Source organism: Melitaea cinxia, chromosome 18, assembly GCF_905220565.1.
Source record: "Melitaea cinxia chromosome 18, ilMelCinx1.1, whole genome shotgun sequence".
In the NCBI taxonomy this organism is placed as follows: Eukaryota; Metazoa; Arthropoda; class Insecta; order Lepidoptera; family Nymphalidae; genus Melitaea; species Melitaea cinxia.
The window spans coordinates 866,152-1,113,205 of record NC_059411.1 but is presented as its reverse complement, the minus strand read 5'-3'; the positions used below and the strand labels follow the sequence as shown (position 1 = coordinate 1,113,205).

Here is a 247,054-nt window from a genome sequence, read left to right as displayed (position 1 = left end):
AATAGATGTGTATTTGTTTTATAAATATACGTCATTATATTTTCCTAAGGTGATAATTATATTTCAAATCAGGGTGTCTTATTAAATTTCATTTAAATTCCTTATATTACAAATAAAGAGATTAAAAACATTCTCGTTCACTGATCTAGTGCAAGATGTATTTATGCTGCTTACCCCTAATGATTATGCAGTATGCACTTTAGCAATAGATGTACGTAACTATTCCAATTTTTAATCCTTTCCTACACAGAGTGATTCTTGTAATCATATCTATACTAATATTATAAAGCTGGCGAGTCTGTTTGTTTGTTTGAACGCGCTAATTTCAGGAACTATTTGTCTGATTTTAAAAATTCTTTCACTGTTATATAGCCCATTTATCGATGAAGGCTATAGACTATATATCATCATGCCAAGACCAATAAGAGCGGAGCACCAATGAAGAATGTTTCCAAATCGGGGTCTTGTTTTCCTTTTGAGAGCTTCCCCAGCTAGCCGAAACTATTAACTCCATGCGAAGGTGCGGGCAGAAGCTAGTTTACGATTAAAAAAAAATATACATAATAAGAATACAAAAAAATAATATAGGACTCCTATCCTATACCCATATCCAAAGGTTGTCTGAAAGAAATAGCTCTCTAACGATAAGATCGCCCTTGTACATCTTTATTGCCACATTACTCTCTATAACTGTATTTTTGTGTACTAGGAATATTAATTTTATTACTTTTATTAATGTTTTCTGTGTAGTCTAGACTTGTTAACGATTTTTCATATTTTATTTATACAACAAAGATGGCAAAGCAATGTATAATCCACTTGATGGTAAACTGATTCCGTGGACTTTGACGTCTGCAACGAAACGTGCATTACAAGCGAGTCGTCGATCCTATCCACGACACTCCTGGATAACTCCTAAGAGCGGTATTTAGCTGAGATCTTCTGTAAAGTTTAAGTATATTTCTCACGTCGGGCTATCTTGCAATATATTGTTTGATGTGCTACCTCAAAAAAGTGAGTGGACTTATGTACGCACGTAAGAAGTTATACTTCATCGGCTAGCTAGCTTCGCGTTGCTAACTTCTTCTTCGTTGACTAGCTTTTTTTTTATTTCACTAGTTCGGCAAACAAGCGTACGACTCACCTGATGGTAAGCGATTACCGTAGCTTATAGACACCTGCAACACCAGAAGCATCGCAAGCGCGTTGCCGACCCAATCCCCAATCCCCCCAGGAGCTCTCGTCACCTTACTCACCAACAGGAACACAATACTGCTTGAAAACAGTATTATTTAGCTGTGGTCTTCTGTAAGGTCGAGGTACTACCCCAGTCGTGCTACTCCATATTTTGAGCAGGAAATTCCTGCTGTGCCCTACCTCAGTTAGCTAACTTCGTATGTCGTTTTTTTTTTTTTATGACGATGTGCGCGCATCGTAAATATTTAATCTCATCATTTTGCACTAACGCACGAAAAGAAGTATAACTTCAAAAAATCATATTTGGTGGTTGGATTTTTAAGAAAACTACTTATATAAATACTAGCTGACTCGGCAAACGTTGTCTTGCCGCTAAACGCTATTTAAAAATAGGGGTTTGTGGTAGATGGGTGAAAATTTAGGGTTGTATGTATTTTTCAACGCCGAATCATAATAAAATAAAGAATAAATAATTTATCTAAAAATTAAAAAAAAATTAGGGGTGAACTACCCTTAAAATTTAGGGGGATGAAAAATAGATGTTGTTCGATTCTCAGATCTACCCAATATGCACACAAAATTTCATGACAATCGGCCAAGCCGTTTCGGAGGAGTTTAACTACAAACACCGCGACACGAGAATTTTATATATTAGAGATATATATAACAATAATATCATCGGTCAACATTAATTTAAAGGTTTCAGGTAACATACTTTATATAAGTGCAAAGTGTTGAGTGATGTGTTAAAATAACATTACTCACAAAGAAATTTCTTAAGCAAAGTTTATTTTTACCACCGATCCTTTTGATGTTTATTCCTCAGCGCATAAAACATTATACATTACTAATTCGGAGAATCGGCTCCAGTTTTCGAACGCAAGCACGCTTTTATGGTTACTTATGAACCACTTATTCCAACAATTGTAATGAATTTAAACAAGGCGAGACATTCATACATCTCTCAATGAGCCAACGTATACCAGTTCTTTTTTATAAAACTTGATCGGCAAAAAGCGTTCGACTCACTTGATGGTGATTACTGTAGCTTATATATAGATAGCCTGCAATACCAGAAGCATTGGTCATCTCACTCACCACAGGAACACAGCACTGCTTGAAAGCAATATTATTTAGCTGTGATCTTCTGTAGGGTCGAGGTACTTCCCCAGTCAGACTACTCCATATTTTGAGCAGGATATTTTATGCTTTGCCCTCAGATCCATGTACTTATACAGGTTTCCATTATCAAACAATAAAATACAGTGCTCAGATTTTAAAATGGCCAAAATAATTATTGTCAGCTTTAGAAAAAACATAATCATCATTCATCATCATCATTTCAGCCTATCACAGTCCACTGCTGGACATAGGCCTCCAAGAGTTCACGCCAAAAATAGCGTGAACTCATGTGTTTTGCCCATAGTCACCACGCTGGGCAGGCGGGTTGGTGACCGCAGGGCTGGCTTTGAAGACGAAGAAAAAACATAATAATAATAATAATTAAAGATGTAATTACGGTTTTCCTCCAGCTTGTCTTCCTGAGCATCAGACGGCGCACGAGCACGCACGTGCCACAGATCCTTGTCGAAACTGTACATCACTGTACAGTGTTTTTTTTTTAAATTAATTTTAGTCCTTACATCAATAATATTCACATGAAACCCTGTATCATTCACCTAGAAAACGCTACGTTAACTCATTAACGGAAAAATTGTCTTTCATACAATAAAAAATTACCTTTCATACAGTACGTGGTAACAAGATAATGTTCATTTTAATAACGTTATCAATGAAGCTATTGAATACCGAGTATTATTTGATTAAATGAAATACTGAATGATCCAAATAATGACTTGCTAGTAACTAAACAGCTTTTGACATGTCCGGAAAATCAAACACAGGCCGTTAGGACCGTTTCAGTATAGGATGTTTTATTGACTGATTCACTATGTCCCGGTTCCTATATTTAACGATTCGTTTTGCTCGAAAGCCTTTCGGTTTCGAGTACGACATGTAACTATTGTTTAATCTCAGATTTTTCTGACGAAATTCTTTCTCTAGTAAGAAATTTCACTAAAGCTAATTTTTGAAATTTACTACAAAAAAGGGTCGTCAGAAAATATTATATAAAAAATCGTCAGCAGATATTTCAAATTGGTCGTTAGCCGTCGTTCAACCGACATAGGAAAAATTCGTTGTAACATAGTCATAATAATTACGCTAATGAGAATTTTGTTTTGTTAGTTTTCCCAGATTGGAAACTTACTACAGTAAAATGCCATAATTAATTAATACCGTCAGATGATAACGGCCATAATTGACTAACAAACAACATAAAAGAAAAAAAATCTAGGAATTAGATACTGCCTAGATCATAGGTTCTCATTATTTGTACACCCCAGACTACTGTAGGACACGTTGAGTGTAACAAGTCTAGACCAGCGCTTCCCATTAGCCGGGTCCGCGACCCGGTACCTGACCTTTAAAATTAAATACCGGGTCGCCTTGTTTAAAAAATAAGACCTGCTATCGATTTTTACTATTAATAAATGTGTATTATTTTACCCAATGGAACCAGCTTGGATTTAAAAGTATTAAGTGGGCCACGAAGGGGCAGTGTGAAAATTACCGGGCCATGGCAAAAAGATGTTTGGGAAACACTGCTCTAGACAATTGCGACATGTAACGAATGGTAAGTGACGCCACTCGCTAGCAGTACATCAGCGAGTAATGGCTGGGTGCAGCGCTGTCAGTTTCTGAGCTTATTGCCGACTTTAATGCTTATTTGTTCTAATTGAATTATTGATACCGTCTATATGTACTTGGAAAGTACTACTACTTACTACTCCTTAAATCCGCTATTGATCGTATCATAATGGCGAATCTGTGGTCGAATATTGAAGTCATAGTGTATGCTTTTGATGTTTTTTGAATTTTATTTAATTGTGTTTTCTAAGTCCAAAAAATTAAATAACTAGTTCAATAAAAAAGGAACTAGGCGTAAGTCATCAATGTTCGGGTTCGCGAAGGGGTTTTTTAAATGACAACAACAGCGTAAAATTTTTGTATCGAAGTATATTTATTACTGCAAACATATAGATACCGCTTAAGGCTCACTACTATTAGTTATGGATAATGGACTGTTGTTACGGACTATTCCATTGGCGTGGGGGATCCATTATCTATCTATACTAATATTATAAAGTGAAGAGTTTATTTTTTGTTTGAGCGCGCTAATCTCAGAAACTACTGGTACGATTTGAAAAATTATTTCAGTGTTAAATAGCCCGTTTGCTGAGAAAGGCTATTTTTTCTTCAAATTTACGAGTGTGAAACCGCGGGGAACAGCTTAGTATTAATTCCTTACGGCAGGCTTATTTTACGATATTTGTTATTTTCTAAAATACTAAATTTCCTAAATAATTTTATGTACTTAATTAAAAACCAATCAACAAAATTAAACAGAAAATCAAGAACTAGACAATATATATATAAAATTCAACATTTTTTTTTCGATTTGTGTTGCTTCTATACTATCCGAAAGAACTTCATTCCTACCTGGTGTCCCATGACACCACATATTTTTTTTTTTTTTTTGTATGAAACCCTTCCGTGGGCCTTAAGGAACATACAAAAAAATAAATTAGCCGAATGGGTCGAGCCATTCTCGAGTTATGTGCTTAACAACATTCATTTTTATTTAAATAGATCAAAGATGTATTATTTCATTTAAATTACAGTTTAACCTACTTTTTGTTCACGAATAATTAAAATCTAACAAGACTGTAGCTGACAAATATTTCAGCTCTAAATTTTTTTACAATTAATAAATTATTTTAAAATCATGATTGTAATGAAATGAGAGATAATATTGTAATGTCGGGTTCACATCGCTGCTTTGTTACTATAAATGTAACACGATATTCTCATCGTCTAGACCAGGACTTAACGAGCAGATGGGTGTGGCATCTTAGTACATTGAAAAATTGTAATTACTGTAGATCAATATTGTCTTGTACTGTGTGGCTACGGTACTAAAGAATATAGCCACTCTCTCTCTTCCCGTGGGTGTCGTAAGAGGCGACTAAGGGATAACACAGTTCTACTACCATCTTGGAACTTAAAAAGCCGACCGGTGGCGGGATAGCCATCCAACTGCTGGCTTTGAAATACACAGGCCGAAGACGGCAGCAGTGTCTTCGGTGCGACAAAGCCAGCCCTGCGGTCACCAACCCGCCTGCCCAGCGTGGTGACTATGGGCAAAACACATGAGTTCACGCTATTTTTGGCGTAAACTTGTGGAGGCCTATGTCCAGCAGTGGACTGTATAGGCTATAATAATGATGATGATGATGATGATGATGATGACTATTGTCTTAATAAATGATTAAATTAATAATATTTCTATTATTAATCATTACATAGTATAAAACAAAGTCGCTTCCTGCTGTCTGTATGCTTACATCTTTAAAAGCACGCAACGGATTTTGATGCAGTTTTTTTTAAAGTAAACAGAGTGATTCCCGAGGAAAGTTTATATGTATAATACATACATAATATAGTAGAGGAATACTGAGCGGGCCCCAACTTCGCATGGTTGTTAACTTCTAAAAAAAGGAGAAGAATCTCAATTCGACTGTATTTTTTACGTGTGTTACTTCAAAAATAATTACTGAGTGTAATGATTTTTATGATTCTTAATTATTATAAGTGTAATTAGTTTATCGAAAGCAGGTGCTTGTCGAGTGGTCCCATTTAAATTTGATCCAGATCTAGCCATTTTTTGAGTTATCTCTTACGCTTCAGCCTGTAATATCCCACTGCTGGGCATATGCCATTTTCCTTATGTAGGAGAAGGATCAGAGCTTAATCCACCACGCTGCTCCAATGCGAGTTGGCGGATATATTCCCTACTACGAGTAACGATCGCTATCTAGTGTACATGACAACAACCGAACAACCGGGACCGGCGGCGTAACGTGTTCTCCGAGGCACGTTGAGAAGACTCACGTGAACTAAGAGAAGACGCACAAACACCCGTTCCTAATAATGCGTATTTACTTGACTATTTTTTTCGACTAGATACGTTGTATTACTTTTTAATGTAAATTGAAGTCACTTTTCGCGAGCTAACATAATTATTTACTTATAAAGTAAGACTAAAACTCTCAAGTTTTTGTTAAACAAAACTTTAACGATCTTTCCTGAAGGCCTCTTGAAGTGTTCAAAACTCGTCACTTGTACATAAGCCCTTATCGATAAACAGAACAGACTGGCTAACAATGTATCAAATTACATTTCACTAATGATTAACAACAGATTTCAGAAGATATTCCTTTTGTTTAGTGTCTGTTCCACAAGTTGTGGATAACGATGATGATACAAATAAACTTTGACAGCGGGAAGTAGTATAGCCAGTGGGACCTGTTTCTTCTCAATTAATAAATTGCAACTTTAAGATTAATATATGCGAATAGGAATATCTCACAAATATAGTAGAATTCGATGGTAATAACGAATAACCTATAACACAAGCATTAAATTGCTTACTTTAGGAACAGACGACCGTGTGTGTATTGTGTAAAAAAAAAAAAAAAAAAAAAAAATCAAAAACTTTGTACTGTCGGATACCATCATCCATAATTCTGTATTAGTTAATACTGGACATAATAAGGATAGTTTCACGACGACACGCTTTTAATTCTGTGTCAATAAAAAAAAAATTGTTCAAATACTTATATTTTAATAATACAACGTAGATCGACGAAAAAATAGTCAAGTAACTACGCGTTATCAAAGATCTCTCAAAAAGTAGTTATCAGATCTCGATAAAATTTATATGTGACCACATGATAAACATCAGCTTTCGATTGAATTAAAAATTATCAAAATCGGTATACCCAGTAAAAAGTTATTGCGGGTTTTCAAGAGTTTCCCTCGATTTCTCTGGGATCCCATCATCAGATCCTGGTTTCCTCTTTATCATGGTACCAAACTAAGGATATCCCCTTTCCAACAAAAAAGAATTATCAAAATCGGTACATTCAGTAGAAAGTTATGCGGTATAATACAACGTAGGTCGACGAAAAAAGCGTCAAGTAAAAACGCATTATTAGATATAACTCGAAAAGTAGTTGTTAGATCTCAAATAAATTTAAATGGGAACAATTGACACACACCACCTTTCGATTAAAAGAAAATTTGTCGAAATCGCTCCACCCAGTCAAAAGTTCGGAAGTAACATACATAAAAAAAATACACTCGAATTGAGAACCTCCTCCTTTTTTGGAAGTCAATTAAAAAAGGCCTTCAATTGTGCCCACAAACGGCCATAATATCGTCCACCTCGCAAAATCTACGGCTACTGTTACTAGGAATGTGTAATCATCCTTGTTGATCATAAAACACCATAATATAACTAGATTGCCACAGATTTTTAGGCTTTATGGGTTTCAGTAGCGCCAGTACGGTCGATTACGCGAGTATCATATAGGATGTAGAAGATACGGAAGAGATTTCCATAAGATAAGGAGACAACCTTACAGGAGCTGCGATAATAAAATGAGAACCACGTACGCAAGTTAAGTTCAATACGTGTTACAGACATACTGATTCCTGACTGCATTTAAAACTTTTAAAATCATTTTCAGATTATTTTTAATACTAGCCGACCCGTGCCCACTTCGTTGAGCGTCAATTATTAATATATTAACCAAATAACATACTTTAAAAAACAAATTTTATAGCACTTAAATAAATAATATGTTGTTCTCGTGTATTTATTATTTCAAATTACAGAACCAAATAACTTATTTTAAAGAACAAATTTTATAGCACTTAAATAAATAATATGTTACTCCACCGCCATCTATCAAAAATCGAGATAACGTCGTCAATAGACTAAAATAAGACTAAATTAATAACGTCGAAAGACTAATAAATTGTTTTCTAATAGCGATAGATGGCGCTAGCTATTAACCATTTTGATATTATATTTTAATCTTTTTCTTATTTACTAAATTTTTTGTTCAATTACAATAAAATATAGCCTATATCACTCCTGAGTAGTGTGGCTTTCCGTTAGTGAAAGAATTTTCATGATCGGATCAGTATTTGCGAAGATTACCCCCTACATACAAACAAAGTTATAAACTTTACCTCTTTATAATATTAGTATAGATTAAAAATATTTTATATCACGTATCTAAAAATATTGTTTTTTAACTGATTAAGTACCTACTTATATAGGTATATTATACTATTATATTTATAAAGGTAATTTTTAAATATATTTCACATTTTTAAAGATAGAAGTGAAAAAAAAAACAAAAAAACTAGTTTTTACAAATAACAACTTCTTGTAATTAATTTAATAGAATCTCTTTTTAAGGAATTAAAAAAAAACTCTATTTGTGTCAGTTGGAATGTCTAGGTCTTAATTACGATGGCAGTAATTACTAGCAATTTGTAGGTACACTGAGGTCTTCCGTTCTTGTTGCATTGTTGACATCGCCACAACAATTATACAAACAGTGAACTAATTAAGAAAATAATTGTGTTTGCTAGCAAACAAAACCGACTTCAATTTATACCAACAAGTATTATAAAGTAGGTAGTCGAAAAATAATAAAAATAATTATTGTATATATATATATTAATACGTGAAGTAAAAACTTTGTACACCATTTTACGAAAATTGCCCGGATGCAGGAGTATAAAATTTCGTATACTTATCTATACATATAATAAAATGGTAGGAAAGTCAAAACTGTACATTGAATATTTTTTTAAAAGAATACTTGGGGTTTGATCTACAATCGATACCGAAGCCAAAAATATAGTTTGTAGAATTTTTGTCTGTTTGTCTGTTTGTCTGTATGTCCGAGATAAACTCAAAAAGTACTGCATGGATTTACTTCAAATTTGGCACGAATATTATTAAGTCGGCTCAACATATAGGCTACATATTATCACGCTATCACCTACGAGAAACGAGCAGTGAACTTTTATTTCTTCAACGCATACTGTAACAACGTGTAATCTAACGACGCATATTTGTATATTGTTGTTATTATGTTAACAACCATGCTATAAGCTAGCTTTACACTATAAATATAGACATTCTATAGTATATTTAGTATCAGCATTGCACCCGTGCGAAGCCGGGGCGGGTCGCTAGTAGTTTATATAGAGAAGGAGGGAGGGATATATTTTTTTTAAATTATGCAAAAAAATAAATTAAATAAAAAATTTACACACACTATCGTGTATTTGAGACACACACACCCATACATACTCTTTTGTTCATTATTATAGAAGTATAGTCTTTGACAACACAACCTTGATAATGTTCAAACTTATAATTTAATTATTTATCGTTGTGTCCATTTGTTATAAGTATTCTTTGACGGTCAAAGAATACTTATAATTTAAATTAATTCTGGCCGAGTTTCGACCACTGGGTGACCACTAGTTAATTTAAATACGCATTTTTAGGGATACATCAAATACTACCCGTTAGATCTCGAATAATAATAATAATAATAATAATAATAATAATACACTTTATTGTACACCACAAACAGAACGAACTCGAACAAATTTAGATGGTACCAGCTTTCGATCAATAAAAGATACATCAAATTCGGTAAAAAGGTATGAAGTAACAAAAAATACAGTCGAACTGAAAACTCCTTGAACCACTTCCTTTTAAAGTCGATTAAAAATCAATTGGACATTAAAGATCTATATTAAAATAAAATAAAAAGCTTTTTCTAATAAACGTAAATAGCGATTGTGTGAACGGATTAAACACAAGTCCTTTAACAGTAACAGGGAAGGCGATAAAAATAATTGTATTTGCTCGCAAACGAAAAAAAAACCGACTTCAATTACATCGACAAGTAATACAACGTAGGTAGACGAAAAAATAGTAAAGTAAATACGCATTATCAAAGATTACATACTCAAAAAGTTCTTTTCAGATCTCGGTCGGTACACCCAGTAAAAAGTTATGCGATATAATACAACGTAGGTCGACAAAAAAATAGTCAAGTAAAAACGCATTATTAGATATAACTCGAAAAGTGGTCGTTAGATCTCAAATAAATTTAAATTGGTCATCATTTGGTCCCAAATGACGTACACCATCTTTCGATTAAATTTTTTTTTGTCGAAATCAGTCGACCCAGTCAAATTTTCTGAAGTAACATACATAAAAAAATACAGTCGAATTGAGAACCTCCTCCATTTTTGGAAGTCGGTTAAAAAGTGTCAATAGATGCAGAATGCGAAGAAAAGGGCATTCAGAGCTTCCACAAAGATCTCGAGTCTATTTTAAGACCTCAGTCTCTCGGCGATGTGACGCAATGGTTTATCATCCCTGGCCCCGAGCAAGGTCAGCTGATAAGAGGTCAAAACGCGAACGTACGCGCGGAAAAAATGTAACAAACGTTGAAATTTTAATTGTTTACATATTTTTTATCGTTATGACATTTTTTTTTAAATTAAAATACCTACACATGGTATGGAGACAAATGTAACAATTATGTACCTACATATGTTTAATCAGTTCAAAAAGATTTTAAAATTTTCCATTAAATTAAGTAAATAAAATTTATTTCTAACAGTGCTCTGATTTAGTTCTTAATTTAAAATATTTTTATTAAAGGTCATGATTTCGCACTCGCATTCAGCCTGTAACATCCCATCGCTGGGCATAAGCCTCTTTCTCCATGTAGAATGACACGATTTCGAATATATTTTATCACACTGCCGACTGATATTTTTCTAACAGCAGAATTACAGATCAGATTAAAAGAAAAACTGAATCAACCGAACGCATGGAATAGTTACATTTTCAATGTAGTCATAATTGTTTATCAACACTATAAAAGAAACAAGAATTATATCCTGTTCACGACGTGAGCAATTACCGATTTCACATACGGTCGCAACATTAAAATATTTGTAATATACCTATGTACCACGAACACTCATTTCGTATTCAAACAGCTGTTTAGTTACGTGTCAAGTTTTGACACAATTATTTTAAAGAAAAAACAACGTACTGTATAAAACGTATTGCAGTCACTTTTAAAACAAATCTAATGTAAAATCTTAAATTAATTACATGCCACGCGGTTTCCGGACTGCAGCGCAGTAATGGACGATATGTGCGCAACAACGGAGATTCGCGGCCTGACTGGAGTGGCTGGAGCAACGAGTCGAGCACCACCGCGCTCCGTAATGTGGCCGTCTAGCGACACAGTCTTGACCATGTAACGCCCCGCGAAATCACTCGACTCATAAATCATATAACTAATAATAAGCAATAAATATTAATAAATATGATCAGATAATAGTATATATCGCATTGATAAAAGTATATTTAAGAAATTTAAAACGAATTTACTATAATTTTTCAATTCACGGGTAGTGGATAGCCATATTCTATGAATAAAGTGCAATTCGATGGTGAAAAAAAAATATCATTACATAAACTTTTATCTGTTGGATACCGTCATACGACCGGCAAGTTTAACGGTCACAGGTAAAACAGGCCGTTAATAGTAAATCAAATAAAATTCTAACTACTGTTATATAAAACAATTATTAGTAGGTCTTTGTTTCAAAACAAATAAATTAAAATTGTAAATAAATTTCTAGACGTTTCTTTTAATTTAGTTACACATCAATAACGAAAGAGGTCTAATACGTAATTTATTATCTTGACACAATGAAGTTTCTAATTCACGTCATCATATTGCAAGTATGAGTTTGATTATAATCCAAATTTCAGTTAATCTTACATACCTTCGATAGCTCAGTTGGTAGAGCGGTGGACTGTAGCGGAAACAACTGATATCCATAGGTCGCTGGTTCAAATCCGGCTCGAAGGAATTTTTTTCCTTTTTTTATATTAATTTTTATTGTGTTACAAAGATAGTAAGCATTAGCTAATATATATGTGTGTATAAGGTTTAAAACATATTATTTTAATGATATTTTATGGTGTACAGTTTGTGTGAGTGAGAGATGACATGTGAGGGAAGGTAATGAGATAAACCCAATGACAGTCGATCTAACACTAAGTTTATTATGATTATTTTGAGTATATATAGGCAGAAGGACAGATCATCATGAAGTCATATGGAAATCTAAGATATGTGCAAACAGCGAATACATAAGAAATAACTCAAATTATAGGAGGATATTGATTGCAAAGACAATGATATTGCTGAATGTGCGGTAACCCGAACATATAAAATTATAATTCAAATTTTGTAGGTCGTACGAAAATTGATCATATTTAACAGTGAAACACCACAATGACCACAATAACATACCTAAAATGATTGTAGAAATTTTAACCGTCAATCGCTTCACTTAATAGACCTTATTTAGAACGCTGCAAAGTAACAATTCCTAAATGAATAAATACCCCACCCCAACGTCCTCCAGTAAAATAAGAATTCTGTGGTCAAAACACTGCGCACAGTACAATCAAAAACACCCAGACCACGACCCACATAATTATATGGCCTATTCAAACATTTCTTGCGGGGATCTGATGTTCGTCGCTATGCAACCGGTTTACTAACAGTACGGTATTGCATTAATTTTATTATTGAGAACTCATTTTTGCTCATAAACCGAAGTCCATCAACACTGCTGCAGATCGATAACTATAGAAGTCCTCCATTTGAATAGAAGACCCTTTCAGATCAGGTTCAGCTTATTGCAGACCACTACTGGACATAGGCCTCTCCAAGTTCATCCTGACATCCCGGTTTTCCCCAATAAGCTTTGCGGTCACCAACCTGCCTGCCAGCGTGGTGACTATGGGCAAAAACCTCATGAGGACCCTTACCCTCTTCAAAATACGCTTCCCGTTCATTGTTTAGATTTAAAGTTAGTTCCGAAAAATGCTTTATATAGTCCAGGATTTTTTTAAGCAACCCATTTTCAATATATTATCCAATATACTAAATTTATTATAAAGTCTGATTCATTCTATTATCAGCTCGGTGAAGATCAACTTTGGTTCGTATCTTCTACCAAGGGACTCAAATTTAAGTTTAAAGTACATTTTTGGACCATTTGACAGGTTGAGATGCGTCAAAAGGCGAATGGGAGAAGTTAATTTTATGTGAACAAAAAATTTGAATACTCGATTCGACACACAAAGCTTTTCTTATAACATTTTGCTATAAATTCGAAATTCTTAAATTTCGAATATTATAAAAAATTCGTAATTTAAAAATTTTATGTGGTCAGTTTTTAAAACTGAGTCACTTTTTCGCTGACAAAGAGGACGACATAGCGCCGAGCACGACGTAAAAAAATTACTTTACGTGAAAGGTTCAACGACCTAGATGAGTACCACATCTACAGGTAGTCTCATCCTAACGTGAATTACCCATGTCAAGCCCTCGTCTTGTGGGCGCTATATTTAAAAAAAGATATCTACTTTTTTCCTTCTATTTTCGTCTTATCTTTGATAAAATTGTACCTCTACATAATATATTGCCAGTGAAATATAAATTTTTACCTAGTTTAGGTATAATGTGTACTAGTTGAAAAAGAAAGAATGTAGAAAATTAAAAGCTGGCAGGTTCCTGGGTGACTAAATCTTTTTTTTTCTTCATACAACTGGATCGGCAAACAAGCGTACGGCTCACCTAATGGTAAGCGATTACTGTAGCTTATAGACGCTTGCAACAGCAGAAGAATCGAAGCGTGTTGTCGACCCCACCCCCAAACTGCCCCAGGAGCTTTGGTCACCTTACTCACCACAGAAACACAACACTGCTCGAAATTACGGCATACAGGTGTTTGCCGTGGTCTGAGCGTTTCTGCTAGTTAGTATATTGCGTGTTTCTGGATCTCCAACACACCACAAACCGCATTTGAGAACTTTGAAGTGTTAAGATCGAACCGTTGTGCATTTCAACATTACAGACTATTTCTATTTAAAGTCACATTTTTTTATTACTTAGCTAAATTTTTAAACTCTAAAACTTACCACCGTCATCAAAAAATGAATCTGTTATGATGAGTGGTGACCGTGAGCCGTCTTGAAGTCCTCTTGAAGACATTCTAACTTCTTTGTTATTTACCACACCACTTCAATATACCCTCAAGAAATCATCAGTTCAATTAGTCTTTATTATTCTGTATTCAAAACTGACGGTAAAACGATTTTGTAATAAAAAACAATTAGAAAATTACATTGTCGTACCTTATCTAGTGCCGCTGTACCATTTTTATTGATATTATAAATAGAAACTAAAAAAATAATCAATTTTATTAAATTATTTTAGTTTATTAAATATCTTCTTTCAAAAACAAATCCTTTTTTTTTCCGAGATTCAGATTATAGAATATAGATATACAAGAATTGCTCGTTTAATAGTATAGTAGATTTTATCATGGTTTTGTGGACATGGACAAATGCAGACCAAATTCTCATAGATCTCATAGCCTTCTCATTAGGTTCTCGGTTGTAAGAAGTAATATAGGTTTAAAGAACTTTATTTATCAAGAACATTACAGTTCACTTGTGAATATTTTACATAATATAGATACTTTATTAAATATGTAATAAACAGTTCGACCGTATTTGTTCAAATAGGTAATGACTCAAAAAAGGGAAAGATAGCAATAAAGAATCAAGTTTATTTATTTGTTTAATACGAGTATTATCAATTTTAATGCGAACACGTTTTAGTTTGTGTTTTCGTTTGATTGTAGGTAGGTTTAATAAAATAATGTGAATATATATTATATTATCCCGTGACCATGGTTGCTGTAAAGTATCTGAAACGTCGGGCATCGAAAAAATATAATAAACCGCTATAAAATACAAAAGAGTTGTTTAATTTTTGTCATGTTTTACTACATACATATTTACAATTCACAACTTAGAACTCAATATTTAAAGATAGTTATGGTATAAATCATGTCCGCGTGGAATGGTGCCAAGAATACTGTCATCATTTCCCCGTTGAATCGCTATGCCGATTCTCTGGGCAAAAAATGGACCAGCCCTCTTGTGGAGGCGATAAGACGAGGAGTTATCTCTTTAAAAAAAACTTAGCACTTCAAGGTGTCACGTCCAAGTGTTACGACTGCTAACGGAACAAAGGTGTTATTTGGAATTAGTGACGAATATTGCTGCCCCCGCTCTCAAGACTGCTTCCCTGACATAAGACGGAGCAAGTGTATCAACGCAGGTTACGTCCCACAAAAGCGCCCGTCCCCTTCAATCAACCTCCTTTCCGTACGGTATCTGTGTTTCAAGCACAGTGGAGGTCAGAGGTGCTGTCGCCGACAGCAATTCTAAAATTTATATACTGGTACAACGTTAATTGAGGGATCTAGCTATTTTAGCAGTATGAAAAAACCAAATATGCTTAATAAATCTGTTCGATACGAAATGAAAGTCATTAAAATAAAATAGATTATATAATTAGATACATAAAGAACCTCCGATGCTATGATAACAAAATAAAAATAAATAGTTCCTTAATAAAATCGTAAGCACCGCGTGGATGCAAAGTCGAGTAAACAAAAATGTTATTACTCTCTAAGCTGACGACCTTCGTTTAAATATATCAAAGACAACTCACGCGCATTTAAATCTCCAAGAAAAACATTAACAGAAAAAAAAATCTGCAGCTCCGACACGCCACTAAAGGTAGGATAGGTAAGGATACATCATAGGTAGGTAAGGATATATCATAGAACATAGCCAAATAATATAGTACTACTTTCAGTGTTGTGTTCTTGTGGTAAGTAAGGTGAACAGAGCTCCTGGGGTGATTGCGGATAAGGTCGGCAAGGCGCTTGCGATGCTTCTGGTGTTGCTGGCGTCTATACGGTAATCGCTTATCATGATATGAGTCATACGCTTGTTTGCCGTCCTAGTTGTGTAAAAAAATATATTTCAAATATTTTATCTCTTCCTTGCAAGAAAGAGACTATCCGCGAGAGAACGACAGTAACCGACATAGCCCACAGAATTAGCAAGTTGAAGTGGCAGTGGGCTCGTCGTCTGTGTCTTAGGACCGATGGCCGTTGGAGTAGACGGGTCCTAAACTTACTTTACTTAAAGGTCGAAAACCGGGATGCCTGGCGCGAACTTGAGGAGGCCTATGTCCAGCAGTGGACTGCTGTGCTGGACTGATAGGCTGAAGTGATGATGATGGTGAGTGATTGTAAGAAAGTTATTATTAGGTCAACTTTACTGTTTCACACGATTTGCCCATATTTTTTCATATCACGGGCCATACTACTAGGATAGGACAATGCGATAACTTCAATTTTCATAAATATCTAGGTACAGAAAGTATACAATGCACGAGTTGAACGAACCCTGAGCCTAATTTACCATAAACGACTCTTGATAACGTCGGAGTGTCACGAACATTATGGAAACAACGTTTACGAAATTGAAACATTCACAAAGATAAGTTAATGTTGGACACGTAATAATGATACCGAAATTTTATGATACTTTACTCAAATTGGTGCCTTCAAACACTAAAATATTTTTTTTATTTCAAAGCGTCGATTCGTGTACTCGTCGATGTGTTTTAATTGAAATTTCTTTAAATATAACTTGTCGAGGAATTCGTAATATTGTAGCGCATGTGCGTACTCGGTCGCATACGTTATGGTTTCGATTCGTTGTTAGTTTTAACATATCTCTCAATCTTCTTCAGAAACTATTATTTCATGAATATCCACAAAATTTCCACACTATTCCCCAGATTCTCAAACCACTGCCCTTTTTACATTTTATTTATTTTCGTCTCAAATTGAATACTAATATTTAATTATACCACTACTACGAAACAAGTGAACGGTCTATCTGATCGTAGGCAAAACAGCCTCCCACCGCCTCTGCTATTTATTTATTTTTTTATTTATGTCACTAGGTCGGCAAACAAGCGTACGGCTCACCTGATGGTAAGCGATTACCGTAGCTTACGGACGTCTGCAACACCAGAAGCATCGCAAGCGCGTTGCCGATCCAATCCCCAACCCACCCAGGAGCTCTGGTCACCTTACTCACCAACAGGAACACAATACTGGTTGAAAACAGTATTATTTTGCTTAGATCTTCTGTAAGGTCGAGGTACTACCCCAGTCGGGCTGCTCCATATTTTGAGCAGAAAATTCCTGCTGTGCCCTACCTCAGTTAAGCTAGTTCAGCTAGTAGAAATGTCCTTCAATAGGATTCCGAGAGGAAGACTCCCAGCGAGGAATTGCCCTGGTAATAAACACAGCCTAAAAGATCCGTACTCTGATGGACCGTAGAGTCCATCAAGAATCCCACACGCAATTATAGGCGGATAACGCTATGAACGCCTTCAACGGCAGGAATACTACAAGCACGTTGCCGACTCAATGTCCACGGGAGCTTTCGCTACAACACTATTTTTTTAACCTAATATCAAGCCAGAGAAATCGTTTTGAAATCTTTTGATGCGTATTAAAGTATCGTTAAACTGTGAAATATCGACACGATGTGAGTCATTTGAGACCGTGCCAAGTAGACCTGACCATTTCCTCGACATGTGGCAGCTGTCCCAGGTGTAGATTATAATCGATACGACTGCGATTAATGCATTACCAATTTATAATGCTTTCCGATGACGGCTAACTGATTAGCTGACTTAATTCTGCAGGTTGTTAATATACCTCTTAACAGGCTTCTTTGTCTGTTACGCATGATATCTATCAAAGACCTAGATCTAAGACATTTTGTTTGAGACGTATCTTTCATCTTATTCATACCACTTTCAAACTTTTATGAAAGTTTCGTGCAAGAACTGTTGAATATCAGATGATCGAATTATGGGATATGATTTTTGATTACCATGTTGACTGCGGTATCGGGTTAAAAAAAAAAACTAGTAGCTATACTGTCCTATGAATTGACTATCTTTATTGTATTTTTATTTGGCTCCATTCCAATATTCAAATTTATGACAGAATAGTTTAAAAATGTACCTACTAATAATTGAAGAAGATACAGACACCTACTTTTTAGATTAAAAACTGACTTAGACTAAGTTAAATTTCGGATCAGATTCGTTGTGCTATAATAATTGTATTTGCTAGCAAACCAAAAAAAAACCGACTTCAATTACATCGACAAGTAAATCATACCAACAATCCTATAATCCTATCCTACCTTATTATTATGTTGTTTTTACATTTATTTTTTTAGTGCCATAAAGTATATAATTATATATATGTAATGTATCCACCTATAGGTGGATACCACCAATAGATGGTGTACAATAAATATAATAAATAAATGAAAAACTTGCAAAAAATTAATTTGACCAAACTTCGTTTTCTGCTTAGGAAAGATTACTGAAACTGATTTTAATTCACTAATAAACTGGTTTATTAGGACAATAAATTTATTACGAGTTTAAAATTCTTTTAGATAATTTAATCCGAAAAAAAGTAGTATAGTAGTAAAATTAATATGTAGCAAAATTAATTTTAGTTTAAAAATACCATTTTACAATAATGCGTGCCTACACTAGCTAATTTGAAGATCCCGCTCAAGTTCAGGGTTCCCTGCACAATTAATAATAATGCAGGAACGAATAACTATGTCCCTAATCATATTTGATACTCGTTAAATCTGTGTCACGTTTTATTAGTAAATATCAATGTATGGTGATAATCAAATTGTGATTATTTTCAGCGTCCACGGTTGCCAAACTCCTACGCATCTGCGTCGTCAATATCAGAGTCAAAGACCTATAAATTTTAATGTGAAAATGTTTGTACGTTTCGTATTATTTTTAAACCGAAACAACTTTACGAGTTCACCAAACTCATTATAATTTACAGGAAATTCTAATATCTTAAACTGATAAAGAAATTCAAGTGAAAATATCTAGCAAAACAGAATTTAAGCTCAGAAATTTAATCAGCATTTGCTTTAGACCTAACTACGTCCCGTCTTATCTGATAATCCATAAAAACAAGATTCTTTGCTGATTATACAAGCAATATATGTTTAACTTATAATTTACGTAACCAGTATAATTTTTTAAAATAAGTCGATTGTAATTTTAATACAATAAAAATAAACAAATGGCACTTAATAATTGCATTAAAATGTTGATTCGAAGATAATTATCAATATATTTTTCTACTTATTTATTTTCGCCGTAAGATTACGTAGGTTAGATATTTGAGACTTTATTAAGAATAAGATAGATCGAAATACCTAATGATGTAACAGCTCACGACGACCACAAGTAGGCAATAACTTATTTTCAGTAGCAATACAAATCAAATGACATATCTTCAGCAACTGGAATGAACGCGGATTCCAGATGACGCGAAAACTGGCAGCGGCACTGTCAAAATTTATTACAAAATCGTTTGAACCTGACTGACTGTCAACGTCGAAGATCGTTCCAATGCCGAGGAAAAGTTCGAATTTATTATTTCCGATGTTCTCGCGCAGAGAACGTTGTTTCGCGTATGTTTTGCAGAACACTGAACGAGAAGCGAGCTGGCAACGACACAAATACGACACGCTTTGTGTTCAACACAATCAAGAGTCATCATGGCGGCGTGACGGATTCATTAACCTTGACAGGTGGCCCTTTATTTGTTATCGATAAGCGTGAAATTATATTTATCAAAATAAACTAATTGTTTCGGTTTCGATTTCGGCAATTTAACCAATTCTTATGCATTTTTCATGCATTGCACTGAATTTTTTAAGGTCACTATTCAAACATAATGAATATTATTATATATAATAATCATAGGATCATGCATCATACAGAGCTAAAGCAATCCCCATGTGTGCAATATAATAATTTATAATTGATTAATTCTGCCCGTCCTTTAACTATCCCACAGCTGGGCCTCTTTCTCCACTATGATATTTGACATTGACTATGAAATTATATAAATAAATTTAGTTATTAATATTGTTATTTCATTATTTGTTTTGCCATTACACGGAGAAATGCTGCCAGCATTCTTGCCACCATTCCACGCGGACATGATTTATACCACAGTGATTTATACGTAACGTAACATAACAATTCACTTTATTGTAAACCAAAACAGAAATAATACACATCAGATTGATTTTAACAAAGTATCATAAAGTAGAAAGGGCGGCCTTATCACTGAAAAGCGATCGCTTCCAGGCAACCTGGAGGCAGAGGAGATGGTATTGTGTCGGTGTAGGTGTACAAGATGTATTTAATTTATAAATCTTATTATGTATTTATATGGCATTGTTATTGATGATAAATTTATTTTTACGATAAGAAAAAGAAATTCAAGTTGTATTTTTTTATGCCCTACTAGTTTTTGATATCCTCTGTACTGGTTGTTTGTGACTGGTTCCTTTTTTCGTATAGAAAAACGAGATTGCGACGAGAAAGAAACTGCTAATGTTCTTGCAAACATTCCATATGGAATTTATTTGTTCAATCATTATCTGTGAATAATTTAGTATTACAAGTTACTTTCCTTAACTTATCTTTTCTGAAAGTCTTTAATGGTTTTATTATATTTTATTGAATAATAATAAGTATAAGCCTCATTCATACTTGTTATTAGGTGTTAGCATTATTGTTTATTATTATATGCGGTCAAACGCGGGCGATACCTGTATATTATAATAATATTTGTATTTGTGCGGGTTTTTTCCGGTCTGGGTGTCTACCCCTGGGTACCTCTGAGAGCACGTCAAGCTTTGGGTCTCAGTAGTTATCATAGACTCCTGATAACAATCGTTACTCATAGTAGTGTATCAGTTAAAACGCAGCGGAGCAGCGTGGTGGAATAAGCTAAGAACCTTCTTCACGGAGGCCTAAATCTTATAAGCCTATATGTTTAACTAAATCGATCGACTCTACAGAGTCAGCAATACCAATAACACACACACTCACACACTTCGGCCTAATACAGTCCACTGCTGGACATAGGTCTCCACAAGTTAGCACCAAATAATGGCGTGAACACGTGTGTTTTTCCCATAGTCACCACGCTGGGCAGACGGGTTGGTGACCGCAGGGCTGGTTTTATCGCACCGAAGACCCTTGAAAGCCAGCAATTGGATGGTTATCCCGCCATCGGTCGGCTTTTTAAGTTCCAAGGGGGTAGTGGAACTGTGTTATCCCTTAGTCGCCTCTTACGACACCCACGGGAAGAAAGGGGGTAGCTAAATTCTAACTACCGTAACCACACCAATAACACTGTACTGGCCAACTTTGGCACTTATAACTGTCTAATATTTGTGTACCTAATTAAAAATATTTGTATTACTCACCTTAAAATACATATCCAGGGATTTGTTTTTGTTTTGTATATTACCACTAGGGGTCACAGTACTGACTTTACGAGATTACTAGTTTTGGACACTCAACCTTGGACTTGGGACGAATAACATCTCTGCAGTATAGTTTTTATTTTGGAAATGTGTTATTATGTTGTATGTTGAGTATGAAATATTACTGTCGGTATTATATGAGGGATTTAATGAGGGTAAAGAAGATCAAGCTGTGGTGTTATTAAAAACACGACTTAGGTAAAACTTCTTTGGCTTCTACAATAATATAAGAAACGTAACTCTCTCTCTCTCTTTCTCATCTTCACTAACTTAAATCTCCATCTCAACTTCCGTTCGCCCCGCCCGATCACACTTTTCGTAACGCTCATCACGCATTCACTAGCTTGAGTAAGCTACGTTTCTACGCTTCTACGCTTCTTGCACGCTAGCCTTGGGAGTTCCTTTTGTACTTAAAGTACACTGTGGATACGGCAGCATCGTAGACGAAGTCGCGGGTAAATGTTAGTTGAAAATATTTATGAATAATGTCTTTGAACTGACCGCTGCACATGTTCTCGACTCACGCCGTAATAAATGTTCGAAAATTACACATATACAAAAATAGCTCGTTAAAGGAGTCCTCATTTTCTTGTTATCGAACCAATGTAAATGCGCCGATTGATAATGTTATCATTTTCAAGGTGACAGTCAATATTTGTAATACCTATGTGTGACTTGTTCAGCGTTTGAAATTCGAAAACTATTTGAGAAGAATTCTAATTAAATTTCCTCTAGGAATGGCTTTTAGTTTTGCTGGAGAATTCTTAGTTACGCGACTTCAAAAAAAGGATAAGGTTCTCAATTTGACTGTATTTTATATGTGTGTTACCTCATAACTTTTTGCTGGTAGTAACCGTTTTTACCGTTTTTTTTTTTTTTTTTAAGTTGGTGTTTGCCATGCGGTCCTGTAAAAATTCGATCGAAATCAGACGGCTCATTTGGCACTATTAAAAGCCATTAAGCCAAAAGAAGAAAAAGAGATCAGACGAGTAATTTTCAGTTATCCCTAACAATACGTATTTAATTTATTTATATTTTTTCTTACGTTGGTTTACTTGTCGATGTCAATTGATGTCGGTTTTGTTTCGCTTGCGAGCAAACACAATATTGTGCCAAATTTTGATTCTCGCTCATGATAAATATTTGCGTTTGCTATACCACAGATCACCTCTGATACAAACTCTTGTCACGATCTTGGTATTTTATATATCAGTATACAAGATTTTCCTAGGACCATTAAACGATGGACTTTTATCAATATTTATTAAAATGGTCGTACAAAATCTCATCTAAATCCATTTTTAAAAATAAACTTTTTCAATTATGCACTGGAATATTAAAACGTTTTCTATTTCAATCCCTATTTCAGTACTATTTGTAGAGTAAATAGAACCTTTTTTATTAAATGGGAGGTTAAAGAAAGCCTAAATTCCCGTTACTTCACACCGGAAAACAGTCGTTTAGCTAAGTCTAATAAGAACACACTGACATTACGAAAATTCTGTACCCATATTCGAGTCCAAAGTCCATATTAAAGTAAAAAAGGTTATCGAGGCTGTTTTCAGGTAATTTGCAGTAAATGTGCTTATTGCATGTATGAAGTAAATGCGATTGAATGACCTGCGTAATTTATTATTATTATTATTTTTTTTTTTTTTAAGAATAATTTTGAAGTTTATTCAAAGCCCTTTCTTTATTTTCTCTTAATTTTAGCGAAGACTTAAAAAACGTTTTTTTTTTTTGAGACTCGACTAACTACATATTTAGCAGCATTCACTGACGACCAAATATATAAATATGACGACAAAGCGTACATATTGATATTTAATATCTTTAGTTAAAAAAAAAAAACAAATTGATGCTTTTTGGACTAAATAAGATTAAAACAAAATAATATATTTAAGATTTCTCTTATATCTCAAGTTCAATTAACTTAACCAAAAATTTAAACTACCCTCATATAAAAGCATTAATTATGCATGTAGGGAAGTTGCCCTAGAAGTTTTTATATTCTTATTTGATGCAAGATTGTATATGTAGGCATGAACTTATAAAAAATTACAGGTTTTTAATACGAGACCCCCTGCTAAAACGCAAGCAGACAGCTGCACAAACATAATAAGACCTAAGAGTCGTTTGTTGTTGTTAACCGCGGAATCATCTATGCAGATGACTTAAAGTTATATTCTCATTGTACATTCGATTAACAGGAAAGATTCCACCAATTAAGTGACTTAATGAACTATTTAAAACAGTACATTCCTCCACCTTTTTTGAAGTCAGTTAATAAATTGTAAAATTAATAATTGTGTTTGCTCGCAAACGAAAAAAAAAACCGACTTCAATTACATCGACGAGTAATACAACGTAGATCGACGAAAAAATAGTCAAGTAACAACGCGTTATCAAAGATTACTCAAAAAGCAGTTATCAGATCTCGATAAAATTTATATGTGACCACATGATAAACATCAGCTTTCGATTAAATCAAAAATTATCAAAATCGGTATACCCATTAAAAAGTTATTGCGGATTTTCGAGAGTTTCCCTCGATTTCTCTGGGATCCCATCATCAGATCCTGGTTTCCTTATCATGGTACCAAACTAGGGATATCCTCTTTCCAACAAAAAAAGAATTATCAAAATCGGTAAATTTAGTAGAAATTTATGCGGTATAATACAACGTAGATCGACGAAAAAAGCGTCAAGTAAAAACGCATTATTAGATATAACTCGAAAAGTAGTTGTTAGATCTCAAATAAATTTAAATGGGACCAATTGACACACACCACCTTTCGATTAAAACAAAATTTGTCGAAATCGGTCCACCCGGTCAAAAGTTCTGATGTAACATACATAAAAAAAAAATACAGTCGAATTGAGAACCTCCTCCTTTTTTGGAAGTCGGTTAAAATCATTAAAACCTTATTTGATATTCTATATTTTATCTGTATAATAATCTTTTATTAAACACGTACAAAAGAATGTTTACCGCCAGTATTTCTGACTAACAATCTTTGTATTTATCAGCTGATGCCCCAAAACTAAGTCACCTGTGCGGTCAGCTGTAGCAGCTGTATCGATCTTATTATACTGTTATAAAAAGAGGTCATAGTTTACAATCAACTTAGAGGTCATACAAAATGGGTCGCGTTATTTCAAAGAGGACTCTAATCCGCATGCGTCTAGTCATCTGGACTTAGTAATAATAAACATAAATAATATATCGTACACCGATCCAACAATATGAAACAGAAGTTTCAAAACTGACACTAAACATGTTCGTTGAATAAAAAAATTGTAATAGTAAATAGGTAAACATAGATTATACACTTATATACTGGTAGGTAAAACTGCTTATTCCTGCACATAAAAAAATAAAAACAATAACAGCCGCGGAACTGCACATAACGTTAATCAACATGACAATTGCTCGATGACAAGTTGTTGAATATTATAATTACTGTTACTGACCTATTCTTTTGCTTAGGTGAGGTGTGTTTCTTTCATTTTCTTCCTCTTCTACGTCTACATCAAAAGAAAAAGGGAAGTTCTTGGTAGAGCCGACGAAGCCGGCAGCCATACTATAAAAATACACGCTCGCACACGAAAACACCCGCTCGTGAAGCGGTTACCACGCTACTGGTGTGTAGTGAGTTGTGAATCTGTAGCAGTGCGGCGCGAGGCGTTCGGCGCTACACGCAATATACCAATAGTTGAATACTGAGAGCGAATGAATGACTATATATATATATCGAGAACATAAAATGCACAAGTTGTAATTAGGTAGTTAATTCAAATTATTGTCCATTTACTAATCTCAAGACAATATCAACCAATGTCAAAATAAGGTGACTATGTAGGAGGAGCAAGAACAAAACATGAAGATAATTTGTTGATTTTACATTGACTGAATGTTTACTATGATCACAAAACATACACTTAAATATTTATCTTGGATATATTTAATTTTATTCAATCGTCCGTTGTAAGTTTAAAATTCTAATACATAAATTCGAAGTGGCCTTTTTACATTCTGTAAATAATTTCGAAATGAAGACAATCTATTTATCCACATTTTTTTCAAAAGATTTCTACGCCATTTACAATACAAACATTTCTTTGAATATATATAACTAGGTTGGTCAAACTAGCGTAGGGCTCACCTGATGGTAAGCGTCTGCAACACCAGAAGCATCGCAAGCGCGGTGCCGACGCTATCCCCAGTTCCCCCCAGAAGATCTGGTCACCAACGGGAACACAACAGTGCTTGAAAATAGTATTATTTAGCTGTAATCTTCTGTAAGGTCGGGGTACTACCCCAGTTGGACTGATCCAGATTTTGAGCGGGAAACCTACTGTGCCCTCCCTCAGTTAAAAATTAAGTTAGTTTAAGTAAAATCAAAAGTATATCTGTAGCAAACTTTATTTAAAAAAGTAAAAAATTGTTTTCAAAATAAAAACTTAATAATAAGTAATAATAGTTAAAATTACAAAATATAATCAACATTGCAATCAACATTTTCTATATTCATAATCATAGCATTTAATTGTTAAATATTAAAACGTAAGTAATTATTTTTATGGATAGGTAAAATGAGAATAAGGGCCTGTTTCACCGGTTGATGATAACTATCTGATGGATAACAGTAATCATAATCAAATAAATGCATTATACACATTTTACATTTTCACTATAAAATTCCACCTTACTGTCATATATTTTTATTGCGTAACTAGTAGTTTATTAGACGTTGATAACTTTTATCGGTGATTTTTACTTCATTTATTTTAGGCGAATTTAGGTTTATTTTTACATACTTAATTAGAATAGTTATTATAAGATTACAAAACCTAGAGCTTTAGATACTTTGGACACTATTCCGTCAATATGTTTGTCAAAGAGAAGTTTAGAGTCGTGCGTAACACCAATATCACGGATAGAATTAACTCGCCGAAAATCCCGATATTGGAGTACCTATTTGTACGATATTGTATTGACTTTACGACTTAATTTTACGTTTTCCAGGTTTAAATCGAGCTTTTTCTTAATAAAATACGATTGAGGCAGATTAAGATCTTCCTGAATCAAGATAGCGTAAGCGTGTCTGCGTATCCTTGCGCAGAGCTTTGTATCGTCAGCAAAGTAAAGGAGTTTTGATATTTTAAAGCACGTGCCGATTGTCGTTGACGAAGATAATGAACAATAGTCGTCCAAGTAGCGAGCCTTGTGACAAGCCACTAGGGATTTCGACTCTAGACTACATGTAATTTGACATATTATTATTAATGACTACTGCCTGACAACGATTGTCTACATAAAAAGCAAACCACTGCAACAACTAAAAGCCATTAAGCAAAGAACTGAACTGAACTCGCCTTGGATAACGATTATTTTTTTAAAAAAATATAGAGGTGTGAAGACATCATTGTATTGTAAGTATAAATTATGCGTAAATATAAATAATAAAATTGAATGTAATAGTATAGGAATAGGATAATGTAATTGTAATGATAAGGCTTTATATATTTACTTAATAAGATAGGATTATTCATATAATATATTAATAAAAATTAAAAAAAAAAAGAAATTTAAATGGATAAAACGATTCCTAAGCACAAAAAAAGTACCTAACTACTAACAATAACATAGGTTAAGTGTACATTGTAAGTAGCAAATAAGTGTACATATATTGTAGTTAGAAAATAAGTGTACATAACTATATTGTAGTTAGCAAATAAGTGTAAATATAATAAAAATAATTAGTATATAAGAATATAAAAAAAAAAACAATATGTAAAATAGTCTTGGTCAGTGGACTCGCGTCGACTTTTAGAAATTTGAAATTTTAAGACTAGTTATTAAGGCTTCTAGATTCTAAGTTGCGGTGAAGTACCGATGCATGTTGAAAAATAATAATAATAATATATGGAATAACAAAAGCACGGGCATAATAAGCCTGTGGATATATCACATAATTAAAAAAAAAAAACGATTATTTTTTACGTATGCTTAAGAATGTCATGCTGTATCCAATCAATGGGCAAAACACATGAATTCACGCCATTTTTTTTTGCGAACTTGTGGAGGCTTATGTCCAGCAGTGAAATGCGATAGGCTGAAGTGATGATCGTTTATTCGACCACTATTGATGATTGTTCGACAATAAAAACAATTGAATTTGAATAGGTTTCTTTATCAGCTACGTGATATAACTCCTCATTTTATAACCAAGCAACAGGAAAACGAAATAGCCTCCAATAAACTAATTCGTTCTTTTTTACAACGCCAACTAAACATTCTATAGAAAGCGTCGGACAAAAAATGTCCTACTCAACATCTGGAGCAGCCTAGGTAGACTCCATCCACCTGACAGCCAATAGCATCTGTAATGTAATCACCGAGCAAGATCAGACTAGACACCGTTGCACGTCCCTTAACATAGTCATGCTGTACAAGACTGATGGATTGACACAAGGCCGAGTAAGTTTGCCTATAGGTATATTTTCCCGTTAATTTTAAGCTTGCGCAAGTGTTTTTGTGTATCCTCTATGACCTTTTTTAAAGGAGCAGCGCATACTGGGTACACAGTACAAGTTATTAATTTAGAAGTAATATAGTTAGCAATAAGAATATTTAATGTGTGGTAGAAGAAAGAGATACATTCTTGTAGGTTCTGAGACGAAATTACAGAAGTCCAGCCCCAGAACAAATATCGTTATCCACAAGCAGTGAAACGAGCTCTAAGCGATACCATAATTATAGGTGGTAACTGCAGTAAACATGACTAACATACACGTGGCTAGAACTTAGATTATGTTCTACAATCTATACTAATATTATAAAGCTGAAGTTTGTTTGTTTGCTTGAACGCGCTAATCTCAGGAACTACTGGTCTGATTTGAAAATTGTTTCTGTGTTAGATAGCTCATTTATCTCATCAGGAAAGCTATATATCATCCCAACCAATAGAAGCGGAGCACCAATTAAGTGGTCGGGTAAAATCGGGTTTTTTTCCTTTGAGAGCTTTCGCTGCGTACGCCGCGTAAACAGTTAGTTTCGCAAAAATCATGTACGACAGTACTGTTCTGAAATAAAGTCCACGACAGCATATATCTAACTTTTAAGGTCGGCTCACTAAAACCTTTTTTTATGCTAACCAAATTGGTTTCAAAATAATTCATTATTTGCGAAGGTTTTTTATAAACATGATATTAATCCTTATCTAATTAAATACGTTATTCATCACAAGTATTTAATTTGAAACTAAATTGCTCTTTACATCATTCGAGTTCAATAAATATCTTAGAAGATATCGCAGTTTTAAAATAACATCGAAGTAAAAGTATTATAAAACTACAAGGTTGTTTTTTGTTTAAACGCGCTAATTTCAGAAACAGGTTTGTGTTGTGTAGCCCATTTACGAGTAAGGCTATGGGCTACTTTTCTTTAAAATAACGCGTGTGAAACGGCAGGGTACAGCTAGTACAATATAATACAAATAGCACTAAAAAATTAAATTTTTAATTAATTAAATATTAAATAAAGGTGGCGTGGCATGAATGACAAAATCCGACAGTGTGAATTTAAAGAATACAACAAAAAAATATCATAAAAGCTGTAAGGTCGCCTTCAACTAAGAAGCTGAATGTGCATTAGTTATTATTTTTTTTTTTTTGTTAATTTTTTGTATTATACAGACTACTTTATAGTATTTTTCAAATAGGAAACTAACTGTGGAAAATATAATAATAATGGTCTTGTATCTTAGAAAAAAATCTTTGGATAATCTTCGTGGATTTTATGACCAAGTTGCTTATATTTATCCAAATTAGTTCCACTCTTAACCCAACGAGAATTCCATATAGCATTATTACAAGTTCTACTTACGATAAAACTAGCTATTACAACTGCTAATTCGTAATTGTTTTCGCAAGTCAGATATTTGAATTGTTCTGTATCAATGACTCGCGCCCAGAAACAAGTCGATTGGTATGTAGACTCGTACAAATATTTTTTTAAGAATTTATCTATTCTATTCCAAGAAACTGCTGTTTCTTCTAAGCGAAATGCTTCGAATTTCAATGAATTCGATCCAGACAGGCAAGCCACTTCTTGTATCATATTTATTAATTCCATTCCATAATTTGATGAAGGCGCCAATATAGTTGCATCGAATATGTTCATTCGAGGAGGGTAAAATTTTTCATGTTTTTTTGTACTCGAGTTAATAACTAATTTAGCAAACATAATTTGAATTTTACGATCTATTTTTCTAAACGTTTTAAAAGTTTTTCTAACGCACATGGCACAAGGAGGTGAATAAATAATAAATTTTCTGGTATGTGCGAATCTATCTGGAAATGTACTCATGAACATTTGCATAACATGTTCGTATGATTTTACGATACTTCGCATAAGACTTAATGCGACAATCCCAAAAAAGTATTTTAAGTCTATTCGAGCATCCGTATTTGTGTCCCATTTATCAAGCAGTTTGTTACAAGATGTGCAAAAAGCTGCATTGTTCACAGGGTCATACTTTATGGTCTGAGTATTCATTTTTGCTTTATACAAAGGTTTTTTTCTGAACCAAATTAATTTTACAAGTGGTAGTGATTGAACATTTTCATCCGTTTCATCAGTATTTAATAGATTACCAACATCATTAGTTTGGAACTTTGGATCATCGGTAAAATCTTTTGAAGTTTTATCGGGTACAACTTTTTCGTCCATTTTATCTAGTGAAACGTCAATATCATTTGTTTCACATCGTGAATCATTGGTAATTAGTTCACGAACAAATACTTTTGTTAGATTAATCTGCTCATTATGCACCTCCTGGTTTTTTAATTTGTCCTCAGTGAAATTTGTCTCACGTTTCATTAAAACACTTTTTATTTCATTCCTTAATTGACATTCAGGAGTCAAAAAGAATAAGGTACCATCTTCACTATAGTGATGGTTATCCCAAATTAATTTTTCTGATTCGTTAGTACAAGGCATGATTGAAATTACCGCGAAAATAATATCTTTAGCACTTAGACCCTTTTGTACTTTCCCAGATAAGTAAAAATTGAGAAACCTATTTATAATATCTTTCTGGACCGATAGCTCCTTGACTTTAATGGGAAAACTATCCTCAAGAGCTATACGTAAACACATGTCGTCACTCCATTCCTCGATATCCTCGCCACGGTTCTCACTCTTTTTATTATTGTTCGTGCAATCAACCATTTTCCCACCTAAAAATGAATTAAATTCCATATTATATTAGAACTTTACAATATTTACTTAAAATATTATTTGTAGAAAATTTTGAGCGCTAAAATAAAGCTTTCACCTTACTTCAGAAGACTTAAGTATAAGATAATCCAATTATAATAAAAAATTCATATTTTGTCATCATATTTTAAGTTTATCGCTAAAATAGTAATAGCCACTTTTTGTATATAAATATGAAGAAATATTAGCGCAATGGCGGAGTTGGGAAAAGCGTTTTTGCGAAGCTCAAAATAGCGGATGGCAGAACAGTTTGCTCTCACCCCCAGATCCAAGAAGAGGTCGAGAAATTCTAAGGACAGCTGTGTTCGTTGAGACCATACAAGCCTGAGACTCGGAGCACCGAAGATCCACCTGCACCATTTTTGCGCCATTTTTCAGAAGATATCTCGGATATCAAAGTCAACAATATTAGTGCTGTGCTCGAGCAGCTTAAAAACGGGAGGGCTCCGGATGAGGACAGAGTTAAGACAGAGCTTCTTAAGGCCGCAGGGTGTTCTGTCCTAAAAGCCTTGGCGAGACTTAAGCGCCGTTGTCCACAGTGGTCCAGAAGGGTGATGATGCTGTTATTCAGAAGAGGCGATTAAAAGTCGCTCAACTTGCAATGGAACGGGCTAAGCTTGGGATCTCTTTCAAAGATAGGATTAGAATTGAGACTATCTGAAAATTAGCAAGTTGAAATGGCAATAGGCTGGTCACCTGTGTCGCTGAGCCGATGGCTGGTGGCAGCTGCAACAAGCGTGTCTCTAGAGTGGAAACCAACACGCATTGGCAAAAGCAATGAGGTCCGGTGAATCGACGATCTACGTGAAATCGCCGGTGGAGGCTGAATGAGGATTGCGGAACAACCAAAATTTCTGGCAAGAACTTGGGGAGGTCTACGTCTCCAATGGTTTGCGATAGGCTGAACTGACTGAACTGACCATAATATTTAAAAAGTAAATTGTTTCACGAAATGAATCAAATAGGGGATCGGACAAATTTTCAGAAAGCTTTTTAATCTTTATGGATACTTATTTCCATAAAAAATAAACTTTTAGTTATTGGTAGTCTTTTAGGTACTCAAAATCATGTTTTAATATTGTTTGTTTAAAAATCCCGCCAAAACGCCACGTTCTGTCATCTGAGAGCGAATGACGTCATTTGGAGTAATAACAATGGGCGCGATCCACCTAAGGCTCAAAACGCCATCGATCACGACCCCTAAAATTTCCGACCCACTCACATAAAAAACGCCGCGGGCGTTGTGAGCGAATTTTATAAGTTGAACGCTTATTTGGGCGCTGTTAAGTGTCAGGCGTCAGCTGTGCACTCGCAATATAGCGGCATGGTGAAAACATGATGCGGGCGTTGTGCACGCTTAGCGGAAAGCAGTTGTCCGCGCTTGGTCGTTTCGTCCTACAAATGACGTCACGTACTGTACTTGGTGTTTCAGTACAGATTAAAAATATTGTTAATGATAACATTTTATTTCTTCATTTAAAAATATTTAAATGGATTATATTAAATAATTGTTCGATAAATAATGGTAAAACAGTATATTTATTTGATCTAAGTGCATTATAGATTATAATCTGGTTACTGTCCGATCCCCTATTATAATAATAAAACTCTAAAACCAAACCATAATGTGACGCTTGCTACTTCGATACAGTAAATGATATACTATTATACCTTAATTTTACATGAAAATAGAACATGCATAACATGAAATTTTTACATAAAAGCGCTGTACAACTACATTCTCAGCGTCAGTGTGCATCAGCACCAGTTGTATCACACAATTTTACTTCCCATATTTTTACATACCTTATATTGTTTCTTAAGGAATAAACTTCAACTACAGTATATTAAAATATAAAATCTTATACATATCTTCTATATATTAATATGTGAAGAAAAAAAATTTATACCCCTTTTTTACGTATATTGCGCGAACAAAGGAGTATGAAATTTCACACACTTATTATTAATATAGAGGAGTGCCAAATGCAATTTTTTTTTTTCAAATAATGCATTAAAAATACATTAAATCAATAAAAAAAAACATCACATAGACTACCTTGTATTAGACACACACATGCATAAATACTCTTTTGTTTGTTATTATAGATGTATAATATTTGTCAACAGAACGTTAATGTTCAAATTTATAATCTAAATTAAAAATGGTAGAATTTCGACCACCAGGCAATCACTAGTACTAAGTTTAGGGTAAATATTAGTATTATCAATGAGTAAGGTAATTTGCATTTTAACATCAAAACGTCTCTAATTCAACAGCCTCCACTTGAAATGTTTTCAGAGTGGGAGTCGGAAATAATACAAATACACTAGCCCAAACACTCAGACCACAGCAAACATTTTGCCAATGCAAATGTTTGCCACGTGCGGAGGTCAACCCCATGCCGCAGTGCAATAGCCAGTGCTATGAACGCCAACATTGCCTTACTAATGGGTAGTCAATTTTTTTTCTCTCACCACTACGATGCATGTTACATGTAACATAGATGGTAAGTAATTAAATTCTGTGAAGTGACTGTATTATTTCTAAGAATAAAATATAGTGAAATTATTTAACAAGACATTTGTAGATAATGTCGGAATATCGAGCTACGCAAAATGAAAATAAAAAACATGGTTAATACCCCTTTTTCGAATAATTTTAGTAATAAAAATGTTAATTTAAAATCTTATATAAAATATAGTGAACAACAATTTGGTTGTTTTAATTTAAAATAATAAAAAAAATTAGTTAAATTAAAAATTACTAATGATAATCACTAAATAACTTGCAATTAAAGTCAAGCACGAACTAAGAATTTCACTAATATACAAAATAAATTTTAATTTTATTTTCTGATTCTTTATTCAAACAATCGTCACCTATGTTTTTGTCAAACTATATTATACACACCTTCTTTGTGTCATTTTAATTTTATAAATATATTTTTTGTATGTTGAGGTGTATTGTAAATCACTAAAGTCAATAATTCAGTCTGATATTATTATATACTGTCTACAATAATTTTAATAAATAAATTAGTTTCAGCTAAATATACTTACTTCACAGATGTTTTGGTCCGGGAGACGTGTACAAATTTGATCAAATGCATTAGGGATTGCAGCTGCGACTCCGAGGAAATTGGTCATGAAAATCTGTCACTGGCTCCCGGACCATTATCACCATCATGTCGATTTTTGTTGTTAAATTTATATTACTTCCTAACAAGTTCATTATTAATAAATTATACAATTGATCAGTAAATACTTACTTTTGCTGGCTTCTGTTCCTAAGTACGATCAAAGATAGTATGAACCTGCCATCATTTCTTCAATGAAGTTGTACTTGAAATATATTGCAGTAAAAATTAAACCTATTTTCACTTCGATTTGAAAAAAAAGAGGATATTTTAAAATTCAACTGACCGAAACTTTTAAATGATTAATTAATTCTTTAAAAACTTTAAACAGGAAACTATACTTCACTGTCTTAATTCTTAGGGGGAAGTCCGAACCACAGACAGCTAATTTTTATTTTACGGGCTTTGGATATAAATATTAAAATTCTTAAGTAATTGTCGATAATAAAAAGATATAAGTAGACTTGATTTTGGATTGTTTAGTTATTACTTATTAGTATTTAATAAAATTAAAAATCCAAAGATAAGTATATACAATTTTAGTATTTAATTAATTAAATTTAATTTATTTTAATACTATAACCAAGTATTTAATAATTTTTGAACTACCTATAATTTTGTATAACTGCTACAGTAGTTTAATTAATAACTTATGGAGTATTCTTCTTTAGTGTGCCTTAAAATTTAAACGTAGATATATACCTACACTCAGGACACTTTTTTTGTTATGTCTTTTATTAGGACTTTTTGATAATTCAATATAAGATTTTTAAACTATAGCAAAGAAAATAAAATTAAGCAAAGAAAATAAATTAATAATGAAAAAGTATTTTTTTACCACCACATAAGGTTGCATTTTGGTTGCACTATATAAAATTATTTCCCTGAGCTAAATGAGCTGAAGAGCTATATATAAGAGCTATAGATATATATCTCTCTTTTCTTTTCAGTGATATAAACTTCGCATGGCATGACAAAGGCGAAGAAGCTAAAAGGCCTTCTACACGGTCGGGTAAATGCCTGGTGTAGAAGTAGAAGGCCTTTAACTCTGCGGTCACCAACCTGCCTGCCTAGTGTAGTGACTATGGGTAAAACCATACCATAGAGCGACACATGAGTTCGCGCCATTTTTGTCGCGAACTTTTTGAGCCCTATGTCCAGCAGTGGACTGCAATAGTCTGAAGTGTGTGAGTTATTTATTAGCTGTAACTAAAACTAATACCAATAATATAAATAAATTTAGGTGTTAATAAACATCATAATTTTTTTTTCTGTAATCCACTTACAAGTTTTGTTTTTGTTTCTAATTTACCAAATTTTCAAGTCATATTTTCAGTACAAATTACAATCTTATTTAATAATATATTGTGTCATACTAACATTAGTTTCTAAGTTTTAAAATGTTAATAACAATTTTTATGGATGAAAATCTGAAATAAATTATTATTATTAATAAAACTTAGTACCTACGAAAATCTTAATACAAAAACGAGTCATTTCTTGCAGAAGCTTAATGTGACATTAAAATTCAACATATTGTTTTCTCTAATGATTACACAAATTTCACTAATTACAATGAAACAACTTTTCCCGAACAAGTCCTCATGTGACTATCCGAAACATCGGCATCTGAAAAATTTTATAAACCGTGATAAAATCCGAAAAAGTCGTTTCATTGTAATTAAAATTCAAACTTAATATTTTGAGAGGGAGAATTATTCACTCTTATTTATTTATTTATTTATTTATTTAATCACTCTTAAAAATATATAAAGCTTAATTATGTAATAATGCTTCAAAAGAAATAAAACTCATAAATTAAATCAGGCTTTAATAACACACAGTATGCAACTTGATTTTATTACTTTTAGAACTAATTTTTTTTTATGTTTATCACTTCACTTTTTTGCAGCTTGATCATCGATGGGGTCGATGTTGGGTTCCTGGAAGTTGAAGGTTGGGAACGATGTCATGTCTACTCCTGGGCCGCCTCCGAACCGATGCTCAAGCTTTTCCAGCTCAGTTTTCAATTCCTTCTCTATCGCTGGACTGGGATTAACTAATTTACCACCACTGTTGAAACAGAATAAAGATTGAATTTTGTTATACAAAAAAAAAAAAACTGTAAATAAATTGATTAGATAGGCCTATTTATTTACTATTATTTATTTACTTTTAAGTGTTCATTCAACAAAGATTTTTTGAGAAAATCGGTTACGTTCACTTGGGAAAGTTTGACTTATAGTTACGAAAGTTGACTTAAAAACGAAATAATATATCATGTATTTAGCCAAAATTGTCAGATGTCCACAAATTTAATGAGACCACACGACAAACATCAGCTTTCAAATATAAAAAAAAAACATCAAAATCGGTTCACTCAGTGAAAAAAAGTTGACTAGAATTACATTATATTTATTTCATTGTTGTAATATTAATAGTTTTATTAGAAAAATAAAGAGATGTATTTAATTACAATATAGGAATCATAGAATTATTTACATTTAAACATCACGGTTTATAGATAACATGGTGAAATTTAAAATAAGCTAATCATTTAAGTACATTCTTCAATCATTTAAGAAAAATTTATTGAAATATTAAAATGTATCCAAAGAACAGCTCCAAATGGCAAAAAATTAAGAGCCATTTCACAATTTTACGCTCTGCAAGTTTAGGTAAATTTGGTCGCATCGCGCGAGTCGTACGAGGCGCGCGATCTTTGTGCTAGTAAGTATAGTGTGACAACCAAAAGACCATCTTCATCATTTTCTAATCTATAATAAAAATTAATAACTAAATGTTTTATAATGTTTTTTACATAATTAATTTGTTAAAAATTTTATGTATGTTATATAACAATAGTCAATAAATTTAAAATAAAAATAAAAAATCAATTTTATGAAACAATTTTTTTAAATTGATTTAGTTTTTTCAGTTTACGAATGAATCTAATATTTACGCCATGTATAAAATAGCATTTTCTTATGCCTCAGAAAATCTGTGTGTGAATGTGAGTTGCATAGTTTTGGATGAAAGTAGACCATCAAATTTTGGCGGTTTTAATTTTTTTATAAACTCAATGACACCGACAAACATATTAATTAACAAATAACAAGACAAACAGACTGAAATGCCTATTTGTTGAGAAAAAAAATTAAATTATACATTTGTTTACAGATATTATCATTATATTATTTTACAGTCATTTTCGTAATATGTTTATTTTATTTATATTTTATTATGAAAGTATCAAATGCGGTTTATCCACTATAACAACAGGCGCTTGACGCGTGTGACCTTACCTCTAAGAATGCTGGTGCTCGACTGATTTACTGGGCTTGATGCATGGTAATATATACTATCCTTTTATTATTTAATACAAAATGTATTAAAAAAAAATAATTACATATTTTAATTTTTTTTTTTTGTATTTCATAATGATGAAGTGTACTTTACGTAAATAATCATATATATTTTACTTACGCACTCTTCTGTTTGTATTCTCTGATTTTATCGAGGAAGAGTTGCTGAATAGGGTCTGTAACCTTTTGTGCTGCTGCTAAGTTCCTCGTAACCATCACAGAAGTGCGAGCCGTTCGCAGGCCACTGAGTAGAGATGAGCTGAGCATCTGAAAATTGATTTTTAACCTTACAGACCAGTTACATAACTACGCAAGTTTTTTTCACGTCAAAAAACATTAAATTATATTACGTGTCAAATTCGTAAATCATAATAACTATGTTATTTTATGAGGACGAATATTATAAGTAATTATAAAAGCACAAACCTTTTATTTTTTTTTCTGGTTAGGTTTGAGAAAGGATTCGAATTGACACTTTGACAGCCCGTCTCAGGCAACCAACAGAATACCAAAGAACACTATTACTGCACACCACAGAATCCGCCTAAACCACGGGCCTAAACAATACTCTACTCTGTGGTGCTGTAGTGCGATGTTAGTGAAAATGATAAAATATTCTAATAGACTGAAAAAAGATCCAATAGTCCGAGAAAACCTTCATATAATTATACTTATACTTAAATTGATTTTTAAAATTTAGTTTAAATTTTATTTTGTTATCAATGAAAATATTTTTTATCGTTACTTTCATACCGTATCACATTTTCTAGTGTGTCAGCGATCGCTTATCGTATAAGAAATTAAGAAAAATGCAAAACAAGGAGCTTTTTTTTTGTTATAATAAAATTGGACAGATTAACGAAATTATAGTAACAATTTGCAATCGGATATTAATATAGTACGAAAAAAAAAGTTATATAATTTCGCGCCATTTTGTTTTTCGAAGAACAAATTCAGTTGTAACTTGTAGAAAGTTAATACCTGCATAATTGTTTAATAATAATAAACGTTAAAATTTTTGAATTTCTTCAATACAACATCATGGAGATTGGAAATATAGGCAAAGTTGCAAACAGAAAAAGAATGAATGTAGAGGTAGAACAACTTCGCGAAAAAGTTTCCAGAGAAACTACGAAGATTATAAAATTAAAGGTACATTATATATTGCACAATTTATTTTACTGTGTACAAGTGATTTTTTTAATTAAGCTTCAATACTGCTACGCGGAGAAAGAGACCTAAGCCCAGCAGTGGGATGTTACACACTAAATTCTAATAAAAATTTCATTAACGTATTAAGAATGCAAGGGCCTCAACAGTATAACAAATTTCTTTAGTAAATCAATGTAATGTAATCAGTATATAAATTGTAAAATTTGCAAGAATTTAAAATTTTAGGTAGCTCAAGATACGGCATACTGGGACTTAAAAGAGAAGTTGCAACAAGTTGAAGGCAACCATGAGCGGTTGCAACAGAATATGGTCGAAGTCCAGATGCAGCACGAGACCATTTCCGGGCAGTACCAGGACGAACTCAGACTTCGCCCCGACACTCTGAACAAGTGTGTAAATAAACATAAGTATATAAATTTTTCGTTAATGTGTCATTTTATCTATATAATAATAATATTTTTTACTAATTAAAAAATATCGATAATTAAATGAGGGTAGAATTAGTCTACCTAACTCGAACTAAAATCTTTATTTTAAATATTTGTTGGTCTTCAATTTTTTTTTGACTTATAACGATTATTAGGCCAAAATATCGAGACTTTTAAACTGATAATCATGATAATTTTGTACCGTAGAATAAACTTGTTAAAACAGAACAACGCACCCAACAACATAACATTTGTCTTAAACATCAATTCATAGGTTGACCAGTACTCGAGAGATTTGCGAAGTCTTGGAAGATTACAGTGAGCGTCTGAAAGAGACGTTATCGCGTTGCAAGGCTGACCAAGCGGTTCTTTGTGAAGCTTACCAGAAGTCTGGTCAACTTGTTCGGGAAATACAGGTGAAAAAAGTCCAGGAGGATGAAAAAAATCGTCAGGTTATTAACGGACTTGAGGATAAAGGTACAAATTTTTTGATCGCAAAAAAAGTGATAAAATGAGAAAAATCACTAACTTTGGTCGTCAAAAAAATAGTCAACTAAATACACGTTGTTAGAGATAATTCAAAAAGTACTCGTCGGATCTTGATCAAATTTAAATGGCACTACAAAATAAGCCCTGGATTCTGACCGCCACAGCATACAGCCGAATTGAGATCCTTCCCTTTTTTTAGGTCTCATGTCATTTTGGTCAAAATTGAATAATTTGTTTAATTCCGTTTCCATTAGCAATTTGCGAGTTATGTAAGTCAGAAATAGTATATTATTGTGTACTTGACGGCTAGCTAATCATTTCTCACAGGATGGTCGTTTCGTATCCAATAACTCTTTAGATTGAATGGTTTTTAGAAAGAAACTCAATTTTTACTTGGATATTTACGATTTAGGACTTATGAACGTAAATCAATGGTTTGCAAGATGTATTTAGGCAGTATTGTCAATTGGTTGAAGGGCTACGATCGCGAGTTTCATCTTCGAAGTGACATATATTTAGTTCAACTGAGGTAGGCACAGCAGGAATTTCCTGCTCAAAATCTGGAGCAGCCCGACTGGGGTAGTACCTCGACCTTACAGAAGATCACAGCTAAATAATACTGTTTTCAAGCAGTATTGTCTTTCTGTTGGTGAGTAAGGTGACCAGAGCTCCTGGGGGGATTGGGGATTGGGTCGGCAACGCGCTTGCGATGCTTCTGGTGTTGCAGGTGTCTATAAGCTACGGTAATCGCTTACCCGTGAGCCGTACATCAGGTGAGCCGTACGCTTGTTTGGCGACCTAGTGACATAAAAAAAAGTTATGGTAAAGCGATGTTTGTCGTGACCTGGGCGTTTATTCTTTGATATTGTGTGTCAGACTCCTGACACAGGGTCCATATCCTATTTGAGGTAGCTAAAGGTGCTTATTGATGTCAAACTTATTCTTTACGCACGCTTGACTTGAGGAGTAGGCTGGTGAATGTGTGAAGAGCGCGTTACGTAAAGTATGATCCGGCGAGGCGAATGGAGCAAGAGAGATGCGAGCGCATATTTTGTTTCTCTCTTTCTCTCATATCTAGTTACGTTTCATATATCTAAGACACAGTCCACCTCTAAAGAACAATCGTTTTTTTATTATTATTTATCCAGTGGTGGCTCTAGCCCCTGTAGCTCAGGGGTGAAATTAAAACCCTGGCACCTTGATGACGATTCCGAACGTTTTCAGCTAACCTTTTTTGAAGTGAAACGTCTTAAGGATCTTTGTGATTTAAATTCGCTCAAGCGAAAATGCGTCACGTAAGGAAAAAAACACATAAATGTATGGACAGAGAATGAGAAGGAATACATTACACATTATTTTATATTCTCGGTGAAAAAAATCTCTCTTAGGTTACTTTTCAGAATTTATCACTCATGGAGTGTGTTAAATGCACACACACTTTTTGAAGTAAAACTTCTTTCAAAACGTATGTGTGACTTGTAGTAAGCTGAACGCTTGGAGTAGACTGGTATATGCGTGACGAGAGCGTTACGAAAAGTGTGATTCGGCGAGGAGAACGGAAGTTGAGAGGGAGATATAAGTTAGTTGGATCTAAAGAAGTTTTACTTCAGTCGGTCTAAAGCATGCTCGTTTTTTTTTTCATTTTTACATATACTCGTACTTTGCGCCTCTGCATGCAGCTTACGGAATCCTAAACCCTGGAGCTCGGGCGTACCACACACCCCACATTATAAGTAGCGTGTCCCCTGTATATGATTCAGCCTGTAACATTCCATTGCTGGGGCTCAATGTAGAAGAAGGGTCCGAGCTGAATCCACCACGCTGCTCCACTGCGGGTTGGCGAATATATCCTCAAATTCGAGCAACGATCGCTATCAGGTGTATAACATTAAATTTCAGTAAAAATGACAAGCGAACATCAGAAGCAGTTGCTACACCTGTTGAATTCGTCTAAACAACAGGCGGACTTCGACATTGCCAATCTCAGGCAGAAATTGGAAACAATCCAACAGCAAAAGGACGATCTCGTGGAGAGTGTCAACGAGTTAAACAGGAAGCTGGATTTGTGCAACTTCAATATTGAAAAGGTTTGATTTTTAGACATACAAAATATTCGTATGATCTATATTTTGCTATATTTAATGATTTTCCATCTAATAAGGTAAATGATTTCAACATAAAACCTTCAATGGCGAATTGGTGGATATAGAAATGTCAGATTTTTCCTAGATGTACGGGTTTATCAGAGATTTCGGAAATTGGCGGCTTATTGATTAGAAAAATTTTGATCAGATATTACGCATTCAGCCTGTAGTAGACCAATGCTGGGCATAGGCTTCTTTCTTCCTGTAAGATAAGCGTTAGAGAAGGATTATAAATAAAATCAGATATTAAATTTTGAAAATGCAGTCGTGCCAAGCCGAGTTAAACCTCGCATTCTATCTCATCAAACCTTGATGTTTGTTTTATCCGGTTTCTGCTAATATATAAGAATTTATCATTTTTCGATACGCTTATGAATGATATATTGTATCATATGATTGAAGGAAAATGGCATATCAAAACGCTTTCAAAAATTTTAGCTGTTTAAAGAAATTCGGTTTAAACTGTATTTTGTAACTATTTGTCGTACCCATCTTTAAAAGTTTCATTTCCAATTTTGCTTAAGTTGGAATAATGAGAAATAATAACATTTAATATTTTATCTCAGTACCTTTTAATTCAGTTTACAGTGTCTTGAAATTATATTTCATTTTTAATATTACAGAAGGATGAAACAATTTCGAACCTACAAAGGGATATGAAGCAGCTGATACAAGAGTTCAATGCCCAGAGTTCGGAAGCAAAGAACACTCTCATGAAGCAGGAAAATGAGTGAGATACATTTAGCTGATCTATAGCTAAGCTCAATTTGTAATTAACATAACGTTCTATTTATTAAACGTAAATTACAAAATAATTTAAATAATAAAAAAGTTAGCAAAAGAGCAGGTTAAGTCAACTAAACTAAAAAATTAACAGTGGAACAATAACCTTACAGAAGATCACAGCTAAATAATACTGCTGTCAAGCAGTGCTATGTTCCTGTGGTGAGTAAGGTGAACAGAGCTCCCAAGGTCGGGTTTTGAGTCGGTAACACGATGGTAATGTTCTTGGTGTTACTGGCATCCATAAACTACTACATCTGTTTACTTTATAGTTTAAAAAAACCGATTACATCCTTAATCTCTTTAGTGTATATGTATATATCTGAATGTATGTATATGTAAGTAAGTATTATGTATATGTAAGTAAATGTATTTGGTGTACATGTACGTTTGTGACTATGTACATATGTATGTTACATAACATTTTTGCGCCCCATCCCACACTTCTTATTTAGTCCTCTGCCCAAAGGTTGCCTGGAAGAGATCGCTGTATTAGCGATAAGGCCGCCTGTTGCAGCTGATGCAAATTTTATTTTTATATTTCATTTGTTATGCTGTTAAAACCTTGTATTAGTGTGCGAAAGTGTAAATAAATCTCCTTCCAAGACTTAAAGAAGCACTAGAAGCCAATTCCTCTCTGAAGCGCTCCTTGGCCCATCAGGAACAGTTCACTCAGAGCGTCTGCGAGCAAAAGAATAACTTACAAGAGAAAATCGCGGTCCTCGAAGAGGACCAACAGAACTCCCGAAATGAGCTGGAGGGACTCAGAGCTAAGCTTGAGGTAAGTATACTGTGAATGATCTGTTCATATGTATTTGACCAAATATGTCATAAACGAGATTGTATAGCTGTATAGGTTATTTTATTTATCCAAACTAGTTTCGTAAAAAATATTTCTCTTATTTGTTTGGTTTTTCAATCAATAAACGTAACTTATAATCATTAACATTCTATGTTATTAGATTCATTTTTATCTTACTTGTATGTATGTGAATAAAAATAATCTGCCTCGATTCTTCTTTGTAAGATAGGTATAATTAATCTTTAATATCTAGGAAGCTACAGCTGCATTTGAGAATCAAAAGAAAGACATCGCTACATTGATTAACGAGAAGGAGCTCTTATTGAATGATATCAAAGACAAAGAACAGGTAAAAGGTGTTTTGATGTGCTTTTTTTTACTAAAACTCTAAAATTGGTCCCTCGAGCCTGAATAAAAAATTTGAGTATTTTTTTGGTTTTGAAGCACCTTTTTCATTGATTACATAACGTTTCGAAAAAAGAAAAGTCTAAAAAGATATATCTCTAGGATTTCTCGTCACCTTACTCACCACAAGAACACAATATTGCTTAAAAAGAGTTATTATTTAGCTGGGATCTTCTATAAGGTCAAGGTACTTCCTCAATCGAGTTGCTCCAAATCTTGAGCAGAATATCAGTAAAAGGCTTGAAGGACAATTTTACAAATTAATTGTTAGTAGGGTCTACATGCTATAGTGATCGCTTGTTTGCCTACCTAGTTGTATAAAAAAAGTCGATTATATATTGGACACTGACGAAGGGACTGGTCCACAAATTTAAAGTCACTCAGCGTGCAATGAAACAGGCTATGCTTGGGGTTTCTCTCAAAGATAGGATTAGAAATGAGACTATCCGCGAAAGAATGAAAGTAACCGACATAGCCCACAGAATTAGCAAGTTGAAGTGGCAGTGGGCTGGTCATCTGTGTCGCAGGACCGATGGCCGTCGGAGTAGACGGGTCCTGGAGTGGAGTCCGGTTCTTGGTAAACGCAGTGTGGGACGTCCTCCGGTCCGTTAGACCGACGATCTACCTAAGATTGCCGGTGTAGGCCGGATGAGGATCGTGGAAAACTGGGATGTCTGGCGCGAACTTGGGGAGGCCTATGTCCAGCAGTGGACTGCCATAGGCTGAAGTGATGGTGTTGATGATGATGATGATATATTAAACAATCTTTATGTTTAAGAATATAATCCGTTTTAAACAAGAGATTGAAAAACTAAATGAACAAGTACAACAAATTAATAACGAGAAAGATGAAATAAAATCTGAACTCGATAAAAATGTCGAAGAGTCTAAAATGAAATCGGTCCGCATCGGGGAACTTAGGAATAATATTGAAGCTTTAGAAAAGAATATTGAAGAAATTGAAAACACTCACAAGACATTCAAGTGAGTAATAATTTTTTTCCATATTATCGTCTGTTATCATTGTAAACTATTACCACATGTCTCTCTCTTTCTCCTTCTTTGTTATATATTTTCCAATTCTTCTTCTGTAAATTCTACGTACATAATTAATTTGTATTTATTTTAAGTATTTATAAAAGTTGTTGACATATTTGTTTCTGATTCATTCAATAAAAAGGGATACCTATTACAAAACCACTAAATCAGTCCCATTTGTTCAGAGGATAGTATGTTCAAATAAATAAGCTTTTTAAACTTAATATTTTTAACAATATCAGAATAAAATCAGAAGAGAAAATCAAAGAACTCTCAGATATAATCGAAGCCAGAGATAAAGAGTTAGACTCCAAAGCGTCGTCTATCACACAACTGATGTCGGAGCTAAAGACCAGTACAGACATCAGGTCGAAGTTGGAGACCACCTTGCAGAAGGTCAGGAAAGAGATTGATATAGAAAGAGATGGAGTAAAGGAAAAGGAGAGGAAGATGAATGCCAAGATCGAGCAGCTAGAAGCTGTTATTAGGGTAAGTGTGGTAAAGATATTTAAAAAAAGACAAGTCTTCAAGAATTTTGGTGGGTTCTATGAAGAAAGATGCTTAGTATGTTTGGGATGTTATTTCTTTGTCATTTTTAAAATACATGTACTGTGAGCTTATTATTTTTATTTATATACGGTGTTTCTCTACAGGATAAGGAAGACGAACTATCGAAGCAAATGTCCATAATATTGGAGATGAGAAATGAAAAGGTAATGTTAGATGCTTGTGTATTTCATTTTCTAATTGAAAAAAACATGACATTCCCTTCATGGCTAATGTTTTGGACCTTAATCTATGATAATTGTTTTTTTTTTTTAACGTTAAAAAGTTACCGTTAGGTACGTTTAAAAATTGGTTTCTGATTTTCTGCAGAACTATCTGACCCTTGTTTCTTTTAAACTGACATTTCATTGAAGTAGAGCTAAGTAAGAAATATCTTGCTCAAAATCTGGGGCAGTCCGACTGCGAAAGTACCTCGACCTTACAGAAGCTTACAGCTAAACAACATTGCTCTCAAGTCGTGTCTCTGTTTCAAGTCTCAAATACCATGGACCAACCATGGTATGAATAAGAGGGTCAGAGTTAGAGTCACAACATGCTGACAATGTCCTATTCGTCCAACTATATTTGTAACTAAAAAATGTATCGATTTATACCTTCGAAGAAATATTGATCATGCCATGGACTTAGAAATAGACCTAAAGTATAACATATAACAATACCTTAAGAACCCTTAAAATCCCAGGAGCGTCTTCAGGACAAGATCCAGGGTATGCAGAATATGATAGACAACATCCAGAAGGAGCTTACGGGGCGTTCAGCGTCTGCGCCTCGTCTTCAGCCAGAACAAGATGATAACGCAGTCATGCTCACTCCTGGGCCTAAGGTATGGTCTGTTGGAGGATGTTTCGGGCCTGCAATCAGGGGCTAATTACAGCACTTATTAGTGAGCTATTACTAGCCTGCGTAACATTGCTTAAAATGGAAAAAAATCTTATTTCAGAAGAGCCAGCCTCCGAGTTCGCCAATTATCCAAAACTCACAGTTTGCGGTTCCACGAAAGGACCCCAAGTTGGATTCCATGTTCTTCAACTTGTTTAGTGACAGCAGCATGGAAGGAGACACACTTGACGTAATTCATGTTACCCTTTAACCGATACTAACTAAGGTAGCGCACAACAGGAAATTTCCTGATGAAAATCTGGAGCAGTCTGACTGGGAAAACATCTCGACCTCACAGAAATACACAGCTAAATACTGCTTTCAAGCAGTGTTCTGTTTCTATGGTGAGTAAGGTGACCAAAGCTTCTGCAGGGATGGAGGGTAGGGTCAGCAACGCGCTTGCGATGCTTCTGGTATTGCAGGCGTTTTTAGGCTACGGTAACCGCTTCAGTTCAGTTCGATCAGGTGAGCCGTACGCTTGTTTGCCGACTTAGTTGTATTAAAGAAAAAGCTAAATAGCACATAAGACCTATAGATATATTCAATGGTCTAGGTTTCGCCACTTGTGGTTAACCCTATTTGACGGATGACAGCATCCGTCAGTAAAAAGCTTTTGATTCATTATTCGTTATTTCCATCGAATTCATCGCAGGCATCGGAAGTGAACCGTCGCTTCGCGGCGATGTCCCGCGGCGAGCGCGTATCCCCGATGACACTGGGGTCGCTGAAGCGCCGTAGTGGCGTCCCTATTCACCCTGCAAACAAGGTCAAGCCCTCGCAGGACTGTGACGTAAACCTTTTTGTTAATATAAAATATCTGTTAGGGGGCATCCATTAATTACGTGAGCGTCGATCAGTTTAGACTCCCCTAGGGGCCTCACGTCTCCCGAAGGGCTCTTTGGTGAGATTTAGTGAGATTTGCCTGGACCCCTCCTTCCCCTTACGTGAAATTGACGCTAGATATAATATACTTTTTTTAAATATTACATGGTTAACAACAAAAAATAAATAAATAAATATCTTTATTGTGACAGGCGATATCCCTTTCACAAGTTAAGAACGATATGAAAAATAAGGAGCGAACTTTCTTCAAGAACAAGAGAGGGGATAATAAGAACAAGAAGATTAAATAATTTGCTTTCGTAACTTTTTTCAAGCGTTGATTGTTAATCAATTCCTTGTTTTGTTTCCATTTAATTATTAATAAATGAAACGAATATAATTTCAATAAAATTAAAGCAATGTTTTCCTTATTTCCATGTTAACAATATTTTATTGAATTTTTATTTTTTTAACAGTCACACCAACATAAATTGTACTTAAACATAATAGTATATCAGTTTCGTATTTATTGTTCGATTTCGTATCCGTAAGTATAGAATATACAAGCTGCGTCCAGCGGCGCCATCCGCGTTAATTTGAGAATAAAACAAATGAAAATATTTTTAAACCGCGAGTTACACAAGCACGCGACGCGACGTGATGTCGTTTCATTTGATTTAAGTAAGTCCAAATTAAATACTGTAAAACGCAAAGATGATATTTTAATAAAATAGCCTAGTTGATGATGTACTTTTTTTCCACTACTATTCATTTGCCTGTAATAAAAAATGCAGTAAAATCACCTTTTAATTTTTTGTTCTCATTAATTCGTTGCAAAAATATTTAAAACTACATCTTCTAAGGTATTCATTGAAATTGAATGATGTCAAGGAGGAAGGTTGTTCAAAAAGAAATACTTGTATTTATTTGATAAGGATTATTTGAATAAGAATTTATGTCATGTCTCTAAAATCACCTTCGCACATTGTATATTATTTTTGAACAAACTTGATTACTATAAAACACCTTCTAATGAGTTAATTTTAAAAGATAGATCCTTGTTATCACGACATTTTTCAACCTTTTAATAGCAATAAATTCCATCAAACATAATTTTTGAGTAGCTTTAACAATCATATAAAAAATAATTGTTTTTCTAATTTTCGTAACATTTCGAATTAATGCCCAGCTTTTTAATTTTATAGATATAAGATTAAAATAAAACGTCATTGAAGTAGTATGTATACACGGTACATATACTAAATAACATTCTTTACAATTTTTGTCTGTCCGTCTGGCTGTCTTTTTGTTCCTGATAATATGAAACGGCTAGGTCGTTTTGACGGGACTTTAACTAGCAAATAGCTGATGTGATAAGGAGTAACTTAGGCTACTTTTAATTTAGAAATTTATTTATTTTATACTATTTTATTTTTATATAGTTTTTTATTAAATTCCACTTGGACGAAGTCACGGGCATAGCTAGTTTAGATAATAAATGATTCAAACTATAATTAAATGTTCAATGGATCTGCAGTATACGCATTAAAATCAATCGTTTTGATCAATCGTGTTTATGTTAAGTGGTGATAATTCTGGAAACCTACGAAACTATGCCCCCATTTAATTACAATCTTAATTCTGAATTTCAATACAACTCTTCGATATTCGATTAATATTTCATAGAGTAAGAAGAAATGATATATTATAAACAAGGACTTCTTTATTTGCTTTATCTGGGCTGTCAATAACCTCATGTTGACAATCAAATGTCAAAATCAAATCATTTCCTTGAGGGAAAAAAAGCGCGGGAACTTTGAAGTGAAAAGGCGGTCTTTTTTTTTTCAAAAATATTTTATTAATTTTATAATTCATTCACTGGAGTTTTTTATAAATAAATACTTATAAATTAATCAAGAGATGGGGAGAAGTAAGAAAAGGAAAAAGAAGGAGGAAGGTAACGCTGAGGACGACTCGTTGAGCTCCGACTCCGAGTCCATAAAATCTGTTGAGCTAACAGACGCCGAAAGGTATGCCCCGTTTCGGGTAGCCGATTACGTGCGGCACTACCCTGAGAACGGGGGTAATTTTGACTATATTGTATTCCTGGAGAGTACAGAGGCTGACAAGCCAATCGGAACAAGAGACATGATGACACTCGCTAATAGCATAAAAAAATATAATAAAGGCGTGAAACAACTAAAACGCATTAATAAAAGTAAAGTTGGAGTTATCTTTGATAGACCTGCTTTTGCTAACGCGGTCTTAGGCAACAAAAAATATCTTGATGGGTACAAACTTAAAGCTTCCCTTCCGGCTGCCGCTACAGAGGTCACTGGGGTAATTTCTCATGTGCCTATAGAATTATCCAATAAAGAAATATATTCAGCTCTAACTAGCACGAAAAATATTATATCTATACGTAGATTTATGCGACGTGTAAGAGAAAATGGAGAAATAAAATTAATCCCCACAAAAACAATTTCTATAACCTTTTCCTGTCCCAATTTACCAGATAGTGTGGACCTCAACAGCTGGCGGTTCGAAGTACGGCAGTACATCCCGCCAGTAAAGCAGTGTCTAAAGTGTTTAAGATATGGTCATATTGCAAAATTCTGTAAAAATTCACAAAGATGCAGCATTTGTGGCGAAGGTCACAATTTTAAAGATTGTCAGACTCCTTATACTGCAGCCAGTTGCTGTCACTGCTCTGGCAATCACATTGCCATATCCCCTGCATGCCCTGTTAAAAAAGAAAAAATCCAGCTTAACAGAGATAAATTTCAGAAAAAAAGCTTTGTTGATGTTTTAAACAGCTCTCACTTTCCATCATTAAACAAAACTGATCAGTTCTTATCTCTTTTAAATTCCGAAATAATACTCAAATCTATTACAGAAGCTTTAGTAAAACTTATAACACTAAACAAAAATAATGAAATACCTATCTCTTCCCAAAATATTAAAAATGTCCTGCAAGATACATTAAAAAAGGTTACTAATAAATAATTTGTACTTTATGGATACTTTAAATATTGTGCAATGGAATGCTCAGAGTATTCTACACAATCAACATATTTTTAATTATTTCCTTTTGGACAAAAATATTCACATTGCGTTAATTTGTGAGACTTGGTTAAAGCCTTGTCAAAAATTTAAGATACGTCATTACAATGTAATTCGTCTTGATTCAGGAAACACCCACAATGGCGTAGCCATATTAATACATAGCTCTATTTCTTATTCTAAAATTGATACTTTTTATGATGACTCCATTCAAAATGTTGTTGTTCGTATAAAATACTCTAGCAACAAAGAACTTACTATCATAAGCTTTTACAGTCCAACTAATTGCAATCCTGCTTTTTCTAAATCTAAACTAGACAGGTTAATTAAAAGTTTACCAGAACCAATCTTCCTAGCAGGAGATTTTAATGGCCTAAACTCAGCCTGGGGCTGTTCTACTTCTAATTGTCGAGGCAAAGACATTTTAGAGTCTATCAATAACAATAATTTGGTTATACTTAATGACGGAAGTATGACCACTGTTGGTTCGCACATATGGAGACAGAATGCTCTTGACTTAACCATAGTATCACCTTCATTGGCTCTAGAGTGTGACTGGTCAGTACATGACGATCCCTTAGGCAGCTACCACTTTCCTGTAATCACAAAAATTTTACTTAATAACAATCATTACAATGCCACTCCTATTCCCAATAGTAGCTCACTACCCTGCTTCCCTAACCTGAACAACGTTGATTGGAACATTTATAATTTAAATGTCCAACTATTGCTCACTGAATTTTCTCTTGATACACAAGACCCCCTTCATAACTACACAAAATTTACAGATATTTTACACTCAGCACTGTGGAAATCATCTTCTATTTCTAAGCACTCTTTGGTTAATACAGCTTTATCTTCATGCTCTCCTTCTAACTTAAATAAAAAAAAAAAACTTCTTCCTTGGTGGAATTTCAATTGCACCAAAGCCGTATTAAATAGCAAAAACGCTTATTTGACTTTTAAATCTGATCCCACTGAGGCTAATTACATTAATTTTAAAAGACTACAAGCCACCAAAAAATATATTATCAGAAATGAGAGAAGAAACAGTTGGATAAAACTTTGTGAACAATTTAACAGATCGACTCCTATATCAGTCATTTGGACGTATATGCGAAAATTTAACAAAAGCTATTCTCCACCTTCCCATAACAACTCTGACTATTCTTGGATCTTTGATTTTCTCAAAAAATATACTCCAGATACTGTAGAGCCAGCCTTTAATCTTAATTCTTTCTGCCATATTCTTCCTAATCAAAATTTTATTATAAAATCTTTTACCATTGTCGAATTAAATTCTGCTATTTCATCCAGAAAAGACTCTACACCTGGCCTTGACTACATTTCATATAAAATGCTTAAACACCTGTCTTCTCAATCTAAACTAATTTTATTAAATATCCTGAATCTTCTTTGGGAGCATAATCTTATTCCTATGGATTGGAAGGTTGATTGTTTAGTACCTATCTTAAAACCCAACAAGGACAAGTTTAACTTTGAATCATATAGACCTATAGCATTGACTTCTTGCATGGGAAAAATATTTGAACAACTTTTAAAACAAAGATTGGAACATTTCATAGAGTCTAATCATATTTTACCTTCTAATCAGTTTGGTTTTAGAAGAGGCAGGTCTTCAAGGGAGAGCATTGCTCACTTACATCTTGATATTTATAATGCTATACAATCAAAGCAAGCTCTCGCTGGAGTTTTCTTCGATGTAGTTGGAGCCTTTAATAATGTTAACCATCATATTCTATCCACGGAATTAGCTGCGATTGGTTTACCTGTAAAAGTTATACAATGGATTTTTAATTTTTTGCACAGTAGGAAGGTATTTGTTAAGTATAATAATAGACTTATTGGTCCAAGGCTTTCTCATAAAGGTACATGTCAAGGTAGCATTTTGAGTCCATTGATTTTCACACTTTATATACATAGATTAAACTTAATTCTAGGCTCTCATATATACAATTTACAGTTTGCTGATGATTTGGTAGTCTATTGTTCTAGTAATAATATAACTACCCTAAATCTTAAGTTAAACGAAGCTTTAGTTAAATTAAATTCTTATTTTAATTATCTTGCATTGGACATTAGCTTTGAAAAGTCTAAAGTCATAGTTTTTAATAAAGTAGGGTCTGAAAGAATTAAAATAAACTATAATAATATATCTCTTCTTATCACAAATGAAGTTAAATTTTTAGGTGTTATATTCATGAATAACTTATCATGGAACAAATATGTAGACCACATAGTTGATAGAGCTCTTAAGGCTCTTAATATTTTAAAGTCTCTTGCAAAAACATATTGGGGTTCTGATCCAAAAATCCTTCTTACCCTATATAAATCTCTTGTACGCAGTCATTTTGAATATGGATTTCTATGTTTTTCTGCTAATGACAAGTTGGTTAACAAATTAAATATTATTCAAAATCACAGCCTGAGACTTATCACTGGCGCCATGAAAACAACCCCAATTAATTCGTTACAGGTCGAGTGCAACATTTCCCCTTTACACCTTAGATTTAAATATTTGAAATACTGTTTTTTGCTAAAACTGTTTTCCATTAGTAATCATCCTCTAATTAAAAAGCTTAATTACTTACATAGTAAATATCCTGTAAATGCTCCATTAACTTCTAATAACCCATTTATTCTCTTCGAATATTCATTCATGTTAAATCTAAATAACCAACACAAAATACACAGTTCTAGCAATTGGATGTGTTACGAAAAGGAGTTTGACTGTCTTATTAATCAAATCGATATTATTATTGACCATAAGCTAAAAGAGCGCCAGGAAGTTTACAACCTCATAGCACAATACTCTGATAAGTTCAAACAAGTTTACACAGATGGATCAAAAAATGATATAAATGTTTCCATGGCCTATTATGTACCTCATCTGAAGTTTGGCCAAGGCGTCAGATTGAAAAAGGAGATATCAATATTTACAGCTGAAGCTCTAGCAATTACTGCTGCCCTAGAATTCATTAAAAAACAAACTAATCAATATTGGCTGATCATTACTGACAGTATGAGCGTTCTAAAGGCTTTAGATAATTATCAATTCAGTGCTAATACAAACTTCATCATTTTAGAAATAAGACATCTCCTTTATCAACTATCCAGAAGAAACTACAACATCAAATTATTGTGGACACCTTCACATATAGGAGTAAGGGGAAATGAACATGTGGACTTTCTGGCACGTTCAATTGTTGACAGTGACAGCGGCAGCCCTGTTGATGAGAATGTTGCCGTACCATACACTGATCTATTAGTTGCTATTAAATCAAAAATCCTATCTGATTGGCGTGATCTTTGGCGACAAACCTTGTTAAGAAAAGGATCTTGGTATGCTCAGATAAATCAAGATATTGGAAAAAGTCCTTGGTTTACTAAATCGCATCAACATAGAAGCAGAAAATATTATACAATACTATGCCGCTTGAGATTTGGACATTGCAGATTTAATGCACATTTGAATCGTATGCGTATCATCTCATCGCCCGTTTGCCCACATTGCACCAACAACTCTACACAGTCTTTAGATCACATATTTTTTGAATGCTCCGCTTTTAATCTGGAACGCCTCTTATTTATAGCCAACTTGTTATCAACTTCTGGACCAAAAAATGTCCCGCGCAATACACAAGATTTATTGACTAATTTGGATAACTATACTAGTATATTTGAATTTATTTGCAATACTATCAATGATATTTGAAACAGGATCAGGACCTTCATTCATCGGATGTGAAATTTTATTTTGATATTTCAGGCTTCGGCCTATTACAGACTTGGTTTCGACCTCGCCTATCACTTATAGACAAAGAAGAGTAGACGAAAATATGAAATTTCAGACTTGGTTTCGGCCTTACTCTACCAGTCATCGAATCAGAAGAACAATAAAGTTACTTCAGACTTGGCTCCGGCCTTTTGATATATCAGAACGAAACTTACAAATTCAGACTAGGCTGTATGGATTATAGTCCTTTGCCTTTCCCTATTGGGGATAAATTTTAAAACAACAACAATCATTTCCTTGACATCTTTTGAAATGTGTGATTGTGTTGTTTGTAAACGACGTTTACGAATAATATTCATGATAAAAGTGTAAGAAAAAAATTATTAAATTGTTCATGACATGACTTGAGTGCATTCCGTGATATTACAAAGTTGAAGTTGGTTATTTGTCGTGATGGAGCGTGGCAAAATGTCTTCGACCGGCCGCGGCGGCAAGAGCAAGGCTCCACAACATCCTCAGGATATATTTGCTTTAGGCAGTAAATCAACCGTGGTCGTGTCGAGAGATTCGGAGAAGAGGAATATTCATAAACCATCTACTAGTGGTAATTATCCGATATATAACACTATTTTTTAAGTACAAAAATAAAAATTACATATTTATTGCAATAAATTTGGTCTGATTTAAATTAATTGTTTACATTGTTAATATTTAATATTTAATTTGTTAATATAAAAAAAAACCTGACTAATTTTATAATGTTTGATAGTTTTTTTGCAAGAGTCTTGCCGATTTGCCTTTGCAGAATTCACATACTCAATTGGTGGAATCATACACATAATAGCCAAAAATTGAACATCACTTATTTTAAATACTCTATATTTTTAATGTGTCTGTTGATAATAAAGAAAAAATAATAAGAATAAATATGTTTTGGACAATGTTTTCAATAACTGCAGTATTCAAAATATGCTTCAATACTAAATTTTTTCATTTTATCAATTCATCTATGCTTTTGCAGGTGTTGGAGAAAGAAAACGTGAAACATCCGGATTCGGCAGCCAGCCACCTAGCAAAAGGGCAAGGATAGGTTCTCCTGCTGAAGCTGTCAGCGGTACCTCCTTAGAAGTAGACCCTGTGGATCTGGTTCCCAATGTTTTGCAAGCACTGGATACCCACAACTCTGACAAATTGGTACTTGTTTTTCCATATTGAATCACTGGACAACTACACTTTTTTTTACCCCAATGAATCTGAATAAAATATAGCCTATAATCTGATTCAATCAAAAATGTTGATGTCAAAATAAAGTTTGAAATTAGGTCAGCTTGCCTAATTTTCACCAATATAATTGGATATTTGCTGTTAACATCTAAAGACAAAAATGTATGGTTTTTTTAAAAGTCAAACTGTTTTTTTCCAGCTGGGTCTTCTAACAGGATCTATAAGGCTTCTCAAATCGCAGCGTTCAAAACCTGATCCGATTCTCTGCATGAGTATGCTGTATTTGACAAAAATACGTCCGAACATGTTTGCTCATGACACAGTAACACAGACCCTGTGTACTTTGTTGAAGAGAGAGCAAGGTGCGGCATTCAAAAGCAAGGGTAATCCCCTTGTGTTTGTTCTCGCCTGCAATATGTTGTATGCGGGACATAAAGACAGTAATAACTGGCCAGATACATTTATTAAGGTGAGAATTTTTTTACTGACCAAAATATTATTATATGAAAAATTATAATAATTTTATTGTTAAAAATAAGTTCAGAAAATTTCATATGTAAATTAGATGATAAATAAACAAAAAAATAAAATACAGTAAGACAAAGTAATTCATGATGGATATTAAAAACAAAAGATATGGTCATCTTTGGAGACTATTGACATTGATGGCTATGGGAAATCATCAATGAGTATGGGGAGCATTAGTCATAGAACTGTCTATAACCCTCGAGATCGTGATTTCGATTCACGCTCATAGGTAACATTTTTATTGGCCATACATATTTTTGCCGTGGTCTGGGCGTTTGTGCTCGTATAATGTGTTTTCTGGATCCCCGACTCCAATGAAGTTTTTAGTAATGGCAATTGAGGTGAGCTGACTTATGTACTTCTGTTTTCACATGTAAATGACATTGTCTCACAACCGTTATAATCAATATTTTCATTACATATGTTGTCAGGTGTATATAGATGATGCATTAAACGAGCGATGGTGGGTGGACTGCTCTTGGTGTAAGTGCTTGGTGGAGAATATTGTCACTGCATTTGGTACAAAGCAGCCTGCGGCTCACCTTATACCCAGCGACAATACACTAGGTAAGCAATAAGTATATAAATGTTTATAACACAAAATTAAAGTATACACTTACACACTTCAGCCTATTGCCGCGCCAATAATGGTGTGAACTCACGTGTTTTGCCCATAGTCACCACAGTGGGCAGGCGGGTTGGTGACCGCAAATTAAACTATAATGGACAAAAAAACTAAAATGATTAATTATGTTTCATCAATATTATCACCCTGTAACATCCTACTGTTGAGCATAGGCCTCTTACTTCACGTAGAAGAAGGATTGGAGCTCAATCCAACCACGCTGCTCCATTGCAGGTTTGCAAATTATAAAAAATATTCCCAACTTAGAGTAGTGATCGCTATCAGGTGTATATGACAACGACTGACAGCTTAATGTGCTCTTCGAGGCACAGTGAGGACACACACAAAGACAGACAATCAGACTGGAAATTAATTTTTAGTATAATCACAAATATCTACTCTGAGCGGGTATCGAACCCGCGACCGCTGTTGTTTTTAGTACCGCCGTCACACATCACATCACAATCAGTCAACAAACAGATATTTGGTTAGTAAATTACAGCTGGTAAACATTTCTAACTTAATTAGCTATTTAATTGGATTTTCTTTCTTCTTTATTAGTTTTTTAGTTGGTTTATCAATTTAATATAAGCTGATCCTAATTTACCTTTGTTTTTGGCTCAACAAACATAAAAAAGTTAAAATTTTTATATTCTGTTAATTTAATTTTGTTTGTGTTTTGTTTAATATTTGCTTTGCATATTTTTTTTTGTGGAACAAATAAAAAAGAAAATACACACAAGAATGGATCGTCAGGGCACCTAGGTTAGGGATAAGAATAATGTTTAGGACATTACAGGTACAATGTCCCCCTCAGGTTCCGGGTCGCCGCTGATGGGCAGCAACGAAGACGATACTGACATTTCGGACCTCGAGTATTCTGTGTTTCCAAGGTGAGGGAATTTTTAATGATATAAAGGAAAAATGGGTAAATTTTGTTTTAGTAACCATCCCGGTTCTGGATGACACTTTCCAGAGGCACGGGCCTGTGCACCTAGCTGTGCTAGCAGGTTGCGGTTAGCGAATCGGCTTTCCGATATGGAGGGTATCTGTTTCGGCAGTCGCGGACAATAGGGCTGTCCGTTTTGAGGCGTATTTGGGAAGCTCATGGCTGAATTGTTTCTACAAAGCGGCACGAAACCCTGTGATAGTGGACGACAGTGGCTCGTCATGATGCCATATGAGCCGCCACTCTAATCATAGCTCCGACCCGGAGAGACCAACCTCGTTAACCTTGTGATGTTAGTTGGTCTAGGGGATGCTTACTCCGAATGAAAACTACAAACCTGCTGCCTTATAGAAGAGATCGTTAAATGCTGGGTTGCCAAACCGAAATTCTGGCATGTAGCATCACTATGGCTCACTCATTTCATAAACTTCGTTTATGAAATGAGTGAGCCTTATGGGATTGTTTTTTTTTTAACATGGGCAAAATCCTCATGGATACCCCTCCGGTGTGGGTTACCAGAGATGTCAGACTTTTACTGACTGAAAACCACCACGTGTGAGTAGTCATCCGCCTGGATGGGGCAATATGAGGTCCTGCTAGCATTCGCCACCTAGATTGTTTTGCCCTGCTATCCGGTTAGCATATGGCGCTGACAGGTATTTGGGCCTGTGAGTGAGAAATTGGGTACCCAGATCTCCTCTTCAGTAAATACTACTGGTCTTAAAGAAACCAATAAAAAGCTGGTTCAGCAAGCATTCCACACTAGTCTTTTTCTATCTAGACCTAGGAGTGCGTCTGTGTTTTCTGTGGTATACGTAAATGTGCAAAAAATTGACATTGCATGTAACTCAGATACGCAAAAATTAAATGAGATAAAATTTTCTGAAAATAAAGATGCCAATCCACCCGTTTGGCAGCAAGTACCAAGCGTAAGAAATGCTAAGGGGGAAAAAACCAACCAGATGGACGAAAACTGCCTAGATACCTATTATCCTTTATGGTATAGAAACAAAAACATACATAAATAATAATCATACATAGTAATTGCTTTTTAAATGGTGAATTTATTTAAGGATTTTAAACTAGCAATATTGTTTTGTGTGTAAATTTGTTTTGTCGGTGTACAGGTACTCCAGCAGCTATGAGACGGTCGAGGCTCTGGTGTTGGAGGCCATCAAGGAACAAATTCAACGAAGAGCTGCTCCGGACGCCATCAGCAAGGGTTTCCTTAAGCTGCTTTCTGCTACTTGTGGCTTTCCAGAGGTTAGTGGTTAAATAATGTTTATTTTTTATTTTCATCATCATTACAGCCTATACAGTCCACTGCTGGACATAGGCCTCCACAAGTTGACGCCAAAAATAACGTGAACTCATGTGTTTTGCCCATAGTCACCACGCTGGGCAGGCGGGTTGGTGACCGCAGTACTGGCTTTGTCGCACCGAAGACGCTGCTGCCCGTCTTCAGCCTGTGTATTTCAAAGCCAGCAGTTGTTAGTTGTTAAAGTTTATTTTCATGTATTATAAGTTCACGTTATTTTTGGCGTAAACTTGTGGAGGCCTATGTCCAGCAGTGGACTGTATAGGCTGTAATGTAATGTAATAATAAGCTGCTAATAATAATAACAGTGGTAACGTCGTAAGGTTTACTTTGGCTTGTGCCGGCGGATCAGTAAAAGAAACACGTCTTTCCTTCATAAATGTATATTGGCAACTGTTTAATCGTAGTTAAAGTTAATTGAGACTATGTTATAAGGTTTACAATTGCAAAACAGAATCACCATAAGCCGCCCACCAAAAGACTACTAAAGTCCTTTCAAAATAAGTAAAATTAACAAAACTTATAGGTAATCACATGTTTTGAGTTTGCTTCTACAACAATCATTAAGGTATCGGTGGTGCGGTCAGAAAGAATTTATGCAAAGAACAATAGTAAAATAATAAATGTTAACAACTATATAGCACTAATCTATTTCGATGGGCAACGCACATAGTTTGGTTACGCATCGCTTTGTTATATTATCACCACTCTTTACACTATAGACTCTGGTAAGACCGTCAGGGCCAGGATGCTTGTCGGTTATTCATCCCATAAGCCACTTTCCTGGTGGCAAATTGTCCTGTTTTATGAGGACGATGTCTCCTATCTTGAATTCTTCTTCGCGTTTTAACCATTTCGGTCTTTGTTGCAGCCGCGTCAAGTATTCTTTTTGCCATCTTGACCAGAAGTCATTCCGCAGTTTTTGCGTGTATTGCCAACGTGTCAGGTTGCTTATTTTAGCGTCTTTCAGGTTCACATCAGGCACGGTTACAGGGGCTTCAGTTATCAAAAAATGACCCGGAGTTAATGGTTCTAACGTGCTGTCCTCCTGCGGGCACAGCGGTCTCGAGTTCAAGCACGCTTCAATTCCACAGAGAACCGTTGTAAGCTCTTCATAGGTAAGGTTAGTGTTAAGGATTCTTCGTAGATGGTGCTTAATAGACTTCACACCCGTCTCCCATAAATTTCCAAAATTTGGGGAGTAGGCCGGGATGAAGTGCCATTGTGTTCCATCATTAGCAAGTAATTCACTAATTTCTCCATCAAACTGTAGGCGAGCTTCCCTCCAGGCTTCAACCAGCTCCTTGTTAGCACCAACAAAATTTCTTCCCTGATCACTCCACAAGTTTGTGCATCTGCCTCTTCGTGCGCAAAATCGTTTAAAGGCACCAATGAATGCAGCTGAAGTCAGATCACCAACTAACTCTAAGTGGATCGCCTTCGTGGACATACATACAAAAATAGCTATGTACGCCTTGCCAGTTTGAGTTCCTCTGCCCTTTTTTAGTAAAATTTGAATTGGTCCCGCAAAGTCGACACCGGAGTTAAGGAATGGCCGAGCTGGTTTTACCCGAAAACTTGGTAAGTCTCCCATCAATTGTGTTTTTACCCTAGCCCCTTGTTTAGCACATATCAAGCATCGATGGATACACTGCTTTACTAGGGACTTCGCGCGGAGTATCCAGTATTTCAATCGGAGGTAAGTGAGCATCAATTGCACTCCTCCATGCAGCGTCTTCAAATGTGCTTCTGCGACCACTAAATAGGTAAGTCTACTTGCATGACCCAAAATGATTGGGTGCTTCACTTCATTAGCCAGTTCAGAGTTCCTGAGCCGACCGCCCACCTTCAGGATTCCATCTTCGTCAAGGTAAGGATCTAGTGCTTTTAGTTTGCTTGTTTTCTTAACTCTCTTTTTTGTTTTTAACGATTTTATATCTTCTGTAAATTCTTCTTCTTGTGCTCTTTTTATACAGGTCTGCATCGATACGTGTAGTTCTTCAGTTGTGATTTTGCTATCTATTCTGTCCTTTAATGTTTTTTGTTTCAGGAATCTTCGGCAGTATGTGATTGTTCTAAGTAGTTCTAATAGTGTATCAAATTCTTCAAATTGTGTAAGTAGTCTCTTCTCTTGTTCATTTCTGTCGTAAGTTATTTTTAAATTTTGTATTTTATTATTTTTCCTTTCAATTTCTGTTTGCATAATGTTTGGTTTAGTGAACTGTATCTTCGATTGTTGTAACCAGTCTGGCCCATGCCACCATAATTCACACTTTTTCAGATTTTCTACTAACATCCCCCTGGAACCAACATCAGCTGGATTATCTTGAGTTTGGACGTGATGCCACTGACTGCAGGATACATTTGTTGTAACCTCAACAACTCTGTTTGCTACAAACACCTTCCAGTTGTTTGGATCTCCAAATAACCACGACAGGACAATGGACGAATCTGTCCAAGCATAAATTTGAGTTGCAGGTATTCTCATTGCTTGACCAACTTGCTTAAGCAATCTTGAGAGTATCAACGCGCCGCAGAGCTCCAAACGAGGTAAGGATATTGTTTTCAATGGAGCCAGTCTTGTTCTTGCTGCGATAAGCGTCGTTTTGTTCGTACCGTCTGGGTAAGTCACTCTGCAATATACTACAGCGCTATATGCTTTGATGGATGCATCGCTGAATCCATGGAGTTCTATAGACTCTCTGTTGGCGCACGTTGTACCTACCCATCTTTCTATATAGATTCCATTCACATGTTCAAGATCAGATCGCAATGTGATCCACCTGCTGGCTATTTTAGAATTCAATGCATCGTCCCAGTTTATTCTTTCAAGCCATAGTTCTTGCATTAATATCTTTGTCAGAACGATGCTAGGCGCAATCCAGCCGAGTGGGTCAAACAACTTTTGGATGTCAGACAGAATGCTTCGCTTCGTGATCACTTCACTGATTGAAGGTAAGTTTAAATTGTACTCGAATCTGTCTTTTCCTAAATTCCATTGTACGCCAAGTGCCTTTATTATTCCATCAATCTTCAATTCCAGATTAGAATTAGACGATCTATCGCCAGGATCAACTGTTTCCAAGAATTCTCGGCTGTTGGATGACCATTCCTTTAGTTCGAATCCACTCAAATGAAGAAGCGCTCTAAGATCTTGACTATTCTTTATTGCTTGTTGCAGACTGTCACTTCCAGACATTGCGTCATCTACGTAAAAATCTTCACGCAATATCTTAGCAGCTTCGGGATACCGGTCGCCTTCATCTTCTGCTAACTTCATAAGGGTTCTTACGGCGAGATAGGGAGCAGAAGCTGTCCCAAACGTAACAGTCAACAATCGGTAGTCTTTGACTTCTTCAGATTGGTTGTTTCTCCACAAAATTCTTTGATAATCTGCGTCTTCTCGGTCAACCCATATCATACGGTACATTTTCTGGATATCAGCAACAAAGCAAACGGCGTGAGTTCTCCACCTCATTATCAGGTTTCTCAGATCGTCTTGCAGTACAGGACCCGTCAACAGTTCGTCATTGAGAGAGACACCGTTGGAGCCCTTGCACGAAGCGACAAATACGACACGAGTCTTCGTGGTTTCTTTATCATTACGGATCACCGCGTGGTGAGGTAAGTAGACTGATCTATTATTTATTTCTTCTGTAGGTATTTCTTCGATATGTTTTAGATCTATGTAGTCTTCAATTACCTTCGTGTATTCGTGCTTTAATTCTTTATTTTGATTGAACCTTCTTTCTAATTGCATTAGTCTTTTCATTGCTATATCTCTCGTATTTCCTTCTGTTGATTTAGGTTCTTCTGTGTTGAATGGTAATTTGACAACATATCTTCCACATTCATCTCGCTTTTGTGTCTTAGTGTATATATCTTCACATAACTGTTCCCTTTGTGTTAAGTTTCTTTTCGTATCTTCATCAACTTCCCATATTGTTTTCAGTAAATCTTCTATATTAACTTCTTGTTTCATGACCGTTAAGGATTGCTCATGCTTCCTGACATTGATGTCAATTCCACCCATAAGGATCCATCCCAGGTATGTATCTTGTGCGCATGGTGTACCTGGTGGACCTTTGATCAATCCCTTCTTCATAATGTTTACATACTCATTGACACCCAACAGCAGATCGATGTTACAGGAGGCGGAAAATGTTTCGTCTGCCAGTTGAATGCCAGCAAGGTGCGGCCAATCTCTTTTTATTATTGTGCCTGAATGTATGTTAGAGGTCAAGGGCTTCTTCATCACGTAGGCTTTAATAGGTAAAATGAAATTGTTCCATCGTGATAATACATTTACATTTACTTCATGCCTGACTCTAACCTTCGTGGACTCAAATCCAGACACGATAAGATCTACTGCTGTCTTGTGTAGTTTCAGGATCTGAGTTGCCTTTTCACTTATAAAACATGCTTGAGATCCTGAGTCTATTAGCGCCTTCAATGCAGTAGTGTGTCCACGTTCATTCTTTAAAATTACTATTGCAGTGGCTAATAGTGAAACTGTCTGTTTCCGCCCTGCGTGATAGTGTGACGCAACCATTGCTTTAACTTCCCCTTCTTCTACATTTGCTTGATTGGATGACATCGGTTGATTAGCTACAACATGAGAAGCCGATGCCTCCCCGTAGTTAGATAGATGTAGAAGAGTGTGGTGACGTCTCTTACATATACGGCATGATGTTGGCAAACGGCACCTAAACACCGAATGTCCAACTCCGAGGCAATTGAAACAGAGCTTGTTTGTTTTGACATGTTCTCTACGTTCGTTTGGTGACATCTTAGTGAATACGTTACAATGGCATAACGTGTGCGCATCTGTACATAAAGCACAACTTCTTTGCTTTGGTCTTTCCGTGGCTGTAACGTGAAGGACTCGTTCCTTGGCAAGCTTCGTAGTAGTGGGGGAGTTGACTAATTCCAACGTCCTGAATTTTGCCTCCAAAAACTTGCGCAGATCCCTCCAAGTCGACAAGTCCTGGGAATTCTCTGAGTAGGAATTTTGTTCCCACTCTTTCTGGGATTCTGGGTCCAACTTCTGTGCAACCAGAAATATAATTACTGGATCCCAAGAATCCGTCGACACCTCCAGATTTTCTAAACTCTGTAATACTTCGTTGGTGGTGTCGAGTAGAGATTTCAGTTGGGTTGCGGCTTGGCTGGTACATTTCTTCTGGGCAAAAAGTCGCTTCAACAATGCGTTCACTATTAGACGCTTGTTCCCATATCGATGGTTCAGCGTTCCCCATGCTTGAATGTAGTTAGCGCTTGTTACTGTAATGTGCTTCAATAAAGTTGCTGCTTCACCTGCCACACTGGTTTTTAGGTAATGGAGTTTTTCGACGTCGCTTAGTGTCGTGCAGTTGTGGACGAGTGATGAAAATAAATCTTTAAAACTAGGCCAGAGTTCGTACTCGCCCGAAAACAGAGGTAAATGTATAGCCGGGAGGTGAACTTTCTTATTTTGCAGGTCTTCTGGTGGCGATTGTTTACTTTTGGCAGACTCGACTGCCGCCAACATGTCTTTCAAGTCTCCCAACATACACAAGTACAAATCTTCTTGTATAAAAAATTCCTCATTCTCGAAATATGGCAGCAATCCACGCTCCTCACGAGTGGTACAGGTCAATAATTTTTTATGGGCTTCTTTGAAAATCATCCAGTATTCTTCAATTGTTTTAATTCTGGTTTGTAAGTAGCCCACTTTAGCCAGTCGTTGTTTGGGGCATTTTGATAAATTGAGCTGTGTTTTCTTCAATAGTAGGGCTGTATTTTCCAGTATACTGAGTGCTTGTTCGGTTTCCGTGGCCATATTTTACACGTAACAGTCGAAATCCTCACAATAAAACTCGTAAATATTGATGCGTCGACGTGAATATATTTATTTTTCTTTATAATTGCACTAAGCTTCAACTCGACGCTCGCGTATCGTTTAGAAATACAGTTCTTTTGTTCTCCCGGTGACCGGTTCTCAATGCAATGTTAAACTTCCGTGCGGCTCGAAGTCGACCATATGGTAACGTCGTAAGGTTTACTTTGGCTTGTGCCGGCGGATCAGTAAAAGAAACACGTCTTTCCTTCATAAATGTATATTGGCAACTGTTTAATCGTAGTTAAAGTTAATTGAGACTATGTTATAAGGTTTACAATTGCAAAACAGAATCACCAAACAGTAATATTTTATTAAAAAATTTGAATACTTGATATTCGTTCTCGTCTGCAACACCAGAAGCATCGCAAGCGTGTTGCCGATCCTACCTCCGAACTTTCCTACGAGCTCCGGCCTATTCACCACAGGACACAACACAGCTTGAAAGCGATATTATTTAGCTGTGGTGCTCTCGATGGACAGCAGGATGTTTCCCGCTGTGCCCTATCTCAATGCAAAAGTTCAAGGTTGAGAAAAATGGCGATCCCCAGTATAGTGAGCGCGTGTGTGTGGCAGATCCGCATGATCGCGGCGTCGCGGCTGGAGGCGTGGCTGCACTCGGGCAAGCTGTGGCGCGCGGCGCAGGAGCTGCTGGCGCACGTGTGCGCCAACGCGGCCGCCACCGGGCCCAGCGCCGCGCGCGACCACGAGGCGCTGGCGCAGCTGGCGCGCATGCGCCTCAAGACCAAGCCGCTGCAGGCCGCCTACCAGGCCTGCCTCAGGTGAGCGACCCCACTCAACCGTGTGTGCGCCAACGCGGCCGCCACCGGGCCCAGCGCCGCGCGCGACCACGAGGCGCTGGCGCAGCTGGCGCGCATGCGCCTCAAGACCAAGCCGCTGCAGGCCGCCTACCAGGCCTGCCTCAGGTGAGCGACCCCACTCAACCGTGTGTGCGCCAACGCGGCCGCCACCGGGCCCAGCGCCGCGCGCGACCACGAGGCGCTGGCGCAGCTGGCGCGCATGCGCCTCAAGACCAAGCCGCTGCAGGCCGCCTACCAGGCCTGCCTCAGGTGAGCGACCCCACTCAACCGTGTGTGCGCCAACGCGGCCGCCACCGGGCCCAGCGCCGCGCGCGACCACGAGGCGCTGGCGCAGCTGGCGCGCATGCGCCTCAAGACCAAGCCGCTGCAGGCCGCCTACCAGGCCTGCCTCAGGTGAGCGACCCCACTCAACCGTGTGTGCGCCAACGCGGCCGCCACCGGGCCCAGCGCCGCGCGCGACCACGAGGCGCTGGCGCAGCTGGCGCGCATGCGCCTCAAGACCAAGCCGCTGCAGGCCGCCTACCAGGCCTGCCTCAGGTGAGTGACCCCACTCAACCGTGTGTGCGCCAACGCGGCCGCCACCGGGCCCAGCGCCGCGCGCGACCACGAGGCGCTGGCGCAGCTGGCGCGCATGCGCCTCAAGACCAAGCCGCTGCAGGCCGCCTACCAGGCCTGCCTCAGGTGAGCGACCCCACTCAACCGTGTGTGCGCCAACGCGGCCGCCACCGGGCCCAGCGCCGCGCGCGACCACGAGGCGCTGGCGCAGCTGGCGCGCATGCGCCTCAAGACCAAGCCGCTGCAGGCCGCCTACCAGGCCTGCCTCAGGTGAGCGACCCCACTCAACCGTGTGTGCGCCAACGCGGCCGCCACCGGGCCCAGCGCCGCGCGCGACCACGAGGCGCTGGCGCAGCTGGCGCGCATGCGCCTCAAGACCAAGCCGCTGCAGGCCGCCTACCAGGCCTGCCTCAGGTGAGTGACCCCACTCAACCGTGTGTGCGCCAACGCGGCCGCCACCGGGCCCAGCGCCGCGCGCGACCACGAGGCGCTGGCGCAGCTGGCGCGCATGCGCCTCAAGACCAAGCCGCTGCAGGCCGCCTACCAGGCCTGCCTCAGGTGAGCGACCCCACTCAACCGTGTGTGCGCCAACGCGGCCGCCACCGGGCCCAGCGCCACTCAACTATTACTTTATTCGAGTAGGCTAGTTTTTTTTCTATTTAATAAACAACTTAATGAAGCCATCGTGAACCGCAGGGAGATGGTGTCGGAGAGCCCGGCGCTGCTGCGCAGCGTGGTGACCCACACGATCTACAACGAGCTGTCGAACGTGCGCTCGCCCAACAACATGGCGGTGCTGGCGGCGCTGGTGCAGGCGCAGCCGCAGCTGGTGCCGGCCGCCATGGCCGACACGTTCCACGAGCTGCTGCTGCGCGCCGAGGACTACCTGCGGCCGCTGCGCGCGCTCACCCGCGAGCTGGTGCGCGCGTCGCGCTCGGACGCGCAGGCGCTGCTGCCGCTGGCGCGCGCGCTGGCGCTGCCGCCGCCCGCCGACCCGCCCGCCGAGCTGCGCGAGCGCGCCTTCCAGGTCGGCCCGCCCTCTGCTACCTACGGCCCATTCCATTTAGTTGCACTTTAGTAACCCCCTAACAAATGTTACGTCACAACTATTGCAGCCTTCTCCAGTTTTAGGAACTGTCAAATTATGAAGAGAAAAGAAAAGAAAGTAATAAACTGCGAATGTCACATTTCTTTCGATAACTTCTCATCAACCGTTGTCCTCCTCGTTTCCTCTCACGGATAGTATAGTCGAATGGCCCTGCAGTTGTTGGCCGACCCTACCTTTGACCGTTCCTAGAACGACCTACTTCCACAGTCGGGCTGGTCCAGGTTTAGAGTAGCATATATCCTGCTGTGCCCCACCTCAGTATACCGTCCTTCCCCTCGCGAGCACTCAACGTAGCCCTCGCCCCGCAGGCGCTGGCCGACCTGTTCTGCACCTGCTGCCTGGTGACGGCGGCGCACAGCAAGCACGCGGCCGACCACCGCTCGCAGCTGAGCTCGCTGCAGCAGCAGGCGCTGGGCTGGCTGCTGGACACCGCCGTGCCCGTCTACCGGCCCCAGCGGCACGACGCGCTGCACGTGCTCAACAAGGTGAGACTGACATCCCGCTAATATTAAGAGGACGGATCGTACCCCTCAAAAAAAGAAGGATACTTGTGTTTATGTAATAACCTCGCGTTGTTGTTTGCGCGCTCTTCCTGATTCTTTTTTAAATACTATCAATAAATGTTGTCTGGATAAGGCCACCTTTGTATATTTATTTATTTATAATAGTTCTAAATTGTATTTGGTACATAAAATTTTTGAAAATAAAAAAAGTGACGACTGACTTCTAAAACATATCAATCTTTGTAATAGTAAAAATGTTAAAGTTTTTCCAAAGTCACTTCGGCTATGTCCATACAATGAGACGCATGCAAGAGAGGTAGATTTGTTTTTTTTTTTATGATCTTTATATATCGTACCTGTAAAAAACAGATGGCATGTCCAATTTAACTGTTTTAAAATTTAAATATAACAATTTGAACGCTTATCCATCAGATAATGTTCGTGGAGCCGGCGGAGACGTACAGCAAGGCGGACAACTGGCCGCCGGAGTCGGAGCGCGCGCTCACCTACCGGCTGTGCTGCGAGGCGCCGCTGGCGCAGAATACGCTGCTGAGGCTCATCTTCATCGGGCTCTCCAAGGTCTTCTGCTGACTCATTATAAATAGGGAGCAATCCTGCATACGACCTAATAGTAAGCTGATGGTATGATGTCAGATGGATGACCTGATTGTAAGCTGTTACCGTAGATTATAAAAGGCTACAATACCAGAAGCACTGTAAGCGCGCTATCCACCCTACTGTTACTATACTACAACACCACAGAAAGACAATTTTAGTTAAAGAGCGTTTTATTTGGTTGTGATCTTCAATAGACTTTGGTAGAAGAAATCTTCTGACGTTTTTGATGTGCATTTACAAAATTAAAATGTGCTTTTAAAAATTACAATGTGGCTGTAGACTATCATAGTTAGTGATGTCCCTACTGACCATCGCGGTCACTGTTCATTTGGTCTTCTTAGCAGAACACTGAGCTCACTACTAAGCTGGTGGTCTGCTCGAAGCTAGCATTATAAAAATCTGCATCAACATTCTATTTACTCTCCAGTTGATAATGCCAAATGTCTTTCTTTATCTTATGTTATCAAAGATTTGGCTGATCGATCAAATATCACAGGACATACCAGTTTCTCCAACGGAAGTATTCGAGCTGATCGAGCAGCTGATACGACGCGCGTGTGCTCTTCCTCCAGAAGATCAACCCCTGCAGGTGGACAAGTTGGAGATAGTCGACTACATTTTCCAGCTGTGTCAATTCCATCCGCCGGATAATATCACACTGCCTGCTGGGTGAGACCAATTATTATAAAAAAACATTAAAAGAAATAACTTAAAAAGTAATATAGTAGAAATATAGTTGAATTGACAACATACTTTTTATTTTTAAGTTGGTTAAAATACTTTTAACTTGCTTCCTGCACCTGTCGTATGGAGCTTATCCCCTAATCGGGCTTTTAAACAGTAGGAGTAAGTGTAAAATGTCTTTGCCCAACATTGGGCAATGCTACTGTTACAGTGCAGTAGAGTACCACAGTGAAATAAGATACTTGTCTAACGCTTAATAGTATATTTTCTGCAAACAAATTACAACTTTGTTTAATTTTTATTTTCATATCTTTTCAATCATTATTATCCTACCCATATTATTGCCTACATCGTGGACAAATATAGTAAACCTAATTTTTTTGGATTTAATTATATTTATACTGTGTGTTACTGGCAACTATTGATAAATAAGTCGTGATACTGGGCAGGTACACGCCCCCTACCCTGGCGATCACGTCGCTGTACTGGCGCGGCTGGATGCTGCTGACCATGCTGGCGGCGCACAACCTGCAGTTCGCCGAGCGCGCCGCCAGCGCCTACCCCACGCTGAGGGCGCTCGTCGAGTGCTGCATCACGGGGTAACTTCCGACCACTGTACCTCACCCCGTACCGCATCGACTGCTCCCTGGATTATTTAATGATATACAAAATTAGTTTGATCATGTGGCTCACTTCTGGCCTAAATACCACAAATTGATAGTCACCATCAACCCCGTTAGTTAATTGTATGAGAGTGCTATTTAGATTTATAAGTATACAGTTATATTAGGCATAATTGTGTTTGCAAGCAAACGAAAAAAAATTGAATTCAATTATATCGACAAGTAATACAACGTGTGTAGACGAAAAAATAGTCAAGTAAATACGCATTATCAAATATTACTCCAAACGTTGTTATCAGATATCTCTACCTGCGATGGAGAGTGCATACCATGCTCTTGAAAAATCAGCTGTGGAGGCCGGTCTCCAAATTAACATGGCTAAGACTAAGTACCTGAAAGCGTCAAAAGACCAGCGAACCCTACTACAAGGAGTTAATATTGGCAATAACACCTTCGCTAGCGTCAATCATTTCGTATACCTGGGATCCTTAGTAACCGATAACAACGATGTGTCTTCAGAAATAAGTAGAAGAATAATGGCGGCTAACAAGTGCTACTTCGGACTACTAAGATACTTACGTTCGAAACTCCTTTCAAGAAGCATAAAACTTCTCTTGTACAAAACCTTACTAAGGCCCATACTCACCTACGGTTCCGAATGTTGGGTGCTGAGCAAAAAAGACGAAAATTCCTTGTTGGTATTTGAGCGGAAAATACTAAGACGCATTTTCGGAGCTGTGATGGAAAATGAGAGATGGCGAACGCGTTATAACCACGAGCTATACCAAATGTACGATGAGCCAAATATAATTAAGACATTTTTGAATATCATATCAAAAATTGACCGCTCCAGCGGGATTCGAACCCGCGTCTTCGACATACCGTGTCGACGCTCTAGCCAATTAAGCTATGGAACGATATACTCGCCAGAGCGAAACTTTTGATATGATGATTTTTACTTTCGGTTTAAGCGAACCGTGGCGCCGTCTATAGTGAGTTCTTTACAGAGACTCGTAACTATTCAAAGTTTCATATTACAATGAAAATCTTTGACAGGAGACGACACCATGCTATTTTTAATATGTACGATTTTTATTTTTGTGTTACCCACAATTAGGAATTCTAAACATTTTTGAATATCATATCAAAAATTGACCGCTCCAGCGGGATTCGAACCCGCGTCTTCGACATACCGTGTCGACGCTCTAGCCAATTAAGCTATGGAACGATATACTCGCCAGAGCGAAACTTTTGATATGATGATTTTTACTTTCGGTTTAAGCGAACCGTGGCGCCGTCTATAGTGAGTTCTTTACAGAGACTCGTAACTATTCAAAGTTTCATATTACAATGAAAATCTTTGACAGGAGACGACACCATGCTATTTTTAATATGTACGATTTTTATTTTTGTGTTACCCACAATTAGGAATTCTAAACATTTTTGAATATCATATCAAAAATTGACCGCTCCAGCGGGATTCGAACCCGCGTCTTCGACATACCGTGTCGACGCTCTAGCCAATTAAGCTATGGAACGATATACTCGCCAGAGCGAAACCTTTGATATGATGATTTTTACTTTCGGTTTAAGCGAACCGTGGCGCCGTCTATAGTGAGTTCTTTACAGAGACTCGTAACTATTCAAAGTTTCATATTACAATGAAAATCTTTGACAGGAGACGACACCATGCTATTTTTAATATGTACGATTTTTATTTTTGTGTTACCCACAATTAGGAATTCTAAACATTTTTGAATATCATATCAAAAATTGACCGCTCCAGCGGGATTCGAACCCGCGTCTTCGACATACCGTGTCGACGCTCTAGCCAATTAAGCTATGGAACGATATACTCGCCAGAGCGAAACTTTTGATATGATGATTTTTACTTTCGGTTTAAGCGAACCGTGGCGCCAACCGTGGAACCGGTGGAATAGCATGGTGTCGTCTCCTGTCAAAGATTTTCATTGTAATATGAAACTTTGAATAGTTACGAGTCTCTGTAAAGAACTCACTATAGACGGCGCCACGGTTCGCTTAAACCGAAAGTAAAAATCATCATATCAAAGGTTTCGCTCTGGCGAGTATATCGTTCCATAGCTTAATTGGCTAGAGCGTCGACACGGTATGTCGAAGACGCGGGTTCGAATCCCGCTGGAGCGGTCAATTTTTGATATGATATTCAAAAATGTTTAGAATTCCTAATTGTGGGTAACACAAAAATAAAAATCGTACATATTAAAAATAGCATGGTGTCGTCTCCTGTCAAAGATTTTCATTGTAATATGAAACTTTGAATAGTTACGAGTCTCTGTAAAGAACTCACTATAGACGGCGCCACGGTTCGCTTAAACCGAAAGTAAAAATCATCATATCAAAAGTTTCGCTCTGGCGAGTATATCGTTCCATAGCTTAATTGGCTAGAGCGTCGACACGGTATGTCGAAGACGCGGGTTCGAATCCCGCTGGAGCGGTCAATTTTTGATATGATATTCAAAAATGTTTAGAATTCCTAATTGTGGGTAACACAAAAATAAAAATCGTACATATTAAAAATAGCATGGTGTCGTCTCCTGTCAAAGATTTTCATTGTAATATGAAACTTTGAATAGTTACGAGTCTCTGTAAAGAACTCACTATAGACGGCGCCACGGTTCGCTTAAACCGAAAGTAAAAATCATCATATCAAAAGTTTCGCTCTGGCGAGTATATCGTTCCATAGCTTAATTGGCTAGAGCGTCGACACGGTATGTCGAAGACGCGGGTTCGAATCCCGCTGGAGCGGTCAATTTTTGATATGATATTCAAAAATGTTTAGAATTCCTAATTGTGGGTAACACAAAAATAAAAATCGTACATATTAAAAATAGCTTGGTGTCGTCTCCTGTCAAAGATTTTCATTGTAATATGAAACTTTGAATAGTTACGAGTCTCTGTAAAGAACTCACTATAGACGGCGCCACGGTTCGCTTAAACCGAAAGTAAAAATCATCATATCAAAAGTTTCGCTCTGGCGAGTATATCGTTCCATAGCTTAATTGGCTAGAGCGTCGACACGGTATGTCGAAGACGCGGGTTCGAATCCCGCTGGAGCGGTCAATTTTTGATATGATATTCAAAAATGTTTAGAATTCCTAATTGTGGGTAACACAAAAATAAAAATCGTACATATTAAAAATAGCATGGTGTCGTCTCCTGTCAAAGATTTTCATTGTAATATGAAACTTTGAATAGTTACGAGTCTCTGTAAAGAACTCACTATAGACGGCGCCACGGTTCGCTTAAACCGAAAGTAAAAATCATCATATCAAAAGTTTCGCTCTGGCGAGTATATCGTTCCATAGCTTAATTGGCTAGAGCGTCGACACGGTATGTCGAAGACGCGGGTTCGAATCCCGCTGGAGCGGTCAATTTTTGATATGATATTCAAAAATGTTTAGAATTCCTAATTGTGGGTAACACAAAAATAAAAATCGTACATATTAAAAATAGCATGGTGTCGTCTCCTGTCAAAGATTTTCATTGTAATATGAAACTTTGAATAGTTACGAGTCTCTGTAAAGAACTCACTATAGACGGCGCCACGGTTCGCTTAAACCGAAAGTAAAAATCATCATATCAAAGGTTTCGCTCTGGCGAGTATATCGTTCCATAGCTTAATTGGCTAGAGCGTCGACACGGTATGTCGAAGACGCGGGTTCGAATCCCGCTGGAGCGGTCAATTTTTGATATGATATTCAAAAATGTTTAGAATTCCTAATTGTGGGTAACACAAAAATAAAAATCGTACATATTAAAAATAGCATGGTGTCGTCTCCTGTCAAAGATTTTCATTGTAATATGAAACTTTGAATAGTTACGAGTCTCTGTAAAGAACTCACTATAGACGGCGCCACGGTTCGCTTAAACCGAAAGTAAAAATCATCATATCAAAAGTTTCGCTCTGGCGAGTATATCGTTCCATAGCTTAATTGGCTAGAGCGTCGACACGGTATGTCGAAGACGCGGGTTCGAATCCCGCTGGAGCGGTCAATTTTTGATATGATATTCAAAAATGTTTAGAATTCCTAATTGTGGGTAACACAAAAATAAAAATCGTACATATTAAAAATAGCATGGTGTCGTCTCCTGTCAAAGATTTTCATTGTAATATGAAACTTTGAATAGTTACGAGTCTCTGTAAAGAACTCACTATAGACGGCGCCACGGTTCGCTTAAACCGAAAGTAAAAATCATCATATCAAAAGTTTCGCTCTGGCGAGTATATCGTTCCATAGCTTAATTGGCTAGAGCGTCGACACGGTATGTCGAAGACGCGGGTTCGAATCCCGCTGGAGCGGTCAATTTTTGATATGATATTCAAAAATGTTTAGAATTCCTAATTGTGGGTAACACAAAAATAAAAATCGTACATATTATAATTAAGACCATAAAGATTGGGCGCCTGCGTTGGGCAGGGCACGTGTTGCGAATGGACGAGGCCAGAGTACCCAAGCGCCTTTTAGAAGGCCGACCGGAGGGCCGCAGAAGTCGAGGCAGGCCCAAGCTCAGATGGTTGGATGGCGTCGAACAAGACATCAAGACCTTGGGAATAACAAGTTGGAGAAGGAAAGCCTCTAATAGATCGGACTGGAGAGCTTTGCTGGACCAGGCTAAGGCCCACCCGCGGCTGTAATGCCTCAGATGATGATGATGATGTTGTTATCAGATATCTCGATGAAATTTAAATGTGGCCACATGACAAACATCAGCTTTCGATCAACTTAAAAATCATCAAAATCGGTACACTCAGTAAAAAGTTATGCGGATTTTCCGAAATTTTTATGAAAGTTGTCCTCGATTTCTCTGGGATCCCATCATCAGATCATGGTTTCCTTATCATGGTACCACACCAGGGATATCCCGTTTCAAACAAAAAAAGAATTATTAAAATCGGTTCATAAACGACGAGGTTATCCCCGAACATACATAATATATATATATATATTGTATATAGGTCAAATTGGTAACCTCCTCCTTTTTTTGAAGTCGGTTAAAAATAAAAGTTACATTTTAGGGCTTTGTCAGAATGTAGCCCTGTCAGACTTGAAAATGAATATGAGCTGTTAGTTTATATAATTAAAAAATGTGTTCACAGAAAACCATCCATCGAGTGGACAGGCGTGGGTGAAACCGAACGCCTGGAGGCCGAACGTGCGGCTGTGTTACAGCTGGAGACGCACCTGGCCGCCGCCAGCAACGCCAAGCTGCCCGTCACCGAGCACTCGTCGCGGCTGCTGGCGCAGGTGACCGGGTGGTCTTGTAGCTGTAGGGAGCGAGTGACCTTGTAGACTAGTTAAGCTGTAGGGAGCGAGTGACCTTGTAGAGTAGTTGAGCTGTAGGGAGCGAGTGACTTTGTAGACTAGTTGAACTGTTGGGAGTGACTGATCGTGTCGACAAGTTGAGCTGTAGGGAGTGAGTGCCGGGGTAAACTAGTTGAGCTGTTGGGAACAAGTGACCTTGTAGACTAGTTGAGCTGTAGGGAACGAATGACCTTGTAGACTAGTTGAGCTGTATGGAGCGAGCGACCTTGTAGACTAGTTGAGCTGTATGGAGCGAGTGACCTTGTAGACTAGTTGATCTGTAGGGAACGAGTGACCATGTTGACTAGTTGAGCTGTAGGGAACAAGTGACCTTGTAGACTAGTTGAGCTGTAGGGAACGAGTGACCTTGTAGACTAGTTGAGCTGTAGAGAGCGAGTACCGTGTCGGCTAGTTGAACTGTAGGGAGCGAGTGACCATGTTGACTAGTTGAGTTGTAGGGAACGAGTGACCTTGCAGACTAGTTGAGCTGTAGGGAACAAGTGACCTTGTAGACTAGTTGAGCTGTAGGGAACGAGTGACCTTGTAGACTAGTTGAGCTGTATGGAGCGAGTGACCTTGTAGACTAGTTGAGCTGTATGGAGCGAGTGACCTTGTAGACTAGTTGAGCTGTATGGAGCGAGTGACCTTGTAGACTAGTTGATCTGTAGGGAACGAGTGACCTTGTAGACTAGTTGAGCTGTAGAGAGCGAGTACCGTGTCGGCTAGTTGAACTGTAGGGAGCGAGTGACCATGTTGACTAGTTGAGTTGTAGGGAACGAGTGACCTTGCAGACTAGTTGAGCTGTAGGGAACAAGTGACCTTGCAGACTAGTTGAGCTGTAGGGAACAAGTGACCTTGTAGACTAGTTGAGCTGTAGGGAACGAGTGACCTTGTAGACTAGTTGAGCTGTATGGAGCGAGTGACCTTGTAGACTAGTTGAGCTGTATGGAGCGAGTGACCTTGTAGACTAGTTGAGCTGTATGGAGCGAGTGACCTTGTAGACTAGTTGATCTGTAGGGAACGAGTGACCTCGTGGAATAGTTGATTTATAGGTAACGAGTGACTGTGGACTAATTGAGCTGTAAGGACGAAAGAATTTTAAAAATGAAATTTCAATTTCCCTTGTACGAAAAAATACACGTGATTTTTTATCACAGGACAGGTATTCTAGAACCTCATTACATATCACTAATGAGGTAGTGGGGGGTTAAAAAGTTGATAAAAATATCACATGATTAATGGAAAATCCCTAACTCGTAATATTATATGAGCAGTTGACGACGCTGGAGCCGACGGGAGCGGCGCGCCGCCCCCCGGCCGGCGTGCTGGAAGCGCTGCAGGCGCTGAGCGGTCAGCTGCGCCTGGGCCGCCTGCTGTGCCGCCAGCCCGCGCTGCTGCTGCAGTTGGTGGAGCGCCACGGCACGCGCCGCGCCATGCCCTGGCTGCATCAGCTGCTCAGGCACGACCGGCTGGAGTTGAGGTACGATCGAGAATTTGGTCTCGGTTAATATCAATACAACGTTATATCGTGCGCGGTCTTAATTTTTGGTATTGTACTTTTATGTTCTCGAATGCTTAGATATTAAACTTCATAAAATCCGTCAAAATCGTCGAGTTCAGTTTACGTGATGTCAAAGACCGAGGTGTGAGTGACGTGTCTCCCGTGCGCAGCGTGCTGCCGGTGCAGTGCCTGTGCGAGTTCCTGTCGGCGGGCGGCGGTGAGGCGGGCAAGGCGGGCGAGCTGAGCGCGCACCTGCGCCGCACGCTGGCCAGCGAGGAGGGCGCGCGCGCCGTGCTGCACTACTACCTCACGCGCCTGGCGCACGCGCACGCGCCCACGCGCCTCGCCGCCGCGCGCGGCCTGCGCCTGCTGCTGGCGCCCGAGCCCGCGCCCGCGGACTGCGCCGCCGTCGACCCCGAGTGAGAGCCCCCCCCCCACTACTACCTCACGCGCCTGGCGCACGCGCACACGCCCACGCGCCTCGCCGCCGCGCGCGGCCTGCGCCTGCTGCTGGCGCCCGAGCCCGCGCCCGCGGACTGCGCCGCCGTCGACCCCGAGTGAGCGCCTCCCCCCCCCCCCCCACTACTACCGCACGCGACTGGCGCCCGCGCCTCGCCGCCACGCGCAGACTGCGCCGACGGCGACCCCGAGTGAGCGCCCCACCCCCGCCACTGCGACCACACTGACACCGCCCCGCCCGCAGGTCGTGGCTGGCGCTGCTGCCGTCGCTGCGGCACTGGGAGGCGCTGCGCGGCGAGGCCCTGCGGCGCGTGCGCGCGGCCTGCCTGGTGGAGTGCGCGCCGCCGCACGTGGCCGCCTACCTGGCCTTCCTGGCGCAGCACGCGCCGCCCACTCTGCCCGACCTCACCGAGGTCGTGCTGGTGAGTCCGTGACTATTTATACAACCAAGTCGGCAAACAAGCGTATGGCTCATCTGATGGTAAGCAGTTACCGTAGCTTGTAGACGTTTGGAACACCAGAACTATCGCAAGCGTGTTGTCGACTCTATCTCACAACCCCCAGTAGTTATGGTCACCTCACTCACTACAGGAACACAACACTGCTTAAAAGCAGTGATTGTCTAGCTGTGAGGTTTTATAAGATCTATCTGCCCCAGATTTTGAGCAGGATATTTTCTATTGTGCCCTACCTCAGTGTTATATTATATTTATAATGTTTTATTTTATAATTATTCTTGTATATTATGAACAGTAAAACAATAATTGTGTTGCTCTGAAAGAGAAGTTTTTTATTTTAGCATATAAACTAATTTTACAAAATATTATTTATTATTAAATTACTTACAAACTAACCTGAAAAGAGAAACAACATTAAAAGCTATCACCAGTTCTTAATAATAACTATTATTTAAATATTTACTAAAAAAAATTAGTGTATTTGACAGAGATTCACGTAACCGAAAAGTGAAAGGAAACATAGAGGGCGCTGTGCTAGCAGCCAGATGCTTATCCTCAAACCCAAAAGAAGAGAAATATGGCATTCTAAAATTGTTATATATTCTTATTTTTTGGAGATGACAACTATAAATATATATGACCACTCCTACCGCCTGCCCTCTCAGTTCTCTACAGTACTAACCGTCCTATTCTCTACAGGACCTCAGCCAGGTGCTGATGGAGCGCACCACGGTGATGAGCTACGTGCTGCCGCCCGTGGACTCCAAGGAGACACCCCGGGACGAGCACCTGCTGGCTCAGCACAGGGCCCTCCACGCGCTTACCAGTATTTTCTACACACATCTTCGACAGGTTTATTATATTTTCTTTATTGCACTTCAAAATTGAACTGGCAAAATATTAATACAATGGCATTTGGCGAGGGCGAATTTATCTCTAAAGGAGATCCAGTTATGGTGTTACCAGTTTATGCATGGAAGTGTACAGCAGTGGGAAATCTACCTAATAATTATATCAGCTTTTGGAAATATATTTCTTGGATATTTATAACAAACTTATTATCGATGTCGTTTATATTGGTTCAGATGCTGTCAAGTGAAGTCCCGGAAGTTCAGGAGCCGATGGAGGAGGGTGGAGAGGGCTCGAACGGGTGGAGCGCCGGGGAGAAGATGTTGTTGCAGTGGGCCAACGGGCGGAGGGCTAACTTGCACGTAGTCGTTGCGCATGCGCATCTCAAGCTCCTGTGCTTCGGACCTTCGTACTGTGAGTGAAATAATTGTGCTATTTAGCTATATATTTATTTAATTTATTGCTTTCGCTAATCAATAATGTTAGTTTAATAGGTTAGTTCTGTTATCTTATGATTTTACACCGATAAAAAAAATACCTAAATCAGATCAATATTTATCGCGTTGGCACTTATTTTGGCAAAGATAAAATTTTAAAGTTGATTTGTATTTTTATTTTCTTTTTATGTAATAATAAATGTTTGTAGCTGGCCGCTGAGATCGCTCTAACGTTCTAACTCCGCAGTCGACACGAACCAGGAGATGTACTCGTGGCTGCAGAGCGTGTGGGTGGACGACGCGCCCGAGGCCGACGAGGCGGCGCTGCTGCCGGACTGGCTGCGGCTCAGCCTGGTGCGCTCGGCGCGGCCCGCGCTGCTGGAGGCCGGCCTGCGGGGCCTGCCGGCGCACAAGCTGGCGCTCTTTATACAGACCTTCGGCATGCCCGTCGCCTCCATGAGGTCGGTTCCCCGCTTGCTGTCGATCGACAGCGACCCTCGTTCATGACTAAAAAAGAACAAGTTTAACATGAAACATATCAAATTCTAACTTCCTTAAGTTCTCACGCTTAATTGCTATATACAAATGCAAGAAACCGGCTCGAAGGACCATGTTCTTAATTACTACCCAATTTGATAGGAAGCCAGTGCGCCATGTGTATAGTCGTGTATAGTGTACGGTGTGTGTGGCAGTGCGCTGCTGGCGGCGCTGGACGCGTGCCCGGCGGGCGCGGTGGTGCGGCTGGGCGTGGAGCGCGCCTACATGGCGCAGCTGCTGCGCGTGCAGCGAGCGCGCGGCGCGCAGGGCGGCCACGCCTTCGCCGCCGCCCTGCGCCTCGCGCGCCCCGCCTACCCGCCCGGTACGCCCGCACTCACTCTATCTCTCTCTCTCTCGCGCGCCACAAATTCACACACACATTCCTCTTCTTGAAAGTATGCTTAAATTATTATTGGTGATTGGGGAGCTAAATAAAATTTTTCGTAATATTCGGTCCAGACGACACATTGTTTGCGGAGGAGGCCCTTCCCGACGAGGAGGAGGACCCCTGGAGCTGTCCACGCCAGCTCACTAAGCTGGAGGTGGGCTCGATCGGCGCGCTACTGAACACGACCTTCTTAGGAATTGACACCTATCGCGGAGACCTGGACACGGCGTTCTCACAGCTTCATAGAGTGAGTTGCATCTTCTATGAACCAGTGTTTATAATAGGGGCTTAGATACACTGCTGTCCTCCAGACTGGTTATCTTGTGTAATTATACTACGTTTCGTGTGTGGGATAGATCTGTATAGTTTTTAAAACCTATGCAGGCGAAAGTAAAATCGAACATCCAATTTTGCTTACTTACGCAGAAAAATTTGGACCAGTAACCTCTCCGGTAGACTGTAGCATACATGACTTATTTAATGATCTTTTACATGTCTGTAATTCTTTCTCGTTTTGGATTCCATAAGAAAAAGGCATAGACATCTAACCAGGAGAGATATAACGTAGCCCATATGGCTCACTTAAAGCTCATCAACATGTCTGAAATTTCTTGTTCCGTATTCGATAAGGGCAGTGCATAGTAGTCCGTTGTCAAACACAAGTTATCGTTTTCAGATGTTAGCGGAGGAGTCGGGCGCGGGCCCGGCGACGCGGGTGGTGCTGGGCGGGCTGAGGGCGGGCGGGGTGCGCGGCCTGTTCCGGCGCCCCGCCTACGCCGCGCCCCTGCTGCGCGCGCTCACTCGCCTCAAGCCCAGCGGCCTGCACGAGGTGAGACGAGCGTCATATACACGTATAGCTTGACTGTTGCGCTGGCGGTTGTGAATTAGATTCCCGCCCACGACAGATCTGTATTGGCCATACAGATGTTTGTCGTGGTCTGGGCGTTTGTGCTTGTGTGTACTTCCGGACCCCCGACATAGGAGAAAATCCTACTGGGGGCCGTTGAGTGTGAAAAGTTAAAAAAAATTGACTTGTATAAAGGCTTTAAATTCTTATTAAGCGACGTTTAAGTATATTTTGTGAACTTTAAAGAGTAACTGAGGAGTTTCTTGCTAATTTAACTGAGCTAGGGTGCAGTAGAATATATCCTGATAACAATTTGGAGTAGTCCAACCGGGGCAGTACCTCGACCTTACAAATCACAGCTAAATAATACTGCTTTTAAGCAGTATTGCGTTCCAGTGGTGAGTAAAGTGACCAGAGCTCTTGAAGGGGATTAGAGATAGGGTCGGCAACGCGTTTGCGATGCTACTGGTGTTGCTGACGTCTATAAGCTACGGTAAACGCTTACCATCAGGTCAGCCGTAAGTTTGTTAGTCAACCTAGTTGTAAAAAAAAGTCTTAGTAGTGCATTCATTTCATACATTCGAAATAAGTGATAGCTCTACATTATCTACAACTATTATTAATATATTAAAAAGGGATATAATTTTAATTTGCAAAATGACGATTATTTTGTAGCTGACCGAAAGTAAAGTAAAGAAAAAAAATATATATATATATATGTTACTTTATAAATACAGTCCAAATTTTAAACTATATACACTTGTGTATCATTTAAAGTGCCTAACTCAGCAGTAACTCAGCTTAATATCGATAGTCGAGAGATAGCGTGTACGTGTGATGTTCACCGCCACGATACAACATGCTACACAACCCGGTACAGCCCCATGCAACCCTGTCGCAGGTGGCGGGCGCCCTGCTGGAGCAGTGCAAGCTGGCGCGCGGGCCGGTGGCGGACGCCCTGCACGCGGCGCACGGGGACCCCGCCCGCCCTTGCGACCTCGAGCTGCTCAACCTCCCCGTCCGCGCTAACAAGGACCAGCTGGTTACTAGTACGTACAGCAGCAGTACACCTTTCATTAATCTTTACACTCTACCTTACAAAAATGTTTACCCATCACATCCTCATCATCATCACATCAGCCTTTCGCAGTCTACTACTGGACATAGGCCTCCACAAGTTCGAGCTTTTTTAAGTTCCAAGGTGGTAGTGGAACTCTGTTATCCCTTAGTCGCCTCTTACGACACCCACGGGAAGAGGGGGGGTTTACCCGTACTATACTAATATTATAGGTTAATCTGAGAAACAGCTAGTTCGGATCAAAAATTTTTTTAATCAAGGAAGGCTATAGGCTATATTTTTAGAATTTACTCCTTCAGAATCGATTTTCACATAAGGCCCCCGGTATGAAAAAATATATGAGGAGTACAATCTATTGAACGAATGATCTCGTTGCGTTATTTGATTCGTTTATTTACCATTTCATATGATATTAATCATTTTCCCTTTTGGCTTCCCTTTCTCTCACACATACGGCAGCGGTAGGTTCCTCCTCTCTCACTCTAACTCACAGCGCTAGCCGTATTTTAGACAGACGCTTCGAAGTTTAAGCTATGACTTCTGTTGGGCGTCTTGAAACGCATATGCTTTTTTATTTATTTAAATTTTTGTGTTTGTTTGTTAGTGCTGGAGTTTGCGACACCCAGCTCGCTGGAGGCGCTGGGTAACGTGATCATCGAGACACAAGACGCGCAGGTGGTGGTGGACACCATCACACACCTGCTGGAGAAGAACCAGGAGGGCTGCTATGACTCGCCGGTAAGTTTGAGCTACGCTCAGGGACTACATCAGCCGGCCTAGCATGCATACAACGAGATATCTCTTGACGAGAGAGAGAGATAATGTCTACATCGAGTATTTTCTCGATTACCCTAACATGCGCACTACGAGAGACAAAATTCTCTTCCGAAGACTTCGCCTTGTCGAGTAGAGAAACATTATCAACCATAATCACAACTGAATATCATTCTTATTTCTTATGTCGTAAAGTTGAATTTACAAGGTTATTGACCAATCGTGCCAAACCGGGATGAGCCAAAGTTTGTATAATTTCAAACGAGTGACACATGTTTTATTTAACAATGTTCTCGGCCTTTTGGCTAAGATAAAAAGTGTATATCTAATTTAAAAAATCTAATATGGAAAATAAAACGGCGTAAGTAAATGAATTTAATTATATATGTAAAACAATATGCTCGTGTTGTGCTTTATATCTTGTCGCACATTAGATAATTGTAATTCTATCACGCATTGTTTTTTTTTTTTTTAATTTTTAAAATTTTTTGAATTTTTGAATTTTTTTTTTGATTATTGATTTTACTTTTATTCTATTTAATTTTATTTTTAGTTATTGATTTTTTTAATATAATTTTGTTTTGTTTTTTATTCTGAATGTTGTCTTGTCTTGTTGTACTAACCCAATATGGACTTATACTTTGGTCTGAAATAAAGTATTATTATTATTTAGAATAAGAAGCAACAGGGCGCAAATACGTTTTTTGTGTCATTATATGGCACACTTTACTCGACTTTTCGCATTTCCCGCTCTTCGTATACCGAAATTATATAATTATAATAGGGAAACGCCATGGTATACAAAAAATAGGCACCCGGTTTTATTTATTTTTTATTTATCGTCTTTCTCGTCGATAATATTGAAGACGAGAAGTTTCTCTTCCTAAAACGACAAAATTCGACAAAATTACGATGTCATGTTAGCTTCCGTAGAGATAAATATCACAGATCACTAAAATTTAATGATTATCTCTTCTTTACGTAACGAGAAGAGTATCGCGTGCACGCATGTTAGCTACTGTAGACATAGAGAGATAATACGAGAAAAGGGGTAGACAAAATTTTGTCGTGGCGCGCATGCTAGGCCTGCAGATAAAGATATCGAAACCGATACTGTCTAAAAAGAACTTAATAAAGTGAAACTCATCCGACATGTAGTTCAGGTGAGGTTTTAAATGAATTGAAACATTTGAATTTCCCAGAATATTTTACACGTTTATTATGACGCAATTAAAAGGAACCCTCCTAAAACCCTGTTCGCTATTCGTCTCCCTGCAGGTGAAAGTGGAAGCGGAAGAGGGCGGCGAGGCGGTGGCTCACGTGCTGTCGCGCCGGGGCCTCGGCTGCGGCCTCCTACTGGACTGGCTGTCGGAGCTGCAGCGCGAGACCCTGGGCCGCCAGATGAAACTCATGTTCGAGAAGGGGGGCGGCGCGTGGCGGCCGCTGCTGGTGACGCTGCTGGCGCACCGCGCCTCCTGGCGGACGCTCCACGCCGTGCTGGCCGCGCTCACCGCGCACGGGTACGCACTGCGCGGCCACTTGGGACACAGCGTCTACTAGCGGACGCTCCACGGCTCTTGCGACACCTACGAATTCAATATATTATACCACTACAATAATGTTTTATAATTCATCTCCAGGGGCTGGTCTCCTAAGGCAGTGCTGGACTTCGCGGAGACGTTGATCGGTAGCCCACGTGTGTGGCAGGGACGGGACCGCACCACGCCCAAACACCACTCGCCCGAGGACTCACTAAGACTGTCGCACCACCAGGTATTTATGTGGTTTGATTTTCATATCTGACAATCATATATGGAACTAAAGTACTATTTAAAATTTATATTTAAAATATTTGGTAAAGCTGTAGATTAGGAAAAACCGAATTTCGGGACCGTGGGGGAAGGGGGTTGAACGCTACCCCTGTTACCACTGTCACACTTCCAAACCCCATGGTTATGGAGATATCCAAGGTTAAAGTTTTGAGGTTAGAAGAAGAATTTCTCAGCTTTCACACGTTATTTTCACATTTCACATGCGTTTTTTTTTTACATTGCACACGCTATTTTCACATTTCACACGTTATTTTCACGTTTCATAAGTTATTTTCAAAATAAAAACGATCTCGACTCCAAGATCAACAAACGATACAACTGACGTTACTCATGCTCCGTCCCGTAGCTTTCATATGCTATTTTCACATTTCGCACATGATTTTAACATTTCACACGTTAATTTAACGTTTTCAAAAGGGTTTTTTAGCAAACGATACAACTAATGTTTAACAACTAAGAAATAGATGTTTTAATAAAAAATGACAAGACACTTTTGAACCATCATATTTATACTTAAATGTGATGCTACCGCGATTCAAAATATAGAAACCACAGAGAACAATTGTCTAGAAACTACGTAGTTATATTACAGAAAAACATATGTTCTGTACTATAATTGGTAATATCGTGCATTTTTATGCAGAACCAGTAAATCCACACATCTTTAGTCATTAATATTTTTAATTTAATAACAGTAAATAAATAAAAATAAAATATATTTAAGTAAAAAACATAACAGGAAATAAGGCTGTATGGTCTTAGACCTTTGCCTTTACAGTTATTTAGACAAAAACAACGAATTTATTCTTACATTTCTCTGGAGCGAAACGATAAGTGGCACGTCATTTTTTTTAAAGAATCTTTTTCTCAGTCGTAAAACATCAGTTGTGTCGTTTGATAAAAAAAACGTGTGAAAACGTTAAATTAACGTGTGAAATGTTAAAATCATGTGCGTAATGTGAAAATAACATATGAAAGCTACGGGACGGAGCATGAGTAACGTCAGTTGTATCGTTTGTTCATATTGGAGTCGAGATCGTTTTTACATACTCCTGTTTGAAAATAACTTATAAAAATAACGTATGAAATGTGAAAATAACGTGTGAAATGTGTAAATAATGTGTGAAGTGTGAAAATAACGTGTGAAAGCTGCGGAATTCTTTTTCTAATCTCAAAACCTTAACCATGGATATGTCCATAACCATGGGGTTTCGAAGTGTGGCAGTGGTACAGGGGGTAGTGTCCCCCACCCTTTCCCCTTGCCCACCACAATCCCGAAATTCGATCGTTCTTAATCTAAAGCTTTACCCAAAGATGTTTTAACATTCCGGGATTCGGCATAACAGAAACCAGGCTTACATGTAAAAAACTTTGCAAGCACCATTGAATCAATTTTTGGCAGATTCGTACCATATGATTTTACAAAACGGGTTTGCATTTTAATAAATAAGTAGGTACAAATGAAATGCACTAACGAAAGAGCACAACTATTCACACTCTTTGAAGTTAAAGTTAATAGATATGTACCTAGCTATTTACAGCACTGACAGAATTTTGTTATTGCCCGTATGACGTCATACCATGGCAGATCGTGTTTTAGGTCACGTGATATACAGATTAAAATATACGACTTAATTTCAATATAATAAAACAATAATGTGCTTTTATGATTACAAATCAGAATATTTAATTGTATTTCTACATACATTTTAATTTTTATCAAATTTTATAATTTATTTTTCACTACCGAAAGTACCCTATTAGGACCGCCAGCTTAACTTGTCTGTCATGACTCGGGGGGAGACGCACTGAGGCGTTTGTCTATTTATAATATTATTTAGCGGGTAGTCTGTTGGCTTAGTTTGTAGTTGTCTTACTTTCTGTTCTGCGCGTGGCGAGTTCAATTCCTGCCTGCGTCTGGGTGTAATATCGGTTATTTATAACGCAAGCATTAAGTCGCTTACCATAAGAAAAGATGATCGTGTGTGTATGTTATAAGATAAAAAAAAATCTTTTCAATATTGAAGTTGCACAGACTCAGTTTTCCATTTAACTCGTTGACACTCTCAATGAGATCTTCGTTTTGCCGTTGAGTGGTTTCCGATTTCCGCCTGAGTTTGTCAATGGAAGCGGCCGCGTCTGATGTTCGCTTCAATTGCTCTGTGTAGTTGGGCGTGCTGGTGGGCTACATAGGTGCGGAGGCGCGCGAGGCGGCTGAGGGCGCGGGGGGAATGGAGGACGCGGAAGGCGCGGGGCTGGAGGCCGCGCGGCGCCGCATCGAGGCGCGCCTGCCGCTGCTGCTGCGCTGTTGCGCGGCGCCGCGCGCGCTGCTGGCCGCTGCGCTGGCCGCCTCGCGCGAGCACCCTCTGTTGCTGCTGCTGCTCTACATGAAGGTCAGCTCTGCTTGTAGCTCCTTGAAGTGACACTTCTTTATGCACGCTCTTTATGACTCGAGGAGTAAGCTTATGAATGCGTGACGAGAGCGTTGCTAAAAGTGTAACCTATTGTGCAGAAGTTTCACTTCAGTCGTGTGATCTAAGGGACACTCTTTCTTTTAATTTAGGGAAACTATTAAATATTATTTAGACTCAATGTGAACCAAATGGTACCGATAGTTGCATGTTTTTATTAAAATAAATAACCCGTGTTTGATGTCTAAAATATAATATGTTAAAATGTTTACATTTGCAACGAGCGCCGCCATGGGACATCCTATATGTGGACGACGTAGTCATCATCAGTGAATATGTGAATAACCTACAGCAGATTTTGGAAAAGTGGAAGGAAGCTCTGGAAACATCAGGTCTGCGAATAAGCAGAGATAGGACCGAGTACATGCATTGCAACTTTAGTTGCGTCAACAGCAAACACACCATCTGTCTTCAGAACACCCAGCTAAGAGAAGTAGACCATTTCAAGTACCTACGATCAATCATCAGTAAAGATGGGTCAATAGACACCGATGTCATCCATCGAATACTGGGTGAATGAAATGGAAAGAACTGTCCGGCGTGCTAGGTGACAGCCGAATGCCCGTTCGCATAAAGGGACGAGTATACAGAACAGCCGTTAGACCGGCCATGATATACGGAGCCGAATGCTGGCCTCTCAAAAAGCAGCACGAAAACCAATTACACTGAACAGAGATGAAGATGCATGGGTGGGCGGTGGTGTGACTAGGCTGGATCATGTCAGAAACACACACATAAGAGGAACCTTCAAAGTAAGACCTATCCCAAAAAAACTACAGGAGAGCCGCCTGTGGTGGTACGGACACATGAGGAAACCATCCGACCACATGACCAGAAAAGAGCTGGATATCGAAACTAAACCCCGAGGACGAGGAAGACCACGAATCACATGGATTTCTGTAGTAAATAAGAACCTCAAAGAAGCCCAAGTCAACAAAGAGACGACCCAGGACCGTGTTGTCTGGAGGCACATGATAGATACGAAGGGCCCAAATGAAATGGGAAAGAGCCAGGCAAAGAAGAAATGTTAAAAAAAATTACAAAGCAATATGGCATCAAAGTGTCTATTGAAGTTCTTAAATGTTATGAATGTTGCAGAGCGCATCCAATTGAGAAGAGCGGTAAAATATGCGCTGAAGTAAAATGCACAGTGTTGGTCTAATTTATTGCGCTATATTCGATATTGTTTAGGTGTGTCAAAGTACCTAAACCAGACCGTTCAGGCGTTCGGCCAAAGTTAGACATAGTTAGGTTTTTTGAGCACTTGCCCAGTCAAATTAAACAATGTTCTGCTTTTGTTAGGTTTCTTATTTCTGACCAATAACTTCGCACTTCCGAAGCACAAATTGGGTTTTTCATATGTCGTACTAAGACTCAAAACCCTTCATAATTTCGAGTGTCCGACTTTTTTAATCCAATATCTAGCCAAACAGGCAAGTCTCTTTGACCAGCAGGTTTAATAACTTGGCAACCCTAACTTATACCTAACCCTCGTTACCGTCGCCAGGTCCCGAAGGTGGTGCAGCTGCTGCGCGAGTGCGAGGAGCTGCCCCCGGCGGCGCCCCGGCCGACCGCCGACCCCGCCAGCCGCGCGGCGGGGCGCCGCTCCACCAGCGCCACGGACCGCGTGGCGCACTCGCTGCTCACCGCGCTGGCCGCGCCCGCGCCCCACCACCACTCCAAGGAGTACACGCAGAAGTATGCTAGTGCTGTGTCTGGAAGTGCTCGTTACTGCTACAGTGTGCTAGTACTTCTGTATGCTGGTGATAGACCGGTCCAGATGATTGTTGATATCGTAATAGTTAATTTAGGCTGTAATATTCTTAATAATATATTTTATCTACAATATTTAATTTATTAATATAAGTAGTTGAAGTAGTGAACATAGCCATGACGTCTGAAAAATTTTTTACTCACTATAGAGTTGTTCAGTCAGAACCAACTTGATTACTACGCTTATAAAAATAAAAATTTTAATCCATTCAATAACACCTATATTAATGACAGATCCAAAAACATAATTTAAAGTGTGACACAATCAGAACTCTTCATAATTGTTCTCAAACATAAGTATCCACTTTCGGTCGCAAATTGTTTTGGGTACATTGCGACCGCGTGACCGGACCGGACGCTACAGCGGCGGTGCTTGCAGGATGTGGCGCGCGGAGGCGAACGCGCGCAGCGTGTTCGCGCGCTGCGCGGGGGCGGGCGGGCGCGCGCTGTCGCTGGCCGGCGCGCTGCTGCGGGGCGTGCGCGCGCGCCAGCAGCTGCAGCTGCAGCACCTGCTGGCCGCCGTCGAGGTGCTGCCCGACCGCGACCTGTTCGAGCCGCCGGCCGGGTGAGTGGTCTGCAGTCGTCTCGCGGGGGCGGGCGGGCGCGCGCTGTCGCTGGCCGGCGCGCTGCTGCGGGGCGTGCGCGCGCGCCAGCAGCTGCAGCTGCAGCACCTGCTGGCCGCCGTCGAGGTGCTGCCCGACCGCGACCTGTTCGAGCCGCCGGCCGGGTGAGTGGTCTGCAGTCGTCTCGCGGGGGCGGGCGGGCGCGCGCTGTCGCTGGCCGGCGCGCTGCTGCGGGGCGTGCGCGCGCGCCAGCAGCTGCAGCTGCAGCACCTGCTGGCCGCCGTCGAGGTGCTGCCCGACCGCGACCTGTTCGAGCCGCCGGCCGGGTGAGTGGTCTGCAGTCGTCTCGCGGGGGCGGGCGGGCGCGCGCTGTCGCTGGCCGGCGCGCTGCTGCGGGGCGTGCGCGCCCGCCAGCAGCTGCAGCTGCAGCACCTGCTGGCCGCCGTCGAGGTGCTGCCCGACCGCGACCTGTTCGAGCCGCCGGCCGGGTGAGTGGTCTGCAGTCGTCTCGCGGGGGCGGGCGGGCGCGCGCTGTCGCTGGCCGGCGCGCTGCTGCGGGGCGTGCGCGCGCGCCAGCAGCTGCAGCTGCAGCACCTGCTGGCCGCCGTCGAGGTGCTGCCCGACCGCGACCTGTTCGAGCCGCCGGCCGGGTGAGTGGTCTGCAGTCGTCTCGCGGGGGCGGGCGGGCGCGCGCTGTCGCTGGCCGGCGCGCTGCTGCGGGGCGTGCGCGCGCGCCAGCAGCTGCAGCTGCAGCACCTGCTGGCCGCCGTCGAGGTGCTGCCCGACCGCGACCTGTTCGAGCCGCCGGCCGGGTGAGTGGTCTGCGGGTGTAGAGATGCGCGTGTACGTATATTTTCTCAACAAGAGTCGTGTCTGTCGCAGGGACGAGGTGCACGGCATCCTGGAATGCTTCCTGGGCATGCTGGGCGGCGGCGCGGGCGGCTCGCTGGCGCACCGCGTGGCGGCGCTGCTGCGGCGCTACCGGGCCGCGCGCCCGCAGCGTGCGCAGGCGCTGCTGCTGGCGCACCGGGACACCGTCGCGTGCGTGCCCGAGCTATATGCCTATTGCCTCTCACGTAACACTTGACTGCATCGCTACGGGAGCGTAGTCGAAGATACGCTAACAAAAAAGCCTCATTCGATCTGAAGTGCACGGAAGAAATTTCTTTTTAGTGTTTAGTCTTTGGCGAAGCGTGTGAAACGTACTGTGAAGAATCGCGTCCGCCATCGAAAAGGGAAGGATCCTCCGGCCAGACGGGTGTTGTGATTGGCGGGCTAACGCCCCGACGGTTGTTGTCGGGATCTTGTATATATACTTAATCACTTTGAAAACTCTGATAGCGCGATGTAGCATACGTCAGTTTTCTCTAATTACGTAGTTTGTAGTCGTTGGTATTTCGCGCGATAGATGTCGCCACAAGTCTTACGGCCGTCTTCAATGAATCCATTTATCTCCGATTTTGCCCACTAGCGATACAGTTGGTATGGAGTTCATCTCGTGTTAACAATATGAACCGATGTGATATGAAGATGTCGTCAGTAACGTGGGGGTGTGCGCAGGTCGCAGGCGGCGCTGGCGGGGCTGGCGGGGGGCGAGGGCGCCGGTAGCGCGGCGCCGCCCCCCCACGCGCTGCAGGCGCTGCGGCGCCGGGTGGCGCCCCCTGACGAGCTGAGCTGGCTGCTGCAGGTACGGCATCCGTCGAGCTCTCTTGCCAATTTATAACACCACTATGAATAAATAATATTTTATAACATATACACACATGGTCGTCTGTTCCTAAGGTAAGCAACCTAATAGTTGTGTCATAGATAACAGCCGGCCGATATAACTAAATACTTTTTTTATAAATATACACAGAAATAATGCATATAAATACAAAGTATACACACACGCATGTATATATATTCATTACAGCCTATACAGTCCACTGCTGGACATAGGCCTCCACAAGTTTACGCCAAAAATAACGTGAACTCATGTGTTTTGCCCATAGTCACCACGCTGGGCAGGCGGGTTGGTGACCGCAGTACTGGCTTTGTCGCACCGAAGACGCTGCTGCCCGTCTTCGGCCTGTGTATTTCAAAGCCAGCAGTTCGATGGTTATCCCGCCATCGGTCGGCTTCTTAAGTTCCAAGGTGGTTGTGGAACATTGTTATCCCTTAGTCGCCTCTTACGACACCCACGGGAAGAGAGGGGGTGGCTAAATTCTTTAGTGCCGTAGCCACACAGCATATATATATATATATATATATATATATATATATATATATATATATATACAGGGTGGGGATGACAATACGACAATAACTTTGACATCGTATATGTAATGATATTCCAAGCCCACATACAAAAAATCAATAAAATTCATCCAGTAGTTTAGTCAAAAAATATGATTTTTCATTTTTTAAAATTACTACGTGTTGTATAACATTAATAAACGGTCACCCGCAGGTTAACGACCCTTTGAGCGCGATCGGTACAAACATAATATTACGCGTACGCGTAATTTAAAAACGTACAAAATTGTTATCTATTTTGGTAGGTCAGTGTTGTGTTAGACATATTGAAAACATTTGTTAAATAGTTTTAATATTCAGTACGATTCTAATAATTTTCTTTTTATAATTGTTTGTTTTTAAAAAATTTATTGTTTTTTTTAATGCTTAAATTTTAAATTCTGAAAATCTAAATTCTGAATCTAACATAGTTTTTGCAAGAAGGTAATATCACGGGGAGCACACATGGCATATCAACAATATTTAATAAATTTAAGTATTTCATTGACTATATTTATTTCAAGATCAAAATATTCGCGAAACTTTTGCTCGAGCAGTTCAACAAATGCGATAAAGACAACAAATAACAATAACAACAATTATTAATAATAAAATACCACGTTATTACATTAAAATATTAAATCTTGCAACAGCTGAAAAAAACAATCAACGTGGCACGTGTGTTGCAATGACCCTGAGAACGTCTAACGGTGTAAAGGACAACTGGCTGTGCCAGGGCTGCTAGAAAAATTTGTCACACTCATACAAAATTTTCTGTGGGCATATTTTCTAACAAAAGAATTTGTTGGCTTAAAATTCGTATCATTTTCGTTTCTTCTTATTAATTGCTAGGCTAATAATGTGCCCTTAAGGGTATCATTGGATAAACTGTTTCTAAGTTTTGTTCTGATTAAATTAACTTCGCTGAATTCTCGTTCACATTACAGATTGCACTGTAATGGGGAAAACATAACAAATTTAAAGCAAATTGAGCCAGTGTTTTATAATTTTCAAATTGTTTTTTTATTTCAAAATGTATTTTTTTTTTCAAGTCGCAATTATTACCACAAGATAAATTATAAGTTTCATTAGAAAGCAAACAAATACAGCCTTTATATGATTTTTCAAAGAGTCCTCATTCATATAAAAGTGGTAGGTTCATTCAAGTAAGGGAAATTAACGAAATTCAAGCTTGCCGGTGAATGTTGTTTCTTTAATTATGAAATGCTTCCAGGTAATAGGAATATAAAAATCGTACTTTTTGCGTATGATTTTAGTCTAGCGATCGTACATGAGTAAAAATTAAAAAAAAAATCGTATCGATTAAAATCGTACATCTGTCAGCCCTGGTGCGTAGGCTAGCGTAAACAAAACATGTTATAACCTGTTTTTAGTTTTTCCCTGAGTTGCCGCGTACGCGACAAGCGGCCAGTGGTCTCTGTGCCGTTTATTTAGGTACTCATGTTTCTTGATGTCATACGCGTTGATTTGTCAATTTTCCACATATGTGCACGAGTTTTGTTCGTTTTAATTAATTATTGGATGATCTCGAAAGACTTGGAGTGATTGTGCGATATGTTAACGCTTTATTTTTATAGTGACAAGAACATTAACGTAGAATAAATGCCTAGTTTAATAGTTATTAGGTGAATTGTGCGAAATTAGGCGCTAGTGTTAATAGTAAGAATAGTTTTTATTTTATTTACAATGCCAAGTTAATAATGCCAATAATTACACAGCTTCGGAGTACATGATTTTTGTTTACGGAGAATGCCACAGCAAGGCTAATTTAGCAATACAGAAGTACCGGGAGAGATATGGGAACACCCGTATTTGTCCAACCGATGGCCGCACTATTTCAAATGCTTTTCAGAGGATACGGGAAGATCAATGCTTAATCCCGCATTTTCTGTGAAGTTTTGTAACAAACGACTTGTACTCAACAGACGTAAATACAGTTGATGAGTTAAAAAATAGAATTATTAGACCTTTTAATAAATTAAAAAATATGGCCACTAATGGCGACATCATGTCAAAATTAATGAATTAAATTATAAGAAGATAATTATTTTAGATAGAATTTAAAAATTTAGTAACCTACTATGACCGACCAAACAAACCAACGTACCTAGTTCGTAGTAGTTCGTTGTGTCACCGCGCGTCATAACAGGTCAGTGAACCTATAGTCACACATGTTGTAGTATAATTTTATTATATTTTTCTTATTTAGTTTGTTTGAAAAAATCATTTTTTTGATTTTGACGTTAGAACTTTTTTGATGGTTTTGAAATACTCCTATAAACTAGTATTACCTGTGTTATCAATTTTTGTCGTATTGTCATCCCCACTCTGTATATATATATATATATATATATATATATATATATATATATATATTATATGATTAAACAGGAGCTCTCCTAGAACTTAAGTCTGCCTTTTTTTCTGTAAGGATATTAAAGAGTTCAGGTAAAAAATCAACTGCCCAGGAGCAGGAGCTATGGACCATAGGCTTTGGACAGGGGCGGCTTTACCTATAGTTTAAGGGGTGCTACTGGGTGCCTAAGTGTTAACAAATAAATATTAAAAACGCAGGAGTGGAACATGCTATATATGAATGTGCACAATGCCCGCAGGAAGTGGAGGCGTGGGGCGTGCGGCGCGGAGGCGCGTGGGGCGGGGCGGGCGGCGCGGACGCGCTGCTGCGCGCCGCCGCCCCGCTGGCCGCCTCTCCCCACCCCGCGCTGCGCGGCGCCGCGCTGTCGCTGCTCACCAAGTTACTGCCCGCGGCGCCCGACACGCACCCCGGTACGCCTTACCCCCACACTACTACTGATCGACGATCCAGCCTGCAATAGCCCACTGCTAGGCATAGCCTTCTTTCTCGATGTAGGAGAACGATCGGAGGTTAAGGACGCTATCACATTTTTCCACAAATATCAGTGTTTTTCAGGTACCATTTTAATTACTTAGGAGTCACACTGCGAGGATATCTTGGTTTCAAATAAAAGATAATATATTCATCTCCGAGTGACACCATAAAAATTCTATAGCCCCATACAATCTTTACACACAAATACGGTTTAACCATCACAAAAATCGCAAAAAATTAAAAAAGGCGGGTCTGAATAGGAACCAATATAGCTAAATACACCGCACTAAGAAAAATAACTACATTAAGAAATTGTTGCTTATTTAGTCTTCTGTGCGTCTCGCTAAATATTTTATATAAAAATAAATAATATTTCCATTTATGAGAAAAATAAGAAACGCTCTCATATATTTTATGTATGTTCGGGGATAACTTCGTCGTTCGATTTGGATATTCTATTTTTTTTCGTTAGAAAGGAGATATCCTAAGTGCGGTACCATGATAAGGAAACCAAGATCTGATGATGGAATCCGAGAGAAATCGAGGGATACCCTCGAAAATCCGCATAACTTTTAACTGAGTGTAACGATTTTGATGATTTTTAATTTAATCGTATGCCGATGTTTATCATGTGGTCACATTCGTCTACCTACGTTGTATTCATCGTCGATGTCATTGAAGTTGTAGTTTTCGTTTGCGAGCAAATACAATTATGAAGTTTTAGTGTCGCCGCGCCAGTGTATCCATTCATTCTGAGGGAGTGGATGGTGGGGTTTGACGAGTACATATTTACGTATACCTCACAGATACAACGCCATGGGACTCCGGTATGTGCAGGACAACTCACGTGAGATGTTGATTGTCAGATACGGTCTACAGTACCTCATTTCGAACAGATTTTCTATATCTATATAAAGCAACTGGTTGAATCTCCGATGAGAACAACTTTGTTTGCCCGCGAAAGCCGTGCCGCCATTACTATAACTCCAAAATGGTTCATAAGAGCTTCGTCCCGGTGGATGACACAAAGTATAACTGTTTTACAAGTCATAAAATCACAAAATATAACCGTTTAAACGGTTACATTTTGTGACTCTAAGATCTTTGGCAGCTTCGACCGTCGTGGTAACTACTATTTCTATATTCTCATCGAAGTTTTTGACTATGTGTGTCGTTTTCCCGCACCCAAGTACCCCATTTATCCACTGCAGCTTCGGCATCTGCCAGCCCACGAGGCCCGCGTCGATATCAAGAATGGATTTGGCTAAGCTCTAGACTAGGAAAAACCGAATTATGGGGTTTTTGGGTGTGGAGGGTGGAGGGTGTAGGGGAAGCTATACAAGGTAACACTGCCACGCTTCGAAATCCCATGGTTATGGAGATATCCATGGTTAAAGTTTTGAGATTAGAGGAAGAATTTAAAGCTATTATAATACCTTTGAGCTCCGCGTTTGACTTCACCTTAGCTCCAGCGCTGCGGGCAGTGCAATCCATACGCCGTTTCGCAACTTTATAAGTTATTTTCCAACAGGAGTACGTAAAAACGATCTCGACTCCAAGATCAACAAACGATACAACTTGCGGTAACCATGCTTAGTTCTGTAGCTTTCACATGTTATATTCACATTTTGCACTTGATATTAAACATTTCAGACGTTATTGTTTTCACGCGGTTTTTTAACAAACGATACAACTGATGTTTAATGACTGAGATATAGATGCTTTAAAAAAACGAAGCGCCACTTATCGTTTCGCTCCAGAGGAATGTAAGCATAAATTCGTTGTTTTTGTCTAAATAGCTGTAAAGACAAAGGTCTAAGACCATACAGCCTTGTTTCATGTTATGTTTTTTAATTAAATATATTTTATTTTTATTTATTTACTGTTATAAAATTATGTCGATAAACGGTGTAATTTTTAAATTAGATAGGTTAGGATTATTCTTTTTTTTTGTAACAAAACTATGTCGATAAACGGTATAATTTTTAAATTAGATAGGTTAGGGTTATTTTTTTTAGTAACAAAACTATGTCTATAAACGGTGTAATTTTTAAATTAGATAGGTGAGTGTTATTTTTTTTAGTAACAAAACTATGTCTATAAACGGTGTAATTTTTTAATTAGATAGGTTAGGGTTATTTTTTTTAGTAACAAAACTATGTCTATAAACGATGTAATTTTTTAATTAGATAGGTTAGGGTTATTTTTTTTTAGTAACAAAACTGTGGCTACCTACCACATCGAACTATTATTACTTTAGTAGTAATATTAATTCAATGAGGCTTCAAGATAACTTACCTGATACCGATACCTTTACCATTTAACCTTACCGATACCTTTACCTTAAAAATACCTTAACCGTTCATAACCTTAACCATTACCGTTACCAAAATACATTGACGTGTTCGTGAAACAGAAAGCACATAGCTCTGAAAAGAGCTGTTTTAATGTTCGTGAAACAAGATTGTTAGCTCTGAAAAGAACTGTTTTGAAGCACACCATGCAAGCGGATACACCAGCAATTACATGCACAGAAGTCTTCGAGCTAACTTGCACGTATTCTTCATGGATATCTTCACGAAGTACAATCACGCCGCCGCCGAGTGAAGTACACGTCAGAGATCCGTTCGCCGCGCCGATCGCCGCCGAAAAGGGCGAGCGCGGGAACGTATGATCTATTTATAGATATCGCTCCGCGCTACCGTGCCTCCGACTCGCGACGAAGCGCATGAGTAATCGACAGCGGCACGCGCGGAGAAAGAGATAGCCACGTGCGGAAAAGAGACGCAAGGCTTAGTTAATAAAGATCTCTGATTGGTCATAAAAACTAATCAACTATTGTGATACTTACTTTTTATTGTAAATTATTTTATATAAATATTACCATTTTTTATGCAAATATATTCGATCGACACCTTCTGATCAAGACTTTCGTTCCGACACTACAATAGTCCCTAAAAAACTATGTCTATAAACTGTTATTATTTAAACAAAAACAATGAATTTATGCTTACATTGTTTTGGAGCGAAACGATAAGTAGCCTGTCATTTTTTATTAAAACATCTATTTCTCAGTTGTTAAACATTAGTTGTATCGTTTGTTAAAAAACCGTGTGAAAACGTTAAATTAACGTGTGAAATGTTAAAATCAAGTGCGAAATGTGAAAATAATATGTGAAAACTATGGAACGGAGAACGAGTAACGTAAGTTGTATCGTTTGTTGATCTTGGAGTCGAGATCGTTTTTATTTTGAAAATAACTTATGAAACGTGAAAAGAACGTGTGAAATGTGAAAATAGCGCGTGAAATGTGAAAAAACGCATGTGAAATGTGGAAATAACGTGTGAAAGCTGCGAAATTCTTCTTATAATACAAATACAAATATCTATCCCGAGCGGGAACCAAACCTGCAAACCATCTGTGTTTAGTCGCTTACGTGGCAAACGCACCACTAAACCAAAGCTATTATTGTGACTGATCTGTATTAAATATTGATACCAGAATATTAAAACTGGAAATCAGTTTGTCCCTACTGGGTCCACTGGTCATCTATCATTCTATCAATCATCCTTTTAAGTTTTACATTAATTAAAATGTCACTAAAATAGTTTTGAATGAATTGTGTAGGCTAATAACGCAGTCATAATGTAAAGAAAAGTAAAATTAATCACTCATTTGTGGCCATCCTAAACTGTCAAATATTAAATTTCAAATAATTTTGTGAGATAATGATCTATTAATAAACCATAGATAATCTGTAAAAACTTACTTATTTTTTTTTTAAATTATAGTTGGCCTACTTTTTCAAATGTAACAAATATATAAATAAACTTACTGGCTAATAACAGTCAATATCTTTTCCAATTATTCCAGGTCTCCAAGCTATCCTAGAATGCCTCGACTCAGATCAACCAGAAATAGCTCAATCCGTGCTGGACAAGCTGCCCGAACTAATAGTCGGCATACAGGAACATGCGGCTAGGATACTTAATCTTGTCTTCGAATTGGGTATGCGGTCGAGACTACCCGTAGAACAGTGCATCGCTAAATGTGTCTCTACTATTAACCATAATAGGGGATGTTGAATGTAAAGTTATGAACTAACATAAAAAAGGTTTTTAAATAAGAGTACAGTAACAAAATGTATAAATTAGATATGATTTTGTATTAAATATAAAAAAAATCAAAAGGGAAATGATTTTTGATTTTCTTAAGGATATGTTGCGCAAAACATATTTTAAAGTTAACTTAAAAAAAATTGTTATGTACTTTTGTTTGTCTATGATTAAAACATTTTTAATCTCTTAAGATCTTTTAATTATTATTTATGTTTATTGCATTGTTTCTAAACTCAATTGTCAACAAGTTGTTGTTGCCACTATAGTTAGAAGTCATATTTAGCAAACATGATAAAAATTAAACCATTATAAAAAATTTTTTGGGACAACATTATGTGTAAGCACAAATATTCAGAATATATGACGTTATTATGTATGTATTTCATAGATTAAGTTTTTTTTTTCACTTTCAATTTTACTTCCTGTTTCTAACAAAATATAACAGGAAATTTGTCCAGTTTTTTTTTTTAAAGAAAACCACTTTTTAACTAATTTTTCAATAAGTATATACAACAAGGATATACATTATGAAAATAAAAAAATATAATAAAATAAAATATAATAAAAAAAATAAAATATAAACATATATATTTGTGTTGTTATTTATCTAGTTTTAAATAAAAATCATAATGGTGTCATAAATTTTATATTTTAATATTTAAAATATATTAATACACTTTGTAGAAATACAACATTTGAATAGTTATATAAGCTTTATAAATAAATTAATTGCAACAATTAAAAGCCCGTACTCCATAAGCACAATCCATTCACTCAGAGTCCAGCACTCATAAACACACTATTGTGACAGTTTATACATGTATCACCAATCATTTGAACCGAGATCGGCGAACATTTTATCTTTAATCTTTGGTTTGGGGTCTTCCTTTATTTTGGTATCAACGGCTCCAACTTGCCCTAGGATGTACTCCAGCTCTGGAAAAAACTCATCAAATTAATACATAAATTAAGTAAAAACTACCATATGTAAGTTTTATGCCGGTCACCAGTGGTTGATAAGGTTTATCAAGCATATAAGTTACTACTAAGCTTTAACAACGGGATGTGAAATAGGTCATTAGGGCCTGTTTCACCTCAATAAATAAACTACAACGTTTCACAATTGCGAGTAGAAATATCCTATATAAAATGGTATTTTACGGTTAAAAAGAAAAATCGGTTAGATACCATCATATGTCAGATAGTTTTAATGGCATCTGGTGTAACAGGCTCTCAGTGTTAAAATTGGGGCAGAAGTCAACCTTTGCACAAACAGTATAAGAAAAGTAAGGAAAATTATTTGAGAAAATCTTATAAATTTAACTTTCTTACCATCACAGGTCAGTGCAGTTCCTCTCAACTCGTGAGGCCCAACAAACTGCTTTTTCATGTCTCCTTCGAAATACACAAACAAACTGGGCAGATTCCTCTCGGGGAAGTTTGGGATACATGTCTGTGCGATTGCCTTTAGGAACTTGGTGTACGGGAACTTTGCCGCTAACTGTTTCATGTGCTGATTGATGAGTGCACATTGTTGGATGCTAAAAATATTATTGATTTAATAATTTTTTGTTAACTAACAAAGCTAAAACATTATTAATGATTTAATAAACTTGTTGACTATACTATTAAATGTATAATGAAAAGTCAAGCATCATTATGCTGAGTGGCAATTAGTAGTCGATTGATTCATGATGTCCCACAACTGGGAATAGGCCTCTTAATTCATATAGGAGACGGGAAATTTATTTACCCCACAGTTAAACTTCATCAGATATATTCCCTACTATGAGGATATATCCCTATCATTAAGTATAACAGAATAAATTCTTAACTTTTTCAAGTGTTTAAAACAAGGAGAAGGTACTCTTATGATTGGATTTTAATAATGTCGTTTAGTTCAATAAAATTTTAGCATGTCTTCATTTTAATAACTAACTTAAGAGATAACAACTGAGCATCTTACCCCTGTTTGTACAAATGTATGACTACCCAAATTCCGTCTCCAGCCTTATTAACTTCCTGAACGTATTCCTGACCAGAGACTTCTCTCACATCACCAAATCTCGGTTTCTCTGATAATTTTTTAAGTTCCGCTATCCTTTTTCTTCTGTATTCTTCTATGACAGCTTCATCTTCTGAATCTTCCAGCTCATCCAGCCCATCTAAGTCTAATTCTGATAACTGCTTGTCCTCTATAATAATTTTAATAAAAATAAGTTAAGAGATGTGGATAGGGAAGTAAATATATGAAAATATAGCAACAGGTGCACATAACCAAAAAATTTAACTTACTTTCTGCTTCTTTCTTTTGTATAGTTTCCTCGATCATATTAACGATTTCATCTTCGGAGATTTCTTTTTCTTTGGGAGGAAGGATGCCCTTTGCGCGCAACACGTCGTTCCATTCTGTGTCTTCGTTTGGGTTCTGAAACAACACGAAAGTTACTTCAATATTACATCTTACAATTTTATGAAAACAAAAAATCTTTATAATTGCATGTTGCAAAAGCAGTAATACCTGCATGATGTTATTTTTGCCTTTTTTGAAAGTTTTAATTCACCAATTTCTAACTTACTAACTGTAAATATATTAGTTTCGTGGAAATTTGACACCTTATAACTTATAACCAATTTTACGGTCGGAAAATGAATCATATCCACAGACAGACTATTACAATTCAATATTTATTTCACCTTATGTACCTATATTAAAAATTGATTGTAGTTTCCAAAGCATAAAATAAAAATAATACATTTTTTTCTGATAAATTTTAAAGCAAAAAATTCTTAATTTTTTCATCATTATTTTCTTTATTCTGAAAAAATTAAAATATTTGACAGTGACACGTTTTTCTACGTTAAGTTGTCATCCTGCGTCGTGTTGGAAAAATTGCATGTCGCTATGTTCAGTCAAGTCAGATCTCGAAATAAATAAATTGGTCATGGCTGATATCGAGGAACATAAACATCGGGAAACCAATTTCCATGAGGGAGAAGGTAATAATTGTTGAAATATTAATGTTAAGAATGGGTGCGTACTAAGTGCGTGGCGCGAACGACCTTTGCGTCGCTCCACAGTTACCCTCGTGTACCTTGTGACATTGAAAATGGGTTCTTTTTGTAATTGCTGCCTGGATTATGGTGCTGGCCTTCAAGGAACCGAGTGTAGTAACCGCCTCACGCTTTGAGTGATATTTTGGCGGCACGAGAGTGACGATGACCGGGGGATCGGACAGGACTCTAGTATCAGGTAACATTGTTTTTATTAACATTCAGACGATGCATATTATCCGAAACTGTTGAATAATCGGGAATCGTTTTAATCTTCACTTAAGGTTAATGTTCTTCTTTATTTGCCAGTGTTAGTATAATCCGGTCAATTAAAACTAAAACTAAAATTGCAAATCGTATCCAATTAATTCACGATAAAATTGTCTTAAAAAGACAAAGGCTTTGTTATTTTTCATTAACAAAATTCATTACAACGTTGTCATAAAATAAATAATTTTTTACGTACGATTTCAATAATACAATAAAAAAACAAACTTCATTAAATACATTATTAAACAAATGAAATTAAACATTAAATAAAATAAGACCATATTCTGTTTCATATGAAAAAAATTTTTTTGTATCACCATAAACAATTGAATCAAATAGTACCTTGATTGGACAGTATAAACCAGTTAATTCGTGTAACTAACATACATTACAACCATCAACAATAGAACAGTAATTATGAGGTATTATTCGAGTATGCTAATTACATGAAAACGCTATGTCATAATACATGGACATTTTAAAATTATTTTAGTATGTCTAGTGTGTAGTAACGTTTGTAAACACATTCTTGTTGCATTTTAATTTTGAGTTATTTTAATTATTTACAACTTTCACATATTGCTGTATCGTTTTTTAATTTTTTTTTGTTTTAAATTAAAATAGAAATCAAGAATAGAATATATAGTAGAATTTTCGATTGTGAATAGGGCATTATGGGGCTGATATTTTCAGCCCAGCTGTGAAAAGCCCCAAAATAAAAATAGAAAAAAAGTATGTACCTTTTTTAACAGTCGTTTCACTCAAAATATTATGATATAAAATTATTAAGTTTGACCTGTTGCTTCCTCATATTTATTACACATAATGCGAATTCCCCATGTGGATTACACAATCGTGTCTATTCTTTCTACCATTAAAATATAAACTATGTCATTTTATGATCATAGCATTTTCCTGTGAGTTGAGTGGTGAAAGAATTCTCAAAATTGTTTTAGTCGTTTCTCTACCTCTATAATATTAGTATAGATTATGTGATATGTACAACAGTTAATAAATCTTGCTCCTACAGATGTCTACAATATAACTTTTGACTATGCAGTGGTATAGCGGGGGGGCAAGGGGGGCATCACGCCCGGGCGCTACTCACGAAGGGGTGCCAAATGGTCTGCAAAATAAAAAATTACTGGACACATTATATGGTTTTCGAATGGTAAAGGGTATTATGCCCTGGTGCGAGTCAAGCTCGCTACGTCACTGCAACAATGACCATTTTATTTTCTATGTTTAATACTAAAAGTTATTAAACTATAATATGGTCCAGTCTTTGACAATCACATTCACATAGAATCAACCTTTTATTTTAAATGCATGCATGCATACATTTATGTACTTGCATGCCATAAATAATATATTCTATAATCTTATATATCAAATTCTTGTGTCACAGTGTTCAGGTTCAGTGTGTCAGGCCCAAACTCTCCCGAAACGGCTTGACCGATTCTTAAGAAAAATTGTATGCATATTTGGTAGGTACGAAAATCAGTGGTAAACTATTTTTTAAACCCCTAAGTTATAAGGGTGGCCCACCTCAAATGCTTCTTTTTCCTTTTTTTGCCAATTTATTTATTTTCATGTTATTGTTCTGATAATTTGGCATTGAAAAATACATTCAACCCTAAATTTTCACCCTCCTACCACCAACCTTTATTATTAATGTTTACCCCCTAGTGTTTAGCCTCGAAACAATGTTTACCGGGTCAGCTAATTTTGCTATAAATATTAACTAATATTATTAGCTTCCTCAACAACATTCTTTTGTTAGAATTGCTGTGTTGTCGGAACTTTTCTCCACGATGCTGTCAACTTTTGATATCAAGGTTTTTATGTTAGCGATTTTGTAACTGGTGTCATGTTGCATATGATTCAAATGTGTGTTAATATATTTCATTCTCACAGTATGAAATTCATAAATAAATCTGTGGTGTCAAGAAAAGAGGAGATAAGTCAATAAGACAATATTAAAATTGAAAAAAAGGGGAATTCTTTGCACCTATTGATTCCATATATTAGTATGTCTCATTGCAAAAAGTTAATTCGATAAATGGAACATTAAATATTCTAACAAATCGTTAATTCTTATTAATTGCCCATTGTGAAAAGTTCAGAAATATGTACTTATTTCCTTTTCCCTTAACACCATTTTAAAAAAATTATTATTTAATGTCAATTACAAGTGATTAATGATATCATATTAATTTGTCCTTATCTTTGATTGCGTGAAATTTAATTAGTTGTTAACAAGTAACGAAAAAATTAAAATGCTAAGTACGTACGTACGTATATTTTTAAATAGTGTTTTTAGAATTTCGTTTAAAAGGAAAGCCTAGTGAATGTTTGACTATTTTTAAATTAAAATATCTAAAAAAATGTTTTCAAAATTAACTAAAATAAATAAAATTCAGTAATTTATAATTGCATATTAGCATTTTAGTCTCTTGGCCAACACAACCTCTGTGTACTACAATTGGCACAAATATTTTGCTTGTCTCTAAACTGAAAAGATATTGTTTTGTAATGTTTACGCAAATTTCACTCATTATAATGAAGCAACTTTTTCGGATTTTATCGTGGTTTATTAAGTTTTTAAAATGTCCGACGTGTCGGATACTTTACGGCAACCACGGGTCACGGGAGGAGTTCTCCTCCGTTATCTTTTCATTTTAATGAAAAGATATTCTTTTTTAAATATATAACTTAATTTTACTGTAGGTATTTGTTTCATGAAGTTATCATTTTGTCTCTGAAGTTACGACTACAAAAATTATGTAGAAAAAATCTTTATTACAAATTATTGGACTTCCTAATTGGTTAATCGTCTCAAATTCTCTATTCATTCTTTATTTATCATAATTTTATTTATTCTGTGTTAAATGAAAACTATGTAATTGTTAAAATAATATCGTAAATAGATTTTTTAAAAATATTTTTTATTAAACAAACTACAGAAATATGCGATTCTTTATTTTACTGTATCTGGCGTCCAAGTCACCAACCCGCCTGCCCAGCGTGGTGACTATGGGCAAAACACATGAGTTAACGCCATTTTTGGCGCGAACTTGTGGAGGCCAATGTCCAGCATTGGACTGTAATAGGCTGAAATGATGATCTTGATTATGGCAACATTTTGAGTTATTTGATAACGCGTATTTACTTGACTATTTTTTCGTCTACCTGCGTTGTATTATTTGTCTATGTAATTAAAGTCGGTTTTTTTTTCGTTTGCGAGCAAACAATTGCTATACACGTCGATTTCACGTTGAATTGAAACCACGTGCCGAGTCCTTACTGGTATTATATGTTAAGCCGAACTCAATACCCTAGATGATACTAACAGGGTCACTCGGTGCGTTGACAGGTCGTGCCACTGCCGTTTAAAATTATAGATATATATATATATATATATATATATATATATATATATATATATATACCTGCGGTTTTACTTGTAATTTATTACATCGAAAATTATAATATGTATGAAAATATTTTAACCTCTTATTATGGATCTCAAGCTATCCTGCAAATAATATAAATGGGAATTTAGTCAGAATAGTTTTTTGTTACTTTTCATGCAAAAACTATTCAAATGATTCTAATGAAAGTTGGTTCGTAGATTCCTACGGTAATCGAAATTACGCGGACGAAACCCCGAGTCTTAGTATGTAAATAAATAACCGCTTCGCATTCAGTGACGCACAATTGAATGAGAACTAGATACCAGGTTTTCCAGGTTTTGTACCAGGAGTCTAGAAACAAGAGACGAGTATTTGTATAGATCGTACCCACGATCGCTAGCGCATAACGATTTAGCGAGTAACATCCCACTGCTAGGCATCTCTTTCTCCATATAGGAGAAGGATTGGAGTCTAATCCACCACGCTGCTCCACTGCGCGTTTGCAGATATATTCTACTATGCATATTGATTGTTATCAGGTATTTATTGAAACTACATGGTAGTGGGTCATAGAAAATTTTCGAAGACAAAAAAAATGGCAAAATTCCGTTCAGGCGTCGCGATTGTGTAACAAACAGACAATCAAACCTTCGGATTTATGTCAGATTAAAATTATCATTCATAAAAAATAAACGCCTGTTATTACAATCAGTCATTAAGTAATACGCGGTACAAGTGATAGTAAAACAGAAGCCGTTATTAATGTGCTTGTTTTTTGGCAAACAAACATTTATTACAACACTTTTTTAATACAAATATAAGAATAACACAAATCAATCTAATTTCCATATAAAATAAATAGTTTTCGTCTAATAAATTTTAATAAACCGATTTCAATAAGACTATCCCGCTGGCGCAGTTTGTAGTGACACCGCTTTCTGCGCTGGGGGTTATAAGTTCGATTTTCACTCCGAGTCTGAGTATAATTTATATATTTACTAGCTGCCCGGACTGACTACGTTCCGTCAAAAGTTTTTATTTTTTATTTTTTATAACCTTCATAAAAAAAAAAGTCGAATTGGTCAAGCCATTATCGATTTATGCGCTTAGCAACATTATCATATGTATTATTAGTTTCTATGTGTATAAAATAATAACAGTCGGCTGTTACCTATAACACAAACATTAATTTGCTTGCCGCAGGAACAGACGACCGCGTGTGTATGTTATAGATATTTATTAATTTTATTGACTTGAGAATAATCAAATCGCTTAACTTAGCTAAATATTATTTAATACTTCCGTTTGTCGCCGTGTCATTTTTTTTTTGTTTTTTGCATATATGTAACTCGCTGCGTCAAATACTATCGACCTGGATAAGATATTTTATTGTATTGATAAACGACCCAAATGTATAACGCATTTTATCAATGTTTTTATTTCGAAACTATAAATATTGCAAAGTAAATCAGGCTAAAGTTTAATTCTCTTTTTAACCGACTTCCAAAAAAGGAGGAGGTTCTCAATTCGACTGTATTTTTTTTTCTTTTTATGTATGTTACATCAGAACTTTTGACCGGGTGGACCGATTTCGACTATTTTTTTTTAATCGAAAGGTGGTGTGTTAATTGGTCCCATTTAAATTTATTTGAGATCTAACAACTACTTTTCGAGTTATATCTAATAATGCATTTTTACTTGACGCTTTTTTCGTCGACCTAAGTTGTATTATACCGCATTTAATCGAAAGCTGATGTTTGTCATGTGGTCACATATAAATTTTATTGAGATCTGATAACTACTTTTTGAGTAATCTTTGATAACGCGTAGTTGCTTGACTATTTTTTCGTCGATCTACGTTGTATTTACTCGTCGATGTAATTGTGATTTTGATGATTTTTAATTCACTTAATCGAAACCTGATGTTTATCATGTGGTCATATTTAAATTTCATCGAGATCTCAGATCCTGATTTCCTTCATCAGATCCTGATTTCCTTATCGTGGTAGCAAAATAATGATATCTCCTTTCCAACAAAAAAAGAATTATCGAAATTGGTCCATAAACGACGGAGTTATCCCCGAACATACATATAAAAAAAGCATATATACGGTCGAATTGAGTAACCTCCTCCTTTTTTGAAGTCGGTTAAAAATGACGGTTCGAAGGTGCTTTTAAGGCATATTTGAATAAAGTTACATTTGATTTTGTTGTTTACTTGAATACTTATAATTTTAGTTTAATTCATATAAATTTTGGTTCCATTACGAATTAGGTAAACGTATATAATTGCGTAACTCTCAAATTACTTAAATATAATAAAATATTTACATAAAATTAATTTTTTTTCGCAAAATTTTATTACTATTTTATACATTACGTGCTTATATAATTGCTGCATATATTTAACGGCTGTATCCATTCCTCTGTGAAGTTAATTTAATGAAGTGAATTTATTCAATCAAGATAATTTAATTTAAGTCAACAGTTTTTTATTTTAAAATTAACATTTGAGAGGCATTAAATTAAGACACTTATACCACATATAATTTCTAAGCCATATGTATATACGTATATATAAACGTGTGTGCTTTAGGCCACACGATTAAAATAAAACTTACGAAACGTCTCTCTCTTTGTATCTTCAATAACTTCAAGTTTGCCCTCTCAACTTCTGTTCGCCTCGCCTGATCGCACTTATCGTAACGCTCTCGTCACGCATTTACCAGCTTACTCCCCAAGTCAAGCGTGCGTAAGCAGTTTTTCTTCAAAAGTCAATCAAATCAAAACAGGTGATAAGGCGACTTTATCAGTATAAAAGATAAAACTACTATACAAGTATCAAATTATATTGTTTTTGCCAGCTACCTACCGATAGACCGACTACTGAGTCGGTCTATTACCGCTACCGAGAGGTTTCGGTAGCGGTAACAGTCTACATAACCTTATCGATATTTTGATAAAAGTAACATATAAAAAATATGTGTATATCTCTATAAACAGTTCGGTTGTATCAGGCCGTTATACTATCAATTTTTATTTCATTGGTGATATGTTGGCGCAACGGTCATATAACGGGTTTGTGGCTGTTGCGCCAGCGTTTGCGGGTTCGATCCCCGCTCGTGACAAACATTGGCCAATACAGATGTTTGCCGTGGTCTGGTTGTTTGTGCAGTGCTTGTGGGTCTCCCCACTGTGCCTCGGAGAGCACGTTAAGCCGTCCGATAGCAATTGGAGCAGCGTGGTGGATTAAGCTTTGATCCTTCTCCTGCATAGGGAATAAGGCCTATGCCCAGCAGTGGGATATTACAGGCTAAAGAGCATATATGTTTGTCATAGTATGAGCGTTTTATTTTGTGTAATGCGTGTGTTTTCGCAACTCCAAAACAGGAGAAAATTCTACGGAGGGCCGTCGAGTGTGAAGCGTTTGTGTCGTGTATTTATTTATTGATATAATATTACCATATACATTTAAAACGTAGCGAGAGCCAGCATAACAATATACATATAAATCAACTGGCACACGAAACCGGAAATGAAATCATTAGATCGGTGGATATTTAGAAAACTTACGTCTATGATCGCCGCGCCGGTTGAACATCCGGTGTAATGTCGCGTTGACTGGACAAAATAAAATTAAAATTTTAACTATTTTTAAAAGGGTAACTACCACCGAAGAACCGGCAAGAAACTCCGCAATTGCCGATTTGATAATATCTTATATCTATCACAACGTTTTGAAGCATATTTGAATAAAATTATTTTCGATTTTGATATAAATAAAGAGTCTTAAATAATTATCTAATGAGGTTGAGAAGCGATAAAATATAACTGAAAACATATCACGGCTAACGGTACATAAATAATACCTAGAGGTGGGTGAGAAATGTATTCGTTATACAGCTGATTTAGCTTCAATTGCATTTTGTAATTTTAAATTTCATCTTTTCCGTGGTTTGCATTTAAAACGGCACAATCAACTTGTTTACTTCAGAGTATCGCAGTCCACTGCTGGACATAGGCCTCCCCAAGTTACCTCGTATTTATGCTATTTTGAGTTTTCGGTATTTCGGTACCGTTCCGAACGCCATTGTCACGGGTTCACTAAATCAACCAGGCTACATTTTAATTGGGGTAGGATACAGCTGGATATATCCTGTTCAAAATCTCTAGCAGCTCAAATAGTGTTGTGTGTGTGGTTAGAAGGTGATCAAAGCTCCTGGGGAGGGTCAGGGGTAGGGTTGGCAACGCGCTTGCAATGCAGCTGGTTTTGCAGGAGTACACTATAGGCTACGGTAATCGCTTACCATCACGTGAGCCGTAAGCCAGTTTGCAGACGGTCTTTAAAAAACGGAACCTACATTGCAACGGTGCAGTCAAAGTATAATAATAGTAACAAAGCAATATTTCATCATTACAGCCTATACAGTCCACTGCTGGACATAGGCCTCCACAAGTTCGCGCCAAAAATGCGTGAACTCATGTGTTTTGCCCATAGTCACCACGCTGGGCAGGCGGGTTGGTGACCGCAGGGCTGGCTTTGTCGCACCGAAGACGCTGCTGCCCGTCTTCGGCCTGTGTATTTCAAAGCCAGCAGTTGGATGGTTATCCCGCCACCGGTCGGCTTTTTAAGTTCCAAGGTGGTAGCGGAACCGTGTTATCCCTCAGTCGCCTCTTACGACACCCACGGGAAGAGAGGGGGTGGCCATATTCTTTAGTACCGTAGCCACACAGTACCAATAAGTAAAAAAGCAATATTTATTCAGGATTAATCTTATATATAAAATTCTCGTGTCACAGTGTTAGTTACAATACTCCTCCGAAACGGCTGGACCGATTTTTATGAAATTTTGTGTAATTTTGTGCATAAGGGGTAGGTCTGAGATTCGGCTAACATCTATTTTTCATCCCCCTAAGTTTTAAGGGGGTTAGGGTTAAGTGAGATTAATGCATTCGATATTTTGAATTGATTTGATATATACGTTTCCGGATGTCATTGCGTGAAGTATAGACGTGTATCAAAAATATGGACATAAACAAGGATATCGATACTCAAGATATCGATATACAAAATCGGATACTTTTTTAATAGTAACTATTCTTCAGATAATTCCGACGTAAGCCGATACAGACGGATAAAAGTTTTAATAGTGTTTATTAGTACTGATTGATATAATAATATTTTTAAGATATTTCATATTTTGGCAAATATTACAATCCAGGTAATGCATCTGACTTTGACCTTTTTTTTCAAAGTGCCAAACGCTTGATGTTATGATAATCGCAAGTAATTTTCTGCAAATTTTTCTCAATTAGAAAGTATCACGGAATGTTGGACGTTCTATGCCGAAGTATTAGTAGTACTCGTAAACCTTAAAAAAATCAGTTTAGCGGTCCAGCCGTTCTCTACTTCACATCTAGCGATTAAGCCTTATTTATATAGATAAATACAACCTATTTGATATATTTAAATTGAATAAAAACAATAAACACTTGTCTATATAAAAAAAAAAAAACTTCATTCAAATATGCTTTCAAAATTCGAATCGTCATCCAGATTCAGAATCTAGATTATCTAGAGACCCGGCAAGAAACTCCGCAGTTACTCCCTTAAAATAATACAACATAGTATTACATATATTTGGTACGAGCGCGCGGCGGCTCTGCGCTGCAGACCTTCAAGTGTACTGGTTTTTGTTCCGCGCGAAAACAAGATTTCTGCGAGCGCGAAATATCCGCAGATGTAAACATTGACTGTGTTTATGTAATTTATTATTTACTTTATTTATATACAATAAGATTATCATTATCACCTATATGTTTGATTAGATCGTTTTGGCGCTGTGTGCAATGACTCTGCTTTCAGCTTAAGTTGTTGTGGCTTCGCTTCTCGCCCGAGTCTGGGTGTATTATATTATGTATTTAAATATATGTTATTTGTATGTATTTATAGAAATAATAAATAATGTAACAATCGGCTGTTGCTTATAAACACGAGCATTAAGTTGCTTATCTTGGGATCAGATGACCATGTGTATGTTAAAGATTAAAAAATACGAATCTCTATCATTTATTGAAATTACCTCCATTAAGGGCATTTTACGCCAGTTGTGGATAACGCTATTTGACGGATAACGATACAAATAAACTTTGACAGCGGGAAGTAGAATGAGCTAGTAGGACCTGTTTCTCCACAATAAATAAACTGCAACTTTAAGAATTATTTATTTATTTATTTATTTATTTTTTGGGAGGAACAACAGCTGAGAAATACAATGTACAAAATTATAGAAATAAAAAGCTACCAATAGTTCCCCACTGGTAGTCACAGAATATTAAAAAGAAAACTTACGCTAAATTCACTCGCACGATTACGTACACGTGCTAATAGGCCCAATGCGCAGCGCTGACTGATTATGTGAATTTATGGGAATAGAAATATCTTACAAATATAGTAGTATTCGATGGTAAAAAAGAATAATGAATCAAAAACTTTTAACTGTCGGACACCGTTATCCGTCAAATAGCGTTATCCACAACTATTGAAATAGCCCTAATTATCATCAACTAATACTTACTAACTACTGCTTATTATTATCTACTGTACGTACCCGTCAGTAGCGCTAGCGTTTTTGTCACAAACGCTCATACACACATATACGCACTTGTTAGAAGTGGTGTATAGATATATATAAAAATAATTAAAGCACAATTAATTACAAACAAGATATATTTATTACATTAATCATGTTATTTAAATTTACAATAATTATTATTCATTAACTTATTTCACATATTACGACAAAATAATTTTTATCATTTATATGTTTTAATATTTAATCTTTTATTTATTTTCAATTAAATATAAATTTTTAACAACATAATAACAAAATACTTATCTGAAGTAAAAAGTGGGTACTCAGAGTCAGGTAGAACCGACAGGGGGCAGAGTGACGTCCTCTCTTCAAGTCTCGCAGGTAAGTGTCTCCGCATTGGTATTTTCGTCCTTTAAACTGAATATTAAACAACCCCACTCTGCCCCACCTCTGACTACCGGATGTGACACTTTATATTAACAACACTTTTTTACAAAAAGAACAATCGAAAACTATATAAAAATATTTCTATAATATGTCTTAATATTTATTATAATTATTAATATATATATTTAAATTATTTTACACTTATTCTTCATTTTTAATTAATTAGGTATATTGCATCTCACACGGCCATTCTGAAAATTACTTCGCTCTCGAAGTAATCTATTCGTCGTCTGATGAATCTTCACCTATAGCTGAAAATAAAAGAAAACTCAATTGAGCCTGTCGTGATCAATTCCTCCATGTGCTGGTCTTGGAGTCTAAACTTATCACCAGGTCAATTACTCCAGCAACTTTAACACATTTCAATAAATCTTAGGTTGGACTGTCGTGATCCGTCCCACCACGTGCTGCCTCGTGGTGTCTAGACTTCACACCAGGCCACCTTTGCAGCACCCATCATTACCTCTCAGGTTGGGCTGTCGTGATCCGTCCCACCACGTGCTGCCTCGTGGTGTCTAGACTTCACACCAGGCCACCTTTGCAGCACCCATGATATCGCACAACATCTTACATTATCACCACATCTCACACGGTCATAGTTATAACAATTTCATCATTGCCTAGCTATACATACATTATATGGTTAATATATAATATGGTTAGTATATGGTTAAGTGTATATAAAATAAAATAAACTGGTATATATATATACCTTGTTCCACAATTCGATTCTCATCTGTCCATTCACCATCCCATTTTCGCAATTTTTCCTTAGCAACTGTAATGTTGTGCAATCTTCCCTGTCCACGTAATGTATATCTGTCTTTATCAAGTATTTTTATAATTTCATAGGGCCCTTTAAATTTGGGGCTGAGCTTACTATGGCGGCGATGATCTTGACAAACATAAACAATGTCACCTAATGTATAATTCATGTTATTCCGTCTTGTATTATCGAAACGTAACTTGTATTTGTGTGCTGCAGACTTCATTTTATTATATGCCAAAATTCTATCAGCCCTAATGTCGGCTATCTGCTCCATACTAGAAGTACCCGGTTCTTCTATATCAGTTAGTCGAGCCTGTATGCTGGGGATATTAACATCACGACCTATCAATAGCCTTAAAGGTGAGAAACCTGTAGTCTTTTGTACCGTGCTATTAAGTGTCTGTTGAACCTTATACAAGGAGTTCGGCCATTCTGCCTCAGTGTTACAAATAGTTGTCAACATATTTATAATTGTAGCAATGTACCGCTCGACTTGGCCATTACCACGTGGGGTACCCGTTGATATCATATGGTGGTCTATATTCCATTCGCGAAATAGCTCTGTTAAATTCGTATTCGAGAAATTAGTGGCCCGATCTGTGATAACTTTAGATGGAATCCCAAACATTGTTAAAGCATCGCGTATTACCATAAGTACCTCTTCGCCAGACATTGTTTTAAGAGGTTTAAGGATACAATATTTTGTAAAAGCATCAATTATAACTAAAATGTGCTTATAACCTTCATTGGATTGGGTGAAAGGACCTGTACAGTCTAAATGGATTGTATGAAAAGGAATTGGAACCTTATCTATTGGATGTAAGAGACCTTGATATGGACCACTGTGAAACTTTCCTTTGATGCAGACTAAACAATGCGATATATATTTTTTGATAAATCTGTTAATACCGGGAAACCAAAAAGATTCCCTTACCTTTTGTAACGTTTTTTCTAGCCCAACATGACAATTTTCATCATGGTACAAACGCAGGATACTGAGCCGGCTGCCTTTTGGGACATACGCTTTAAGTTTCTTATCTAAAGGACACTTGTAATATAATAAATTATTTTTAAATACATATTGATCGTTACCAATGTCACCACTCTGTACTCTCTGTATTAATGATAACGTTTCAGAGTCTTTTTGTTGTGCAATTTCTAACCAAGATGACTGGTCAGTTATTATATTTATTATATTATGTGAAGTCCCTAAATGACTTGGTGTTGAAACATTGAATTCAATTGGATTTCTACTCAAGTAGTCGACATGTCCAACATAAATGCCCTTTTTGTAGATAACCTCAAAATCAAAATCTTGCATAAATGTCCACCACCTTGCGACTCTAGGTGATAAGTCCTTTTTATACATTGTCGATTTAATTGCATTACAATCGGTAATTAATTTAAAGCGTAGACCCAAGAGATAAACACGAAAATTTTTTAATGAGTTATATACCGCGAGTGTCTCTAATTCATAAGATGTATATTTGGACTCCGGCTCAGTAGTACGGCGACTGAAATATGCGACAACCTTATTATTTGTACCATGTTTCTGAATGAGCATTCCACCATAACCAATCGAACTGGCATCGGTGTGCAATTCTGTGGGTAGTAAGGGATCAAAAATGGATAATATGGGTTCTGATATTAACTTGTCTATGATATAGTTACGTGCCGCATTTTGGTCACTCCCCCATTCCCAACTTTGTCCGTTTTTAGTGAGTTTAGTTATACAGGCAGTTTTGGAAGCAAATTCTGGTATAAATTTTCTGAAATAACTAGCAAGACCCATAAATTGTCTGACCTGCTTCACGTTTTTAAGAATAGGAGAATTGATCAAAGCTTTAACTTTTGTTTCACTGGGTCGCACACCGTCAGCCGAAATATTCCAGCCTAAATATTCTATGGATGTTACGAAAAATCGACATTTCTGTAAATTGATAGTGAAACCGGCTTTTACAAGTGCTGCTAAACATAAATCTAGGTATTGAATTCCCTGTTCAATAGTTTCACAAGGTATAAGCAAATCATCAATGTAAACTCTAATGAACTTCAGATCTTTTACTGCTTTTGATATTGCGCGTTGGAATACAGAAGGTCCGTTACATATACCGAAAGGCATTTTAATATATTCATAGTGGCCATCAGGGGTTACAAAAGCTGTATACTTAATGCTATTAGGGGAAACTGGGATCTGATGAAAACCGTTTTTCATATCTATGGATATAAAAAATTTTGCCTTGCCTAGCCGGTCAATCTCATCTTGAATTAAAGGCAACGGGTACCTCTCTTTTTCAGTAATAGAATTTAAAGCTCTGTAATCCACGCACATTCGGTCACCACCGTCACGCTTCTTTACTAATAATACAGGACTAGCGTAGGAAGAATCGCTTTCTCGAATGATGCCGGTTCGCAAAAGGTCATTAACTATATTTTTCACCTTTTCACGTTCTACTACAGCTAAACGATATGGGCGATAATTTATATTTTTATCTGATTTAAGTTTTATTTCTAATTTACCAGTATTGACATTGCCAATAAAGCTTTCAGTAGGTAACACGTTATTGTATCTATCAAAAACATCCATAATTTTTGCTTGTAAGTCATTATCTAAACTTTTAACTTGTTCTAATAATATATCTTTCTGATTTTTGTCTATTTTACATTCAGTGAAGCAATTTAAATTTTTACGTATTAATTTAGTGCCAGATATATCAGTAATAATGGTAATGTCAGCGTATTTGACAACGTCTTGACCTATAATACAATCATAAGCAAATTTATCATCGTCTATTACATGTAAGTCTAATTCAATGCAAACATCATCAAAGCGAACCGGTACCGTAATTTTTCCGAAAGTATTCAAGTGACCCGAACCGATACCATCCAATCTTACAGAGCAAGGTGAAACGTGACAGCCTAACCGAAATGCAATGGATTCCTTAATTATTGAACAGTTAGCACCAGTATCAATCAAAGCATTAACAGGGATATTACTTATCAGAACTTTGGTTAAATGAAGGTCAGATTGAGTCATACAATTAATAGGCTTAGTAATTTGTTTTTCACGATCATTTCTCTGTTTCGACCAACATTTTTCAATGCTGTGACCTTCTTTCTTACAGAATGTACACCTGTTTTTATTATTGACAAGTGAAAGTTCTTTTGGTCTGGGTGTAGCCTCATTACCAGAGGAGTTTCTAGCAGGTGATAGTTTCTTTGGGCATTGAGATTGAATGTGACCCCTTTGTCCACAAAAATAACAATTTTTCTGAGTAAAATAATCTGAAGTGTGGGTAAAACGAGATCTTTTGGGAACACTTGCAGAACGGGAAGAATTTTGATCATCAATAGTTTCATTTTTATCAAAAAAGCGTTTTCGTGGGTTTTTAACATAACTAGAAAAGAGGGTAATTAACTCATTAGTTGAAGACACTGAATTATTAAAAGAGGCCATACGAATATTGACATCGCGAACCCCCCCACACACAAGCTCAATGAGCTGTTCCTCAGTAAAAGGTACTCTAGTTTTCTTGAGAAGCAAAATTTTTTCCCTGGCATATTCGGCGTAAGTTTCTGCAGATTCTGAATTATACAGAACGGCTTTTGTTAAATTTTCTGTCAAGTTTTTCTTAATCGGAAATAAATCTATTAAATTTTGTCTAAATGTCTCCCAATCACGAGATTCAGGTTCCCATGTCTCAAACCAAGTAAAAGCAGATCCCCTAAGGGCCTTACCAGCCTTGGCCACCATTTGTAAACTGCTCCAGTTGAATTCTGCACCAAGATCTTCAATGTTCTTACACCAACTCTCAGCTCCATTATGCATCTTTTCAGGATGAAATACAGGCAGCATCACATCATCCTGACGATGATTCGACGCAATTGCCATCTTGATAGTCTCCAATAAATTTTTCATAACCTCCGCGTCCATGGTTCACACTAAAATAAAAAGTGGGTAGGTTAGAAAATTAAGTAAAGCAAGTGGGCGATCCCACTTCTGATGTTAGAAGTGGTGTATAGATATATATAAAAATAATTAAAGCACAATTAATTACAAACAAGATATATTTATTACATTAATCATGTTATTTAAATTTACAATAATTATTATTCATTAACTTATTTCACATATTACGACAAAATAATTTTTATCATTTATATGTTTTAATATTTAATCTTTTATTTATTTTCAATTAAATATAAATTTTTAACAACATAATAACAAAATACTTATCTGAAGTAAAAAGTGGGTACTCAGAGTCAGGTAGAACCGACAGGGGGCAGAGTGACGTCCTCTCTTCAAGTCTCGCAGGTAAGTGTCTCCGCATTGGTATTTTCGTCCTTTAAACTGAATATTAAACAACCCCACTCTGCCCCACCTCTGACTACCGGATGTGACACTTTATATTAACAACACTTTTTTACAAAAAGAACAATCGAAAACTATATAAAAATATTTCTATAATATGTCTTAATATTTATTATAATTATTAATATATATATTTAAATTATTTTACACTTATTCTTCATTTTTAATTAATTAGGTATATTGCATCTCACACACTCATACATAACCGTAGTCACACACATTTTTACGTACATCACTTTTCTCTGCTTATGTAAGTTGTGGCATGCATATCCATAGCTTATTACATTTTTTCCGCCTTTCGAACTGACCCCTAGGGCTGTCTCTTCATTTTTACATGTAATAATTTTGAGCCACATCGTTACGGCCACTTTATGTCCCTTAATTAGAATTTTAAAGTATTTATTATCGTTAAGCAAACGTAGGATAAGCTTGATAACGTAGGCTGTTTCAATTGGGCGCGAAGATTGAAAATTCGATAAAGTTTTGGCGGTTTTCCAACTGGTTTTGGCTCGTTCAGAGTTGCTCGTGAGGCATAGATCTATCTTACAAAGTATTTATATTTAAAACTGGCTGTGCCCGCGACTTCGTCCGCGTGGAATTTAACAAAAAAGTTATTGTTCAGCTCGCAGAGTTATAAAATTAATAAATTACCAAAATAAAAGTAGCCTAAGTTACTCCTTACTATATCAGCTATCTGGCAGTGAAAGTTCTGTCAAAATCGGTCCAGCCGTTTCGGAGATTAGCCGGAATAAACAGACAGACAGACAAAAATTGTCATTGTTGTATATGTACCGTGTATACATCCATATGCATTTAGTAAAAAGCGGTTATTTTAATATTACAAACAGACACTCCAATTTTATTTATTTGTATAGATTATTCGTTCTGATTACTAATCAACAGTTATTCCTGTATTGTACGTCTACTAAACAAAAATCATCTTAACACTTGAAATCTTTTATTTTCTTTCAAATTTCTTAACAAATTATAAAACTTCGTGCCTATTTTTTTTTTGTCGTGAATATAATATTTTATATGTCGAAAATAAATATAGTTTATATTTTAAGTTAGACAGCTACATATCTGTGTAAAGTTTTATTAAAATGGGTGGAGTAGTTTCGGAGATTAGCCCGGACAAACATCGTGACATGAGATTTCTATACATATAGTTATGGATGGATGAAAAAATGTCATTCGTCATACACTATTCGTATCTGAGTGTATTATTTATGTCTAAAGCAACTTTTATAGATCGATAATTATCTTAAAAGCTTTATGAAGCGCCAGTCACATGTCAAACCTCGAAAGGATACAATAGTATTTTTTACCAAAATAGGTAAGCTTAAAGCCGTAGGTATAAAGGGTAGGGTAGCTTTTAAAATGTCCATAATATTGCTAAGTTCCTTAAGTGTGACTGACATAGGAGTTAATAAAACAAGTCGAGTGTGAGGCGTTTTCGGCCGAAAACGGGCAGCAGCGTCTTCGGTGCGACAAAGCCAGCCCTGTGTCTAATGCCTTCTCTTCTTCGGTATGCTTCATATCAATTCGATAGCCATTCGCTTCAGCTGAAAACTATTCATAGAATACCGTAGACACGCCTGCAATTCTAGAATTATTCATTACAAGCATTACTGGCCTATTCCCAAAAACCATCTCTATGTCAATAACCCGCTTGAAGGTTTGCCAGCGAGCGGCACTCGGTTCTGTATCATTAGGGTCACCATATCGGTTACGGTTGTAATGGGTTCTCATAGATTACTAAGAAACCATTTATGGAACACGTCACGTAATATGGGGTCCTTTCACATTCAAAAACTTACTGACAATGCAGGTCACCTGTTTTGTCAGAATGATGTTGACCTACTGTACTCGGTCTTATACCAATTTTTTTTAAATAAAAATCTACTATTATAGGTACATCAAAAATATCCCTATTAATATTATAAATGTGAATGTGAGTTTATTTGTTACGCTTTCACGTGAAAACTACTTAACTGATCATCGTGAAACTTTGTACACATATTCTTGGAGGTATTAGAAGTAACATGGGATACATTTTAAAAAAAAATCCAATGCGAGCTAAGCCCCGGGTAAAAAGCTAGTACTTAATAAAATCTTAAACAATTATAAACTCTAAGTACAGCACAAAGGTCTTATATTTAGATAGGCATTTCTGCCAGACATGTAATGCTACTAAAATACCAACAAATATCATCCATCAAATTAATACGTATTATTAGGTATAATTTAAAATCTCGTCAGATCACACTCAAATTTAAAATGAATACGAAAAGGACCAGCTTTGGAATTAAAAAAAAAAAAAAATCAGATCGGTACATCCAGTCAAACGTAATGGAATAACACACGTAAACCAAGATTTTATTTCATAGGAATCAAGGCCGTACTTATCCGTGTCTAGTCTATATTTCATAAAGATCTGGCAACCCTGATGTGTATGGAAAACTAATAGCAGGTGCTCGGAAAGTGAACGTGGACGTGATGCAAAACGATTTGCGATGCGTTGTTGTACATACTTCAAACGTACACAAATATATTTTGATCAAGTCTATTTAATATAATTTTGTTTTCGTAAATGCGTCTTTGAAATTTGAGTTCTTTGGTTCATTTTAAATCGGCGCGATACGATTCCGTCTGTTACCTCCCACTGCTGGGCATATGCTCTTTTCTCGAAGGATTGTATCTTAATCCACCACGCTGCGCCACTGCGGTTTGGGGATTAATTATTTGCATAAATCAAATCGATTGTTTGCAGTGGGATACTTACTTTTAACAATTGTCTCAACCGTCTGTCTGTCACAAATTGTGTCACTTGACAAATCAATTTACTTGTATAAAAAACAATTTAAATCTATATATTTCAAAGTGTCTTTTGTTAGTTTAACTCTACCGATAATTTAAAATGTAAATTCTGTTGAGAATTTCCAGCAAGTAACTTAACAAGGTCATAGCTTCTGGAATGAGTTGTTGTGCGAGGGTAGGATGTACAAAGCGCGATGCTTCTTGAATAACGTGCGTAAGTGTCAATAAGCTACGGTAACCGCTTACCATCAGTCGGGCCATACGCTTCTTGACCACTATAAAGGAATTAAATATACTCTTTTAAAAACTATAAGTACATAATTTAATAATAATAATAATTTAAGTTAAATATCCCACATGAAACCCATGCAATTATTCAAATTAATATTTTTAGTAAAACTATTTCTAATGTATGTCGTTTACGTATGTTTGTTATATTTATTTATAGCTCGGAGATGTTTTGAATCATTGGTCCTAGTCGCGGTCTGACGTCATGTACATCTGACACTAATTAATTGTTACTTACAATACGTGTGCGAATAATTCGCACTAAATAAGTAAAAAAAAAAATACCGACCGTGAATCATGTTGACGGTGTTTCGAAATTAAAGCCGTTAATAATTAATTAATTTACAAAAACAAAAGCAATAATAAAATTTTTAATTGTGGATGCCGGTAGAGCAAACAATTATCTATACAATGATATATAATTTATGTGGATTAATTGTGAGGTTTTTTTCTGAAAAGGGAGGCAAATATCTTAACTTTAGCGTATTAATATATATGATTTTCTTCTAATTATGCTATTTACTTTTACACACGCCATTAGATCTGGTATATAGGTATGTTATTAATATTTTATCTATTATAATGAATCGAATTTTTATTTCAATCAATCAATCATTACAGCCTATACAGTCCACTGCTGGACATAGGCCTCCACAAGTTTACGCCAAAAATAACGTGAACTCATGTGTTTTGCCCATAGTCACCACGCTGGGCAGGCGGGTTGGTGACCGCAGTACTGGCTTTGTCGCACCAAAGACGCTGCTGCCCGTCTTCGGCCTGTGTATTTCAAAGCCAGCAGTTGGATGGTTATCCCGCCATCGGTCGGCTTTTTAAGTTCCAAGGTGGTAGCGGAAATGTGTTATCCCTTAGTCGCCTCTTACGACACCCACGGGAAGAGAGGGGGTGGCTATATTCTTTAGTACCGTAGCCACACAGTACAGTAATTTTTATTTATTATCACTATAATTATATATAGTGATTTCACACATGAGTTCACGCATTTTTGGCGCGAACTTGTGGAGGCCTGTGTCCAGCATTGGACTGCAATAGGCTGGAATGATGATGATGATGATGATGATGATGATGATGATGATGATGATGATGATTTGATTTTTTACATGCCCGACGTTTTGGATACCTCCCGTCACATAGAGTCCTCCCGTGACCATGGTCGTAAAACTATAGTCATAAACAAATCAACTTTTATCTTGTACGTTGTTTTCAAATCAGGTTTTCTTCGAGCGATTTAGAATCAAAACTCGATCGTCATTGACCTTATCGTACATTTAGCATACTCGTGTGAGATGTTCGTAAAGGTTCATTGACAGCGGTGTTTGACCGGTTGCCTTCACCTCACGAGGCTATGGATATACTGACCAAGAGATATTGTTTTACCGAATGTCACATTATTTTAAACTAGCGACCCGCCCCGGCTTCGCACGGGTGCAATGCTGATACTAAATATACCATAGAATGTATTTATAGTGTGAAGCTAGCTTATAGCATGGTTATTAACATAATAACAAATCGTCGGAGTCAATTTTTGATATGATATTCAAAAAAAATGTTTAGAATTCCTAATGTGTGGGTAACACAAAAATAAAATCGTAGATATAACAACATTCAAATATTTGTCGGTAGATTACACGTTGTTACAGAATGCGTTGAAGAAATAAAGATTCACTGCTCGTTCTCCGTAGGTGATAGCGTGATAATATGTATCCTATATGTTGACCCGACTTCATAATAATATTCGTGCCAAATTTGAAGTAAATCCATGCAGTACTTTTTGAGTTTATCCAGGACATACATACAGACAAACAGACCAAAATTCTAAAAACTATATTTTTGGCTTCGGTATCGATTGTAGATCACGCCCCAAGTATTCTTTAAAAAAAATATTCAATGTACAGTTTTGACTTTCCTACCATTTTATTATTTACATTATCGTACTAGCTGATCAGACTTTGTCCTGTTCGTTAGAACTATATATCGAACGCGTGAAGATGAAATAATCGTATATATTTACAGAAGTTTTCCAATTTTTTACGTAAAACTTCTTTACGCACGCTTGACTTGGGGAGTGAGCTGGTGAATGCGTGACGAGAGCGTTACGAAAAGTGTGATCGGGTGAGGCAAACGGAAGTTAAGACGGAGATACAAGTTATTGAAGATAGAAAGTGAGAGAGTTACGTTTCGTAAGTTTTATCAGAGTCGTGTGGTCTAAAGTATACACTCGTTTTTTTTCTACACGTGTACCCTAAATTCTACTGAATTCCTCAAAAATGGTTTGACTTTGATAAATTCTTTGCCTTTTGTTACGCTTCAGCCTGTAATATCCCACTACTGGGCATAGGTCTCTTTCCCCATGTAGGAGAAGGATCAGAGCCTAATCCACCACGCTGCTCCAATCCGGGTTGGTGGATATATTCCCTACCATGAGTAACGATCGCTATCAGGTGTACGTCATAACAACCGGAACCGACGGCTTAACGTGCTCTCAGAGGCACAGTGGGGAGACCCACAAGGACTGCACAAACACCCAGACCACGGCAAACACAACACAAACACAAGCCTTTTTTGGCCAATGCATAATATCTAAACTCTATAGCAGACGCTGCAGTTTGGTTGCTACACTCACTCACTCACTTTAGCCTATTACAGTCCTATGCTGGACATAGGCCTCCACAAGTTTGTGCCTAAAATGGAGTGAACTCATGTGTTGGTTGCTACAACAGTTTTAATATTCTTTCGGACAGGACAGTCAGGTTCGCTAGTGTTAGTAAAGGAATTTGTACCGTGTGTCATTTGTCAAGCTCGTATCTCAAATGAAACGTCAACGCAGGAAGCGTTTCATTTTTGTCGGTTACAGCGTCTTAGGACAGGATGTTACAAATTACGAACGCGGCGCTAAGATGTTGTATAATACAACTTGTATTATTTAGAAGATTAAACAGACTTTTATTGTAATTGGTAAAAAGGCAGGTTTTAAACGCTCTCGAAATTAGAACGACACATATTATATTTAGTATACTACACACACAACACATAAGTTCACGCATTTTTGGCGCGAAGTTGTGGAGGCCTATGTCCAGCAGTGGACTGCAATAGGCGGGAATGATGATGATGATGATGATGATGATGCGTATACACACATAATAATTTAATTATGATACGAAACCTGCGGTTTCACCCACGTTAATTTATGAAAAAACTAGCTGACCCGGCGATCTTCGTATCGCCTAACAGTGACTTTTAAGTATTATCACAAATCTTTTGTATGGGAGTATAGAAAAGTGTCGTTTTTAGACTTTTTCAGGAAATTTAAATTTTTTTTTTTTTTTTTAATTTTTCTCTCCGTAAGAACCATCCTCGTACTTCAAGGAATATTTAAAAAAAAGAATTAGCGAAATCGGTCCAATCGTTCTCGAGTTTTGCGCTTAGCAACACATTCAGCGACTCATTTTTATATTATAGATAGGTACTAAACTATTATATAGTCTATAGCCTTCCTCGATAAATGGGCTATATAATACTGAAAGAATTTTTCAAATCAGACCAATAGTTCCTGATCCTGAGATTAGCGCGGTCAAGCAAATAAACTAACTTAAGCTTTATAATATTAGTATAGATTCTTTAGATTATTTTCAAAATTATTTGATTTTCAATATTTTAAAAGTCGTATCTATGAATGCTGTGGATTAAACTCTGATGCTTTTCCTACATTGGGAAAGAGGTCTATGCCCAGCAGTGGGATATTACAGGCTGAAGCGAATCTATGAATGCCGTATTAGTAGTATTTAGCGCATCAATTTGTAACGCTACAGCCTGTAATATTCCACTACTGGGCATATGCCTCTTTCCCCATGTAGGTGAAGGATCAGAGCTTAATCCACCACGCTGCTCCAATGCGGGTTCATCAATTTGTAACGAATCATGATTATTGGGTAATTGTTGTTCTTGTATGCTCTGTTGACGTCGGATAAGCAGAAAGGATCTTGACGAAAGACGGGTAGATAGTTTATAGTCTGGAATGGTGTAAACCTTGTGTATCATTTCCAGATGAATTAAGTCGCGGGAAATAGCTTGTAAAAACAGGAAGGGGAAGATTACTATGTGGATGAAAATTATAATATATTAGAAAAATAAAGTAGATTGACAAAAAATTTCTTGCCAGGCTATATTTAATACAGGCAGCGGCAGTGGCAGGTGTAAACAGGTATATCAATATATCAATATATATAGTACTAATATATATTGTTCTAGTTACTTTCACCCACATGTTTAATAAATAATTCGTACATCAAAATGAGCGATGTTTTATTGCGAATACGATGACATAGGGTTGTCTACTAAAAGCATGCTTTGAATGGCGGTTGCCGAATGTAATATAGTCTGGCCAGGAATTTTCCAACCAACCCTGTCGCGATTAGTTTTTAATATACTAAAGTAGATAATAAAATTATTTTTATCCATTAAGCAGACGAGTGAAGATCATGTCTAGTTCGGATCTTAGACTATAATTACTTCGCTAAATTTAAACATAAACTGGAAAACGCTGTGGTCATTAACACGTTATTTATATCATACAACTATTTCAACATTTTACGATGGTATTAATCGTAGTTTGTTGAACCCATTACTATTACCCTCTGTCGCTATTGTCTCGTAATAAAAAAAAAATAAAAAAATGGTATTTAAAAAAAAGTTTTAGAGCGAAATGTACAATTTTTTTTTTTTTTTTTTAAGTATGTGCCTTATAAGTCAAGCTATATGAGAACACTTATAAGTTCTATGTTCAAAAATGGTCATAGTAACGAATGTGTAATAAAAATACATAACATAAAATCTCCTGTTATAAAGTCGGTTAAGACAATACTAATAATTTCAACCTTGCCATCGAACTCCGCTTAAAATCTTTGATATTTCGCTCGAGGACGACGTAACTATTTGAGTTCTGTTTTGTAAACATATTCAGTCAGTTGTAAGTCTTATTTCTATTAGAATAAATATTAAAATGCCTTGTATGTTCTGTGAATCTTGATTGATTTACAATGACTTTTCATATACGATATTTTTTTATTTTTATTTTATTTATGTTTATTAGGAAGACATACAGTTTGATATACATTAAAAAATTAAATTTAAATGACATACATTTACCAGTTAAGTCTTCACATAATAATAGCACAAATAATAGCAATTAGTACATTAATAAAAAAGCATACTAATTTCAACTCTAAGGGTCTAAACTTAGATATATATTTTCTTATACCAAATTAAAATGCCAATAAAATATGATTGAAAACAAAAAAAAATGAGAACAAAAAAAGTGACAGAATTCTAACAATATCAGATATTAAGATTACAATTAAAATTAATTAAAATTAAAATATCATCGAGAAATGATATACGTATCAATTATTTATACGATTTTAGTATTTATATCAATAGATATAAATTTTGAAATGGCATTTTGTAATAAATATTTGAGTGGACTTTGCTGATGTATATGTAACTTACATCGACAAGTAATACAACGTAGTCGAAAAAATAATCAAAAAAATACGAGTTATTAGGGATAACTCAAAAAGTACTTGTCAGATTTAGTTACAATTTAAATCGGTCCACACCACAAGCACCAGCTTTCGGTTTAAAAAAAGAATCATCAAAATCGCTACACCCAGTAAAAAGTTTAGAAAGAAAACATGTGATGTGGTAACAAACGTACAAAAAAAAACATACAGACGAATTGAATATCCTTTTTGAAGTCTGTTAAAAATATTGATTCGTCGCTGTCATTTAGCTCAGCCCCTTGATCAATTAAAACGTTAATTTAGTGTATTATAACGTCGTTTAATTTATGTAGAAAAAGCTAGGTCTGACAAAAAAGAAATACGAAGATTTATATCATTTTAACGTATGCATATTAATAGGGATCGGATAGAGTACTATTGTTATAATTTTGTAATATAAAGTTATAATTAATTGGGATAATATATTACATTACAGCCTATACAGTCCACTGCTGGACATAGGCCTCCACAAGTTCGCGCCAAAAATAACGTGAACTCATGTGTTTTACCCATAGTCACCACGCTGGGCAGGCGGGTTGGTGACCGCAGGGCTGGCTTTGTCGCACCGAAGACGCTGCTGTCCGTCTTCGGCCTGTGTGTTTCAAAGCCAGCAGTTGGATGGTTATCCCGCCACCGGTCGGCTTTTTAAGTTCCAAGGTGGTAGCGGAACCGTGTTATCCCTCAGTCGCCTCTTACGACACCCACGGGAAGAGAAGGGGTGGCCATATTCTTTAGTACCGTAGCCACACAGTACATATATTATAATATATATTATTTATATATATACTCGTATATATAAACGCATGTATATAATATGCGATTATGTAAACTGTTACCTAATACTATATTATAATCACTTAGTTGCGTTTTATAAAGTCATTACTTTTTCTCCGTTAGTCCAGTGTACATAGAGAAACATTGAAACTCCAAAAATACTATCACTTTTTTTATACAAATCAGTCGGCAAACAAGCGTACGGCTCACCTGATGGTAAGCGATTACCGTAGCTTACGGCCGTCTGCAACACCTACCAGAAGCATCACAAGCGGGATGCCGACCCTACCCCCCATTCCCCCCAGAATCTCTGGTCACCTTACTTACCAGGAACACAACACTGCTTGAAAACAATATTATTTGGTTGTGATCTTCTGTAAGGTCGAGGTACTACCCCAGTCGGGCTGCTCCATATTTTGAGCAGGAAATTTCCTGCTGTGCCCTAACTCAGTTGTTACTTAAAGAATATTATGCACTTAGTTAAAAAAAAAAATCAATTGAAAGTAAATAAATGCTTAATTTAATATTGCACATATGAATTTAATGTTTGTAATCCTATATTTTTTAAAGCTTTACCTGTCCGTCGAAGAAGGTTAAATGAATGTCTGACTCTTAGCTTAGTTGTAACGATACCACGTGACCTTACTATCGAACGTCGAATAAACGTTGATTTAAAGACGATTAGTGCAATAGTAGTCGAGCAATTTGAAGTCGCACTGGTGGTCCTATTATTAGTTAAATGAACATTATTATCTTACTAGCCCGTCTGCGCAGATTGTATTGACCTCGCTTTCTCCCCGGATTTTGTGGGTTCTATTCCCGAGCCGATTCTAAGTGATCATAAAACAAATAGCTAATTCAGTCGCCTTTTGCATATAACTCTCAAGCATTTAAGTAATATTGGGAAGAGACGATCGTGTGTGTATGTGAAAGATATAATTTATTTATTTATTATTATTTTTTGACATTGTAAACTTGTTTGAAATACAAGTTTTTAAACTTTCAAGATCATTATCAACACTCGCTATTATACCTAGCAGCCATTTTTATTTTGATACTTCCGATATTTTGATAATAACAAAAAGTTTTATTTTGGTGTATGACCTCCTTTTGACACTTAAAGGGAACTAAGAAAAGTTTCCATGTTAGATCTGAGCTTTAAGCTTCTTTCTTGCAGCTTAATTTTTTATGTGTGATCGAATTTCTTGATTAAATGCAGAGGAAGTCTGAATTTTGATAAAAACGGAGATAAGTAAAAAGTGCCGTATATTCCCAAAGATTAAGACAATTTTTTTTTCGCTCCGTCAGAATTGCAAAAAGTGTGTATAGGATCTGTATACCGCTTAAGTTTTTGTCGCGGCGTCAAATGTCAATAATATTTTTTTTATTGTTGCAGAAAAAATATATAATGACATCGTTATTTATAGAAAAATTTCCGCAAGAAAAGTTATTATCAGTTGTTGTTCTATTTTATAATAATGGAAAATACTCTTTTTTTCGCTGAAAGAGCGATCTCGTCCAGACAACTTTTGGATATCACGAAACAGAAACTGCGGTTAGGAAGTGAACAATTAATTGTTGTGCGAATATATGGCAATAAAGTACATATAGATAATATTTAATACTTTAAGATAACACATTCTATAATTTTATGGTCAATTCGTAACTCTTTTTTGGAGTTCTTTCATGCATTTCCTTATTTCTTCTAATATTTCCACCCACTCTTCTTACTCACCTTTCTCTAACTGGGACTGTCCGTATCCGGCCGACTGGGTTGTGTCCATATCCGGCAGTTTTATGTTTTTGTATTGAATTTGTGTACCATCCAATTTTTATTGATTTTGAAAGAAAATATTGTTATTACAGGAAACGAAGTTGTCGGCAAGCTTAGTTTGCAAATCACAAACAAAAGACGTAGTAAGTTATATGTATCGATGTGGTGCTTCGAGCTTTTCATTTAGAATATTCTTGAAATAATATTATTGTGCTTTTAGTGTTAAAATTGTGACTAAAAGCTTATTAAGTTGACTATTTGATGTTTCTATTCAGCTTTAGAATTCTACACTAACACTTGAAACTAGACTGAAAATATATTCAATAGTTTTTTTTTTCATGCTTACTCTGAACTTTCACTTAAAATTTTAATGCGCACTTTCTTATTGATAAAAACACTTAGGGCCTGTTTCACCAGTTGTCGATAGCGCTATTTGACGGATAAGGGTATCCAACAGATTTTTTTTTGTTTATTATTCTTTTTTACCATGGAATTCCACTCTATTTATGAGATATATGTATTCGCAAAAATGAGTCTCTTTTAGATTTCTTGTAGTTCAATTAGTTGAGGTGAAACAAGTCCTAATGGTCTATTCTATCTCCTGATGCTAAAGTTTAATCGTAACTTATATTCACGATAACCGCAATCCACAATCGGTGAAGCGGACCCCTAAACAGTTTTCTATGAAGCGAACTAATTTAACTGGAATTAGTTTTAAAACTGTTATTTTAAACCCAGTCTGAGGGTATATACGAAGAAAAGTCGACAGACAGAATATATTTATTCTGTGAATACTGACACATACGATTCAGCTTGTAACATCCCACTGCTGGGCATATACCTCTTTCCCCATGTACGATAAGCTATACTAACATAGCTACACAAATGTAGCCTATAAATATAGATGTATAGACATCTATATGTATACAAATAAATAAAATTGGAGTGTCTGTTTGTAATATTAAAATAGCCGCTTTTTACTAAGTTCATATGGATGTATACACGTCACATACCAAAATAACATTTTTTACAATTTTTGTCTGTCTGTCTGTTTGTTCCGGCTAATCTCTGAAACGACTGGACCGATTTTGACGGGATTTTCACTGGCAGATAGCTGATGTAATACGGAGTAACGTAGGCTTTTATTTTAGAAAATTATTTAATTTATAACTCTGCGAACTAAACAATAATTTTTCGTTAAATTCCACGCGTATGAAGTCGCGGGCACAGCTAATGTGTCAATATTATTCAAATATAAGATGTAGTTTTACGTCTACATTCAAGTACCTACAAGCGAATATAAATGACGTCAAACGATGAATGTTATTTAAGACATTACAGAACACAGTATCGTCTGATCCGGTTCGCGATATCGGTCAGTGATATAAGCAATATATCAAAACGGTTTTATATGTATTTCAATTTGTCTATATTTAAAAAGCTATATAATAATACGCTTCAGCTTGTAATATCCCACTGCTGGGTAGAGGGCTCTTTCCCCATGTAGAAGAAGGATCAGAGGGTAAGGCTTTAGGTTAAGAACCGATACGACGATAAGAACCGAATTATCTAAGCTCAAAATTTGACCGTTTATCGACATTATTTCGTTACAAAAAAAAAATAACCCTAATGTATCTAACTTCAAAATTACGGTTCTTAATCTAAAGCCTAGCCGATCAGAGCTTAATCCACCACGCTGCTCCAATGCTGGTTGGCGGATATATTCCCTACTATGAGTAACGATCGCTATCAGGTGTACATGATAACAACCGGGACCGACGGCTTAACGTGCTCTCCTAAGCCACGGCAAACACCTGTATGGCCAATACAAATGTTTGTCATGTGCGGGGATCGAACCCGCAACCGCCAAGCGCAACAGGTACAATCCATGGCTGTAACCGTTGCGCCAACGCGGCGATTGTATCGTATACTATTCTTTATCGTCAAGGCTGCAGTGTTTAAATTCCCATGCAAAATAATCTTCACGTATAAACGCGTTTCTCTCATGTTTCTGTGAATAAAACTCGCACGAGGCACTCGGATCCCAATTTACTGACACTCGGATCTTAATCGAGTAAGCTGTTGTTATAGAAAAAAATTTTAAATTATTTTTGACAGAGGTTTAAAATACCAATTACCTCTCAGAACATTTTAAACTTTTTTATTTGATTACAAGAGTATTCTAGTTAGGAATTACTCGCCCATCCGTAATGGAGCGAATTAACCTTTGAGCGCAAAGTGGTTTAAAACGCGTACCTTGCAAGATAATAGAGTTAATAATATTATTCTGTTCGCTCGCAAACAAACAAAAAATAACCGACTCGAATTTACATCGAGAAGTAATACAACGTAGATACTTGAATAAATAGACATGTAAATACGCATTATTAGGAATAACTCAAAAGGTAATCGTCAGATCTCAATAAACTGTGTATGTTAAAAGAAAAATATATATATATATATAATCACTTCAGTCTATCGCAGTCCACTATTGGACACAGGTCTCCCCAAGTTCGGCGCCAGACATTGTAACCCGAACTTGTGTATATAAATGGGACCACACAAGACCAGTTCTCGTTCAAAAAAAGAATCATCAAAATCGCTACACCTAGTAAAAAGTTAAACACCAAACGTATACTGTAGTAACAAACAAACGCACAAAATAATAATCATGATATACTTTTTTAAAATCCTTGTATTGTGCCCTTCAATTTGATATCCATATTGTAGTATTCGAGAAAAAAATTTTTTTTTCATTAACTATAATGGCTTCGCGCAGCCGCCATGTTTGATTTTTTTTAATGTCACCTATCTAAGAACACTTGGGCAGCTAAGACGAACCTAACGATACCTCAATTATGTAAATCCGTTCAGTGGTTCTGGAAATATGAGGTAGTAAAGAATATTACATACATACAAGATACGCGCGAAAAACATAACCCTTCCTTGGCAGTCGGGTAAAAAAACACACACAGACGAATTGAACCTTCTTTTTGATGTCGGTTCAAATAGTGATCCGTCGCTGTCATTTATTAATTTCGCCCCTTGACCAATTAAAACGTCGTAAATGCAGTAACGACGTTTTAATTGGTCAATGTTTGACGACGCGTTAGCTCAGCGGTAATAGCACTGGCTGTTGCGCTGGCGGTCGCGGGTTCGATTCCCGCTCACGACAGTCATGTGTATCGACCATATAGATGTTAGTCGTGGTCTGGGCGTTGTCTTTGTGTATTGTATGTGTTTCCGGACCCCCGACACTGGACAAAATCCTACTGGGGGATCTCTAGAGTGTAAAGCGTTTATTAATTTATTATAATCAAAATCGATACATTAAAAGCTACTTTAAAAATACACTCGGGTTGAGAACCTCCTCCTTTTTTCAAGTCGCTTAATTAACCGACTTCCAAAAAAGGAGGAGGTTCTCAATTCGACTGTATTTTTTTTATGTATGTTACATCAGAACTTTTGACCGGGTGGACCGATTTAGACATTTTTTTTTAATCGAAAGGTGGTGTGTGTCAATTGGTCCCATTTAAATTTATTTGAGATCTAACAACTACTTTTCGAGTTATATCTAATAATGCGGTTTTACTTGACGCTTTTTTCGTCGACCGACGTTGTATTATACCGCATAACTTTCTACTGAATGTACCGATTTTGATAATTCTTTTTTTGTTGGAAAGGGGATATCCCTAATTTGGTACCATGATAAGGAAACCAGGATTTGATGACGGAATCCTAGAGAAATCGAGGGAAACTCGAAAATCCGAAATAACGTTTTACTGGGGGTACCGATTTTGATAATTTTTGATTTAATCGAAAGCCGATGTTTATCATGTGGTCACATATAAATTTTATCGAGATCTGATAACTATTTTTTGAGTAATCTTTGATAACGCGTAGTTACTTGACTATTTTTTCGTTGATCTACGTTGTATTACATGTCGATGTAATTGAAGTCGGTTTTTTTTCGTTTGTCTGCAAACACAATTATTAGTAATACATAGTTTCGCATCAAATAGTATCGCTCTCTGTTGCTCATTCAAGTAGATCGAACTCACCTCACAAGGAAACCTCACGTCACGTTATACAACTTTCACTCAGTTTTATTTGCTCAGTGAACTCTCAACTTTGTTATCACCTTTTTAAAATATTTGCAATTTTTACTGGCTCGTAGGGGTGTAGGCTGCAGTGACCACGCTTTCTGGTCCAAGGATTGTGGGTTCGATTCTTGCCCCGAGTCTGAATCTGAGTGAAAATTATATCAGCTGAGTGATACATGAAGCATACGTGAAGTTGCCTGCCTTAGGAAGAAACGACCTTGTGTGTGTGTGATCAATGATCAATCAAAGCAAACAATGATTTATAAGTTATATTAAAAAAAAAAAAAATTAAAAATCGATTAATATAAATTGATACATAATAAAGACAAAATCGAAATTTCGATATATATTCGAATAGGCTTCAGAAGCAACATAGCAATAACAAAAAAAAACGTAATTTGATTTAACTCAATCAATGAATCAAAACTCTGATTCAAGAACACTGAAATAGACGAAGGTCGTTCGTTCGATACAAGTTGTAAAATCGAATTGTAAATGTTGAGTCTTGAACGAAGCTCACGCCGGAAGTTACTGCGGATGTAAAAGTTTGTAAACAGTTATAATCGATGAGGATGAGAGGAATTTGAAAGCACGCATTCGTAAATATAGTTAGTAGATTTTTTATGAGTGCCATAAATTTTTAAGTCTAGGGAAAATTCGGATAAAAAAACATTATAGAGTTTATTTGACGACGCGTTGGCGCAGCCGGTCACAGTACTGACTGTTGCGCTACGGTCGCAGGGTCGATCTCCGCTCACGACGGATATTTGTTTTGGCCATATAGATGTTTCTCGTGGTCTGTGCGTTTGTGTATTGTGTGTTTCCGGACCCCCGACACAGGGGATAATCCTACTGTGGGCCGATGAGTGTGATGCGTTTTTTATATACATATCTATTATCTTACGGCCGATTCCAATAAACGATCTCAAACCATTTTTACTGATCTGAGTTTAAGTTTGCAATCTAAATTTTAGAGAAACCGTTTCAATAACTGAACCATAGATTGATTATGCAATCCAAAACTGCAAGCGATCCGTCAGAGGCACCAATCCGGATTCGAACGGTTTTCGGATCGTCCTCTGTTTGAAAATGGCAGTTGATGGGTTTCAATAACCAATCTTTTGACTTTGACAAATCTTATTTGACTTATCTGTGATCCAAATTTGCAATCCCTAACATTTGGTGGTTTCCGTTGCGATCTTTTTTTCTTTATTACTTTTCATCAATTAGGTACTTCACCTTTTTAAATTTTATCACCTTATTTACTATAATCACCTTAATACCAATCCGGCATTCAATTGTAAAAAATGTACAGTGATAGTGAAAGTGACTTGGAGTTGGAAGTGCTAGAACAGCTTTCAGATTGGGATGATGATGAACTTCTTCCGGCGCCTCGTAAAAGTTTTACGCGGATCAACCACTTGCGCTACTAAATGAAGCTGAATTTACATTTAGATTTAGAATCAATAAAACTGCGGTAGAGTTACTTTTATCAGAAATTATGCCATTTATAAAAGTAACCTCAAAGCGGTAAGTAAACAATGTCTCAATATCTACTGTTGTCCTTTGTGCGTTGTACTATTGCCAGTTATCAATTATACATTTATGAGGATTTATCATAAAACAATATTTATTGTTTCCAGAAATAATGGGGTTTCACCGCTTCACCAGCTATTGCTGACTCTTCGATTCTATGCATTAGGCACAATGCTTATTGCTGTAGGAGACTTTGTAGGGGTGTCAAAGTCAACAGCATGCAGAATTGTTCAAAATATATCGAAATCAATTGCAAAGTTATATAACAAGTACATTTATATGCACCAAAACAGTGTTAATAAGTTTTACCAAATAGCCCATTTCCCACGTGTTCTTGGTGCAATAGATGGTACTCATATACGTATACAGTCTCCAAGTTAGTAAATATATTTATAGTTTAAAAAAGGTACTTTTTTACAAAAGATTTATAGGTTTGTTTTTCAGTGCAAGCAATCGGTGAAGAATTCAGGAATAGAAAAGGTTACTTTTCTTTAAACGTTCAGGCTGTATGTGATGCAGATTTGAGACTGATGAATGTAGTAGCTCGTTGGCCTGGTTCTGCACATGATGCTACTATCTTTAACAATTCTGTTTTGAGAGGCAAGTAACAATTAAATACTGGATTCTAGTTTTAAAATTCATAGCCTTGCGATAATTCCAAATACATACATATGTACATGGATTTTTATCTCGCCTATATATTTATTCTTTACAGCTCAGTGTGACATTGGGACCTTTGGCAACCGCTGGTTACTTGGTGATAGTGCCTATCCCAATAGAGCATATTTACTAACACCAGTTTTAAATCCAAGTAATAGCTCAGAACAAAAATACAATGATGCTCATATTGCAACAAGGAATCTAATTGAACGGTACTACAAATACTTTTTTATTTTCTACCTACACTTCTATAAAAATCAAATATAAGTTGTTGTTAATGTTATACTAATAAAAAACTTATTTTCAGTACTTTTGGTGTATGGAAGCGTCGTTTCCCAGTTATTTTTTTGCCTCTGCGCTTTTCACTTGCAAATGTTCAAGCAGTTATAATAGCAACAGCAGTTCTACACAATATCTGTAGAAAATACAACATGCAAGAAATGCCTTCAGAAGTAGAGTTGCCAGCAAGCCTAGTAACAGATCCTTCTGTTGCAGACACTCAATCTCAAGCTCTGGGATTGCAAGATATTGTTGAAAGGAATGAGCTTATAAATGGATATTTTTCGACTTTGTAAGAGGAATTCAATATTATTGATGAATTTTTAGTTTCTAATGTATAAAAAAAGTAAATAGTATAAATTATTTTAATGTTATTAGTATTATTTTCTAATTAATAAAATTTAATTTCCTAAGTTGTCAGTAATATTTAGCTGTTATTATTTTAATAAACTAATTTTTATTTGTAAGCTTAGTTGTTAAGCATTGTATTTTTTTTTAGAATTTTTTTAATATTATGTTATTTTGCCATTTCATATACTATATTAAGGTACTTACTCTATCTGTTTTGTGTGTATGTTATGTGTTTATTATGTACTTTGTTGGTGCTCAAATAAATAAATATTTTCTTTACTTAAAATACTGTTTATTTTTTCATTAAAAAAAGCAGGTATTATCAAGTATATTTATTACATAGAAATATAACACAAAATACAAATCAAAAAAGGAATACATAAAACAAACATTTTTACACTCGCAACTTATTATTATTCTACAAAATTAAATCAAAATACAAAATATAATTTAACGAATTAAAATAAAAATAACAATAAATATTTAATTTAACTTTTATCTTTTTGTAAATTATCTATCTCTAGTTGTAATTTTTTTTTTCTAATAACACCTTTTCCAAGTTCTCTTCTAATAATTTAGTTTTAGCTATAAAATAATTTGCTATGGCTTGATTCCTAGCAGAACGGTTTTCATCACCCTTGGAGAAGAGTTTTCTTTTGGAACCTGTAGGAGTTCAGAGATTTGGTATCATTACGAATTGCTAATGACTTACAGTCTACCACTCTAACTTTATGTAAACATCTAACATAATGGGTTAGCAAAAACCTCTATTACAGCCCCCTAAAGTCCAAGATTGCAATAAAAGTTAAGAGCAAATATCATACAAACCATCAAGCTTACTACTTGTTCTGCTTGCCATCCGATCATAGTTATTAAAAAAAGTTGACTTGTCGGGTCTACACCAGCAGTAGTAAGTAAAGTTGTCTATAAAGGTTTAACTGAAAATTATACTATAATATAAAAAAAGCAGATAATACAATACCACTAGCTCTAGGAGTGAATAAATATTTCTTCGGTTCTTTTGCTGAACACTTTCCTGGGTCTTCTGCTTCATTTAATACCTCATTTTGTAAAATTTGGACTCCAGGAGATATGGAGCTGGCATCTAATTTTATAATTTGTGATTCTACAACAAAATCACTCCCAATACCACCACCATCACCATCACCAATAATTACATTAGCAGAAGCCCAGTTTATTGGCTCCGGCACAAGTTCAGCATCGCCACCATATTCAACAGTGAAACCATCCACCGTATTGCCTAACAAAGTAGCTACCTTGTCTAGGACTTCATCCGGAGGGATGTAATCTGGACCACCACCACCAGTCTTAAAAAACAAGATAACTTTATAAACTTAACCATAAAGATGTACAACTTATACAAACCAGTAAAGCAAGTACCTAAATACATAATCTATAATACAAGATACTGACCTTAATGTTGTTCATCCTAATTAATGTATTGCGTTTGCGAGAATTTTTTTTTAAATTTTCCCACTTCAAACGCAGTTGTTGAGGTGTACGGTGGCATGATGTAACAACTGCATTAAATTGGTCGGTGATGCGTTTCCATTCCTCCGTTTTCATTTTGTTGGTGGTAGCATTGGTAGCTTTGTTGCATATTATTTTGCTGCTTTCTATAAAAGACAGCAAAGTCTTTGATTCCTCTCTCGTTAGGGGTTTCGTTGAAACCTTAAACAGAAAAAAAATAGGCGCGAAATGTAGCGTCTTCACAGCGGGTGGTCGGGAATGCTCGGTTCGACCAACATAATATGTACTATAAATCTTAATATATTTTGTTATCACTCATCTGTCCACTTTCCATTTTAAATGAATAAACAAAGGTAGCAGTAGATATCCAAACACAAGAAAACAAGCAAAGAGCGCGGTGTAGTACGGAGAGTTCTTTCGATTGAGCTTTGAAGTTGACAATTGACAACTTCACGGTCTTCACGTACGTTACGTTCCGATCTCAATTTTAGTAAGTTTTAAGGTGTGTTATTTCATAAAATGTAACATTATATTTAGAAAATTATAATATAATCTGGTGTTTAAAGAATATTAAATGGAAATATCAATATTAATAAATAAAAAAAGTTATCAAATGCTCTCAAATCTAGAATATGAGTAAAACGCAGTCACATAAATACTGATTAAAATGGAACGCACGGGAGGGTACGGATTGATCTCCAAACGCTCGTCGAATCTCGATCGGCGTTTGAAGATCGTTGTATTGAAACGCAGATCGAGGATCGATCGAGAGAAAGAATTCTATCTTGGATTGCAATGATCTCTAGATCGAAGTTTGAATATTGGAATCGGCCGTTAATGAATACTTCTTGCACTGTTTGCCTCGCTATATGAAACACTTACTCATGACCACGGGTTGACTGGAAGAAATCTCTTTCAGAGATAAGTCCACCTTTGCCATAAACCTTACTCTTATTTTGTTTCTATATGTATTTTTGAGTGCAATAAAGTATATATGAATTAAGTAAATACAGTACAATTAAATAATACAGTACAATTAATTAATAAATTGAAATAATTGTGTTCCAAAAATACATTAAATCAATTTTTAAAAAAAACATTACACCCATGTTTTTGACACACACACACACTCTCATATATTTGACACACACACGCATATATATCCCGCATATACTCTTTTGTTTATTATTATAGAAATATAGCCTTTGCCAACAGAACTTTAACAATGTTTAGACTAATAATTTAAATTAATTATTACTAGCACCCGTGCGAATAATTCGCACTAAATAAGTAAAAAAAATTACCGACCGTCACGTTGTGTTTTTGTTGTTGTGTTGACGTTGTTTCAAAATTAAAGCCGTCATACATAATTTTAATAACTAACTAATATACAAAAACAATAATAAGTTTTTTAGTTGTTGATGCCGATAATGCAAGCAATTATCTATAAAATGATATATAATTTATGTGGAGTAACTGTCAGGTTTTATCTAAAAAGGCATCTTAAACCTTAGCGTTTCAATATATATATGATTATGGTCGAATTTCAATCACTGGCGACCACTAAGTACTTATAAAGATTTATTCCTAAATGTAAATATATCTAACACGAACCTCGGTAGCATTCGATTAGGAATCACAAAAATATTTCACTGTGTCTCTAATTAAATATAATTTTTGGAAAGTTGATTTGAAAGCGAACGCGCCACTTACATAATTGTTCAACTCACAATGCACATCTCCGATTCTCGCGAACTAAAAACAAATAATATTATATATATTAATATTATAAAGCTGCAAATTTGTTAAATATATGCATATCCTTGTGTGCCAGTTCAATTCAAGCTTGACTTGCTTTTTTTTAGTTAGTACAGACGGGATCAACGATGCGGTTTTATTTTCTCAGCCTCATGTGAATGATCTCGTTGAGTTCTACATCATATTTAATTTTATTTATGTAAAAATAGCTTAAACGAGTACAAGTAACAAATTGGAATAAACTTTTAAGTGGTCTTTTTCTTATGATATCGGTTGGAAGTCAGAGTTTACGGCGCCTTCAAATTGATTTGCTCGTAATTTATGGTTTTTATTTATATGAAATACTTTATATAATTTTATGTCACCAAAACACGAATTGTAGAATTTACATGAGAATAAATAATAGTTCGAAAAAACAAAAAAAAAAACACGCTTATATAAATAAACCAACCTAAAAAGAAAAATCATTTAATTCTAACGAGCCTAACTACGATAAAGAAATAGTCTAATAAAATTAGTATATTGTCATCAGTCGTCGATAAGTCTAAAGTTTAAATGAAATCTGAACTTTTGCAGTGGGTCAAAATGAAGTTCAAAGGAGTCGGTTACAAACATACAAACATACAGATGAAGCTAATAAAAAGCGTGTAACAAAAATAAAATCGTATATTCCATGTTCAACGTTTTTTAATGATCTTGAAACTGATACTTCTTGTGTGTGTTTTTTGTATGTTTTTTTTTTTTTTTTTAAATTATGATATTGGAAACTTGATCAGGTCGACTATTCAGATAATCACACTTGTACATATGAAAATACGTATATAGGTATAAAGAATTAACAACTAAATTAGGAGTCACCCATAAATTATGTCACACGATAGGGGGGGAAGTGGGTCAACGAAATGTGGCATTCTGTCATAAGGTGTGGGGAGTGGTCCAAAATTTTGTGACATCACACTTCAATATCTAATTATAATAATAGATGTTTTAATTTAATAAATAAGAATTTATAGTTGAGAAGTGCAAAATATGTGACGTAACACTAGGTAGGGGGAATAATATAAAGGGGGAATAGAGCGCTTACTCATGACCGTGGGTTGACTGGAAGAAATCTTTTTCAGAGATAAGTCCACCTTTGCCATAAACCTTATTATTATGTTGTTTTTGCATGTATTCTTTGAGCGCGATAAAGTATATATGTAAAAAAGGACCATATATGACAAGAACGGGGGGAGGGGCGTCAAGAAATCGTGAAATTCGTGTGACATATTTTGTGAATGGCGCTTTAGAGTTAAATTTTCATAATTGCGTTTGTATTGCTTTAATTGTTATTGAAATGTTAAAATCATTATAAAATGGCCAACGAGAGCCGCAAACTTCGTTAAAGTTTAAACTGGTGTAAAATATTTTTTAGGTGTAGTTTGATGATGATAAGCTTGTGTAAATGACTCGTCAATATCGAGACAACTGTTTCAGAGTGCTCATAGAAAAAAATGAAGATTCCAATCACTCATTAATAAGAGTTTTTTTTTTTTATAAACCTGTCACCGAATCCTTTCATAATGGCCTTTAAATGCTGCACGAATGTCCCTTTCACCCCACTTTTGTCACTTTACAAATAGACATTTCGATTGTATTTATATGTATATATTTATATATGTATGTGTGTAAAGATAGAACTTCACTTCCTAGATCCTCCACTCAATAGATTTCCTAGGAGCTATTAGCGTGAGGTCGCAATGATAGTGACCGCTGTATTGCGCCAGCCGACAAGCAATTGTAAATATGTATGACGTGACCTCGATCGTATGGTTTATTTAACATATAACGTGTTCACTGTGGAATGGAATCCCGTACTTTCTTTTTTGTTACTAATATAATCTAATCTACCAAAAATTATATTTTGAAGTAGGTACTCGAGATCATGCTCATTCTTCTGATAGCGATCGTTACTAATAATAGCGAATAATTCGCACAAAATAATTTTAATAATTAATTAATATACAAAAACCCAAGCAATATTAAATGTTTAGTTTCGAATACCGATAGAGTAAGAAAATAAGAATTATTAATATATATAGTTAAGAAATATTAAGAATAATTGTAAGATTTTTTCTACCTTGAATGTATGCGTATGAATATATATGATATCCGCCAACGTGGAATAGCTTGGTGGATTAAGCTCCCGAACCTTCTCTTCTTCGAACACAGCAATGATATACTTATACCATTTCGTAGCTAAAGTTGACAAGTCCCTGTTGCAGGCGTTCCTAGGCTACGGTAACTGCTTTACCATCAGTCGGGCGCTGCGCTCGTTTGCCACTTGTTATTAGTATATAGTACAATTACTAGTACTAATGATAAAATCTAAATATCTCTAATTTGTTTTGTATAAAACAATAACGCACCCCCTTTTCCCACTCCAGTGACAGAGAAGCCGGCGCCTGCGCCCCTCGCGGGGCCGCACGGTGTTCAGATCGTGAACACGGGCCCCGAGCACTCGTTCGTGCTGGACGAGGAGGCCCTGGCGACCCTACTGCTGCAGGACGACATCAAGGATCGCTCGGCTGTCGTCATCTCAGTAGCAGGCGCCTTCCGGAAGGGCAAGTCCTTCCTGCTCGACTTCTTTCTACGGTATATGCACCACAAGGTACGGTCCGTAAGTGTGAGTGTGTAAATATTTTAAGAGGTTAAATTCTAGTAATGAATACATCATTTAAGTAATTTTAAATACAATAAAACACAGATAATAGATGTGGATGAAATAATGTGTCTGAGGTTCGGCAGAGCGTAATACAATCATAAGCGTCTTGACCAGGACTTGCATCTCTATGAGTTAAATAAAATAATGAACGCGAGCGTAGATCAAACCCACGATCGTTACTGAAATGGCTAGTCGCTTTTACCACTGCGACAACTTTTCAAATCCTAGTTTGGCATTCACTGAGATCATTGTGGTTTTTTATGTGTTTCTGAAATAAATAAATAACTCGGACTAGTTAATAATACTAATTAATAATACTAATTTACCATGTACATATATACTAGAGATTAAAACATATACTGCATTATTTAGTTTATATCTTTGTATCTAATTCCATCAATTATCACATGTTTATGAAGTGTATGTATATGTGTGTGTACGTAAATACAAAGAGCGATTGATATTTGACCTCCATAACCCTCCTCGTCTAGTACATTTAGTACGAATAAAAACTTTAACTTTGTTTGAGTATTTCTATATCTTATATCTCATCTTATCTTATAGTTAGTACTTGTCAAAATGGGGCAATTTTTTTTTTTTAATTATAACAAAAACTTTTAAATCATCAAATTATAACTAATTTAACAAAGCATCTGAAATCAAAAATGCATAACTAAAAATTCAGCTACAATAAAATACTTAGTAGCCATATTAAGTTCTCCAATATGGAGTAAGGGGGCTGTCACAGGCCCAGCTGCGGGGTGTTACAGGCTGAATCGTATTATTGAAATTAGCAGTAATTGTTCCTTCTTTTGACTATAGCGGGTAGTAATTTCTAATATTCTGTAAACAGTATGGGGCGGGCGGCGGTGGCAGCGAGTGGCTGGGCAACCCTGACCAGCCGCTGTCAGGCTTCAGCTGGAGGGGAGGTTCCGAGCGAGACACCACCGGCATCCTCATGTGGTCGGAGATATTCAAGGCAACGCTTGAAGATGGTGAAAAGGTATATTGAACATTTGTATCATCATGTCTTTGGAACTGCATCGTCAATTTAATGCTATTTTTGGAATATATTGGTGAAGTTAGTGGCTATTTATTACAATACCTGTATAATTGTAAATACATTTTTATTTTTTTATATCACTAGGTCGGCAAATAAGCATACGACTCACCTGATGGTAAGCGATTGCCGTATCTTATAGACGCCTGCAACACCAGGAGCATCGCAAGCGCATTGCCGACCCATTCCTAATCCCCCAAGGAGCTCTGGTCACCTTACTCACCAACAGGAACACAACACTGCTTGAAAACAGTATTTATTTAGCTGTGATCTTCTGTAAGGTCGAGGTACTACCCCAGTCGGGCTGCTCCATATTTTGAACAGGACATTCCTGCTGTGCCCTACCTCAGTTAAATATTTTATGTATACACTTTAATATGTAATAATCACTTAGAAAACTTAGAAATTGAAGATTAATCTCTAAAAACTATAGTACAGTAAATAAGAATCAAAAGTATTTTTCATGTATGTTATCTCTCTTTCGGAGCACAGCGCTACGTGAGAGCAGCATTGCTCGAGGGTAAAGGTGTCCTACGCGTCCATAGTCTTGTCTGTCATCCTATTGGTGTAAAAAACAGGAAAGCTACTCATATGACACATCAATAAATAGTTTTAATTTTTTTTTTCTAAATCAGAAATAACTTTAGTCGCGGGTAGTTGTGATAAAGTAAACACGTATTGACACAGCTCGCTATAATAAAATTAATTATTTATATACAATTAGAGTATAGTTACTCATATTATGTGCTAGAAGTTTTTTACCAACCAGCTGACTACTCCTATAAATTTACTTTAACCCAGCACACTTGTTTGGAAGAAAGGGGATATAAAAAATTGTGAGTCATGGATACTATCAAGCAAAATATTTCTGAAATGAATGAACGTTTCATCAGCCGAATGAATGAATTCCAGACCAGTCTGCAAAGCTCCATTTCAGCTAGTAGCCCAACATCAAATATTGCAAATATTGCTGCAGAATTCACCGCCTTCAGAAGTTTTGTTTTGACTGCACTTGAGCAACTTCAATTGCAAGTACAGATTTTAAGTAAGAAATATGATGATCTGGAGATGAGGAGTCGTAGAAGGATATTGTTAGTTCATGGTATTCCAGAGTCTAAAACTGAAAAAATTACATCTTTGATTACCCAAACACTCGGCAACCACTTCAAAATTCCTGAATTTACTGAGGATAATATTAGTCGATGTCATCGCTTAGGAAAGATCAGAGCTGACAGCAAGCCTAGAGCAGTTCTTATAAAGTTCAGTAATATATCATTGAGGAATAAACTATGGTCTAGTAAAAGCACTCTTAAAAATACAGGTATAACACTCTCTGAGTTCTTGACAAAAGAAAGACATGAGGTCTTCATTGCTGCTCGTCATCGTTTTGGAATCACCAAATGTTGGACACAAAATGGACAAGTTGTTGTCATTGGGCCTGATGGAACACATAATCATATCCATACAATGAGTGACATCAATTCTCTTGCATCATCTGCCGCCTCGGTTTCAGTCATCACAGCTCCCAACACCTCTCACAGCTCGAGTTCCACTATCAAGACAGGTATGACGCTCAGATCCAAGAAAGCCGCCAAGAAATAGGTACATTTAGATACTTTTTTATATTACCTTCAATTATATGTTAATTTTTATTTTATTTTACCCTCTCTTTTCTTTATATACATTTCATATTCGTTTGCTTCACGCTTGTATCTATAGTCATTGTTATAGTTGTTTGTATCTGTAGTCATTGTTATAGTTATACGGATCCACAGAATTTGTTGATTTTTTTTACTTTAATTTGTATTCTTTTTTATGTATGTGTTAAGTGTTGCAATCTCTTTTACACAGCTGGTAGGTGTATAAATGAACACCGTTAATTATTTGCTGTATATATATTTTATTATTACATATTTATTTTATTTATATATATCTGGTTACACATATTATTATATTAATTTACTGTATAGCGTTTTATTTTTTCTTTTTTTTTCAAAAATATTTTACAATATGAGTTTAAGTGATCTCAATTGTAGCTTTTCTAATGATGAAAATTTATTCTTTTCTGCTTCATCATCTTCTGGAGATAGTTTCCATAGCTCAACTATTCCTCTCAGTTTTCTCCTTGATTCTGCCTTCTCTGCCTATCCTAAAAATTTCAATGTTGTTCACATCAATGCACAAAGTGTTCCTTCTCATTTTCCTGACCTCCTCTCCTCTTTTAACAATAATAACATTCACGCTGTCCTAGTCTCTGAAACTTTTTTAAAACCTTGCTTACCTTCAAAGTCTTTCTGTTTACCTAACTTTCACTTAATTCGTAATGACCGTACTGGTAGGGGTGGTGGTGGTGTGGCGATTTATTTGCGAGACCATATATCTTTCACTATTTTAAGTAAATCCCCGTCACAATACTCAGAATCTTTGGAGCATATTCTTGTGGAGGTTATTTTCGGGCGCTTGAGGGTACTTTTAGGCGTTTTCTATAGTCCCTCCCTCCATATAGATTACTTTCAGGCGTTCGAGAGTCTTATTGAGGAGTATGTTCCGGTTATGGATCACAGTATAATTATGGGAGATTTTAATACATGTTTATTAAAAAATGATCAACGCGCTAAACGTCTTATTAGTATAGTTAACAGTTCTAATCTTAACATACTTCCCACTAACGCAACTCATTTTTTCCCTAACTGCACGCCATCACAACTAGACCTAATGATTACTTCCTCTGTGGAGCATGTTGATACACACGGTCAATTTTCTGCTGATGCGTTCTCCTACCACGACCTTCTCTTTCTGTCATATAAAGTACGACCACCTAAAGTACGACCAACGATAACTATGCGTCGGTGTTTTAAAAATATTGATATTGATCATTTTACGAGCGACTTAAATAACATCGCATGGGATACCATTAACGACGAGTTAAATATTGACGGCAAAATAGAAATTTTTAACTCAATAATGTACGAACTGTTCGACAAGCACGCCCCTCTTCGTCCAACAAAACTAAAGCATCTTCCAGCACCATGGTTGACGAACGATATCAGGTCATTGATGGTGAGGCGGAATGCTGCCAAATATAAATACAAAATAAGACCGACTGAAGAAAATCTCTGTAAATATAAATTATTACGCAACCGCTGCAGTACTGCTTGTAGAGATGCTCAACGTACGTACATTAATGAAACAATACGTAACAGTAATTCTACTAAGGTGTGGCGATTTCTCAACACACTAGGTATCGGTCGTCAACGAGAGAGTGTCCCCTCTAGCGTCGATATAGATGCGCTTAATAAGCACTTCGCTTCCGTTCCGCACATGGATCTTGATATCAAACAGAATACTATTAATTACCTCAAATCTATTCCTGTTACTATCCCTTCCTCTTTTCAGTTAGAACCAGTTACTCCAGATGACGTCAAAAAACACATTTTGTCTGTCAAATCGGATGCAGCTGGCTACGATGGAATAAATCGAAAAATGATTATTTTACTACTTGACCATATAGCTCCTATCCTATCTCACATTTTTAATTGCTCTTTAACCTGTCATAAGTTTCCTAGTTCTTGGCGTAAAGCTCAAATAATCCCTATCCCTAAGATTAAAAATCCAACTTCGTTTTCTCACTTCAGACCGATTTCTATTCTCCCTTTTCTCTCTAAAGTCCTTGAACGTATAGTGTATCATCAACTTCATCTATTTCTAATTAAAAATGATATACTTAGTCCTTTTCAGTCTGGCTTCCGGTCTGGCCATAGTACAGTAACAGCTCTAGTTAAGGTAACTGATGACGTAAGACTTAATATGGACAATAAGCGCATTACAGTCATAGCGTTGCTAGACTTCTGCAACGCTTTTAATGCGGTTGATTTTGACATCCTTCTAGCCGTCCTAAAGTCCATTAATTCATCTGATGCCATCCAATGGTTCGACAGTTATTTGCGTGGTCGTGAACAGTGTGTTCGCAGTAATGACCGCCTTTCAACTTATTGTTCACTTACTGCTGGTGTGCCACAAGGTGGTGTTCTTTCTCCTCTCCTTTTTTCCATCTTTATTAACACTGTCGCCAAATCTCTTTCCTCGTCTTATCATCTATATGCTGACGATTTGCAAGTTTATACTTCTGCCCCTGCTAACAATATCAACAAGGCAATCGAAGACTTGAATTCTGACTTGAATAAAATTAGTTCGTGGAGTGAGTCTTTTGGGATAGCGTTAAACCCCAATAAATCCCAGGTGGCTTTGTTAGGTGGCGCAAAACAGATCGCGAAAGTTAATATTAATAGTCTACCCTTAATTAAAATAAATAATACTAGCTTAGTTGTGGGAACCTCAGTAAAGAATCTTGGTATTATTATTGACAGTACTATGTCATGGGCTCCACAGGTGAATGAGATGAGCAGAAAATTTTTTGCGACTATTGGCTGTTTGCGACGGTGGAAGCGTTTACTTCCTGTCAGGACCAAATTATCATTGGCACATTCACTTCTTCTACCGCTTTTAGACTATGCAGACTCCTCTTATCCCGATCTTTCAGAGGAATTGCTGAACAAACTTGAACGACTTCAAAACCATTGTATACGTTTCGTATATGGATTGCGTAAGTTTGATCACATATCCGAATACCGAACAAGACTCAAGTGGCTACCAATCAGACTGCGCCGTAATCTCCACATGCTTTCCCTTCTTTACTCCATTCTTTATAATCCCTTATCTCCTTCTTATTTAAAAGAACGTTTTTTATTTCTTGGCTCAAATTCTGACCTAAACCTTCGATCACGTAAAGACAATCGGCTGAAGATGTTTGTTTCGCAATCGCAAGTGTACAGAAACTCTTTTACGATTAAGGCTGCGAAACTATGGAATAGCCTACCTGGAAACGTTCGTCATTCTGATTCGTTATCAATTTTTAAGAATCGCTTATACAAACATTACCTATCGCTTTAAATGTTTTTTTATTTTTTAACCGACTTCCAAAAAAGGAGGAGGTTCTCAATTCGACTGTATTTTTTTTTTTTTTTTTTTTTTTATGTATGTTACATCAGAACTTTTGACTGGGTGGAGCGATTTCGACAAATTTTCTTTTAATCGAAAGGTGGTGTGTGCCAATTGGTCCCATTTAAATTTATTTGAGATCTAACAACTACTTTTCGAGCTATATCTAATAATGCGTTTTTACTTGACGCTTTTTTCGTCGACCTGCGTTGTATTATACCGCATAACTTTCTACTGGATGTACGGATTTTGATAATTCTTTTTTTGTTGGAAAGAAGATATCCCAAGTTTAGTACCATGATAAGGAAACCAGGATCTGATGATGGGATCCCAGAGAAATTGATGGAAATTCTTGAAAATCCGCAATAACTTTTTACTGGGTGTACCGATTTTGATAATTCTTTTTTTGTTGGAAAGAAGATATCCTTATTTTAGTACCATGATAAGAAAACCAGGATCTGATGATGGGATCCCAGAGAAATCGAGGGAACTTCTTGAAAATCCGCAATAACTTTTTACTGGGTGTACTGATTTTAATAATTTTTAATTTAATCGAAAGCTGATGTTTATCATGTGGTCACATATAAATTTTATTGAGATCTGATAACTACTTTTTGAGTAATCTTTGATAACGCGTCGTTACTTGACTATTTTTTCGTCGATCTACGTTGTATTACTCGTCAATGTAATTGAAGTCGGTTTTTTTTTTTCGTTTGCGAGCAAACACAATTATTATTTTTATATTGTTTTGTGATATGCATTTGTGTACTTATGTTGTATGTGTATGTATTTATGTATGTATGTATGTATGTATGTGTGTGTATGTATTTATGTATGTGTATGTATGTATGTATGTATGTGTATGTATGTATGTATGTGTATGTATGTATGTATGTATGTATTTTGTGTATGTTGTAAGTATTTAATATGTGTACCTATATTTTTACGTATGGTTTACGTAAATTTATTTATTCTCATGATTTTGTATGTTTATCTTATTCTTCTGTAAGTGTATGTATGTATTTTTTTATGTATTTATAATTCTATTTATATTTATCTACTTTTGCACAATCCCGCACTTTGTTACTCATAATCTCCTTTTACCTGGGGTTGTCTGGAAGAGATTGCTTAAAGCAATAAGACCGCCTTTGCATGCTGTCATTGTAACTACTTTTTGTTTAATTTTATTTCTGTTCTGTTGTTTTTTTTTTCTTCTTTTTTTTTACTACGTAAAAGTGTTTGATTATATGTATGCAAGAAGTAATAAATAAATAAAAAAATAAAAAAAACTTTATTCAAAATGTCTTCAAAAGCACCTTCAAATCGTCATCTTATAAAGTTTTAATCATAGTTAAGCGAAGCTACCACCGATTAAGAATGTAGAAATATCCAGCTCAAAACCTGGAGCAGCCCAACTGGTGTAGTACCTCGACCTTACAGAAGATAACAGCTGTGGACATGTATATTTTAATTAGAAATATTTGTCGGTACGCTGTAGGTAGCGATAATCCTTCTGGACACGCAAGGCGCGTTCGACAGCGAGTCCACGGTGCGGGACTGCGCCACGGTGTTCGCGCTGTCCACCATGCTGTCCTCCGTGCAGATCTACAACCTGTCGCAGAACATACAGGAAGACGACCTGCAACACTTGCAGGTGAGAATTGATTCACCTGCAAAACATTGCATGGTTTCTTAGTAACTAAATGTTCCAAGACAACATTTTGTCTTAACACATGAAGTCCTAATAACTGGGTGTTTCTAGATTTTGTTTTGGACAGTGGACTTAACTTTGCTCCCATGCTTAGCCAAACTATGCACATCTTGTGCCATAGTCATGTAGAAGATTTGGAAAAGAGATGGTGCTTTTAAAGTTGGTAGGCTTATTTGTATCTCTAGTCTGTCCTAAATACTTATACAATCATAACAGATATAATTATATTTGAATTTAGTATACCTATTTTTAGAGACATAAGTGACATAGCTACTCTAACTATTAACTAGTCGGATTTAAAACATGTTTTTTATGTGTTTGAAAATCTGTTACTAAAAAGCAGTATGTTATAAAATAACACTTCACATCTTGACTCAAATAAGCCGTCTCAAATTTTGGCTTTTGTCAAGGAATTTATACCATAAGAAATACAATAATTATCTATGATCTGACGTGAAAATCCTTTCCCAGTTATTCACAGAATACGGCCGACTGGCGTTAGAAGATGGTGGTCGGACCCCCTTCCAACGGCTGCAGTTCGTGGTCAGGGACTGGAGTTTTCCTTACGAGGCGCCCTACGGCGCTGAAGGTGGACAGACCATACTTCAGAGACGACTGAAGGTATGTCCAGCTAGAAATCGGCTTATTAACTTTTAGATAGAAATTAACCTTATGTTAAATTATCCCCATAAACAAAAGGAAACCACACATGTATGTCTATGGTGTACAGTTATATGTGAGTGAGACATACATACATATATGAGACATGATGACATATGAGGGAAGGTTACGAGGTAAACCAATCCCAATGAATGTTGATCTAACACTAAGTTTATTAAAATTATTTTAAGTATATATAGGCCTGTGTGTACGGAAGGCTCAATATAGAATTAAATGGCAATCTCTGGAAGAGGCCTTCACGTCATAGAGGGTTCTGGTGCACAAACAACTACTTTTTATTAATAGATGATTGTTTTAATTTTTTTTACCAACAGCAAATTGCTTTTTTTTTACCAAAATTTTTAATTAATTTTTGTAGAATAACGATAAATAAAAGGCTTTTTCTTTTAATTATTATATATAGGCTTGTACAGATATCATATGGAACATATGGAAATCTTAGGTATATGCAAAACAGCAATATCACAAGAACTAACCTGAATTAAAGGGGGTTATTAAATTTGTAAGACAATCATATTGCTGAATGTGCGGTAACTCGTATAGTATGACTGATTAAATGATTAAATAAGGAAAAAATTCAGATTATACAAAGACAGACACACACATATCTCACACAATTGCTATATTACTCTTAATTATTGTTAATCAAACTACTACTGTGTATCTGCTACGAATGGAACTTTCCGTTATACTGATGTAATTTCTACGATTTTATTTTTGTGTTACCCCCACATTAGGAATTCTAAACATCTACGTCTACTATCCCGTAGATATTAAAAATAGCATGGTATCGTCTGAGCTCACTATACGGCGCCACGGTTCGCTTAAACCGAATATAAAAATCATCATATCAAAAATTTCGATCCAGCGGGTACATCGTTCCATAGCTTAATTGGCTAGAGCGCCGACACGGTCAGTTGGAGACGCGGGTTCGAACCCCGCTGGAGCGGTCAATTTTTGATATGATATTCAAAAACTGATGTAATTGTTTGTTGTAGGTGTCGGAGAAGCAACACCCCGAGCTGCAGTCGCTCCGCAAGCACATCACGTCCTGCTTCGCGGAGATCGCCTGCTTCCTCATGCCGCACCCTGGCCTTCGAGTGGCCACCAGCCCTGACTTCGATGGAAGACTCTCCGGTAAATAGTTGCTTTGTATAAATATTTACACTGTGATAATATGTCTATAACAACCGCTCTGGCGTAGTGGTGTGCGTGACATGTAACCTTAAGGGGCCGTTCATAAAATACGAGAGATGTGTAAGGGGGGGGGGAGGGGGTCCAGTCAAATCTCATCTAATCTTACGTTGGAGAGAGGGGGGCCTCGGCAAATATTACGCAATTTTTTTTCTGATTGAAACAAAAGAAAATTATACTATTTTGTTCCATTTAATCCAGATTGTACATGCTTAAGATTTAATCTTAAGCGTGATCGTAATACGATTAAGATCATTCACTAATTCGTTCGATATATTCATTCATACTTCGACGTTATACATCTACTGACTGTCTGATTTGTTGACTGTGTCTGATTACTAGTCTTAACTAGTCGTAAATAAAAGCACGAAGCATTTTTTTTTTTAATAACAATCCAACGCGTTTACGTAAGAAACCCACATTTTGAAAAATCTCACGTGAGATTGGGGGATGGGGGAGGGGGTTAAATAATATCTCACGTAATTTATGGACGCCCCCTAACACCAGCGATTTGCGGGGTCCCTCTCGGGATGGATTTGTATTTGTACAAATATTTCTTCCATGTTTGGACGTCTAATATTGGGGGTTTCCCAACCGTGCCTCGGAGAGCACGTTAAGCCGTCACTCCCGATTGTTATCACAAATATCTGATAGTGATCGTTACTTATAGTAGGGAACATATCCGCCAACCCGCAGTGAAGCAGCGTGGTGGATTAAGCTCCGATCCTTCTCCAACATGGAGAAAGAGGCCTATACCCATGCAGCAGTGGGATGTTACAGGCTGAATCGATATTATGTCTTGATGTTATATATGTCTCTGATGGCTAAGTGACCCTTCATGAGTCTCTTCTTCTGGATATGACAATCTGCTGAAAGATGAATCTTTTAATGTCACAAAGATCTCTGATAGGATTTTCATTTCGTGCCTAATTCTCCCATAAATGTTCCCAGACATCGAGCCGGAGTTCAAGCGCGCCCTACAACAGCTGGTTCCAATGCTCCTGGCGCCGCGGAACCTGGTCCCCAAACTCATCAACGGCCAGCGAGTACGTGCCAAGGACCTGCTGCACTACTTCAAGAGCTACATGAGCATCTATCGGGGGAACGAGTTGCCTGAGCCCAAGAGTATGCTCGTGGTGAGTGGTATCTTCAACTCTAGTAGTCTTCAAGTTCAATTGTGGAGGCACAAAGGGGTATAATCTTGCTAAAAATTTGGAACAGCTTGACTGGGAAAATACCTCAACTGTACAAAAAAGTACAGCTAAATAAAGGGTCATCCATAAATTAATATAGCTTTCAAGCAGTGTTGTGTTCTTGTGGTGAATTAGGTAGCTGGTGGTAGTGCTCTAAGGGAGGGTAAAGGGTTAGGGTTATGCAGGCGTCCATAGTCGTTTGGCAGCTTTTGAGTACTAAAAAAAAAAAAAACCGACTTAAAAAAAAGGCTAGGATCGGCAACGCGCCTATAATGGTACATCCATAATCTCTCTATGGTATCCGCTTATCATCGGACTGTATGTTTGTTTACCGCTTTTATAAAAGTAAAATCAAATATAATTTTATTCAAGTAGGCTTCGAATCGTCACTTTATAAATTCAAATTTTAATTATCGCTAAAAGTGAAGCCACCATCGTTTCGGAATGTAGATTCTGTGGGGAAGAATAAGCATAAAAATCCAGTTCAGTTATTCTAATCATCATCATCATCATCATTACAGCCTATACAGTCCACTGCTGGACATAGGCCTCCAAAAGTTCGCGCCAAAAACAACGTGAACTCATGTGTTTTGCCCATAGTCACCACGCTGGGCAGGCGGGTTGGTGACCGCAGTACTGGCCTTGTTACTACTTGTTGTTGTGTACTGGCCAGTTATTCTAAAAATTTATTCTATTCAATATAGAATCGGTGATATCTTGCACGAAATAAGTAATATGACCGGAACGGTTGCAGGCGACGGCCGAGGCGAACAACCTGACGGCGGTGGCGGAGGCGCGCGAGGTGTACACGGCGCTCATGGAGGAGGTGTGCGGCGGCGCGCGGCCCTACCTGCAGGTGCGCGCCTTGTGTCGCCGCGGGTACAGCAGCGCGGCCACACGGCAGGCTGCTCGGTCTGCACTGCCTTGTGTGTTGACATGTGTAGCGCTTGTGGGTGTTCTATCCCGTGACGCGTTAGCGCAGCGGTCACTACACTGGCCGATCGCGCTACGCTACGGGTTCGATCCCTCCACATTGCAGAAACCTTGCACGTGTTTGCCGTGATCTGGGCGTTTGTTTTTCTGTATTGTGTGTGTACTTCTGGACCCCCGAAATATGAGTAAATTCTGGTGGGAGCCGTTGAGTGTGAGGCGTTTATTTATACTAAAATAAAAAGTTAGTGGATATTTTAAGGAAATTTTATTAGACCCAAATTAATCACAACGTTTAACCATATCTCTACACAGGCTCAGCTACTGGACGCGGAGCATACACGCGTGCGAGACAAGGCCCTCCACGCCTTCCACTCCAAACGAAAAATGGGCGGCGACGATTTCAGTCGCGCCTACTCCGATCAGCTAATCCGAGATCTCGACGAGCAATACCAGCAGTTCAAGGCTCATAATGAGAGCAAGAATATCTTCAAGGCGGCTCGGACGCCCTCCGTGTTGTTCGCGATCGCACTGGCCAGCTACGTGCTGAGTGGTGTGTTCGGGCTGGTGGGGCTGTATCCGGTCGCCAACCTCTGTAACCTCGTGATGGGAGTGGCGTTCCTTACACTTACGCTCTGGGCGTATATACGGTTAGTTTACTGCCGGCTTATATATTCCATATTAAATAATTTAAAATTTAAATCTAATTGATTGAATTTAGTGATAAGGCAATGACGATTTTTTAAAAATTCGTGTATAGACAAATAATTAATAATATTGTCATTCTATCTTTCAGATACAGCGGAGAGATGAGAGAGTTAGGTATAACAATAGACGAAGGAGCAAATTGGTTGTGGGATAATGTAAGTATACAACACAATGTCTGTAACACATTGACTTGTAGATCTATTTATAGAATTAATATGGATCACAATCAAGATTCAGCCTGTAGCGTACCACTGTTGGCCTCTTTCTCCATGTAAGAGAAGGATCAGAGCTTAATCTACGACGCTGCTTAACGTGCTCTAACTGTGGGGACTGCAGTTGGAATTAATACAATCGTCAATAATAATTTATTTTCAGGTAATGAAGCCAGTGTACCAGGCGGGCCTGGAGAAGGGCATGGAGCACGCCGCGGCGGCGGCGGCGGAGAGGGCGCTGGGGCCGCCCACGCCCACGCTCAACACCACGTCCACGCCCAGCTTCAAGCCCACTCCCAACGCCAACGGGAAGCACAAGACCTTGTGATGCTCGCCCACGCGCGCCCACACGCGGACCCGCGGGCTCTACACGGACGGCCAGATATGCTCGGAGAGACACGCCACTAGTCAAGCTGTTACTGACAATAATCGTAACCTGGCTCGGTTCTGTTTACACCACAGATCGGTCGGTAGTATTGACAGCTTAAATTATGCTCACGATACTAAGAGCTTATCGAAAATTTTTAAAGAGACTAACATACAAACCATAGATGTAATAGGAAGTAACGGTGAAAGTAATGTGAGACATCTAAGCTGTGATTGTAGAGGTACACGGCAGACGACCAGTAATATGGATGAGATAAAAGTATTTAATGAAAAAATAGATATGGATAAATACAGTATAATCTGTAATATAAATAAACTTACTAGTAATAAAAGGAAATGGTATAAAAAAACCATCAATTCGAAAAAAAGTATTATGTATTCTAGTAAATTATTTTGGCAGCATATTTGTAGGAAAGTGAAAATATTAAGTTATTTGCATGTGGGTTCAAGTTCAAAAGTAGCAATAAAATTGTTATCGAGATGTATTTAAAAATTGATTGTTTTCTAAATTGTATCCGAAGTGGCCATCTCATACATATCACCAAGTATCGACGGATTCTAACATAAAAGTGTCTGTGTCCGCGTTTGTGTGTGGTTCGATGAACGATAACTTCAAATCTTAGTGAGTTTTAAAAAGTGACAAGTTTAATTTTTAATCGTTTTACGTAGCTTAGTGGTTGGTTTTCAAAAAATTTATGGTAAAGGAATGTTGACGGTGTCGGTGGGGAGTATTTTCAATAGGTCATTGTACAGTCATAGACAAATTATATTATTAGTTATAGTATCGTAATAGGTTAATTGATATTGCTTGATTAATCTAATAAGGAGCGCTCAATGTGTAAAAGTTTAACTCGTGCTCGTTGGCTTCAAAACTAAGTCAGTTTTTATCTATGCCCTGCAAGATATTTGCAAGGATGTATTTGTACGATATCTTAATTTTATATTTCTCGATGTATAAGTAACGAGTTTAACATACGGTAGACATTATTTAACTTCACACATTATTTTCCGGAAATAAGTTATGTAATTAAAATGATAAAAAATAACTCTTAGATTAATAAAGCAATAAAGTATATTAAGACTAAATCTTCGTGACGACAGAATTTTAATCATGATTATGAAGTTTGTAAAAAAAATATTTAAAATACAACTTGAATATTTTAAAAGTTGCACAAATTATGAGTTTATAAAATCAAGTTTTTTAAATTTAAAAAAAAATGTAATTGAATCATATCTTTTTATCACTCGTTAAGTTGCACTAGAACTGTTGAAGACGTACTTAAAAGATCTAATTGTCGGTGTAAAAATACTGTTTGAAATGAGTATATTGTTAAGTAGACGATGATTTTTGTAAATACTATTTCAAACAATACTCTCATTGTGTAGTTACGTTATTCCTGAATGTGCCAATACTGATTCGGTGGTTTTTTTAAAAGAATGGGGTCATCTATCAATTACGTCACCCGGATTCACGATTTTTGGACCCCTAACCTATCCTTGTCACATGAGACCCTAGTGTGATGTCACATATTTTACACTATAAATTCGTATTTATTAAATTAAAACGTCAGTTTCAACATTACTTTTATTTCCATTCAAATATATTATGTTTTGAAATGTGATGTCACAATATTTTTTCAAAAGGACGCCTCCCCACCCCTTTTCACACAATGTCACACTTCTTCGACCCCCTACTCCCCGTAATATGTGACGTAATTTATGTATGGCCCCCAAATTAATTCAACGTCACAGTGGGAACAAATAATGTTTGAATTTTATTACGTTGTAGATTTCAGAGTTTATTTCGTTGTTTGTTACTGAACTCGGAATAATTTTTTTTAAACCGTTTTTTTTTTCTCTTTTCCCTTACCTATGTTTAAAATACAGGAATTTTTAATTTTACATTTAATTTATTTAAGACGATTTTAATCAATAAAGAAATAGATTGAAGCATTTTTGAAAAATCATGTTTGTGCTTTTATTACATAACTAGCTGTGTCCCGCGGGTTCACTCGCGTTAATTTGAAGAAACAACGTACTAACATTTTATATAGCCTTCCTCGGCTATGGGCTGTCCAAGACAAAAATATTTTTTCTATATTTTTCGCGTTTAAACAAATTTTTCGGCTTAGTATTATTAGTGTAGATAGGCCACGTTTTATCACAAACGGCTGTACTTAAAACTTGTTGTGGAAAGTGATTTCATTTAGAACTTCTTTTTAAATTTAGTTAAACATCAAATAAAAAAAAATAGAGTGTGTGTTTAAGACCGCACGGCAGAAGTGAAAACTTCATTGACAATCGCAATAAAGCAATGACGCAATAAGTCCCGAGTCCACCCGATCGAGTGTTACGCCGTTCAGCAGCGAAGAGCGGTCTGTATGTTACTCGCTCGGGTACACTCGGCGGTCCCGAGTTAACCCGATCGAGCCTTTCACATCAGAGCGTGACGGATCAGCCTAACTTACTACCTACGTGTAGTGCGGTGCGCCAAAAGTTTTCACTTCAAAAAAAATTTTTTAAGTCAAATTGCATGTTCTGCAACTGTGCGTGCCTTTTGTTGAAAATACACAGCTTTTGATGGTTATGCTTTAACTATAGGGGCTTATTAGTTATTATCATGTTGATTGAATTTTGATGTTTAGTCTATTATTTGCTCAAAATGTCTTGTAACATAAATATGTTTTTTTTTTTTAAATAAATTTGTATGTTATAAAACCCTAATGTATATATTTCTTTCAATGATAAATGCAGCAATATAAAACTTTTTTCTGCTATTTTAATAAGCTATAATGCTTGCCATTTTTTTTTGTGAAGTATAACTTCGATAAAAAAAAACACCTTAATTGAAATACTTAAAAGGAGCAATCTTGCCCTGTATATGTCTAAAAAAAAAGTGTGTACTTATGTACGCACGTAAGAAGTTATACTTCATTGCTAGCTAACTTCAGGGTGTCGTTTTTTTGTTACGGTGTGCGCGCGCATCGTGCAAATTTACTCATAATTTTTCCGCGCCAAGAGAAGTATAACTTCGATAAAAAAATTACTTTTTCATGCTTTGTATATGTGCCATATGCATTGTAGGGTAAAAATCTGGATATTTGTTTAATATTTGATAACTAAGGTAATCCAAAAAAAAAAATCTGACGAATTTAAGACACCTTTATTTTTTCTATATTTATTAATGGGGATTAGATATATGCTTAACTCACATTGCTTATGAAAACGAAACTGGTAATTTTTATACAGAAAATTTTAAACATGGACTAGACAATTTTTAAAAAAAATTAAAGTTTTTTTGGTATATGACCTTATTTGATGAATTTTAAATTATTAAATAGTAAAATTGTAGCACTAAAATCAATAAATATTAATAGATTATACCTATATGATATAATACTATTAAATAAAGTTATTTAATTTCCTAGATCAATTTTGTTTCATTTTAAATTGAAATCAGACATTCGGAAACCGTTACACATATTTTTTTATTGTTAAATTTTGAATTTCTATAATTTTAATTAATTGTACATAAGTAATTAAATTATCATAAAGGTAACAGAAATTCGTAAATATACTATGAACGATAAAATAATATGTATATTATCTATAAGGCAAGGTTAATAATTGAAATCACTTTTCATTATAAAAATATATATTAATTATAATTTTTTTTAATAAAAATAAATATGTAATAAAATGCTTGTGTTATAGGTGACTGTGATATCTATTTTTTTTTATTTTTTGATAAATATACATTGAAATAATACATATATAAATACAAATATTACGCCCAGACTCGGACGGGAATCGAATCCGCAACCCGCCGAACAGAAAGAAGTTACAAACTGCGCCAACGGGCTAGTCAATTATTAAAATTATTTTTGTATTATTTGCAGTAGGAGTGAAATATAACAATATATTATCATATACTTAATTTTACCATACAAAACGCTTTAAATGATATATATAACAAGTTGTAAGTATATATATATATATATATATAAGTACAAAAAATAGGTACAAATAACCAAAATAAAATCTTGAAAACAAAAATATTATATAAATTAGTTCTGATGTCATATTATACACATTCTTACAAAATACAATTTTATTATTTACATTTTTTATGTTTTGTAAATATGAAAATAGTTTTGTGATTGAGATTAAAATACAATTTTTCTGTAGTTAATAAGATCAATTTTATGAGCGAATATTGCTGAAATGAAATGGATCGCAAACAAGTTTTAACAGGTTGGAATAAATAAAAGATGGTATAACGCTACGCTTCCTTTTTGACTGCGGACGCAGTCATCTGCAACGTCGACGGAACTACCATGTTCATAATCTAAACAAATAAATTGTAATTATAATTAATAAAATCACTTTTTTCAAGTACGCTTCAAAAGCGCTTTTGAGTCGTCGTTTTACAAATAAAAAATTTATTGTTTGAAGAATCGGCAAGAAACTCGACATTTGCTCGTTACAAAAAGTTTTATAATAAATTTAGTGGGCTGACATAATCAACCATTCTGATAATGAAACTTTCGCATTTATTGTAAGTATTTGTACTAATTATAGAAAACAATTCTTATTGAGAAGGGTACAGTAGGTAATATCCTGTTCAAATCGGGAGTAGCCCGATTGGGGAAGTTCCTCGACCTTACAGCAGCCAGCAAAGCTGCTCTCAAGCAGTGTTGTGTTCCTGTGATGAGCAAGGTGACCATAGCTCCTAGAGAGAGTCGTGGGTAGGGCAACACCAAAAATCTTTGTATAAAGACAATACATGTTTTATTTAGTGTTCCTGACTTGAGCTAACTTGAATCTTGCTACGATGTTCGATTCTGGTTCTTGATTGATTTCTTGATTAATAAGAATGGGTCAAAAGTTTCATAAAACATACTAACCAATGCCGCTTTTTCGTCCAATATCTGAGCCCATTCTCCAAGGTTGCCCGTCACCCTAAAACAGAAATTATTACAATTAACATACGGTATCTGACAAATACAGGTACGCATCACTCAAATTTCCAAACTATGAACAAAATAGACGTATACAATAACTATAAGTTAGAGAGAGCAGAGTTCCAAGATGGGGGGGTGGGGGGTGTAAGAGTCGATAACGTGCTTGTAATGCCACGATATTGTTTGCTACCTACGTAGGATAAAATAAAAAGGTATTATACGAAAATTAAAGAAATAGTTAACCTGGAATAGCCCCAAAGAAGTAACGCAGAGATGGCCGCATAGGCGAGGAGGCTGGCCAGCAGGTTGAGCGCGGCGAGGTTCAGCACGTCGGTCACGGCCACCAGCAGCCAGGCGGCGAGCGCCAGCGCCACCAGCACGAGCGCCGTGCCCATCCGCCGCAACACGTTCTTGTCGTCATTGCGCAGTCGGTACTGCTCGAACTGCTCGTCCAGCTCCTAGTGGCCGGATAGAGGGCAGTGGCCCGTGTGAACTCGCTATTGGAATATTTTCAGTAAGGACCAACCGAACCTTCGGTTTCGGCGAAAAAATCTAGTGTACGCTAGTTTCGGCCAAAAACACTGTGTTCAGCAAACTTAGCGGCCACTCGCGCCGCCGTCTTAGGTCTCGAGATGTAAATATCAATATCATAAGAATAGTTTAATCACAAACTCTTAAGATATCAAACTGAATTTTTTAGTTTACACTGTTACATTGTCCACGTTAAATTCGGTTTCGGCCGAAATTTTGGTTTCGGTTTCGTTTCGTTTCAGTCGGACACTAATTTTATTATTTTTTTCTTACTTTACCACTTTATAGGTATAGGCTACCAAATTAACCGGGGTTCCACCCGTCACAAAATAAATTATTAACACCTCTTGCCCTTTAAAAGGTGTAAGGTTTAACGTTACAATACTATTTTACTAATTAGATAGGCCAGTATTAAACAAATTAGATGATTAGAAAGATGATGTGCTAACTACTTCGATTTTTAGCTAAATACTTCAGAATGAAGCAGAGTAAGTATATAATAATAATAATAATAATATCTTTATTCATGAAATCTGTTTACAATATAAGTTACACTGAGTCTTCCCAATAAGTTATCGTAGATACTTGTTGTGGGAATGACTCGCAACTTCCCAAGTCTTTAACTAAGATTTCATACAAATGGCAACAATATAACACGATTTTATAAAAAAAAACAGAATTTTGTTAGTAATTAAACTGCGCTTTATAAGTGAGTGAATGTGATCAAGAATGTGTTTGTGAGTGCGTGCGTGCTTGTGTGTGTGTGTGTGTGCGTGTGAGTGAGAGTGTGTGTGTGTGTACATACATACATATACATATAAAATATATGCAATCTTTCTTCTTCAAAAATTGGTTAGCTAACACTGATTTAAATTTCTCTAATTGTGATCATGCGCGACATACCTCTCTTAATTTCTGGCTGTGGCTCGCACTGAACTCATCGCCACCCATTTTCTTTTTTGAATTAAATATGTGCAAAGCTTTGTCTCTTGCGCGGCGATGCTCCTCCTGCAGCAGCGCTGGCTGCAAGTATGGCTTCGCTCCACCAGCGACCTCATCCATCAGCGTCTCGTATACATCCTTTGCTTCTGCTACTGCAGAGAGATTGTTGGCTTCTGCTGTGGCCTGTATTAAAAGATTACAAGCTGTAAGCATCTAAAGATTACTAACTTTAAGCAACTTAAATGACTTTTTGACGTAACCTTTGTTTTTGGACACAACAAAGACTTATCAAGCTATAGATTATAAACAATTACCGCTAAAATGGACTTTGGTTCGGGCAAAGTAGACCCGCTGAAAACATTCATATACGACTGCATGTAGATCAACAAGTCTCTCGCCTTCACTCTCTGTCCGGCGATCTTTTTGATAATCAGATTATCGGGAGCAGCCAGCATGGGGACGAATTCTTTAAGACACTGTTTAAATTCTGCGCTAATGTCTGAAAAAAAAAATAAAGTCTAAACATTTTGAATATCATATCAAAAATAATAATAATAATATAATAAATAAAAATGTTTAGAATTCCTAATGTGGGTAACACAAAAATAAAATCTTAGATATTAAAAATAAAGTCTATCAATAAATCAATGTCTAAACAGCTTTTCTGAATGGTTCTGACAAATGGTTCTTACTATGATTATTGTATAAATACATAAAATGGATGGTCCATTTAGAAGATATTGACCTTTTTTTATATCACTAGTTCGGCAAACAAGCGTACGGCTCACCTGATGGTAAGAGATTACCGTAGCTTATTGACGCCTGCAATACCAGAAGCATCGCGAGCGCGTTGCCGACTAAATCCCCAATCGTCCCCCCCCCCCCAGGAGCTCTAGTCACCTTACTCACCAACAGGAATACAATACTGCTTGAAAACAGTATTATTTAGCTGTGATCTTCTGTAAGGTCTAGGTACTTCCCCAGTCGGGCTGCTCCATATTTTGAGCAGGAAATTCCTGCTGTGCCCTACCTCAGTTGACTTAAGAACTTAACGTTTTAGTTAGTGCTTTTCCTGGCAAATTCTGAAAATGGTCAAATTATTTAAGCCTGCAAAAAGAAAATTACCGCACATTATACAGCAATTATATGTGATTTACATCTATTAATACACAATAGAGTAATATTACGCATGTGGACTATATTTTCTCCTCTTTAGTACGATTAGCTTCGGTTTAGTAAAAAAAACAGTCGCAATACATTGCGACCTGCTGAACATTCCAAATAAAAAACGATGATTTGTATGAGAAGTTATTGGATATGTTTGTCTGGATCCAGATAGCCCAGATAAAAATAGGTCAAAATTGTATGAAAATTTTGGAATCCCTCTTTCAAACACACAATAGTTTACAATAACTTCCTAAACAAATCGTCGTTTTATATTTGGAAAGTTCAGCAGGGCAATGCGGAGTATTTTATATTTCCTAATCAGGTACTTAATTATTTAATGATATTGTAGTACTCAACTAGTACCCCAACCTTACATAAGATCACAGCTAAATAACACTATTTTCAAGCAGTGTCGTGTTCCTGTTGATGAGTAAGGTGACCACAGCTCCTGGGGGAAACTGGGAATGGGCTCGGCAACACGCTTGGGATGCTGCTAGTGTTGTAGACGTCTATAGCCTGCGGTAATCGCTTACCATCAGGTGAGTCGTACGCTTGTTTGACGATCTAGTTACATTAAAAAATAAGTTTTGTATCAAAATTAATCAATATGTACATACCAGAAAGTTTTCCTCTAAAATTTGGATCAGTAGCGACGGTGATTCCGGGATGCGGCATCAGAAAGCACTTTAGTTCCTCAAAACAGTTCATAATGTGCCTCCTCAGAGACTGCAGTTCAGGATGTTGATTTTCACGAATCTAGTTAATGTTTTAACGTGTATATTACTGTCTATTTGAAATTCTGATCAATTTTTTTATTTGCAAGGGTAGCAAACAAGCCTCGACCTTCTCAATAGCCTCTGGCTTCCTTACTGACCTCAGAAACACAACACTGCTTAAGACTGTTTGCGTTAATATTTAGTTGTGATAGAATATCAAGTACGGCCGAGGTACTTTCGCTACTCCAAATTTTCCTGTTGTGCCCTACCACAAAGAATTCTACTAAAAACGTTCAATGTAAGCCGTTCATTGTGTCTGTGATTGAAAGTTTTTTTTTTAAGTTCTTACAGAAAGGTGCTTCTCCAGTAGCCGTTGGCCTCCCACCGCGCCGTACGGGTGATCATACGGGTAAGACCAATCCCGCACAAGAAACTGTAGACGTTGGAACGGCTTTCCAGTATTACTCTCAAGCGCCAGTCTTCCATATTCTGTAAACACCTGCAAAATATTCCTTGAATATAGAACACTAACGTCCTGTTATGCTCAATACCGCAGTACTTATTCAATTTTAAATATCTTTTATCGCATTTTCCTGTCGTAATTTTTTTTTACACAATAACACACGGTCGTCTGTTCCTAAAGTAAGCAACTTAATGCTTGTGTTATAGGTAACAGCCGACTGGTATAGCTACATATTTTTTTTTTCGATAAACATACTTATATATAATACATATATAAATAAATATTTATATTACACCCAGACTCGGGGTGGGAATCGAACCCACAACCCTCGGAGAAGAAAGCAGGTTCACTACAAACTGCACCAACGGGCTAGGCAAGGGTAGTCAATTAAAACATTAATGCAGTAACTGAAATTTTAATTGTACAATTTCGATACTATTTCAATTTAGGTTGAAATACCAAATGTCGAGTACCAAAACTATCAAAACTATTCTGTGCCAACTATTACCGTAATTGCAAGTTCTCGATTTTAGTATTCCTCACTTAAAACTTTCTTTAATTTGTCGTATAATTTTATATTCTCACCTGTAGATGCTGCAAATCATCTTCTTCGATTTGTTGCGAGACGTTATATATCTGAACGGAAGATAACATTGTTGACAGCGCGAACACCGTGGCGTTGTCTTTCACCGTCGACTCGCTGTCGAATGTGCCTTGTGTGTCCATCAAATATATCACTACCTGGAACAATCATTATATATATAAATATTTATACATAAAAATAAGATAAGCAGCAAAAACTTTGTATCCCTTTTTACGAAAATTGAGCGGACGGAGGAGTATGAAATTTCGCACATTTATAGTTTATATAGAGGAGTGCAGAACGCTAATATTTTTTTTTAATTATGCATACAAAAAACATATATCAGTTTAAAAAAACATTACACACACTACCATGTATTTGACGCACACACGCATATATACTCTTTTGTTTAATGTTAACTTATAATTTAATTTAATGGCCGAATTTCGACCAAGGGCGACCACTAGTAGCAATGAATTGCTCAACGTATTGCTAAAACAATTTTAGTACGAACAATTCAAGTACGAAACTAGACCGATTCGGCTAATCCTTGTTTTAATTTACTTAATAATTTGTAGAAGGTTCTAACGGAGATAAAAATTACAGAAATTGCTATTTATTCACGTATTCTGACAAAGAAATAGTGCACAAATACTTGTGTTTTTAAAGTACCTCTACAAATTATAAATTTTCAGAGTTACAGACAAAAATCTCCTATTTGATAATCTCTAGCTGATATTCGTGACTTTTGAGGGTAATAAATATTTGTAAATGACCTTGGTAACCCGCAGTGGCACAGCGTGGTGGATAAAGATCCGACTTTTCTTCAGAACCCATAAAGAGGCTTATGCCCAGAAGTGGTATGTTACAGGCTGAATTATCAGTCAAAAAATGGTTGTTCAAATACGATCAATAGATAACGATAATATTTATGTGCTCTATTGTTTAAATAAGAGGAATCGGTGCAAAATAAAAATTATGAACTATCTTTGATAATAGCAATTTACGGTATTGTTTTCATAATATCCTTGAGTCCGATTACAATCTTGTTTTGATAAATAAAAAAAATAGTATAGCGTCGTGTCTTTTGAATCCTAAAATTTTTACCTTGTCTCCACTCTCGAGTGTGGCTATGAAAGGTTGTGACCAGAGAAGCAGTCCTGTGGTATGACGTTCAGAACCACCGCGCCAGCTGAAACCCTTCAGGGGTTCGTCTGGGTTCCCCAGCCAGTCGCCGCCGGCTACTTTTAAATTGTACTGAAATAAACAAGTTATTGTTTAAAATCACATATCTAATTAATATTATTATTTTGGTGATTTAAATTGTCTGCTAAGATTTTTAACAAACATTTGTTTAGAAAATTTAAATACAATTATTTCCATATTATTATATCTAAAAATAACTTTCACATTTTGAAACATTTTAAAAATAATTGTGTTTGCTCGCAAACGAAAAAAAAATCGACTTCAATTACATCGACGAGTAATACAACGTGGATCGACAAAAATAGTCAAATAACATAAACATACATAATAACACATAATAAACACATAATTTATATGTGACCACGTGACAAACATCAGCTTTCGATTAAATTAAAAATTATTAAAATCGGTACACCCAGTAAAAAGTTATTGCGGATTTTCAAGAGTTTCCCTCGATTTCTCTGAGATCCCATCATCAGATCCTGGTTTCCTTATCACGGCACTAAACTAGGGATATCTTCTTTCCAACAAAAAAAGAATTATCAAAATCGGTACACCCAGTAAAAAGTTATTGCGGATTTTCAAGAGTTTCTCTCGATTTATCTGGGATCACATCATCAGATCCTGGTTTCCTTATCATGGTACTAAACTAGGGATATCTTCTTTCCAACAAAAAAAGAATTATCAAAATCGGTACATCCAGTAGAAAGTTATGCGGTATAATACAACGTAGGTCGACGAAAAAAGCGTCAAGTAAAAACGCATTATTAGATATAACTCGAAAAGTAGTCGTTAGATCTCAAATAAATTTAAATGGGACCAATTGACACACACCACCTTTCGATTAAAAAAAATTGTCGAAATCGGTCCACACGGTCAAAAGTTCTAATGTAACATACAAAAAAAAAAATACAGTCGAATTGAGAACCTCTTCTTTTTTGGAAGTCGGTTAATCAGTAATAGTTATAATACTCACCGTTTGATGCAAATATCGCAGGATAAAACTGAGCAGAAACGACTTCCCCTTCCGGAACGCCCCCGCGACGGATATCACCACGGCCGGGAGGTCCTTCACTTCATCACTGAGTAGAAGCTTCTCCAGAGCCTCCTCATTAAGCTTGAACGTGTGATCAGTACTTGGTATCAGCACTTGAATGCCTCTGCCAGAACTCAATTCTGCCATTTTTTTGCTGGAAAAAGTAAATAAATAAATATTTTATAACATAAACTCACACTGTAGTCTGTTCCTACGCTAACGTAACAGCCGACTGTTACAGCTATTTTTTTATACATAGAATTAATACATAAAATATATATACAAATATTACACCTAGACTCAAACGGGAATCGAAATAGCGACCCCCGGAGCAGAAAACAGGGCTAATACAAACTGCGCCATCGGGTTAGTCTAAGGAAGGAAATAAAATAGTTGTAGTAGTGAAAATCAATCATGTTAAAAACGCCCCTTAAGGAACCCTGGATCTGGAATTTTCTTTTAAATAATATAATAAATGATCAATTACGGGTGGACTCATCGAAGTCGATGACATTAATGCGGTGCTCAAGTCGCTTAAAAACGGAAGTACACCGAGAAATTACGGAATTACGACTGAGCTCCTTAAGACCGCAGGATGACCGGTCCTAAAAGCCTTGGCGTAGCTCTTTAGCGCCATCATCCATCCGTTTACCACACCGGACTCGTGTTCCAGGAGGTGGTGCTTTTCTACAATTGAACTGATAAGTTTCCTTTGAAGAATTATAGACAGATCTCACTTCTAAGCCATGTATGTAAGCTGTTTCCAAGGGTCGTTGCGAAGCGTCTCGCTACAAGACTCGACAAGTTCCAACCATAAGAGCAAGCTGGGTTTCGAAATGACTACAGCACCGTGCGCCACATCTACGTACTTTTCGGCAGATTATACAGACAATTGAAGAGTGTAATCAGCCGCTGTGTCCACACACTTGAAAACTACGAGAATCCTGTGACCCTGTCGAAACCTGGGATGTCCACTTGCAATGTTGTTATATCGACTGGTGATATATCGAGGTACTGAGGTGTATGTACGACGCGGCGACGATGCCCATCCAAACCTAAGAGTAACGAATATGACCAATTTTCCTTCGTCGTGGGGGAAAACAGGGCGATGTTATATTACCGAAACTGTTACTGGGGGCGATGAGGTATCGACATCAACGATGTATGTTTTTTTTTTGTAATTTACAACAATATACGATACGATTAAAATAAAGTCCATTTTACTAACCAGCATTCGGGTATCCAGTTTTCCCTAACCACCGCGGCACAGGGTACTAGCCCCAACAGCTGATCTTGGTAAAATCTTTGGTCTTATAAAAACGGGTTTCCATTTAATGTTCGCTGATATTCTAACAAACTAATAACTATGGAAGAAAACAAAGGCTTGGGCACTTGCGAGCCTATGAACCTAACATTTTATTAAAAAAAAGTCCCAAATGCTGGGCGGCCTAAACAAGTCCTTTCGATGTCTAGGTATGACTTTAGACCAAAGCAAAGTTATGTTTAATAGCAGGTCATGCCAAGACCTATATCGGTCGATGCTACCCTTCTCAAATTTGTTCAAAATGATGTCTACTTAGAGGTACAATTCAGCTAGGCTGAAACAACTTCAAGAAGAGAGATAGGAGGATTCGGTGGGCCTAGGCAGCATTTGGCAGCTACACTGAGTTTTTACTTCAAAGATTCCGCAATGGTTGAAAACAAAAGCCTTGCATCGTCCTTGTTGGCGGTACCCAGACGTGGATCGTATCGAAGGGACACGTCCACAAGTTTGAATCACTTGGGATCTCTCACTGATAGGATCAGAAATGAGTCTATACGTGCGAAAACTAAAGTAAAAGACAGCCCATAGAATCAGTAAGTTGAAGTGGCATTGGCCTGTCACATCTACCGCAGCACTGGTGGCCGTTGGAACAGATGTTTCCTGGAGTGTTGGCTGTGTAAGACGTGCTCCGGCTGGATCAAAGATTTACTTACGTAAGATTGCCAGCAGAGGCTAGATGAGAATCGTGGAAAACTGGTATATTTGGCTCGAGTTTGGGAAGACTTAGTTTAAGCTGAAGTAAATAAAGTAAGTAATGCTGGGTTAGCTACAGTAGCTAGGTGAAATGCTGTCGGTTGTGCTCCCGCACATGACAAATATTTGTATAGACCATGAAGTGATGAAGTTGTATAGACTATTTGTTGACAGTCGTGCTAATTTGAGCTACAAACTGGCAACATATGAACACAGAGGTACTTATTAATAAAAATATTTAGGTACCTACTACAGATTCACATTCACATTAACCGCGTTGGCGCAACAGTTACAGCTATGGATTGTACCTGTTGCTTCGGCGGTTGCGGGTACGATCCCCGCACATGACAAACATTTGTATTGGCCATACAGGTGTTTGCCGTGGTTTGGGTGTTTGTGCAGTCCTTGTGGGTCTCCTGACTGTGCCTCGGAGAGCACGTTAAGCCGTCGGTCCCGGTTGTTATCATGTACACCTGATAGCGATCGTTACTCATAGTAGGGAATATATCCGCCAACCCGCATTGGAGCAGCGTGATGGATTAAGCTCTGATCCTTCTCCTACATGGGGAAAGACGCCTATGCCCAGTAGTGGGATATTACAGGCTGAAGCGTACTACAGATAAAACAAAAAATAATAATGAATATTAAATTCGTAATCACGTTTTGTGTGGATGAGTAATACGTACGTTCTGCTTAGTTTACTACGCAGGCGCGTCCAAGGCTTTAAAACCGGAATCATTCATTACAACAACATTACAATTTTAAAATAGCCAGTTTTAGTGAGTTTTATAAACTAATACCATTCGTGATCGGAAACTTAATTTATTGCCTGTTAAAATAAATACAACTTTCTTTTAATTAAAAGTTGCGTAGTTGTAAAACTACTGCACCAACTCACGTGAAATTTTCGTTATAAGTCGTATACTAAGCTTAAATTTTAAGTTTTTTTATTGAATAAAATTCTTATAAATAAATATCACTGACATAAAATAATTAAACTCTTAGTTTACTTTATAATTTCCCAAATAAATTGATAATAAAGTAAATTAAATTAATTTTTATATTATTTTCATTAAAAGTCATTAAATATTCATTATAAAATATCATTATAATTATAGCAATGTCAAAATTAGTATTTACAAAAGTCACAAACCAGAAAAATAATATTCATTCGTTGAAATAAGTGCGTTCTCAAACCTTTTTTAACACCTGACACAATCTTCTATTAATGGAACGATAAACACAACAAAAACTCAAAGTAAAACACAACAAATAGACACAATATCAACAAAATCACGAAACACTGCGTATTATAAGTACAGTCAAGTTACTTCAGCAACGAATATTAAAATAAAAACTTATTTATTTCGCAAAAAGATTATTTTTGCACGTCATCCGGTCATCGGTGGGTGAGTGGGTGCGAGACGAGATCGAAGTAGAGGCAGACTGAACGAACAGAATGCCGCGTCTACTAGCCTGTGAGTATAATGAATGATGTCATCCGAACTTGATTCCATTGGATGTGATATCATAAATACGGTGGCACTAAATCAGCGCTTATGAGATTATTTACTATCGCTATAAGAAGCAAAAGAAAATTTAAGTAAGAATATTTTAAGTAGATATCTTGAATAGAATAAAATTGAACTCCTTAATCGTAATATATATAAATTACGCGTCACGTTGTTTGTCCGCGATGGACTCCTAAACTACTTAACCGATTTTAATCAAATTTGCACACCGTGTGCAGTTCGATCCAACTAAATAGGCTATATTTTATTTTGATATATCTAAATATTATATTTAAGAAAACAAAAATAAGGCGGTACGAAGTTCACTAGGTCAGCTAGTAGTCTATATAGGGTTCAGTCTTTCTCAATTAAGATTAAGAAAAGGTCAATTGAAGTGTATATGAACTAATAGTATGTGATTATAAAACTGCCTTTATTTATTCAATATAACTATGTCATGGCATGTTTTAAAGCTTTTAAGTAATTAAAACGAATCTATTTGTAAATATCTCTTTTCTAACTCCTGTTTTAATGATATTACAATCACGGTTGCAAAAGAATTATTAATAATAATTCAACAATCATACAAATATTTAAAGAATAAATTACATGAACGTAATATTCTCGTGAACGAATGGAAATGGACGCAAACGTCTCGGTTTACTAGAACGAAGGACACTACTTTCATTAACTGCGCTGATATCACGAGACAATGTAGCTGAAACACGCACTCGCGTGATTGCATTACTTTTACAAAATATCACTTAATAATAATTAACCTCAATGAGACAGAATGTAAAGATTGAATATATTATAAACAATTAACCCGATTATAAGAATAAAAAGACCTGTATGTGCGTTTTATTTAAAAGTCGTTTTTATTAGTATTTGATTTCAAGAAGTCAAGCTACCTCTTTTAATACAGTGTACCTACCCCTTAAAATGTAAACACGAAATTTCAACCAAATCTGTCCAGCTGTTAGGAGAATTTAGATGACAAACACACGTACAGAAGAATTATAAATATATACTAGCTGAGCCCGTAAACGGTGTTTTACCATATATGTTATTAATCTCCTTAATCCCAAACTTATAACTAACTTATTATTAACTCTTAAGAACTTATTAACTCTATTTAGGGAGAAAAACAGTTTTGGGGTGAAGTTAAAGAAGCCATCGGAACTCTATAAACACCCAGAGTTACCAAAATGCATGTTTTGGGATAATCCCAGGATGAAATAGACTAATCTTACCAAAAGACAACCATGAGCTTGATTCAAGACTTCAATTTCATATAGAATTTGTCGCGTGTGCACAGTTTAATAGAGTCGGTCTGGGTTATGCAAAGAAAAAGGAAGTCCGAGAAATAATAAAATCCTTTCTGAAACAAAATGAAAATGACAACTACGAGTATAAAGTGAATGCAACGAATTTGGAAGTGCAAAGTGAGTGGTTAACCATAGAGGAGTTCTGCATCCCTTTAGACCTGAAATGGCGCACCTTACTATATGATTGGTCTCCTGCCCTATTAAAATTCTTATCGCCTTCCAAATGACCCTCCCAGACCAAAGTAACCTACTAAGATGGGGGAAAGCCTTTGAAAAATCTTGCTATACTTGTGGTGAGGCAGTAGGTACTGCTAGGCACTTATTGGTAAGTTGCAAGATGCTGTTTCATAGGGGTTATTACTCACGTCGACATGATAGATACTTGAAGTCATACGTGAAGCAGTATGTCTTTCAGTAGCTGGAGCCCAAAAAGGAGCAACTACAAATAAACGACAAATTAACTTCATAAAGGATGGCTCAGCTATCAACTCTAAAAGCAAACCTTTCTCAATCATAGGTATATACCTGATTGGACTTTTTCAAGCACTAAAATCCCAGAGGATGTTGGTGTTTCGTCATCCAGACCTGACATATTCCTCTTTTCTAGACACATTAAACATATAATACTAGTAGAGCTCACTGTACAGTGGGAAACCAATATTCCCATAGACCACACAATAAAATCAAATAAATATTACGATCTAACAAACGAACTTAACAAAAATGGTTATGTGGTTAATTTATACGCTGTAAAAGTAGAAGCGAGAGGTATACCAGCAAAACCTCTCTATAATCTTCTAAAAGACCTTGGCCTGTCGAGAACTGCAGTAAGTTCTATTTTAGAACGAGTGTCTAAGGCTGCACTAATAGGTTCCTACCAAATTTTGCTAGGCAGGGCGGGAAACTCGAACAGTGAAGGTGAGCGTTGATGCGCATCTCAAAGGGGGCCTCCTTAAACCTACACCGAGGTCGCAAGTCCTGGGAACTGCTCTGAGTTTCTCCTTCTGCCACACGATGAACCCAGCACCTGCACGGTGACTCCATGGAATGCTAAGAAGTTTGTCTCTCTATGGCATGACAACATTTGCGGGTTGAGCTACAATATTAATTATCATACTTATATATATCATAACTAGCTGTGCCCGCGGCTTCGCCCGCGTTGAAATCAGTTTGTCACAAAGTTTTCCCGGCAAACTTCCAGTGAAACTCTCATCAAAATCGGCTTAGCCGTTCCGTAAACCTTCCTCTTGAAGCCCTCTCTCCATTGGTGAAACCGCATGAAAATCCGTTCAGTAGATTTTGAGGGAATCGATCACATACGCTTTTGGGGACTTTGTTTTATAATACACTAATTGTTGCCCGCGACTACGTCCGCGTGGTTATAAAGATATGCATTACTATTTAGCTGCCTTACGCAAATTATTTTTTTATTTCAGTCACGAAATGCTTATCACTCTGAGTAACTTGTTCAAAAGCACAATTTAGTATAATTTAAAAGTTATTTTTATAAAACCTCTCTATACACCACATTTTTAGTTTTATTTTCAGGCTGCAGTATAAATAGCCTTTCAGGCGAACTTATAGCTGCTGTATATGTTTCATACAAACTATCAACCCCAATTAAAACTTAGCCCTTAGCGGTGGAATATCGCAAAATCCGTTCTTAGCGGACGTCTACTAACTATAATCTACCTTCCTGCCAAATTTCATCTTTGTCCATCTTGGATGGATGGACCATCCAGCGGTTTTTGAGTTCTCGTGATGACTGAGTCAGTGACCTTTCTCTTTTATACATATAGATTACGATGTATTATTTGGACACTTCCTCACCATCTATAGAGCATACATTTTAAATTTAAATTCTCTTACTTTAATAACATAGGACTTTCATACAAACTTCCAACGCCCGTATTATCCCCTTAAGGGTCGAGTTTCGTAAAATCCGTTCTCAGCGGATAAGGAACCTATCTGCAAAATTTCAAGTTCGTAGGTGTTATAGTTTCGGAAATTTCGTGATGAGTGACCTTTCACTTTTATATATGTATATAGAATATAGATTACCGAAATGGCTGGACTACTTTTTATGAAATTTTGTGTGCATATCGGGTAGGTCTGAGATTCGGCTAACATCTATTTTTCATCCCCCTAAGTTATAGGGGGGGAGAGGGGAGATTTGATATATAGGTTTCCTGATGTCATTGCGTGAAGTATAGACGTGTATCAAAAATATGGACATAAACAAGGATATCGATACTCAAGGTATCGATATACATATCAGGTAGGTCTGATCATCGGCCAACATGTATTTTTCATATCCCTACGTTATAATGAGGAGGGGGAATAAAGGGGTTAATAACATATATGACAAAACAAAGTTAACCGGGTCAGCTAGTGTGTTTATAAAAACAAAGTATAAATTATTTATAACAAAGAAATATAACAACATATCAATATAAAATATTTATTTGTACCATATAAAATGCTTAATATAAAATATATCACAAGTAATAAGTAAAAATAAGTACATAATTACTTAACACCTAAATAAGGAATCAAAAATATTTTAATGTGTAGTGCTAATTAATACATATTATTTAATCTTAATAATTATACACAAAATAGTTTTTGATCGAGACTAAATACAATTTTTCTGTAGTTATTAAGATATTTTTGGGCAAAAACTGTCATGAAATCGTTGGGTACTTTTAAGTACAGCATAACAAGTGACAACTTGAAATGAAAGATTGTGGTTTAACGCTACGCTTCCTTTTTGATTGCGGCGTAGCTGATCGCCGACGTGGCCATCTGCAGCGGTGGCGGGATTACCATGTTCATAATCTAAACAAATAACTTTATTATATAATCATAAATTTCACAAATATAAGTCGAACATGTTAAGACAAGAATATCCTTTTTCAACTCTTTTTTAAAGCAATAAGTGCCCGCCGCATGGACTGTGTTGGAGTATGAGTCGAATTTGAAGTTATGAGACAAAAAACTAACTACACCCCGTTGCCCGTTAGCCTGAGCTAATATAAAAAATATCGCAATCATATAATTCCCGTTCTTCGATATACCAATTTAATTAAAAAGCAGTTTGGAGTTTTGTTTGAAAGCTAACAAAAGATCTATTCATTCTGATCGAAACTTTCGCGTTTCTTATATCTATACTCATTTATAAAAAATCGATTAGCGCTGAAACAATATTTATAAGACATCTTTGTGTAAAAGTATAATGCTAATGCAGGTTTAAATATGTGTTCCAGACTTGAACTACAATAAACATTACTACGATGTTCGACTGGATATGTTGATAATTAACAATGGATTTTGGATTGCTTTGTTTCAAGTTTCATATAACATACTAACCATTGCCGCTTTTTCGTCCAATATCTGAGCCCATTCTCCAAAGTTGCCCGTCACTCTAAAAAACAAAAGATAATAGAATTAACATTAATCTTACATTAACTGATGTATCACAATCCGTGGGACGAGGATAAACGCTACTTTAAAATATGAAATATTTCATTATAGCCTTTACTATATACATTACGTTACAATACACAAATAAGGAATTAGAAATAGAAAATTGAAGATGGAACCAACCTGGAATAAGCCCAAAATAGTAATAAAGCGATGGCTCCATATGCGAGGAGGCTGGCCAGCAGGCTGAGCACGGTGAAGTCCAGTATATCCGAGATAACCACCAGCATCCAGGCGGCGAACGTCAGCGCTAGCAACACCAGCGCCGTGCCCAACCGCCGCAGCACGTTCTTGCTGTCATTGTGCCGCCGGTACTGCTCAAACTGCTCGTCTAGCTCCTGGTTGCCAAAAGTGGGCGTGATCCGTTAAAAAGTGATGAATAAAATCATTAGTTTATCGGGAATATGGATGAAGTACAAACTAAATACTGCAACTAAAGTAGCACAAACTATTGGTTGACTGGTTGGTCAGTGCTTCCGTGAATATAAGGCGGATGCGTGCAGTCACACTTTTACGTTTACTGCATGTCAAAGGAAGTATTGGCAATTCCTGGAATATTATACACAGTCATAATAAGCATAGCCTAAACACCAAACAAACGGCTACTGAGCAAGTGGAATGTGGCGGGAATGGCAAATTAGCATATTGTCAGCTCGCAAGCGTTTTAGTTATCTGACTTTGGGATTTGCGCTGTTGCAACTCACCTCTGTTTCAACACTCCTCGGTCTCCCTTACTTCAGAACTAAGCGGAGTAAACGTAATATATCTTATATTTTATACATGGTTAAGTTAAAAAATCTTAAAAAATAAATAAAGATAATTGATCCAATCTGTAAATTTCTACTGCTGAGCATAGGCATCTTATTCCATATATAAGAAGGGTCTTGTTGACACCATTCGTAAAAAAGACTGTATAGACAAGGTGCAAAAAGTAGGACAAAAAAGATCATTGTGAATAAACTCGCTCAGAGCAGGTATTATCCCACTATCTTCCAGATCATCCCAGCTTACAATTACTAGTGATAATAATTTACCGGGTCAATTAATACACGGTCTTTTTAATCTTTGACAAGTGATTGCGCCTTACTACTTTGAAGTAAGCCACGAATCATGAAGCTGCCAAAAATCCATCGTGCTAAGATTTTCCGTTTGTTTAATAATTGTGTTTGCTTGCAAACGAAAAAAAAACCGACTTCAATTACATCGACGAGTAATACAACGTAGATCGACGATAAAGTAGTCAAGTAACTACGCGTTATCAAAGATTACTCAAAAAGTAGTTATCAGATCTCAATAAAATTTATATGTGACCACATGACATACATCAGCTTTCGATTAAATTAAACATTATTAAAATCGGTACACCCAGTAAACAGTTATTGCGGATTTTCGAGAGTTTCCCTCGATTTCTCTGGGATCCTATCATCAGATCCTGGTTTCCTTATCATGGTAGCAAACTAAGGATATCTCCTTTCCAACAAAAAAAGAATTATCAAAATCGGTACATCCAGTAGAAAGTTATCCGGTATAATACAACGTAGGTCGACGAAAAAAGCGTCAAGTAAAAACGCATTATTAGATATAACTCGAAAAGTAGTTGTTAGATCTCAAATAAATTTAAATGGGACCAATTGACACACACCACCTTTCGATTAAAAAAAATTGTCGAAATCGGTCCACACGGTCAAAAGTTTTGAAGACAGTCGAATTGAGAACCTCCTCCTTTTTGGAAGTCGGTTAAAAATAGGCAAATGCATGTCGTCAGTCTGACAGACCAAATCGTGGAAATAAAGAAATATTTAGCTATCACTTTGATCCTTTTATTTAAACTTTTCTAAACGTGATCATGCGCCACATACCTTTCTCAACTTTTGCCTGTAGCTCGCACTGAACTCATCGCCACCCATTTTATTTTTCGAGTCAAAGATTTGCAGAGCCCTATCTCTCGCGTGACGATGCTTCTTCTGCAGTAACACGGGCTGTAAGTAGGGCTTCGATCCACCAGCCACCTCTTCCATCAGCGTCTCGTACATTTCCTTTGCTTCTGCTACTGCTAAGAGGTTGTTGGCTTCTACTGTAGCCTGTATTAAAAGATCTCTAACTGTACAAAATACATACTCCAAGTAATTTTTACTATGACCTTTTTTACGTACAGTAAAATGTTAAATGTAAAAAGTAATTAATACCATGTATATACTCGTAATATGTAATGATGTGATAATCTATAATAATATATATAAAAGCGAAAGGTCACTCACTCATCACGAAATCTCCGAAACTATAACACATACAAACTTGAAATTTGGCAGGTAGGCTCCTTATAAGACGTAGGCATCCGCTAAGAACGGATTTTACGAAACTCGACCCCTAAGGGGGTAAAACGGGGGTTGGAAGTTTGTATGAAAGTCCTATGTTTTTGAAGTAAGATAATTGAAATTTAAAATGTAAGCTCTATAGATGGTAAAAAGGTGTCCGAATAATGTATTTTTAGAAATCAACTCCTTTTTGGGGTTAAAACGGGGGATCGTAGGTTGACTCACTGATCACGAAATCTCCGAAACTATAACATCTACAAACTTGAAATTTAGCAGGTAGGCTTCTTATAGGTTGTAGACATTCGCTAAGAACAGATTTTACGAAATTCGACCCCTAAGGGGATAAAACGGGGGTTGGAAGTTTGTATGAAAGTCCTATGTTTTTGAAGTAAGAGACTTGAAATTTAAAATATATGCTCTATAGATAGTGAGAAGGTGTTCAAATAATGTATCTTTAGAAATCAACTCCCTTTTGGGGTTAAAACGGGGGATGGTAGGTTGACTCACTCATCACGAAATCTCAGAAACTATAACAGCTAGAAACTTGAAATTTTGCAGATAGGTTCCTTAGAGGGCGTAGACATTCGTTGAGAACGGGTTTTACAAAACTTGACCCCTAAAGGGGTAAAACGGGGGTTGGAAGTTTGTATGAAAGTCCTATGTTATTAAGGTAAGAGACTTGAAATTTAAAATGTATGCTTTATAGATGGTGAGGAAGTGTCCAAATAATACATCGTAATCTATATACAAATCTCTAATCTATATACATCGTAATCTATATAAAAGAGAAAGGTCACTGACTCACTCATCACGAGAAATCAAATACCTCTGGATGGTCCCTCCATCCAAGATCGACAAAGATGAAATTTGGTAGGGAGGTAGATTATAGTTAGTAGACGTCCACTAAAAACGAATTTTGAGATATTCCACCGCGAAGGGGGTATAATTGGGGTTAATAGTTTGTATGAAATATATTCAGCAGCCATAAGTTCGCTTGATAGGTTATTTCGATGGCTCCTAAGTATACTGAGTCAACTAACAACTTTTGACTATTTCATTTTTTTAAGATATTAATAACATTTACTTCATTTCCTATCTACCTATGTAACAAAAAAATAAAGTTATTAGAAGTAGAGTTGACTCAGTATACTTAGGAGCCATCGATTTATACTGCAGCCTGAAAATAAAACTAAAAATGTGGTGTATAGAGAGGTTTTATAAAAATAACTATTAAATTATATTAAATTGTGCCTTTGAAAAAGTTATTCAGAGCGATAAGCATTTCAAGTGACTGAAAAAAATAATAATTTACGTTAATCATCTTAATAGTAATGCATATCTTCATAACCACGCGGACGTAGTCGCGGGCAACAGTTAGTGTATTATAAAATAAAGTCGTCAAAAGTGTATGTGATCGATTCCCTCAAAATCTACTGAACGGATTTTCATGCGGATTCACCAATGGAGAGAGGGCTTCAAGAGGAAGGTTTACGAAACGGTTAAGCCGATTTTGATGAGAGTTTCACTGGAAGTTTGCCGGGAAAATTTTGTGACAAACTGATTACAACGCGGGCGAAGCCGCGGGCACAGCTAGTAATGTATAAAAGAAAAACTTAAAATACATTAGATTTCATTGATAAATACATACCTGGAACATGGTTTTAGGTTCGGGCAAAGTCGACCCGCTGAATCTATTCATATAAGACTGCATATAGATCAACAGGCCTTTCGCTTTCACCGTTTCTCCCGCGATCTTTTTAACAATTAAATTTTCGGGAGCGACCAACATTGGTACGAATTCTTCGAGATACTGCTTAAATTCTTTGTTGATGTCTGAAAAAAGAAATAAAGCCTGCGATATAAAAATAGCTTATAAGGCATTTAAATTTTCTTATATAAAATAAAGTAACGTTACGGACACGGAATATAAATATGTCCTTCTTGTAAAAAATAAGTAACATGAACAATAATCGAGTTTACATGTACATACCAGAAAGTTTTCCTTTAAAGTTTGGATCAGTAGCGACGGTGGTTCCGGGATATGGCATCAGAAAGCATTTGAGTTCCTCAAAACAGCTAGTAACGTGCCTCCTTATAGACTGTAGTTGAGGATGTTGATTTTCGTGAATCTAGTAAGAATTACGAATGAATTTTTTTAACACCCAATTCAAATAATGTAATACAGGCTAAAAATGAAGAAATCTATGTCATAATTATTTTATTTATGAGCAGCTCTGCTACCTGAATAGACAGCATCATACTACAATATCTTAACGATTTTATATCTCTGCTGAAAACGCAGGCAGGGCTCTCTTGAATGATATAACCAAACTTTGTTAACATGGATGCTCCATTCAATTGCTATGGGGACCAATATGGCAGTTCACCATCTAAACTACTTTGTGGTTAAAATACTATCGTCTCTAACGTCAGCGTTCACTTTCAATTTAGGTTTTGTTATTGTTTTAATTAAATATGATTTGATTCATTTAATAGAACTATAATAATCATAAATATCTTGGCGATCGATTTTAAAAAGTAATCTGTAGTCCCGTTCCGGAACTGACTCCACACACTTTTCTATTTTTTGTTGTTGTAATTTATATATTTTTTTTAATCTTACTGAAAGGAGCCTCTTCAGCAGTCGTTGGCCTCCCTCCGCGCCGTACGCGTAATCATACGGGAAAGACCAATCCCGGACAAGAAATTGAAGACGCTGGAACGGCTTCCCAGTATTACTTTCAAGCGCCAGTCGTCCGTATTCTGTAAAAATCTGCGAAATATTTTTTGAGTATAAAATCACTAACGTCTAGTTATACTCTTATTAGCAGTTCTCTATTCAAAGCCTTTATCCAACAGATATACTATTAAACAATTGTTAATAGTGTCAATTCGATACCTACTATTTAAATTTGTAGATTATCAAATCTCTCAAAATGAATATGTCGGCACTAGCACTGTCGTACGCAATCAGCAAGGAATTTATAAACAACAGATGCACCGATCTCTCCACCTAGCACATCGTATAGTCACCTACCCTCACTCATTATATTACTCGAGTTATTCTGACGTGTATAAAACGATCAGTGCAACCGCGGCTAAGGCAGTCTTGGCTCTGGTTTGGCACGATGGACTTGTTGTATCCTACTAGTAGCTTAACTTAGACTCTTTCAATAATTAATTTGTGCATTGCATGTGCGAATTAATTGCTACAAAACGATCTATAATTTGGCTAGGCACAACGTACAACTCGAGCAGTGAACGTGAGCGTTGATGCGCATCTCATCTCCTTAAACCTACACCTAGGTCGCAAGTCCTAGGCACTGCTCTGAGTTACTCCCTCTGCCACACGATGGACTCGGCATCCGCACGGTGAAACCATCGAGTGCTAAGAAGTTCGTCTCCCCCCCGTTAACTAATAACTATCCCGTGTTCCGTGCTGCGTTACCCTTGTGTTAAGTGATTCCTGTGTCATAATAAATTGACGATACCATACAGTGTGTTATATTATTATATTATATTATTATACTCGTACCAACATTTACCACTCAAGCCCACATAGACCGAGTACTCAGGAGACGATGAGCGAGAGAGATCTACCTCATCCGACAAATATATGACCTAACTACCAAATATTGCAGATTCGCGATTTTTGTATCCCGAACATTCTTGGGAATTTTATATGTTGTTGTGCTATTTTATTGTCTAACCTGCAGATACTGCAAATAATCTTCTCCGATTTGTTGGGAGACGTTGTATATCTGAACGGAAGATAACATTGCTGATAGCGCGAACACCGTGGCGTTGTCTTTCAACGTCGACTCGCTGTCGAATGTGCCTTGTGTGTCCATCAAATATATCACTACCTGGAATAACAGTTTATATTTATTGACTATGAGGGCAAATAAAGTTCACAAATATTTAAATGTATAATTTACTTTTATAAAATTAGACCTTTGTTAGTTTCTAGCTGAAACTCGTAACTAGCTACAATCTATATTTGTAGGTAATAAATAAATTGAAGTCTTTTTACCCGACTGCCAAGGAAGGGTTATGTTTTTCGCGCGTATCTTGTATGTATGTATATTTGTATGTAATATTCTTTACTACCTCATATTTCCAGAACCACTGAACGGATTTACATAATTGAGGTATCGTTAGGTTCGTCTTAGCTGCCCAAGTGTTCTTAGATAGGTGACATTAAAAAAAAATCAAACATGGCGGCTGCGCGAAGCCATTGTGGTTAATGAAAAAAAAATTTTTTTCTCGAATACTACAATATGGGTATCAAATTGAAGGGCACAATACAAGGATTTTAAAAAGGTATATCATGATTATTATTACCGTAATACTAATAAAGAAATACAATATTAAAGTTTAAAAAATGTGGACTTTGCTCTTTCCCACGCCTATGCCATGCCAAACTCGCCTCCTAGACAACGATCAACTTCGGGGTGTAGCCTTTCTAATAAAATACAATGTTTAAAAAAAACATACAATTAAAATTACAAATAAAAATTAATAAATGTCACACCAATTTACAATTACATTAATAAAATCAATAACAAATACATAATACCAAATACAAACAAATAATTTTAATAATAATTTCATTATATTAAAACTAATAGTTGTTGACTTAAGCAGTCACCTATTTGCTAAAGGTCAGGCTTACGTTGCTTTGAGCAGAGTGAGATCTTTCTCCGGGCTTGCTATCAGTTCTCTTGACCCTAAAAAATTACTTAATCAACCACATGATGTAAACTGTTTTAATGAATTGAACCGATTACGTAATTTGTCTGACTAAAAAGACATAAATAAAATAATAATTAAAAAAAAAACAAAAAACCCGCCTGCGTGAAGAACAACTAATAGAAAATCAACTGAAAAAGCTGGAACAACATAAAAATTCAATATGCACACAAAGTCAGCGAAATAAATAGAAACAATATCAAACATTTTGTGCTGTACATTTAAAATATATTAATACGGTAGTCCTTCGAAACTTTATGCAACGTCGTAGATAATATGCAGTCGGAGGCATGAAATTGAAGGATAAGTCAAATCATTGTCTCTTTGTGCATGTCTCCGACTGCATGTTATCTACGACGTTGCATAAAGTTTCGAAGGACTACCGTATTAATATATTTTAAATGTACAGCACAAAATGTTTGATATTGTTTCTATTTATTTCGCTGACTTTGTGTGCATATTGAATTTTTATGTTGTTCCAGCTTTTTCAGTTGATTTTCTATTAGTTGTTCTTCACGCAGGCGGGTTTTTTGTTTTTTTTTAATTATTATTTTTAAATTATTTAATATATCAACTCGTGACATAGTTTTTTTTTTTTATACAACTAGGTCGACAAAAAGGCTCACGATTCATCTGATGGTAAACTTATAGACGCCTGTAAAACCAGAAGCATCGCAAGCGCGTTGCTAATCTTATCCCCAATCCCTCCCAGGAGCTCTGATTACTTCACTCATCAACAGGAATACGATATTGCTTGAAAACAATATTATTTAGCTGTGGTGGCATCTCTATCTCGAATCAGCAGAATATACATATATTTTAATCTATCTATACAGATAATAAAATGGTAGGAAAGTCAAAACTGTACATTAAATATTTTTTTAAAAGAATATTTGTGGTGTGATCTACAATCGATACCGAAGCCAGAAATATAGTTTTTAGAATTTTTGTCTGTTTGTCTGTTTGTTTGTTTGTCTGTATGTATGTCCGGGATACACTCAAAAAGTACTGCATGGATTTACTTCAAATTTGGCACGAATATTATTATGAAGTCGGGTCAACATATAGGCTACATAATATCACGCTATCACCTACGGGTAACGAGTAGTGAACCTTTATTTCTACAACGCATTCTGTAACAACGTGTAATCTAACGACGCGATTTGAATGTTGTTATTATGTTAATAACCATGCTATAAGCTAGCTTCACACTATAAATAGAGACATTCTGTAGTATATTTAGTATCAGCATTGCACCCGTGCGAAGCCGGGGCGGGTCGCTAGTATTATAATATGATGGTTAACATTTTGTTCAAATAACAACAATTTTGTCTGAGAATTATTCCTAAAAGTATTTGGCATGCTTTATGTATAACAAAAGAGAAGCTATGGTAAAGGCCGGATATTAATCAATCTTTATTATCTTTATCTTTATCGTTTATCCCACGAAAAATCGAGAAGCCAGTAATAAAAACTTGACAATGATACCTTGTCTCCGTTCTCCAGTTTGGCTATAAAGGGTTGTGACCAGAAAAGCAGCCCTGTGGTATGACGCTCAGAACCAACACGCCAGCTGAAACCCTCCAGGGGTTCTTCGGGACTCCCCAGCCAGTCACCGCCGGTTACTTTTAAATTATACTGTAAGTAACATATTATCTATATATTAATTCGTTTTAGTTATGCATAAAAAACACATTAAATCATTTAAAAAAACATTACACACACTACCGTGTGTTTGATACATACACGCATATATTTTTTTTTTATTTAATTTATATAGGTATACTCTTTTGTTTAATGTTCAAACTTATATATAATAATTGAAATTAATTATGGTCGAATTTCGACTACTGGGAGACTAGTTGCAATTATTAAATCACATGTTTGATTTCGTTACTTTGATGATTAAAATTGTCTAATATTATCACACGATGAGGTCTGTTTTAAGAGTGAGGTAATTTATGATGTTTCCTTTCTAGGCTTAAGAAATTACATTTTTACACGTCTGTCAAAAGCTGTCTTTTTTTTTAAATCAATCACTCAATCACTTCAGCCTAATACAGTTCACTGCTGGACATAGACCTCCACAATTTCGTGCCAAAAATGGCGTGAACTCATGTGTGTTGTCCATAGTCATCACGCTGGGCAAGCGGGTTGATGACCGCAGGGCTGGCTTTGTCGCACCGAAGACGCTGCTGCTTTTAAGTTCCAAGGTGGTAGCGGAACTGTGTTATCCCTTAGTCGCCTCTTACGACAGCCACGGGAAGAGAGGGGGTGGCTATATTCTTACTGCCTTAACAACACAGTGTTTTTTTTAAAAAAACCCTGATATTTGGAAATTTTTTCTAGTTTCCAATTTATAATATATATTTTTTTTTTATACGTTTAAAATCATTGATGTCAAATTGCATTAAAAGCATACTTCTTTTTCGTATCGACATAGGGATTTTAAAATTCACGATCCTCTGGACCCGTATGTTATAAGAGAAAAACAGAACCAACTTTATCAAAAATTAAAAAATTCACTTATTCTAATAATTAAATCGGTGATAGTTATAATACTAACTCTTTGGTGCAAATATCGCAGGATAAAACTGAGCAGAAACGACTTCCCCTTGCGGAACGCCCCCGCGACGGATATCACCACGGCCGGGAGGTCCTTCACTTCATCACTGAGCAGGAGTTTCTCCAGGGCCTGCACGTTAAGCTTGAACGTGTGATCAGCACTTGGTATTAGCACTTGAATGCCTCTGCCAGTACTTAAGACTGTCATTTTTTTTCTGGAAAGAAATAAAAGAGTTCAGGTAAAAAATCAACTGCTCCTGTATGGACTATAAGCTAGAGCGTGTCCAGAGACCATGGTGCAAGTAGTGCTACTGGGTGCCTAAGTGTTAATCAATCAATATTAAAACTAATTATACCAATAAAAACTGTTTGTCTATCTGCAGATTATGTCGTAAATATGTGTAAGAATACCATTAAATCACTATAAATAATAAATAAATAAATATTAAATAAATAAATATCTACACAATACACACACGGTCGTCTGTTCCTAAAGTAATGCTTGTGTTATAGGTAACAGCCAACTGGTATATAACTACATTTTTTCGATAAACATACTTATAAATAATACATATATAAATATATAAATAAATATTTATATTTAACCCAGACTCGGGGTGGGAACTGAACCCACAACCCTCGGAGCAGAAAGCAGGGTCACTACAAACTGCACCAACGGGCTAGTCAAATGAAAACTAATGTAATCAATCTCTTCTAAAATCACCGGTTAAATCCCATTTTCCCCAATATATACACATAAACATAATGTCTGTCTATACACATATGTATAAGCAGAGCATGGAACATTGAATCCGACGCTGATAAAACCGGTCGAGACAGCTCTCTTAAATCACACCTTTTTTTCTCTAACTGAAATATTCGGAAAATTGACTGGTAAATTCTCGTATCGTTTCAAAAAAAATATTGTAGCTTTAGGTTCCGTCCGAAAAACACGTATAAAATATACTTTTAAATTTCCAGCCAGTTAATATATTAAAATTAAACAAATTATATTATAGACATCATAGACATTGCACCCATAAATTAACTAGAAAGATATAGATTTTAATATAGCCATTGATCAAAAATATTTAGAATTATTTTTTAAAATTTGTGTGCAAGTAAAACTTTGTTTACTTAGCGCATCCGAAGCTTAAAAAGTTATGTATTACAAAAATATTAAACAATTCAAGTAGCCGCTTTTAATAAATTTTGTAATCGAATACAATTCGCAACAGAAAACTTAATTATTTGCTTGTTATATTTCTTGCTGTGATAACCCCTACCCAGATATACATTGGAAAAGGAAGAAACTGTAACAAAAATGAAAGAAAATAATTTACGATTTGAAGTCCGGACGTGAAGTTATAATGGTATTTACAACATGTTTCGAAACAGGTGTTCTTCCGTTTAGGGATACAGAGATACAAGTAGGCCATAGTGAAATTATATGTGAAAAAATTAAAAAGTAGAAATTAATAGTGTTTATCATCAAGTAACTTTGAAATCGCTCGCTCGTTTCAGCCCGTAATATCCCACAGCTGGGCATAGGCGTTTTTCGCCATGTAGGAGAAGGATCAGAGCTTAATCCACCACGCTGCTCCAATGCGGGCTGGCGGATATATAGGGAATATGAAAAAAAACTAAATTTATATTTATATATTTTTCATAAAAATATATATAAATCTCGTGTCACAATGTTTGTCCTCAATGGACTCCTAAACTACTTAACCGATTTTAGTCAAATTTGCACACCGTGTGCAGTTTGATCCAACTTAAAAGATAGGCTATATTTTATTTTGATATATTATGTTATTATTATATTTCAGAAAAAAATAAGGTGATACGAAGTTCGCCAGGTCAGCTAGTAAAAATATAAAAACAGACTTATAAACACGTTTTTCACACATATTTAACACATTAAATTTCTTATCTAGGTAACAGTTGAATTTAATAAAATAGCGTTATAATAACAGCATCAAATTAGTATTTCCAAAATTCACAAAGCACAAAAAATAAATATGTTTTCAAACCTTTTCTAACACCCGACACAGTCTTTTATACATGGAACGATAAGCCCCAGAACACTCAAATTTAAACACGATAAATAAACAAAATATCAATAACTTTACTTTAAAAACAAATATAATAAAATAAAAATATTACTTTATTTTACAAAATTATTATTTTTACATGTCATCGGTGGGCGAGAGACGAGATTTAAGTAAAGGCAGGCTGAGCGAACAGTGTCCTATATCTTAAGCTTTCGAGTATAATAACGTTCTTATCCGACCTTGAACTTCATAGCTGGGATTTAAGTGATGTAACGGAGGAAATATTGTACGAAACTGAAATCGAAGTAGGAGTTTTTCATTTGGTATTCAGAGTCGGTACCTGAATCGGGTGTGTGAAATGGTGGCAGGGCGAGATGTTTTAGTTAAGGGCAATTTTCTGTCAACATTTTGTAATTACAAAATTATAAACTTAAATAACGAAAATAACAAGTAATTAATTAAATAAGTTGTGTTTGTTCGCAAACGAAACAAGACCGTCTTCAATACATCGACAAAGTAATACGATGTAGGTAGTCAGTAAAATAGTCACACGTATTTAACGCATTATTCGGGATAATTAAGAAAGTCAGATCGTCGTCAGATCTCGACTAAATCCAATGTTACAACTAACAAGCATCAGTTTGGATTAAAAAAAGAGTTATTAAAATAACTATGAATTAACACAGATATAAAACTTTTTTAAGTCGTCTAAAATTAAAAAATAACCAACTACGTAAATTAAGTAATAAAAATAACTTTACTTTACCAGCACCTATATTGCAGTATCCAAAAAAATGATAAATTCTCATTGATTATCTAATATGACGAAGTGTTGGCGCAACGGTCACAGCATTGGATTGTGGCTGTTGCGCCAGCGTTTGTGAGTTCGACCCCGCATATGACAAAGTTTGTATTGGTCATACAGATCTTTGCCGTGTTTTGGGCGTTTGTACTTGTGTATTTGGTCTGTTTCCGGACCCCCGACACAGGCATTAATCCTAGTGGGAGCGGTTGAGTGTAAGGCGTTACATAATATATATATATTCCATGATCAGATCCTGATTTCCTTATCATGGTAAAAAAAGAATTATCAAAATCGGTTCATAAACGACGAAGTTATCCCCAAACATTCATAAAAAAATTATATATATAATTATAATTATGTAAACTGCTCCGAAACGGCTTGACCGCTTCTTATAAAAAAATTGTACATATTTGCTCTGGTCTGAGAATCAGCCGTAAACTATTTTTAAAACCCAAAGCTATAAGGGTGGCCCAAACCAAAATATATCTTTTTTTAATTTTTTTGAAATTTTTTTTAATTTTCAATTTATTATGAATAGATACTATAATATTTTTTTAAAATATATAAAACTTTAAATTTTCACTCTTCTACCACCAACCCCGGTTTTTTAAAGCGTTTAGCGTCAAAATAACGTTTGCCGGGTCAGCTATTTTTCGGTATTTTTTTTTTTTTATATAAAGTTACATGATGGAGCTGCCGATAGAGGGCTACCTGCTGGGAGTGAATCCTATCTCATTTTATAAAGAAAATTTAAAAGTTTTCATAAAACAATCCATATTAAGTATATTGCAAATAAATATCTATACTAACATTATAAAGTTGAAAATTTGTTTGTTTGTTAAAACAAGCTAATCTCAGGAACTATTGGATCAAATTAAAAAAAAAAAGTTGATTCAATTGTCAATTTACCGAGGAGTATTCCGGGATATAATATTTTAATGTACGTATCTTTTTCCTTAAATTAATGCGGGTGTAACCGCAGGGCACAGCTATATGTTATATATATTTTATTAATTATCTGTTATATGTATTTTAATTAACAGCAAAGTTAAAATGTTTATATAAAGCTCCCTTGTGCGGTAAAATATTTATTTACAATAAATATTTCTTTGTAAATCTTACCACAAAACCACGATCTCTTTATCAGTGGGAGAATACAAAGCTAATTGAAAATTGTTTTAAAATGTTTTTACTGCGGTCTTTTAAACTATTAATACTGAACTATTATTACTCATTTAAATGCAATGGAACGGGCTATGCTTGGGGTTTCTCTCAAAGATATGATTAATAATGAGACTATTCGCGAGAGAACGAAAGTAATCGACATAGCCCACAGAATTTAAAAAATATTTTATTAATAATACACAATAACACCACACAAATTTAAATTTAAAAAAAAATAACTGAATTAAATATAATTGTGTTTGCTCGCAAACGAAAAAAAACCGACTTCAATTACATCGACGAGTAATACAACGTAGATCGACGAAAAAATAGTCAAGTAACTACGCGTTATCAAAGATTAATCAAAAAGTGGTTATCAGATCTCGATAAAATTTATATGTGACCATATGATAAACATCAGCTTTCGATTAAATCAAAAATTATTAAAATCGGTATAGCCAGTAAAAAGTTATTGTGGATTTTCGAGAATTTCCCTCGATTTCTCTGGCATCCTATCATCAGATCCTGGTTTCCTTACCATGGTACTAAACTAGGGATATCCTCTTCCCAACAAAAAAAGAATTATCAAAATCGCTACATCCAGTAGAAAGTTATGCGGTATAAAACAACGTAGGTCAATGAAAAAAGCGTCAAGTAAAAACGCATTATTAGATATAACTCGAAAAGTAGTTGTTAGATCTCAAATAAATTTAAATGGGACCAATTGACACACACCACCTTTCGATTAAAACAAAATTTGTCGAAATCGGTCCACCCGGTCAAAAGTTCTGATGTAACATACATTTAAAAAAAACAATACAGTCGAATTGAGAACCTCCTCCTTTTTGGAGGTCGGTTAAAAATAAAATGGTCGTCTATCGGCATTCAGCGTTTAACCGATTGATGTGTGACAACTATCATATAATTAATAAATGCTTTGATAATAAAATGATGTACTTCAACATTAAGTCGAATATATTATATACCTAATTACCTAGTGATAATGTCGATAATACTGACGTCCGGTTAAACTCGAATGACTTTATGTGGCATCTTATTATTAGTATTTTTTTTTTATATTCTTACATGCATCTTAATAAAATAAATAAATAAATTAGCAAGTTGAAGTGGCAATGGACTGGTCAGCTGTGTCGCAGGACCGATGGCCGTTGCAGTAGACGGGTCCTGAAGTGGAGACCGCGTCTTGGCAAACGCAGTGTGGGGCGTCCTCCGTTGAACCGACGATCTACGTAAGATTGCCGATGTAAGCTAGATGAGGATTACGGAAAACCGGGATGTCTGGCGCGAACTTGGGAAGGCTATGTCCAGTCTTGGACTGCAATAGGCTGAACTGCCTGACTGACTAATTGACTCATTTAAAGTCAAGATTGAAAGTTAGTTTTGTATTTTTTTTTTTTTATATATAGTCCAGCTCTATAAAAGATTATAAAGGTTCGACTCCTAGACTAAAAAACGGGATAGAACTACATGCAATCAGGAGATGAATTTAATAATAATTATGTTTGCACGCAAACGAAAAAAAAATTACGTCTATTACATCGACAAGTAACACAACGTACACGTAGCCGAAAAAATAGCCAATTAAATATTTAATAATATTTAATACATTATTGGGGATAACTCAGAAAATAGATAAACACGACAAGCGCTAGCTTTCGACTAAAAAAATACAAACGAACCCCCTCCTTTTGTTTGAAGTCAGTTAAAAAAAATTCTTCTACCTTGGATCTCTATCGAGTATGAAAAGTTGAAAAATAATCTTATTTATGACTTATTAATAACAACAATAATAACGACACAATAATAAATAATCTTTATTTATTTTAAATATTAATGTCCTGGTAAATAAATGTGGTTCACAATTGCATTATTTTGTTAAAATGAAAAAATCAATAGTAGTATTTTCTTACAAATTAAAATAGGTACATTGTAAACTCATTTACTTAAATATACAGTTGTGCTCTACTAATATTAGGAGGCGATGTTTGTTTTTTTTTTCGATTAGGGGTCATCCTAGAGTCATCCATTAGTTACGTGAGGCTCAAAAGGAGGAAATTTTCGCAAAAGAAATCGAAATATCACAAGTAAGAGGAGAGGGTAATGAGATTTTTTGTTTTAAATGTTTTTTTTTTTTTTCACTATAAAAACATAGTTATTGTTAATGTTGATTGCCAATGAAGTTTTCACTTCTACCGTGCGGTCTTAAGCACACAATCTATTTTTTTTTTGATAAATATTTTATTCTATTTATATTAGATATGCATTGAAATAATACATATCTTATATATGTATAAACTTCTCGTACGTATCCACATCGATCAGCGACCAACGTCTATTTTTCATACCCCTCAGTTGTAAGGGGGGGATTAAGGGAGTTAATAAAATATATGGCAAAACAACGTTTGCGGGGTCAGCTACTATAAATACATAAATACAAATATTACCTATACCTAGACTCAGGCAGGAATCGAAGCCGCAACCCGCGTAATAGAAAGTAGAGCAAAGCAAAGCGTTGGGCATAGCTATGAAGGATGTCTTTAAGACAGACACTTCACAGTTTCATTTAGTTGATGATATCGTTATCTAAGCGGAGACATTGATGAGCTAGTCTGAACGCTGAGCGATGTAAATGAATCCCTTTGAAGAGTCGGTCTCGGTATAAATTTGGACAAGATGAAATAAACAAGTCGTACCGGAAATCAGAAGTTACAAAGTTTTCCGCTTATTTGACTCTAACAAAAAATGGTCACATAGGTATTGGGAAGAAATTATTAATCATAAAATGGCCAAGTTTGGCTTGCGGGCCGGGCACTTTTAGTTCTTGGATAAAAACGCCCTTGGTCGCATTGCATTCTTTTGGCTTTTAGACAGTTTGTTGGCAAACTATATATCTCGCACATACGTTAAAAAGGTACTGCTGTTGGAGTCAATATATTTTACACAACAAAGTAATGATGAAAAAGAAATACTTATATAGGTAACGCCGCGTTGGCGCAACGGTTACAGCCATGGATTGCGGTTGCGGGTTCGATCCCCGCACATGACAAACATTTGTATTGGCCATACAGGTGTTTGCCGTGGTCTGGGTGTTTGTGCAGTCCTTGTGGGTCTCCCCACCGTGCCTCGGAGAGCACGTTAAGCCGTCGGTCCCGGTTGTTATCATGTACACCTGATAGCGATCGTTACTCATAGTAGGGAATATATCCGCCAACCCGCATTGGAGCAGGGTGTTGGATTAAGATCCTTCTCCTACATGGGGAAAGAGGCCTATGCTCAGTAGTGGGATATTACAGGCTGAAACGTATATAGGTAACACAAACTTTAATCTATTGTATAATTGTCAGTTTTATCAGCATCAAGTAATACAGGCGCTATGTATTGTATCTTCATTTATTTAGTTTTTTTATCATTACACATACTACGAATCCTACTCAATAATGTTAATAGTAACCTAAATATGACGTCATATTGTCATTTATATTTATTGCGATATTTTTTTTATGTTTTAAGTCTGAGATTATTCACATTGGCGCATAGTTGAAGCCAGGATTAGGATACCAACAACGCGTGTCTGCATCCTAATAGGTAATATAATTACATATTTCTACAACTTTAATTAAATACAATATTTTTAGATAGACAATTTGACAAGGAGATGTCTATTGACTACTACATGTAAAGGTATTGACGATGTGGTTCTTTTTGTTTTGTTGTTGTTGTGGATTAATTGGTTGTACAGCTTTCTTGAATGTTTATATTTTGTAGATGCCTGATGATGGTCCAATAAAGGATCGAAACGTCGCATGAATTTGCAATTGGTGGTTTGATTGGCACCTTATGTCCACTTTCCTGCTAACCGTCAAAGAATATTTTTAGATAGGTTTTTAGATAACTTTGAAAAAACAGTGTGTAAAAGTACATACATACAAAAAAGTGTGTGTAAGTACATAAGTATGTACACACGTAAGAAGTTATACTTCATTGGCTAGGTAGCTAACTTCACGTTGCTAACTTCTTGTTTGTTGACTAGCTAACTTTAGGGTTTTTGTGAGGTGTGCGCGCACATCGTAAAAAATTACTTTTACCGTTTTTGTCGAACGCGCCAAAAAGAGGTATAACTTTAAAAATTGTTGAATTTTCGTTTATTATTCCTACAAAGACTTGTCGTAGATGCGTTAAAAAGTAAATGAAGGAACATAAAGTTCAATAGTTCAATATATACTACTATACTACAGATATTATAAATACCTTAACGCATCAACTTGGCGCCATTGTAAACAGAATTTACTACAATTTATTAAAGCTTACAATTTTATTAAATTATTTATAGGTATATATATTAATATTAATATATTATATAAATTACGCGTCACGATGCTTGTCCGCGATGGACTCCTAAACTACTTAGCCGATTTTAATCAAATTTGAACACCGTGTGCAATTTGATCCAACTTGAAAGACAGTCTGTATTTTAGTCGGCTAAAAATAAGAACATCCTCAACGAAGTCACATTAAATACGCGTTATTAGGGATAACTTTAAAAGTACCTACTCATCAGATCTCGTTCAAATTTAAATGGGACCACATGACATGACAAGCACCAACTTTCGAATACAAAAAGAATAATTACAATCGGCGCTTGCCAATACCGGTTTATTGTGCATAAAAAGTGGGACACATAAGGAGATTCGGTAAAATATGTACATTACATACATCAAGTTCGGACACTCGCATTTATTGCCATTACACATATGAAAAAGACTCAACTATTTTTTAAGTAATATTGTTTTTTTTTTTAAGTTCTTAATGTCTAGTTAGAAAATGAAAATTTAAAAAAAATGTATAATTTGTTTTTTGAAAGACAAAAAAATATATTATTTCGACCTGAACTTAAAGTTAAATTATATTTTCGTCAATTTGTTATTTTCCGAAACTTGTTTTACAAGTACTACAACTTGTAATAAGGTTGTTTTTATCACGGTGTTCCTTAATACTGACATAAAAAAAAGTAAAAGTAAAAAATAATTGTGTTTGCTCGCAAACGAAAAAAAAACCGACTTCAATTACATCGAAGAGTAATACAACGTAGATCGACGAAAAAATAATCAAGTAACTACGCGTTATCAAAGATTACTCAAAAAGTAGTTATCAGATCTCGATAAAATTTATATGTAACCACATGATAAACATCAGCTTTTGATTAAATTAAAAATTATCAAAATCGGTACACCCAGTAAAAAGTTATTGCGGATTTTCGAGAGTTTCCCTCGATTTCTCTGGGATTCCATCATCAGATCCTGGTTTCCTTATCATGGTACAAAACTAGGGATATCCCCTTTCCAACAAAAAAAGAATTATCAAAATCGGTACATCCAGTAAAAAGTTATGCGGTATAATAAAACGTAGGTCGACGAAAAAAGCGTCAAGTAAAAACGCATTATTAGATATAACTCGAAAAGTAGTTGTTAGATCTCAAATAAATTTAAATGGGACCAATTGGCACACACCACCTTTCGATTAAAACAAAATTTGTCGAAATCGGTCTACCCGGTCAAAAGTTCTGATGTAACATACATAAAAAAAAAAAAAAAAAAAAAATACAGTCGAATTGAGAACCTCCTCCTTTTTTGGAAGTCGGTTAAAAAAGTAAATAAAATGGTTTTATTTTAAAATTTTAACATTGTATAGACGAGTACTTCGCTATGGAATTATTCCGATTATATTTATATTAATATTCACGTGTATGACAGCACAGAATTATATATTTTTAACTTTTTTTTAAAATCTGCTTATATCTATTTACAGGACTTAGAATTTCTAGTCTACAGTACACATCTTAACCTAGAAGAAATATCTAATAAATAAATGTCAGAAACCAGGAAGAAGAGATTATCACATGATAGCTTAAGATTATTTTTTATTACTAATTTTATCCTAACTTACAGGTTTTTGAATAAAAACTATTTACTTAACAATCTAATTTTTTTTTTTTTTTTTTGTATAGAGACAGATAATATTAGAAAAAGTTAAAATAAAAATAGGAAGAAGGAAAAATAAAAATAGATGTATAAATTTAACCAAACATTTTTTTAATAACTTTTGCATAATCTTTGTTTATTTTTTCTATATGGGGCTTTAATTCGTTAGCTTTAATTATAGAAGCTTTATCGTTAGGATCAATGGCCAAAGCTTTTTGTATGTCTTGCCATGCCTCTTCATACATGAAGAGACCTGTATAAGCGATGCAACGTCTGTATAAAGCCTTTGTATTATCAGGATCATATTTCAGAGCTCGGCTACAAAGATCCAGAGTGGCACCAAATTCTTCGAATTGTAGTTGACAGTGTGCCATGTTGTTAAAAAGTTTTACCTGAAGACAAATTTAAATAATTAACAAAAACAGCGTAAAACAATAGAAAAGTAGAAATAAACAATCACAAACAAAGAAAAATTACATAAATGAAAAGTTATGAAAAAATCTATAAGAATAATTTGCAAAGAATGTACATAATTGTGGTATGAAAATCTTAAGACTTAGAGGATAACAGTATGTGCTAGTTTACTTACCCTCAAATTAATCATTTCTTTTATGCGTTCAGCATCAATTGTATTTTTATCAACAGGTTCAATAGCAACCAGCATCTTAAAAGCCTTAGAAAAGCGTCTAAAACCGTCCACTATCCTCTTATCCTTGACCAACTGAACCCCGCGCTCCTTGTGATGCACTGCCGATTCGTACAGTCTTGCCCAGCTCCAGTCACTGATCAATTGCTCCTCAGTAACATCTACTAACTCTATTCTACAGTTTATGTCCAGCATAAGGTCTCCATGTGTGTTTTTATACGTTAGCCGCGCGACGCACACCTCACCACAGCACATCTGCTGAAGGATCAGCTCGACGTCTCTGTCGACGAACGAGTCCATATCTCCTATGATTACGTTCCCATCGAACGGATTATTGAATATCCGACTCGTAGGTTCCATTTCACACACTCCATCCGCATTTCTACAGTGTACGTCGGTCAGTCTGATTTTGCATCGAGAATCTTCGTACGGGACGATTGTGTAGTCGCCCGGTACTATTATAGTCTTTCGTATTTCCCTGTCGCGTCTACAGCTTATCATGGTTTCTCTGTTCATTCTTTATTTAACTGCACTATTATTTATTCATTAGATCCACGTATAGTTTTTCTAGGTGAAATTTTCTTTGTATATCGACCGAATATTCAACTTTCAAGTCGAAACTTTTTTTTAACTTGACACTATTGACAGTATGGGCACGTTCCACATAAGGCCCAGAACGCCATCGATCACGACCGCTGAAGCCTGAAATTGCCGCTCCACTAAAGTAAAAAACACTGCGGACGTTGTCCTTGTAAGCGAATTTTATAAGTGGAAAGCATATTTGGGCTTTGTAAGGTGTCAGCTGTGTGGTCGCAATATGGCGGCGTGGTGGAAACATGCAGCTGTCAGGCTTATGAATATTGCGCGAGTATATGAGTAAAACTTAATTCAACATAGGTTCCCGGAAATTAATCGTTACGTTTTTTCGAATGAGACATTCACATTTTGACAATGAAAGTTGTTTGTTTTTAAATTCCCGCCACGTTTTGATGAAAGCCAACTTTGGCCCATCTATATTTTGTTGGCCATGTGGCCGCGAACAGTGACGTCATCTACGATGTCAAGCTCGCGATCGCTCGCGATGAGCACGGGCCTTAGGTGGAACGCGAACGATAGAATAGGTGTTGTAGGCGTTGCAGTCGCTTAGTGGAACGCAGCCTAATTGACAGGCTGTCAATATGACAAGTTCGTCTTTGTCATTTTAGTTTTCGTAGTTTATTTGATTTGAATCTTGTAATATTATTTCGATTTGTATGACTATTCTATTAATTTAAAATATTTGAGAATAATGCAGTGATAACGTGTAATATGTATTAAATTTCTGTGATCGTGTTTTACGTCTGAAATTATTTTTAAAAACTAGACGAGTATTAATAGGTTTGAAATATTTTTGGTTTAACCTTCGTTTTTAAATTAAAAAATAAAATTATCTGATATTTATTAAATAATATTTAATAAATAAGCTCATATTATTACATAAATTGTATGTTACAGGCATTATGACAAATCTTTTAAAAAACGTTTGGCGCAATGTGCTGAGAGGCAGCCAACTTAGTAATTCTCCTATACGATTGACGAACTTTTCAAGTGGTAAGTTTACATATTAATTTATAATGAAATATTTTTAGGCAGTTTCTGTATGAACATTTGTCAAAATCCGATTTTTATTCATTTTTAAATAGTTATCCATTAAACTCTAAATAAAAATTAAATAAATCTTATAGCTATAAAGGAAGTTTTTACTATCCTCTGCCTGATAAAATATTCAAGATTGAGCAACAAACTTAAATTAAAATAATTGGGCCATTATGTACAATATAGGTAGATTTTTTTATCAGAGGTTAGACTCGTAAGCAATAAATATGTAACTTGAAAAATTTGTCTAATTTATTATATTAATATAATAAAATATTAATTGTAATTTTTATGTAGCCTCTGTAACTTTTCAATAATATGGCTTGTAATAATGGTGATAGAATTACTGATGTAGACCCTACAGAAGTAAATTTATCAAATCATTTACAAAAGAAATAATTTCATGATTACAATTTATTCAAAAGTAACAAACTATCATAACATATTTTATTAACGTTGTATAAATTTCATTAGTTACAGAAATTGAAAAAAACAAATCACCGGATGCCGTCATGCTAAGCATAAAAACAGCACCAACTACTTCAGATATTCTTTCGATGGTTCAAACCAACCTTCCGCTTATGACGCACAAACACATGCTACAAGCTTTTAAAAGTATATTTGAATTGCAGAAAGCTAACAAGTATGTCCATTATATATAATTGACTATTAGTAATATAAGGCTCTTAAGGTTGTATGCAAAATATATGGATAGTAAAATTGTGTGAAACAACAATGCTGAGCAGAGACTTGATCTGCCCTCATAGAATAGAATATACTTTATTAACCGACTTCCAAAAAAGGAGGAGGTTCTCAATTCGACTGTATTTTTTTTTTTTTTTTTTTTTTTTTTTTTTTTTTTTTTTTTTTTTTATGTATGTTACCTCAGAACTTTTGACCGGGTAGACCGATTTCGACAAATTTTGTTTTAATCGAAAGGTGGTGTGTGCCAATTGGTCCCATTTAAATTTATTTGAGATCTAACAACTACTTTTCGAGTTATATCCAATAATGCGTTTTTACTTGACGCTTTTTTCGTCGACCTACGTTGTATTATACCACATAACTTTCTACTGGATGTACCGATTTTGATAATTCTTTTTTTGTTGGAAAGGAGATATCCCTAGTTTGGTACCATGATAAGGAAACCAGGATCTGATGATGGGATCCCAGAGAAATCGAGGGAAACTCTCGAAAATCCGCAATAACTTTTTACTGAGTGTACCGATTTTGATAATTTTTAATTTAATCGAAAGCTGATGTTTATCATGTGGTCACATATAAATTTTATCGAGATCTGATAACTAGTTTTTGAGTAATCTTTGATAACGCGTAGTTGCTTGACTATTTTTTCGTCGATCTGCGTTGTATTACTTGTCGATGTAATTGAAGTCGGTTTTTTTTCGTTTGCGCGCAAACACAATTATTGCACACCACTCAGATTTTTTTTTTACATAAAACAGCTATTTACACATAGAGATAGTAATGTACAAAGGCGGTCTTATCGCTTAGTAGTGATCTCTTCCAGACAACCTATACCAATATAGGATAATATGCATTGAAAAGGTAGCATAGTGATGTTTTACAACATAACATCTCTTCCGAGAAAGATATCTATGCTTCAGCCTGTAATATCCCACTTCTGGGCATGCGCCTCTTTTCCCATGTAGGAAACGGATCAAAGCTTAATCCACCAAGCTGCCCCAAAGCGGGTTGGTGGATATATCCACTACTATGAGTAACAATCGCTATCAGGTGTACATGATAACAACCGGGACCGACAGTGTAACGTGCTCTTCGAGGCACAGTTGGGAGACCCACAAGCACTGCACAAACACCCAGATCACGGCAAACATCTGTATGGACTATACAAATGTTAATGAAAGACATCTATATTTTTTCAAACATTAAGTTAATAGTGATAAAATTCACGTGGTGGATCTAACACACATACTTTATTGTTAATTTGTTGCTGATTCCACATATTCTAAGAAAATATTGTACAAAAATAAGACTTTTCTTTTAAGTTATAATATTGTTCTTTTCCTTATGTAATTTCAATTGTGCAATAATGTGTTAAATATAAGATATAATAAAAGAATGATTGTGGTTTAGACGACACGACTGAAGTAAAACTTCTTTAGCTCCATCCAACTTATATCTCTCAACTTCCGTTCGCCTCGCCTGATCACACTATTAGTAACGTTCTCGTCACGCATTCACCAGCTTACTGCCTAAGTCAAGCATGCGTAAAAAAGTTTTTTCTTCAACAAATAAATCTATTTTATTATTTATTTGTATATACAAATAGAGAATGCTGTGTGGTTACAGCATTAAAGAATATAGCCACCCCCTCTCTTCCCGTGGGTGTCGTAAGAGGCGACTAAGGGATAACACAGTTCCACTACCACCTTGGAACTTAAAAAGCCGACTGATGGCGGGATCGCCATCCAACTGCTGGCTTCGAAATACACAGGCCGAAGACGGGCAGCAGCGTCTGTCGTCTGTGCGACAAAGCCAGCCCTGAGGTCACCGACCCGCCTGCCCAGCGTGGTGACTATGGGCAAAAACACATGAGTTCACGCCATTTAAGTGGAGGCTTATGCCCAGTTGTGGACTACGATAGGCTGAACTGATGATGATAATGACTAATGATGACATATAGAGAATAGATAAAAATGAGAGGCATTAAATGATACCACATATATCTATCATATCGTATAAAGTTATAACCTACAAAGATATATAAGTGACAACAATGATTCACTGTTTTCATGTGACTAAACCATATGTTCAGCACTATGATCTTACACACGTATTTAGGCATAATCTGTTAAAAACAAATTTATTATATTGTTATCTTCAATTTATTTATTATTATTACAGGTACGATAATGACGCAAGCTCCATCGTCAAAGATCCAACATTCAATGTCCTCTGTCAAAACTTCAAAAGGCACGCACGAGCTTTAGATGTCACTGAAGCTATTGAAGCGACGAAATTTCTTTCCTATCTAAAAGTTCCCGTGGACTCTTTGATATTACAGACTATGTTACAAATAATACGATGCAATATAAACATGTTGAATACGCGCCAGATAATGTTTCTAGACTTTATTCTTTCACAATTTGTTACCAAAAATCATTTGGTCGATGCTCTCAAATTGGCTCTACCCTTGGCGTTCCAAATTCACTTGCCTCTAGAAATAGACAATGAAGATGTTCCTCTGTTAAGGGAAATGTTGATGTACTCTTGTAATCACAATCTACCGGACAGGTGTATCAACAATGTTGTAACCGGTCTTTTGTTGAACGATCAGGCGATCAACGTTCACACGGCAAGATCGATAATTTGGGCGCTTTGTCTAATAAATTGCACTGATGAGGTGTTCCCAACTAGAAATCAATTGCTCCATATCTGTTGTGATATTTTAACGCAGTCCATCGATAGTTTGTCTTACGATGACGTGCTAAGAACTGCGGCGAGGTTGAAGGCCAGGATTCTAGAGAAACACCCAGAGTATTATCATCAGCAGTTGATCGACGCTATAGGAGATTACGTCGTGAATCATGATGTACCGTTCGAAAAGGGATTATTAGTTGCGAGGATTTTGTCTAGGATAGTAAGTTAATTTTGCCCATTTATTTATACTGAAAACTGTGTCAACCTAATTTGCATTCATCTTCTGCCCATCACGATCTTCCGATATAAATCGTTCTGAATTCTGGATACCAACTTTGCAGAAATAATAGTAACACGTACTTACATGTTTGTTACTTTTTATATCTTTTTTTTTTTTCAATATTTATGGATCACATTTCACTTTTGAATCTATTCAGGTTTAAAAGCCTTCTTAAAATTGAAGCGAAAAAGATTTCGTTAGCATATTTTTAAGATTCATAAAAAAATTCTATAAATTGTCTTCAAAACATTTTAGGCACACACCCATCTTACTCTAGTCGAGTATCTCTGTAAAAAAGCAATATCTGAACCAGAGACATTATCAAACGCTAGGACCAACATACTATTTGGCTTCATCAACTGTTTGGCAAATAATAACTTTACACCAGAACCTGATATGTGGGAAGAACTCCAGAAACAAATCTCGCAAAATCCAATCCTTAATTGCACCAATGCAGCGCTACCCTGGCCCAAGGTGTGTTTAGAACTGGCATCACTAGGATATTATGACGACAGACTGCTCAAGAGGGTATTTTCAAAGGAATTCCTGGATGAATTCCTGTCAAGAGAAAACAATGTACTAGACTATCTGCAGCTCTTGACATTGTACGAGGCTGTGCGGACGTTTCATAGCGATGAATTTATACTTCCTGAGGATGTTTTGCAGAAAGCAAAGGAAGTTTATCCTGTACATAGTACGCTAAGTCCAGTCGGTGATTATCTAGCGAGAGGTTTGGGTGGTCCAGAATATATGGCCAAGAATGTAATTCTGCCTAATGGAATTGTCGCAGGTAATCCTCATTATACAATATATGGTTCGTCGTGATTAGCAATGTATGCTTTATTTATGAATCTGCCAGACTGAACTTTAACTTATTTTAATTTAGCATTCAGCCTGTAACATCCTATTGCTAAGCACAGGCATCTTTCTCCATGAAGGATTAAAGCTTAATACACCACGCTGCTCCAATGCAGATTGGCGGATATGTTCCCTACTATTAGTAAAGATCGTATCAGGTGTACGTGATAACAACCGGGACAGACGACTTAACGTGCTCTCCGAGGAATAGTGGGAAGACGCACAAGGACAGACATCCAAACCGGAAAGAAATATTTGTAGAAATATCCATCCCCAGTGGGTATTGAACCCGCAAACCGTCGGTGTTTTAGGCGACTTCTCGCACCACAACACCAGAGCGGTCTTTTATTTTATCGTCTTTCAATGGTGATAAAAGATCCGTTGATAACTTTGCTAACACTAGACTCGCTGAGGGTGTGAAGAGCTTTTCTAGCTTGATAAGCGATAGTTATAAATCAAAGCTATTTTTCTTTACATGCTTTTGTAATATCGATAACATTTAAATGACACTAAAAATATAATTTAATTTTTTGAAACAAAAATAGGTCAATTTTAAAATTATTGTCGGTTACATTTCCTATCCTAAAAATAATTTGATTTAAAATTAAAAAAAAAGAAAAAAAAAAATTAAATACATAATATATTACTTTTCAACAGATTTCGTTCTATGTATCAAAGGAGGATATCCCGTAGAACTACCGGCCATCAGCAGTTCACTGAAAGTTCCAATACAAGATCTAAATCCACCTCAAAGATCAATTATGTAAGTTTTATATTATCTGTACAACGCCTGATATGTACTGAAAGCTTTTATAGATCCAACTATTGGGCATACGAAGTTTTTGCTTGTGTATTGTGTATGTTTCCGGACCCCTGACACTGGAGTTAATTCTAGGGGCCTGTAAAGTGTGAGGTATATTTCAACACTATGGATGTATGTTGTATGTATGTTAACATGGGTCGTTTTCTGCAACTCGACGTCTCTGTACGCCTATTTTGCGTGACTGGCTGTGGGCACATTCGTGCCAGCCTAACTCCTTAAGGAAGCCTAGCAGACCCTTTACGTTGCCTATTTCAACACTAACATTTTTATTGATAAGCGATACTTTTTATTGATAAGCGATATTTGGGCGTATCGATTTGCCAATAGCTATAAGAATTAAAATACCTAAACTGCATTCAAAGAGTCCTGAGACAAAAGGTAAACAAACAAAACAATGAAACAATAAACAACAAGCTACAGACCTGATTCCCAAACTTCGAACGCGTTTTAGTATTATTAAACTATTGACATTTAAACTTTTTTTGTCTTATTCTACACTAGCGACCCGCTCCGGCTTCGCACGGGTATAAAATATAATTATAGCCTATGTCATTCACTGAAAAAATGATTAAAATCGATTCAGTAGTTTTGATTTATTCATTACTGCCCGTGGCCCGCACGCGTTAACTTAGAGTAAAAGCCGGCCGGACCGCCGCAAACGCTACGTACCGCGATTTTTAAATCTGTAATATCTTCGAAAATATTCATTTAAATCATATGCTGTAAAGGGCCATATAGATCTATATTAAATAAAAAATATATTTAAGGTATTTAATTGGATAAGGATTAATGCTGTATTGGTTAAAATCGCTTCGAAAATTAGCCATTATTTGTCGTAAAAAGTAAATGACAAAAAAATGTTATTGTGGGATATCCATAAGAGATAGGTATATACCATCGCGGAGTTTTCTGTAGACCTTTTCAATGTGTAGAATACTTAGTACATTATTTTGATAAATCTCGTAGGGTTCAGCCTGCGTTTGCAATTTAAGCGAAAAAAAAATAATAATTATTTACGACATAACATTAGAAAACTCAAAAATAACAGTATTTCTCCACTATTTAATGGATGTTATTATACATATAAACCTTCCTCTTGAATCAATCTATCTATTAAAAAGAACCGAATCAAAATCCATTGCGTGGTTTTAAAGATTTAAGCGTACATACATGTGCAGGGACAGAGAAAGCGACTTTGTTTTATACTATGTAGTGATATATTCGACTCTTAAATGCTTTTTGAAATGGGTTCTGTTGGGGGTAATATATATGTATATATAACGCTTGGTTTTATTATCCTCATATTTATGTACCGTCTACAAAACTTGTGATATTATTTGTACACGTTAACTATTATTATTATTCAGACAATACAACATAAGGACAGTACAGCTACCTGCTAGATACACAAATGGGACACCCGACATTAAATTAAATACATTATCAGTTCAGCCTAATACAGTCCACTGCTGGACATAGGCCTCCACATGTTCGCACAAAAATGGAGTGAACTCATGTGTGGTGCCCATAGTCACCACGCTGGGCAGGCGGGTTGGAGACCGCAGTACTGGCTTTGTCGCACCGAAGACGCTGCTGCCCGTCTTCGGCCTGTGTATTTCAAAGCCAGCAGTGGGATGGTTATCCCGCCATCAGTCGACTTTTTTTGTTCCAAGGTGGTAGTGGAACTGTGTTATCCCTTAGTCGGCTCTTACGACACCCACGGGAAGAGAGGGGTGGCTATATTCTTAATGCCCTAACCACACAGCAAAATACATTATATATAACATATATTTAACTGAGGTAGGGCACAGCAGGTAATATCCTGCTCAAAGCAAGGAACAGCCCGACTGGAGTATAACCTCCACCTTACAGAAGATAACAGCTAAATAATACTGTTTTCAAGCAGTGTTGTGTTCCTGTTGGTAAGTAAGTTGACCAGAGCTCCTGGGGGGAATAGAGGATAGGGTTGGCAACACGCTTGCGATGCTCCTGTTGTTACAGACGTCTATAACTTACGGTAATCGCCTATCATTAGGCGAACCTTATGTTTGTTTGCCGACCTAATTATATAAAAAAATAATATATGTATAAAAAAAAAACTGTAAAATAAAAGTTTGAGAAACATTGTGTTCTTTGTTTTTATTTTATCTCAAGTGCACATACATACAGTAGATATAAGACTTTATAAACTCATATAAAATGTTTCAGAGTCTGCATCATGAATTTTAACCAAGGCTGCTTTTCCATGAATAGCAACCGTCTCCGAGGGCCGTTCAGGCTCATAGTCGATATTTTAGAGAAGCAAGGGTACCCCACGGTCGCCTTCAATGTCTACGAGTGGATGAGGACACCGGCTCACGAGAGAACTCCTTACCTTCTGAGAGAGATTGGATACAAGTGTGGAGAAATAGGACTCAAACTATCTGTGACTTGATAGGAAATTAGTTGAATAAATTTTAGTCAATAAATGTTAGTTATTTTTGTTGAATTTTTATATTTTTTGTTTTATTCCTAATAAAACCCGAAACGAATCAAGAATTTGCTTCCATTTTAATCGTATGTACATAGTAAATAAAAATCTAGACAAGTGCAAAAAAATGCAATTTTTGTTTAGAAATAGTGCATAATTTTTTTTTTTTACTTTAAAAGCTTAAACTATGCCGCACACATCATTTGACTGGCCCGTTGGCGCAGTTTATAATGACCATGCTTTCTGCTCCGGGGGCTCTGGATTCGATTCCTACCCCGAGTCTGGGTGTAATATATATTATTTATTTATCTATATATGTATTATTTATAAGTATGTTTATCGGAAACAAAATGTAGCTATACCAGTCGGATGTTACTTATAACACAAGTATTAAGTTGCTTACTTCAGGAACAGACGACCGTGTGTGTATTGTGTAGATATTTATTTATTTATTATCATATACGGGAGTTATAATATGAGTTAATTAAACTCGGGTCACTCACCCCTCTTGTCATTTCGTTCTGCAATCTTTGACATTTGACGTATCCAAAGTCATAACAAACAAATCGCTCATAATATGCAAAGCTCAAATGATTTATGGACCTTTGATTTGAACTTTATCGAGTTGTTTATCAATTTAGTTCACTTTAGATAAATATTTATACCAAACTGTACAGTTTCCTTTATTTATTGTGAAGTATGGCTTGTTGAATTCACAATGAATCTATATGTGAAATATTGTTTTTTATTGTTATTTAGTTTGTTTATATTTTGTGAATCTAAATATGGGTTTGTCACATGGTCTAATGGGAAGGCTGTGGTATCGGTTACAGATAACTACAGCGAAATTCCAAAAGTGTACGTAGCCAGAGCCACATACAGCAACGAAATAAACAATACAGGGTAAGTAACCAAATATTCTGGTTTCTTTCATTTATTACAAGCGTTTTTTTTTTTACTTGTTTCATAAAGGTTATTTTTAGGGTTCCGTACCTCAAAAGGAAAAAACGGAACCCTTATAGGATCACTGTTGTCTGTCTGTCTGTCAAGACCCTTTTTCTCAGGAACGCGTGGAGGTATCAAGCTGAAATTTGTATCTAATACTCAAGTCTACTATCCCTTGAAGTTGTGAAAAATGAAACTTCCAAGCCAACACAATCAAAACATACAGTCGTTTACGATGCTAATTTTCGACACTCACGAGGGAATCAAAACCTACAGGGTACTTCCCGTGAAATCAGGAATTTGAAATTTGATACAAAACAATGTCTTATAGCACAGATAAAGGCAAAATTGCGAAAAGCATAAATATTTAGTTACATCATATTATAATAAAAATACTTTTAATAATTTTTGTTTGTACAGAACCCTTGGTGCGCGAGTTCGACTCGCACTTGGCCAGTTTTTTTTTTAAAAACAATTCATTACAAATTAAATATAACCCTGTGATGCACAGAAATAATTAAGGTTCTACTGATACAACAATTTTTAAAATTAGTATTATATGTCTACTAGATTATCACCTACAAACCAAACCTACAGATAAATTCGCACACAAAATTTAATTCTTTATAATAGTATGTATAAATGTATCATAGAAATATATAAAGCGGAATATAATCAGAAACAAGTTTTCATAGAAACATACCTATTGTAATTATAGTCTGGTCAGAGTAGACAAAAATAGTGATCAAATAACAAAAACTCCGACAGAGCTGAATTTATGGTTTAAATAAACCACTTATATGTCTGTACTGTATAAATTTTATTTGTGAAGGAAATTAAGTGATATATATTTTTTCTTTAAAATGACATGTTATTTGAAATTTGTTATATTTTGAACTAGAGTTGTTTTTTTTTTCCAGTTGGGCATTCCTTGAAATACATACATCACGAGACTCCAGCGATGAGAAACAGGCATATGCAGCAGGTTTCCTGGAAGGATACCTCTCCAGAGACCTTATTTGGATGCATTGGCAGAATATGCTTAAAGGGTAAAATACTATTTAATTTTTTTTTTTTTTTTTTTTTTCTATTAAAAGTGTAATGATGAAAGTTTTTACAAAAAGAGATTGCATCTAATTAATTTTTTTTTTATAATTATACTTTCTTTGAGTAAGTTATTACATTCTAATTATCTTTTTAATGTTATTCATAAATTACTTTTTGGTTTGTAATATTTATGTTTTGTATGAAGATATATATTTTAAAAGCTACTATTAATGTCTAATTATGTATGTGTGTTTGTATTTTTGTGTGTGTGTGTGTGTGCAGTTTTTAATTGGTATGTATTTTATTGTCTTGTATAAACCTACCTTAACAATTTTTTTTATGTGGTAAGTCCTGACTGTATATATTATGTTTGTCTAATAATTAATAAAAAAATATAATCATACATACAATGATTATACAGTTCTAACATTATTTATTTGTTAATTGTAGGTATTGTTATAACAAAACTGAAGTGTGCGGGTTGATTGAGGATTTTGTTGACAAGAATGAAGACTACATTGCTTCTATGGTCACTGCAAATCCTACAGACCCCTATTGGTATCAGGTGAAATAAAGCAAAATTTAGTTATAAATTTTTATACCTATTAATATACAGAAAATATTGTTTTTAGGGTTCCGTGCCTCCAAAGGTAAAAACGGAAATCGTATAGGATCACTTTATTGTCCGTCTGTCTGTCAAGACAAGGAGGTGTCCAGCTGAAATTCATACCAAATACTTAGGTCTACTGTTCCTTGGAGCTGTGAAAAAAAATCAATCTTCTAAGCTAACGCAATCAAATGAGACAGCCGTTTATGTTACAAATTTTCGACACTCGCATGGGAATCAACATCTACAGGGTACTTCCCGTGAACTCAGAATCATGAAATTGCGAAAAGCATAAATTTTTAGTTGCATCATATTATAAAAATATTTTTAATAATTTTGTTTGTATAGAACCCTCGGTGCGCGAATCCCACTCGCACTTGCCTGGTTTCTATTTTATTAGTATAATTATAGTTCTGTTACAGATGAAGCTCTACTACATCCAGATTGAAGGTCTAGCGGTTGGTTACAATCAAGCAACCAGCAATCCGTACGAGTGGCTCACCGTCAGAGATATCATGTAATGTAATTTCATATTATTTATTATGTATTATATAATTCATTATATTATGTTACGCTATATTGTATTATTGTATAATATTAGTATTATATTATGATATGTAATGTTATATTATTTGTTTTACTTTTATTTTATTTGATACTTTATAACAACTTTCTTTATGTTTGCAATGTGTTTAATACAATTTCATTTACCTTTGAGTGATTTTAATATTTTTTGAAAAGTAATATTCACAAATTAAAAAAAAAATAACAGTACAATTTTTTTTTTTAGTTTTTATCATCTTTATTTTAATAAATGCTTTTGATGTCTAATTGCATGTCTTGTGACGTCACTTGTGGAAGGTTCGTTATTTCAGTTGGATAAACATGCTGGGGGACCTGGATGAGCTGGCGATAGCTGTCTCATCCCCTAAAGAGACCCCTGAAGGGCTACTATTCGGAGAGCACTGCAGTGGACTTGTGAAGCTCTTGCCGGATTGGTCTGATCTGTATACTTCTCAAGTCACTTGGAACAGGTAATATTGACTTGACTTCTAATCTGCCGTGCAAGTAAACGGCTGTTATCCTACGCTGTTTCATTTCTTTTATGATTACAATTTTGAAGTTTATCGTTTGACTTAATTTATTAAACCTATATTAATATTGATCTATAGTCTAATATATAAAATTCTCGTGTCGCGGTGTTTGTAGTTAAACTCCTTCGAAACGGCTTGACCGATTCTCATGAAATTTTGTGTGCATATTGGGTAGGTCTGAGAATCGAACAACATCTATTTTTATCCCGCTAAATGTTAAGGACAGTCCACCCCTATATTTTATTTTTTAATTTTTAGATAAATTATTTATTTTTTATTTTATTATGATTTGGCGTGAAAAAATACATACAACCCTAAATTTTCACCCTTCTACCACCAACCACTGTTTTTAAATAGCGTTTAGCGGCAAGACAACGTTTGCCGAGTCAGCTAGTAATATTATAAAGTTGAATAGTGTTTGTGTGTTTACACTCGTTGATTGGAATTTAAAAATTCTTTTTTTTTTTTTTGTTTTATAGCCCATTTTATCGAGGAAGACTAATAGGCTATGTTTTTTCGATATTTTTATTATTATTTGTATACCGAGTTAACAGTATTGAGTAAAGCTGAGAAGCTTATATTTTCTTGGGTTTCGATATTTATAATTTACTGCCTTTTCCTAAGCACGTCAGTATAGACTTATTGAAAGTTCCGTACAGAAACAAACAAGACGAACTGTGCTGTGGTCACAGTTATTAGCTTTTGCGTTAGCGGTCGTGAGTTGCACTTCTACGGTTCTACTCATGACGAATGTTTGTTTTGAAACGTATGTTTGGGATATTGATTTAGTGTTATAAGTTTCCTGTTTCCTGACTAAGATAAATAATAATAAATAAAACAGAACGGGGAAGCTAGTTTCAACTTTACCGTCAAAATTTTAAAGATAAGTGGACTAAATATGTTTAACTAAATTTTACCCGCGACATCGCTCGCATTGAATTTTTTTTTTAATAAAAAGTATCCTATGTTACTTCTAATACCTCCAAGAATATATGTACAGAGTGTCATGATGTTCGGTTAAGGGGTTTTCGTGTGAAAGCGTAACAAATGGTCCGGGAGCCAGTAACAGATTTTCATGACCTATTTCCTCCCAATTCGAAACTTCGTAATATACATTAGGGATTTATATTATGAATATATTCGCGACCGTCAGCTGAGACTCCGTGGGTGGGACTGGCAGTGGCAGCCTCCCACGCATGGAGAAAAAAAAGGGTTTTTTAAATCATTTCCTCCAAGTTTAAAATTTGTCGGATTATAGTTAGAGAGGAAATAATTGACCATTTTTGTACCTGTCTCCCGGACCAAAACTCACATTCACATTTATAATATTAGTAGAGATTGGTCGTATTATATTCTTCTATTTTGCTATAGAAAACTGAAATGTTTTAAATAAAAGGACAGCGAGTTGTCAGTGACACCGTTTATTCACGACTGACGCGGTCATCGAGCGCGACAATCGATGCGTCGATCGACCGTTATATTACACCTCCACCCTTATTTAAGACATACATTTAAAAAAAAACGATTTACAAATATACAGCATTTACATAACCTTACATAAGCACATACACACAACAGCTATGAACTATTACCTACAACAATCTATTTTGGTACAATTAACAGCTTATTTAAATGTTAAAGCATAGTTATTTTATTAATTAAACAACAACAAAAAAATAAAATAAAAATAAAATTAACAATAAAGAAACAACTATATGTCGAAAGATGACATTATTTCATCCTACATCTACGTATGGGACGAGACCGAGGCGGTTCAATGGGAGGCGAGGGTTGCTGTGTGTTAGTTGGGATTGATTCCACGCATTCCTCAATTTTCTCACGTTCGCGAGTCGGGCTGTGGGCTAATGCGTGCGCATCGTCCCCGGGGTTGTTTGTGTCATGCGTTTCGGGCTCGGTGCTTGTCGCTCCCGTCTCCTCGCCGACACTCGCTGGGCTAGAAGGACAGATTAGTGAACTCCGTTTACGCTGTTTCAGTTGGTCAATATGTCTGTGTGTTTCGCGTCCTGCTGCATCTACCACCCTATAATCTGTTGTCCCCATCTTATCCACTACCTTCCCCGACACCCATTTATCGTTCCCCCTATATTGACGTAGCCATACATCGTCCCCTGGGTACAACAGGCGCGACTCATGAGTACTGTACTTTTGTTGATGTTCTTGAGCGTTTCTAACTTTAAGCTCCCTATTAGGCCTCATAGCGTCAAATTTAGTACGTAACCGGCGGCCGAACATAAGTGACGCTGGCGTTTCGCCTGTTGTACAATGTTCCGTATTCCTATAATAAAGTAAAAAACTATTCAAAAATAAGTTAATATCTAAATTTTGTCTAATAGCTTTCTTAATAGTCCTTTTAATTGTATGGACGGCATTTTCTGCCGCGCCATTTGATGCCGGATGGTATGGTGCCGAAAATAAATGTTGAATACCATTCGTATTGACAAATGTTGAAAATTCATTGCTAGAGAAAGGTGGGCCGTTATCCGATACTATTTGTTTAGGTAAACCGAAACGAGCAAAAATGCCACTCAACATTTTAATTGCGTGACTAGCTGCTGTGCTAGGTACCTGACAAACTTCTATCCATTTAGTTCTCGCATCCACCAACACTAAATACATTCGACCCGCAAGAGGACCCAGGAAGTCGATGTGTACGCGAGCCCAAGGTTTATTCGGCCATGGCCATGGGCATGGCATATGCCGCGGTGGCGCTTCACTCTCCGTGACACACACGCTACAGTCGCGGCACGTTTTCTCGATTGCTTCGTCAATGCCCGGCCACCATACGTAGCTCCTTGCAAAAGATTTCGTTTTAACTATCCCCATATGAGCCTCATGCAAGTCAGTTAAAACCTTGTCCCTGCAGGTTTCCGGTATCACTATTCTGTGGCCCCACATCACGCAACCTAACTCCTCATACAACTCTTTTTTACGATTAAAGTAAGGGTTGAGAGGCAGCATCTCATTATGTGGAGGCCACTCGTCACGAATATAAGTGAGAACACGACCCAGTAGTGGGTCCCGGCAAGTCTGTTTTTTAATTTCATTATAATCTAATAATAAAGCATTATGTGCAAAGTGTAAGTGAGATTGTTCCGGAATTTTAAAAATATGTTTATTTTTATTTTTAAAGCTTGCTGGCAATCGAGATAAACCATCAGCGCCGTTTTGTTTTGATGTAACGTACTCAATCTCATAGGTATATGCCGATAATTTAATAGCCCACCGTTGTAACCGACTTGCAGCCATCGACGGAATTCCTTGTTTCGGCCCAAATATAGTTACCAAAGGTTTATGGTCGGTACGCAATGTAAATCGCCTGCCGTACAGGTACTGATGCAATTTTTCAAAGCAAAATACTATTGCTAAAGCCTCACGTTCAATTTGAGAGTAATGTTTCTCGGCAGCCGTTAACGCTCGCGATACGTATACGACCGGCCGCTCCCGCGCCGACTCGCCCGAGCGAGCGACTCGCGTGTCAGTTTGCGTGAGCACACCGCCTATACCTCGCGCGCTCGCGTCGCACGTTAAAAACAAAGGCGCTTCCGGATCGTAGTGCGCTAGAACATCCGCACCAACTAAAATTGACTTAATTGTCCGGAATGCTACTTCACACTCATCATTCCATATCCAATTTACTCCCTTTCTCAGTAAGTGGTACAGTGGTGCTAATATAGTACTTAAATTTTTAACAAATTTTGCGTAAAAATTAATAGTGCCTAGAAAGGCCCTTAAGTCCGTAATATTAACCGGGCGAGGTATATTTACTATTCCCTCCACCCTTTCCGGATCCACTTTAATACCCTCGGCTGAAATAATAAAACCTAGATATTTAACCTCACTTGTCATAAATAGGCATTTACTTTTTTTAAGTTTCATTCCGTTATTTCGTAACCGCTCTAAAACACGTTTTAAAGTTATTAAATGTTCGCGAGTATCAGGAGAACCGATTATTATATCATCAATAAAAACTTCTACTCCCGGAATATCGTTCAAAAGATTAGTCATAATTCGCTGAAATATTCCAGGACTCGAAGACAATCCATATACTAATCGTTTGTACTTGAAAAGTCCTTTGTGAGTGTTAATAACTGTCAAATTATCGGGGTCATGTAACTCTATTTGATTATAGGCTTGTGAAAGATCAATTTTCGTAAATATTTTAGCACCATTAAATTTCACAAGCAAGTCATTAATTCGCGGTAACGGATATTTATCGACCAACAGAAACGGATTTAAAGTAACTTTATAATCAGCACATATACGGAGTCCACCATTCGCCTTACGTACCGGTACCAGTGGGGTAGCCCAGTCCGCGCTGTCAACGGGCTCGATGACGCCCGCGCGCAGCATGCCCGCCAGCTCCGCCTCGACCCGCTCGCGCAGCGCGTACGGCACGGGCCGCGCGCGGCAAAATACCGGCGTCGCCCCCTCGCGCACCCGCAGCTGAGCCTTACCGCCCGTGAACCGTCCCAGTCCCTCCGAGAATAACTCCTTAAATCTGTCGAGTAATGCATTAATAGAATGATTACAATTATTTTCCCCATTGATTACATTCATATTTTCTACATGTTTATATAATGGTATTTTTATGTAAAATTCCGAAAGCCACTGTCTTCCCAATAACGAAGTGGTACCACCCTCAATTACAAATAATTCTACAATTTTACTTATTTTTTTATATTTGACGAGTGGCTTGATCACCCCTAGGGGTCTAATCGTAGAACCATCATAAAATTTAAATAACATATTTGATTTCTCTAAATACCTACTTTTAAAATATTTATCATAAGTATTTTTACTAATACATGATACTAATGATCCAGTATCTATTTCCATAGGTAAAACGATACCATCTATACATATTTTTAAACTCACCGGCTTGTAACTGTTAAGACTAAGTTGATGTAGATCTTCTACGACCGGCTCGACCTCGTCGTCCGATAAAGGAGGTTCGTCCACCCCTAGCACCTCCGATCGGTGCACTCTGTCGTCCGCGAAGCCAGCAACCATGCTATTGTTTGGAAGCCCTTCTCGCCGAGAGATGCCACCTGACCGTACCGGGCATACACGACGTAAATGTCCCCTCTGTCCACATCTACTACAGATGAACCGGTTGTACCGACACCCAACACTTATATGATCCGTAGATCCACAAGCCGCACAATTACTGTTTATTTCTTTCTCTCGTCGCACCGCCGCTGAGCCCCGTAGGCCGCCCCGGCCACGTCCGCCTCGGCTATTCCGCGTGGCCACCTGCACCGCATGCACGGAATCCGCCACGCCCTCGCTGCTCACACTGCCACTGCCGCTTGTCTGCTCCACTGCTGCGGCATCCCTTTCTGCCGCTTCCATGGCTGAGGCAATTTTGACTGCCTTCGCGTACTGTAAGCTGTCTTCGGCGAATAAACGTTGTCTAGTAGCTTCGCTTCGAAGACCACATACCAGCTGATCCCGCATATTCTCTTCCAATACCGTCCCAAAGTCACAAAATCTTGACATTTTTTTTAGTTCCGAAATATATTGTAAAACTGATTCACCCGCATTTTGCCTTCTTTGGCGGAATCGAAATCGCTCTGCCATAAAAGATGGTTTCGGCTGTAAGTGGTCACCCATCAGCTTCACCACCGTTGCGTAAGTCTTGGTGCTCGGTTTTTCGGGACTCGTCAAATTACTTAGTAACTCGTACGTTTCATCGCCCATCGCCGCAATTAAAGTGGGTAGCCATAAGTCTTCTTTAACCGCGTTAACTTTAAAAAACATTTCTGTTCTTTCAATGTACATCGACCAATTTCCCGATGTTATGTTGAACTCCGATAACTTTCCGATCGACATTTTAATAAATTAATCCTCGTTCGCCAATGAAATGTTTTAAATAAAAGGACAGCGAGTTGTCAGTGACACCGTTTATTCACGACTGACGCGGTCATCGAGCGCGACAATCGATGCGTCGATCGACCGTTATATTACAAAAACAAAATTATATTCTATTTCAGCTATCAGTCCATGCTCCGGTTCCAGAAGATGTATGTCCTCAACTACAGACTCGCTCCGAACAGCAAAAAACCCATTCCAGGACGGAAGATGTCTTTCAGTTCCTACCCAGCGTTTGTGCAGGTCAATATTAATGCTGACAATTTCTAGTTATCGTGATTTTTGAAGTAAAACTACTTAACGCACGCTTTTTGGGCTGTAAACTGGTGAATGCGTGATGAGAGCGTTATGATAAGTGTGATTGGGCGAGGCGAACGGAGCAAGAGAGAAAGGTGTGAGTACACTTTTCTCTCTTTCTCTCATAGCCAGTTTTGTTTCGTGTATCTAAGACAGTGCTGGCCTATTGTGCAGAAGTTTTACTTCAGCCGTGTGGTCTAAAGCAAATCCGTTATTTTAACTATCAAACTAGGGAAGCATCTGAACCTTACAGAAGATTACAGCAAAATAACACTGTTCTCAAGAGGTGTTGTGTTCCTGATGGTGAGTAAGGTGACCAGAGCTACTGGGTAGGGTCGGGGTTAGGGGGTAGGTAATGCGTTTGTGATACTCCAGGTGTTGTAGACGTCCATAGGTATCCGGTTAACATCAGGTAGGCTAAAAAATTCTAAGTACTCTTAATACCGTGGATCGGGCCACCCAAGCGTTTGTGTTGCAGTAATAGCAAAAAAGGGACGTACCGATAACATCACAAAATTCTAATTTGAAAATTTTCTCTTATTTAAAAATCACGTTTTTTTGTTTATAAAAAGGAAAAGTTAACCTGATTTTGTTATATTTTATATATATATAATTATATAATGAATATTTATATGCTGTGTGGTTACGGCATCAAAGAATATAGCCAACCCCTCTCTTCGTGTGGGTGTCGTAAGAGGCGACTAAGGGATAACACAGTTCCACTTCCACCTTGGAACTACAAAAGCCGACTGATGGCGGGATAACCATCCGACTGCTGGCTTTGAAATACACAGGCCGAAGACGGGCAGCAGCGTCTTCGGTGCGACGAAGCCAGCCCTGCGGTCACCGACCCGCCTGCCCAGCATGGTGACTATGGGCAAAAAACATGAATTGGTGGAGGCCTATGTCCAGTAGTGGACTTCGAAAGGCTGTTGTGAATGAATATTCAAAGATTTTAAAATGGACATATTTAAAACTGCCGGTGTTCAAAACTTCAAATACATCAGTGACGTATATATGACCTATATATGACATACGGCGAACCTCTCAGTCGACAGACGACTTCTACATCATATCGTCGGGGCTGGTCGCCGCCGAGACCACGGTGGGGAACAGCAACCGGTCGCTGTTCGAGCTGGTGGCGCCCGCGGGCCAGGTGGGTTCTAGATTGTTCCGGCAACTACGCGCATGCCAAAAATTATAATAAACTTTCATTATTTATCGTTGTGTCCATTTGTTATAAGTATTCTTTGACGGTTAGCAGGAAAGTGGACATAAGTGGTTTGATTGGCACCTTATGTCCACTTTCCTGCTAACCGTCAAAGAATAATTATAATAAACATTGTGAAAACTTGGATATATTTGACATGAACTTTAGTAAATATGCATGCTTGCATTATTTGCTTAAAACTGTTGAAGTAAATCTTCTTTACGTAGCTTGATTTGGGATGTAATCTGGTGAATGGGTGACGAGAGCGTTACGGAAAGTGTGATCGGGCGAGGCGAACGGAAGTTGAGAGGAAGGTAAGTGTAAATTAGATGGAGCTAAAGAAATTTTACTTAAGCGGTCTAAAGCACAATCGTTTTGTATTTTAACTGTTTTTCTCTTCTGTTTTTATTTTAACTTTAAATATTTGTTTTAATTTTATATGGAAACTTGTTTTATTTTATTCTGATATATTTTATTTATTGGATGAGTGTTGTAAGTTTGTTTTCCTAATCAAAATAAATTTAAATAAAAGAAAAAAATATATATTATACTACTTGGACTAGCCCGTTGGCGCAGTTTGTCGTGGCCCTGCTTTCTGTGCCGCGGGTTGCGGGGATCGATTCCCGCCTGAGTCGGGGTGTAATATTTGTATTTATATATTGATATATGTATTATTTCTATGTATATATATACATATATAATTATAACAGCTGTTACCTGTAAGTTGTAACACAAGCATTAAGTTGCTTACCATAGGAACAGACGAACGACGTGTGTGCATGTTATAAGGTATTTATTTACTTATTATTATTTACATATATAAAATTTCGACTGCGTTTTGGCACTTTGTCATAAGTTGTGGTAAAACATTCCTTTTATGTTTTACACGTGTCTTAGAACACTTACCTACTTAACATGGCAAGGAAATGCCTCAATTTACACGCAGTACTTACTAAATCTATAAATAAATTATAACTATAAAAAAAAAAATAAGCTGACCCCGCAAACGTTGTTTTGCCATATATGGCCGATTCTCAGACCTACCCGATATGCACAATATTTTTGACATCGTGACACGAGAATTTTATACATATATAAGATAAATAAATAAATAATCGCCCTAAAGGAAACCCATTCCACCCTAATTCCTTAAAATACCTAGAAAAAAATCTTTTATATAGTGTTTCACACCAGCCTTTCTCGTTATTCTGTAGGATTTTAATCAACTTCTTGAAAGAAATATCACAGTAGTATTATCCACCAACCTCTCCCCTCTGCTCTAAATTTACGCTACCAGAATTAGAAATCATGCAAAATATATCTGGTTCAAGGTTTTGGAGTACGCCCGAGCTATGGTAGCTAATCGTCTCGCGAGGAGCGGAAAGGAATGGGTCGAAATATTCCGCAAGCACAACAGTGGAACCTACAATAACCAGTGGTGAGTACGTTTTTAACTTCCAAAAAAGAAGGGTACTCAATTTTTGGGCCCCACAGTGGGCCGAGGTTGGGCATTTCCCCCACTCTGACTCGAAGCTATTAATATTTTAGATTTTAATAAAGAATTTTTAGGTAGATCTAGCCAAAACGTCCACATGGTATTATTGAAATAGCGCGTCTACGGGTTAACGCATATTGAGCAATATGATGTGTGTGGCTACGGCACTAAAGAATTTAGCCACCCCCTCTCTTCCCGTGGGTGTCGTAAGAGGCGACTAACGTTCCACAACCACCTTGGAACTTAAGAAGCCGACCGATGGCGGGATAACCATCCAACTGCTGGCTTTGAAATACACAGGCCGAAGACGGGCAGCAGCGTCTTCGGTGCGACAAAGCCAGTACTGCGGTCACCGACCCGTCTGCCCAGCGTGGTGACTATGGGCAAAACACATGAGTTCACGTTATTTTTGGCGTAAACTTGTGGAGGCCTATGTCCAGCAGTGGACTGTATAGGCTGTAATGATGAGCAATATGATTGTCTTGCAAACTCATAACCTCCTTAATTTAGCTTATTTATTACGAAATTGTTATTTGTTTGCTGCGAATGACGTCTGTACTTCTGCCTATATATACTCAAAATATACTCAAAAAAAGGGCTATGCTTGGGGTCTCTCTCAAAGACAGGATTAGAAATGAGACTATCCGCGAGAGAACGAAAGTAACCGACATAGCCCACAGAATTAGCAAGTTGAAGTGGCAGTGGGCTGGTCATCTGTGTCGCAGGACCGATGGACGTTGGAGTAGACGGGTCCTGGAGTGGAGACCGCGTCTTGGCAAACGCAGTGTGGGACGTCCTCCGCCCCGTTGGACCGACGATCTACGTAAGATTGCCGGTGTAGGCTGGATGAGGATTGCGGAAGACCGGGATGTGTGGCGCGAACTTGGGGAGGCCTATGGCCAGCAGTGGACTGCGATAGGCTGAAGTGTGTTTTATACTCAAAATAATCTTAATAAACTAAGTGTTAGATCGACCGTCATTGAGTTTGGTTTACCTCATAACCTTCCCTCTCATGTCGTCTCTCACTCACACAGACAGGATCATACAGCGTGTTCAGTTAAGGCAAATGAAAAGTTGCAGTAAATAGGAAGGGATTTTAATTTAAGAGCTTTATTGGGTTCTTACATTTATATATTTAACCCTTACAAAATTCTGCGCACTGCCCTGCTCAATTCCAGTGTTTTTTATGTTCTATTCTATAATCTATTACTATTATTGTATTTGCTCGCAAACGAAAAAAAAAAAACCGACTTCAATTACGTCGACAAGTAATACAACGTCGGTAGACGAAAAAATAGTCATGTAAATACGCGTTATCAAAGATTACTCAAAAAGTTGTTATCAGATCTCGATGAAATTTAAATGTAACCACATGATAAACATCAGCTTTCGATTAAATTAAAAATCATCAAAATCGGTACACCCAGTGAAAAGTTATGCGGTATAATACAACGTAGGTCGACGAAAAAATAGTCAAGTAAAAAAGCATTATTAGATCTAACTCGAAAAGTAGTTGTTAGATATCAAATAAATTTAAATGGGACCAAATGACACGCACCATCTTTCGATTAAATAAATTTTGTCCAAATCGGTCCATCCAGTCAAAAGTTCTGAAGTAACGTACATAAAAAAAATACAATCGAATTGAGAACCTCCTCCTTTTTGGAAATCGGTTAAAAAGTACTAAAATCCAAATAAAAAAATAACTTTCTTCGAATAAGCTTCAAACAATGTTAATAATCCTTACAAGTAATGTCACTGAAGCACAATTTAAATTTTACAGCGAAGAACTAGCAAGAAACTGCGCAGTTATTCGATTTTGATGTATCTGTTTTAGAAAGTTGGTGCTTGGCATGAGGTCTAATTTAAATTTGATTGAGTTAGGACTAGTACTTTTCGAGTTATATCTAATAATGCGTATTAACTTGACAATTTTTTTGTCGACCTACATTGTATTATAACGCACTTTTCACTTGATATACCGATTTTGATGATTCTTGATTGATACTTTTCGAGTTATCCTAAATAATGCGTATTTAATTGATTGTTGGCGATATTTTATTAATTATCGATGTTTAATTGTAAATTGAAGCGGTTTTTTTTTGTTTCGATTGTGACCAAACACAATTATTTAACATTTATACTTACATCACACATTAATATACATTAAACGTAGTTTTAAGATAGTTACAGATACAGACCGTGTAGTATGTCGACATAGGGCTAATTAGTCGCTACTAGATAACGCGTTTTGTTATATAATTTCATTAATATTACTTAGTTACTAACTAAGCTACTACGATAACAATTTATCAATACTTACTGTTGTGTCAATTGAAGGAAGAGTTACTATAATGAAAACTTTAATCTTACTTATAATATACTTAATTCATAAGCTAGAAATTATTCAAGTACACTCATACGTTCCAAAGTGTGGAAGCGTTTCGTGTTCATTTGAATGTGTAACTTTCTAGCTTACACTGTGATACAACTGACGGATTCTTAGGCCAACTTATACCACCCAAGTTGTAACAATGTAAGCGCGATGCAAAATACAGCCAGCGCCATCTATGAAGAGGCATAGACACTGCGTCGATATGGATATTACGCCATTTATCAAAACAAACAAGCGCCTTACAATACCAACTAGTAATTGGTGCCTCCAGATTAAATTAATAGATAATGTTCCAATACCTATTATAAATCTTGTTCTTATATTACAAAGTTAAAAAATATCATACTTATATAGCTACTAAACTTGTGTAGACGAACTAATCTCTGGAACTACTGGTTCTGTGTTGAATAGTCCATTTGCCGCGGAAGGCTATAGGCTATAATAAAACGTCCGGCTTCGACCAATAGGAGCCGAGCATTCATAAGAAATGTTACGAAAACGATAAAACATATTCTTTCAAACCAGAGGTTCCCCAACCTTTTTTGTGTAGTAGACCCCTTGCCATGGTTTTCGGTTTCGGGTAGACCCCCTGACATTTAAATTAAAACTAAATAAAATTTTGTATCTGTTATATAAAATACACGTAACATAAAATAAACTAACAACTCGTGGCAAACTATGAAAAGTAAAAATTGTAGAATTCTTGGGAGGCAAATCTCTTCTCCTTAATACAGATAGCTCAGCTACCTAGCTAGGAGAAGTAGAGATCAAAATAGTAATTGCTTTCAAATTAAACCTAGAAACTGATTGTTCCTTTTTTGTCACTTGTTACTTGAATATGTTGTGTAAATACGGAAATAAATAAATAAATTGTAAATTGTATAAAATAAACTAAGCAATAAGTAAATGTTTTTTAAATGTCATAGAAGAATGAACCTGATGCTTTAATAATAAATTATCAACATTTGGCGGCTTATTTGTTAGGTTTAATCTTAAATCTCCTCGGCTAATGATGTCCAGTCTGTTTCTTTTTATCGTTAGGAGATTGGTAACAGCGCCGAACTTCCTTTTCACTAAGTGCGACGATGGAAAGGAAATTATAAATTGAACAAGTCAGTACAAGTTCGCAATGCTTTTAAACGCGTATGCTTGTAACAAGATGATAATGGTATATCATTATGTGCAGGTTTTTACAAGTTCAAAATGTATTGCGACCACAAAGCGAATTCCTACATCCTACAACTTACACAATTTTATAAACATACATAATAAATTTTTTACTTTATTTTATTTATTTATCAAAAAAACAACAATGTACTTGTTTATTATAAATAGCATTAACCACGCAGGTTTATGACAACGCTATTTAGTGATAACCAATGAAACAAAAAATAAAAAATAATCACATTTGCCCACCCTTCTATCAGAAGCAAGCTGGGACTAAAAACTCAAATAAAAAGATGCACAACAATCAAATATATCAAGTCACAATAGTGTCTAAAAAGTAATTTTTAAGTTTATAATATATATACATACCACTTCATATATACTTTTATAAATAATGTATATATCTTCTTATTATAAGATAGTACAATGTAAGTTGATAGATACTATCAGTGTATGTTAGGATCCACTATCGTGGACCCCCATTTTCATTTCATGAACCCTCAAAAAAAAATTTCGCTGACGAAAATCCCTTGCATGTCGTCAGAGACTCCTGGGAGTCAATATAGACCACTTTGGGAATCACTGTTTTAAACCGACTTCCAAAAAAGGTTCTCAATTCGATTGTATTTGATTTTATGTATTAATTACTTTAGAACTTTTGACTGAGTGGACCGATTTCGATGATTTTTTTAAATCGTATGGTGTTGCTTGTCACGTGGTCCCATTTAAATTTTACTGAGATCTAACAAGTACTTTTCGAGCTACAACTAATAATGCGTATTTACTTGACAATTTTTTCGTCGACCTACGTCGTTACCACATAACTTTTCACTTGATATACAGATTTTGATGATTCTTGTTTTGATCGAAAACTGATGCATGTCTTGTAGTTCTTTTAAAATTTGATTGATACCTCATAACTAGTTTTGGAGTAATCTTTGATAACGCAAGTGTACTTGACTATTTTTTCGTTTACTTGACTATTTTTTCGTCTACTTACATTGTATTTATTACTTGTCGATGTAATTAAAGTCATTTTCACGTTTTTTCGCAAATTAACGTTACTTGCTACAGCAACTTTTATTGGTTTAGGGGCACATGTAAAAATATCCAACATCTGGAGCAGTCCTACTGGGGAATTATCTCAATGTTAGGATTCTCCATTAATTAAGTTAGGCTCGAAAAGAAGAGAGGAGTTAGGAAAAAACCAACCAGTGCGAATCGGACTCGCGCACCGAGGGTTCCGTACAAAAAATATTAAAAATATTTTTATTATATGATGTAACTAAAAATTTATGCTTTTCGCAATTTTTCCTTTATCTGTGCTATAAGACGTTGCTTCGTACCAAATTTCAAGATTCTGAGTACACGGGAAGTACCCTGTAGGTGTTGATTCCCTTGCGAGTGGCAAAATTTGTAACATAAACGGCTGTATCATTTGATTGCGTTGGCTTAGAAGTTATATTATTAAAGTTAAATTACAATGTGATATAATTATGTTAATTATAATTATAAATTAATAAGGAACAGCAGACCTTGGTATTTGAATTTATATCATTTGAATGAATTTCAGCTTGATACCTCCACGCGTTCTTGAGACAAAGTGTCTGGACAGACAGACGGACAACAAAGTGATCCTATAAGGATTCCGTTTTTTTCCTTTTAAGGTACGGAACCCTAAAAATCATGAAATATCACGAGGGGCTGGCATCGCTGTAATGAGATATCGCGTGTGCCTTTTTTGGTTCAACGCACGATTTCTAAGCCTTAAAAATGTGGGAACACCTGTAACCTTAGTGTTTTTCTAGAAATTTGTATCACAATGCTTTATTTTTCCAAAATTTAATCAGATTATACTTGTATTTAAACGTAATACTCTGAAAATTTGAAAATACTTCAACAAAAAAAAAATACACTCGATTTTGGATATGGGGGGTAGTCTAAAATAGCAGCTCATATCACCAAGGGGGGTAGGAGGTTACAGAGTTGCTAACAAACATCATGTTATAATAAGACCCCTAACAGAAGGTCACAGCTAAAGAATACTGCTCTGAAGTTGCGCTTTTCCTGTGGTTAATAAGGAAGCCAAAGCTTCTGGGAGGAATTGGGGATAGGGTCGGCAACGCGCTTGCTACTGGTGCTACAGACGTCTATAAGCTACGGCAATCGCTTACCAGCCATTTAACTTAGTTGTATAATATAAAACTGTGATATCATCATACAAGTCAGATATATACTATACAGTATTTTTATGTAACTTCTCATTTTAGGTACATAGTGGACTACAACAATTTCAAGCCTAAAAACTCGAAGTTTCCGGGATCCATTGCACCTGGACTGCTTTGGGTGATAGAACAGTTGCCCGGATATACGGAGGCAGCTGATCTGTAAGTTCATTCACTCAATCGTTTCAATCTTACTATTCATTCCATCATTCAGATTCAGCAGCGTGGTGAACTTAGCTTCCGGCCATTCCCGTATGGAGAAAGAGGCCTATGCCCAGCAATAGGATGACACGTGCTGAATCAATCAACATCATTCAATCAATCAATCAATTATCTGTTTCTGTTCATTCTTACATTTCGAATGAATTAATTCAATTTATTACAGCACTCGCCGGCTAATCATTGGTTCCTTAATTTTTTTAATTAACTTTAGTCCAAAAAGATATGTAAAAGCAGATCTCATAAGATGGTGTTTCACAATAGCAATCGCACAATTGCTGTGTGATTACGGCAGTTTGCTATGTGGTTACGGCAGTAGAGAATATAGCCAATCCCCTCTCTTCCCGTAAGTGTCATAGGAGGCGACTAAAGGATAACACATTTGCACTACTACCTTGAAACTTAAAAAGCCGATCGATGGCGGGATAGCCATCCAACTCTTGGCTTTCAAATATACAGGCCGAAGACGGGCAGCAGCGTCTTCGGCGCGACAAAGCCAGCCCTGCGGTCACCAACCCGCCTGCCCAGCGTGGTGACTATGGGCAAAACACATGAGTTCACGCCGTTTTTGGCGTGAACTTGTAGAGACCTGTGTCCAGCAGTGGACTGTATTAGGCTGAAGTGGTGGTGGTGGTGGGCTGGTGGTGTTCGAATGTACTTTAGACTGCAGGACTGAAATAAAACTTTTTTAGCTCCATCTAACTTATATCTCCCTCTGAACTTCCATTCGCCTCGCTTGATCACACTTTTCGTAACGCTCTCGTCACGCATTAACCAGCTTACTCCCCAGACAAATAAGTATAAAAATTAACATGTAATATATGTCACTTTATGTTAAAAATAAGTTGTGTTTCAGAACGGAACTCTTAAAAGAAACGTCGTACTTCCCGTCATACAACATTCCCTACTTCCCGCGAGTTTTCAACATGAGCGGCGGTAACGAGCGCGTGGCCACCTACGGCGACTGGTTCGGCTACCACACCAATCCAAGAGCCAAAATGTTCAAGTCTTTGCAGGTATATTGACACTTTGACAAAAAAAGTGTTTGAAATCCGGCTCGAAGGACTAATAGATTTTTTTTTTCGTTTTTTGCCAGGTCAATTGACTTTAAAAGTCATTGAATGATTTTTGTCTTGTTAGTTTGTTGTAGTAAAACAAAAATATATTCTTCATTTATACAATTTATTTTGTCATGTAAATAACTTGAAGCCAGGTAAAAATAATTAACACGTCATGTGTATGAACGCATGTGTATGTGTGTGTGTGTGTGTGTGTGTTATAATGTATTTGCCAATAGTTATATTCCCTGATACCACAGGCGGGTGTGACGGACCTACAGAGCATGTTCCTGGTGCTCCGCTACAACGACTACAAGCGCGACCCGCTCTCGCGCTGCGCCTGTTCGCCGCCATACAGCGCCGAAAACGCCATCGCTGCGAGAAACGACCTCAATCCCGCCAATGGTGAGTATGTCTTAATACGAGTATGTAGTTTGAGCTACTTTTATTATTTCAGCTGCCTTTTCTTTGATTTGAGAACGAATGAATAATGTAAAACATCGTTTAGTGTACTGCAGCCACGGCGCGACGGAAGCCAAGCTCACGAGCGCGGCTGTAATGTAATGTAATGTAATGTAATGTAACAGACACACAACAATGTACATACACACTCCACTCAGGCACGTACCCGTTCCGCACGCTGGGCCACCGCAGCCACGGCGCGACGGACGCCAAGCTCACGAGCGCGGCTGTAATGTAATGTAATGTAATGTAATGTAATGTAACAGACACACAACAATGTACATACACACTCCACTCAGGCACGTACCCGTTCCGCGCGCTGGGCCACCGCAGCCACGGCGCGACGGACGCCAAGCTCACGAGCGCGGCTGTAATGTAATGTAATGTAATGTAACAGACACACAACAATGTACATACACACTCCACTCAGGCACGTACCCGTTCCGCGCGCTGGGCCACCGCAGCCACGGCGCGACGGACGCCAAGCTCACGAGCGCGGCTGTAATGTAATGTAATGTAATGTAATGTAATGTAATGTAACAGACACACAACAATGTACATACACACTCCACTCAGGCACGTACCCGTTCCGCGCGCTGGGCCACCGCAGCCACGGCGCGACGGACGCCAAGCTCACGAGCGCGGCTGTAATGTAATGTAATGTAATGTAATGTAATGTAACAGACACACAACAATGTACATACACACTCCACTCAGGCACGTACCCGTTCCGCGCGCTGGGCCACCGCAGCCACGGCGCGACGGACGCCAAGCTCACGAGCGCGGCTGTAATGTAATGTAATGTAATGTAATGTAATGTAACAGACACACAACAATGTACATACACACTCCACTCAGGCACGTACCCGTTCCGCGCGCTGGGCCACCGCAGCCACGGCGCGACGGACGCCAAGCTCACGAGCGCGGCTGTAATGTAATGTAATGTAATGTAATGTAATGTAACAGACACACAACAATGTACATACACACTCCACTCAGGCACGTACCCGTTCCGCGCGCTGGGCCACCGCAGCCACGGCGCGACGGACGCCAAGCTCACGAGCGCGGCTGTAATGTAATGTAATGTAATGTAACAGACACACAACAATGTACATACACACTCCACTCAGGCACGTACCCGTTCCGCGCGCTGGGCCACCGCAGCCACGGCGCGACGGACGCCAAGCTCACGAGCGCGGCTGTAATGTAATGTAATGTAATGTAATGTAATGTAACAGACACACAACAATGTACATACACACTCCACTCAGGCACGTACCCGTTCCGCGCGCTGGGCCACCGCAGCCACGGCGCGACGGACGCCAAGCTCACGAGCGCGGCTGTAATGTAATGTAATGTAATGTAATGTAATGTAACAGACACACAACAATGTACATACACACTCCACTCAGGCACGTACCCGTTCCGCGCGCTGGGCCACCGCAGCCACGGCGCGACGGACGCCAAGCTCACGAGCGCGGCTGTAATGTAATGTAATGTAACAGACACACAACAATGTACATACACACTCCACTCAGGCACGTACCCGTTCCGCGCGCTGGGCCACCGCAGCCACGGCGCGACGGACGCCAAGCTCACGAGCGCGGCTGTAATGTAATGTAATGTAATGTAATGTAATGTAACAGACACACAACAATGTACATACACACTCCACTCAGGCACGTACCCGTTCCGCGCGCTGGGCCACCGCAGCCACGGCGCGACGGACGCCAAGCTCACGAGCGCGGCTGTAATGTAATGTAATGTAATGTAACAGACACACAACAATGTACATACACACTCCACTCAGGCACGTACCCGTTCCGCGCGCTGGGCCACCGCAGCCACGGCGCGACGGACGCCAAGCTCACGAGCGCGGCTGTAATGTAATGTAATGTAATGTAATGTAATGTAACAGACACACAACAATGTACATACACACTCCACTCAGGCACGTACCCGTTCCGCGCGCTGGGCCACCGCAGCCACGGCGCGACGGACGCCAAGCTCACGAGCGCGGCTGTAATGTAATGTAATGTAATGTAACAGACACACAACAATGTACATACACACTCCACTCAGGCACGTACCCGTTCCGCGCGCTGGGCCACCGCAGCCACGGCGCGACGGACGCCAAGCTCACGAGCGCGGCTGTAATGTAATGTAATGTAATGTAATGTAATGTAACAGACACACAACAATGTACATACACACTCCACTCAGGCACGTACCCGTTCCGCGCGCTGGGCCACCGCAGCCACGGCGCGACGGACGCCAAGCTCACGAGCGCGGCTGTAATGTAATGTAATGTAATGTAATGTAATGTAACAGACACACAACAATGTACATACACACTCCACTCAGGCACGTACCCGTTCCGCGCGCTGGGCCACCGCAGCCACGGCGCGACGGACGCCAAGCTCACGAGCGCGGCTGTAATGTAATGTAATGTAACAGACACACAACAATGTACATACACACTCCACTCAGGCACGTACCCGTTCCGCGCGCTGGGCCACCGCAGCCACGGCGCGACGGACGCCAAGCTCACGAGCGCGGCTGTAATGTAATGTAATGTAATGTAATGTAACAGACACACAACAATGTACATACACACTCCACTCAGGCACGTACCCGTTCCGCGCGCTGGGCCACCGCAGCCACGGCGCGACGGACGCCAAGCTCACGAGCGCGGCTGTAATGTAATGTAATGTAATGTAATGTAACAGACACACAACAATGTACATACACACTCCACTCAGGCACGTACCCGTTCCGCGCGCTGGGCCACCGCAGCCACGGCGCGACGGACGCCAAGCTCACGAGCGCGGCTGTAATGTAATGTAATGTAATGTAACAGACACACAACAATGTACATACACACTCCACTCAGGCACGTACCCGTTCCGCGCGCTGGGCCACCGCAGCCACGGCGCGACGGACGCCAAGCTCACGAGCGCGGCTGTAATGTAATGTAATGTAATGTAATGTAACAGACACACAACAATGTACATACACACTCCACTCAGGCACGTACCCGTTCCGCGCGCTGGGCCACCGCAGCCACGGCGCGACGGACGCCAAGCTCACGAGCGCGGCTGTAATGTAATGTAATGTAATGTAACAGACACACAACAATGTACATACACACTCCACTCAGGCACGTACCCGTTCCGCGCGCTGGGCCACCGCAGCCACGGCGCGACGGACGCCAAGCTCACGAGCGCGGCTGTAATGTAATGTAATGTAATGTAATGTAATGTAACAGACACACAACAATGTACATACACACTCCACTCAGGCACGTACCCGTTCCGCGCGCTGGGCCACCGCAGCCACGGCGCGACGGACGCCAAGCTCACGAGCGCGGCTGTAATGTAATGTAATGTAATGTAACAGACACACAACAATGTACATACACACTCCACTCAGGCACGTACCCGTTCCGCGCGCTGGGCCACCGCAGCCACGGCGCGACGGACGCCAAGCTCACGAGCGCGGCTGTAATGTAATGTAATGTAATGTAATGTAATGTAACAGACACACAACAATGTACATACACACTCCACTCAGGCACGTACCCGTTCCGCGCGCTGGGCCACCGCAGCCACGGCGCGACGGACGCCAAGCTCACGAGCGCGGCTGTAATGTAATGTAATGTAATGTAATGTAATGTAACAGACACACAACAATGTACATACACACTCCACTCAGGCACGTACCCGTTCCGCGCGCTGGGCCACCGCAGCCACGGCGCGACGGACGCCAAGCTCACGAGCGCGGCTGTAATGTAATGTAATGTAATGTAATGTAATGTAACAGACACACAACAATGTACATACACACTCCACTCAGGCACGTACCCGTTCCGCGCGCTGGGCCACCGCAGCCACGGCGCGACGGACGCCAAGCTCACGAGCGCGAAGCTGCGCACGCGCTACCAGTTCCTCAGTGTCGCTAGTCCGCCGCACAACGCGTCGCGCGGGATACCGCCCTTCCAGTGAGTGTTACCTACTAAAATTCAAATTTAGGTAGAACTTACTCTAATGCTAGACTCGTCAAAAATTATTTTTTGTCTTAGTTTTTTGTTATAGTACATCCACTGTTACTGTCCTTGGGATGATGAAAATAAGTGACGTCACAAGTTACGACTTTTCGCTCTTTTTAAATTTAGAACATTTACAAAGTACATCATTATGCAAATAGTATGCGGCTTTTTCAAATTGAACTAGATATTTTTAATATATTTACTGATGTAGGAAACATCACAGCTAAATAATACTGTTTTCAACAAATGTTATTCCTGTTGGTGAGTAAGGTGACCAGAGCTCCTGGTGGGATTGGGGATAAAGTCGGCAACACGCTTGCGATGCTTCTGGTGTTGCAGACGTCAATAAGCTACGGTTACCGCTTACCATCAGGTGAGTCATACGCTTGTTTGCCGACCTAGTTGTATATAAAAAAATATATAACAATGCCAAACATTTTTAACTTTTTATATTTAATCGATATACATTACGTTTCATTGTGATTCATGTATTATTTTTCACAAATATACAGATGGAGCAAATTCGACTTGGGTTCCGAAGTGTCTCACGTGGGCCACCCCGACCTGTGGATGTTTAGCCCAATCCTCCACCGCTGGGAGTGGGGATGAATGTCATTTGTAAATATCAAGCCATGTATGGACTTCGCATTCCAATGTTAATAAACATACATCGTAATAATATTATTAATCAAATCTAATCATCTTAATCGAGTAGGTGTGTGTTGTGGAGACAAGTATCTTAATTCAAACGGGCTTCAAAAACCACTTTTTATCATTATTTTACAAATTATCTTAAAGTTTTATAATCAATGTGAAACTACCATAAATTTGGAATTTATTTTACTGGAGAAACAATAAACTCTTGAGTTACTCTTTTACTTAATAAAATTGTCAATAGTTGTAAATTTGGTTCTCTTGGCATGAAATATACACTACTTTTCACGTCTTGTAAAATAAATTTCACTACACGCGGCAGTGTTGCGTCGTTATCGATTCTAGGGAATCATTTTGGAATGAATCTAACCTTGCTTCCAGACTATAACCCAACTCCGTGCCAAGTTTCATTCAAATGTATTCAGCGATTTTGTGCATCGCCAAAATCAAACAATATTTGTATAATGTGTATATACAGGGTTTAATATAGTTTTATATAAGAGTCAATTTTATTAATCGTTACGGCTGTTTTGTAATCTCACATTTACTTTGTAATCTCACATGTTACTTTTTTATATTATATGATTTTTACTAAAAATGTATTTTTCATTTTGGTTCCTCTACCTGTAGTTTATTTTTACTATGAAACAAACAAGCACAGCATACGTAGTAGGCTTGTGCCACCACAGCAGTATAAAAAAAAAACAGTTACCTACTTAGTGACAACTATTAGGGGATTTTTTTAACCCCCTCCCCGCTTTGATGACCACCCGTAGTATTTGCCCTTCCCCTTGAGTTTTAACGTAGTAATCCGGAAATATGGTTTAATAATTTTTTGCAAACAGAAAGTTAAGAACTATTTTGTTCACGTTTCTTTATTAATATCACAAAAGCGCCATGTTTGAATATAGCTCGAAAAAGCATTACTTTTCTTGAGATTATTGACTACGTTACTAAAACCTAAGACCCCCCCGCCCTTGTGACCAAACGTGGTATTTTTAAAGACCCCCTACCCCCTGCACGGGTCTCGTAGTATGAGTACGTTCCCTTACTAGCCTAACAGCCAGTTTCAATACTCCATCTCTGACTGCACACTAGAGATAGAATTTTGACGTCAGTTCCATACAAAATGTGTCAAAAACCTATCGCTACAGTGGCGTAGCGAGGAGACAAGAGGGGTCATCATTCCCCGGGCGCTACGCACAAAGGGGTACAAAATGTCCCCCAAAACAAAAAATTGCTGAACATATATATATAGTTTTCGAATGGGGAGGGGGTGAAAAGGTATTGTGCCCCGGCGCGGGTTAAGCTCGCTACGTCACTCATCGCTAGTAGGCAAAACCAGAATTAGTTTATTGAAAACGGTCTTCACACTTAGCGAGTAATATTAAAATAAAACACATATAATTTGTAATAACATTTAATAAGTCCTCAATATACAGTGGAATGAGTATTCACTAGTACGAATATTTCATAAATTACACTTTCAACTATCAATAAGATTAACTTCACTTGTAACGGGTTAAAAATATTTAAATTTTATACAATTGTTTATTTTGAACTGATTATTTAAAATAATTATGATTTTTTGATACTTTTACGACTCTTATAGAGGAAATACATTTTGATGGGTCGCAGGGACAAATTCTTATATAAAATAAGATGAACCCATTTAAAATACTTATAGAGTGAATACAAGAAAGAGGCACCAAGTTAAGATTAATAACCATAAGAGCTTTACACTCAACAACCCTTAGCAGAATTTTCTCCTGTAGGGATCTCTGGATCCTGCAGCGTTATCGGGGATCCAGACACACACACAATACACACGCACAAACGCCCAGACCACAACACACATCTACATGACAGTACAAATTTATTTCCATATTGACCCGCAATAGCAAGTACTGAACCGCTGAACAGCAATATCTGTAAAACTGTAGTTGTAAACGTTTCTTGTGCCTATACTGTTCCTATTTGTTTTTATGTAGCTTAGAAATGTTATCTATATGAGGTTTAAAATGCCACTCGCTTGTATCCACTCAGTATGTATTACACAACAAGTTTATCTCTGAAACGCCTTTTACTATCATTTCAAATTATTGATTACATTTTCAAGATACTTCTAAGCTTCGCACTATAATTAAATACTTCAAAATTTTTATTGATTAATAACTTTGAAGCCTAAGAGTCATAATAATTTTTTCAATATGTTACAAGGGCCAAACAGTTTTTTATTTCTGCCCTTAACTTTAATATATTATAATTCATATGCTTAAGCATAGATACTGTAGTTATTGGCTGTTGCGGGCCAGATTTAGTTCTGCGGGCCGTAGTTTGGATACACCTGCGCTAACCTAAAGAACACCAAACGAGCTCTCATTCAATACAGACATACTTGCAGTCTTATTCAAGGATCAAAGATGTTACTAATATTTATATTCATCTATGAGTGCTTAATTGATTGAGGCTGTAACATCCCACAGCTGGGCAAAGGCCTCTTTCTTCGTGTAGAATGGTCCTGTATTTTCGGAGCAAATTAAAAGCCCTTAGCAAATCCGCAATATCTGCTATACTTCAAATATTTAAGGATATTTTATTGAGATGATATTTTAATTTTAAAAGTAATACAATTTTTTGATTTTATAAAAAATTCTAAACTCAATAAATAAGCATAATATATTAAAAGTTTTTGATTTATAAATTCACAATTTTGTTCAAGTTTTATTTAATTTTTTAATGTCTTTTTCTGTCATTCCGCACATTATTCTGTTTCAAATAAACATTTGAATAGAAACATTAGAATGAAATGATTCAACAAATGTTACTTAAAGAAAACTACATTATTTTAAACATATTGATTATATACAAAGCTTTGTTTGAAATATAAATATGAAGTAAATATATATTAAATACTCAATATGAGACCTAGTACCGGGTTCAGTTACTCTAAGGAGTTTAACATTAGAAGCTGTTTGAGAACTTTAGTCTGCGATGTTTCTCTGATCTCTCCCGCTAGGAACATCTCGTCCACCACCGTGTATACCTGAAACATATTTATTGAAGTTACACTTTTTTGAGCATGTCAGGGAAAAATGATACCGAGTAAACTTTTACAATGCGCGCGCACACCGTCACAAAAAACCGACACCCTGAAGTCAGCTAGTCAACGAAGAAGCGACGTGAAGTTAGCTAGCCAATGAAGTGTCACTTCTTACACATACATTTCTTTTATAAGATTAATTAATAGTCGTTTACTTTGATTCATGAAAGTTGAACATAGATTTAAAAAAAATATCATAAAATTCAATCTAATTTTCTTATAAAATTAATAACAAATGATTTATAATGATTTGAAATCAAATTAAGTATCAATATAATTTTTCAATTATTTTTAATAATGAAACATTGCCCTTGTGGTATTAATTCATTTTTAAACAGTTATGACTTAGCCCAAGTAAAATTACAGTTTTTCAGTAATGTCCTCATACTATATAATTTTTATTTTATATTTAATTTAATAGTAATTACTGGCTGATCTGGCGAACTTCGTACTGACATAAACTTTTTTTTTTATTTTACAATAAAAATATCGCAATAATGAAAATAAAATATAGCCTATATTTTAATTTCGACAAACTTATATATCTGAGTAAAATGTAAATGTAATTAAAATCGGTCCTGTAGTTTCAGAAATTAGCCCGGATTATGTGCTTAAAACAGGATCTAGATAGTGTGAAAAAAATCATTCAAAAAGGCTTCAAAAAGCAACTTCAAAATGTCATTCTAGAAATTAAAACTTTAATTATTATTAAGTAAGGCTACCCCACTGGTTCGGGGTGCAGATTCTGCAAAGAACAGACGAGAAACTCCTCAATTACTCTTTTAAAAAAAAAGTGTTTTTATACAAATTCGGTAATGTTATGCATGAAATAAAGCATCACTATAAAGTCCACACATTTTTATCGTTTATGTAATCCTGCACAGAATAATAAGCTCAGACAATTTCAATATCAATAAATCAAGAATGTACCATAAGCATTTTAATCAAAATTAATATTATTGTATATTTATGAAATTTTATAGCAGTTTCATACTCCTTTCGCTTACCTCCCTGAAGTAAACTCTATTATGAAAAAGAAGATATATTTATCTCACCTTATAGAAATTAAAAACCAGATCAAGCTCGCAGACATTGTGAAAGTACTCATTGAGGACCTCCACAAAGTTGTGAATGGCCTCCAAGTAGCAGAGATTGTTGTCATTCACATCCACACATATGCAGAAGTAGAGACCCGCATACCTTCTGTACACTATCTTGAAGTTGCGGAACTGGAAAAACATTATATTATATTAAGAAGCTTTCCATATCCATCACGCCGTCTTTTAACGTTGTGCAAGTAAGTGCTGAGAAAAAAAAATACAATAAACAATACAATAGTAATTCTTAAGCAGAATGTAGCCCAGAATTAACATTATCTGTATTAATATTATTATACGGCTGAAGTTTGTTATCACATTTTTTTTTTGTATAATTGCGCTAATCTTAGGAACTGGTTCGAAATGAAAATTTTTGTCTTGGATAGCTCATTTACCAAGGAAGGCTAATAGACGTTTTTTCCTCAAATTAACGAGTGTGGAACTACTGGGCATAGCTAGTGTAATATAAAATAATTACATAACAATAATTTATGAAATTTAACGTGCTTAAGTTCATCATTTACAAGAATATCGACTGATTACCATCACATTCCTACTAACTATGACGTGCATGAAAAACTGTATTTTACAATTAGATCAATCACAAAAATTATTCTTACCTCAACGAAGTTAGTATGTTTAGCGTCACGAACGGTCACAACAGCGTGTACTTCCTCAATAAGCTTCTGTTTTTCATCATCATCGAAGTTCATATACCATTTAGCTAATCGTGTTTTACCCGCACGATTTTGTATAAGAATGAAGCGAATCTAGGGCAAAAACAATCGTGATTAGTTTAAACGTAACATGGTAGGGCCTGTGAACTTTTCTTATTTATCAATTCTCACCATTTTGTTTGTTTTAAATGTTAAATCTTAAATTTTACTGGGATTAACGCCTCCTTTGCAAAATTTTGCATTAGTGTCAATGTCAATATTTGACATTTGAAGTTTTGAATAGCTAGCTAAGTAATTACTAATCTGTGGTTTTGAACATAAAATTAAAGTATTCCATAACCACACAGGATTAAAGTGATAAGTTTTATCAAAGCTTCTGTAAAATACGGAAAATTTAGCAGGGCTTGGCAATGTTACCAATTACCATTATAAAATACCGTTAAATAGCGTTAATTTTAACGGATTCAATTTTTACCGTTAAAACTTTTAACATTGTTACGGCGAACCTGACATTTTTTTATGAGTGGAAGCCTGATCTCAGGTTCAAATGGGACGAACATATGGCTGCGATATACAGCGCTAAATAATTTGTTAATTTGTATACAAATTTACCTTGTCTTCGTAGTCTTGACCGGTGAAGCCGCCTTAGGTGTAATCTAATTAGCATTAAAGAACAATTGGCCAATAATTACGTCTAATAGTAATTAACTATACTTAACTGAGTTGGCGGGCTGAAGCAGGAACCAGCAATAATAGCCGGTGTTAGGCGTGGTTCACTCACGTTTTACAATTAAACAAAGGATTCAATTACAAATGTCTAGTTGAACTATCTCAAAATGTTATTGCTTGCATTAAAAATGTTGTTTGAACACAGTTGCGAGCTCTTCGAATGTCAATACAGACTCGCCAATTACTCGTCGCAAATGGGTCTTGGCAACCTTCACCACGCTTTCAAATATTCCTCTCCAGTAGGGTCATGACATGGGACTGAACCTCCAAGTTATTCTGCAACTAGCTAGTCTAGACGGAATTTCAGTCTCGTTAGACGCCAAAAAATCGGATATCTCTTTTAAGTAGTTGTTCGTGCCTTTGAAGTTGGTGCCGCAATCCGACCGAATCATGGAAGGTAGTTCTCGTCGTGACACGAATCTATCTAACGTCATAAACTTTTTTCATCCAGAAGAACCATCAAGTATCTAACGAAATAGATACTACTTCAATACAACATAATTTTTTGTTAATCCAAGTAATATTGAGATTGTATGTAGATCTTTACAAAAAAGTTTGAATTCAGTCGAACATGAAATTGAAGAATTTTGAGAAACCACAGAATTCACATCCCAATGTCAGCTTATATTTTTTAAAATTTTTACAGATTTTTCTGTCTTTGGTATGGATTTTGAATCATTTATAAAATTCATCATTCATATTTCTTAAAAGAGGTAAACAAAGGTAAACTTATGTTATGCAAAAGTTATTTAAAAAAAAAAACTATATCACGTATGATTTAAAGCATATATTTAAAATAGTTAAGTCGATACAAAACCATTACCTATTTAATAGTAATATAAAGTTCACTTTTATAAGTTAGTAGAGTAGTCATGTATAATGATGACTACTCTACTAACTTATAAAAGTGAACTTTACAATAGAGGAAAAAACGTGATACCTTTTATATTAATTAAGAAGATTCTACAAAATTTCAATTTGGTATCTTTGATAGTTAATTTATTCATTGTAATATCACTTTTTTTTAATACATATAGAACATATTATAACAAGTTCACATAAAAAAAAAAATAAGTTATCTAAAATTTGAGTTAGCGTTGTATAATAAATTAATAATACGGCATAATAATTACAATATGAGTTATATAAGAAAACGATTGATTTCAATAAAATGCTTTAAAATAATTGCTTTTTTAATTTTAACATTTTTATTAACAAATTCATTTTATTTTATGTTAAAAAAATAGAGACCGCATTGTTTTCGTCAGTTTATCTGGCAACTCAAATATCGAGTTGTTTTTCAATTTCAGTGATTTTTTGACGTTGCTAGTACTTGCTCGATTTTATCAACTTTTCATCAATGTAGTGCTTAGGATTTTTCAATATGTTTTTAATATAAGTAGTTTATTAGGAAAACAATATATTCCAGTTTTAAATGACGCCCACAAAGACTACAACAACTGAAGTAGAAATGGTGATTCGGAATAGAAAAACTGTTATGAAAGACGGGATAATGACAATGTCGGGTATCGGAGAGCCTTCAGTCTTCCACGCATTGGTGGTTATTTTCTTGGAGTTTTTTGCATGGGGCCTGCTCACCATGCCGATAATATCCGTGTTAAACGCTACTTTTCCCGATCACACGTTTCTGATGAATGGTCTCATAATGGGCATCAAAGGAATTTTATCGTTCCTATCAGCACCACTAATTGGAGCTCTATCTGACGTGTGGGGGAGAAAATTCTTCCTACTAGTGACAGTATTCTTCACGTGCGCGCCGATTCCGCTAATGACCTTCAACACCTGGTGGTTCTTCGCGATGATAAGCATCAGTGGTGTGTTTGCTGTGACCTTCTCGATCGTGTTCGCGTACGTGGCTGATGTAACAACGGAGGCTGAGAGGTCGCGCGCTTATGGCTTGGTGTCTGCGACCTTCGCCGCTAGTATGGTGATATCGCCCGCCTTAGGCGCTTATCTTATGGATCTGTACGGCGAGGCACTGGTCGTCGCTGCCGCAACCGCTGTGGCGGTCCTGGACGTTTTCTTCATTATGGTCGCTGTTCCTGAAAGTCTTCCGGAGAAGGTCAGGCCGAGCGGCTGGGGCCCGGCCATAAGCTGGGAGCAAGCGGACCCCTTTGCTGCTCTAAGGAAAGTCGGTGCCGACCGCACGGTGCTCATGTTGTGTGTGGCAGTGTTTCTGTCGTATTTGCCCGAAGCTGGACAATACTCGTGCATTTTCGTGTACTTGAAGTTAGTGATGGGCTTTGGTGTGGTGCAAGTGGCGATATTCATCGCGATCGTCGGCGTCCTCAGTATCGCCGTGCAAGTCGTTCTTGGCTTCCTCATGCGATCTCTCGGTGCAAAGCACACTATCATGCTTGGACTGCTATTTGAGATGATGCAACTCATGTGGTACGGCTTCGGCAGCCGTACATGGATGATGTGGGCTGCAGGTGTGTTAGCGGCCCTCGGCTCCCTTACATACCCAGCAATCAGTGCGTATGTGTCAGTGAATAGCAGAGCAGACCGGCAAGGTGTTGTCCAAGGAATGGTGACTGGTGTCCGAGGCCTCTGCAATGGACTAGGTCCAGCTATGTTTGGCGTCATCTTTTATTTATTCCATGTTGACTTAAACGAAGAACATGCAGTGCCTGGCATTAATCCAAGGCCAGACGAAGAGAAATACGTTAGAATGATCCCTGGACCTCCTTTTGTGCTTGGTGCTCTATTGGTTATCTGTGCTCTGCTCGTGGCTGCATTCTTGCCTGAAGACGGAACCGTTGGACAAAGGCGATCTTCACCAGATTTGCGATTCGAGGTCGAGCGTGGACGACGCGTGGCCGGTCCCCTGTCCCCGTTAATGGCTCCAGAGTCCGCGGCCCTCTAGCTAGCGGTGAAGGCCGGCCGAGCGGCCAGCGTATAATTGTCAGGCTGTGTACGCCGTGAGGCGTCGAGGAGATTGCATTTATGAAGGTACCAAAGCGAACTCAGTGAACAAAGTGAGTCCACAATTTTATGATTGCACATCGTCTACATTCCTGCATTTCATCTGTTGATTATTTCTTTACCTGATAATGAATACTTGTTCATGTTTTTTAAAACTTTAAACTTATTTTTGTATCTTCACTGGCTCTAGTGGTCATGTACATATTATATATAAAATAAAATCATAAGACGTTTTACGTTTTCTGTTTCATATTTCGAGCTGAACATCACACAATTATTTTAAAAGCTTAACAACAATGGCTGTTACCGTACTATTTATAAATAGGACAAAACGATAAAGATAATTGCACTTATGAGGACAACTGCATGTTTAGCTAATCATAAATTGCTTAAACACGGGTCATTAAATGAAGCTGAGTTAAAAAAATTCTTTTAATTCTCATCACCTGTAAAAAAAATTCAAAGAACGTGTAAAAACTGGTCCTGTTGCTAAGAAAAAAATTAAAAAATTAATTGTGAATTATCATTTTAAATTAATAAGCTTTATAGTAATTTATATAGCTTACGTTGCCTGCTACAACATTTAAGAAACTCAAACAAACTCTACTCAACAAAGACGTTATTTATCTATGAAGGACTTTATGTTGCGCTTAGATCACGCTACTGCTAAGCAATAAAAAACATAATTTAAAAGTAAAATGTAATTAACTTACACACACAGAGGTGTACACAAAGGATTATAAAAAAAAAAAACATTCAAAAATCAGTAATAATATTAATTTTTGTAACAATGAAAACTATCAACAAAAAAATGTCATTTAAAAACTCTTTAATTTTTGTATTATCGAAACCATAGATAATGTAATACTAGGTAAATATTTATCATTAAAAAAAAAACAACAATTTTGTTAACTTTTATTAGTAAATTTTAGTAATGAACATATTACTCATAGAGAAGACAGACTATGAAAAGCAGGAAGGAAATATAAAAAAACTGTGTTGCTGACGCCAACTTCAGTATTTACTCAAACAATTGTTCTCACCTCGTAATTATTAAGCGTCATAACAGATGGTAATGGTTTAAAATTAAAAATAATTCTCTGATGTTTGGATTTTACTTCAAAGATCATCATTACACAGTATAAAACAAAGTCACTTCCTGCTGTCTGTATGCTTAGATCTTTAAAACTACGCAACGTATTTTGATGCGACTTTCTTTAGAAAATAGAGTTATTCTAGAGGAAGGTTCATATGTATAATACGTGCATAATATAGTAGAGGAACACTGATAGTTTTAGAGGTTTCTAATGTGATGTCGTCAATAAACACACTTTTTGCGCTTACATTGCAAACGCTGGCTAAACCTTACGACATGATCAAAATAATGTACTTCATTATTGTACTATAGTATCAGCGTTGTACCCATGCGAAGCCGGGGCGGGTCGCTAGTTGTTAATAAAATAAATAGTTGTAAAAACTCACAAACATTGCAAATGAAACAAAAGAATAAAATTCACCCTAAAACAATGTCAAGGTACAATTACCAGTTGAATCATAATTGTATAAAACAAGCCAAACTGCTGCATTCATAATTGTGGTCTTCAAATTGTATTTTTAACCGACTTCCAAAAAAGGAGGAGGTTCTCAATTCGACTGTATTTTTTTTTATGTATGTTACATCAGACTTTTGGCCGGGTGGACCGATTTAGACAATTTTTTTTTTAATCGAAAAGTTGGTGTGTGTCAATGGTCCCATTTAAATTTATTTGAGATCTAACAACTACTTTTCGAGTTATATCTAATAACGCGTTTTTACTTGACGCTTTTTTCATCGACCTACGTTGTATTATACCGCATAACTTTCTACTGGATGTACTGATTTTGATAATTCTTTTTTTGATGGAAAGGAGATATCCCTAGTTTGGTACCATAATAAGGAAATGAGGATCTCATGATGGGATCCTAGAGAAATCGAGGGAAACTCTCGAAAATCCGCAATTACTTTTTACTGGGTGTACCGATTTTGATAATTTTTAATTTAATCGAAAGCTGATGTTTATCATGTAGTCACATATAAATTTTATCGAGATCTGATAACTACTCTTTGAGTAATCTTTGATAACGCGTAGTTCATCATTACAGCCTATACAGTCCACTGCTGGACATAGGCCTCCACAAGTTTACGCCAAAAATAACGTGAACTCATGTGTTTTGCCCATAGTCACCACGCTGGGCAGGCGGGTTGGTGACCGCAGTACTGGCTTTGTCGCACCGAAGACGCTGCTGCCCATCTTCGGCCTGTGTATTTCAAAGCCAGCAGTTGGATGGTTATCCCGCCATCGGTCGGCTTCTTAAGTTCCAAGGTGGTTGTGGAACCTTGTTATCCCTTAGCCGCCTCTTAAGACACCCACGGGAAGAGAGGGGGTGGCTAAATTCTTTAGTGCCGTAGCCACACAGCACCCGTAGCCACACAGCACGCAACGCGTAGTTACTTGACTATTTTTTCGTCGATCTACGTTGTATTACTCGTCGATCTAATTGAAGTCGGTTTTTTTTTCGTTTGCGAGGAAACACAATTATTTAGTAAACAGTTTTTTTAGACTGAGAAGTAGGAAATAGATGCACATATTATTATTTTAATTTTTATTACTTCAAATATAAACCAGTTGAACATTAGACTGTTCTGTTTTACCTTCATCTTGTTATTATTGTAAATTCGAAAAAAAAAATTACAAATTGCATAGTGACATTGAAGTTTCGAAATTTTACCAACAAAGGTCAAAAAGGTTGGCAGATTTTTTTCACGAAAATCTCTGACAAACCTTCCTTAGAAAACTTATCCTTATATGGCCACAAATTACAGTTGTAGTAGTCATGATAATAGTTTCTATTTGTTAAATCAATTCTGCCTGTAACATCCTACTGCTGTCTTCTTCCGTTGGAACTTAGTCCACCACGCTGCTCACATCGGATTGATGGTATAATGTCTGTGATAACAACCATGTACCTATTTATTTATATTGCCTATGTAACTCGTACACTGTCGACAAGTTATAATGGTTGTGTTTATGTGTTGATTAAAGTGACCAGAGCTCCTGGGTAGGGTCGAGGGTAAGGTCGACAACGCGCTTGCGATGCTCCTGGTGTTGCAGGCGTCTATAAGCTAAGGTACTATCATGTGGGCCGCAAACTTTGCTGACCTGCATTTTAAAAAAAAACTTGTAAACTTGATAAATTATGGTTGCTGCAGTGGTACCAACCGCATCACCACATTGAACCTATGAAGGTCGTAGTATGCTGCAACAGTTCTGTATTGTTAGGCCTTCACCTTCACGAAATTGATTAAAATCGCAAATGGGTCACGATATCGCATTCGCAGATTAAAATTGCTGGACGCTTTGAATGAAATTCTAGCCATTCTAGAAAGCTTCTTTTGTTTTTTTTTTTTACAATAGGAAAATGGTTTTTTATGCTTCCTATTCTTTATTTTTTTTAATTTGTATGATTTTATTTGGTTACAAAATTGATTATAACTTATTGTCTTGGAAATAAAAAAGTTTCTTTTTATCTTTTTTAATATAAAATACTAAAATAATACTAAATGCGTACATAAAATCAAATTGCTTGCAATTGATACACGGATGAATAAAAATCTAAAAATAACTGTCAAGGTTTCTATTAGTGATTTAAAAATTTGTAGTATTCGTTTTTTTTAAACATGTCTTACGTGCAGACAATGGCAAGTTACAAGTCTACGAGCTTTTACCTAGTTTAAGTATATTATCTATGCTTTATGCCGCCACTTCTCCCGCGTCAATAACACTATTTCGAAAATACAGTCTATGCCACCCCAGTGATAAATTAGCTTTCCCTCGGTGAAAGAATTTTCAATGTTAGTCCAGTAGTTTCTGGCATACGATTCTGCTTGTAACATCCCTCTGCTGGGCATAGGCTTCTTTCTCCATTTGGGAGAAATTTCGGAGTATCATTCACCACGCTGCTCCACTGCGCGTTGGTGGATATATTCCATACTATGAGTAACGATCGCTATCAGGTGTTTATGGTAACAACCGGGACCGACAGCTTAACTTGCTCTACGAGGCACGGGGGGGGGGAGACCCATAAGGTCACACATTAAACCGGAAAGAAATATTTGTTCTAACACAAATATCCCTTCCGAGCGGGAAAAGAACCCACAAACCGTTGTTTGTATGGCGCGTACACGGCACACGCACCACTACACCAGATAGATTGTTTTTGGCTTATCCACTAGAAACAAACGGAAAATCATATCATTAATCTTTATCGTATTAGTATAGATCGTACTTTGTGCGACAAGCGGGGTGTTGCGAAGTAATGGCGCAGCTGTTTCAATAAAATCGACTGTATTTGTCATAGCGCAAGTATTTCCACACTATGAAATTGGAACGATGAATAACAGTGATTGGTTAAAAAAGATTTAAAACGCAAAACAACCAATTGGTTCATTTAGTGTTATAAATTCATTTTAATTATGATTATTTGAACTTCAAGCTTTCGATAGTTAGCAAGATAAAATAACATTAACATCAGCTAGTTACATTTATAATTTCAAGTTAATCTGCAGATATATTTTTAAACGATACATCACATTTGTCACACTACCCTACTTACTGGTACATGTTATTGTTATATTGTGCCCTTGACCTTGACGCTTGCAATAGTAGCGAAATATGGGGAACTCAAAATGGGCATAAATAATTGTGTTTGCTTGCAAACAAAAAAAAACCGACTTCCTTACATCGACTAGTAATACAACGTTGGTGTAGACAAAAAAAAAATAGTCAAGTAAATACGCTTTATTAGGAATGACTCGAAAAGTACTTATCAGATCTCACTAAAATTAACAAATATGGTATACATTCATCTTTACTCGTTAATCGTACCTAGTGTTTAAGACTTCAACGGCTTAAACATATTCTGATTACCTAATTTCGACGTGATGTCTAGACGTACTTATCAAATTTATTGTAAATTATTCATTGCATTTTTAATTTTATTGTTTTATGCACGTCCATTTTGAATTTACTTACAATGAAGTCACGTAGAACCACGTGATATATTTCTTTTAAACTATATTTTGATTTAAAAATATCACTCCTATTATAAATACGAAAGTTTGGACGGATGCGTATTACTCAATCACGTCATTAATATTTAATATTAATATAATGTAATCTGGGATAGTAATAGTTAGTTTTTACCACAGAAAACTACATTTTTCTTGGGTAAAAAAGTATTTTTTGCAGAACTAGATTTTTGTATAATGATAGTTTCATAGCTCCTAGGGATGCGCAGTGTTGACAGCAGGGGTAGATTTGGCAACGGCGTCCATAATTTACCCATCAGACGCTTGTTTGCCTCCATGGCATAAAAAAATCGTCTATCTGATATGTGTTAACTGGGTCACAGATACGTGGCTTTTTGACGTTGGCTACTTTTAACGCCAAAAATTTCATGGTCCATATGTGTTAATAAAACATGGGATAGCTTTTTAAAAAAAATTCAACGATAAAACTTCCTCGTGAAAAAAATCATAAGCAAAAGCTAATATATGCGTGTTATTGTGAAAATCATATATCCTCGAATCTAATAAACATTTTGCATTGTTTAGTGATTGAATGGTGCATTGTTTGTGACGAACGTTCCGGTGGGTGCTGCCAACTTCACAATTATCTAACTACATAATACGATATACAGCTTTAATAGCTGCATATATGCTTAATAAAATCACACAGTCGTCTGTTTCTCATGTATAGTTTATGCCAGTGTTTTAGGTGACAGGTATCATTACACATACAATACGGTACATAATTAATATCGTAGATATGCGATGTATGTATCTCAAGACGGTCACGGACCAGAAAGTCGAATCCTTGACCATGAAGCCGAAAGCAAGGTCACTGCTGACTGTGCTAAATACTAAAGCGCCAGTCAAATGATTACAGTTTTTTTTTTTCTTCGTATAAACAATGTTTTTATGAGTTGTCAGAAACGGAACTCGTAGAAGATAACAGCTTCTCAATGATTACCTATTTCTTGGTTTATTTATTATCGTAATTTCATTAATTATAAAAAAAAAACTAACATTAACATTTTTTAAACCTAAATAAAATTAAGAAAAACTTAAAAGTCATCGCAAAAAAAAAGAATATTTATATTAAAATACAAAAAAAAGAATGCTGTACACTTAATTATTTCGCAATATTAAATTAAAATTGGAATACATGTTTAGGGGATTCCGTTGATATTTTTTTTTTTCTTAAACAAAGCAAGCTTAAAGTATTTTAATGTCACAGTCCTTATGCCAGTTTAATTGTATACAATATAATATTTTACGAATCGTCTGCTTTACGATTCTATCCTTGTTTTCTAATGTTTACGCGAATTTCACTCATATAATAAAACCACTTTTTCGGGTTTTATCTATGGAGGGAGGATTCTATGTTTGCTCAAATTTTAGTGAATTAATTGACGTTATAATTTTTTTTTTTAATAACTATTTTATTTCTTTTATGTTCTTTATTGTTAATTTCGCGTAGCGAATGTAAAAAATTCATAGCATTAATTAAAGTTAAAATAAAGAAAAAAAATCTTTCATTCTAGTAATTGAAATGTAGACCTACGTTTCGTTATATCATGAGGGTATTTTTATATTACACTGAGTATTATAAAATTGTGTCTGTACTGTATTAAGATAAAATAATAAAGTTGATCGTATGTTGAGATGTGATGTAGGATAGTAGGGGATTGATAGTGTCAAGTATTAAAGAGAATATATTACGTATAAAAATCTTATAAAGATATGATGTTGACGTCTCTTTACTTATCTATAAGTAACGGTTTAATCGTCTATCTCGGATCTGTTGTACTAAAGCTATTTAACAATCGCCTACATAGACTTATGGCGTGGGGGTACTCACAGTAGGGCAAAGTGGGGCATTTGCGCCACCCTGACTGGAAGCTAATGCTAGAATTTTTTAGATTTATAATATAAGTAATAAAATAAATCATTCATTTAGTAACTTTCAAAATTAACTGCGCAAAACAAAGCAATATGTTTGAATTCTGCACAGAGGTCGCCTGTGGTTGAGTCGGGTGATTTTCGAATTAAGACCAAAACCCGCTAGCACAAAATTAACATTATACAATAGCGCTTCACAAAAATAAATACCCATTTATTTGGTCCTAAAAATATAACTTCTATACAGTTTGTCCTTGGTACTGTTTTTGCAGAGACTCATAGGCTAGCGTAGCCGCTTACTATCTGGTGGAGCTTGTTTGCCATCCTGGTTGTATAACCAAATAATATTTGCCCCGATTGTTTTAGCATCCATTCATCTTAAGCGGGTGTCGTCAACTTGCGGTTTACGCTTCAAGGCCCCTCAGAGGGAGCACTCACAGGAGACTTGCGAAAACTCAGACACTAGCGCAAATAAGTATTGGTACTTGACAGTATTTCTTAAGAATATCTTTCTTTCAAATAGGAATACATGAAATTGAAAAAAAAAAAAGATTGGCGACACACTTTAGAAATAATTCTTTTATTACATCACTAAAGTTCTGTTTTTTATTTGTTATTCTACAAAGATTTGCCTTGGTGTCTTATCAGATTACTTTTCTGTGTAATTTTGTGATAAAAAGCAACTTATGAGTTGTTCGAATATCCAGCGGTCTCCATGCACAATTTTATCGTAATTGCTTTAGTTGATTTTACGTAAAAAAGTGAAAAACGTCCATCTAAATATCAGGATTGTGGGTATTTAGAAAAAAATTGCGAATATTTGTTTCATTATTTAAAAAAAAATCTAAATACTTAGACTGGTAAATTATTGAGAAAGGTTTATAGGCTTTATAACAGTAATATTTTAATTTGCACGCAAGCGGAACCCCGTAGATTGTCTAGTTTTTTTAAAGAATCGATTATGTCTAAATTATTCTCTTAGATATTCTAGCCATGGATTACCGGTAATGAAGAGAATGCTTACAAATCGCTCCGTTAAATTGCTGTTAAATGCCTCAGTTCTATCGGCAAATATTTCTCGATACTTGTTGAGAATATCGGGGAATCCCCCGGATCGCATTTATGTTGACCTATTTGCGTTTTTTTGTTTGTAAGTGTTGTTTGTTTTAATTTGCGTAGTTCTCCTGTGTGAAATTTTTTTTATTTTATTTCTTGTCTATTCTTTCAATGGGTTTTTGATATATATCTAATACCTTTAAACGAGCAATTATATATATTATATAATAATGCCGATTTTTTATGATTCTTGTTTTAATCGAAAGCTGATACTTGTCGTGTAGTCCCATTTAGATTTGATTGAAATCTGATGACTACTTTTTGAGTAATATTTAATAACGCGTATTTACTTGACTACGGATTTTTTTTTTTCGTTTGCGAGCAAACACAATTATTATCTTACAAAACACGTGAAAATCGATAAAAATATAGTCGATGAACGCACACACGACAATTTGTCATTTATATATCGAACACGGCTTAACACTAATCAGGTTTACTTTAAACAGTTTACATAAATTTCAACCTTATAACAATAGAAATAAAGTTTATTTATCAATTAACTTGACTTGTAATGACTAATACAGATACTCAGTGATGCAATGTCTACGTAACTGGTGAATAGATATCTTGAACAATTAATTTAATATCTGACTAGCCGATAACCGCAATTTCGCTGTCGATTATTGGTAGCAAATAACGATTTACGATTTTACTAATTAGTCTTAAGTTTATCAAAATTAAAATTAAAAATAACTTTATTTAAGTAGGCTTCAAAAGCACCGTCGATTCGTCAACAAATTAAAATTTCAACTATCGTTAAAAGTGAAGCAAACACCGATTCGTAATGTGCAAAGAAGAATCGGCAAGAAACTCCCCAGTTATTGTTTAAAAAAAATAACTCCACTTTGGAGTCCTGGTTTTGCAAGACGTCCATAGGCTACGGTAACCGGTTCTTATCAGGGTAACGTGCGTTTGTTTAGAGCCCTTGAGGTACAAATCCAAATAAGTTTGAGTTATAGGCCTTTTAAATGGTTCTGTGATCTTGAAATGATTACCAATACATGCTGGTTATATTTCTAAAGTATAAATTTATATAAAATATAATTTTATACAAATATGGTATCTAACACTTATTTTTTTCAGTCATTGATAAACAAACCTTTAAATGCAATGTATACCATTGTAAAAGAGTTTTTAAAAAAATCGTCAAAAGCAAATATTATTAACAAACATATTTTTAGTTTTTTTTTTTTTTTTTTTAAAGACATATAACAGTCGGCAAACAAGCGTACGGCTCACCTGATGGTAAGCGATTACCGTAGCTTATAGACATCCGCAACACCAGAAGCATCGCAAGCGCGTTGCCGACCCTATACCCAATTGCGCCCAGGAGCTCTGGTCACCTTACTCACCAACAGGAACACAACACTGCTTGAAAACAGTATTATTTAGCTGTGATCTTCTGTAACTTCGATGTACTACCACAGTCGGGCTGCTTTATATTTTCAACAGGAAATTTCCTGCTGTGCCCTATCTCAGTTAAAGTTTTAGTATCGCAAATGTATACTGTAATAACAAAATAATTTATCAACATCAATAAGTTAATTAAAAAATTTAGGTACAAACTAATAACGTTGTAACAGGAAAAAATATTCTATATAGTGCAGTATATTTATCAAATCTGTATGCGTATAACAGCAAATAACGATAATACATAATGAAATTAACAGGTTTAAATTAAAGTGGGAACTCTTTTCGTTTGTCTGTCAGTACATTGGCCAAAACCTTGCACCAAAAAAAAAAAAAAAAAAAATAAGTAATAAAAAACTTAAAAGAAAATTGGCAAAATTTGATTAAATACTATTGAGCTACTACACAGTTTAAAAAGTCAAAAATTTCAGTTCAATTAGTTCAGTTTCCTTGAGCATAAAAGCCAAAATGTGTAAACGTTTATATCTAATAATGCATATTTACTATTTTGTCGTCGACTTACGTTGTATTATACCGCATAACTTTTTACTGGGTGTACTTGATGATTCTTATTT

At 36.7% G+C, this 247,054-nt stretch overlaps 13 protein-coding genes, 1 non-coding gene and 1 pseudogene across 14 annotated transcripts; 8 read left to right on the top strand and 7 right to left on the bottom strand.

Annotated features, from left to right (window-relative positions):
* The first annotated feature begins 12,014 nt into the window (after positions 1 to 12,014).
* On the top strand, positions 12,015 to 12,101 carry Trnay-gua. The gene is given in 2 exon segments: positions 12,015 to 12,051; positions 12,066 to 12,101. It is a non-coding gene; the product is annotated as a tRNA-Tyr (tRNA).
* Positions 12,102 to 29,253: 17,152 nt separating this feature from the next.
* Positions 29,254 to 30,836, bottom strand: LOC123662429. Its single transcript, XM_045597271.1, has one exon. It carries the CDS (start codon positions 30,834 to 30,836, stop codon positions 29,367 to 29,369), a length of 1,470 nt encoding a protein of 489 aa, XP_045453227.1. The 3' UTR covers positions 29,254 to 29,366.
* A 5,006-nt stretch (positions 30,837 to 35,842) lies between these two features.
* Positions 35,843 to 37,953, bottom strand: LOC123661992 (ATP synthase-coupling factor 6, mitochondrial). Its single transcript, XM_045596891.1, has 3 exons — positions 37,816 to 37,953; positions 37,511 to 37,656; positions 35,843 to 36,097 (listed from the first exon to the last, which is right to left on the bottom strand). Exons 2-3 carry the CDS (start codon positions 37,654 to 37,656, stop codon positions 35,923 to 35,925), a joined length of 321 nt encoding a protein of 106 aa, XP_045452847.1. The 5' UTR covers positions 37,816 to 37,953; the 3' UTR covers positions 35,843 to 35,922.
* A 292-nt stretch (positions 37,954 to 38,245) lies between these two features.
* On the top strand, positions 38,246 to 47,662 carry LOC123662427 (putative leucine-rich repeat-containing protein DDB_G0290503). Its single transcript, XM_045597270.1, has 14 exons — positions 38,246 to 38,541; positions 38,788 to 38,951; positions 39,265 to 39,467; positions 41,379 to 41,566; positions 42,247 to 42,353; positions 43,013 to 43,187; positions 43,462 to 43,557; positions 44,416 to 44,597; positions 44,894 to 45,140; positions 45,305 to 45,364; positions 45,901 to 46,041; positions 46,159 to 46,287; positions 46,750 to 46,887; positions 47,132 to 47,662. The coding sequence occupies exons 1-14, from the start codon at positions 38,431 to 38,433 to the stop codon at positions 47,228 to 47,230; spliced, it is 2,040 nt and encodes a 679-aa protein (XP_045453226.1). The 5' UTR covers positions 38,246 to 38,430; the 3' UTR covers positions 47,231 to 47,662.
* A 6,374-nt stretch (positions 47,663 to 54,036) lies between these two features.
* On the top strand, positions 54,037 to 97,812 carry LOC123662426 (integrator complex subunit 1). Its single transcript, XM_045597269.1, has 33 exons — positions 54,037 to 54,343; positions 54,761 to 54,933; positions 55,163 to 55,432; positions 55,923 to 56,058; positions 56,916 to 57,009; positions 58,193 to 58,328; positions 64,838 to 65,043; positions 66,334 to 66,664; positions 67,054 to 67,230; positions 67,681 to 67,827; positions 68,363 to 68,535; positions 69,000 to 69,149; positions 74,314 to 74,461; positions 75,793 to 75,998; positions 76,190 to 76,438; positions 76,723 to 76,900; positions 77,636 to 77,788; positions 78,022 to 78,199; positions 78,470 to 78,683; positions 78,915 to 79,081; positions 79,219 to 79,394; positions 79,824 to 79,976; positions 80,896 to 81,043; positions 81,677 to 81,810; positions 83,125 to 83,366; positions 83,487 to 83,619; positions 85,847 to 86,071; positions 87,657 to 87,847; positions 88,302 to 88,487; positions 89,368 to 89,526; positions 90,046 to 90,172; positions 93,399 to 93,570; positions 97,509 to 97,812. The coding sequence occupies exons 1-33, from the start codon at positions 54,193 to 54,195 to the stop codon at positions 97,718 to 97,720; spliced, it is 5,895 nt and encodes a 1,964-aa protein (XP_045453225.1). The 5' UTR covers positions 54,037 to 54,192; the 3' UTR covers positions 97,721 to 97,812.
* A 571-nt stretch (positions 97,813 to 98,383) lies between these two features.
* LOC123662078 (viral IAP-associated factor homolog) lies at positions 98,384 to 100,447 on the bottom strand. The gene is made up of 5 exons (XM_045596968.1): positions 100,275 to 100,447; positions 100,049 to 100,181; positions 99,720 to 99,948; positions 99,086 to 99,294; positions 98,384 to 98,689 (listed from the first exon to the last, which is right to left on the bottom strand). Exons 1-5 carry the CDS (start codon positions 100,278 to 100,280, stop codon positions 98,577 to 98,579), a joined length of 690 nt encoding a protein of 229 aa, XP_045452924.1. The 5' UTR covers positions 100,281 to 100,447; the 3' UTR covers positions 98,384 to 98,576.
* Positions 100,448 to 100,610: 163 nt separating this feature from the next.
* Positions 100,611 to 156,589, top strand: LOC123662364 (atlastin-like). Its single transcript, XM_045597211.1, has 12 exons — positions 100,611 to 100,753; positions 128,002 to 128,052; positions 140,514 to 140,737; positions 141,645 to 141,794; positions 148,348 to 148,503; positions 149,032 to 149,181; positions 150,240 to 150,378; positions 151,387 to 151,571; positions 152,383 to 152,484; positions 152,874 to 153,208; positions 153,355 to 153,421; positions 153,642 to 156,589. The coding sequence occupies exons 1-12, from the start codon at positions 100,651 to 100,653 to the stop codon at positions 153,804 to 153,806; spliced, it is 1,827 nt and encodes a 608-aa protein (XP_045453167.1). The 5' UTR covers positions 100,611 to 100,650; the 3' UTR covers positions 153,807 to 156,589.
* On the top strand, positions 133,133 to 134,829 carry LOC123662365 (annotated as a pseudogene).
* A 1,148-nt stretch (positions 156,590 to 157,737) lies between the features above and the next one.
* Positions 157,738 to 170,921, bottom strand: LOC123662425 (atlastin-like). Its single transcript, XM_045597268.1, has 12 exons — positions 170,855 to 170,921; positions 169,611 to 169,719; positions 165,414 to 165,627; positions 164,339 to 164,488; positions 163,234 to 163,389; positions 162,535 to 162,684; positions 162,087 to 162,225; positions 160,617 to 160,801; positions 160,264 to 160,485; positions 159,073 to 159,287; positions 158,773 to 158,827; positions 157,738 to 158,213 (listed from the first exon to the last, which is right to left on the bottom strand). The coding sequence occupies exons 1-12, from the start codon at positions 170,919 to 170,921 to the stop codon at positions 158,148 to 158,150; spliced, it is 1,728 nt and encodes a 575-aa protein (XP_045453224.1). The 3' UTR covers positions 157,738 to 158,147.
* Positions 170,922 to 172,869: 1,948 nt separating this feature from the next.
* Positions 172,870 to 183,652, bottom strand: LOC123662424 (atlastin-like). The gene is made up of 10 exons (XM_045597267.1): positions 183,446 to 183,652; positions 182,368 to 182,517; positions 179,838 to 179,993; positions 178,751 to 178,900; positions 178,118 to 178,256; positions 177,776 to 177,960; positions 175,672 to 175,893; positions 173,936 to 174,150; positions 173,699 to 173,753; positions 172,870 to 173,167 (listed from the first exon to the last, which is right to left on the bottom strand). Exons 1-10 carry the CDS (start codon positions 183,650 to 183,652, stop codon positions 173,087 to 173,089), a joined length of 1,560 nt encoding a protein of 519 aa, XP_045453223.1. The 3' UTR covers positions 172,870 to 173,086.
* Positions 183,653 to 193,556: 9,904 nt separating this feature from the next.
* LOC123662085 (70 kDa peptidyl-prolyl isomerase-like) lies at positions 193,557 to 194,768 on the bottom strand. The gene is made up of 2 exons (XM_045596974.1): positions 194,056 to 194,768; positions 193,557 to 193,858 (listed from the first exon to the last, which is right to left on the bottom strand). The coding sequence occupies exons 1-2, from the start codon at positions 194,626 to 194,628 to the stop codon at positions 193,562 to 193,564; spliced, it is 870 nt and encodes a 289-aa protein (XP_045452930.1). The 5' UTR covers positions 194,629 to 194,768; the 3' UTR covers positions 193,557 to 193,561.
* Positions 194,769 to 195,611: 843 nt separating this feature from the next.
* Positions 195,612 to 203,604, top strand: LOC123662083. Its single transcript, XM_045596972.1, has 6 exons — positions 195,612 to 195,702; positions 196,222 to 196,390; positions 198,634 to 199,369; positions 199,685 to 200,219; positions 200,945 to 201,050; positions 203,319 to 203,604. The coding sequence occupies exons 1-6, from the start codon at positions 195,612 to 195,614 to the stop codon at positions 203,542 to 203,544; spliced, it is 1,863 nt and encodes a 620-aa protein (XP_045452928.1). The 3' UTR covers positions 203,545 to 203,604.
* A 655-nt stretch (positions 203,605 to 204,259) lies between these two features.
* On the top strand, positions 204,260 to 228,993 carry LOC123662380 (putative phospholipase B-like 2). The gene is made up of 13 exons (XM_045597226.1): positions 204,260 to 204,483; positions 205,446 to 205,574; positions 206,023 to 206,137; positions 206,602 to 206,696; positions 207,055 to 207,213; positions 213,288 to 213,408; positions 214,514 to 214,618; positions 216,004 to 216,110; positions 222,000 to 222,116; positions 223,030 to 223,189; positions 223,492 to 223,636; positions 227,549 to 227,693; positions 228,254 to 228,993. Exons 1-13 carry the CDS (start codon positions 204,299 to 204,301, stop codon positions 228,348 to 228,350), a joined length of 1,680 nt encoding a protein of 559 aa, XP_045453182.1. The 5' UTR covers positions 204,260 to 204,298; the 3' UTR covers positions 228,351 to 228,993.
* Positions 228,994 to 231,106: 2,113 nt separating this feature from the next.
* LOC123662382 (AP-2 complex subunit sigma) lies at positions 231,107 to 233,532 on the bottom strand. Its single transcript, XM_045597228.1, has 4 exons — positions 233,444 to 233,532; positions 233,216 to 233,365; positions 232,554 to 232,727; positions 231,107 to 231,441 (listed from the first exon to the last, which is right to left on the bottom strand). Exons 1-4 carry the CDS (start codon positions 233,444 to 233,446, stop codon positions 231,340 to 231,342), a joined length of 429 nt encoding a protein of 142 aa, XP_045453184.1. The 5' UTR covers positions 233,447 to 233,532; the 3' UTR covers positions 231,107 to 231,339.
* Positions 233,533 to 235,436: 1,904 nt separating this feature from the next.
* On the top strand, positions 235,437 to 237,374 carry LOC123662381 (hippocampus abundant transcript 1 protein). Its single transcript, XM_045597227.1, has one exon. The coding sequence runs from the start codon at positions 235,437 to 235,439 to the stop codon at positions 236,886 to 236,888; it is 1,452 nt and encodes a 483-aa protein (XP_045453183.1). The 3' UTR covers positions 236,889 to 237,374.
* Positions 237,375 to 247,054: the final 9,680 nt, after the last annotated feature.

What these genes read in the sequence shown, in the direction of transcription:
- LOC123662429 (XM_045597271.1), bottom strand. Translation starts at nt 30,836, where the DNA reads ATGGTTGATTGCACGAACAATAATAAAAAGAGTGAGAACCGTGGCGAG.
- LOC123661992 (XM_045596891.1), bottom strand. Translation starts at nt 37,656, where the DNA reads ATGCTCAGCTCATCTCTACTCAGTGGCCTGCGAACGGCTCGCACTTCT. An exon ending in GAATACAAACAGAAGAGTGC is followed by an intron (nt 36,098 to 37,510) that starts GTAAGTAAAATA and finishes CTGTTTCAACAG; the next exon opens with TGGTGGTAAATTAGTTAATC.
- LOC123662427 (XM_045597270.1), top strand. Translation starts at nt 38,431, where the DNA reads ATGGAGATTGGAAATATAGGCAAAGTTGCAAACAGAAAAAGAATGAAT. An exon ending in TGCTCACTCCTGGGCCTAAG is followed by an intron (nt 46,042 to 46,158) that starts GTATGGTCTGTT and finishes ATCTTATTTCAG; the next exon opens with AAGAGCCAGCCTCCGAGTTC. An exon ending in TGGAAGGAGACACACTTGAC is followed by an intron (nt 46,288 to 46,749) that starts GTAATTCATGTT and finishes AATTCATCGCAG; the next exon opens with GCATCGGAAGTGAACCGTCG.
- LOC123662426 (XM_045597269.1), top strand. Translation starts at nt 54,193, where the DNA reads ATGGAGCGTGGCAAAATGTCTTCGACCGGCCGCGGCGGCAAGAGCAAG. An exon ending in GGCCAGATACATTTATTAAG is followed by an intron (nt 55,433 to 55,922) that starts GTGAGAATTTTT and finishes ATATGTTGTCAG; the next exon opens with GTGTATATAGATGATGCATT. An exon ending in CTGTTCGAGCCGCCGGCCGG is followed by an intron (nt 88,488 to 89,367) that starts GTGAGTGGTCTG and finishes TGTCTGTCGCAG; the next exon opens with GGACGAGGTGCACGGCATCC.
- LOC123662078 (XM_045596968.1), bottom strand. An exon ending in ACAAAAGAAAGAAGCAGAAA is followed by an intron (nt 99,949 to 100,048) that starts GTAAGTTAAATT and finishes AAATTATTATAG; the next exon opens with AGGACAAGCAGTTATCAGAA. An exon ending in ATACATTTGTACAAACAGGG is followed by an intron (nt 99,295 to 99,719) that starts GTAAGATGCTCA and finishes TAATATTTTTAG; the next exon opens with CATCCAACAATGTGCACTCA.
- LOC123662364 (XM_045597211.1), top strand. Translation starts at nt 100,651, where the DNA reads ATGTCGCTATGTTCAGTCAAGTCAGATCTCGAAATAAATAAATTGGTC. An exon ending in AGCCCAAGAGTATGCTCGTG is followed by an intron (nt 151,572 to 152,382) that starts GTGAGTGGTATC and finishes GAACGGTTGCAG; the next exon opens with GCGACGGCCGAGGCGAACAA. An exon ending in CAAATTGGTTGTGGGATAAT is followed by an intron (nt 153,422 to 153,641) that starts GTAAGTATACAA and finishes ATTTATTTTCAG; the next exon opens with GTAATGAAGCCAGTGTACCA.
- LOC123662425 (XM_045597268.1), bottom strand. Translation starts at nt 170,921, where the DNA reads ATGTCAGGTCTGGATGACGAAACACCAACATCCTCTGGGATTTTAGTG. An exon ending in TGCGATATTTGCATCAAACG is followed by an intron (nt 164,489 to 165,413) that starts GTGAGTATTATA and finishes TGTTTATTTCAG; the next exon opens with TACAATTTAAAAGTAGCCGG. An exon ending in CTTCTTTGGGGCTATTCCAG is followed by an intron (nt 158,828 to 159,072) that starts GTTAACTATTTC and finishes TTTCTGTTTTAG; the next exon opens with GGTGACGGGCAACCTTGGAG.
- LOC123662424 (XM_045597267.1), bottom strand. Translation starts at nt 183,652, where the DNA reads ATGACAGTCTTAAGTACTGGCAGAGGCATTCAAGTGCTAATACCAAGT. An exon ending in TGCTGAAGAGGCTCCTTTCA is followed by an intron (nt 178,257 to 178,750) that starts GTAAGATTAAAA and finishes AATTCTTACTAG; the next exon opens with ATTCACGAAAATCAACATCC. An exon ending in CTTTAAAGGAAAACTTTCTG is followed by an intron (nt 177,961 to 178,117) that starts GTATGTACATGT and finishes TTCTTTTTTCAG; the next exon opens with ACATCAACAAAGAATTTAAG.
- LOC123662085 (XM_045596974.1), bottom strand. Translation starts at nt 194,628, where the DNA reads ATGAACAGAGAAACCATGATAAGCTGTAGACGCGACAGGGAAATACGA. An exon ending in AAGAAATGATTAATTTGAGG is followed by an intron (nt 193,859 to 194,055) that starts GTAAGTAAACTA and finishes ATTTGTCTTCAG; the next exon opens with GTAAAACTTTTTAACAACAT.
- LOC123662083 (XM_045596972.1), top strand. Translation starts at nt 195,612, where the DNA reads ATGACAAATCTTTTAAAAAACGTTTGGCGCAATGTGCTGAGAGGCAGC. An exon ending in ATTGACGAACTTTTCAAGTG is followed by an intron (nt 195,703 to 196,221) that starts GTAAGTTTACAT and finishes AAATTTCATTAG; the next exon opens with TTACAGAAATTGAAAAAAAC. An exon ending in CGAGGATTTTGTCTAGGATA is followed by an intron (nt 199,370 to 199,684) that starts GTAAGTTAATTT and finishes AAAACATTTTAG; the next exon opens with GCACACACCCATCTTACTCT.
- LOC123662380 (XM_045597226.1), top strand. Translation starts at nt 204,299, where the DNA reads ATGAATCTATATGTGAAATATTGTTTTTTATTGTTATTTAGTTTGTTT. An exon ending in TGGCAGAATATGCTTAAAGG is followed by an intron (nt 205,575 to 206,022) that starts GTAAAATACTAT and finishes TGTTAATTGTAG; the next exon opens with GTATTGTTATAACAAAACTG. An exon ending in CGCGGGATACCGCCCTTCCA is followed by an intron (nt 227,694 to 228,253) that starts GTGAGTGTTACC and finishes ACAAATATACAG; the next exon opens with ATGGAGCAAATTCGACTTGG.
- LOC123662382 (XM_045597228.1), bottom strand. An exon ending in AACATACTAACTTCGTTGAG is followed by an intron (nt 232,728 to 233,215) that starts GTAAGAATAATT and finishes ATGTTTTTCCAG; the next exon opens with TTCCGCAACTTCAAGATAGT. An exon ending in TGGTTTTTAATTTCTATAAG is followed by an intron (nt 231,442 to 232,553) that starts GTGAGATAAATA and finishes AATATGTTTCAG; the next exon opens with GTATACACGGTGGTGGACGA.
- LOC123662381 (XM_045597227.1), top strand. Translation starts at nt 235,437, where the DNA reads ATGACGCCCACAAAGACTACAACAACTGAAGTAGAAATGGTGATTCGG.